This window comes from Eumetopias jubatus, unplaced genomic scaffold (assembly GCF_037043125.1).
Source record: "Eumetopias jubatus isolate StellerSeaLion01/CBP00866 unplaced genomic scaffold, mEumJub1_p1.0 scaffold_3, whole genome shotgun sequence".
Classification (NCBI taxonomy): domain Eukaryota; kingdom Metazoa; phylum Chordata; class Mammalia; order Carnivora; family Otariidae; genus Eumetopias; species Eumetopias jubatus.
In genome coordinates, this window is record NW_028274809.1 from 12,107,187 (window position 1) to 12,357,270 (window position 250,084).

General features: G+C 40.9%; 3 protein-coding genes and 1 pseudogene across 11 annotated transcripts; 2 read left to right on the plus strand and 2 right to left on the minus strand.

The window, feature by feature from the left end:
- The first annotated feature begins 51,455 nt into the window (after positions 1 to 51,455).
- Positions 51,456 to 57,204, plus strand: LOC114210911 (protein mago nashi homolog pseudogene; annotated as a pseudogene).
- A 634-nt stretch (positions 57,205 to 57,838) lies between these two features.
- On the plus strand, positions 57,839 to 69,880 carry TM4SF20 (transmembrane 4 L six family member 20). The gene is given in 5 exon segments (XM_028105155.2): positions 57,839 to 58,020; positions 63,764 to 63,830; positions 67,708 to 67,785; positions 67,787 to 67,866; positions 69,592 to 69,880. Coding segments are annotated over 5 exon segments (696 nt in total).
- On the minus strand, positions 63,513 to 107,595 carry MFF (mitochondrial fission factor). 9 transcript variants are annotated; one of them, XM_088021530.1, is made up of 11 exons: positions 103,971 to 104,069; positions 103,001 to 103,174; positions 101,874 to 102,094; positions 100,773 to 100,942; positions 95,325 to 95,413; positions 92,672 to 92,746; positions 91,607 to 91,684; positions 88,108 to 88,266; positions 83,136 to 83,195; positions 80,235 to 80,319; positions 76,587 to 77,434 (listed from the first exon to the last, which is right to left on the minus strand). In XM_088021530.1, the coding sequence occupies exons 2-11, from the start codon at positions 103,057 to 103,059 to the stop codon at positions 77,303 to 77,305; spliced, it is 1,128 nt and encodes a 375-aa protein (XP_087877656.1). In that variant the 5' UTR covers positions 103,060 to 103,174; positions 103,971 to 104,069; the 3' UTR covers positions 76,587 to 77,302. The 9 variants fall into 9 exon arrangements, with proteins under 9 accessions (XP_087877655.1, XP_087877654.1, XP_087877656.1 ...); XM_088021529.1 differs by lacking the exons at positions 91,607 to 91,684; positions 103,001 to 103,174; positions 103,971 to 104,069 and adding exons at positions 63,513 to 63,811; positions 107,409 to 107,595 and having other exon boundaries at positions 77,301 to 77,434; XM_088021528.1 differs by lacking the exons at positions 91,607 to 91,684; positions 103,001 to 103,174; positions 103,971 to 104,069 and adding exons at positions 67,291 to 69,725; positions 107,409 to 107,595 and having other exon boundaries at positions 77,301 to 77,434.
- Positions 107,596 to 115,073: 7,478 nt separating this feature from the next.
- COL4A3 (collagen type IV alpha 3 chain) lies at positions 115,074 to 239,114 on the minus strand. Its single transcript, XM_028105227.2, has 52 exons — positions 239,028 to 239,114; positions 182,814 to 182,870; positions 180,247 to 180,336; positions 176,989 to 177,033; positions 176,295 to 176,339; positions 175,578 to 175,640; positions 174,848 to 174,901; positions 173,608 to 173,634; positions 172,821 to 172,895; positions 170,624 to 170,686; positions 170,462 to 170,497; positions 168,540 to 168,581; positions 168,245 to 168,322; positions 165,981 to 166,043; positions 165,295 to 165,354; positions 164,024 to 164,068; positions 163,465 to 163,518; positions 162,479 to 162,520; positions 159,901 to 159,985; positions 158,638 to 158,673; positions 156,276 to 156,440; positions 153,119 to 153,211; positions 152,320 to 152,415; positions 150,093 to 150,163; positions 149,083 to 149,265; positions 146,580 to 146,748; positions 144,535 to 144,627; positions 143,780 to 143,884; positions 141,247 to 141,344; positions 140,570 to 140,720; positions 140,079 to 140,192; positions 138,963 to 139,130; positions 137,647 to 137,736; positions 137,213 to 137,347; positions 136,371 to 136,469; positions 135,531 to 135,620; positions 135,061 to 135,200; positions 134,514 to 134,640; positions 132,968 to 133,048; positions 132,539 to 132,637; positions 132,260 to 132,307; positions 129,467 to 129,652; positions 128,689 to 128,819; positions 125,803 to 125,875; positions 123,402 to 123,473; positions 123,189 to 123,314; positions 122,248 to 122,346; positions 118,977 to 119,189; positions 118,165 to 118,342; positions 117,322 to 117,436; positions 115,954 to 116,126; positions 115,074 to 115,158 (listed from the first exon to the last, which is right to left on the minus strand). The coding sequence occupies exons 1-52, from the start codon at positions 239,112 to 239,114 to the stop codon at positions 115,074 to 115,076; spliced, it is 5,013 nt and encodes a 1,670-aa protein (XP_027961028.1).
- Positions 239,115 to 250,084: the final 10,970 nt, after the last annotated feature.

Consider the following 250,084-nt stretch of genomic DNA (forward strand, 5'->3'; position numbering starts at 1 on the left):
TCTCCCTGAGGCTCCTTCTGTCTCTCAGTCTGAAGACCCCCGTTTGCCAGCAGAGGTGACAAAAATGGGGGAGAGGGTACCTAGGGAGGGGAAGCCCCAGACTGAAGGAGCCAATTGTCAGAGCAAGGAGAGAGTCCGAGGTCTACACCTTTGACACAGGTGGTGACCAGGACACCACAGTGGGTTCCCAGGACCTGGCTCTCTTCCACTCTCCACCGAGACCAAGAAAAAAGAGAAGAACTTTACATTAAAGCAACAAAACCTTGGATAATGCAAGGGGAATTTATTTTAAGCAACAATCTTTGCATTTCTGAAAGAAGTTTATATAATGTCCTCTGCAAACCTCTTAAAAATAGAATAGCACCTCATTTTTCTTAGATGATTTAAATGTAGATAAATATGAAGGCAAGAGGACAGGGTAGTCAGGAAAAATAAGTACGTGGTCTGCAAATAGCATTCCCACTCCCTTAGCCTGGAGCAGGCATTGCTTGTCCACATGGTACCATGTCTACACCAACACCAGGTGTGGTCTCAGAATCCTCCCCCTCAGCACTCCAGATGTTACTCCCGATAGGCAATGAGGTCTGCAATCTATTTGCCATCCTAGTGCTAAATGACCTTCCACACTGTTTCTAGTCTCTTGTGAGTAGATATTTCCCTGTAGTCCCATTTAAACTTTCTGATGGCTTTACTTGGTTCGGCAGAGGTCTAGAGACCTCCCTTTCTAGGGCAGTGATCTCTCCTGGGATTTCTTCTCATAGTTGGGCTCCTACATCCTCTGTCATGTGAAATAATGAAGAGGGCCCTAAAAATTCTCACGGACTTCCTGATGTTGACATGGGCTATGAAGACAGTTCTTTCCAAGTATCAGGTTCAACCTTACTATTGCCCATAGGTCTTTTGTCTTGGTTTTTGATGCTCTTTTCTAACAGTGATCTCTAGCCTCTCTCTCTCAACTACACCCCTAATGCCCTGATGTTAGATATTGAAAAAGAAAAAGATAGAAGACACAAGTCTAAGCTACCTCACGAAATTCAAAGACAATGACAGATAAAGAACGGTGTGGTATTTACCATCTTGTCACTCTAAATATCAAAGAAGAGCAGCTCTGGAGCACCTGGGCGGCTCAGGGAGTTAAGTGTCCAACTCTTGATTTTGGCTCAGGTCATGATCTCAGCATCATGAGACCCAGCCCCATGTTGGGCTCTGTGCTCCGTGTGCAACCTGCTTAAAATTTTCTCTTCCCCTCTACCCCTACCCCAACCCTCCTAACCTTGCACTCTCTCTCTCTCTCAACAAAAATAAAAACAAAACAAAATAAAAAAAGAACAAGAGCATCTGTATGTATCCACTATATAGTTTAGATACATTGACCCTAGAGCCCAGGGCTGGCCTCCTTTTGTGACTCCGTTCTTTCCTTGTGTCACCAAGCATTCCAGAACTACTCTGGAACCTCCAATCCTATGTTTGCCGCGGTGCCCCTTAATTTGATGATTTGTCTTCTGTGATATAACTGTACTGCCCCCCAAGGGAACTACCAAGTTAGCGCAAACGAAATGCTCCGCCTAAGTGGAGGAAGCCACGTGCTAGGAACCTTGCAGCCTGTGTGGGGGAGTGTGGCCGAGTTTTCTGCGCAAGAGGTGGAGCTCAAGAGAGGGGCCGAACCGGAGGTGGTATCGTGTCTTTGGTCTTCCAGTTCAAAGTCCGGTTTGAAACAGTGTAATCCAGAGGTGCCTGAGTGGGTAGGTGGGTCAAGCGTCTGCCTTTGGCTCAGGTCATGATCTCCAGGGGTCCTGGGATTGAGCCCCGCCCTGGGCTCCCTGCTCAGCAGGGAGTCTGCTTCTCCCTCTCCCTCCCTCTCTCTCTCTCTCTCTCTCTCTCTCTCTCTCTCTCTCTCTCTCCCTCTGCCCCTCCTCACTGCTCTTTCTCTCAAATAAATAAATAAGATCTTAATCAAATAAATAAAACAATGTAAACCAAAGAGGTTTTCATACTTTCTGATGTGATTTCTGTTCTAAGCGATCCTTTAGTCTTCCTGTTTCCATGCTCTCCTTCCTCCATTGTCCATTTTCCAACCCAGTGCTAGAGGGGTCTTTTTAAACTTTCAGCTCATGTCCCCATTGCCCCTCAAAATCCTGTAATGCCCACTCCCCGCCCCCACTTCCGTAGGCCTGTCTACAAGCCTCCTCTCCTTCCGGTCTCCTCTGCTCCAGCAACTCTGACCTTCTTGCCCACATCAGAAAGACACCAAGCTCCCCCCTGGGGCCCTATCTAACTATTGCTTCTGCCTTAAGCTGGATATTCCTTGGCCAACTGCCTCGCTTCTCTTCATCCTGGTTTCTCCACAGGGCCTATCCTGGTGGCCCCGTTTAACCTGTCTCCACATATGCACACTCTAGGCCACCATCCCCATTAGCCTACCCTCCTTTTTTGTCTTTATTTATGTATTTTTTTTAAAGATTTTATTTATTTATTTGACAGAGAGAGACATAGCAGGAGAGGGAACACAAACAGGGGGAGTGGCAGAGGGAGAAGCAGGCTTCCCGCTGAGCAGGGAGCCCGATGCGGGGCTCGATCCCAGGACCCTGGGATCATGACCTGAGCCGAAGGCAGACGCTTAATGACTGAGCCACCGAGGTATCCCTTTGTCTTTATTTTTATTTTCCCAAAGCACTTTTGAACTTCCTAGGTACTATATCATTCTTACTTATTATGATTACTGTTTATTATCGGACTCTCTCCCATGAGAATATAAGCTCCAAGAGGGCAGGAATCTTTTTCACTAATTTTCTTTATCACTAATGCATTCCAAGGGACTTGAATAGTGCTAGGTACTTAAGAGGTTCTCAGTTAATATTTGATGCATAAATGGTTCAATGAGGAAATAAACGAGAGAATAAAGCCTTTGTTCTGGGATGCATACTGATTAGTGGCAAAAAAATCCCCTTTAAAGGGTTTCTGAAGTAAGGAAATGGAGGGGAAAATCAACATTGTAGAAAGACCGAACACAAATAATAGCAGTTACCCTTCTCCTTGATATATTACTCACCGGTGGTATTTACCTATTTTTATAGGAACAAAACTGACAAAATTTCCAGCAGGTAGTTTTTACAGTAATTTTATTTTTAAACTGAAGAAGTTCCCAGCAGATCTTTGGGCCAAAAAACAAACTATTGCTTAGATTACTCTGACAGAACATTAGGTTTCCCTTCATTGGATAGGAAGCAGAAATGCACGTACAAGGAAGTGGCTTAAAAGTCATAAGTATTTTGCCCAAAGAAAGATGCTTTTGTGGTTGAATGATGGAATAATTTATGCTAACTACCTTTCAGTGACTCTAATTTTGCACGCAGAGGTGAGCTCATGTAATGAGGAGCCAAAAAGCCTTAGCGAGACAAGCTCTCTGGACTGTTAATGAAATTCCAGGCCCAAGGGTAACACTAAGGCAGTGTAATGTATTATCATAGAATAACCGTCATCCCATCCAATTAACTTCTGCAGAGGAAGCAACCTTGAATCTAAATGCCAACAACATTGGGCTATATAAAGACATCATGATTCTCTTTAAAAGAAAGTCCAACATCGGAGGCCCCATGAAATTGTGTCCGCAAAACTGAATCTGAGGGAGGAGAGGAAATCTCCTGCAAAACAATGATACAAACTAGATGTACTCAGAGGCTTTATGCTTCGTAAGGGAAACGTACATTTTTGTAGCAGTTTCTGTTTGAAAGACTGACAGGTGTGTCTTGTTTCCTTCACTGTACCTTGCCGAAGTACTTTTCACAGTCTAGATGCCAACATGACTGATTAAACGGGAGCACAACAACATTCTATTATGCAGGCATAAAAAAATTGCGACTCGGGGCGCCTGGGTGGCTCAGTTGGTTAAACGTCTGCCTTCGGCTCAGGTCATGATCCCAGGGTCCTGGGATCGAGCCCCGCATTGGGCTCCCTGCTCGGCGGAGAGCCTGCTTCTCCCTCTCCCTCTGTCTGCCGCTCTGCCTACTTACGCTCTCTCTCTATCTCTGTTAAATAAATAGATAAAATCTTAAAAAAAAAAAAAAATGCGACTCTAACCTTTTAAAAAAGCATACGTAATTGCTAAGACCTGATGAGAGGTGACACCAGAGGAAAGCTTTGCAGATGAATCCCTGGTGTAAGTCAAAGGTCAGCAGCATTTCATGGACAGAGAAGGAAGGGGTTAACCTTGGTTTCCTAGACAGGTAGCCTCCTAAGAAAACCCAGGCCCTGTGTTTAAATCTGGCCTGAATTTGCAAAAATCTGGAACCGTCCTTCTTGCTGCCTTCGAAGTCAACAGGTATTAGCGGGGCTCAAAGCCAGGCCATTCTCTGTGACCTCTCTGTGGCCACAGTGCCCAGCAGTGTCGTCTGGCCCTTGTATCCCGAAACTTCCTCATCACACACCCTTTCCTCCTGACCTTGCCTCTTTCTCCTCTTCACACGGCTGCTTCTCAGGAGAGGAAGACCCTGAGTTTTTCATTCACTCTCTCTGCTCCTATACATCTTCCCGTGCCCTGCCTTCCCCATCCCTCTGACCTCCCACCTGCCCCCTATCTTATTCCGTGCCAAGGTTATGAGCTCAAGCTCAGGAACCCGGCCACTTGGGTCTAGTTACCACTCTGCCCCCAACCATGCATGGGACTTTGGTTAGCCGCCTCCCCTGCCTGTGCCCCGATCTTCTCATTTGCAAAGTGGATGACAACACTAACCATGTTTTGGCCAGTATTCAATGAGGCAGCACATGTAAAGTGCTCTGAACAACGTGGGGCACATATTACCCCCTGTTGTCATGATCTTCAAATGCAGAAATGTATTTATCCTCCAGGCCTCTGGCCAGATGTCAATCTTATGTGAAGCCTGGCCAGATTTTTTCAGCCGGATGTAATGGTTCTTGGTTCTTGTTTACTAATTTGAAGCCTTGAATACTAGCTTGGCATTTTTCTTATCCCCTTGGAAAGGTAGCATTGACCGAGCAACTAGATGTGTCAGGCATGGGGGTTCAATACTTCATGTGTATCCTCTTACTTGTTTTTGAAAAGTAGGTATTATTACTTTCATTTTCAGTTGAGGAAACCAACCCTCACCAAAGTGAGATTCACAAAGCAAACATGGCCAAACTCACATGCCTCCTCCTCTTCATTTCTAGATTAAATGTCCTCCAAAGGCAAGGTCAGCAACTCTTACTCACTTTCTGTCTCCATCACATGGAGAAGGTGTTTGTAAACACCCAAGTGTTGATTTGACATGAACGTACGGTTCGGATACCAGAGAGCCTGGTGATATAGGAATTGGCGTTTGTAGAACATTGAACGACATTCCAATGCATATCCAATTCACCTGCATTATCTCATTAAAATCTTGCAACAATTCTAAAAGATATGTATTTTTATGGTCTTAACTTCTCAGATAGGGGACTGGGAGGAGGAGAAGTTAATTGGCTTTCCCCAAACCAAATCGCCAATGGTGACAAAGCCATATACTGCCCACTAGAACACCATTACCTTTTCCCCAATAGCATCTGAGATCCAACCAATGGCACCAACCAATGGTATCTTGGAGACAGAAGAAATTTTATATGAATCTCAAATACTGCAAAAGAGGCAATGGCCACAAATTGGCAGAAAACGTGAAACTGTTTTGCCAGAGTTCAGTTCTTCAAAGGGAGGAAGACAGACAAACCCTGAGCCAGGCCAAGTTAAAGAAATCTAATTCTCATTCTGGGGGAAGAAATATTCAGCTCAAATAGTTCCTTTAATCCAAACATCAATTTATATAAAGTAACAAGCCAATGGATTTAGGAACTCTTAAACGTCGTCCTTCCTTGTCCGAAGAATTCACTTCTAGAACATTCTTTCTTGTCTTTCCAAAGGGTCAGGCATGGTGTCATTTCAACGTCTCTCCTGCAGTGGGACCCCTGCAAAGGGGTTGGACTGGGTGACATAATTGTTTTTATATTTCTGGATATGAATGAGCAGGTTGGTGTGTTACACAACAGAGACAGAAAAAGAATGGCTGTGTCTTTAGTAAGCGGCCCCATTTCAGGATGCAGCCCCTGTTTACTAGGGAGTTTGTTCATCCCAGATCTGTAGAAAGAATGGTAGCAAAAATGCTGACACATGTTTGCAAAGGGAACTATTGCAACATTAGATCGGGGAGTTGAACTAAAACTCTTATTTGCCTTTCTTCACCTGATGGGGCTGGAGAGGAGCTTAACTCCATTCTCTTGACCTCAAGGCCTAATTACTTAGGGTAGAACAAATATCAGACATGGATGTGGTACCTACAGGGCCATATATTTAACGTGTTGTATACTGAAAGCCGTGCCCTCAGCCACATGGTAGGAGAAATAGAGCAAGGAACCAGAGATAGATCCTTCACTGGAAGGGTTTTCTGTATAATAGGAAAAGAAATGTAAATGATCTCAAAATGAGACAGAAAGTGAAGCATCACAGGCGTGGTGAGATAATGTGCTAAGGCAGCTCAAAGGAAGGCGTGATTTCCTTGGTCTCAAAGGATAAGGGACAAGAGCGTTCACGGAGGACGTAGGTGGCAGTTGAGATGGGCAGGCTTTGGAGGGCACTCAGCCCTGGGATGAAGGACCATCCCAGACAAGGGAAACAACCAGGACTAAGGCTAGAAGTGGGAAAATCCAGGAGGCGGACAGAGCATCGGGAATTTGGTCCGTTCATGGTGTAGGATGCCGGAAGGTCAGACTTTTAATGATAAATTCTACTGATGAGGTTTATGAAACATGAATAGGGGTGTCTTTCCATAAAGTGAAATTCCTATCAATGAGCCAGTCACTTGTCTGACCCCCTCATACCTCTCCTAGCAGAAGACATTTTCAGGAGCTTCAAGTTACCTGGGGCTGGTTGAGCCGGTTGTCCAGCCACCCACCAGAAAGCAGTTCATGGAATAATGTTTTGCTTTTACAACTAAAGACCTGTCTGGGGTTCATACAATAGGAAAAGTTCTGCAAGCTACGGAGAAGATAGCAAAATCCACGCTGCCTTCTTCCCGGGGCTGGCTAAGGCAGATGCTTGACTTTCAATGTTCAATTGCACATTAGTGGTACTCAGTGCTTGTACTAACACATCCATGCCCCGTGCTTGATTTTACAATCCAGATGTGGTGAGTCAACTTTTCTTCTATCTGTGAACACCATCATGGAAAAAAAAGAAGAAAAGAAGACAGGGAAGAACTGGTTTTTTGGTCCCCGCGTCTCAATTTCTGCATTTCATAATTCAGCAGAATCTAGGAGGCAGAGTGTGATATCTCTCCCAAAAAGGAAAGAAGGTGTCTTACTGCCAAACAGAATATCTAGATTTGGCTGTGATTTTTAAGCCACCTGGTTACATATTTCAAGATTTCTCCTTTTGCGACTACATCTTAGCTCCATCTGTATACAAATATATGCCGGACCTCACTACACTAAAAAGGCTGACTTTTTACTTTGCCTTGAGTCTCTAACGTTTTCTGCCTTATGAAAAATGTACACCGCAATGTTGTATTTGGCCCAGGCTACTAAAAAAAAAAAAAAAAAAATTTCTTCAGGAGAATTTGACCCTGTTCCCATTGTTTTCTCAGCATGTTTTCAGCATCAGCACATTGATTATGCTGTCATTAGCCAGAATCCTGAGACAGGAAAAGATCTGTTAGGTCATCAAAGCCCATTCCTGGAGCAGGCCAATGTCCCCTGGGAGAGGCAGTGACACACCATCTTAGGCAAATGACCAAGGAAAATGAAGAGGCGTGTACAATTTTACCCTGCTACAGTTTTTAATTTTTTCAAGTTTCTGAAATAACTCCCGGAGACTGTCCATAAAACAGTTACACTACTCTATTTAGGTTAGTGGTTCTCAATGGAGAGGGATTGTGTACCCGCCCCCCCCCACCACCGCCAGGCACCACCACCCAGGAGACATTGGGCAATATTTGGAGACATTTTTGGTTGTCATGGCTTGAGGGAGGAGAGGGCGCTACCAATATCTACTGGGTGGAGGCCAGCGATGCTGCTAAACATCCCATATTACATCCCCCTCCACCACCTCAAAAAATTCCCCGGCCCCAAATGTCATCACTGCCAAGGTTGAGAAACTGGTTTAGGTCTTTTCCTATGCTTTTTTTTTTTTTTTTCCCTGTTGTCTTTAACTGTTTACTCAGCCCCAAGCAAAACAGATTCCTTGGCTTCCCGGCTTCAAGGAGTACACATTATTCTGAAATAAACCATTTTAAACAGTTTCTTACTAATTCTGGCTCTTAGTCCCAGCTTAAGTATTAAAAATCATACAGAGAAACAAAACACCTTCTCTAGTTATTTCAAGAGTCACATTGTTGAATTTCATAAGACTCCAGATCAGGTAAATCACACTCAAGAGCCTTGAGGGAAAAGAAACCGTCATACTTCCTAAATTATTAGAGCCCTATTATTCATCAGAAGCTTATATATATATATATATATATTTTTTTTTTTTTTTTTACGTATTCTTTGAGCATACGCTTTTATAGGCAGGGTAGATCTTTAAAGTCAAAACCTTAAGTGAAAACCTGTTGGTAGCAAGCAAATATCTTGAGTATTCAATAGATACCCTATCCCCTGCCCTTACCCCAAATCATATCCAGCATTCATTCTCCCTTAGAAGGAAAGAAAGGAAAAGAGAATATAAGCTAGGATGGGGCAGTAGCATAAGGGCAAAGTAAGGAAAGGAAAGAAGAAACAGAAGGAAAGGAGAGACATAACAAAGTTTTGTGTGTGTAGGTTTGGAAGGACCTTGGTGGCCCAAAGGTTCCTGGTTAGCTCTTCAACCTCCAGTAATGCAGATTTGAAAACTACAGGTCAGGAGAGGTTATAAAGGGAAAAAAAATGGATAAAACAATTTACCTTAGGAACCGTTACCAAAACACTAGCATCAAAAAAGGAAGCAGCATTATAAATACATTGGCTTAAGGTTATCACTTGTCATAATATTTTTGCTTGCTTGGAGTTTCTGCTTTGGGGAATCTAAGTTGAGTTTATATTTTTGAAGACCAAAGAGTTGTTACAAATTCCAGGTTAGCTCTGATGTTTTGGAAGTGTGAGGAGCAAGCCAAATCCCCTGCAAATCCTTGTGAAATAACATGGGATTTTGTTTAACTCTTTGAGATGGGTAGCAGAATAATGCGTGCGCATGTGAAATATTAAAGACATTTACTTCAGGGGCGCCCCGGGTGGCTCAGCCAGTTAAGCGTCTGACTTCGGCTCAGGTCATGATCCTGGAGTCCCAGGATCGAGCCCCATCTCCGGCTCCCTGCTCAGCAGGGAGTCTGCCTCTACCTCTTCCCTCTGATCCTCCCCGCCCGCTTGTGCTCTCTCTCTCTTTCTCTCTCTCTCTCAAATAAATAAATAAAATCTTAAAAAAAAAAAGACATTTACTCTGTAACCCATTGAGTCATTTTTTCCTTGAAATTGTGCCTTGATTATGACATTCTTCCCCCTCCCCCACCCCAAACAGAATCAAGGGTGGACTTTTCTGCATTATTGGGCTAACTTGAATTAAAATCTGTCACTTGCATTCAGTTACAACTCTTGTTACATTTCCTAATGAACTGTGTCTGATCTTCAGGCATTTCCTGGGGTATTTATGACAATAGCACAGCTAAAGCTTAGCGGAGACTTCATGGTGATATTTATTAATTTAATTATTTTTAATTTTATTCTATTTAAATCCAATTAACATACAGTGTATTATTAGTTTCAGAGGTAGAGTTCAGGGATTCATCGGTTGCATGTAACAGTGCTCATTACATCATGGGCCCTCCTTAATGCCCATCCCCCAGTTACACCATCCCCCCCACCTACCTCCCCTCCAGCAACCCTCCGTTTGTTTCCTACAGTTAAGAGTCTCTTATGGTGGGGGTGCCTGGGTGGCTCAGTCAGTTGAGCATCTGCCTTGCGCTCCGGTCATGGGATCCTGGGGTCCTGGGACCTAACCCCTCATCAGGCTCCCTGCTCAGCAGGGAGTCTGCTTCTCCCTCTGCCCCTCCGCCTGCTTGTGCGCTCTCTCGCTCTCTCGCGCGCTCTCTCTCTCTCTCTAGCTTGCTCTTTCTCAAATAAATAAATAAAATCTTTAAAAAAAAAGTGTCTCTCGATGGACTCTGAAAGACAAACTGAGGGTTCTAGAGGTGAGGGGGTGGAGGGGTGGGTTAGCCTGGTGATGGGTATTAAAGAGGGCACATTCTGCGTGGAGCGCTGGGTGTTATGCACAAACAATGAATCATGGATCACTACATCAAGAACTAATGATGTGATGTATGGTGATTAACATAACAATAAAAAAATTTTTTTAAAAAGTGTCTCTTATGGTGATATTTAGTACATGAAGCATCTTTACACAGGGTACAGTCTAGAATCTTAGTTCTTTATTGTTATTTAAATCAGTTGCCTACAATCCTCCTCTCCTGAATGAGGCTGCGCAGGATAATTCAAACATGAATTCTTCACAGGGAAGACAATAACAGGATCATAACAGAACTGAGAATTGAAAATTCCAGTCCTAACTTTCTCCGTAAACTCAGAATACACTTAATAAACGCTTTTCCCTTCTTTCTATTTTACTCAATTTCTACAAATTGCAATAGTCATTTAAGCTCATAGTGAATGAAAAAATGCCTACCTCACAGAGTGGTAGTGAAAAAATTTCCTTTCCCTACCTGCCCAACCTCCAGCTCCATTCCTCAGAAACGGGCACTATTAATAGTTTCTCATGTGTTCTCCTAGAAATTTTTGGAGAGGAGAAGAGAGAAAAAAAAATGATTTTTTTCTATGCCCCAATTCCATTTCTCTCTCTTTTTTAAATTTCCAGAGCTCACAGTACTTTATATCACCACTAAATCTTTACCAGGCCAATCCCATAAATATCTCAAGCTATTCCAAATACATGAAAGAGATAATTAGAGAAAATAATCTCTTAATATTAGAGGCAGACTTTTAACAATATCGTCACTAGCCTTCACTGGGTTTTCTCTCTGTTTTCTGCTTTTAATCCGAGTTCCCAAGTTCATTTTGAATTATGTAGCTGTTTTTTCCTTAATTACAAAAAGGGCCTCATTTAGTGAAATGCAGTGGAGCTTTAAACTAACACTGATCCTGCAAATCCAAGGAGACCACGTGGAACTAAGATGTCCATTAGCGGACACACAGACCTTGAATATCTTGTTGCTTCAAGATGCAGGACCCTAACCAGTCTCTTTAAATCTTAAAACAGGAGCACATCATGCTCCCAGCTATCTTCCGGGCTGGTTTCCTGTTCTCCCTGGACGTACCTTTAACCTTTGTGCTTTTAAAAAACACACACCAGATATGCACTACTGTATCTGGGCTTGCCCCCGAGGATCTTGGTGGAGTCTTTCTGGCCTCTTAAGGAAAGTCTACTCTTAGGGAAACTCACCAACTTCACCCAAGCCACTAAGGGACTGCCACAGAGTGACAGGCCCCTGGCTTCTTGTCACCTGCCAGGCATTCTCTGGCTTTTTATCCACTTGGAAGCAGAACTCCACCTGTCCTCTCTCCCCAAGCTTAGGGATCCCTCCTTGTGATGTTTAGTGGGTAACATGCCCCATCTGGCCCTAGCCTTTTAGCCTATATCATCATGAGCAGAAAACATGTAGAAGAAAGTTCCTCTCTTCTCTTAAATTCAAATCAGTCCAGAATTTTAAACTCCTGGTACCACCCCATTAATAGAACTAAAACCGAATAAATTTGCAGAAAGAGAAAGGCATAAATAAATGGCAGCTGAGTGAGGGTTGATAGGGAGATAGCCTCCATCTTCAGAATCCCAGCCCTACTGTCAGCAGCTGGTTTGGCAACGCCCAGTGAGCAGCCCAGGTAAAAAGAGAGCTTTCCTGAAGTCTCCTCACTCTGAGGAGAAAACAAGGTCTTTCCCTTCTTTCTCCAGGCAGTCACCGAGGGTATGAGGCCCAGAACTTCTCAATGTTAACCCACAAGGGTGGCAGAGCCTGGGGAACTGAGACTACACCTATAGATTCAGCCGCCCTGACCACACCATACCCACTCTCCAGGCCTGCGAACCAAGACAGGGTCTCACTGTTTAAGCTGGTTAAGTTCAGCATCTGCTACTTGACGCCGAAGGCATTCAGAATGATACAAAGAGAGAGAAGCCAGCCTCAAAGGAACAAAAACAGAATTTCCACTCCACAAACCGTATTTTGTCCTCTTGGGTAAAGAAACTGCTTAAAAAAAAAAAAAAGCACACTGCGAGTCCTTTGGAATACCTATGATTTCCTTTAATTTCTATACTTCTATTGTGTTTATTTTGGCCTGTTTTGTTTTCTTTACGGAATGAAGACTCAAACTGTGTGGGTTTTTTTTTTTTTTCTTTCCTTTTAATAGAGAACCCTAGAACCCAGGTAAATGTATCATGTTAACAGTACCAATAAGAATAACAATTGTATTCAAGGCACTGGACTCAATGCAGCGGTATGAGAGGAGGTATATAGAAAGATGGATAGACTGTGCTAGACGTGAGATGCTCCCATTCTGATTCTATCCCCACAGAGTCAGGGAGAAAGAGCAATTCCTATAATTCTAACTGACAGCAGCCTTGAGTACGGGTGACCTGTGACTGAGTCTCAACGCACTTTTTTTTTTCAAATAAAGGAACTTCCAACATAAAAAAATACAGAAAATTATGTAATAAGCACTCATGTACTATTTTTATAAATACTAACGTTGCCATTTTTGCTTCAAATTCACTTTTCTAATTAAACATTTTATCTTGAGATATTGTAGATTCCCATGCAATTATAAGAAATAAGACAAGGCTCCCTTGTGAGCTTTACCCAGTTTCACCCCATAATATCTTGCAAAACTATCCTACAATATCGCAGCTAAGATACTGATATTGATACAGTCAAGATATGGAACATTTCCATCACTCCAAGGATCCCTGATGGTGTGCATTATAACCACACTAACCATCTTTCCCACTCTGACCTCTCCTTAACACCTGGAACCCATTCATCTGTTCTCCATCTCCATACTTTCATCATGTCACCAATGTCATAGAAATGGAAGCAGACAATATGTAACCTTTGGGGATTTGCTTTTTCAGTCAACTTAACTTCCTGGAGATTCATCCAAGCTGTTCCGTGTGCTAGTGGGTTCTTTTTCTGTTGTTGCTGAATAATCTTCCATGGTACACGGCTTATGTAGCCCTTCATCCGTTGAAGGACATCTGGACTGTTTCCAGTTTGGGGCTGTTATTAATAAACATTATTAGTGCTTCCATCTTTCACATACAGGATTTTGTGTGAACATAAGTCTTTATTTCTTTGGGATGAAGACCCAGGAGTATGATCACTGGCTTGTAGTCATTGCATGTTTAATTTTTTTTTAAGATCTTATTTATTTATTTGTTTAGAGAGAGCGAGAGAGCACAAGCAGGGGGAGGGGTAAGGGGCAGAGGGAGAGAGAGAGAGAGAATCTCAAGCAGATTCTGCACTGAGCGCGGAGCACGATGCAGGGATATATACCAGGACCCTGAGATCATGACCTGAACTGAAATCAAGAGTCAGATGCTTAACCAATTAAGCCACCCAGGCATTGCAGCATGTTTACTTTTTTAAGATACTGCCAAACTCTTTCCCAGAAAGACTGTCCCATATGAGATTTCAATCAGTAGTTTGATGAGCGATCAAGTTACTCTACCCCATCCTTTTTTTTTTAAGAATTTATTTATTCATTTGAGAGAGAGAGAAGGAGCAGAGGGAGAGGGAGAAGCAGACTCCCCGCTGAGCAGGGAGCCAGATGTGGAGCTCGATCCTGGGACTCCAGGATCATGACCTGAGCCGATGGCAGATGCTTAACCGACTGAGCCCCCCAAGCGCCCCATTACTCTGAATCCTTGCCAGCATCTTGTGTTCTCAGTAGTTTTTAGTTTAGCTCTTCTAGTAGGTATTTACTGGTATCTCCTTGTGGTTTTGATTTGCCTTGCACTAATGACTGATGATGTTGAGTATCTTTTTATATGCTTATTTGCCATCTGTATATCCTCTTCTGTGAAATGTCCTTTCCTGTCATTTGCACATTCTTTCATTGGATCATTGATTGTTCTACTGTTGAGTTTTGAGAGCTCTTTGTATATTCTACATACTAGTTCTTTGTCAGGTATGTGGTTTGCAAAGATTTTCTCCCACTCTGTGGCTTTTCTTTTTTCTCAACAGGGTCTTCAGTGGAGAAGGAATTTTTATTTTATGCAGTCCAGTTTATTAATTATTTTCTTTCCGGGGATTGTGCTTTTGTTTCAGGGATTGTGCTTTTGTTGTGCTTTGCCTAGCTGTAGATCCTGAAGTGTTTCTCCTCTGTTTTCTTCAAAATGTTTTATAGCTTTATATTTTACACTAGGTCCGTGATCCACCTTGGGTTAATTTTTTAGAAGGTTTGAGACTTAGGTTGGGGTTCAGAGTTTTGCCTGTGGATGTTCCAGTGCTCCAGCACCATTAAGCCTACATTTCCTCCTCCATTAAAGTGGTTTGCACTCTTGTCAAACCTTAATTGGGCATATTCGTGTGGGCCTACTTCTGGGTTCTTTATTCTGTTCCACTGATCTGTAAGTGTACTCTTCCACCCATACCAAACAATCATGATTCCTGGAGCTACATAATACATCTTAAAATTAGGTTGGCCACTTCCTCCCACTTTATTCTTCTTTTTCAAAATTGTTTTATCTATTCTGTTTCCTTCCCTTTCCATATACATCTTAGGATAACCGTGCCTATATCTACAAAAATTCTTGCTGGGATTTTGATAGGAATTATCTTAAAACTGTATATAAATTTGGGGATAATCGACATCAGCATGATGTTGAGTATTCAATCCATGCACACAGTGTGTCTCTCAAAGAAGTAGATCTCTGATTTCTTTCATCAGCATTGTGTATATTTTCTACATACAAGTCCTATACATGTTTCGTTAAATTTACACCTAAGTAATTCATTTTTTAAAGCAATTGTAAAACGGATTATATTTTTAATCAGTGTCCACATGTTCATTGTTAGTATATAGAAATACAATTAATTGTTGTAAGTTTATCTTGTATCCTATGTCCTTGCTAAACACACTTGCTAGTTCTGGGAGATTGATTAATTGATTGATTATCGATTTGTTTTTCCCTTGGGATTTTCTACATAGAAAATCATATAATCTTCATGGAGACAAATTTCCATATGTGGTATTATTTTTATTTTTATTAAGGCCAATGTAACTTTTTATTTCCTTTGAGACAGACTCTTTGGATCATTTTGTAGTGTTGTTTAGTTTTCAAGTGTTTAGAGATTTTCATGTTATCTTTCCATGTTTGATTTCTAGTTGGATTCCACTGTGGTTGGAAAACACACTGTATGATTTCAATTCTTAAAATGTTTTGAGCTCTCTTTTGTGGCCCAGGATATGATGTATTTTGGTATATGTTCCACTGGTACTTGGAAAGAATGTGTATTCTGATGTCATCACATGGAGGGTTCTATAAATATCAGTGAGGTCCTGTCAGTTATTTGTGTTGAATTCTATACCATTGCTGATTTTCTATTTAGTTCTTCTATCATTTGTTAAGCAGAGTGTTGAGGTCCCCAAATGTAATTGTGGATCTCTCTGGAATATATATGAAACAGAAAGAGACAGAAAGAAAGAAAACCCAGGGAACTTAGCACCATTTCATTCCTGGAGACCTGAGGTCCCTAGCCAGTCTGCCTTCCTCTCTTCACCTTTCAGAGTCTTACATTTGTTTTCTATGTAATGTCCAGCCTTTATAGTTGTACTCAGGCTAGGGAAATAGGGAAAATTACATATACCCATAACTCCAAGATTCATGATTTTTAAGGAAATAAAATGTTATGGTTCATGTTGAACACTTCTTCGCAAATCCTACCCAATTCCATGGTCTTCTCTCCTACCCTGTGTATCTGTCACATTTATTTTATGTTTATCTAGCGGTACTTTTGTGGTTTAAAAATTTACACGTCACATCTTAATACAAAAACAAATCCAAAATGGATCATAGCTAAATGTAACATATAATGCTATAAAACTTTTTGAGGACAACATAAGTTAGTCAAAATATTCTTAGGCGTGATGCAAATAGCAATGATCCATAGAAGAAAAAATGGTTAATTAGCCTTCGTCATCGTTAAAAGTTTTTGCTCTGCAGAAGGTATCTTTAAAAGAATGGAAAAAGAAAAGGAGAAAGTATTTGCAGATTGCATCTCTGACAAAGGATTTTTATATAGATTATATAAAGAACTCTCAAAATTCAACAATAAGAGAACAATCCAGTTTTTTTAATGGGCAAAAGATTTGAGCAAATGCTTCACCAGAGAAGATATCCTAATGGCAGATAATCACTTGAAAAGATGTTCAAATTATTAGTAGTTAGAAAAAATCTAATTAAGCCACAATGAAATATAACTATAGCTATTAAAATAACTAAAAAATGAAACACCTGACAATGCCATGTACTGGCAAGGATGTAGCACAACTGGAACTCTCCTACAGAAAAACTGCTTGACAGTTTCTCATAAAGTTAAATATGTACTTACTATATGGCCCAGTAGTCCTATTTCTGGGTTGTTGCCTAAATGAAATGAAAATCCATGTTCACACAAAAACTTGTGTGCAGTGTTTAACAGCAGCTTTACTTACAAGTGTCAAACACTGAAAATAAACCTAAATGGCTCTCAACTTGGAAATGGATAAACAAAACAAGGTCTGTCCACGCGGTGGAAGACTTACCTAAAAATGAAGAAATAACCGGGTATGAGCAACGACTTGGTTCATCTCAAGGGCATTATGTTGAGTGAAGAAAGCCAGTCTCAAAAGGTTGCATTCCCTGATTCCATTGATAGGACATTGTGGAGAAGGCTATAATGACAGCCTGTAGATCAGTGCTCGTCAGAGTGTGGACGGGCTTGGGGGAGTAAGAGTGATGGCTGAATACCGAGAGGTAGCAGAAGCAAATTTAGGGGTGTGTGTGATGAAACCGTGCTGTACCTTGATTGTGGTGGTAGTAACATAACTGTCTGAATTTGTCAAAACTCACAGTACTGTACACCAAAAAGAGTACATTTTATTGTATGTAACTAAAAGTAGAGAAAAAAGTTACATGAGTGTTGTTATATACTATGCTCATCCTTCTGCAACTTTCTTATTTACTCAACATTTAAAAATTTACAGATCACTCCATGCCTCAGAAAGTTTTCAATAGGTGGAATGCATTCCAAGTGGAGGGACTATTGAGAACAAAGATTCAGAAATAATATGACCAGAGTTTCATCTATGCACTTGATTCTAAAATGGAAAATGTCATTTAAATGGAGCAGGTTCCATTGGGGATGACCCTCTGAGGATCGCTGCTTGGACATGCAGGTTGACAGAGGTTTTCTGTCACAGTCATTCGTTCTGACCTTCAAGGCTGTTAGTCTCAAAAGGTGAATTTCCAGGGACCTCAGCTATATCAACATTAAGTAAAGAATATGGGGAGAGAAGTCTCTACATTCTCTCTAATTTGTTTTTGTCCAATCCTGTAAGAATCAAATTTATGTATGCATACTGCATTGGAAAAAGTATCAGATGAGTTCCAGTTCTATTTTATCTTCTAAATAGTTGGCAAGTCACTTAAATACAAGGAGTTGCTTTCGTCTTCCATAAAAAGTTGCACTGTGCTAAATTATTTTAAGTCTCTTTCTGCCTATAAAATGTTATGTGATATTAATCAAACCTCTGAAACATTCAGTTGTCCATTCAACTGCCTGACATGTCTCAGGAACTTACCTAGGTGTCCTAGATACAAATAAGAACTAGAGTCCTTGGTTTAGTGGGGCCTAAGCATACCACAGGACAATGGTGGGTTGGTCAAGGCCTGGGGAAGTGCCAATGAGAGAGCAATTCATAGGCAACGTGGGAGTCAAGGAAGGGCATGAAGGATGAGAATGCCAAATAAGTATCCAGACACACCCCAATTCACTGCTGCTTCTCTGTTCTCCACATCTGATTTTGTTTGAGGAAGAAAGTTTTGCTCTCCTTCTACTAATCTGTCAGTGGATGTCAATGAACAGGAAGCTACAGACTCTCAGTCAGACTTCATGCTCAGACGTATATCCTCTCAAGTATTCATTTCCTATTTAACAAAACATAAAATGAAGACTATCTGGAACTGGAGGGCCCAGCACTTCTGTAAATGTAAAGCTGTGAAAGCTTTCCCAGCGATGAGTAAGCACTTAGAATCCAGGCGTTTTGTGTTTTTTTAAAGTGGTAACAGCCTAGCTTTGAGAAATATGTGTAGCACATTTTCCCACACTTCTTCTAAAGAAACAATAAAATAAATAAATATTCTAGAAGATGATTTTAGAGACTGAACATAATTCCTGCCCATTAATTACCACATGATTTGATGCCAGGAATGTTCATTTAAAAACAGTTAACCCCAAAGGTTAAATGACAAGAGAAATTATTGTGGTAAAAATCAAAAGGTCCATTAATACAGTCTCACATATATGTGGAAAAGCATAAAAAATCAAATATGGAATAAGTACTATGTATTAGGAATGTATTTGTCAAAGATGGAACAGGACCTCCTTATACACTAGAGAATTTTGATTAATCTGAAAGTTTTTATTCAAGTTTAAATAGGAAATGGGACTTTTTTAACACTTTTTTTAACTCTCACTAAAATATATAAGCTTTCCTGATTTTCTAAGCACAAAAAATCATCATAGCCGAGTTAACCCTTGAAGACTGAAGTATCAAAACATCCATGCTAATGGCCAGCTACGGTAGATGCCAGCGTTCAAGACCAGCCCTCAGAACCTCAGGTAGACCCTAGAATATCCTTTTAGAGGGATAAATTCTGGATGCCAGCCTTAAAACGTTGTTTAAATCTTCTCTTTTCCCCAGGTTGTAGGGAGCAACCAACAGTCTAGCAAGCAACAACTTCCATTTTATCGACTCTGGTCAGTCGAGATTTTACAGTTTTTGGAGAAGAATATTCATGAGTATAGTTGCTGAGTCATATGGTAGACCTCAAGGAATATTCCCCCCAAACACTCTTTCATTGGGAAGGGCAAACCAGTTACTTTACAGTGGAAAACTGTGGTGGACACCAACTTAAGCAAATGACCAAAGATAAGCTTGCAGCAATGGGACTAATCAACAGCATGTGTCTCCTGCTAGGCTGCTCTGAGAACCCGGCATCACTCCTGTGGTATTCCCGCCCAGAGTGCATAATCTGAATCTAGTCGTGAGGAACACGAGTGGGGGAACAGTCTGCAGAATAACTGACCTGTACTCTTCAAAAATACCAATCTCATGAGAAAGAAAGTCTCGGGGAAATGTCCCAGATCCCATGAGATGGAAGAGACAAGATGTCTGAATTCAAATTTTGGACTGTTTTGCTATATAAAATAAGACATCGTGGGGACAACTGACAAAGTCTTAATAAGGTCTTATAGGTAAGATATTAATATCGTTTCAGTGTTAATTTCCTGATTTTGATCCTTGTCCCATGGTCAAGCAGGAGAATCCATGTTTTTAGGAAACATAAACAAATATTTAGGAAATAAAAGATCATTATGTCTGCAACTTATTCTAAGAGGAACATGAGAGGAACTATTGGCTGATGAAAATGTTTCATCTCTTGACTGTCATGGCGGGAACAATGGTTACACAAATGTATGTATTTGTCAAAGGTCATCAAACTTTATTAAATACATGAATTTTATTGTTTGTAACCATACCTCAGTGAATAAAGCTGATTTTAAAAAAATACCTTTCATTTTGATATTGTATGATACTGTTTTGTGACTTACTGTTACTCAGATAATAAGCCATATGAACTACCTTTCTGGTTTTTATGTGTGTAGTTTTATATTGATTGATCCATTTCCTAACCTGATACAAGAAATTCAAAAGTCCCTGATCTGTTACAAGCTCACTCTTTCCATTATGTCTTTTTAGCTCATCTATTTTAAGTAGTTTGCAAAGCGGCACAAGGCTCTCATTCAAATTTGCTTGCGTTTTAAACAGCTGCAAATATTTTCTATCTAAAAAAATCTTTTTTTTTTTTGCCTATAAAAGATCTCGGCCAACATAAAACAATCCCTATAGTTTGTATTATATAAAAATGAAGAAAGAGGAAAAGCATGTTGGCTCCTTCAAAGGAAATGAGAAACTAGGACTAGGGCCATTTCTGATCACTAAATAATAGGATTTCAGTTGTTCCATATCCCACAGGAGCTTAGCCATTAACTCAGCTTAGGAAAGGAATTGCAAACCGGACTGTCTCCTGTTGTGAAGCGATTCTGATGCCTTTACATTGTACCACCAAAGGCTTGAAGAAAGGTGAGCCGCCAGGGCCAGCAGGTACCATAGAAATTGGCTCTCAAAGCTCAGGAGTGAAAGGCTGTTAGTACAAGTAGAAGCATTTCTGACCAACACGTGGATTTGGACCTGACCCACATTAGCAAGGCAGGATGAGGCTGCAGGGTGCATCCAGTGGCCAGAGCTTAACAGAGAATGAGCTGGAAATGTGGCAGTTCTCCTTCCTTCTGGCTCTACCAAATCAACCGGGTATCCATGTACACGCTCCTTCTCTATGGCTCAGCTTCCTTATCTGCCAGACGAAAGGTGGCGCTGAGTAATCTTTACAACTGTCTAACATCCCATGATTCTGAATCTCGGCATATCTGGTATGAAGCACAGTGTCTCTTCTACTCCCCAATTTTTGTCATTTCTCTCCCTCTCGCTTCCCAAACTGACAATATTGTCCTACTTATTTTCTACAGTACTGCATGGGACATTCTTTGGATAAGAGGAAACATTTAAATTGTTTCTATTGTGGTTTTCGCTTACTGGGGGATAGAAGATGTTTCCTCCCCTCCACCCCCACTAATTCCTGGGAGTATCCATAAAACTCTCTGCAGCAGGTGCAGTAACAGGGTATAAATAGAGCTAATAGATACTTTATGTTTGCTTAAGTACCTAGGAATTCCTAAGTAATTGAGTAACTTTATCTTGTATGGAGTAATAACATCTGTGTGAGTGGGCCTGTAGGTTCTGTTATCATCATCTGCAAGTGAACAGATTCCAGATTCCAGATTTTACGTCCCTGACTATGGATGAGGCCAGTTTAAGCTTCAGCTTAGAACCTCATCCAGTTTTACTTCATGGTGAAAATGACTGGTTTAAAATTGACGTAGGTTTGGAAACTGGAAAGTACTGGAAGGCACCAGGATCTACCACCCCAAAACATTGCATCTTTGGCAGATGGATCATTTTGAGAACCAGCAGAAGAAGGAACATCTTTAAAAACAGGGCACCAGTTTCCTTTTGTAAAGGAAATTTGCATCAGTAGAGACGTCTTCCTCTCCTTTCCTGGGAAGAGAAGGTTTCTTAACAGCTCCTATCGGTGGAGAGGCACCATATAATAAATGTCGCTAAACTTTCGTCCTCGTTTAGCATACTTTTCCTCATTGCCTTACCATAACTTGTCTCCCCTCCCAGGAGCCAAGACCCCTTTTACCTTGTCTAGCCTACCACGGTATATAAGCCCAGGTTCCCACCCAGCTTTAGGTTCCTCGGGGCTGAGTGCTCCCATGTTTACACACGATGCACAAAATTCACTTCTGTTTGCTTTCTCTTGTTAATCTGTCTTCAGCCAGCCTAATTTACAGAACCCCACCTGGAGAACCTAAGATGGATAGAAGAGATTTTTTTCATTCCCTACAGTGCCGTACCTAGACTAAACTATTAGAATAAACACTTTTACCTTAAAGAAGAGAAATGTGCCCAGATTGATGAAAGAAGCTATTTTTCATCCCCTTTGGGGTCACCCTGGGGAACTGTTTGTCGTGCGTCTTCCTGAGAACAATAGACATGAGAGAGATGTGCATGGAAAAAGAGGTTCTGAGGTCACGTACATAGAGAAATACTACCTGTTCTACGTCCCCTGGAAGAGTCGCCGTCTCTTGGCCCATTTAAGGGTCTAAGATGTTCTGGATTCATTAAAATACATTTCGCTTTATGATTAACTTCACTTAACTTGTAGCGTTCCAAATTTAAGTGACTCAGAACCCTTTTTCCACATAAAGTCTCCTTGTTCTGCTGAACACACTTTGGGAAACCCGGCACCAGGGTTCATTTTCCTGGCAAAGTGTCCGGAATAATTTCTGGGCCAGTCGTTGCAACACCCCCAAGCTTCCTTGGCAGGACGGAGTCTACTTCAGGGTGCCGTACGCGGGGTAGCAGTCACCCTAGCAGCACCATGCAGGGGCGGCAGAGGGAAAGGTTTGAGCAGCCCGTTTGGGGCCCTGTAGTAGGAAGTGGTTGTGGGGCTGAGTGGGATAGTAATGAAGAAGAAGAAGAAGAAGAAGAAGAAGAAGAAGAAAAAGAAGAAGAAGAAGGGATCCCCATTCTTTCTTAGAACCAGCAATCTCCAGATTGCCAAACCTCAAGTTGAGAGTCAGAGCTGTGCCTCTACCTGGAAATCTGATCTGGGAGTACAGCAAAGACAGTCTGTACTTTCATGATGAAGAGCTCAGACTCCAGATTCCGTCCAAATTTGGCTCAGCCCTGTGCTGGTTATGTGACCCTTGGCAGGAAGCATTTTCTGCACCTTTATTTTCTTGTCATAAAGTAACAATTAAGATAGTACCTATTTCTTTAGCTTGTGAGGATTAAATGAAGTATTACAGTGAAGACTCTTAGCCCAGGGTCTGGCATTAATTAAGCACTTGAAATAAAGTTAGATACTGTCTTTGTCAAGGGGAAAAATACAGTTACAAAATAAGTCCATAAATACCAGCTACCAGTTCCATAAAAAGTCAGCCAACAGAGAGTTACAGACCCTGAGTAGCAAGAGGAACTTCTGTATTGGTGAGAATCTTTGACTAGAACCCAAGCTCTTCTGCCCTAAAAGTGAAGTTAGTTAGGAAAGAAAGTTACCACTTAAACAGTGCTTGAGCAAATAGATGTAGATGATTAAAAAAAAAAAAAACAGCAATATATACTTTGCTATTTGTATTCGTAAATCTCAGACCACACTTTATCTCTGAGTCTGTTTCTAGGAATTATAATAAATTTGAAATTTTATTTTTAAAAGTTCAGTCTGGAACCATGAGAGACTATGGACTCTGAGAAACAAACTGAGGGTTCTAGAGGGGAGGGGTTGGGGGGATGGGTTAGCCCGGTGATGGGTATTAAGGAGGGCACATACTGCATGGAGCACTGGGTGTTATACGAAAACAATGAATCATGGATCACTACATCAAAAACTAATGATGTAATGTATGGTGATTAACATAACATAATAAAATTAAATAAAAAAAGTTCAGTCTGTTGTTTAATGGGTACAGAGTTTCAGTCTTGCAAGAGGGAAAGTTCAGGAGGTAGGGCAATGTTAACATACCTAACGTTAATGAACTATGCGCTTAAAATGGTTAAAAAAGATAGGGGGCCTGAGTGGCTCAGTCGGTTAAGCAGCCGACTCTTTTGATTTCAGCTCAGGTCATGATCTCAGGGTCCTAGGATGGAGGCCTGTGTCAGGGTCTGTGCTCAGCAGGGAGTCGGCTTGAGGATTCTCTCTCTCCCTCTACCCCTCCCCCCCGCTCATTCTCTCTCTCTAAGATAAATAAATAAATCTTTTTAAAAAATGGTTAAGAAGGCAAATTTTTATGTTATGAATTTTTTTTAACCACCCATCAAAACAAAAAAAGATAAAGAGAGAGAGAGAAAAGAGTTTGATCTGTATCTTATCTTCACATGGTCTGTAGTACAGGGCCTGCCCTCAGGGTTGAAAGTAAACAGCACACTCAGTGGCCCCATTTCCATCAGTAGGAGCAGGGGATGTGAGCAGAAACCGAATGGCTTTAGAAAATCTCTTGACTCCACTCAAGATTTGGTGAGAAATTAGGGCGACTCATGGAACGTGGGATTGGGCCCTAAGTGGGCTCTGCTTTTACCCTTTTGAAAGTAGCCTATTACAATTGGGGAATAGGTCCAAAACTGAACTCCATTTTCTTTGCAAAACTGCTCCTTCTGTGTCCCAGCACCCCACCAACCTTCTCACCTACACCAGAAACCTGAGCCATGGTGTGCTGATAAATGCATCACAACAAGCTTTCCTGGGAACAAAACAGCATGCCTTCATGCACATATGTGTATGAAAACTATTACTAATATAGAGAACGTATGGCACAGAATTTACAAATAGAATAAAATATATAATAATCTTTACTGTAAATTCTTACTGAATGCTTCTGTTGATTTTTACTGACCTCGTAACCACAGCCATTGTATTGTGGAACAGACGGAAGAGTGTGGCTCCAACATGAATGTTGGCTAATATTTATATTTTTGTTTGCAATAGTGAATATGAGGCAAGGAAGATATATATTGGCTCTTCACTCATTCATCTATGATGTGGATGACTTCTTAGCTGAATCAGATAATAGATTTGAGTACCAGAAGTTTCAGGGTTTTATGCTACTCACAATGTAATGCCTTCAGACATGAAATCCTTTAATGTTTAACTTACATTATTAACAATTTCTCCATCACTTTTTTAAAAGATTTTATTTATTTATTAGAGAGAGAGAGAGAGCACGAGCAGGGGTGGGGCAGAGGGAGAAACAGACCCCCCTTAAGAAGGGAGCCTGACACGGAACTTGATCCCAGGACCCAGAGATCATGACCTGAGCGGAATTAAGAGTCGGACACTCACCGACTGAGCCACCCAGGCACCCCTCTCTGTCACTTTTTTTTTTTAAGATTTTATTTATTTATTTGACAGAGAGAGAGATAGCGAGAGCAGGAACACAAGCAGGGGGAGTGGGAGAGGGAGAAGCAGGCTTCCCGCAGAGCAAGGAGCCCGATGCAGGACTCGATCCCAGGACCCCGGGATCATGACCTGAGCCGAAGGCAGACGCCTAACAACTGAGCCACCCAGGTGCCCTTTGTCACTTTCTTAAATGGAGAGTGGGTGTTGGCAAACTATGGCTGGTGGGCAGAAAACAAAAGGAAAACCAAAATATCGGGCTGCTGCCTGCTTTTGTCAACAAAATTCTATTGGAAAACAAGTTCACTCGTTTATGGATTGTCCACGGCTGCTTTCACGCCTCAGTGGCAGAGTTGAATGTTTTGACGGGGACTGTTTGGCCCAGAAAGTCCTGTATGGCCCTTTGTAGTAAAAGTTTGCTGACCTCCTGATCTAAAAAATCAACAAAGCAACAAGGTAAGCCCCGATTTGTAGCTTTTTCCCATTTCCATAGTATAAATGTCGCCACCATGGCAGATTTCAAGCAACTAGTGTCAAGTTAGGAAGAGATGCTCAGGAGCACATCCTTATGTAGTATTTCCAGCAGACAGATACAGGAGATGCAAATAACCCCAAGAGCTTAGATAACAGTAAAAGTTAGTAATATAATTAGCGATGACTTTTGAGAATTTATTACCTTTGTATTTAATATAATTTATTTTATTGTCCATGTATATAATTTAAGTTTTAATAATAGCTATGTATACATACAATGGGATCGCCTCCTGGCTCTGGCATACCACACTTTAAAGGTCATGGGAGCTCCCCACTTCCCTCATGCCAGCTACACCAGTTTTCAAGTCCTATAGTTCCATCCCCTGAACCTCTGTAACGTCTGCTCTCCTTCCTTAGCATCAGTGCTTTTGCTCTGGACATCTTCATCTCGTGGCCAGACTATTATAATTTCTTAAATTGTCTCTTGACATCCGAACACATCCCTCCAATCTGTCCTCTGGACAAAGCTTCCTAAACTATAAGGTGCATCTGCATCATCTGGGATTCTTGTTAAAATGAAGATTTCCCTCTTCATGGGATGTCTTGGGATTCTGCATTTCTAAAAGGCTCTGGGGCGGTGGTGATGCTGCTGGTGCTCCGACACTTGAAGTAGCAGAGCTGGGCTGCTGCTAAGCACTCTTGCTAACACGTGACTCTGACCTTGTTACTCCCTTCTTCCCAAATCCCTCGGGCTGTTTCACACCTTTGCGCTTTATTAATATTGCCCGCTCTGCTTGAAATCTCTCTGCTCCCTTTTGCTCCCTCTTGCCTCTGGCTGGGAAATGCCTTCTCTTAAACACTGCTGTGTGGCAGTCCCCAGTTAAAGGAGCACCCTGCCATCGTTGGGTCCCTGCTGCTCCGGGCCAGCATATTCATCTAATGACACTGCTGCGTTTATTTGTGTTGCTTTCTCTGTCATTAAATTCTGACAACCAAATTCCCTAAGCTGTATTCTGACCTCAACTCAAATACCATTTCCTCAGAGAGTTCCTCTGATGCCGCTGAGAAGCCCTCCCCTCCTTGCCTGGTCACTCTCCATTCTACCAGGCCTGTTTTTTTGTTTGTTTTGTTTTGTTTTTGTTTTTGTTTTTTGAGAGCACTGTTCACACCCTATAATTACCTTGTTTTAATTTTTAGCAGAAGCAGTCTCATTTAATGTAATTGAGACCAATAGTTAGTAGGTTGCTTGCACATGAGGTACAAAAATTGGGGAATCATAAAAAAGTGATCTATGTCTATGTCAAATATTTTCGTGAAAATTTAAATAAATGCATGTTCATTTGCCTCAGTATTAACCTAGAGACAAGGTCACCATCCTGAATAAGAGTTCGTTGATTCAAGTTCAGCATCATATTTCTTGCATAAACTACGGCCTTAGAGCATCATCTTCTAATTTCTGGTTCCTGTTGCTTTAACATGGAGCATGAACATATAGAAACTTGGAAAGCAAGATTGAAAATTTTTTCCTTGTCTCTTACAATTAGGCCTTGCCCACATCTAATTTAAAGGCATTGTTTGAAAGCAACCCACAATTATCAAATCTTCCAAAGCATGTAATTTAGTTTTTGGGTTTTTTTTTTTTTTTTACAACAAACATTTTATTTTGGAGTAATTTCAGATTTACAGAGAACTTGCAAAGATTGTACAGGGGGTTCCTAAATACCCCTCACCCCACTTCTCCCAGTCATTAACATATCTGCATTTGTCAAAACTAAGAAACCGACAATGATATATTATTATTAACTACTAATAACTCCAGGCTTTCTTTGGATTTCCCCCCCTTGTCCATTGCCTCTTTCTGTTCAAGAGCGAGCCCCCAGTGCCACATGGCATTTGGTTGACCCATCTTCCCCTGATTTCTCTGGTCTTTGAGAGTTTCTCTGTCTTTTCTTGTTTTTCATAACCTTGACCACCTGGAGAAGTACTGGCCAGGTATATGCAGAATGTCTCCCAATACTGACATTCTTTTCATGAGACTGGAGTTGTGGATTTTTGGAAAGGACACACAGAGATGAGATGCCCTTCAGGCACATACTATCTATCTACTGGCACCACTGTTGATAATAACCTTTACATCATTTACTTTTTATAAAAAGAATGCTCATCCTTTGAGCACTTACATTTTGTTGAGTTATGTACTATTTCGTTGAATAAGGTAACCAGAAACATAAATATAAGAGGCACCCACAGGATCCGGAGCAAACACAATGGATCTGGATCAGTGTGGGTGTCGCCTGGTGGGAGCAGGGGGGGGTAGGAACACAACCATCAGCCTGAAAAGGTCTGTTTCCCTCCTCCCCCATGAGTACTGGGAGCTGGTCTGACTTACTCCTCACTGAATCCCCAGTACTTCGCGCAGTGCCTGGCCCACAGCGGGGACTCATTATGTGCTTGTTGAATGAATACAAGCACAGAGCAAACTTCAGGTGTCTGTCAGTCAGGGTCCAGTCAGGAGATAGTTGAACAGAGAGAACTTAATCGTCAACTGAGTGCCAAGTTGTTAACTAGATAACAGAAAGGGCAGAAAGATAGCAATAAATGATCATGGAAGCAGCAAGTGTAGGAAGCAGGCATCACCCCTAGGGCTTGGAAACAAAGAGAAGAGGCCGAAACTACTGTATTTTGGGTGCTCAGAGGAAAGGCCCCCCAGGGTTGAAAACCAGACCAGGCGCAAAGATGGCTCCCTGCCAGAGCGTGAGGAGAGCAGCTCCCTGAGCGCTGGGAATACCGCAGGCCGCAGACCGGCAGCGGAGGCTGCCCTGGGCCCTGCAGAGCGTTGCCAGGGTGCCGCTCACAGCAGTGGAGAGTGGTCGGGAAGGAGCCTACCCTTCTCCCTCCTCCAGCCTTGCAGTCCCCCTCCAGAATCTTATAGGCAGAGCCTTACAGGGAGCCGGCTTCCCAGCAAAAATGTGGTCAACAGAGCTTCAGCAGCAGAATCACAGAGCAGGGTGTAGAAGGTTGGGTTTGGAGCGGAGAGAAGACAGCTTCGTGCCTGCCCAGGTACAAATTAGGTCAAATTGGTAATGCAATTTCCCCTTCCCACCCACACCTCTGCAGGTGTTCAGCCACCCTTTCTTGGCTCCTTTCCCTTCTGGTATCTTGCCGGCGGCAGAGGGGGGGGGGTCCCTAGAAGTGTCTCCGCTACAGTAGGAATGCCTTTGGTGCACAGATTTCAAAGCTGTCCACGTCTGCAGGTCAGTGACCAGGGTTGTGTTGATCCAGGCTGGTGGTCTCATCTCGCCCTTTTCACTAAGGGGCAGTTCTTCCTCTTCTGGGTTCTGCTCTTAAATGGGCCCATACCCAGAGTTACTTGGACCCAAGGTGTAACACGGTTAAGTCAACAATTCTTTTAATTTTACATAAAATCCTTTTCTCCCCAGGTCATTGACACACCTCCATTTTCCTGGCTGGTTCAGGTGTGGGCTCAAGAGCAGGTGACTCCAGATTTAAGACCTGCTTGGTTTCTGAATAATAGTCACACACAGAGGAAGCTAAAGTCGAACCTTTACTATCTACCCCAATTCTAGAAGCCTATTCAAACCATGAGTCTATAGACATTTATTTTGATGACAAAATAAAAGCTGATGCAGTTATAAACAGTTAAGGATGTGAATCCAAACATTTAATATAAAAGCTGTTTTGCATGTTTCATGGAGGAGATTTTTTTCTTCACTGAGGTTTCCAAAAATATAAGTCCAGTAGAATTTGGACTGAAGATGCCTTCCTTTTCTGGTAAATCTGCTCAGCAAATATAGCCATTCCTCATTGCAATAAGGAATTTCAAATCAAATTAAAAGTTAGGATTATCTTTCTTAAACAAATAAGTGGTATTGTCGGTGTGTTAAGCACCGAGGCTTGCCGGTGCTTGGAGTGGTAAAGGGACAGGCTAGGGCTTTCACGATGCCTTCATGAATGGCCTTGCTGCTGTTTCCTCAGTTGCCTGCCTAATGCTAGTCAATCATTTTAACTAATTTGGGGGGAAATCTCCCATGTTCCTGTAGGACAACCCGCTGCTGCCCCCTGAACTCTGATATGCAACTGACTCATTACCTAAATTTGATCGAATCGTCCTCCTCTTGGGCTACAGACATTTTACTGAGCCTCTTCTTGAGCATTTCAAAATTTCAGAAATACTGTCAATAGGGAGAGAATTTTTTAGGGCAATGAAGCTCTTCCCTATGACACCATAAGGGTGGATCTGTGTCATCATATACTTATCAGATGCCGTAGAATGTACAACACCAAGAGCCAACCCTAAGGTAAACTATGGGCTCTGAGTGATAATGACATGTCCATGTAGATTCATCGACTGTGGCAAATGAACTACTCTGGTATGGGGGTGTTTTGGCAGCCGTGTGTATATAGGGCAGGAGTATATGGGAAATCTCTTTACCTTCTGCTCAATGTTCCTGTGAATATAGAACTGCTTTGAAAAATAAAGTCCATTAAGAAAAATTAAAAAATAAAGTATAATAATGCCTTTGCTGAAATCATTATTTGGCTTAAAGGCAAACCACCATGATGATGACTTTTTCTCCTAAGGAATCTTAGGTTTCCCTTTCAATTTGGTGTCTATTGTCCACTTCCACCTTCCCAAGCCAAATTCACCATACCTGGGAGGGGGTGGCCAGGAAGAAGGGTTGTGGTCACCAGACATACTCAAGCCTCGGTTTTGGATCATCCAAGAACCCATGTCACCCTAAACCTTTCTATCTCTCTCTCTTTTCAAAGATTTATTTATTTGAGAGAGAAAGAGTGCATGCACGAGCGGGGGAAGGGGGCAGAGGGAGAGGGAGACACAGACTCCCTGCTGAGCAGGGAGCCAGCCCACAACCCCAGGACCCCGAGATCATGACCTGAGAGCCAAAGGCAGATGCTTAACGGACTGAGCCACCCAATCGTGTCACCATAAGCCTTTCAATGGCAGGGACCGAGTCTGATTTATGTGGGCTTTCCCAGCACCTAACATAGTGCCTGGCACATACCATTTGCTTAATAAATGTTTACTGAATGAATGAATAAAGAACAAACGAGAAAAACAAATGGATATTCAGGATTTGGGTAGAGGCGTTTGGTGGAGAAAAAGATTTAAAAAAAAAGAGAACGATGACAAAGCTTGTATTTTTAGTATCCCTTCTTCTGTTCCTTGGCAACTCCCATGTGAAGAGCGGCAGAGACTGAGTCAGGAAGCCTCACTCCTGGTTTAGAAAACACTTGTCAGGGTGGCAGAAGAACCGAGTCCCATCCTTCCTACTGGCCACGCCCAGCCTGACTCTGTGCTTGGAAACACGCAGTTCGGAAGCTGACATTTCCAACAGCAGCGGCTTAGGGAGCCCCACGAATTTCGGTATCCCAAAATCTAGGACAGAGAGAAATTGGTCACGGGACTAGGTGGGTCAGATGCAGCCACAAAAATATGCGTGTGCAGACCCTCCTCGCGGTAAGGCATTCATAGACGTGAACACAAAGGAGTTTGGGCACATTTTGACCTTCAGTTTTGCCCTACAGGCTGCCCCGGGCAAGACTCATAAACCGGGGGCCCCTGTTGGATCCCGTCCACGGGGGGGAGGGGAAATGTCTGGCATAGGTGTTCTTTTGGGTTTTGTTGGTTTTTTTGTTTTTGTTTCTTTTTTTGGTTTTTTGTTTTTTAATTCTAATTTATTGCCAAGATTTAGAAATTGAGAAATTTCAGATCAAGTCTGGATTTCCGGCTTCTGGTGAAAAAGCAGATCTGGGAACAGCTGGCCTGTGTTTCCTCATGGTCACAATGTGGGGCGGGGGGAGGGGCAGCTTTCTTCACCTGACTGGCCTCTCTCTTTAACCCACCAGCCTGGCCCTGTGGGCGCCGGCAGGTACACCCCCTGCTTCTCCGGACACCACCCAGCAAGGGCCTTCATGGGACTGAAGCTGATGGTGAGGGCAGACTTGTGTGATAGAGTCCAGAAAGTTCCACCCAGCCATTCTGGATAGCAGGAATCGAAGCTTCCTGGAGCCTCTCCAGTACAAGCCCCAGTAAAGAATGTCATAATACTGTAATTGTATTGGGTGATTTAAAGATCCAAGGATTAGGTTTTATCAATAGGACTGATTGTTCCTCTCTTTGCTCTGGTCCATTTGGCCCATTTCAGATGGCAGCAGAATGCCTTCATTTTTATATCATGTGTCTATCTAGGCCAAATGTCCAAATGGAGGTACGTTTCTTCCACATTTAACATTTCACCATAACTCAAATTAAGGAAAGACTGCTGCGAGAAATAGTCTTAAAAAATTGGCTGAATGATGAAATTTGCACTTATTTGAAATACCATTTCCTACTGACATTTCCCTTCCAGCTGCCTTGGCATTAATGTAAGAATTATTTATGACTCAGCATTTCCCCACAACAGCTGCCCACAGGACAGAGCATGAACTAAGGAGAAGAAAAGAACCACACTGACTTCACCGGAGCAGCGTGGGCACTCCCAGCTGAGAAGAGGCAACCGCTCCAGGAGGCAGGGCACGGACGGGTTTCCCCGGGGCCGAGCTGAGTTCAAATCCCAGCTCTGGAATGTACCAGCTATGTGACCTTGAAACTACTGTCTGCAACAGAGGTCAGCAAATAATTTTATAAAGGGCCAGCTGGCAGACACCCTCCGCTTTGCTCTCCAGACAGTCCCCATCACAATTACCCAACTGTTAGCAACTGTTGCTGCCCAGACCCAGCGGAACACAGGGTATTAGTCTACCGGGGCTGCCATAATGAAGTACCACCGACCGGGTGACTTAAACACCACAAATTAATTTTCTCTGGGTTCTGGAGGCTAGGAGTCCAAGACTGAGGTGTGGGCAGGGTTGGTTTCTTCTGAGGCCGGTGATTCACCTCTGACAGTGTCGTCTGTGTCCTCATCTCTTTCTGTCGGGACTTTATTCCTATTGGATTAGGACCCATCCTAATCATTCTAACTTAATCACCTCTTTAAAGGCCCTAGCTCCAAATGCAGTCATATACTCAAGCACTGGGGGTTAGGACTTCAACATTCAGATTTTGGGGGCGACAGAATTCAGCCCGTAACAGCACGTAAATGAGAACTCTCGCTGTGTTCGAAATGAAACTTCGCAAAATGAGGCCTGTGGCCGCCTTTGGGCCTGTGGACCCAGGTTTGTAGACGGCTGGTGTCTACTCTCCCCCTTCCTGGAATCCCTCACTCCCCTTAGGCTCCCTCACACCCTTCCACCTAAAGGCTTCCCCTTAAGGTCACCAGTGGCCTTGTCTCTCTTGCCCCCAGCAGTGTCACCTCCACACAGTCTCTCTTCCCTGGACTCTAGTGAGGCCACACTCCTTGGATTTCCGACCCTTCTAGCCCGCCCCTTCCCTGATTCTTCGCTGGCACTTCCTCCTCTTCCCAACCACTAAGTGTTCTGCCGTCTTAAACCTCAGCGAGGGGCTCTCCTCCTTTCTGGCTGTATAATTTCCTCCAAGGTAATCTCATCAACACTTCTACTGTCAGTTACCCTCTAGAGCTGAGGACTTCCAAATATATAGCTCTAGCCCATACATCTGATTCCCTCCCCCAGATTTCCTCTCGTCAGTGTTCCTGTAATTTTGTGTGGTGCATCCTGGCTGTTTACTATTTGCTTTTCTTTCACTACTATAATCTCCAGGGTAAATTTAGTTCCATCCTAAAACCATTTCACAGCTCATCTTCCCTGACCTGCCTCCCTGCCCCACAGTGAATTTACCTCTTCCCCAGGCACGCCATATATTTCTTCTTTCTTCTTCACAGTTTATAATCACAAATGTGCATGATTGATTGATGTCTCTCTACTTTGGAGGACAGTAAACCCAAGAGAAGGGAGGATCTTGTCTTTTGTTCTCTCAGCATACAGCCTGGCACGTGCTGGGGTTCGGTCACTCTGCATGAGACGATTAAAGAACTTTAAGTAAAATAATGAAATTCTCTGAGATATTGAGAATTATTTGATTTCAGTTCAGAATATTTTGTGTTAGGCTCTGCTTGTTTAAGTTATGACCTTCAGGAAGGTGTTCCCTATATATTTCCATTCCTTCTATTTTTCTACCTGTGTGGAAAATGGAGGTCATTGGAAGAATGGACATGTTGGGTTCTCTGTATTTCTTTAGTTTTGTGCATAAAAGGAGGGTAGAACCCTGGAGGCAGACAATCTTGGTTCAAATTCCAAGTCCACTCCTTACTAACTGTGTGACCTTGAGTAACTTGCTTAACTTCATTATTCCTCAGTTTCTTCACCTGTAAAATGGTGATGCTGACACTTCTGTTAAATATACAGTGTATGCACAGGTGTATGGACAGGCCTGATGCGGTGCTGGCGTTAGTCAGGTTTCCTGATTTGTTTCACAAATATTTTTTATGTGCCCACAAATGGGAAGGGTACTATTTCAGGCACTGGGGTACAGCAGTAAGGGAGTCAGCCCAGTCCTATGCTTGGGGGCTCACATCCTGTTTGGGGAGACAGAAGTAAAGACAAAGCCAGGCGAGGGTATAGAGATTGATGGTGATCTACCCCCGTAGATGGGGGGCATTTTAGCTGTGGGGATCAGAGAAAGCCTTCCTGGTGAGCTGAATGGAAGTAGGTAAGAAGGAGACACCCGAGTGAAACAAGGATCCCCAGATGTTGGTTTTTTTTCCCCCCATTTTGCTCCCCTCCCCCAGAAGGGCGAATTCTCCCTCCACCTGGTCACTAGGGAGAATGCCTCACCCCTACTCATTTCTGTCTGGGCGGGGGCGGTGCCAACAGAAATAGGAGGTGGGAATCAGGGGGCCCTGGGCTTTTATAGGCACAGATTGTTCCAGTCAGCTGGGGATCAGATGTCAAGGTCTTGGGCGTGGTTTCCAAACTCCATAATAGTTGATATGCAAACTAGATAAGGCACAGAGCAACGCTGCCGCGTAATGGAACTTGTGCTCTGAAAACAATAGGTAAAAATAAAACTGCCAAGAAATCCCATGTCTCTTTCAGTTGGGTTTGAGGTAGAAGTTGGCAGGTTTGTTTTGCCTTTGCTTGCCTGTGAACAGAGAACCGAAATGAGTCAAAATGCAGCCAGAATGGAATAACTTGAACCTGAAGAACCTTAAGAGTGCCCGGGTAAACCTCAAGGCTTCCCAGGGCTCCAGGGATCTAAGGAGGCAATGTGGCTAGTTTGGCTATGCCCTGGTGTGGTTGCTGGGCTTCCCACACTGTACCTACTCCTAGAAGAGCAGGGGTGGCTTGGTTGAGTTACTACCTTGGCATGCTGGACCTGAATAAAATTTGAAAGACTTAAGATCTTCAGACTCAGTAATTTCTCCCCAGGAGGCTGCATACGCTTTCTCTTGTCTGGTCTAAGTGAGGGAATGAGGAGCAAAGAACCCTGTCTCTCACAAAGAACCCAGATATATTTTGTAGAACTAATAAACCCAAGTAAAAGGACTTACCCACCCCCCACCCCCCTTCATCTCCAGAATCCCTCTCCAGCCATATAGCTTGTAGCAGTGAGCAGGTGGGTCCTTATTATGTGAGAGGTAAATTTGGCTGCCTGGGCGTACCAAGAATTGTCAACCTGTAAATAAAACATTTCAGTCAGATAAACAGCTGAACCTCAGAAGCAGTTGAGAGATTAGAGAGGGTACTGATACATTAAGATTTAAGAAGCTGAGGATTTTCAGAAGCATTTGATTGGTCACCACATCTCAAGTTCTTAGAGTTTCCAAGCTCCAATGTAGCCACAGCTGGCGAGCATACCCCCAAGAACCACCCCTCTCAAAGTGCTGAGGAGGGGAATTTGAAAGTTGATATGCATCTAATTCCTGAGGCAAATTCCTCAGCAAGGAAGTCAGACTCTTATCTCAGACATCTAAAAGGATCGAACAAAAACAATTAAGTGTCCAGGTATCTTTGAGTCCAGATCAAAGTGAAGAACTTTAATTCAAAAACAGTACATCAATAAAATAAGCGTATAGACGACAGAAGAAATTTGGTCGTCCCCATTTCTTCCTTACAGCCAGCATGTATGGGGGTCTCCTTTGTACAGGACACTCTTCCAGATGCTATAGAAGAGGAAAAAGATGAATTCGACCGGGGCGCCTGGGTGGCTCAGTCGTTAAGCGTCTGCCTTCGGCTCGGGTCAGGGTCCCAGGGTCCTGGGGTCGAGCCCCTCATCAGGCTCCCTGCTCCGCAGGAAGCCTGCTTCTTCCTCTCCCACTCCCCCTGCTTGTGTTCCGTCTCTAGCTGTGTCTCTGTCTGTCAAATAAATAAATAAAATCTTAAAAAAAAAAAAAGATGAATTCGACCCACTCTTGGGCCTGGAGAGCTTTCCCTTGGGGGCTGTATGAGGTGGAGCAGAGCATAGAAAAAGACATAAGTAACTGATTTCTTGTGTCTGAGTGATGGCCCTTGGCTAAAAGCTGTGTTGGTCTGGCTGAGCCTCGCCTGTTAATGTTGGCTCATGCCACTTGACCAGCTGCTGTAGTTCCATTCAACTCCAAGCTTTGGGAACATCACAGGTGTGTCCTCCCAGACTCAGCCAATTCCCTAGACTGCCCGATATGCTCTCAGTGACCAAGCGTCCCCTCTTGGAGTGTGGCCATTTGGATCCCAACTAGCTTTTTCCTAGTTTTTAATAACATAAGACCTCATCTTAAGAACTCTATTCCTTCATTTTCAGTGTTTGAGGCTCTTCTCTTCATTTCAAGGGGAAATGACTAATAACCATAAATAACGAATGACGAATTGGATATTAAGGCACAAGAAACATGCTGTAGCCAACTTCAGAGTCCCCAAGATGTTTCCAGACTGATTTACGAGTTCAGTCACATCTCTGTTAGAGCAATGTAACAAAAACCAAACAAATTACATAGTCTATCATCAAAGCTTTAATTGGACGACCATTTTAGTGCATTTAGTGTACTTGAATATAGGGCTGTCAGAATTCATCTGAACTGAGAAATTAAAAAAAGATGCTCTCAAAACACAAATGACGAATATCTCTGCTAATTTATATAGAGACTCTGTTCAGGAAGATGTAAGACCCAGTACTCGTGGTTGCCTCTGTTGGGAGGAGCCAGGTGCCTGGGAAGTGGGGTGGACATCTGGAGGTTTCTCCCCTGTCCTCACCTTTGAACTTTCTGCATTTTGTACTCAACATTAAGTAATTTTTATTACATATTAAGTAATTTTTATTACATACAAAGAAAGAGCTGTAATGCTTATTTATTTTTGTCATGAAGTCCCTCCCTCTGACACTTTTCCTCTCAAGTCAGAAATTCTCTCAAGGCCTGAGGAAAGTGATGAATCGAACTTTTCCTGACAGGAAAGACAAGGTCTGAAAATTCTGCCTGACAGAGAGAAAGAAGAGTCCTGGCAAGAGCCGAGGCGCTGACAGACGAAGACATGTGCGTCTGACAGAATCTGGACTTTTCACCAAAACTGAGTTAGAACAAGACGTGAAATGTGTTTGGAATTATATCTGCCTTCTTATTGTCAATCTATTCAGCCAATCAATGTCCTTTTTAGTCGTGGCATCCACTTTCCAGCCTCATTCAGCTCACTGTGGAGCCTTTCTCATTTCTTCGGAACCGACATGAAAGTCAAGAGTCCCACGTGGGGGTCGGCACCTGTTGCTGACCGGGTGCAGTTTTCACTGCATGATGGTTCCCCACGCCCCGGCAATGACCTGTGAAGGCCTCTGTGCCAGGAAATTGCGAGATCCAGCTACGCAACTACAGTTATAGGAAGGGATTAGCAGCTGAACAGCCCGTTGGACACATGGGGGGGAGGGGCACTCCCATCAGGCTGTTTGATAGAAGGGTGCGAAGGTTTATGGATTAGGTCATAGCCAAGTAGCTCTTTCTGTGGTGCCCTTTGAGCTTTTTTGGAAGGTGAGCCACACGCGGCCAGTGATAGGCTCCAAATCTGAACATGCCGCCCTGACGCTAAAGGGATAACAAGGGGCTCGATCCAGAGTTTTTCATGACATCATTCACTGTAGGATTAAAAAAAAGAAAAAAAAAAGTCTTTTCTGGGGAGGGTTCATGAGTGTTGCCGCCTAACTGACGAGACGTGTGTTGTGCGGGGAGCCGGGCCGTAGTGTACATAACAGATACAGCCCTTCTGTTCCGTCTTTCCTCAAATCCCGATTTTTTAAAAATAGCTAATGGCACGGCAGCTTCTAGAAGACGGGAAAAGCTGGCAAGGAGCTAAAACGGGGTACTACGGGCAGGCATCTGAGGGAGCCATGGTCTCCCACAGAAGCGCCCTGTCGTGTGGGATTTAGAGGAGTCTGAGTTGGCTTCTGGCTAAAGAGACTAGGGAAGGTTCGGCGAAGAGGAGCATGCATTGTTCCCTTTGCGGAAGAAACCCCCAAATCCGTGAAGTGCAAGCAGGCCAAGCCAGAAATCATCTTCTAGGGCCAAGACCGCACGCGTTTCCCACATCCCCTTTCACTTGGTAAAAGGTTGTTGCAATCGCCACTTTCCACTAGGCAGTCAGAGCCACTGGGACCAGATGGTATCTCTAAAAATGTGGCCTGCAGCCATGATTGGAGAGTCAAATGTGTGACTTGCATTCTCTCTCAGAATAAGAATAGATAATGTACGATTGTGCTGGTGAGGCCCGGCCGGGATAGGAAAGAAGCTGATACATAGGTGGAAATGCGAGCCTGAACTTATTGACTGTTGCCCTCGTTTATTCATCCTGCCCTCCTGTGAGAAAATAAGCGTCAGGCGGGCAGGCGCTTGGTCTCTCTGACTCAGGGCCGCATCCAAGCCCCTAGACTCACGACCCGCACAGAGCAAACATACAGTGCACTTCCCTCGAATGAATGAGGGGCTTTCCCAGAATAAAGTGTTTGTGATCAGTGATCAACACAGCTGCTGATGCTCTGCAGTCTTCAAGTCTGCCTTTTCCGAATGTCCCAACAGAGGACAAGTCTTGATTACAGTCATCCTGAGCCTGGATTGCACTACAAACTGCCTACAGTTGGTCCTGAACTCAAGGGAAAGAATTCTTCCCAGCTCCTGATAGGCTGCCTGCACAGTCTGACTTTACATCCAGCCTCTTTGACCAGGCTTCGGAGCCAAGGTTGCCCATCCCAAACATATTTTATTATTAATCCCTTTTAGCTCAGGGAGTTAGCCAAAAATTCCAGGAGGAGGTTGAGTCCTTTTCCCCTGCCCAGGTTGACGTTTGAGCACACACCGCCCCCTAGTGTCCACCGCACACTCGACAACATTATTCTCAACATCTGCTAACGCCCGGCACAGTGAAGTCTTCTACAGCCCAGGCCCAAGGATCTCCGCATTCGTGCGGAGGGAGAACAAACATGCCAGTTTGCCCAGAATAATCCAGCATGTTGTGAAGATGGTACTAACTACCCAACCCAGAGCTTTGAAAATAAAATAAAATAAAATAAAATCAGCCCTATCGGAATCCAAAGTCAAGAGCCCATAAATAGAGGATTCTACTTTGTAATGGGGTTGGACATTTTCCGTAAACTGAAACTTGGACTATGAAGTAGAAGCATGAGGATGTACCACCAGCTTTTTCATGTTCAAAGCTTTGCCTTTTGAATCCCCTTTCATGTCCTTTTTTGTGTTGTTTGTACACAGACACACACACATAAGCAGAAATAAACCCATGGGCTGGGTTGCACTTTCAGTCTCGATGTAAGACTGCTTGTCTTGCTCACGTGCCTTCTCATGGAGGGAGAGAACCTTGGGTCTCTAACCCTGACACATCCCCTTCTCTCCATCCCGTTAAGCAGGTGCAAGGTGGGTTTCTGGCACAGCCTGACAAGCACCTGAATCTAAAATTCTCAATTTCACTGGCCCAAGCGTGGCCCTGGATGAGACCGGTGGACAGAAGCTTCTGTTCTATTGTTTTTTTTTTTTAAAAGAGACTAGAACAAAGACACTTTCACCATTGACATTATAAAAAACCATCTTCTGAACATTCAAGTATGTGTTGTCCTGGGTTACATACTACAAATAAAGAATAAAGCCACACTTTGCATTGAAGGAGCATGCTTTTTACGGATGCCCTTCATACAGGTGCAAAAACTGCAATTAGGACCTCTGCGGGAGGCCCCGGATGCTATATAAACAATGCCTCCGAAGGTGTGCAGTGCACAACCCGAACATCTTTGTGAAGCAGCCCCGATAAAATACCTGATTGACAAAAGAGCGTGAGTGCTCAGACGACGCCTTTCAAACCCCGCTTTGGTCACTACTCAGCAGATTCAAGAAGTCAGGCTTGGCTTTCCTCTGTCCCCTTCTGAATCCCCATTCCACCAGCACTCTGCCTCCTCCCTGCCCCCATTGGCGCCTCCCCGCCCTCTTTGTGCTTTGAGGTACACCCTGTTTTTAACGGGGCACAATCCCTTAGCTCGGAAGACGAAAGCTCATGGGCCATGTTACTGACCAGCAGTTGAGGGAGATGCAGGAGATGGCACTTCTCTGATATCCCTTTTAGCACACTTCCTATGTCTGTCTTTGTTATCTCTTTGACAAGAGGCCTCTCTCTCTTCTTATTTCTTATCCCAAACTCACTGACCAGAGGACACTGGCCGCTTAGTCCTGCGAGTCTGACCTTTGCCTCGAGAGCCTACAGGGGGCAGCACTGATCCCCTCTGTGTAACTGGCAGGGAAGGCCTGGGGCTTGCTTTGAGCTAAATTCTTCTGGTACATTTTTTTCTGACTTCTCTTTAAAGTGAATTGACGCTACAGGTAAAGGGCAGGGCCCCCGGGGTCACCGTTTTCTCCTGTAAAAGAGATGAGATTAGAAACATAACAACAACTCAGTCACCTCCAGGCCAGTCTCCTAAGGTGTCCGATGCCCATCTGGGTTGATTAGGTAAGTAGGTTGGTTAGCATGTCAAAATGATTCCTGGAGACATTTTCCTTTTCCTGAGGCTGGAGAGGGTTCTCTTCTGGGTGGAGAATCTAAGAGAAGTCTAAACGTAACTGCCACCGCTCGAGCCAGTCCTTCAGCCCGTTCTAATCGAGCCCATCACACCATCCAGAAGGTTCATGCGAGTCCTCATATTGCTAAATCCGGGGCACCGTGTCTGGCTCTCATCCTCGAGCTCTTTGTAGGATCTGCCTTCTCGGAAGTTGCTCATTCTCTCCAGAAACATTCTCTTTTCTTAGCGCCTTTCCTGGCTTTCCTACCACAGCTCTGCCTTTAGGGGCTCTCTTGACCTGGTCCTTTTCTGGGGCTCAGGCATGTTCATCCCACAGCCTACTTGGCATATCCATGACACTATCACAGGTATTTCCAGTCCTTCGTAAGTGACCCCCAATCGTGTGTTCGCCCCCAGCCACCCAACAGCAAAACTGCTCCTCCCACACCGGGTCACTCTGAACCTGGAACCATTCTTGATCATGCCCTTCCCTCATCAACCTTTAAGTCCCTTCTAAGGAAATGGCAACGCATTGACTTCTTCCCACAGCAGGCTGTCACGGTGGTCCTTCCAGCTCTCTGCCTGTCACAACAGCTCCCTCACTCTCTCCCCATCTCCATCTTCATCCCTTTTCACGCCATTCTCCACACTTCGGCCAGTGGACCCTCCCTGTCCAGCTTAGAGCATACCCCCTGCTCTCCGGAGAGAGTTTGGAATTCCACGGGTCCTGAAATGCTCTCCTCAATGCAAGCCATTCCCCCTTGCTTTGGCCACAACCCATGCACTCTAGCTTTCTTTCAGTTCCTCGAAGTCCAGGACCGTCCTACCTCAGACCCTACAAACCCGTTCCTGCCTTCCCCTGGCATGCTCTCATCCCCCCAGGTTTGTGGCCAGCTCCCGGTCAGACATCAGCCCTCAGCTATTTTCTCCAGGGACTCCTTCCCTGGCCCACAAGCTAGGATAAGAGCCCTCTGCTATATGTTTCTCCTTCATAGCACCCCTCACCACTGTAACCAAAATATATCTTTAGCTCTTCTAACTACCAGTGCCTTCCAAGGAAGGTGGCACCCAGGAAGTCAAAGGACCTCGGGGCTGTTGAATATCTTAAGGACTCTGCCTGTGAATGTTTATGGGAGAAATAAAACGCTCTACCAAACACAGGGGTAAGAAGTAAAACAACAACTGGATTTTTCTGAGCAAGCCCAGAAGCATGAGCAAAGGTGGGCAGTGAGTGGGGGCTGTGGGCCCAATGGAGTGACTGGAAAAGCCTTTGGGAAGAACAGAGTTAGCACTGACGATAAAACGTTGTGCTTACCCAGGACTCTACGAACGGCTGCCCCTGCCTATGTGAAACATTTGTCCTTGCAGAACTCAACTCCTACTGAACGTGAGTTCATGACGAATTTCTCTTTCAAGTAACCAGAGAACTGGAGCTGTAGGAGCAGTGGGCAGGGTCGAGATAGAACCGCGTGAGGGATCTCCACCCCACCCGAACTCCCACCTGCCAGTGTCTGCACTCAGATTCCAGGAGGGAGCTACGGGCAGGAAGAGAGGGAGAGGGCAGGCAGGGGGAGATGCAGAGGCAGTGCGGTGGGGAGGGCAAGTTCACAGGCAGGCGGCCTACGTCTGGTCCTCCTCTTTTCTCAGAATGAGTCGGCCTAAGGCTGGTAAGAAAAGCCAGAAGTATCACCTTGGAAATTCCCCAAGATCAATCGTTAGCTGGTAATCCATTCAATGTTTCCAAAGACATGCCATTAAAGCACATTTATAGCTAATCTGCCCATTCCTAGTCACACGTGGGTGGGAATAAAGCCTCGGCCAGGACAGAGACCGATACAGCCAACATCTCTGCAGTGAGGCCCAGCTACCCCACTGGCCCGTGCACCCTTGTTTTTATCAGTTTTTTGGAAAATTTCCCAGAATAGTAGTATTTTCTTAATTAAGAAAAAAATTTCATTCTAGTCAATTAAGTAAAGGAAGCCAAAAGGAAGTTATGCCTTTGAAAAGGGAGGGTCACCAACTTTTTCTGCAAAGGGTCAGGTGGTAGATCAGTCAGGCTTTGTGGCCACCTACCGTCTCTGCCCCATCTTATTTTTTCTTTCTTATTTTTACAACCCTTTCGCAATGTAAAAACCATTCTGAGCTTGGGCATGGTACAAAACCACGCCAACAACAGACTTGACCATGAACTGTCATTTGCTGACCCTTACTTTACATAAGGAGAAAGAGTAACAAGAGTACTAGATGAGGGCGCCTGGGTGGCTCAGTTGGTTGAGCGACTGCTTTCGGCTCAGGTCATGATCCTGGAGTCCCGGGATCGAGTCCCACATCGGGCTCTCTGCTCGGCAGAGAGTCTGCTTCTCCCTCTGACCCTCCCCCCTCTCATGTGCTCTCTCTCTCTCTCTCTCATTCTCTCTGTCTCAAATAAATAAAATCTTAAAAAAAAAAAATAAAATCTAGTTGCTTTAAAAAAAAAAAAGAGTACTAGATGACACTTTCTGAGCGCTCATTATGTGCCTTAGGAGGCGGCATCAGACGGAGGGGCTGAGGTCAGGTCAAGCTCCATAAACAAGAACATGCAGCGCCCAGCTTCCAACTCAGGCCACCTGACTCCAGAGCCAGGTTCTTCACCTCTGTGCCAGCCAGAACTCACAGGGCTCCTCTCTCTGCGGGACGCACGCCCACCGACCTGAAAGGTGGTCCTATGGGACGCTCACCACCACCAAAGCCCATGCAACAGTTTCACATGTGAGCAACCACCCAAAGAGGGAAGGACTCAAAATCCATGCTCCTCTCACAGTGGGTCCACGGTGCTTTCCCCATATTTGTAAAGTCACTCATAATTATTTTTATCGCCCATTTTATTTTTATTTTTATTTAATTATTCAGAGAAAACTCTCCTTCTAGATTTGGTTGGGAGTGAAGGAGGGGATGAGGAAAGACAATGTTTACTCTGTTTTTACTGTGTGCCATTCACTGTTGTGAGTGCAGGGTTTCTCCTGTGAGTTCAGGGTCTCCAGCTCTGAGTGTAGAGTCTACACTGAGTGTAGGATTTACACTGAGTGCAGAGTCTACATGTGAGTGCCGGGTCGACCCTGTTGTTGAGGGAGTAGAAGACCAGCTGAGGACAAAGCGCAAGCTGACACATTCCTCAGGCACTGCTGGCTGCTCTAAAATTAAGGGAAGGAAAAACAAATGGTTAACTAGTAGAGATCCCAGTCCTGCAGGCCAGGAGTCTCCATCAGTTCACAAATGTCTTAGTGATTAACAAGAAAAAAGCATTCTTTGGGTCTCTGGAAGTTAGGTTATTGATAGACCCATAGACTCCATTTCCTGGAGCCTGAACATCACGCATCCGTCCATAGTGATGTAGGAAACAAAGATAAAAGGAAATGCAGATAAAATTAAATGTCCTTGTAACCTGCAGCCCATTGACAAATACTCGAGGCAGGCAGAGTATAACATTCCTCCAGGAAGCTTCCAACTGTCTTAATGTTAATGCTTTGCTAGAAGGAAAAACCTTAGCTTGGCACAGCCAGGCCTCCAGGATCCTGGGAGTCCTCTTTAGCACATGAAAGCCCTTTTGGACACCTCCCTTTTTCCTTACCCCCCCCCAACTCCCAAGTATTTAATCAGTCACCCCTCACAGCCCCAGGGCAGCCTCTCTCTCTGCCCACAGGTCCTGGCCCCGTGCTTTCATGAAATCACTTTTTTGCCCCAGAGACGTCTCAAGAGTTCTTTCTTGGCTGTGGGCTCTGGACCTCGCCAACATTCCCAAAACGACATTACTGTGAGTGCAGGGTCTACAGCGGAGAGCTGTTTGCTCTCACCACAATGGTATTACAGTGAGGGAAGATAGAGACAAGTAAACCAATAACAGATCTCAGGTGCTAAGAAGTGCCAAGAGAAGGAAGGTCACATGAGCGAGAGGAACCCGTAGAGGAGTGGTTAGGATCCTTGGAAAGAGCAGATCTTGATGAGAACAGAGAGCCTCTGGAAGAAGAGGGGCTGGAGGGTTGACGCAGCAGGAGCAGCTCTGTCTGTTGGTCTTTCCACTCTCACTCCGCCGTGCACCACCACCGCCCCCCCCATACACACAGGGGTAGCCACTGGGACCTGTGTTCTGCAGGCAGATGAGGCCACTCTTCTCACACTGCAGTGGAATGTGCAGGCGTTGACAGATGGGAGCTTTGGCATTGCACGTGCCCTTGCACACCTGGCGGGTGTGCCCATCAGCAGTGGTTTCTGACACACACACACACACACACACACACACACACACACACACCATTCTCTGGTGCTCAGCTCCGGCTGCAAGGCTAAAAGCACCTGTCCGCTTCCAGTCCTTTCATTGTTATGCATCAGGGTCTCAATGAAATCTTTACCCTTTAAAACAATTGCTAGAGTGGCTTCTCTTTTCCTGATTCAGTTCCAACTGCTACACACCGTGAACACACAGTCCTGAGGTGGGAACAGGTTTATTGGAGTCTGGCAGCACTGGGGCAGGGCGAGTGTGGTGAGAGGGGGGAGGATGGGAGCCAGAGGTAATCCACAAACCAGGAAAGGCCTCATAAGGTACCCCAGCAAGTCCGGATTCTATTCTGGAAGCTCTAGGAAGGCACTGGGAGTTTAAGGAGGGGAAGGGAGGGCGCCTGTGTGGCTCAGATGGTTAAGCGTCTGCCTTCGGCTCAGGTCATGATCGAGGGTCCTGGGATCGAGTCCCGCATCAGGCTCCCTGCTCCTTGGGAGCCTGCTTCTCCCTCTGCCTCTCTCTCTCTCTCTGTCTCTCATGAATAAATAAATAAAATCTTTAAAAAAAAAAAGGAGGGGAAGGGAATCAAACAGGAAAGAGGAGAAATGGGCAGGACCAGACTGAAGAAACAGACAGAAAGAAGTAAGGAAGTATAAATAATCATCATCATCATCATCATCATAATAAAATTTAGAATAACATGTTCTGGTGAAGAATAAAATGGCTAAAAGGTAATTTGGTAACTATTACTTAACACGTATAGGGCTCTTTGATTTTTTATTTTTGCCGGATATTTTCCACCGGCTTTAAGCTACGGAAGAGTTCAGGTTAGTTACATGGGGGGAAAAAATCCTTGACTGCAGAGAGAGAGGTTAAATAACCTGTTTTCTTGAGAATCTATAAGGATAAGACAGACAACTAATGATTTCTGGATGGATGAAATCTGGTTTAAGACAGTGTTAGAGGGGCGCCAGGGTGGCTCAGTCAGTTAAGTGTCTGGCTCTTGATTTCGACTCAGGTCGGGACCTTAGGGTCCTGGGATGGAGCCCCCCGTCGGGCTCTGCGCTCAACGGGGAGTCTGCTTCTCTCCCTCTGCTCCTCCCCCTGCTCCTGCTCTCTCCCTAAAATAAATAAATAAATAAATCTTAAAAAAAAAAAAGACCATGTTTTGAGTGTCCCTAGCAATTGGATCCACATGGTTATTGGTTATTTGGCCTCATGTGTACACCTGGTCTGTGAAAATTGGGACTTGATCCTAATGCTGTGTGCTGCCTGGCCTCTGTGTGTTCAGAAAGTCTAGGCACCCGAAAGGGCAGAATACACAACTGGCACATTAAGGAAACAGATAATCTGGAAATCACATACCTTGTATAACATTGTCACGAGTATGTTATAAGCTATGTCAACAAGGATAAGAAGTCACCAGTCATTGTGTATTATAAATCACTTACTGAACATGTGATAGAGCCGTGGCAGGAGCCCGGGTGATGGCCCCATAGGCAGGGAATGATGAAGGGAACAGAGCTGCCACAGTAGGCATCCGTGACTCAGCCCTTCCACTGACACAGGCACCCAGCCAGCAGGGTCCACTTTCCAACCCCAAGCTAATCACGATGATATCTCAGGAACAGGGTAGGAGACATGACCTTCGACACCCCTCATCTGTCAGCTCTGGGCTCAGAAGGAGACTGGCTCCTGTGAATCCAGCCACCAGCCCACGGGTCTGTCACCTGGAGCTGTGATGGGTGGGGCCTATGAGAGAAATGGAGAGTTTCTGCCCTCAAGCTGGAAGCCAGGAGAGCAAACCTAAAATTGGATCCCCCTTTCCTGGGGCCAGACATTTCAGGAGACCCAGATAGGGGAGGGAGGACTGAGAAGCAAGCAGGGAGCAAGCCAACAGAGAGGTGGGCCAGAGCGAGACCTCGGGTGCAGGCCCCTCCCTCGCTGGCTGCCCCACAGAACGGCCAGAGCCTGCTCTACATCACTATTTGGGGGACCTTGGGCAAAGTACTTGATCTCTTTGAGTCTCAAGGTCACTCCTTTGAAACTGGGATACTGGAGTCTTCATTATCCAGGAGTAATTAGCACAGAGGGCAGATAACTTGAAGTGAATCTATTTAAATAGGAACTGAAGTGTTACAGCAAATAATTTAGTAACGAGTGTGATTCCAACCTCATCTTTAAAAAGGAAACTAAAAACAAAGAAGAAGAAGAAACAAAACAAGAAAGGAAAAGAGACACAAACCAAGAAACAGACTCTTAACTCTAAAGCACAAACTGGTGGTTACCAGAGGGGAGGCAGGTGGGGAGATGGGGGAAATATCTTGGTGACCACCGAGGACTGTATAGAATCCTCAAATCACTATATTGGACACCTCAAACTAAGGTAACACTGCATGTTAATTATACTGGAATTAACATAAAAATTTAAAAAATAAAGTAATTATTGATAGGTTGAAAAAAAGAAACTAAAAATCATGCGTATAAATTATTTTGTTTTAGAGTTAACGAAACATAGGTTATCATTACAACTATGCGCTAATTTCTAGAACAGCGAATGACTCAGATGTGATGGCAGGGTTTTGGGCGTGTTTTTCCCGACAACATCACCCATGCTGGAGGGCTCTGCCGGTTTCCCTGAGGGTTTCTCCTCACATTTTGCTAGGTGAAGAATTCTTTCCCCATGGTGTGGCATCCAATTGTCCATACATCCCTGTCAAGAACAGATACAGAATGAACAAATCCAATTGTTGTTTTTCACTTTAACGTTAGCTTTATATACCTTTCTAAAAAATTCTACAGATCACTTCCATTTCTGGCAGGATGGTAGATCAGACACCCCAAAAAGTCTTCCCTCTCTGCAAAATATTTAGAACATGGGAAGAAGAGGTAGAGGACTACAAACTCAGTGGTTGAAGGGGACAACTGAAGCAGGGGCCCCTGTAGAAAGTGTGGACCCTCACAGGGTCACTCTCAATGGGAGCAGGGCTTGGAAAAACCCACCGGGGGTGAAGTGACCTACCTAGTGTGTCTGCCACAGTTTGGGTGGTGGGGAGATGGGAGATGTGCAGAAGCATGTTTTAGAGTGTGTCTTTTCAGTTGTTTCCGGGCACATGTGGACACACACACACACACACACCAGTACTTTTTAAAAATGAGTTCATAGTGTTCTGTAACTTGCTTTTCCCCCCTCTTAACTTGTCTTAGAGATTTTTCAGCGTGTGCTCTATACACATATCTCATTTTTAAAAAGCTGCACGAGAGGCGCCTGGGTGGGTCAGTCAGTTAAGCATTTGATTCTTGGTTTCAGCTCAGATCATGATCTTAGGGTCGTGAGATCCAGCCCTGCATGGGGCCCTGCGTTGAGCGCTGAGTGTGGAGCTGGCTTCAGATTCTCTCTCTCCTTCTCCCTCCACCCCTCCCCGCCTGCTCGTGTGCACACTCTCTTAAAAAAAAAAAAAGATAAAAAGCTGCATGAAACACATGATATAGATATGATTTAATTTGAAAGTACAAAACCACTCCACACTTCTAATTTTTCTTATTTTGCTTTCCTTTTCTAAGGAATTTCTTTTTCTTTCTCTCTCTCTCTCTTTCTTTCTTTCTTTCTTTCTTTCTTTCTTTCTTTCTTTCTTTCTTTCTTCTCTCAAAGATTTTATTTATTTATTTGTCAGAGAGAGAGATGAACACAAGCAGGGGGAGCGGCAGGCAGAGGGAGAAGCAGGCTCCCTGCCGAGCAAGGAACCAGACGTGGGACTTGATTCCAGGACCCCAGGATCACGACTCAGCTGAAGGCAGATGCTCAACCAACTGAGCCACCCAGGTGCCCTGGAACTTACCACTTTCTAATGTACTCAGTATTTATCCATTATATTTATGTTTTGTTTCTACCCATGAGTGTGGAAGCTTTGTGGAGCAGGGATCTATGTTGCGTTTGTTCACTGATTCATCCCATTTGCTTAGAACAGAGCCTACACAGTAGATTCTCAGTAAGTATTTGCTGAAGGAATTAAATTAATCAGTGAGCTATCCTTCAACTAACACTCCAATGACTTATAAGTTTTCATGACTCTAAACAATTGTCATATGTGCTTCTATGTGCACAAAACTGCAAGGTCAAATACTCTATGTCTAAATGATGACGGTCACTGGATTAGAAACTGTATGGAAACTACCTCCACGGGCAAGACAACTCACTATCATTTCATTCATGGTCATTTGCTGCTGATACATGACAAATGACTCTATTAGAATTGCTACTCAGAATTTTTCCTGGAGGCTTTTATTACTGCTCTGGCATAGAGAAGATGTAAGATTCTAAAAGAATCACATGTGTGTTCCTACTTTCCCTTTCACCCTAATCCGTGTCCTTCCCTCAGATGAATATTCCTCTTTCTTCTGAGGCAGAAAAGTGGAGAGAGCAAGGTCTTGTCTACTTCCTATTTTATGGCTCCAAGTTGAGCCTTGGGCAGAGGTGAGCATTTTAGGAAGATGAATGCCAAGGTTCATGTTGATTGTGGACTAAAATCGGATCCCATTAAATTAATAATGTTTATTTTCAGTGACTAATGTTCTCAATGAAATGTGGAATGTGATATAAGATCAGGGGAGTGACCACATAATGGCAACATTAGACCGGAAGAAATTATCTGTGAGGAAGTCACATGAAGCTAGAGGGACCTGCACAAGCCAAACATCTGGAGGGGACTGACTCCTACGCCCCACCCCCCATGCATTTTCCTAATAAATCATGACCCCCTCCCAATTTCACATCCAACAACATTCCCTCCACAGGTACTCTCTCCTAAAGCATCCCATGAACAACAGAATGAGTGACCAGATATTCCATTTTAAAGAATGTGCTCTCTTTTCTCTTAGTATTTTTTTTTTTTTTACCTTGGGAAGAACAATAATAACCAGTGCTCACTTCTCTAAAAGAGGGTAACTCCCTGTGAAAGCAAGATTTGAAATGGACCTATTCAAGCCCTGCCTCCCATCCTTTGACGGTCGAGTAATAGCGTCTTGGGGCTTCCCTCCCAGAAGATATGGTTCCGAGCATCGTTACTGACTGCCCGGTGGGAAGAGCAATTCACCTGTTCCCTGGACTACTGGGGCTTCTTCCTCTTGTGCCTAACCTTTCAGGGCTCCCAGTCACCCACAGGATGAACGCAAAGGGCCGAGAGTGGTTTTCAAGCCTCTCTGGAGTGTGTCCCCTGCATTGCTAACTGATCTCCTCCATCCCAGCTTCTCCCTGCTCCCTAGGTTCCAATCACACTCCACCATCTCTCTGGGCTGGTGGATGCCGTCCACTTGTGTTTGCATGCAAGCCCCACCCTAACATTGGCAGGGCCAAGATGTGAATAAAAATTAAAGCCTGCAGACTGCATGTCTCAATATTAAAAAGTGATAAATTACACTAGCAGATAGTTGAAATATGCTCTATCCTTCTGCCTTATCAAATACACCTTTATAACAACCAAATGAAAAAAAATGTGTAAATCCGTGATTTTTGGCAAAATAGCAAAGTCAACTGAATTTAATCACTATTGCATTATGGTTCGTTATTCTGTTGATGGGTCAGGCTGTTTAGATGAGTAAAATAGAGATGCACATATATCATAAATTATTGTATCTTTATACTAGAATGTTTTCCCTTACCTTCATTCAATAAACTAAGTATTTATAATTGACCAAAGGATTAAAAATAAAATGTAATAGTATTTAAACTATACAAAATTTGAATATATTTCATCAAAAGAACAAAATATAGGAATTGTAAAAGTAAAAAATTTTTTGAAGTACTTTTCACATGTTTAAAAGTTAACTTTCTTGAAAAAAAAAAAACCCTGCAAAATTACCTACCAAATTAAAAGAAAAATCAAATATAATTAATGAACATCCACATTTTAAATAAATATTATTTAAATAAAGCTGAAAATGTTTTAATGTAATTAAATTTTGGCAAATATTTTAAGAAGGTAAAGGTATTCACTAGTCTAGTGTTTGATGTCCATTCATTGCCAAAGGAAAGAATCAACAGGCTATTTCAGGCCCATTATGTCTAGAAGGACATGCAAACAAATCTAAGAGGAATATGAATTGTGTAATCTGGTAAACATTGCTCAGCTACTTCCGGCAACGGTTGCGAACACCACAGTGACACGTGAGCCCCGCAGAACAACTAATTAGAACCCAAGGAGAAGCAAGACAATGGACGCTTGCCAGTCCTGACCGGAAGTTGAGACTTTATTATACAAGACTATTCTGTATTTGTGCTGAGAAAGATTTAACAAGTAAATCTGTCTTTTCTCTTGCCTAAGTGTTTCCGCCACACAGACCCTCCCGACACACGCTCTGAAGCAATCAGCCCACAAACCTCCGTGGCAGAGGCAGCAAGCTCCTGTGGCAGGGACACGGGGCAGGGCTGAGGACACACCACTTCCCTGGGGCCCTGAGCGGGTTCCTCAGCTCCTGCCGCAGATGCTTAGGCTCCCAGGCTCGGCTCTGGCTCCTCAGGGGCAGCGGGGCCCTTGTGTGCTTTAGTCGATTTATTTTTGTGTGTTTGTGGCATGTGGGACGCTAACGTGCAGGGCCGAGATCCTCCTGCCCGGACGGAGGGGTGCCCCTGGTCGGCGGGAGACTGGTGCTATGACTGAGGACTCACCGCCCCGCCCCAGACCTCCTCTGCGAAGGAGGGCCTATCGCCGGGACCTGCCTGTACAACGGGGCTCATCGCGTGGCCCCGAACTGCCTTGTTTGTACGTGCGCTCCCGCTCAGCGGCCGGAGGGGCTGTAGCTTACAAACAAGATTGACCTGTACTTCGCTCGGTTGTATTCTGAAGGTAGCACGTGATTGATTTGCCAAATCCAAACGTATACTGATTACGTTTTCCACCTATTCCTGCCATCCTGTTTCTGTGCCCTGGTGGAAAGCCGCCATGCTCTTGGGGACGCCACCATGCTCTCGGGGACCCCGTCATGCTCTCGCGGACACTGCCCTGCTCTCGGGGAAGCCGCCACGCTCTCGGGGACGCCGCCACGCTCTCCGGGACCCTGCCATGCTCTCGGGGAGGCGCCATGCTCTCGGGAACCCCGCCATGCTTGCGGTTCGCATTCCTGGGCTGGAGAGCCCGCATGATGGGCCTGTCTGCACCTGCTTGGTCACAATTAGGAGGCTGCACATAGCTCGAGGTGCACCAGCAGCTCCAAGACTTGATTCCAGGACCCAAAGTCTTACAATTTGGAGTCTTCTTGCTAACTTCTTTTTACTAATGTTTAAGTGACTCTCATCATATCTTTTAGTTTATTTGAAGGAGCTGAGCACTAACTCAGGACAGCAGGAAGCGTGAAAAAGGATGGAAAGGCTCCCCAGGCTTTTCTCCTTGAAGCCTGGACACAGGGGAGTTCAGAAGTGGCTAAGTTTTGATACCTCTGATGGCAGAGACATCAGCCTCAGAAGGTTTTTCTTTGTACCATCTCTTAAGGGATCAGTGAGGACGCTGAATACACGTGGAGAAGATCAGATGTCACAATTTGAATCAATGCTTAGGTCAAGACTTCGGAGTCAGAGTGGCTTTGGTTGGGCAGAAAATAAAGATGACAGTGAAATACTTCAGACCCTCATAGTCCTGTTGTAAATATGTCATTGGAACACAGAAATTCAGAGCTCAAGCTATTTTAAGAGGCCAAATTTTCTTAAGGAAGTAAACCAGAGGTACTGCAAAATGTGCCCAGAGAAATGGAAATAAACAACAACAGGGAACTAGTCATGTTCTTGGGTCAAGCCCAAAGCAAAGATGGTACATAAGGGGCTCCCCCAGCGGAAGGCGGCATCAGATCTCCCTTGTCCCCTGAGTCTCCCTCCTCGCCTCTCCCGAGTCCTCTCTCCTGACACCATGGAGTGCTGTGGCTGCGGAAGTTGTGGTGGCTGTGGCTCGTGTGGCTGAGGCGGTGGGAAGTGCTGTTGCCAGCAGAAGAGCTGCTGCAAGAAGTAATGCTGCTGCTAAGCAGGCAGACCATCCTCTGGGCAGATGCTGCAGGGAACAGGCTCACTCCTGCGCGTAGATCTTCAGACATTTTGAACTTTCATCTCTTCTGGTTCACCAAAATATCAAGCTTATAATTTAATAGAGAGACACCTGATTAGAAGTCAGAAGTTCCAAATTCAAGTTCATGGTCTGCCAGAGCAACCTGACCATGAACAAGTCACCTTAGCCTCCCTGAGTCTTACTGTCTCCCTTAGTCATCTGTAAAATAATAAGGTTGAACAAAGAGTTTCCGATGACCTTCACAGCTTTAGCAGCATATTAATCTATTAAGCTCTCAAAACTAAATTCCCATTTTCCCCACCTCACAGATTCCCTTATTTACTTGGGCTATGGTAGGCATTAACATTTGTTTATGTATATATGTGTGTGTATATATATGTATATATACATATATACGCACAACATACAAATACACAAATAATTCTCAGTCCAATATGATCTACCAACCAAAATCCACACTGCAAAAAAACTCACTTCTGAGGGTGCAAAAATTCATACTAATAAACTCAGTGGAGTGAAATAATGCTTTTTAATATATTTCATATTTATGAAATATTTACTTTAGTATTTGTGGAACTTCTGCACTTATATTCCTACTTATATTGATTATGTACTATGCATTTCTTATAATTTCTAGTGTCCTCAAATTTTCCTAAACCTATTTTTTTAATAAAACAGCAGAAGTCAAATTCGGTGATCCAAGGTCCAGTCACTGGCCTTGAGGTTGTGGAGGGTCAGTGGCAGCAACAGTGGCCGTGGCTTCCTAGGCTGCAGCTTTAGTGGTATATGCTTGAACTCAATTATTCCAGAGGGTGCTTCTTGGGTTCTCTCCCTTCTGACTACCGCAGGTGCAACAGCTCCTCACGGACCCATTCAGCGGTCATGTCCTAGGAGGCATTTCTGGAAGCTAGCCTAGAACCTGCCCCTCCAAACCTCCCAGTAATTTGTACACATAATTTCCCAGTTATATTTCTAAGACTTTTGGTTTTCTGCAACTAACACTAGTACAGGAAATGCCCCCTGAACATTGTTTTGTGTCAAATTCTAGCCACCCTCCAAAGTCAGGAGGAATTCTAGCTCCCTGCCCATCTTGATAGAATCCTTCCTTGTTCTGAACACTTTTGCTCCAGCAGGGCATGTGAGAAGTTATTTCGGTTCTTTTCTATGCTTGATTTTTGTAACTTTCGGTTTTAGCTTTTTTTGGGGGGGGTGTAAAAAAAATAGAAATCCATTTAAAATAGTGTAAAAGGGATAATTGATTGTAATATAGAGGCATCTGACAAAGGGCATCAAACAAAGACAGAACCTACAATCAGTCTTCATAAGGTGGGAATCAAGAAGAAAGCCTTCGAGAAGCCAGGCAGCTACTCTTTCTCTGTCTCCCTCTAAAACCCTGCGGCCTTTCACTTCTTTCTACACATCTGCATCTTCTCTTCCTCCTCTTCTTTCTTTTCTGCAGACTGGTTTCTCTTTTTCCCCAGGGATAGCTCATGGTGGCTCTATAACCTGGAAGGATCTCTGAGTAAGCGGAGCTATTATTCAGGCTCCTGAATACCTACCTTCAGACTTCTTGTGAAGAACTGTCTTACTTAAGCCATTGTTATCTTGAATTTCTTTTTACATGCAACTAAAGCCTAATCCGAACTGATAAGCATGTCTTCCCATTTCATGCATAGCAGAGAATAACTAGTATCTTTTTCAATTCTAAACTCCTGGGAGAGATCGGAAGAGCTAAGCTCCTCTCTCTACTGGTATTCTAATTAGCAATGACCAGGGGAGCAAAGTTCCATAATACAAATGAGATACAGAGGTTCTCCTCGTGTAAATTGTGGGGATTGTTTTTACAGAAGGAGGCGTATGGGTCAGAAAGGTACCTTAAAAGTTGTCTGCTCTGCTCCTTCTCTTCATTTGAAAGCAGATTCCCTTTTCTGCTTTATCCTGAAATATCTTTCCCTTAATAATACAGACTATATTACTGCATTTTTAAAAAAGATTTTATTTATTTATTTGACAGCAAGAGACATAGTGAGAGAGGGAACACAAGCAGAGGGAATGGGAGAGGGAGAAGCGGCTTCCCGCTGAGCAGGGAGCCCGATGAGGGGCTCGATCCCAGGACCCTGATACGGGGCTCGATCCCAGGACCCTGGGATCATGACCTGAGCCAAAGGCAGACGCTTAATGACTGAGCCACCCAGGTGCCCCTATATGTCTACATTTTTACACAGTTTTTCAAATACCTACTTTTAGCCACAAGTGTAAAGAGTACCAAACCCAAGTGGAAGTAAGTTTTGTTATGGCTGCTAGCAAAGCATGCTACTTAGTTTTGGTCTTAGAATCTCAAAGTCAGGTATAGTCTAACAAATTCAGGTCCCTATGAATAAACTAGTACCTAAACAGTTCTTTAATTCAGCTCCTATGAAGATGGGAAAGGATTTGAAATTGTGAAGTCTACATCTGAAAATAAGTGACTACCGCTTCCCATGTAGTCATCTCAGGAATAAATATATAATTCACTTATATATAATTATGATTCCATAATATTTCCATAGTCATATAATTTGTATAATTCAATGAGGTGGTAGTTTTGTTGTTTTGTTTTGTTTTTTTAAGAAGGCTCTATGCCTGGTGCAGAGCCCAATGTGGGGCTTGAACTTATGACCCTGAGATCAAGACCTGAGCTGATATCAAGAGTCAAACGTTAACCAACTGAGCCACCCAGGTGCCCCCAGGATGGCAGTTTTTAATTGTTAATTTTTATAAAATAAATATGAAATTATTCTAGATTCCTCAACCATGCAGAAGTATACAAATCATATAATGGATGTATCCCCTTTCTCTCTGTGCTGCTATAGCAGGGTCTTCTGTACTGGTGTTCCTTCCATCATTATCAGTGGCATGCTATGGTGATAGGTGGATGGTTTTTTTTATTTAACTTTATAATTTTTTATTTTTATTTTTGATGGATGGGGTATTCTTAATCTGTTTGGAACTGGAAACTGGAACTAATGTTTCAGGGTCGCCCCATGGAACACACACAGTGTGCCCTCCTGCTTTAATAGGTTGGTGTGCCCCTCTCCGAGACCATGACACCTGAGCTTATGGATTATACTGACCCCACTTCTGCATTCACTCATCCACCCATTCATCATTCCCCATAACATCTGCTGAGACCATGCTCGGGGCTGGAAAGGGGATTACAGAAGGCGGGCATGGAAGGTATTAGAGCGGCCTATGTTTGACTCTCTTCTGGACACACATCGGTTTGTATTTCATCACGCACTTGAACTCAAGCATAACTGAGTGACCATTTGGCCAAGAAAATGTGAAAAGACGTGATGTGGATCTCTTCTGGACAAAAAAACGTTCAGACCCAGTATGTGGCTCACCACATCTTTTTATTCTGCCTCCACAATTGTGAAAGCTGGGATAGAAATGGTTTGTGCCCCTGAATCTCTCAGTAACAACCATAAGCAGAGCCCTCTTGTTGATCTACAATGGCCAGTTCGCATGAGTGAGAACTTTGGTATTTAAAAGCCTATCCCAACTGATGGAAACTTTTCTTGAGGTGCTCACAAACTAGTAGGGAGACAACATGAAGCCACAGGCCAGAAATATACTGGGCATAACCAAGTAAGCGCTCAAGGTTCGAAGAAAGTAAGACATGATAATCTGCCCCCCCATCTTTCTCCTATTCCCGTTTCGTACTGGTGTCCATACTTGAACACTGTCAGTCTTCCAGTGTTAACGGAAGCTCCCACTAGCCTTGGACAGGCCACCTCTAAATGGATTCGTCTATAAGGACTGGAAAAATATGAAATCAAAAAAATTTCTTCATTTTGTGTATGTGAGCATACAGCCTGAAACCGAGCCCTAACATTTTGACTAATCAAGAACATTTGCAGCAGAGAAAATTATTTTCTGTTTCATATATGTTCATTTTTTAATTGAACATTTTCAAACTAAGGAACTTCCGTAGGTGGTAATAATATCGATACAACAGGAAAACATACTTTTTATAAAATGGATATTCTTGTTTTTACTTTTTATAAGGCCTACTAGTAAAATGTAAATTAAGGAAACATATCTTTTTCTTTTTTCCTTTTTTTTTTTTTTTTTAGTTTTCATCTCTTTATTTTCTTGCATAAATGTATCTAACAGAAATTACAGATTTTTTCCCCCACCTTCCTTCCCCTATGGAGCCAGGGAGAGTGACCTTTATCTGCATTATTACATGTGTCACAAGGGCAAGTTTGACCTCAGATTCCTGTAGTTTTAGTTCCCACCTGATGGGAAATCGAGATGTGCCACCAATAGCAATTACACAAATGATGTCATGATCAGGCTTATGTACATCAAAGTGCGATGGAGATACTGAGGAGAATAATTGTTGGCAGCGTGATAACCAGAAAGAATGATGCTCTGTGGCCTCCTTCTGATAGGGTGGGCTGGCAGGAGTTTGACATTGTCATTGGAGATGAACACGTTTCTTTAACAACATCAAAAATTGGCTAACAACATCAAAAATTGGACTCAATCCAAGGGTCCAGCAGGCTTACACGTATTTTATTATCTTGCCCAGAACCTGAAGTGTTTTGTCTTCAGTCTTACTGGATTACACTTCCAGATTAAGCCAGTGTAGATTGACTATTGGGGTGGACACAAGGGGAGCGGGTGGGAGTAGCTGTTTTTAATAACCATCATCAGGAAATTTTTGTGTATATCAGGGCAATTTTTTTATAAATGGTAAATGGTTGTCATTAATAAATATATAACGAACTGCAAAAAGAAAGAAAGAAAGAAAGGAAGAAAGGAAGAAAGAAAGGAAGAAAGAAAGGGAGAAAGAAAGGAAGAAAGAAAGAAAGAAAGAGAAAGAAAGAAAAAGAAAGAAAGAAAGAAAGAAAGAAAGAAAGAAAGAAAGAAAGGAGGGAGGGAGGGAGGGAGGGAGGGAGGGAGGGAGGGAGGGAGGGAGGGAGGGAGGAAGGAAGGAAGGAAGGAAGGAAGGAAGGAAGGAAGAAAGAAAGAAAGAAAGAAAGAAAGAAAGAAAGAAAGAAAGAAAGAAAGAAAGAAAGAAAGGAAGGAAGAAAATCCAACTTACTTCCTGCAACAGTTCTCATAATAATGCCCTGCCCTGCCCTCCTGGATGGACTCTGAACTTCCCACAGTTATTTTTCGTAAGTTCTAAACTTTAACTAGAAGGCTCAGAATAAAAGGCAAGACAGTGCCATGCCAGCAGCCACTTTGACAAGGGTTTCTCATTGAACCGGGGGGTGACCATGACCTGCTGTGAAGGGTGGACATCCTGCAATGGATTCAGCTTGCTGGTTCTACTTCTATTGGGAATAGTTCTCAGGGCAATCCCTCTCCTTGTCAACTTTGTGGATGAAGGCCAATTTTTTCACAACCCCATCTCTTGCTTTGAGTGGTGGCTCCCAGGGATTATAGGAGCAGGTCTAATGGTGAGTAACATTTATTTGGCTTGGTTTGGAGAAAGGACTGCCTATTTTACCAAACTCCTAAACACCATCAGCTTTACAGTGGACTATGTCTTGGCTCAGGATACTGTCAGGAGCAGTGGAATGGTATTAATTTATACTCTCATCAGTGAAGAATGACAATTTAAATGAACTGTGGTATGGACTAGGGAGTTTGGGGAAAAAAACTAATAATTTGATAAAAGTTGGTTGGATTGTTACCTATCCTGTTACCTCACATGTGTTATGCTGTTCTTCTAAGCTTTAAAGTTAGCGTTCAAGGTGTTTTGAATCCCTTCCCTCAGTTTTTCCTTTGCCAATACTAGTCTCTAAGTATTCACTCCAGGAATACAGGAGTGGTAAGTGGTAACTAAGGGAGTCTGTTTAACGTCCGAGAAATGAGCTTTTGTTTGAACGTGCGTGTGTTTAAGTGGTGATGAGTTCCCGCTGCTGGTCTTAGCCCAGACTTTCTGAAAACGCTCTTGGGTCATTACATGTTAAACTTTGGATAAAAATTTGTCCTTAAACAAAGTTATTCGTTTTTAAAATCAGTACTTTTTAATGGAAACAACTTGACCAAAAATCTGTCACAGAATTTTGAGACCCATTAAAACAAAAGTTTAATGAGAAAAAAAAAATTTGTCCTTTGGCTGGCACACTGGATTTGAGACCACATTGGCCCCAAAAAGCCATTTTAGGAAGCATGTCCCAAAAGTCAACAGTTTCTTTCCCTCTAACATCGTGAGCAATCTATTCACCTTGCTTTAGGCAGAGGGTCTATTTCTTCAAACAACCCTGAGAGTTCCCTTCCAGGCTGAGAGAAAGTGATCAACAGTGCCAATCCTTGTGTCTGCTTTCTGCCCTTCTAGAAGATTCTCTCTACTTAAATAGCATGAGCTTCCTTGCATCTTGCTTAGACCAAAAGACAGGAGCAGCTCGCCAAGTCTAACCAATGAGGGCAATTTCCACGAAGCCCCCAAAATTCCTCAGTTAAAACAATCCACTTAGAATAAGTCACGTCTTTTTAACTATAAACTGGCTCTACTACAAAACATGTCTCAGTTAAAAACAATTTCTTGCTCACATTAATGGAGCCTGAGGTGGTGATTGTACACACCTACATTCCATGTGTGTTTATGTTGGTGGGGGGAGGGGAGGAAGGTGAGGGGGTGAAGACACAGAGAAGGGCGCCCGGAGAGTACTCTCTGTGCCAGCTACTGGGTTTACACTATCTCATTTCATCTAATAATCTGGCTAAGCAGATATTACCATTTGTATTTTAACAGATCAGCAAACAGAAGGTGAGGAGTGTTAACAAGGCGCATAGTAGGTGTGGAACTCAATTCCAGATTTATCTGATTCCAAAGCTCTGTTTTCCACCAGTATTAGCACCATAATCCTCAACAGCTATCTCCAATTGACAAAGGGGAAAGATAAAATCCATAACCTAATCCGTGAATTTAAGTGACCAGGAAACTGAAGCATAGAAAGGTGAAATAAATCTGTGAAACAGTTCCAGAAAATCTGGACTTCCTGGTTCTTTGACTACTTTTACTTTATCATGCTCAGTAAGTATTAATGAAGATGCGGAATCACGTGAGGAATCTCTATTGCGCAGTACTGTAGAAGGTCATCAAGGCAGCAAACAACTTGAAAATTTCAATAGGCATTTTATAGACTAAGCCTCAAACTCTAGACTAGGCTCACGAGCAGACTGGTAGATGATAGAAGGGCTCAGATTACAGGTACATTTTCATGCTCCTTGGCTATAGATAGAATGTGAAAGAATATCTTTTTCAAAGGGAATCATTCAAAATATTGAACTCTTCATATACTTGTAAACACGCAGAAAAGTTAATAAGGAAGCATTCACTACCTGTGATAGTACTCTTGTCATAGCTCTTGAAATCTTTCTAAAATTGCTGTGGCATTTTAAATTTTCTTCAAAAACGGGATTTTGCAGGAAGTAGCTAATACTATGGAATTCATTATTGATTACTTCATAAAATATGCATTCATTTTATGGTTTTATGATTTAGTGAAAAGAGAGGTGAACATTTTCATCTTTTGAAACCATGACTAAGAGTAGATGTTACAAAATTATCTTCAGTCATTGTCTGCTAAGTGGAAAAATCAATACATGTTATTTTTTTTTTCAGGTACTAAAAAGAAAGACTTGAAATGTTTCCTCTAAAAAATATAAAGGCCACTTTATTTTTATGTGAGATCAGTTGGAAGTCTGATCTTAATCATGCTGATTCATTGAGTGCGCTTATTACATAATGATAATTTATCAGTTATTAAAGTCCTAACAAATTGTTGAACGTTAACCAAATTAGAAGATATTATGTACAGCAAGTATTCTCAAAATGTAGTTTTTATGTTTATGATGAACTATGGCTTTGTGTGTTACTCTCATGTTCAAGTACTTAGAAAAATCCCCAAAGTTGCATTCTATCTGAGTTTTAATGATCTAAAAGCTTTCTATTACTTCATTTGTAAAACTGTTTACTACCTTACTTCTAAAGCTGGATAAAAGTATGGGTTTCTATAAGAAAAAATGAACAATACTCTTTTTTTTTAAAGATTATTTATTTATTTATTTGAAAGAGAGAGAGAGATAGCGAGCAGGAACACAAGCAGGGGGAGTGGGAGAGGGAGAAGCAGGCTGCCGCCAAGCAGGAAATCCGATGCGGGACTCGATCCCAGGACCCCAGGATCATGACCTGAGCTGAAGGCAGACGCTTAATGACTGAGCCACCCAGGCACCCCACCAATACTACTTTTTTATAAAAACAAATGTCTATGAAGATTTTTAATTTCACAAAAACTCATGCATTCAAGCGTGCTTAAGAAGTGAAGAGAAAGAGTATTTTCCTAATTACTCATTTTCACAGGAGATTATCTGGAAGATTTATTATAATTCAGTTACATATGCACGCACATACTTTCATATTTTACTGTCCAGGGGTGCCTGTCTCAGTCGGTGGAGGGTGCAACTTGATCTCTAGGTTGTGGGTTCGAGCCCCATGTTGGGTATAGAGAGGACTTAAAAAAAATAAAATAAAATCACATTTTATTGTCCATCTTATAAAGAGCCCCTCCAACATCCAAAACTTTGAATGGACAAAATGATTGAAATACAGTGAATTATCAAGTTACCTATAATGATGGAACAAAGATGTGTTAAGATGTCATGAAGTCAACTGGGTGAGGATTCATATACCGCAAGCCATTATTACTTTATAAAACACCTTTGCAAGGGAGAACTATGAAAGTAAACGTTCAGCTTTTCTGAGATAAATTACTTTCTGGAGGCAGAAAATTAGATTTTAATTTACATCAATTAAATTGTTAATTACAATTACAATTGTTAATAACAATTGTAAATTAGAGTTTAATTTACATCAATAAGGAAAATGGAATGATTTATCCATTTAAGTTGTAACTTAATGTTGTTTTACCTTTAACAGTGAATTATCAAGTTACCTATAATGATGGAACAAAGATGTGTTAAGATGTCATGAAGTCAACTGGGTGAGGATTCATATACCGCAAGCCATTATTACTTTATAAAACACCTTTGCAAGGGAGAACTATGAAAGTAAACGTTCAGCTTTTCTGAGATAAATTACTTTCTGGAGGCAGAAAATTAGATTTTAATTTACATCAATTAAATTGTTAATTACAATTACAATTGTTAATAACAATTGTAAATTAGAGTTTAATTTACATCAATAAGGAAAATGGAATGATTTATCCATTTAAGTTGTAACTTAATGTTGTTTTACCTTTAACAGACTCATTACATTTCTAAATCAGGGGTTGGGAAATTTTTTCTATAGAGAGCCAGATAGTGAGTATTTGCAGCTTTGCAATCCAGTCTCTCTCACAACTATTCAACTGTACCATTGATGTGTGAAAGCAGCCATGCACAATATGTAAGTGAATGGGCATGGCTGTATTCTAATAAAACTTTATTTATAAAAAAAGAGATGGTGGGCCACAGTTTGCCAGTTTCTGTTCTAAATCATTTGTTCCTTAAATTCAGAAGACAATATAGCTTATGAGTACAACAAAGGAAGCTTAGTCCATGAATGCTAACACCTATTTGAGAGCTAAAATTTATTTTTCCTTTTCTTCTGGGCTCTCAAGCTACGCCCCAGAGTGGCTGGGCTGTCATACGTACCTGTGCCCCCTGAATTATAAGAGTGTTGGTGTTCAAGGCAATATATAAGCGAAGCTTGATAACAATACTCTGTTCTCCACAAGTGACATGGAGTCAGCACATGGTCAGAACGGGGTGAAGTTTGTCAGGAAAGCTGCCTTGTAAGGTGCAGATCTTAGACCCGTTCTAAAAGAACAAAGGTGGATGTGGGCTTGGAAAGAAGCATCAGGGAAAAAGCAGTAAGGAGGACGATGAGATGAGTCAGGTGGTGGTGTGGGGGCAGGGGAGTGGAGGATGAGAATGAATAGACTCTATGGAGGAAGAGAGAACTGTCAGAATTGGCCAGTGTAGAGTCGTGGTTGAGAGTCTGGGCTCTGGACCCCAAATGCCTAGCTTTGGATCCCCACTCATCCACTTTCTTAGGCCAGTCACTCAAACTTGCTGTGTCTCATTCTTTTCCTTGGTAAACTGGGAGTAATACTAGCGCCTACCTCATGGGATTTTTATGAGGCTGGAATGAACTGAACCATGTTCAACACCTACAACAGTACCTGGCCTGTTGTTAGAACTCAATAAAACATTAGAAAACAAGAATGGGAGGAAGAAGAGAGAATTGCTTTAGGGCAGTTGTGCTGAGAGAGCAGATAAAGTTCACGGCTAAAATTTCTACAGTGGAAGGAAATGATTTATATTTCACTCTTCAATGATACAAAACTTTTTCCCGTAAGAATTTCTACTCATGGCTGCTGACTAGATATTACTCAAAATTGAAACCTAATCCTGAGAATGCGGCATCATTTCTCACAGTTTTCCTCAGCAATGTTCATCTCCCCTGACATAGAAGGGACTATATGCAGGATTCCCAAAAAGTGAGCTCATGACCTGTCATGGATACATGAGCAGAAAGGAGAACGTGGAACCAAAAATAATGCTCCGGTCATAAGCTTGGTAACGGGCGAGATGGTGGTGACGCTCTCTAAATCAGGGGTTGGGAAATTTTTTCCCAAAACATTTTCCCAAAATCAGGGGGTGGGAGGGAAGTTAGGAAGTGGGAAAGGGTGGGGACAGAGTTCTTAGTTCCCAACTGCCAACCAAACAATTTTTTTTCTGGGTGCTTGCCAGATTAATTTGTACAATTTTTGGGAAATTGGGTAAGTGGTCATAGATTATAGTAACTTAAAAAAAAAAAAGAAGAGGAAGAAAGAAAAAAAAAAGAATTTTGGATGATGCAAACAATTCTTTCAGACACATTCCTTCCAAAACAATGAATAACTAACTCATTTTAATCCATTTAAAATCCAAGTCTCTCTAAAGATGAGAGTAAGAATGTAGATGGAGGAGTTTGAAGCTGTTATCCTGAGGTGTCCCAGCCCTCCCCCACTTTAATCTTCGTGGTTGAAATGGGGATCCCAAAGTGCATGAGATCAAGGGATATTGCCAAATTTCCCCTTTTGTTCTCTTGAGCCTTGATTTCCCACAACTGTGGGAGGTGGTGATGAGTGCTTTTTCCATCTGATGAGAAGTAATCATATTCATCGTTCCTGTTGATGTGATTTCCGGGCCATTCCAGCAACAACAATGTCCTTGGCAGCAAGAAGAAGAGCGTGCTGCAACAACAGAACTGGAGTGAGTATGGTGCCATCGGCCTGGAGCCAAAGCACAAGAACAGTCGGTGACCGATGAGTCATCAGTATCTGCCTAGTCAGTGGCAGGACCACAGCCATAGAAACGTGCAATTTACAACGATTACATGATATTATGGAAAGTGTGAAGTTTTTCTTTTTTCTTTTGGTTCCCCATAAGAATTTAGCTTTGGAGTCAGTCTTCAGACCTTTCCTCAATCTCCAGTTTCACTAACCTAAAGTTTTTCAAAGGAAGGAGATTTCGAAGGCACACCCAGAGCTGTAATCAATTTCATAATTCTTGAATACTTGTTATTTTCGTGGTGTGTCTAAAAGACTTCAGTAAAGTGTACCCTCAATTCTATGAAAGATGGGTTTGCTAGGATTAGAATAATTTGTCCTTATACAGTTAAAGGAGACAATGGTTTTTTTTTTCCCCAACATTTACTGTGCACCCATTATGTATAAAATTGTAACTAAGTTAAAAGTAAAGGAAGTGAATATTTGTTAACCTTCTGTTACTATGCTCAGAACACTTCCAACTCTTACAACCTTATTTAATTCTCTCAAAACCACTAAGTGGGAAATATTATGGTCTCTGTTTCATTGACTGAGAAATTGATCCTCAGAGAATAATTTGCCAGGGTAGTACAGCTGGTAAGTAGGTGAATTTTTATCCAAATCCATCAGACTCCAAAATTCACAATCTTTACACTATTTATGCCATGGCCATTGTTATTAAGTAACACTGAGGACTCTCATTATTCTCTAAGGGAGGGAGTAGATCAGTAAACAAGCAGTCATAGTAAGTATTCCTGGCTGAGCTTGAGGTTTGAAAACAATGGTGCTCAGCCTTATGAGAACATTAGAATCACCCAGAATGATCTTAAAAATATCAATGCCTGGTGGCCCCCAGAGATTCAGTATTTTTCAAAAGCACCTAGGTGATTCCAATGCAACCCCAGGGGTGAGACCCAGTGTTTAAAAGCGTGCATATTTATATCTGTATTACACATTTATATTTTTAAAAATTACCCTTTTCTGACATTTGATATTTATCTAGGATTATAATTACTTTGCTAATTGTTGATAGTCCATCTTTGTTACTGATACACCATAGATACTTGGAAGATACATGATATGACTTAAACACCAAAACTTTTACTGTGCACCCGTTATGTATAAAATTATAACTAAGTTAAAAGTAAAGGAAGTGAATATTTGTTAACCTTCTGTTACTATGCTCAGAACACTTCCAACTCTACAACCTTATTTGTCTCAAAACCACTAAGATAACTAATGATGACTATGATAACTAATATCAATAAACATTAGTTTTCAGTTTCTCCTCTCTGGCATTTTTCTTTTTAAATTATAATTTGAAGTTTGACTTTGTATTACCTCTATATTGTACTTACATTCTTGAGAAAGATCTTGAGATATTTCTAAATCCCTGAACTGTAAAATATCAGAACACTTCTCTAGATTTTTGTCTCAAATCATATTTCCATTAAGAATCTTTTCCCCCCACATGTCTTTAATGACAAGTCATCTTTTCAATGATCACTTAGGTTTTTTCTGTCCTTGGAGGGCCATACATTGAGAATAAGCAAGACACCTTTTCATGAAGGTGTGGGGCTTAACTCAGCAGGATTTTCTTCCCCATACCAACCTTGAAAATCATTGGAATTCATGCTTCAGCAACATTACAGATTATTATGTGCCAAGGAGCTACAGGAACTCTAGAGCGCCAAGGGGGGGTGCTATATAATACAGCTCATGCTCTATTAATAATAGTGGTGCTGGCTATTTATTTAAAATTTCCAGCTTATATTGATTATATGCAATAAAGTGTTTTAGGCACTTTTCTCACTTCGTGGCAGTCATGGGAAGACTGGTGTTTAAGTCATATCATGTATCTTCCAAGTCTAGAAAAGACCAAAACATCATAAAGCTGATAAAGGCTAGATCTTGAGGTGGAAGATGGGGTCACCAAGGCTTATCTCCTGTATTAATTGTTCCAACTATTTCCCATACTTTAACTATTCCTTGCTCCTTCCCTTTGTCCAATTCTTGGTTTTGTTTCCAAATGCTTTGGTTTTGTGGAGTCATTTACATGAACCCCCACAGGATCAGTTCTATAGCCAGGCCCCTTTGTAGTGATAAGAAGTTAGAAATAATAAATGACCAAAATATAAACAGTGCACTTCTTGATGAGCAAATTAACTGGCACAGGCCACGGTAGTGTGGAAGAATCTGGATTTGAATTAGACTCCAAGTCCATTGTTCTGTGCTTTCAGCTTGATGAATTCTGGTGTGGTGATTAAAATCTGAGCACTAGCATTTTCCCAGCTATGAGATTCTGACAAGTTTGCCAACCTCCCTGAATTATACTTTTCTCATCCATAAAGTGGGAATAATACTTGGGGTTATTGAAAGGGTTAAATGAGATAATATATGTAAAGCCCAATATCCCACAACATGCATAAGGTACATAAGGAAGCCACTTCTTCTGCCTACTCATTTAAGTCAGGTCTCCTAAACCCTCTGGAAGCAGTAGTATTATCGCATCCAAGGAATAGGACAAGTATTCCTTCATCTCTGCAGATTTTAAGTCATAATTATCATTGACTAACAACTTCACTGAAGCAACATAGAGCTTTTTTTTTGGAAAGCATACACATATACCAACATTCACTTGGGCCATAACATTTCCTATTGGCAAATTCCATGCTTTTTTTTCTGCTTTCTCTGACTCTCTTTTATGAAATGAAAGATGCTTAAAGGCTTACAATCTTTCTCCCTAACACAATATAGTTCTCCAACAGGGGCAGTTCTGCCCCCCAGAGGGACATTCAGCAGTGTCTGGGGCACATTTTGGTTGTCAACAATTTGGAAGGGTGGAGGGACTGCTACTGGTATGTAGTGGGTAGAGGCCAGGGATGCTTAAAGGCTTACAATCTTTCTCCCTAACACAATATAGTTCTCCAACAGGGGCAGTTCTGCCCCCCAGAGGGACATTCAGCAGTGTCTGGGGCACATTTTGGTTGTCAACAATTTGGAAGGGTGGAGGGACTGCTACTGGTATGTAGTGGGTAGAGGCCAGGGATGCTGCCAAACATCCCAGAACATACAGGAAAGGCCCCAAAACAAAATGCCCAATGTCAGCAGTGCTGAGGTTGAGAAACTCTGCTTAACACTACACTATTTTTGGTCCCTGCAGAATGGGGACCACTAGCCACTCACAGCATCAGGGCCAAATCTGGATGAAAGAGTTGGGAGTCCGAAGACCAGACACCAAAATGTGGGTGGTTAAGATCTAGTCCAGGTTCTGTGGAGTAGGAAGTACACAGAATGGGGAGGAAGTACCAGATGTCAGTGGTCTCTTGAAACAGACAAGACTCAGGTATATAAAAGTGCAGATTTTCTGGAGACAGTAGCAAGCCCAACAATCTTTTTTTTTTTAATTTTTTTTAAAGGCTTTATTTATTTATTTGACAGAGAGCGACACAGCAAGAGAGGGAACACAAGCAGGGGGAGTGGGAGAGGGAGAAGCAGGCTCCCCACTGAGCAGGAAGCCCGACATGGGGCTCGATCCCAGGACCCTAGGATCACAACCCAAGCCGAAGGCAGATGCTTAACGACTGAGCCCCCAGGCGCCCCCCCCAACAATCTTTTAGTAAGTCTAATCAAATGGCAGAGACTTTGCTGTCCTCGTTCTTGGATAATTCAGACCTAATCAAATGGAGATCCTAAGACCTAAGACCACAGGGGGCCTGGAGACCAGCAGCAGTTGATCAGAAGCCTGCACCTGCGGCTGAGTCTTGAAACAGACCAGAACACGTAAGAACGGGCGCCAATGCTCCTCCTTTATTTTCCAGATGCTTCTGTCATCACTTCTGAATGTAATCACGGTCATTGGTGCTGTGTATTGCATGTTGGTATCTATCCAGGCTCTCTCGGACCTATCAAGGTCCTCTCATTTGTAACTCTCAAGAGAACAGCACTTCCAGTTGTGAATTTTCATTCAATAACTTGAGGTGAGTATCCTGATTTTCACGGATTGTCTTACATGCTGCAGCTAGTTCCATGAGAATAGTGTGGTGCTGACACGGTGCCATGTTGTGCTTTGATGGAATGAGTGGAACACAGGTTCTTAGGGATTTAGCACCTTAATCCCACTTGGTACAATCTCACAGAAATGGAGGAAACACCCAGAATGGTTTTGGGGGGTGGCGGGAAGGGCAGGAATCTTGTCCAAAAGGAGTACTTGACTCAGATGGCTTATCCCGTGGCTGCATGTGTGTCTGTGTATAAAGAATTTCTAGAAATATACACCAGAAACTTAACTTTTATCCTTGAAGAATGGCCACGGGGGATGCTCTGGGGAAGTGAAGGGAGCACTGAGTTTCTACACTTCTGAACTAACTCAGGTTCTCAGTCCTAATCATGTGTTACCTTTATAATTTAAAAAATGGAATAAAAACGCAATACATAAAATCTAGAGCCTTACTTATAAGCTCTAAGAGAAACAAAAGCAGTTGATGGATTCATGCAGAAGTACTGCAAATATACTGTAGGCATGGGAATGGATCAAGGTTAACTCATATAGTGATAATATTGAGGAGTTACTTGTAAGTGGCTCATTTCAGACTTGTCACATGGTTCTGTGCCTGAATCTAGGCACAATCTGTAAAACTGGAAGAAAAGAACAATCTGACTCTTGGTTATCTGTATGTTGCTCAGTTTGGAAAAGAACCAGAATTCGCTTTTGTAATTACACGAAAAAAAAAAATCCCCCCTCCTTTTCTCTTGCTACCTTAAGAAAAATAATCTCTCAGAATTTGCATACTGCAGTTGTTGTGACTCAAAATTAAAAAAAAAAAAAATCCCTTTCCTAGTAGATCTATAGTTTAAAATAAGACCTTTCAAGCGCAGATGCTCTACACATTTGGCCCTTAGGAGAGAATAACTCACCAGTCACCAGGCTAAGCTCTGGAGATAAGAGCCACTGTAACTGGGGAGACATAGTAACAGAAAAAGTTACAAGACGGATCCCATGCTTGCAGCAAACTGCAAAAAGCATACTCCCATTCCATGTGCTGAAAATACTGTTGTCTTCCCAGGATAAATGTCAGTTGTTGGTATCCAGAAATGCAAACTCTCTAAGAATACTTAGCCTTACTCTGTAGAAAAACTGGGGGGAAAATCATCTTAGGGCAGATGGCGTTTGGGCTAGAAGTCTCTCATTTTCCATACCTTGTTATAATGGGTACAAATCCCTTTAATCAGACATTTTTTAACATGTCTTTTGTCAGTAAAAGTACAGCCAGTTTAAGAGCAGATGCAACACTGCAATTTTGTACTAAGAATTGAGCTCTGTAATTGAGCTCCGCAAGGGGGGGTGGGCTCCTTAATTTACCTGTCTTTAGCAAGTAGAGGACCGCCTGTATAATTAGGTTGAATCATGTGAGATTAAGAATATTCGACCATTTCTGACATAGAAAATTTCATATGGTTCAACCCAAGAGTAGGTACTATAGAAATGCTGGTTGAGGGATGGGACAGATACTCAAGAAAAGTTTTGTAGCTGTCAGAGTACATGGATATATGATCAGAAACCCAGATCTTAGCTACAGCTTCTGGGCACAGTATTCCAAAGGACTTGCTGTTTTAGTATACTTGCCGTTTTCTGGGCACGATGATGCATTCTTTTCATGGTAAGTGATATTCCTGAAAATCTTACATCGTTTCTTTCATTTCAGCGACATTCATCCAGAATCCTTCAATCTGCAGTGGTTCTTCAATGAGTCTTGCCTCGCTCCTACTGATTTCAGTAATCTCACCATCGATGGCTTCATGGCCAGGGACTGGAGAAAATATACCTTGCACTTCAATTCTAAAGAAAACAAACACAGGGTGATCCATTTCTCAGTGTTTTTCGGCCTACTGCTTGTGGGGATTCTGGAGCTCCTGTCTGGGCTCAGTCAGATGGTCATCAGTTTCCTTGGCTGTCTGTGTGGAGTCACTAAGCGGAGAAGTAGAATTGTATAGTTTCATGGTAATAAAATGGAAATATTAGCAGTTTTGAATCATTTGAGAATTGCATTTAAAAGACACTCTTTGGGGCACCTGGGTGGCTCAGGTCTTAATCCTGGAGGATGGGGGGGCGCTGCTCAGCGGGGAGCCTGCTCCTTCCTCCAGGTTGTGCTCTCTCAAATAGATAAATAGAATCTTAAAAAAAAATAAAAGACACTCTTTTAGAATTTCAAAAATGGAACACTGTCTAGAAAGCTGTATGAGTCCCCCTAGGCCAAAAGTCATCTTTGAGGTGATTAAAAAAAAATCAGCCTTTCATGTATAAAGCAAAAAAAATCATCAGTGGTTGACTTTGGGGAAAGGTGGAGAGAAGTTTTCAATTTGTTTTGTATCTTTTGGTACTTAATATTCGAATTTTGTAATTCTATATTCTTGTGTGTGGAGGGAGAAGGGAGAGAGGGAGAAAGGAGAAGGAAGATGGGGAGGAAGGGAGGACAGGAAGGAACAGAAGTTATCCTGGAAGTGAAAATATGGAACTTCTTTATGGTATTTCTTTATACTTGAATAAACAGATAACCTGAATGGTTTTAGACCTAATTTCCAGCTTATAGGCAATCTGGGGAAGAGGACACAGTCAGACAAATCCAAAAGGTGGGGCAGTAAGCAGACAATAGCCCCGTTTTCAACAGGAATATAGGAAAAATAAAACGTGGGGCGGGCTGAGGGAATTAATCCAGATTAAGAGAACAGAGACAGGATTCAATGAAAGGTGTTCTGTAGACTCATTTCATTGGGGGATAACTGGGGAGACTTGTACAAGGATTGGTTTAGGGGGGCGCCTGGCTGGCTCAGTCAGTGGAGTTTTCGACTCTTGATCTCCGGGTCCTGAGTTCAAGCCCCATGTTGGGTGTAGAGCCAACTTAGATAGACAGACAGACAGACAGAGATAGGAAAGAAGGAAGGAAGGGAGGGAGGGAGGGAGGGAAGGAGGGAGGGAGGGGATTGGTTTAAGTCATATCAAAGAATTACTGTTAATATTTTTAGTCCTGACAATGGTTTTATGGTTACACAGGAAAATGTTCTTATTTTTAAAGAAATGTATATTTCTGTGTTTGGGGGGAAGTATCATGTTTTTAAAATACTTCACCCAAAAAATGAAGCTATGGAAAAATGTTGTTATATTTAGGTGACAGGTATATGGCAATCCATTATACTCTTTTTTTTTTTTAAGATTTTATTTATTTATTTCAGAGAGAGAATGAGAGATAGAAAGCACGGGAGGGAAGAGGGTCAGAGGGAGAAGCAGACTCCCTGCTAAGCAGGAAGCCCGATGTGGGACTCGATCCCAGGACTCGTCGCTTAACCAACTGAGCCACCCAGGCGCCCCCATTATACTCTTCTATTTTCCTGTTTGCATTCTTCCACAATTAAAAAAAATAAATGCCTCAAAAAAAAAAAAAAAAGCCAGCCTTTCAAAAGCTTTCTATACGTGCAAATCTTTAAGACAGGATAACAAAACCATGCATTTACCATATTAAAATGTTATAAAACAGACAAAACTGAAAATCCAATTTTCTGAATGTGATCATTCCTGCATTTTATTTCAATTATTTATGTTTACTGGGCTTAAAGTTCTAGAAATAATTTTCAATACCTATATAGCTGCCCCCTCAAAATTAGTAACATCAAGGACACACGGGCATTTTTTTCTGAATCCATTTGCTGTATAAAGACCTCCCTATACTCCTTTATAGGCCTATTTATCCTTGAGGTCTAGCTTTAGTGTCTCTTGAGAAAGCTTTCCCAGGGTGCAGGATTCCAACAAACTAAGTTAGCACTTACCCAGACCACTGTTATCATACCTGTCACAATGTAACATAAATGTTTGTGTCTACTACTACCAGAAAATGTGAGAGAACAGGAACCATGTCCTTCTCATCCATTTATTCATCAGCTCTTTTAAAAAATTTTATTTAAATTCAAGTTAACGTATAGGTGTATTATTAGTTTCAGAGGTAGAATTTAGTGATTCATCAATTGCATATAACACCCACTGCTCATTACATCACGTGCCCTCCTTAATGTTCATCACCCAGTTACCCCATCTCCCCGCCCCCTCCCCTCCAGCAACCCTCAGTTTGTTCCCTATAGTTAAAAATCCCTTATGGTTTGCCTCCCACTCTATTTTTATTTTATTTTTCCTCCCTTCTTCTATGTTCATCTGTTTTGTTTCTTAAATTCCACATGAATGAAATCGTATGGTATTTGTCTTTCTCTGATTTAGCTTAGCATAATACCTTCTAGTTCCATCCATGTCGTTGCAAATGGCAAGATTTCATCCTTTTTGATGTCTGAGTAATGCTCCATTATATATATATATACCACATCTTCTTTATCCATTCATTTGTCGATGGACATTTGAGCTCTTTCCATATTTTGGCTATTATAGATAATACTGCTATAAACATTGGAGTGCATGTGCCCCTCTGAATTAGTATTTTTATATCCTTTGGGTGAATACCTAATAGTGCAATTGCTGGGTCATAGGGTAGTTCTATTTTTAACTTTTTGAGGAACCTCCAAACTGTTTTCCAGAGTGGCTGCACCAGCTTGCATTCCCACCAACAATGTAGGAGGGTTCCCCTTTCTCCATATCCCCGCCAACATCTGCTGCTTCCTAAGTTGCTAATTTTAGCCATTCTGACTGGTGTGAGGTGGTATCTCATTGAGGTTTTGATTTGTATTTCCCTGATGCTAAGTGATGTCAAGCATTCTTTCCTGTGTCTGTTAGCCATAGTTGTAGGTCTTCTTTGGAGAAATGTCTGTTCCTGTCTTCTAGTTTTTAACCGGATTTTTTATTTTTGGGGTGTTAGGTCTGGTAAGTTCTTTATAGATTCTAGATACTAGACCTTTATCCAACGTCATTTGCAAATACCTTCTCTCATTTTTGTTGGTTGCCATTTAGTTTTATTGATTGTTTCCTTTGCTGTGCAGAAGTTTTTTATCCTGATGACTTCCAATAGTTCATTTTTGCTTTTGTTTCCCTTGCCTCCGGAGATGCGTTGAGTAAGGAGTTGCCATGACCGAGGTCGAAGAGTTTGCTGCCTGTGTCATCCTCTAGGATTTTGATGGATTCCTGTCTCACATTTAGGTCTTTCATCCATTTTGAGTCTATTTTTGTGTGTGGCGTAAGGAAATAGTCCAGTTTCATTCTTTTGCATGTGGCTGTCCAATTATCCCAACACGATTTGTTGAAGAGACTTTTTTCCATTGGACATTCTTTCCTGCTTTGTCCAAGATTAGTTGACCATAGAGTTGTGGGTCTATTTCTGGTTTCTTTATTCTGTTGCATTGATTTATATGTCTGTTTTTGTGCCAGTGCCATACTGTCTTGATGATGACAGCTTTGTAATAGAGCTTAAAGTCTGGAATTGTGATGCCCCAGCTTTGGTTTTCTTTTTCAACATTACTTTGGCTATTCGAGGTCTTTTCTGGTTCCATACAAATTTTAGAATTGTTTGTTCTATCTCTGTGAAAAATGCCTGTGTTATTTTGACAGGGATTGCATTAAACGTGTAGATTGCTTTGGGTAGTATAGACATTTAAACAATATTTGTTCTTCCAATCCAAGAGCATGGAATGTTTTTCCATTTCTTTGTGTCGTCTTCAATTTCTTTCCTGAGTGTTCTAGAGTTGTCAGAGTACAGAGTACTATTCCATTGTATGTATCCATCCATCCACCCATCCCACATCTTCTTTATCCATTCATCAGTCAACAGACATATTGCACTCTTTCTATATTTTGGCTATTGTGGACATTACTGCTATAAACATTGGGGTGCAGCTACCCCTTCGAATCACTATTTTGTATCCTTTGGATAAATACCTAGGAGTGCAATTGCTGGGTTGTAGTGTCTATCTTTAACTTTTTGAGGAACCCCTTTGTTGCTTCTGGTCCTTAGCAAGGTCCCTCCTCTGCCCAGTCCCCAGCCCCCATTCATCTCATCTCTCTGGCTAAGTCCTCTTCATCCTTCAGACTTCAGCAAAACCATCATGTTTTTCTGAGGGGCCTTCCCTAACCACCTAATAAAGATTTCCCTTAATTTTCTCCTTTAGCATTCTGCCATTGATAGTACTCATCACAATGGCAACAGCACTTTTATTTGTGCTGGTTTCTTAAATTTTACTCTCCCCCCATAAGACCATAAGCTCCATGAGTCCAGAGATGTTTCTTTTATTTACTCCTGGTATACTCGGTGCCAAATATAGTGCCTGATACAGAGTAATTATATTTTGTTGAATTAATGAATCTTATCTTTTTTACTTAGCTTTTAGTGAGTCAATGCTTACTGAATCAATGCCAAACTGCTAATAGCCATAAAATTAAAACACAAGTGAAATGAACATGACTGCTCATGGACTTGACTGAACAATACAAGGGTCAGTGACGGTGCAACCAATCTTCTCATCACCTTGGAAATGGGTGAGATGATTCTACTTCTCCACAAGGTCATGAAGAGACAGGAACTTAAGCCTCTCGTGTCAGAGGGCACAAGAGAGGATGGTTGGCAGTAGCACAATCAGCTGAAATGGCTGGTAAGTTATTTCTTTGTTCTTTTAGTCTTGTGGATACCACCGCCATGGATTAAATGCTAAAGCCTACGGGCCACTGGTGGTTAAAGATCTTTTGGGGTGATGCCATCTCTGCTCTGGTGCCTAAACTTACAAATGCATGTACACACACACACACACACACACACACAGTCCACATCTAGTCATTTACAAAGCTCACTGATCTTTTTTTCACTTCTGCCCCCATGTTCAATCTCATTTTGGAATCTTTACACTTTCATTTTTTTTGCCGTGTCCACCATCCGAAACACTCCCCTCTCCCTAACCTTCAGCCTGTATCTCAAGTTCCTCATTTTTATAATCCTCTAATTCTTTAATAAGCCTCCCCCCGCCCTCCTCCATGAATCTGTCAGCTCCTTAGGGTCAGGGCTTGTGGCCTCCCTGCTGTGACGGCTCACTACAGAGGTGTGGTGCACACATGAATTTCTACTTAGTGACACAACAACACATTGTAAATAAACAGCAGTTATGGGAAATTAAACCTTTCTGAACTTGGGGCCCAGAAAAAGAGTTTGATTTCAATGTCAAACATAATTAAGAAGCTAGAAAACAGACACTCATACAAGAAAGGAAATTTCTCTTGCAAATATATTTTCCTAAAATTATCCCTCAAATTGTAAATAACCTGCTACTGTTTCAGTAAGTATTCCCAGAAGTAGGAAAAAAAGAAACTCCCTTAGGTAGAGTTCTGTGCTTAGTTGTATGACACTAGCCTGCTAGGTTGAGCACTGTATTACTGGCCCTCCCTGTAAACTCTTTTCCCACATTCCCCGTCCCAGAATCTTTTCTTCATTCTCTGCTTTTTGAAATCGTGTGTGTGTGTGTGTAAGTATGTATTTCAATGTTCAGCTCAAATATCTGCAAGTGTTTCTTGACCATCCTGACCAGGAATGAACTTGTTCCTCTGAACTCCAAAACCATTTTCTTACAATGATGAACAACTTCCAGGCGAGGGAGGCTGGTGGAACAGGGCTTGGCTTTGGAGTGAGAGATTCAAGCTCTTCTATTTTTTAGATCTGTGACAAGGCGAAGACACGTTTCTTTATTGTCCCCTTTTGGGTGGTAAGTTGATTTCCTATTTACCCTTTCACTGAGGGCACAGTCTTTTGGGGTCCAGCTTCATGCAGAAATCTCCTGTCACAGCTAGTGCCTTGCCTAAGACATGGGACTGTATTCTCCTGCCTTCTGTATAGCCACTAAGGGAGAAAGTTCTAGATCTCCAGGGTTTGGTAAAAATTAACAGGAGAAAACAGCTTTTGTATTGGCTTATCTCCTGGAATGCCTGCTTTTATTTCATTTTTGGCCCTAGCAGAATCCTTTTCATGCCTGCCCAGCAAAATAAGTGCTAATTTTACCTATCATTTTTATAATTTTTGTGGTTTCAATTGGGAGGATCACTCAGAAATTACCCTGTGAGCTAGAATTAATATAATCACATCATTAGGCTGTTATAAAAGGCAGAAGATTTTCATGGGTAAAAAAAAAAAAAAGTGATCAAACTCATGATAAACTCTAGGAAGCAAAGAGAAGAATCCTTCCTCCAAGTATTTTATTTTGGAAGGATAGGGGAGAAGCAAGAACAGAAACATTAAATCTACCTCTATCTAAGGAATGTGCCTCAACTGCCTTTCCTTAACACTGAGCGCCTGGGTAGAGAGATACTGAAGATGTGTGGTGAATACTACATTTAACTAAAATGCTATCTGTTTCTGAATACAAAATCGGGGGGCGGATAATTCTGAGAGCTAAAGGCTCCCAGGATTTGGTTTCACTGGTACACTTAAAGCTCACGAGATTTAGTATCTTAGCTAAATACTACAATGCAAAAAGCATACACCAATCAAGCTGTTTTCCTCTGAGGCACTTGACAGATACCACGACTTAGAAAACTACCTGTAATGCCACCAGTGCCTGATGCTGACAGGATGGAAATCAGAAAGGAAACACGGTAGGTTCTTGCTACCAGCCAAGTCATTAATTGCATTACCTCCTCCTGAGACAGGAAGACTTGGGTTCATTAATGGTAATATGATATGAAATACAGCTCATACCACAGTATGATGAAATAAAATTTTTCGACAAACATTGCTTTAGTTGACAGTTTATTAAATATACTACATTTGTACCTTATTCTGTAGTTTTTTAAATCATTCACACAGGGACTTAGTAAAAACATACTTTATAGAAAACCATCTGCAAAACTAAAATAAAAATAACACACATTTTACACACATATTAGATAAACTGCTGGAAATGTTAGGAATTACTGTAATGAAGGTGACTGGAAAACATGAAGTGCCTTGACTTTATCAAATCTGACACCAGACCATGACTTCAGAAGTGTTAATGTTGAGACGTCGATGCAAAAGTGTCTATTAACAAAACTGTTCAATCTAACGGTGTTTGAGAAACAGGACAAAATAAAGTACTATTTTTCTTCTACAGATACTTTTCTAAATCCATTTCCTATGCACTCTCTCTCCCATTCAGAAAATTAATTGTGTGAGCTGATGAGGCAAAAATTCCTTTCAAAAAACAAACTAGAGCCTATTTACAAAACATGCAAAGGGAGAATTTTAAGGTGTTTGTTACTGCAGATCTGCTTAAAAGTGACTACAGCTGAGTGAGAGAAATATACCTTGACTTCTGCAAATCTCAGTCCTTCCCCCCTCCTTTCTGGAAGAAATACATGTTCAGGGCATGGACTATAAAACGGCATACAATGCAAAGACAGAAACAAAGAAGTTTGCAAATTCTTTATATTTGCAGCTGTTGAGACAATATTTTTGAGAGCTGAGGTTACCTCTAGCGGCGAAACCAGAGCCAGCTATTAAGCAGCCAGAATGCTACAGTAATTGAATACATGACCATTTCTCTTTTAGCACGCTCTTTGTTCTCCTCTTCTAGAAGTTGTAGACGTCTATTTAGTTTGATTATCTAAGTGAAAAACAACAACAACAAACAAAAGAGAAACTTTAATGCACGGAGCAATTCGGTTCTTATAAAGCAGTATGATTTTTCAAAAGAATTCTTATAAACATGGAAAGTTTGACGGGGAGCAAAATAAACTCTATGTAGAAAAAATGATACCCATGACAGCTTAAATTCACTGAAATAATCTTCTCCTTTTCCCTTCTCCAAATTTCTGAGTCAGGAAAAGTATAGTTTCCTTCCTTCCTTGATTCAGTGTGGGGCAAGGAAACTGTTGCACAATGCGTGCTATTCTGATTGAAAAGACCAAGTACGCATTTAGGCAGGCCTAGCACAGCAGAAAGGATGAGGGGCTCTGGCTCCTTTCTAGAAACTTCTGTCACTCAGCTTCAGTTGTTCATCTTTAACCTGCTTTACGTGCCTTCTCCGTCCACTCTGAGTGACTGGGAGAATCTCCTAAAATAACCTATTACAGCGGGCCCTGTGCTCTGCCACCCAGGCCCTTCAGGACTGAAAGGCTCGTAATTCTCAGCTGCTAGGAGTGTCACTGGGTGACAGAGCTCTGCCCTCGGCTGTTGGTCCCTACTGTGCACAGCCCTGGGCTGAACGGCTGCCTTGGCTTATGCTCCTTTACTGGGGCAGCAGCATCAGTGACCAGTTAGTGACGGGGTGAAAGGCCCAGGCCCCTCACTCCAACTCTGAATGGTCACCCGGCTTCAGAGCTCCGCAGGAGACTGACTACACTGCAGCCCAACACTCCCCTCTTGCCCCATCCTGCTTCCTTCCCTTCCTTCCTTTCCTGAGGTGGTCACCTCAGGAGCACTCCCTGGGAAGCTCTCTACGTACAAACCGTCACCCCAGAATCTGCTTTCTGGGGGGTCTGACCTGCAACACCTATGTAAAAACACATTATAAAAGCAAAAGGTATTACTAATGTTATATCGGAGAGGTTGAAGGAGGAGAATTTTCATAATGCAGAACCCTTAGCATTTCAAGGACTGAAAGAACTCCAAATTGGGGGTGCGGGGTGGGTGGGGCCAGGATTGGGAGTCTATGGGCAGAACCAGACATAGAGGTGCAGAGATAACCATTTTAACAACCTGAAAAAGTACTTCAGTTTTGGTCAGTGCTGAGCAACCATTTTTCGCCTATGGCCAATTCAGTTATATATATATATGTGTGTGTATATATATATATATAAAGGAGCACATAAAGATTACCTTTTCCCAACCATTCACAACGAGAAGCGCTTATTTGGTCCCATGGGATATGAGGTTCCTACACTAACCAATCCATTTTATTGTCAATGAAAAAATCGGCATTGATCTTGAGTCATTAAAATATTTTTATCTGGGCTCCTCTGAGAAGTAGCAACACCAAGGCAGTTTTTGAATGTTCCACCCTGACCGTGGACTGCACTGTGTGTCTTGGGAGCTGGGTGGCCCACGAGTCCCTCAGCCCCAGACGGACCCGATGGCATGCCCCTTGCTGGGTGTTCACGTTGGCAGCAGGGCAATCCAGCCACAGAAGCACAACCCCCAAAGCCGCCAGGGTCACAAATGTGAATTCTGCAGACTCTTCTTGGGACTCTGTTTTGTTACTAATCTCAGAAACTCATAGTTTCCCAGATGGCTTCCTGCTCCTGTTAAATTCTCACAGAATGTGTGTGACTTGCTTATAATGACTGTATCTTTCTCCTCCCTCATTCACGCTCTAAGGTAAAGACCGAATGGATGTTGTTAAAACTCTGAGGCTCTTATTACACTTTCAGGAAGGCAAGGTTGTTGGTGTAATGGTGAATTCAAAGACAAATGCCAAAGAAACCCCCTTCTTTCGACAGGCAAGGTGTAAATAAGTATAAGAAAATATGTAAGGACTTATAATATAGCATCCACTTGTTTTAATAAGTGAGACTCAAAAAAGTAGTATTTGCTTCATATTATCTTTTTATTATATTAAACTTTTAAAATGATATTCTGATTTATTCTTAATGCTAAAATATTTAGTTTCTTCATCTTAGAAATACTTTATTTCACTCACCTCTCCTCTACATCTACTTGGCACAGACACAATTACAGCACCGACTATGCCTTCTCCACATGTATGTGTCTATGTGATTCTAGAGGCTGAGGGACTCATATTAAAAACGTGTGTATACAACTATAGTTCCAAGACAGGACTTTTCATAGAACACAAGAACCGTGTTTATAAAGACACTGTGTGAAGTGGAAGCAATGACTTCCAAAATGGAATTCTCAGAGTAACACAGGTCCCCAGAGTGACTGTTCCACACTTCAAAAAGTCAAACAAGCAATTTATGACTATACCAGTTTGCTAAAATGTCAAGATTCTTTGTTATTGGCGAGAATTATACCAATCCATCCTGGTAATACCGTTCTATGCTGATCAAAACATGTAAATGGTGGTTTAACATATCTTTAATCAAAATGGAAGTCAGGGCCCCTGGGTGGCCCAGTCAGTTAAGCATCTGCCCTGTGATTTCAGCTCAGGTCATGATCTCAGGGTCATGAGATTGAGCCCTGCGCTGAGCTCCGAGCTCAGCAAGGAGTCTGCTACAAAGTTTCTCTCTCCCGCTGCCCCCCACCCTGTGCTCACTCTCTCAAATAAATAAATAAATCCTTTTAAAAAAATGGAAAAAATCAATTATGGCTTATTAAACAGCATGACAAAATATTTCAATTCATGGGTTCCATTGGACAGAAAATGATAAAATGTTAAAAAAGTATCATTTAAGATATTGTATGACTATAATTTAGGATTACATCTTATCTGGTACGTTAAATACCTGCCGTCTTAACGAAGCTGCATCTACAGCAGTCATGTCGTCTGAAGTTCCTTCAATTGTTGTATCTATATGTGACATGCCATGCCTAGCAGATGAGAAATAAGAACACAATTCAGTATTAGAATAGAACTAAGAGTATCTGGCAAGTCATGTCATGTGCTGGGTTATGCTCAAAGAACTGTTCAAAAGACTGGTATTTCACAATATGAATTTCTAAAATATTTTACCATCTGAATTGGTACTAACAAAGGAAAGCAGAGGAAAAAGTAAAAGTATTTTGAGCACTGATTTAGGAGCTGCCACTCTAGGATATAACAGTGCAGAATTCTTCCACAAACTCATGTCCGTACTACTTCCACAAGAGTCCCTGCTGAGACTCACTGGCAGGGAACACAAAGTAGACTAACTCTAGTTAACAAGGTAAGACATATTTTTTATTTCTCCTCCTCTTCTTACTGCCTCTTCTCTTGCCATTTCTACTCTCCAACTTATTTCTAATGACCTATCTCGACTGTGTCTCCCACAGAAGCATTATAAAATCGCCTGAGTACGTCCTGTCACTACGTTCAGATCCAGAATTCGCTCAATGATAAGTCATTTAGAGGCTGTGTATAAAATAACATTGGAAAGCCACTAAGAACAACTCCAGGGAAAGCACATTAAGAAATCCTTCTTTTGCAAATAGAGTTACTTCTAAAAGAGCACTGATTTTTAAATGCATGACAATAAACCTCTGAGAAACAAATACATACAAATGCTATTCTTCCCCTTTGCCTGGATTTCCACTTCTTAAGCTTATTTTAATTAAAGGCTTAACTGACATATAATTTACATGCCATACAATTCACCTCACATGTCTATATCCTATTTTAATCCTGTATGGTTATTTCAGTAGAATGGCATAGTAACTTTCCTGAATGAGAATATAAATAAACTGAATTAAAAAGTAACTCTTTTGTAATCCACAGAGAGTTGGCACAGAGATCATATATTCTAATCTTTCAAGCAAGTCCCCATTACAGAAAGCACATTATCACACAAAGGGGTATGAAGAGAATTACAGTTTTCATCCAGACACGTTAAAAACACGTCTATTCAGAAAATCCTTGTTTCATACGCTGTTGAAAAATTAGTAAAGTATGTGGAACAGAATTTATTTTATAATTTTTCAGTGTGCTCCCAGCCAGTGTCATCATTCTGAACGCTGATGATAACTAAACGTGTTGCAGTTTCAAGGACGGATGGTGTGCACTGACTCTAGATAATCTAGAACAATCTCTAAATGTTCCTTTTATGGTGAAATGAACTTGCTTTCTCAATTAACCGCCCCTTCCTTCACTGTAAGACTAAATATCCTGGAAGACTGAGAGCAATGGCATCAGTAAGGTAAGCTAGGTGCACAGATGCTGGGACTATGGGTTTATAAGTATCGGAGTTAATTATTCTCTTAAACATTAAGACAGAACTATTAAAGGATTAGAGGAGAAAATAAGGGTTGAAGATTCTTTTTCTCTACACTTGATCTTCAAAATAAAACTTTTCTATTTCCCTGAGATTACCTATGAGATATAAACTGGGTGGGGGGGGAGGGAGGGAAGCAATGGCTTCAAAGGTAAAGGGATGTAGGCTAAACATGGAGAAGGAAGTGTAAGTGATAGGGGATTACTCAATTTAAATCTCGAATTAAGTAAGGTGTTAAACATCTGTGAAGGAAATCTTCATTTGCAAAGAAATCTAAGGATATGGCAAAAGGCTTTACCCATATAACTCAACGTACAACAGAAAAAAAAAATTACTTTAAGGTGTGTCTTAAACTAAAAGCTGTATTTATCAGAACTAAAAACTGTAAAAAATACTAAGTCAGATCACAGACTGAAAGTTCTTTCACAGAAAGAGAAAAGGATCACAAACTTAAGTTCTAACTTTGGGGAAATATGCAAGGGTAAATTTACGATGGACTGAATTAATACTGTGAAAGAAACCAGTCAGCAGAGTGGTAAGGGACCACCAAGGATACACGTTTCAATTCCTCTAACCTGAATTCAGTATTATTAAGAAACTGATGTTTCCCTCTTCTCTGGCCTAAAAATCAATGTGCCAGATTCCTTTCATCATAGAAATAATGCGGACAGTTTTAAATCTACTGCAACAGAGCATACATTTCTGCTTAAAGTAAAATTACCTCGGAAAAAACGACAGTAAACTGGTATCTGTGAATACCAACCAATTTTCTTTTCCCCAGAAGATGGGAAATGGGGATTTTGGCACCTTAGAACCCTAAGAATTCCTATGTGCCATTCTATCTGTCTTTGTGTACGACAGGAAGAAGTAATTACTCAGGCTAGGAATCATGTATGAAAGCACTAAAAGGGCAAAAATAAGAGGGAAAAGCTCAAATCAACAGATGATAAAAACTCTTCAAACTAAATTCCTTTTTTAAACGTTGAGCTTTCTAGACTGTGAATGCGGATATCCCCCCATTTAAGATGACGCCTTACGGAAAGGTTTCTCTACACACTGCAAGTGACACTACGAACAATTAACAACTAAAAAGGAAATGGTAGACAGAACCCCAGGCACCAATTATAATGATGCACATAAAACAAGATTTAAGACGACTTTTTCTGTGTTTCAGCATGATCGTCTATAAGCTCCTAAAACTGTATTTAAATAAAATACCTCAGATGTTCCTATGATACCATTTTTCTTCAACCTGTAGTAGAAAAATGTCATGAATGACTAGGCTCGCTGTTCTCAGAGAAAAACAGGATGTACTCAGAGAGGAAAACTGTAGAAGTTCGAGCTATAATATACAGGCATGGCTACTACATGCATTACGTCCTGCAAAATACAAACTCGGTCAACTATTTACCCTGATAATTACAAAGTCTCAAAATTTACCTGACGTTGTCATGATGAGGATTAGAAGTGGCGGCAGCAGACCCACCACGCAACACAGGTCTAAGGCAGGTTTTTGCGGGAGAAGGCACAAGACAGAATCAGGAAACAGAGAATAAAACAAAAGCAAAAACAAGACAAAAAAATGTCAAATAGGATTATATTGTATGTCGCAATACAATATAATATCTTTCAAATACTTTAAAAATTTTTGTATCACATGGCCTCCATTTTGATTTTCATAAATTTAATGTTTCACTGTGGGCTAAAAAACAAAAGGGATCTATCTCGTGTGACAAGATAGCACACACATCAAAAAATTTTCTTTGGTGCCTATTATTTTAATTTATGAAATTCAAGACAGAGGACAACCCTATTTAAGAAGTCTAATTTCTCTTTTCTAGTTGGAAAAAGAAAATCACCAGCCACCTTTGGAAGCATGTCAACAACCAACCGGTTAGTAGCACCTGCATGATCATGGTTGCTCGTCTGATAACAGCAGCCCTGTCTCGAAAACTAAACATGTCAAGTAACTCCCATTTCCCACAATTCCGCCCCTCCCACCTCATTTGATTCACGCCTGATATCTTAACGTAGCTGTGTCTCATTCAAACTTCGGCTCTGTACAGCAAAGCCGTAAGCCTTGGTTCTGGAGCTGAGGCGGTCTGAGCACAGGCTCTAAGGGCTACGCGATGGCACATTACAAAGTACAATCACATCTGTGAGTCTCATCCTGAGACAACCAGGAGTGACATACAGGGCTGCTGGGAATGAAGACTAAGGTGCACTGGAAAACTTTGTGGGGCTTTTCATCAGTTTCAGTACATACTTTGGTCCTAGAGGACAGTTAGTTCTCTACCGAGGTAAGCAGTAACCTTTTCAATGAATTTCATTTAAAAAAAAATCAGAAAACAAAAGCTCTCTGTGGTTGCTGGTCAATTCCTCCAAAAGTAACATTTACAAACCAGAGAAAGGAGGCTGAGCTATAGGGTCCATATAAGGATTTTAAGAATTATTACCTTCTGTTTTAAATGTCTCATTCTCTAAGTACTGATGAGGTTTTTGCCTGAATTGGAAGTATCAAGGCAACACTTAATTTTGGTAAACATTTAATACCAAACGAATTAGTTTTTTCTGTAAGTTGGTACAGCTGTAGAATTTTGGTTAAAATACAAATCACTACTTTCTGTCGAGTTAATTCATACAAGGAAGTTTTAATGTTTAGCTTGTACATTTCCTAAAGGCACTATTGGTGCTTAAAGAAATTTCTGGGGCCTAGAGGATAAGAGATTCAGAGACTTCTGGGGGAGACATGTTAGACTTCTATTGTGCTGGCTAAATAAAGAACAGTGAGAAATCACATATGCTTGAAACAGGTTTTTAAATCGTCCCATCCTACTCATATATTCACTCTGTGGCATGAGGAAAACTTACTTCACTACAGTCTTGTTACACTAATAGGAGAGAATGGTCAACTAAATGAAGCACCCGCTGTGTGCTAGCTAAAGCTCTTCTTAAAAAATTCATACTGGTATGTTCAAATGGATCTGCCATATTCGACATATTCCACCACAGAGATTTCCCTTTTATAATGCAGAGCCAGAAAATAACACAGTTACCTTTCACAACGTATTTCATTTTGTCTTCTCACATTGGCAATTGACACATATAATATAAAAGCAAATTAGACAGGTATTTGGCAAAGTTAGAAACTTCATTCAAGTACCACTTTCTACCATAAGTATGATTTAATACATTAAAAAAAAATCTTTTTAAGTTTGATCATATATTCGACAATAATGTTTTGTAATTAAAGCGGCAAAAGGGAAAGAGATCCAAGGTTCTCCAAGTTCTAGTATTAACTTGTATATTAACATTTTTGAGTAAATAAATGCTCTGACTTAATAAAATATGTGCTTCTTCACTAAAAAAATGGACACCGCTATGGTGAATAAACAGTAATATATTTATATGCATACTTGCAAAAATATCAATTACTTGTATTCTATTCACTCAAAGCCAATACAATCTGCTCAAGAAAAACTGTATAAAAATAATCAAGCTCCTTCTAAAGATAAAACTTAAGCATGCTAAGCATGACTAATCTGTTGATATTTAAATAATGTTCTTACATGAGAATTAAGTTTCTTTTTTTAAATGTTAATATTTTGCACTGGAGAATGAGATATGGAGTTCTAGCAGATGTCAGGAGACATGGGCATTTCCTGACCAGCCAAGGACTAAACATAACAGAATAGCATTGAAGTTTTTGATACATCAATTTTCCAAATGCACAGCACTGACCTGTGTAAATAAACTCTTCTAATGTGTACCAAGGATTTAGCTTTGTCTCCATGTGGAGCTTGGTTTTAGACCAAATAAGTTCTCATAATAGGAGAAAACAAAAATATAGTACATAAACCTTTCCACAGTGTTCCTTAAAATGTCAACTAAAATTTGTTCTTCCATCAAGCAACTGTGAATCTGCATTTTTTAATAATAAGGCAGGCAGGAAGTTTTTTTCTTTCTTTCTGCCAAATAGTTCCAGCTTAATTTAACTGTACCTAATGTGAGGGCAGAAGACCAAAGATAGGATATTGCATTAGCATAACCACCAAGAGTAATAAAATTGAAAAGAAAAAAATGATATACAGAGCAAGGAATATAAAAGCACTTAAAACTTTATAAGCAGTATTATTTTAATAATCATGCAAGGAGAACATTATCCAAATTTCACATTCCTACTTCTTATATCTGCAAAGTCATGCCAGACAGTTCTCTTGTAGAAATAAAAACTGATTTGGTACTTAAAATTCTGATTAAATCTTGTTCAACATTTAGATCATAAGAAATTTAAATACAATCATGGAGGGGGGAAAAAAAAAGGAACCTTTTCAATAATGAAAGCATCCGGTAAGACTAATAAGAATCTAACCCTCCAGGCTCCAAGGTAACAACTAATGGTGTATATCCAGGAGCAAAGAATTATTAATACAATTACTTCATGAATTTTAAAAATCTCATTTAAGAAAAGATCATTCCTTTTCAGAAAATGGATTTTAAAGCTATCAATTCATTACATTAAAAAATAAAGAAAATTTCATTTAGGGCTCAAAACAGTTTTTCATAATAAAAGAATACAAAGTAACTTCTAGATTAGTAAGATTTCTGATTTTGTATTTTTGAACTTGAAGCAAAATTCTTTTCCATTATGGAGAAGGACTGTTTTGTGAAGCCACAATTATTTAATTTATATCAAATTTATAAATATCTTTCTCATTCAGATATTTTCACTGTACTAGCATTTGATATGACAAAATTTGACCTAATAATCTGGTCTAAGAACCTGCCATAATTAAAAAGTGAAAGAGGGTACCTGGTGAAGAAAAAAACCTATTTTAAGGAGGGAGGAGAAAATAGGTCTTTGGGAAGATCAGTTCTTAAGTGCCAGGTACTTTATATTCAATATCGTTTGAAGCATCTGCCATGACCCTAAATAAGGAATTTGACTGAGGCCATTACTACCTATACCTTATATAAAGATGGTGGTGGGGGGCGGCAAGAGTCCTCACAAGAATCTAGAAAACTAGGTCATACTATTATTAGCCCTCTATTTATTTTTTGAATAGATGAAGAAAATGAGGACCAGAGAAGCTAAGCGATTTGTCCAAAGCCCTCATGCAGCTAGCTACTCAGTGGGGCGGATCATGACGAAACTGACTGGCCCCCTGAATCCATGCTTTCTCTTCTGAACCATGCTGCTTCTTACAGGATGCAAATACTCTTAAGATAGTCCTCTAAACCCTTGGGGAGGGGGATGCATATGTATACACACATGCATACATACACATACATGTACATATAATTTTTCCCTGCTACGAGCTTTCTGTTTTAAGCTCTTTTCTGGTGCAGCTTTAAGTTCTGGGGCCCAAATGGCTAACACTGCATTAACCCTGGGAAGGCTTAGAAACACCAGTCGACAGTACGGACAAGTGTTCATGAAGTATGGTAAAACCTCTGAGGCTTGTATGAGGATCAAAAGCACTCAACAAGAAAGTCTTTTCAGAGAGAGCCACAAGACATATCAATTCCTAAGGTAAGAAACAAGGTTTACTAGAAAGGCCAGCTTAATTTATTGGGAATTCTTCAAAAGTTAACAGTCTACTAAAATGACCATGAAAATTCAAACACCGACTCACAGAGTCACTAGATAAAATGCTTGGAGTTGAAATGAAACTGCCTATACCTTTCCCACACTATGCCAAAAAGCTCCCCAAACGTTATCTTCTAAAAATACTATGTAGTGAAGAAGCAGAGCAAAAAAAAATACCTGAAATAATGGCAAAAAAGAATTTGTATGTGCAAGTCTAAGTGTACTACTACTGATTTCACTTGGGGATGTTCAAGAGAGAGAGAAGTTATCAATACTGAAAAATATCAGTATTACCAAAAAGATAACAGAGCTTGGGGTTTTGAGTATAGGCCTAGAAATCTGTAGCTAAAAGGAAAGTAAAAAAATATCCTGGCAGCTCTACTGCTACTGTCCTCTCAGATTTGCTTCATTAATCCAACGATATTAGTATCGTAAATGATTCAATCAAAAGACTTACTAAAGAAAATCCGTATGCTTCAGTCCAACATCCTGCACTCAATCCAACAGTAGGCCTCCCCATATTCCAATGGAGTCAAGTACTTAGAACAGGTCAGCAAAGCCTTTGAAAAAAATCATTCTACTTCCTGTATATAGTTATTAACTGAACACTCTCCCTGACTGAGGAGAAGCTAACAGAATCTTGTGAAATGTGAATTTTGGACAATAATTTCAAATTAAAAGAAAGCAAAGCAAGTTGTTTAAAACCACTGCATCTTGGAAAGAGACGAAGGTGCAAACACAAAAGGAAGACACCACAGTCCACTGATAAGGAGCCAAAAAAATATGCATTACAGCCAGCAAGAGTCACTGATGGCCAATCACCTGCGATTTTCATCCAGCACATCCAAGATCTGCTGGTAAGCCCTACGGGTGGAAGACTGGATAAGCGACAAAATGCCTCGAGCAGAGGAAAGATTAGCTCCATCTTCAGGTAACATTTGGGGAGGACAGACCCGAACCTGTTGTGGCGATGGTGTCACACTGTTTACATAAGCACAGCAAATGAAGAGAAAAACACTCAAGTCAGATTTTTATAAAACTTCAGCTGAGCAGTTTCCCCAAACTCTTAATATTTTAAGAATTATCTTCGTTTTCTTGTCCCTTTTCCCACCCTTCACCTTCCCCTACGAGAACAGTCAAACCAAACAAGTTAATAAACGTATTCAATTGTTTTTGTTTTTTTTTAAAAGCAGCCACAGTGCAACATCTGTGACTGCGTACCCTTACGCGTCAAATTAAACCAACTGAATGTGAAAAAACAACTCTGGAGCAGGAAGACAACTACAGCAAGCTGTGGGGTCAGCCCCGAGCTGTGGAGAAACGGCGTTCTTGGTGTACGTATTCCAATCCAGTCAATCAAACCTCTCACAACCAACACCGCACTGTGACTCAGGGGTGGTGAGAAGATGAAGACAGAGAGTTCTAGTAGAACAGGTGTTAGAGTTCAAGCACACGAATCAAAGTGATTCCATGAAAACGCCATTTCAAATACTTCACAGAGACAATGAAGCAAGCTGAGTTTATGATGCGTAAATTAAAAATGAATTAAAGTTTCAGGAAGCTGTAACAAAAGCTTTTTGATAGCTTCATTATATTAAAGCATATGGCCTCTAGCTAAATGACTAAAACATAAAACTACTCCCAATTCTGTGCAGAGAGTGAACAGACGCAAGAGATTTCTTAAATTCTCCAGATGGATGTTAAACAACCATTTCTGGGCTTCTTGGTGACATAATCTTAATCTTTCTTCCCTGTGTAAGCCGAGAGTCACAATTTCCTTGGCTCCATTGCCAGTGCTTAAAAGAAGCTAAACATACTTGAATGAAGCGATTTTAGTTCTAACATAAACTCTTGAGCTTGGTGTATTTTCAGAGGGCAGCTTAATGGTAGGGCATGATCAGTGGTGTGTGAGGTATTTAAGTGATACCAGGACTTGGCCATCTGGTTTGTCAGGTTAAGAGGCTTTGTTGCAATAGAAGGACCATGACCCTGGATGTGGGGTCAACACTTTTTCTCAGGGTCAGGGCAAAAACCCTTAGGCTAAAACTCATCCTTGTGTATTTCATCCAAAAGAATGAAAGTGGAGCAGACAGTGAACAACTGAAAAGAGGAAAATCTTCTATTTTGACTTGTGTAATCTTTTCTAACTTAACATGCATTTTGTTTGGAAACCACAACATAAGTGGGATCATTTTTGAAAGGACAGCTGACATCCAATATTATTCCCAGAGTCCCCAGAACATTAAAAACATTAAAAACAAAATCCACAATTTGGTGAATAACTTTGAATGTCTTGATAATTCAAAGTGACAAGTATTATAAATAAGAAAGCCATGTTTTCCAAAGACTATTTAGGAGATCTAAGCCATATCTTGGCATATTGAGAAATTAATTTATCACAGCTGATTCTTCACAGGAATTTGGCCTATTGCTGTCAAGATAAATGCAAACTTCTAGTATAGACTCATGGATGATGACCCTAAATGTCTGTCCAGAGATTCTGGAATATATATAAGCCAACTTAACAACCGACCCATGCATGATACTTGGCCAAACCCATATTGAGCATCCAAGAAGAGTAAAAAGAAATCAGTATTATTTGGGATACGAAGTCTAGGTACAAACCTTGTACTCAGCCTTCACTTTAGGGAGTACAGGGAAAACCTGAAGTTCTTGCTCTTTGTGAGAGAGCAGACTGAATTCATATAAGAGAAGTGTCACCAGAAGCAGAAATAAGAAGGCCAGTTCTGCACTTCTATAAATAAACAATCCAACTTACACTCTCTTGATAGAGTTGCCAACAAACTTGGCTAAATTTACTTAAGTTGTAAAAGACTAACCAGTACAATATTCTGATTTAATAATGAAAGTTTTTGTCTTTGCATTTTAGGGCTTAAATCGAACACTCCACACCTCATTCTGCATCAGTAAATACATTAGCTACACACTAACATATTAAAGGCTATAATAATCAATATTTAGAATTTTAATCTTAGAGCAGCAATGTCAATAAACTAAATCCAAATTCACGACAAAAGTTTGATGGATTTTTGTCCACTAAAAATTACAGAAGGATTACTTCCTTTGAGAGAAATAATTTTGTCAGAAACAAGTAATAGGAACTATTTATTTAAAGTTCTAAAAGTACAAGTATTTCCTGTCCATACATGTGAAATCAGGTGGTCATTTATAAAGTAGTCAAGCATAAACTAATTTCAGAATAACTGCAAAGAATTCTTAGAGGGAATGCACAGAAGGCTGAGTATGAAAACAGTCAACAAGATCTCTGCTGATTCTAAGATCCTACGCATGATCATATGAAAATCGGAATATGGTAACAAATGAAAAAAACTTACATGATCCTCAATTGTAACTTAATGAGAAAAAATATTGTAGAAAAAGATGAAATTAAGTCTTTATCAATACTACTGAAGATATTTATTTCATCAAAAACCAACATCAAAAGCACACTTGGATTTCTGATTGTTTCTCAAAAGAAGTTAAAGTTCCAAAGAGTAGTAAGAAATTTAACTTACTTTTCTGTATTTATTTGGTAATCCTTCATAAACACCAAAAACAGAGCAGGAACTATTTTTAAAACTGTTGACCACTTTGGGCAGTGTATGTATAGATTAAATGCCCTTGATTAACATTTATTTCCATCTACAGTTGAACCAAATGATTAAATCACAACTGACCAAAATTACCCTAGTTAGAAGCAATAAATACTTTAGCAATTTTTTCTTTTTTAAAGCCTCAAGTGGTCTTGCAGGTGTTTTTTTTACGAATAAATTTAAGAACAAAAAAGAATAAGCCCATTTTAGCAATCAGCCTGATGCTAGCTGGAACGTCCACCCCTGACTGGTATCAGCTGTGGAAGGAAACAGTGCTTTTAGGATTTTCATCTCTGTCCACTCATCCACCCAACCAAGGTGTAGTGACTTTTTGTTTTGACAAGTGAACTACTGTGAAAGCAAAAAAGTAAACATATTGCTAAGGCACTGGGATTATTAAAGCAAATGTTATAATGTTAGTAATTTAATAGAAACGTACTTTGATAATAAATTGATCCAAGTAATGTTATAAAACAGCAAAATCTCAACTTTATCTTTTTCTTTTACAAAAGATTAGGAAATTTTGAAGAAAGCACTCATGTTTACCATATCATTTCATCAGTAATAGATCCACCTCATGCCTATATGAAATCTTACTACACGAATGTTAAGTAAACAACACTAGCCAATGTGAGAACTAATATTTAAATGAAAATTTATTTGGCATAACTATGTCATTATTAAAAGATCAGTCCAAAGTCAAGTACCTCTTTCCCCAAGGGTTTTCACAGGAACAATGTTTCTCAAACTGTGAGGGTATAACCTCTTTGGTGAGGCTCCAACCTCTTCCAAAAAAACAGTAAAAGTAAAATCATGAAAAGAGGGAGAAAAAATTTTCATGGAAACACAAATTTTGTACCATTTCTCTTGAAAACATTTTTTTTTTAAGATTTTAATTATTTGACAGAGACAGAGACTGAGAGAGAGTGAGAGAGAGCACAAGCAGGGAGAGTGGCAAGCAGCGGGAGAGGGAGAAGCAGGCTCTTTGTGGAGCAGGAAGCCTGATGTGGGGCTCGATCCCAGGACCCTGAGATCATGGCCTGAGCCGAAGGCAGACGCTTCACCAACTGAGCCACCCAGGTGCCCCAGTTCTCTTGAAATTTTAAATAGAAAACCTTAATTTTTTGTCATTGTCTAAGGCAATTTTCTGGTTCCTAGAAGCCTAATAAGAGAACTAGAATAAGACAAAAATCAGTTTCTGTGACAAACTGCATTGGCTGTTGAATTCCTATACAGCAGGCTGAAATATCCCCACAAGAGGTCAGTCACTCCCACACCTTGTTCTGTCACACTCACAGAAAGAATGAGTTTAAATGATCTCAAAACATTCTTCTAAGCATATTTTAATCTATGGAATTAAAAAAAAAAAACCTAGTGACAAAACACTCTTAAACCCCATTCTCCTTCTGGAAGGCAAGACACCAAACCTGGTTAAGTTGAATCTACAGAGAACTAATATGCCAACGAAAGCAAAATAAAGAAAATAAAAAAGGATGCTTGGTCCTTATGTGCAAATTATTCCATTTTACTTTACCATTATACTCCAAATCATACATTACTTCCTTAATTGGTCTAGTTGTCTTTTTTTTTTTTCTTAACAAAGTGTATGATGACAGTTTGAGAAATCCTAAAACCCAGGTACTGAAAAGCCAGACAGTAAGAGCATTAGGGTATTATATGATGATAATTACTTAGTGAAATATTAGTATAACACAAGCCTGCAAAATCAAAACAACTCCTAGTTGTGAAAAGCAGAGCAGATAAAATCTTACGTGTACTCCGGTGCAGAAATCGGTGCCTGGAACCTTGAAATTTTATTTCTTGGGGCAGAATCTGCTCTGTACCACCTTAAATAATAATTATGCTTCTTTTACATATTCAGCTTTTATAACAGAAAGAAAAAGCTAGATACAAGTTTACTGGTCAGAATTCATTTTTGTGTCAATAGCGGACAATAATCAATCCTACTAACTCTTGAAAGCAATTAAGAAAACAAAGGCCAGTGCTCCTGCTTTTATGTCTGTATGTACTTCTACTCTTAAAGCCAAGGAATAAAATAAAATGGAGGTAGGCAAAGGTTCATGCACAATGACACAATTAATTTTACATTACAAAGAAGAGACTAAAATAGGTAAAGACAGCAAAAGTTTAATAACTACATTAGTGGAAGTAAAACGTAGCTGTTTTACATCAACAATTTCTTCGTTACCACATTACCAACACTGAATATATAATAAAGCTCATTATAAAAAATTCCTAAGGTTAATTACATATAGAGGCTTACAAATGAATTCAATTATAAATTTTAAAATTAATAGTGGTAGGGGAAGAAAAAGCAAGGTTACATTATTAACAAAAAGATGGTCAAGCATCTTTCCATAACATGGTAACATACATAATAAAAAAGTATGGTTAATCTAAGTATGGTAATATAAGAATTTCACTGTGAAAATGTAGTTAAATTTGCATGTTATTTTTACCACCAAAAATTAAAACATGAGATTTTCAGTTTTATTAAACATCTAGAAAGTGCCATTAAGGCAACTGAAACACAAAAAGCAAACATTAGTTAACTCTGTTAATCTTCTCTGTTATAAGGAACTTAGGTTATTGGTAAACTACAAAAATACCTATGAACTAATCATCTACTCTAAATTATACTTCTCTAGGCTGGTTTTCAAACATAGTAAAGCTGTTTCCTTTCTCTTCAACTCAACTCAGCTATCGATAGTTACTTAAAAACCAAAAGTGATGCTATACTAAAATAGTCCTGTTTTTATCTCACTAGTGTGAAATATCAAGTTTATTAGAGACCTAAATAATAAACCACATCTTCATATAACAGAAAAGTTTATTAGAACACTTTGCTACCTTAAAAAATATTACAAATAGAAAATAACAAAAGCCCTTTGGTGTATGCTTAATCATTCTGATAGGTACACTAAATATCAAGAAGCTATCCTAGCCATCAACTATGCAGCCTTTTTACTATTTGTGTAATGTATCCGGAAATATTCTAGAAAAATGGATTTCATGGACCAGCTGACATCCCCGACAACCAGGTATCTTCAGAGAAACATAACTACCATAAAAAATTGTCATATTAATAGTTGAACTTTTCAGATATTTCCTGAAGGAGAGGTTTGTTCATTTTCACTTACTGTCTTCCTATATAACCCTTCAGAATAACTAGAACTACTTGGGAGACATTTCAAGATTTTCCAAGAAATCAGAGCACTTACAGCTCTCCTTTGCACCTACCACAAGAGAAGAGAGAGCCTAATCCCATCAAAGCCCCTTCTGCATCCGTATATCCTTCAGTTCCGAACTAGAACTTGATGTGTTTTAACACAAATGGTATATTGTACTGTGCTCTACTTTATCTGTATATACATTTAAGTATTTCGCTTTTATCTAGATTTGCAAACTCTGAGAGATGTACCATCTCCTGATTCTGCTGCAGTTCCCAGAGAAGCTAACAGGATGCCTGGCATCAAATATGGTTCACGATGAATGAGTTCATGAAAACTGACCAAAAATGTAATGAGGAAGATATATTAATTTACATAAACAATCTAAATCATCTATTTAAAAAAACTACAATCACCAATGGATCTGACACTCAAAATTCTGAGCAGATTAGATTTTAAAGGGATATTTTATCTGTAAAAATCTATTAATTTTAATGAAACAACAAAAAACATCTGCCTGATCTAAAACATCTTATAGTGGGGTAGCTTTAAGATCACAGTATGATAATATAACCAAATAAAAAAGAAAAGTTTAAACAAACAGCCCTTTAAACATACTTGTATTTTTGGAAGATGAAACGGATCTAACAATTCAATCACTCAGTAGGCAGAGAGCTAAACAGTAACCCAAGGAAAGTAAAACAATTCCACTTGCCTAAGCTACATTGTTTACCAGGGCTCTTTAGAAGCAGAGCTGGAAGGGCTGGTTCACAATCTGAGGACAAACTGAGTAACTTGAAAATAAAGACACTTGCTTAGAGTGTTTTCCTTTTGTTTTGTTTTTTTACATGCTAAACATTTTTGAAGGTTGCACAGAACTGAGCACTTACATTTATCAATCTCTCTTAAGTATACTTTATAAGCAATTCCCCAAATAAATCATACTTCTAGAATTCTGCCATACACATAGAAGAGGATATTGCTACTGGAAAGTTCTCACAGCATATTTTAAGGCTATAAAAGTAACTGCAAAAATGTAAAATTGATGTAAATATAAAATAGATTTTGAACACTTAAAAACAAATTATTTTTCTCAGGTTCTTAGGCAGGAAACACATACTTTCTCCTCTTTTTTTTCATATTTGGGAATAAAAAAAGAATTATTTAGAAAAAGATGGGAGAATACATGGAGAAAACTAACGAAGGAGATACCCTGCTCAGTGGTTCTACTCACATGGAGTCAGCTCTGACCAGCTGTCCGTTTTGGCGAACAGCATTTTCACTCATAGAGCGCTCTCTTTTTAGCCTGCCAACTGCACGGATCTGTGGCGCAAAAAAAGGGAGAGGAATAGAAAATAGTCTTAGTAGCCTAGTAGCTACTTAGCATCAAAAAAACCTTAATCCAAGTATTCACAAAATTTACAGAGAATATAACCAAGATTGCTGCCAAGTATTAGTACTAAAGACAGGTTAAAACAAAACAAAACAAAAACCACGTACTTATTATAATGCAGATAAACTTAGGAATGCTTCTTTACCTACTGGAAAAAACTACTTCTGGCTTCTATTTAAGTATCAGTCTTACTTGGTACAATTATATTTTTATTTATTGTAATTTATATAATACATTTATATTAAGAACAATTTACAACAGTTTTTAAAGGCATGTATATTATAGGAAATGGGATGTAGTTGTATTACAAATAAATGTTCCAGGCTTCTGGGTTAAAACAAATTCAGATTTGGTTGGATATTTGAAGACTAGACCAAAAAAAGCCTTGGTACTAGCTTAAAGGTTTTGGCATTCCAGAAATGGCCACAATCTCCCATCCCACATGCTCTTCTTACAGAATATATCACTGACCTTCTCCATTAAGGGATAGGATTTATGTTCCCTTCCTTTGAAATTGGATGGGCTGGTGACTGCTGCAGAGATGATGCAATGTGACTTCTGAGACTAGGTCATAAACAGCAATAAGGCTTCTGCCTTTCTTCCCTAAGCCATTCATGTTTGGAACAGGGGCACCATGATGTGAAGATGCCCATGAGTCACATGGAAAGGCCATGTGTAGGTGCACCCACCAGCAACTGAACCAGTATCAACAGACATAGGAGTAAACTGTCAGATGATTGTAGACTCAGGCTGTAGAGTCATCCAGAGTCATCCCTAGCTTTGAGACTTCCTAGCTTAGACCCAGATGTTGTAAAACAGAAACAAGCTTTCCCCATCATGCCAGCTGCAAATTCTTCACACACAGAATCTGGGTCCATGAGCAAAATGAAATTTTGGTTCTTCCTTTTTGTTTTAAGCCACTTAAGGTGGGTTATTACAGAGCAATAGAACAATGGTAATCACTAACTTTCCTGTTTAGGGTTTTTTTTTGTTTTTGTTTTAAACTAGAAACAGCCATGGCAACTTCATGGTTTTTTTTTTTTTAAGTAAACTTTACTGTAAAGGACAATTGGTATGTGAACCAAGGGACTTGAAAGTTAAGATTTTAAAAAACGCACATCAGTACCTAGTGATGATTTTTTAAAAACCTCAGAGATTACCAGGTTACAAGCACCTTCAATGAGAATAAATCCAGATTCCATGACAACAAAATTTAAAACCACACTATACAGTACATAATTTCAGAGCATGGTTTAGATTTGGTTATGGGTTATGAAACACTTAACCACTTGAGCAAAAGGAAAACAACACTTCTAGAAACAAAAAAGGAGTCAGTTTGGAGCCTATTGTAAGAGCTCTTTACAGTTAAACCAAAAATAAAAATTACTTTAAAGCAATATATATATGTGTGTAAGTTATATGCAACTTAAATATACATAACTGAACAATATATTGTTTTATATGCATATATATACACATATATATTGGTGTTTATATATATATATATAGCTTAGCACCTCCTCAATCAAGTACACTTGATTCAGAGAACAGTACTGGGGTGATTTGTGAACGATCCCTGTCTTCCTACCTACTGCACAGCTGTGCTTGCTTTCCCTAGGAACAGCTCTTCCATGTTGCAGGGATCAAGATGAATTCTCTACTATTCCTGCTGTTGTGTTTTGAGAACTAAGATTTAAGCAGGACAGGAAATGACAGGAGAAGACAAATTATGTGTATGACTTCAACACAGCCTGGAAACTAGAGGATCCTAAGCCTGTTATTTTCACCATCTGAAATCTGATTTAAAGATAACTTACCAGGAACACTAAGCTTGATACTACTGCCATACTGGAGGGAAAAAACACCTTCAGACAAAAGCATACATTTGTCATGCCTTCTAATAGGACCAACTTGTATTCTATAATACCAAAGTGCATGGACACAGCCTGAGGTGATAAGGAACACTATCTTTTAAAAACTTCCACCCTTTAGTTCAGTCATGGTTTTTTCAATCCAAGGTTTTTATTTATTTTTAAAAATTATTTTTTTTCCAGCTTTACTGAAATCTAGTTGACAATTCAATTCATTTAGACCCAACTGGCACTGATTACTCATTTAAAAACTTGTATTCAGTCTGGGAGCTGAGAAAGTTTCCCAGCTTCAGGTAACCTCCTGTAGGTCTCAGGGTCTTCTATTTCTCATAATAGGCTTAAAATTCCTCCCTCCTCATTTATACTGTCTAATTAATGCTAAGAACACTAAGAACTGTCATGATTTGGTTATTTTGCAGTTTCTTACCCAGATCAGTTTACTGCTCAGTTCCTTTATTAGTTTCCTACAGGTAGAATCATCAAGCAATGGTCATGTCCCAGAGTTGCCTTCCAAGTACAGATTACGTATACTGGAAGGGTTCATCAACTTCCTCTCTACCAGCCAAGCCTCCAGATTTTATAAACCCTGTCTATGCGAGGGGATTATCTGCATCATGCTTTAAGCCCTCTCCATGGGTTCCCTTGGGTTCTCCAAGCCAGTTTAGGAATCCAAGTGCAGTTACTTTCTGCAAACTTATTCCTCGTACCAGACAACATTTTAGACGACAATTTCTATAGCCTTCTTCATAAGCAACCTTCTTGTAGTCTCCTTTCTTGCCATAGACCAGTGGTTCTCAACCAGGGATGATTTTGCCCTCAGGGGGACATTTGGCAATGAATGGAGAGAATTTTTCCTTTATTTTTATTGTGATAAACCACACATAACATAAAATTCACCATTTTAAACTACTATAACAATACAGTGTATTTGACGCATTCAAATGTGTAACCGTCACCTCTATGTAGTTCCAGAACATTTTTATCACCCCAAAAGGAAATCCTATAATGATTAAACAGTCATTCCCAATTCCCCTTTTCCTCAGTCTGCTGGCAACCACTAATCTGCTTTCTGTTTCTATGGATTTGCCTATTCTGGATATTTCATGTAAGTGGAATCATAAAATACATGGCCTTTTCTGTCTGGCTTCTTCGATGTAGCATAATGTTTTCAAGGTTCATCCATGTTGTATAATGTATAAGTACTTCATTCCTTATTATGGCTGAGTAATATTCCACTATATGGATATACCACATTTCGTATACCTATTCTTCAGCTGATGGACACTGGGGTTATTTCCACCTTTTTTAGCTATTAGAGATATTTCTGATTTTCATGATTTGGAGGATTCCACTGGTATCTAGCACACAAAGATCAAGAATGCTGTTAAACATTCTATAATGCAAAAGGATAGCCTTCACCACAACAAAGAATTATCCAGTCTAAAATGTCAACAGTGCTGAGGTTGAGAAACCTTAGCATATGCTATAAAATGACTACTACAGAGTCAATGATTCAGGGGATCTCACTTGATAGGTTCTGACTAGCATCTGAACGAATCACCAATGCAGCACTCAGGGCCTTACTGCCCTCCTCTTTCAATCCATCTTCTAGAAGCTACTAGAACTCTGGTTCCTTTTCCTTTCTCCTCTAGTCAAGAGGTTGACTGTCTTGAAGGCTGCCGGACCCTTCCACGGACTTGAAATACAGATCGTCTTTGTTTTCCTTTCAATAGGCAGCTGGTGCTAATGTCTGAAACTCCTCTTTTGCATCTCAGGACTTGGCTCCTGCCACAGGATCTTAACTTTTATAACAATAATATTTAAACATACAAGCTTTTAACATAAATTAGAACATGTGCTAAACACACTACACACATTATTATAGTTAATTCTCACAATAATCTTAAGCACTTGGCATTATTCTTATCTTTTAGAGATGAGCCTTGGAATTGTTAAGTTACCCAAGGTTACGTCATTAGTAAGTAGCAAAGTAGGCCTTCAGAATTAGGTCTCATTCTCAGCCTAAGTTTTTCACTCCAGTGCTATATACTTTCGGCATTTATCACATTTGACTAAATGTACTCGTACTACCGCAGGAGTAAACCCCAGAGGTCTATTGAGGGCAACCCTGGGAAAGTAATCACTAAAGAAAGTGCCTGACTTGTTTTCAATCAGTTCTTCTCACCAAGTAGACAGTTAAGTATCTAAAATAGTGGGAGCAGAAAGATCAAAAGGAAAACAAAACTCGAAGAGTATTCTCCCCTGGTAGCATCCTCACTCCAAGACATTATTATCCACAGCAGTCATTTCCACTGGGAACTTTTGGGGGGCCAGGAAGCAGGGCCTCTAACTGAAAGCACACCGTGACTGATACCTTTCCTCTCGCATGACGATCCTCATACCTTTCATTATTCTCTGCTATGAAGCACTTCGTATCTTGGGTGTGTGTTGGTGTTTCTCCCTCACTCATGCCACCATGCGGGAACGCTATCTCACCACACAGGGTCTTACACAAAAGCTCAAATGTTGTTTGTCAAATAAATACAATTCTACAAGTATCTCAGTGCCTTTTCACCATGTAAACACTCAAATTTAGTGCTTTTCACCAAGCACATATCTAGGATGTCCAACTGGCACCTATATTATCTCAGTTACCTCAGCAGAAACTTTCAACCTAAGAACAGGCCATCCCCGGTACTAGGACACTGCACTCCCCTGGGTTATATGGATACTTTACCCTCGTTGGAAAGGACTAACATGAAAAACGATGCACAGGCAGTTCCACTACCAATAAAAACATGTTTGCACATTGTATTATACTAGCTTCATGACAACACAGTTCAGAAGCTACAGTGTAAAAGTTGCAACTCTAAGTATCATCACAGAAAAGAAATTTTACAAGATTGGCCCTGAATCAATGGGAGAGGCAAGATCTGAACTTTGCTACTAACACCTCATTTGTCCAAGCTGCCATATTAGGGTCAACAGGGCTATTAATGTTACAAGGTACATTAACTTAGGCTTTTTAGCAAGCAGGGAGACGAGGTAGTATCAAGGAAAAAAAGAGCTTTCTTTGCCCTGTTTGCCAGACTTCTTTTGTAACAAAGTGATGCATTAATTTTCTATGCTAAACTTCCCAACTCTTTCAGTATTGTTTCAGGTATAACCCCTGGCCATAACTCCTAGACCATGTGAACGTTAATGATTTCCACAAAACTTCCATTTCCCTAAAACATAACATTCAAATTTTAAAAAATTATTTGGGGTATCTATATATCAGAATTTATAGTAAGCAATGGTCCATGTGGAAGGCTTTCATTACATATTGCTAATGTAGGATTTATAGCTTTCAATTCTCTTTACCTTTTGTTTTTGTCTATATTATTTCAAATTCAGTTGATGTTAAAACTCTACTTACTTCTTCATTTTGAGGGGTTGGAGGAGGTCTTTCTAAATCCAGAAAATCTAGTGGTCTTTCACTTAATGTAAGTACACGAGGTGGTGTTTTTAGTGCCAGAGGTTTAAAGGGAGTTGACTGAATAAGGTCAAGATCTGCTGGTCTTGAAAATGGAATGTCTTCATTATTTCCTGGGAGTAAAAAAATAAAAAGGAAAGGAGGAGGTTTTAAGAGACAGTGGTTTTATTAAAGTGTATCTGCCACTACACATCCCCTACAAGGACTAAAATTAAAGCCTGACAGTACAAAGTGTTGGCAAGGACGTGGAGCGATGGAAACTCTCATACACCACTGATGGGAACATAACATGTACAATCAATTTCAAAAACAGCTTGACAGGTTTTCATAAAGTTAAACATAACTTATGGTATAATCTAGCAATTCCACTCCTAGAAATATGAAAACACACATCTCTACAAGAACTTGTACTTTAATGAAGCTTTATTCCCATCAGCCCCAAACAAGAAACAACCCAAATCTCCATCAATAGGTGAATTCACAAATTGTGGTATAGGCAAATAGTGTAATACAACTCAGCAATAAAATGGAATGAACTGATACAAGCAAGAACAGGAAAGAATTTCAAAAAACACTACACTAAGCAAAAACCAGACCCAAGAGTATAAACTGTATCATTCCATCTATATGAAACTCTAGAAGAGATGAATCTAGTCTCTGGTTATAGAAAGGAGATTATGGTTGCCTGGAATTGAGGGGGGGAGAACTAAAGGAGATGGGGCACAAGGAAGCCTTTCAGGGTAATGAAAATGTTCTATATCTAGACCGTGCTGGAAGGTCACAGGAGTATATGCACTTGTCAAAACTCATCAAGCTTCACACTTAAAAATTACATGTATTTTATGTATGTAAATTATGTCTCAGTTGAATTAGTAAAAAATAGTGTTTGAAATTTCAGGCGATTATAATAAAACTTTTGAAAATAATGTATAGTTGTATTTCCCAGCCCCTTTTCTAAACAGTATTTTGAAAAACCCAGAAGTTTTTAGAAAAATACATAAAACAAAGATTTATCAGACAACTTTAGAAAAAAATGTAAAATACCTGCTACAACAATCCTCTCTGGAACCTGCATAATGACACTAGCGTTCGGAACTCCTTCTTGGAATCCTTGTTCCAGGTCAGCATTTGGTGGTGCTACCTTTAATTTCTCCGGGACCCTCATCTGCTGACTAATACCTTCGGTGTATTCCATTTCATACTGAATTCGACTAATCTCCGCCATCTCAGCAGCAGTGGGAGAAGGAAATGCTGCCCCACTCACTCTGTGGGCAAAAATTTAAAGACAGGGGTGACTATTAATATGTCAGTCTTCTTTACGAAGTGAAGTTAGAAAACAATACCTTGTAGGAAGCGCAAAAGGAGACTTCTCAGTTGTGAGTACTGAATACGTACAAAGGAAAAGTAAAAGACTGAAGAAAATGTGTTCCTCAACATAATGCCTTCTCACTTATCAGCTGAAATGGCACCCTGAGGATACTGGCTAAGAGCAAATTTTAAAATTATTGTATAACCACAAAACAAATGTGCACACACATATATACTACCTTTCTCTCTGCATAGCTATGCATGCAGCTTATAAATAAAAAATGAATGAAATAAAACTTAAAATTTCTTAGTTAATTTGAGGGAAAGCTGCTAGGATTTTATAAAAATAAATTAGGAACTGCTGTCATGCATGAAAAAAATAAAACCTTTTAATGATGAAAATCAGATTCATAAAGTAAATAAGGCTAATTCTAAATTTATTTTAAAAATGTATTCCCCTGAAAAATCACAAGATACAAATTCAAACTTCTCTTACTGAATATATACCTGGTGACTGAGATGCAATGAACACCAAATATAGAATATGTAGCAATGAATCCTTCCTGTATGCATTCGTTTCGTGGGATTAAAAGCTTCACATTAATCTGTACTTAATTTCATATTACATGTATATTTGTAAAAAGCGTGACATGTCTTTATGGGAAAAGACAGTACAAATGCACTGAATAACTTTCTAAATTAGAGAAGGGTCCATGCTTCAGGAAAATGCAGAGGAAAGTTACCCCCAAATACAAAATGTTGAAAGAAGTGTAAAAGAGCATGGTTAGCCTATGGCAATCAGCTTTAAAGCCACGACCTCTCAAGCCTACAATACCAGCTCAACTGAATAAAATGTCACTGACCCTCCTAGTGGTGTGTCACTGCTTGCTCCTTTACTCATTTTAATAGAGTAAATACACATCTAGAATAGTTATTAAGATACTGCTACCCCGTAGTTCAGTTTACTTTATACAGCAACCCTACGGATCTGAACTTTTTTGGACGTGTACACAACAACACGGACACTGCTTTTCCAGCTGTAAAAAAGAAAGAATAAAAATCAGTATTTCAACAATTCATTCATTAAAAAAAAAACCCATGAATAAAAGTAAATATCTACTTAAAATTACCTTCTAAGACTTGATTTACAAAACCAATTTTCATATTTCTCCTAAACAGAGTTATTCTGTATCTCAAAAATCATAAAGATGATTTTACATGCAGTCACTATTTTATGATTTCCCAAACAGGATAATCAAATGTATATAAAAATATGAAGTCAGAGTAAAAAAAAAAAAATTTTTGCCATAAGACTCCTTTAATCATTATATTCTGAAAGGGGAAAAAGTCCTTTCTTAAGGCTTAAGTACAATACAAGGAAGAAATCATAAAGAGACTGTAAAAGGCAGAAGTAAATATATCTGAAGTAGCCTAAAAAATTGATGTAAGTTATTTAAAAAAAAAATTGATGTATAAGTAATGGTTTCCTTAAAAGGAAATGACTTCAAAAGCCAAATTACACTGAATTTTCAGCAAAAGATATTATATATAAATCAAGGGCAATAAAAAGACGGTATAAAGGTGAGTCATACCTGGGATATTTCCTAAACTCCACGTCAGACAGAGATGTGTTACAACCCTTGAACTATCTCAACGAGATGCTTAGGAGAGTTCTTGGAGGTTGCTCAGAGTGCTAAGCCCTGACAAGTGGTTAATTATGACTGCTAAATTGCTTCCTTTATTCTTTACCAAAATGTGTGAATTTTAAGGATCTGGCATGCAGATGGTTTAAAGACTAAGAAAATAGATTCAAAAGACAAAATTTTTACTCACAAATGTGTACCAACTACAGCTTGCTATTTGGCACTATCTGCTTCTGTGCTTCATATTAAATCCTTTAACTTGCTTCAATGTGCCTGTGCTGCATTTAGAGCCACTTTGTCCCTAGGGGAGAAAAATAGGAGCTAATTGAAAACCTACAGGATACCCACATTAGGGATTCATTGCTGGAAATCCTCTAAATGATAAGTCACCAAAGACACACAATCTTATATTAAGAAACCAATACAATACAGAAAGAAAAAATTAACAAGCTTACCACGAGTTTTAGTCCCACGGACAGAGCCCTACAACCATTCATTAGTTAATGCAAGATAAAATAAAGAACTGTCACCATTTCTGATTTGAATTTAGAAAGATGTGACCCATGAAAAATATTTAAGTTTGAAAGAATCTTAATACTTATGTGTATATAGATATATATTAAGGAGGAACAAATGCATTTTGGCTAAATTTTCATTCAGCTATTTTCATGCAATACTTAATTTAATTTCTATTTATTTCACTCACAACTTTCATTCAGTATTTGAATTTGAACCAGTATTATATGCACATGGTACAAAGCACACAAGAACATTCAGAGAAAACACAGTGTCCCACCAGACCCTATCCCTATAACCACCTAGGTCCCCACAGGCAATCTCTATTATAATTTTTGTGCATCTTTCTAGAGGAGAAACTCTTCCAATACTTGTGTGTAGATGAAGCACAATAAAAGCTTATATTCAGATATGATATTGAAAAGAGGTATTTCAAAATAATTATAGCCTTGGGGCATTATAAATTGAAGATTTATAATAAACAAGGGACACAACCAGAACATTATCTCACTGAAACGTGCTGTTCTCCCCACTCCATTCACTGCATTTCAGTCATATTGACTTTCCACCAATACATCCCATGAGTGTCAAAATTTCATTAATTTCATTCTATTGCAACATCTTATCTTATGAGAATCTCTCAGCCTGTAAAATATCACAGACTTAGATCATAAAGATAGATGCTGAAAAGACAACCTCTAGAAAAAGCTAAATTTTCCTGTAGCCTATTTAAGCTACTTAATTTTTTTTTTAAAGATTTTATTTATTAGAGAGCAAGCGAGAGAGAAACAGCATGAGAGGGGAGAGAGTCAGAGGGAGAAGCAGGCTCCCCACTGAGCTGGGAGCCTGATGTGGGACTCGATCCCAGGACTCTGGGATCATGACCTGAACCGAAGGTAGTCGCTTAACCAACTGAGCCACCCAGGTGCCCTGAGCTACTTAAATTTAAAAAGTAAATAGAACTTTTCTAAGATATAACACTGTACTGTCCTAATTAGATCAGAATCTATCTTTTTTCCTCCCTCATTAGACTGTAGCTTTTTTGGTATTATCTTTTGGCAATACATAAAATAAACTTCTCATTTGGAGTTAAGATATCAATTCCAGGGGTTCTGTCATTAGAATCTATTAGGCAGCCAGTACACGATTCTCCGTCATATAATTAAGGAGAGAAAATCTCTCAGAATCACAGATGATTTTAGACCTCTAATTTCTAAGCCTACAAGTTCCCAAATACCAGTAATTTACCAATTTTATAGTTTTTTCCACATTCCCACAGTGCATTTACTCTCAACCTAAAGTTTTTCTTTAACTTGTAAACATCTTAAATGTATTTTATTTTTTTACTGCCTTAAACCATACATATATAAATATATGTAATCAAAACATAACTAAAAGAAAAAACCCTCATCCATACACTATCTAGAATCAAGTCAAATTCCACTCCTGGAAAGTGTCCCAAATTTGGGACAAATGATTCAAGCTTGACTTTCTTATTTTCTATATTAGAACACTGGAACTCAGAGAATTCGTCCAGGAAGTTGCAGAAACAACTTGGGTCAAATTGATTGTGGTGGCAAAGATTTATATAATTCTCCAATTATTAAAAAAAAAAAAAGTCCGGTTCTTTAGCACTTATTGTGTGGACCTAGTTCAAGGTTTTTATATAGGTCACCCTGTATCCGTTCTCTTTTCAAGCAACCATACTTAAAAAATAGGTGCATTAGCAAATCAGGTTGTAGTAATGCAAGATTAATTGTAGTTTGGAAAGAAAAGTCACCAAAAACTTGAAAAAAAAAAAAAACCCCACATATCCACAAATTTTAAAATAAGCTTATGAATCCACAGAAAACAAGTTATATCTGGGCTATCACATCAGAAACATTGAAAACAAGTTTCAACAGCAGAAGGGAGGAAAGCAACTGCTAAACTTTGTAATCCTGAAACGAGGCAGCCCTATCAGACAGGAAGGGATAGAACACACAATTTCCTTTTGGATAGAATAGCTAAACCAATTCCCAAGTGTTTGAAACCAAAAAGATAGCAGGCCCTACACATAAGTTAATTACACGGGGAGAAGACTACTAAGTATAACTAAGTCGTTCTAATTCTTTCCAAATCCATTTTCCTGAGGGTTTTTCCTTTGAGATCTCATTAGCCGACGAAATTGACACAGAAACAAATGTTTTTAATCTAGGGAGAGAAAACATTTAAGGTCCTTCAGGTCAAGTTTCTCAGTGGTTGGGAGCCTTGCGTACAACTGGCTCCACACTTGGGAACAAGGGCTGTGGGGTTTTTCTTATCTGGCGCAATGAAAAGCTGCCACCACTTGGAAAGGGTACATCCCTACAGAGCGCCCCTTGCTCTAACGCTGTAGGACGCGGCCCGGGGTGTTCTTGCACCATCCAAGGGGCCTCGTCCTGCAGGTGAAGGTCAGAGGCTCGGCGGAACCGGCGCCCGAGCTCCCCGCCTCCGGCTTCCCAGCTCTTTTAGGGAAATCCGAGGAGCAACTAACTCCCAGCATCCACACCTGGGAGCAAGCGTGCTTACAGACCCACCCGACCCGGGGCCTCCCGCCGCCGATCGGCTTCCAGCACAGCCTTCCTTTCCGAACACACGTATTTCCCACAAAGTAAAAAAAAAAAAAAAAGAAAGAAAGAAAGAAAGAAAAAAGAACAAAACAAAACAAAAAAACTACTTGTCAAGCCGGCTGGCGTCTCGTCCAAGGTCATTCTGAAAGGGGCCAGAGCCTCGGCCGGGAAGGATGAGGGAGAACCCCCAGCAAAGCTCCGCGTTCAAGCTCTCAGGACGCCCCCAGTGTTTCCCCCTCCCCCTCCCCCAGATTGTCAAAATGAGACCCCGAACTAGAAAGGTGGGGGCAGGTTAGCCCCAAAACGTTCGCAGGAGCGTGTGCTGCTCTCCCCAGGGACCGAGGAGGCGGCAAGATCCTGAGGAGGAGCAAAGGCCAGAGCCCGGAGGTCGGGACTCGCGACGACACCATGGACCGGCCGGGGCCACCGCGGGTCCCTCCGTCGGCCGGAGGGTCACGGCCGCGGCGTTAGGCCCGAGGCCGGCTCCGGCTCGGGCCGCGGGTCCCGGCATCAGCACTCACCCCTGGGCCCGCTGGAGGGTCCCCGGCGAGGGCCGCCGCCCGCCGGCTCCCGGGGCGTTCGGCTGGGCGCTCCTAGAGGCGGTTGGCCGAGCGCACTGCGGCGCCGGGGCAAAGCACCGGCCGGAGCGGCCCAAAGCGGGCCGGGTGAGACGCGAGAACGGCCGGGGCTGGCCCTTGCCAGGAGCCGTAGCTGAGACAGGTTCGTGGTCATGTGACGCAGGGAAGGGCGGACGTGAGGCTCACGCACAGGAGCGGGGGCAGTGCGACGGCGATACGGGGACATGTTTGTTGAGGGCAAAGTGCGCCAGCGGCAGGCAACAATGTGTCTGTGGTGTGAGTCCGGTTCCTGGTTGAACTTGACTAGAGTTTGTGATCTGTAAGACCCACGTGTTTACAAGGTAAACCTTCGATAGCCAGTTAAAATGACTATTTTTCAGGACTGCATCAAAATCTCTGTGGCGTGAGACTTAATAACTGAATATTTCACCAACTCTGCAGGTGATACTCCAATTTTGATTACTGGTCGAGCCCTCTAATGTTTAGATGTCTTCCTTAACAGTGACCGCTGCCTTGACTGGCTCCACTAATCCCTCAGTATGAGAATGCTGGAAAAGGAGAAGTTAGGTTTAAAGTAGTTAGCAGCCTTGTTGAGCTTCGGGAGAGGCTCTGGATCTAACCACCTAATAACTTTCCGTGGGAAACTCGGCGCTATGCTCCCCAACATTGGGACGGACTGAAGCCAAATCGGGGGATATTTTGTATGCCTGAATTTTAACAGTCGAACAAGGACATACACATGAGTAGGTACTACTCTAGAATCTAAAGATATTCCAGAGACGTTACCATTCTTCAAAATAATTTGGGAAGCACTTTGAGAATTATGTTCTTGGGTCCCTTCTTAATAGTGGCAAACCACCTTCTGTGAGAATAGATAGATTTTAGGAATGATGTGTCATTCCAAACCAACCTTTTGCGGGAAGATAGAAAGACCAAGCTGGGTAAGCCATCCATAACCAAGACTTGTAGAAATGAGGGCCCTGTTGCTTCCAACACCCTTCCACTTCTTAATTACTTGCAGTTTGCGTTTTACTCCTGCCCCCTCCGCACAAGAAAAACGTTTTGAACAAATGAAGGCTGTGAACCAGTTGCCAGATCCAGTCTTCTCCCTTAATTCTGATCACCCTTAATCTTATTGAATCATTTGATTCTGTTAAAGGAGTCAGTGTGGTACATGAAAACACCAAACATTGGTAGTAGATTCTCAAAGGGAAAAAAGGGGGGGGGGGCTTTTTCTCTCCCTTACCTAGAAACTCTGCCCCCTTGTTTTTTGTGATACAGCTTCATGCTGGGTCTTCCATCATTAATGTGGACATTCCTGTTTAGGATTCAATCCATCATTGACTATCTTTGCACCCATAACTGCCTCAAATCTTTTGTGGGGAAAACATGGCATATAAATCTAAATAAATTAACACATACATTTAGTCTCATCCTGTTGCAATAGTTCTAGCCAATTCTTCGTAAGTGTCCCTTTAGAGTTTTAATCCTAACAGGGTTTCAAACTCCAATTTTCTCCTTCTTCCCAGTCCAGATACCTTCTCCTGATTTTTTCTTTCAGTTAATGGCAAGATTATTTTCCAATCATCAAGTTTCAAAATTCTGAAGTCATCATTCACTGTCTCCCAAGCCCCCATCCTCAATGCCAACTGTCCACTTTCTCTGTCTGTTCTGTTCCCACTGCTAAATCACTACCCATCATCTGGGCTGATAACCTTTTAATTGGCCTCCTGAGCTCCAATCATTTTTCTCCTCTAATTGTTACCAGAGGTTGAATCCACAAAGAACCCAGTTTTAAAAATTGTGAAATCCCAAATTTGAAGCCCCAGGTTTAAAAGAAATTGATGATTTATAGTTCTCTACAATTCAAAAGTCCATAACAGCAATCCAGTAATTTTTAAAAACACTTGAAATTATGAATAGCCTGGCAAGGGCAGTATATAAAATACTGGGTCTTCTAGGTTACCGTTTATGTGATCATTCTACTCTTGTCAGAATCTTCACTGCTTTTATACCGGCCAATGAAATACAAGTTCAACCTGGTATTTGAAACTCTAGCTAATATGGCCCTAACTCCTACAGTGCCACTTTATTTACCGCTGTGTTTGTGTGTGTATGCACATGTGATGTTTACATATACAGAGAATACATATATTCCATATATTCCTATCTATTCCATGTATGTTCTTGTACTCTATATATTCTTTTTTTAAAAATATTTATTTGAGAGAGAGAGAATGAGAGAGAGAGAGCAGGAGAGGGAAGAGGGTCAGTGGGAGAAGCAGACTCCCTGCCGAGCAGGGAGCCCGATGCGGGACTCGATCCGGGGACTCCAGGATCACGACCTGAGCCGAAGGCAGTCGCTTAACCAACTGAGCCACCCAGGCGCCCTACTCTATATATTCTTGACCATTAATTATTCTCTGAGATTGCTTCGTGCTTTCCTAACTACTTACCCTTATCCATGATATTTCTGCCACCTGGAATGCCATCCTGCTTCTGGCCTCCTTCTGCTTCTTGAAATCCTAACTGCCCTTAAAGGACCACCTAAAAATTCCTTCTTCCATCATTATTTCCTGAGGCCTCCAGCTTTTGAATCACTATTTGTCATCTCTTACAGCACTTATTCTGTCCAATATTATAATTAATCTATGTATTGACCTTCTTTTCTGCCACCAGATTAAGTTCTATGTTTGAGACCAAAGTCTATGTCTCACTCATCTGGATGTCTTCTGTGGAGCCAAATATCTTGAGCATGCTGTAGGTCTTGGGTATAAGTGATGAGACCTCTTTCCTGGTTTGGCTGATAAACCCAATTCCAAAGTAATAGTTTAAAAAGGTTTTGAGCACAGGTGCCTGGGTGGCTCAGTTGTTAAGCGTCTGCCTTCGGCTCAGGTCATGATCCCAGGGTCCTGGGATCGAGCCCCGCATCGGGCTCCCCGCTCTGCGGGAAGCCTGCTTCTCCCTCTCCCACTCCCTCTGCTTGTGTTTCCTCTCTCGCTTTGTCCCTGTCGAATAAATAAATAAAATCTTAAAAAAAATAAAAAAATAAAAAGGTTTTGAGCAATGTCAGCATTTTTAGAAAAACTATAGAGTCTACAAACACCTGGAGAGGGTCATATTTTATCTGGATGTTTAGATTTAGCCTGGTTATTCAAAATCAGTTACTTTTCCCTCTGTGTTTGGTTGTTTCTCAGTTTCCAGTAGGCAGAGCTGGAAATAGGGTGAGGTGAACTAGGCACTGTTAGGGCTCTGCAACTCCCCCATCAGTAGGTTGCTAAGAGTCCATCAGAGACTGATCACAATTTTTCCTTCCAAACAGACTTGAAAGGAAAGAGAGAGAGAGAGAACTATCACAAATACAATGTTCATTCCTCTACTTGCCAGCAGTAAAAATAAGTTCATTTAAAGGTATTAACACACTTTTTTGGCTCAAAATGTTTTCAGTGTAGATTTTTTGGCCCAATTATGAAAATATTTCTAAAATATTTGAGCAACAATCTTCTTTGTCTTCCTAGAACTATTACCCAAGATCACTGTTCAGTTTCTTCCTTTGATAATCTTGATTGCCATTTAACAAGCCTGAAAGTTCCTTACTTACAAAATTTCTTATTTTGTATATTAAAAGCATTCCTCTTTACCATTTTTCTACATTTAAAATTTTATGAATATTTTTCCTTGAATGAGGAATATTTATATTATAAATGGGAAACATTTATCAAAATGTATGACCCATAATTTCTGTAATCTATACATTTTCTTACAGATTTGTAAAAATTTCTTAAACACCCTAATAGAAGGTGAGCAAAGATGTGATTATGCCCTTCAAAGGAAAACAAAAACAGGCACTAATACAAAATAAGCAAATACAAATAAAAATAAAAAAGCAAATACTAATTAAAAGTGACAAATATGCAACATCACTGGTAGTGAGCAGAATGTAAATTAAAATGGGATAGGCAAAATTGTAAAAGAACAGCTGTATCAGGCGCCTGGGTGGCTCAGTTCGTTAAGTGACTGCCTTCAGCTCAGGTCATGATCCTGGAGTCCCAAGATCGAGTCCCGCATCAGGCTCCCTGCTCAGCAGAAAGTCTGCTTCTCCCTCTGACCCTCTTCCCTCTCGTGCTCTCTATCTCTCATTCTCTCCCTCTCAAATAACTAAATAAAATCTTTTTTAAAAAAAAAAAGAACAGCTGTATCCAGAATTGGTAAAAGCATAAGGAGATGGGTGTTCACATTGTTGATATAACTGGAAATGCTAACAACCTTCCTGGAGAACATTTTTGTATGTTAACCAAAGACCTAAGATCGTGTGAGTCCTTTGATTCTGTAATTTTCCTTCTAGAGATTGATCCTGAGGAAATAAATGGAAAATGTTAAATGAAATGTATACAGTATTTCCATAATAAAACTAAATTAAGTGTCCATCAATTGGGGGATTCATTGACTTATGTTGTAAATCCATGCAGTGGACTATGGTGTAAATAATGATTAGTTCTTGTCTATTGAATTGAAAAAATATCCATAGAGTATTAAGTTAAAAAAAATCTGGTTACAACCAGCATGTTTTTATTCTATTTTTGTTTAAAAACATATTTGCAGGGAAAAACTCTGGAAGGGCATATGCCTTAATTATTTTGGGTGAGGGAGACAGGTTAGATCATGGCAATTTTTATATTCTTCATAACTTTTGTATTGTCTCTTGTTTTTACAGTGAACATTTATTATTTTTACATTTCAAAAAAATTATTTCCACTTTGAAAAAAATAAGACCAGAAAGAATCTTTTCAATTTTATTTTTAGACAATACAATAAAATAATTTTAGCTATAATTACAGAAATATTAGTACATTACAATATTGTAATGTCAGGATATAATATAAAATATTCAATATATTTTAAATATATTTCATTTGGTTATAGAGTAAACATTAAATTAAGTTTAGTTGCAGTAAGTTACATTTGCTGCATAGAAAAATCTTTGTAAGTTAAATTAGCAATAAAATTCAAATTCAGCATTATTGTAATACTTTTATAAATAAGTTAATAATGTTTACCTTGCAAAAAGAGAGACTGCTGAGAAATCCATTATTTTAGTACACTGTGAAATTCAAAAGTTGAAGCCCCAATTTGAAAAGAAACAAGTTATTTACATTTTATCTACAAAGTTAAGTCTTCATAACATTATAAGCTACTCATAGGCATCTGGAAAGTAATGCATGAGAGCCGTGTTTTAAGGCTCAGTCTCAAAGGTATTACTGAGCAACTGTTAATATGGCTTCATTGGAATGTAAGGCTTTAGCATCACCTGGCTTCCTCAGAAGTTAAACACTGCTGAGAGGGCAAGAGAACACGGAGGCTTGGATAAGCAGAGGCCAGTAATTTGGCATTAGTACCAATCTAGGGCTTTTACATATTAGTAAAATTAGACAATCTTAGGGTCGTTTGTGATTTTGGACTTTAAAGGGAGGCACAAATGGAACAATTATGGCCAGCTGTACCTCGTAACTGCCTGTAGAGTCGTTTCTTGCCGGTTTACCTACAGCACTTTGTTCTTAATTTTGAGTGTGTCGGAAATCACCTGGAGGGCTTATGAAAATGCAGATTTCTGGGCTTTACCCCTTAGAGTTTCTGTATCGGTAGGTCTGAGGTCAACCCTAAAATTTGCATTTGTAGCAAGTTGCCAGAGGCTGCTAATGCAGCTGGTCCAGGGACCACACTTTGGGAACTTTTGTCCTATAGAGGGTTTGTGGCCATCAGCCCCTATATGCCATTATGGTACAACTGGGACAGGAGGATATTTTTAGAGCAAAAAAGCCTTAGTATTAGGTGAGTCTAAGTAAATAAGCTAAGTAAAATGCCCTTTATAATGTTTAAATGTAAAAATGGCTTGACAGCAGTCACCTGAACAGTGAAGGGTGGGAACTGAGGTCATAGTCTGTGCTGTCCACTGGGGTCCCACCTTCATCTTCATTTACAGAGCAACTGAGACTGAAGCAATAACCTGAATTTAAACAGCACCACCAGCACCACCTGGGTGGATTAGGAAGCATCTTCAGAGCTTTGCCTCAGGATACCTGGCCTCTGAGATCCATCAAATAGCGCTACCATCAAGTTCAAGTGGTTCTTAGTGTCTTGCAGATCTTTGTTTTCTTAACGTTGTTCCTAACTTGACTTCTGTGATGCCTAAGAGGAGCTAGATGTCCTGGGCTTTCCGTGGGCAGAGATCTTTTTGTAAACCTTTATTGAGGCCTACTGGATGATGATGATGGAATATAAAAACAGTGACAAAGGAAGAAAAGGGGGGAAAAAGCCAGCTCAGATATGTGGGAGTCTTAACAGCAACATAAGTTAGCTACCTTTTCTGGGATATCAGTCAGAAACATTAGTCTCTTTCCCCACCCCCCTTCCTATCTGTAATTTAGCACTGTGCCTGGGGCATGGCTTGGTGCTAAATGAAATGCTTGTTCAGTTGAACTAAGTAACCTTGGGAATGTATCAACACACTGAAAAGCAAGTCTTAAGACCCGTATCTGCAAAACTATACAATTTGTGCATTAAGATTTTTACAGGACTCTTTCAACATGGTTGGTGAGACTATGTAATATAAAACACATTTTTTTACAAAAGAAGAATTAGAGAAGTAGTCAGGGAATAAATATGGAAATACCCATGTTACACGGAATATGAATGGATCACAGCAAAGGAAAAATATTTTGAGCCTGATTAGCCAGCAAATGTCTTAGGTTTTCTCAACATTTATAGGGATGGGGATAAAGTACCTATCTAATAAGTAGTATCCTTGTTTTTTGGGTGGGTGAACTGGTAAAAAAAAAAAAAAAAGAAGAAGATACATTTCAGAGTATGTGTGTAACATCATCCCACTAAAATTAATTCATTAAGGGTAAAAATTTGAATGCAAGCAAGTTACATCGCTGCAGTGAAATGAATTCAATGGACAAGCAAAAAATCTTTTAAAAAATATGAACAAAACCATTCAGGGAAACCCTCTTTTGGCCTTAGTCTTGGGTACACTTGAAAGAGCCCTAGAATAACCATGAACCTTAGTTCAGTTCTGGTTTCCTCAGGCCTCAGGTTACTGAACAGCTCTGAAAGTCCAGTCCAGTGAACGAGGCACCATCACTCCACCTGACCCCATCTCCATCCAGTCTCAGGGGCTAAAGGGGGTGGTGGCACAGTCTAAAAGCAATTTAGCCTCCCCTAGTTTCAAAGACTGGAATAGAAGGGGCAAATCTTGGGAATCCAGTGGACCAAATAGCTCTTAACTTGTATCGTGAGACTTTATACAGTTGCCATTGAGATCATGCAATGGATACAAGTGGCATAGGATGTCAGTGGTATCTTTTTGAAAAGTCTGCTGCCTTGCCATAGGAAACTTTTCAAGAGCACAGATTTAGATACCAGAATGGCAGAACTGACTTAAAAGAAATGCTTTGTTGTGTGGAGAAACAAATAGAAACTTTGTACTAAGTCATCACAGAACCATATCGTTTGGTTAGAGAAAAATACCTAAATAAGTGTATATTCTGCATCATTACTTGGTTATTTAGGACGAAAAATAACAGTTCTGTTTTTCTTTTGATTTCTTCATTGTCTTCTCTTCATGCACACCCGACAGCGACTTATTATCTTTTCTAACTCCCCAGCTTTCACAGTTGATGGAATAGGTTTTCTGAAATAAAAGCAAAAAACGCAAACAAAAAAATCTCATCAGTGTATAGATAAAGAGGGAATACTTGCTGGGTTTGAGATTTATTAATAAATATTGTCGCTCATCTACGGGGCGCCTAGGTGGCTCAGTCGGTTAAGCGTCTGCCTTCGGCTCTGGTCATGATCACAGGGTCCTGGGATCGAGCCCCACCCACATCAGGCTCCCTGCTTAGTGGGGAGTCTGCTTCTCCCTCTGCCCCTCCCCCTGCTTGTGTTCTCTCTCTCTCTCTGAAATAAATTAATAGAATCTTAAAAAATACTGTAGCTCATCTAAACTTTATTATAGGAGGCATATTTCTGAAAGATATATATGTCAACATTTTATAATTTAGTTGTATTTCAGCAGCAGTGAGGAAAACATAGGCTGTGATGCAAACTTACAGATTCTCCATTTTGTAATAAAAACCATCCTTACCCTTTCAATAGTCTGTATTACTCACAAGTCTTGCAGTACAGTAAATTAAGAATAGCAGATCATTTTGTGGTTTTGTTCAGTAACTTGCTATAAGTTCATATACAAATGTTAAATATATTTGGTGGGTGACAAAAATCACATTTTTGGGTTTTTATTGGTGCAATAGTACAAACCCATGGCTACTTGTTGACTGTAGAACACTTGTAAACAGGATTTTGTTGGCACAGGGAACTCTTTTAAATGTGAGTTCATCAACACACAGGTAATGAAAATCTAACATGGCAACCTCTGAATAGTTCTGCAACTGAGTCATCAGATTAAAACTTGACTTTGAATAGTTACCTGAACATTCTTTGGGGGTTTAATGAAGCCAACCAGAAACTGTAGGAATTTGAATAGTAGTTGCACGCTCCTCTTCCATGACATTCTATAAATGGACTGGCTCGGAATTCTTCCAAGCAAGAGCCAGGGGAGGCCAGTGCTTGCCCAGCGCCCTCAGAACCCGCACTTGTGAACTATCAGGATAAAAATATCTGGATAAGAATTCTGTGCATGGTGTTCAAATTTTCAGTGCTCTACTTTTTTTTTTTTGGTAATAGTAAGAAAAAAAATAGTATGAAATAAACTTCTTATGCTTCTTTACCCAGATCTGCTAATACTCCAGGTATCTTCCAAGTTGAGGATTAGTCATCAAAAAGAGAGGAAAAGCTATTTCTTCTGCCTGAAATGCTCCTTTTCCTCAGTCAGCTAGCTCGTTCTCATAGTTCAGGGGTCTGCTTAAATATAACCTCCAGGAGGCTTTCCTTGACCTCGTCCCTTTCACAGTCTCCTATTTCCTTCAGAGTACCGATCATCATCTGAATTCATTACCATTACGGTTATTTTGTCTTCTTGCTTGTTGTCTACCTTCACCACTAAGATATAAGTTCCATGACCAGCAGGAACTTTGGTTTATTGTTGGTGTGCTTCTTAGTGCTTAGAACAGTCATGGCACATGGTAGGTGTTCAATAAATACTTGTTGAATTAATGGTTGAATGAATGGATGTCTGTGAGTAAAGAAGGGGGAATAATGTGTCATAAGTGATGCTATACAAAATATGAATAACCACCAACCACCTATGTGTGGCTATCAGAATCACTGATGGTCAGTCCATAGATTTCTTCATTTAGCACTTAACATCTGGGGCATCTTTCTTTAAAAGACTTTTTCTCTTAGCCCCCATCTTCATATGAATGTCAAAGGGGCATAGTGTAAGGCAAAAAGATTTTGGAGCAGACAGACTCAGGTTCAAACCCTAGCTTTCCCACTTCCTAGTTGTGAGACCCTGGGGTCTTCATTTTTATTTATGAAACTGTAGAAGACAGGAACTACCTCCAGGGCTTCCATAAGAGTTATGGAACATCTATATAAAGCAGCTGCCGCATTAAAAAAAAAAAAAGGCATTCTATTACTAGTATGGCATTACTTATCACCTAAATGTCTTATTTAGAATTTGTGGGTAGAGTCATTTTTTTTTAATGCTCCATTATTTACAAAAAACCAACTTACTTAAAAAAAGTATATTTCTAGATTTTAAAGCAAATGTTCATGGAATATTGTGCACATTAATGTCAGGCAGCATCATTCTTGGGGGCCACATTTCACCCAGTCCAATGTAAGGTTCTAAGGGTAATCTTTACTGTGAACTTGCTGTTCCTTTCCTCCTTACCATGATAAATGAAAATCCTTTCCAGAGAGAAATCCAGCCATTGGGACATGAGGGAATGTCAGTGGTTTGGCTGTGAATGGCTATGGCATTCGTAGGACCTTCACAGACAGTGCATCTGTAACGTGAAATACAGAATATGGCAGCTGGGGCACCTGGGTGGCTCAGTTGGTTAAGTGTCTGACTCTTGGTTTTGGCTCAGTTCATGATCTCAGGGTTGGGAGATCGAGCCTCGCATCAGGGTCCGAGCTCAGCATGGGGTCAGCTTGCAACTTTTCTCTCTCCCTCTGCCCCTCCCCGCACTCACACACACACTCTCTCTCTCTTTCTCTCTAAAATAAATAAAATCTTGAGCGCTGTGAATTGTGCAAGACTGTTGAATCACAGATCTGTACTTCTGAAACAAATAATGCAACATATGTTAAGAAAAAAGAAAAAGAACAAGATAGCAAGAGGGGAAGAATGAAGAGGAGTAAGTCAGAGGGGGAGACGAACCATGAGAGACAATGGACTCTGAAAAACAAACTGAGGGTTCTGGAGGGGAGGAGGGTGGGGGGATGGGTTAGCCTGGTGATGGGTATTAAAGAGGGCACGTTCTGCATGGAGCACTGGGTGTTATGCACAAACAATGAATCATGGAACACTACATCAAGAACTAATGATGTAATATATGGTGATTAACATAACAATAAAATTAAAAATAAATAAATAAATAAAATCTTAAAAAAAAAAAAAAGAATATGGCAGCATCACCACTTTCTGCACCGTGATGTGCCGTCTTACGTTCCATTACAAATGAAATGATTCACCTAGTCCCATCACAAAACTAAGGGATTAGATCTTTACCTGCTAATATAAGGCTCTAAGGCCCTGCCAGTAATTGGAGCCATGTCGGTCGGCATCAGAGCTGGAGTTGACAGCCAGTATGAATAATCATTTCGAGATGCAAAATTACATACATCATTGATGTTACAGAACAAGAATGGCATTGTGGTAAACCGCTGCAGACAGCTGCCAAGAGTTCCTAATGAAACATCAGGCTGCATATCACTTTCAGTAAGTTAAAATTATTTTGAGCATCATTACTAGGTAAGAGGCTAATTAAAACATCCTATGGCAAGAATAAGACAACCCAAAAGAGTTATTTGCAGACTGTGTTATTAGAAAGTTTTTATGATGATAGAAATCAAAGATCCAATAAAAGCAAACAAATTCTCCTTCCCCTCTCACCCGCTTAATACTCTGGGTGATCTTTTCTAATCAGTCTAGCACTTGAGGACTGGTCAAGGTCAGTTGGGAAAATGTCTTTGTTTCAAAGTATTCCCAGTTCTTCATATGTATATAATACCTAATAACTAAGCTTCAGAAAAGACGCTGCTTTTAAGATTAAAAAGCAAACAGGTGATTTAAGTGACTGAAAATTGTTTGCATTGAAGAGGGTGAGCTAGACTGACATTCATGAGCTAGGCTCCTTCCAGAGCTGTACGTTCCAGAATGAAAATTAGACATTAGGCCAATGTTGTTTGATTTACTCTCTTTAAAAAGTGCTGTAAGGTACTCAGGCTTGTTCACACTTCAGAGAGAAGTACCCCCATGCTATAAAAGTTGACAATCAGTATGTGGAACAAAATGACTGAAAAGCAGGACTGGGACATTACCCAGGTCTTGTCCATGGGCTTGTTCATTTCCTTGTACAAAGAGAAGAGAAAACCCACTATAGAGCGGCTCTGTCCCTTCTGGACAGGAGGGAATCGCTGTGGTCTGACTATGCCTGGTGAAGATAAAGCCTCTCATCATTGTCACAGTTGCAGGTGGTCCAATGTGTCCAGGTTTCCCCTTCAAGCCTGGCAGTCCATCTGATCCAGGTGGTCCTTTAAAAAACACATTATACATGTTGTGATACAAACAAAACCTCAAACGCATTTTCCCAAAGTACTAATTTCAATGTTTATGTATATCTGTTGAGCCCCACTTTTAAGGGGTCCTAAAGAAGAGTGGCTTACAAAATGGCCAAACGATATTAAATGTTGACTAGTTTATCGCACAATGCCTCTTCTTATAAATATCTGTGTATATTGTATAATGAATTTTTTGAGATCAGGTCTTCTTTCTCTTTTCATTCTGTGGTACCTAGCACAGTGGCCTGCATCTAGTAGGTCTTATGTACATTTTTTATGTACGAGTGAATGCATCCTACAACGTGGGTGAATAAGTCAAATACCTATTTGTCTATTCAAGTGGATAATAAAAAATTACATGTGCTTTTGATAAAGTCAGTAAACACTCGTGGAAAACACTGAAAGTTCTTTTTAAAGATGTAAACTTCGAGAAAGTTTTACTCAATTAGTAAGGCAAATAGGAACAGAAAATACTTTTTTTTTTACTGTTACAAGTTTGTTTCTTTTATCTATATGAGTCTAGGGCAAAGTAAGTGGTTTTTATACCTTTTTTTCCTCTGCACTAGAGTAGGCAAATACATGTTTGTCACTTTCTAAATAAGGACCAGAGAGCTCTCCTTTCTCTCCATCCTCCTGTTCTTTCCTCTCCTTTTTTTCATCAAAGAGCTATTATTTATGATACCGGCACTGGCTTCCATCCTCTTTTGGTCCCTAATCCATTTCCACTGACAGTACACCCCAAGCTCCACCCAACCCCCACCTTGGTTCCTAAAGAAATGCAGGAGGGTAAAGACTGTTGGATTTTGGGCCCACGAGTCAAGGGAGGTATTATTGTTTCCCACAAACAGCCAGGCCCTGGAGTCAGGCAGTGCCCCAGTGTAGTCTTGCCTCAGAAGTCAATGCCTTGCCCCAGGATTTGTTAAAGCCCCAAGATTCTATATTTTTCAGTCTACCCATCATTCCTATCTTTTCCAGCGGTCTTGGCTTATTCTTTGAAATTAAAAATTAGGTCATACCTAAATTCATCTAAGTCTCATGTCTTACTTGAGTCATCCAAAATTGTATGTTTTTAAGATCAGATACAGAAGATACACCTTCTTCACTCTTCCCCACATCTACCCTCATTCCCAGGGGGCTGTAACTGGCCACAAGCAAAAGATACCTCCAGATCTCTGCACAGGAATTGTGATTAGATGAGCAGGACAGGAACTGGAGGTGAGCTACCATGCAAATATGCATGATCAAGGATCTTCTGCATTTCTGAGAGAGAGGCCAGGACTCTGTTTATACCTGTGCCATTTAACTCTTAGATCCTTTAATCATTCTTGTGAGGCGTTTATGGCATCAGGACTAATTCTATCTACTTGCTAATGAGTCTCAACACAATTTGTATTGTAGGACCCTCACTCTTGCTATGGCCCCATTCTGAAACTTGGTCAATAAAGTTTTTAATTAATAGAATTAATTAGTAGAATTATTAATAAAAGTTTTACATTTTACCACTTTGGAAAACACATTTTAAGGAAAGTTGAATGATTAAGCGTGCTCTAAAGTGCACTCGTGACAATACTAAATCATGAGTGATTATGCAATTAAAATCATAATTATTTGAATTTTTACAGATTTAAGTCTCTAGTCTTTACAGTTTTATTATAGTGGATCCGGTCATATGTCAATAAATTGGAAAATTGCATTTAGAATTTTTTTTTATTTAACAAAATCAGCATTTCTAAAAAATAAGATTTGGATATGTGGGTATTTTCTAGACAGTGCTTTTGAAACTTTTGCAGAAGGTAGATTTTGATCCAGGTATATCAAATTGACATATAGCTTATGTTCAGACTAAATTTTTTTTTTTTTTACAGGAGAACAAATCTACGCATTTATTTATTTATTTATTTTTAAAGATTTTATTTATTTATTTGACAGAGAGAGACACCGCGAGAGAGGGAACACAAGCAGGGGGAGTGGGAGAGGGAGAAGCAGACTCCCCGCCGAGCAGGGAGCCCGATGCGGGGCTCGATCCCGGGACCCCGGGATCACGACCTGAGCCGAAGGCAGACGCTTAACGACTGAGACACCCAGGCGCCCCAACACCTTTATTTATTTACTTTTCAGTAAGTTAAATCCTTGGGGGGTACAGCATCACATGGATTCTGTGGCCAGTGGCTTTAGCAGGAAGGTTGCTTTAGAATTTGGCACAAGCAGGAGCATGAGTTACTTTTCCCCAGGTTACTCTGGCTTTGTTCAGTTTGCCACCAGGTCACTGTGTTGTTCTTTGCTTTGTACACGCAAGCAAGGGCATCTCTTGCATAAACAGAATTTAGTTTCATCTCCAGCATAGGCACCTTCAATTTTAAGAAGAGCTGTGTGCTTCCTCTGGTTCTGGAGACCCTGTGTCCAGCCAGCAAAAATGGCCTTCGACCATAGCCTTCTAGGCATATTTGTCATTTTAGGTGTCCTGTTCCCAGCAGGCCCTACATATCTGCCCCCGAAGTTCAGCACCCTTACCTCCACCCAGACTAAAATATTTAAGAGGGCCTTTTTCAGGGTAACACATGAGCTGTTCGGTCATTCAATATTCACAAATGGCATGGCATAGTTGAAAGATGGCTTTCCTAGATAAAGATACAAAGTTGCTCTTCTAGTCACATCAAGATAATATTTTTTCGAACTATGTACTTATGTGCCACTCCTATAAGTAGATATTATTAAGTAAGTACTCCTATAAATAATTAAAAACAGTACTGGCCTTTCCAGAAATAGAATTCATGCTTTATTAGGTCTACTTGTCCCCAGGCTAAAAATTTGGGGTACATGTGCCCAGATAAGAGATAGGAAGAATGGTGTACTCCAGTGACTCTTCGTTTTGCATCTTCTTCCAAATGAACATTTTGCTCCTGGCTTTCAATGTGAACAACACAAACTGAAAGACCTAGATGACTCTTAGAGTCATGTATTCAAACAAGACTTCTCTGTATGTTGAAACAGCATTCATTCAGTGAAGAGAATGGACCAGCTGTATATTTACCTTGCTCTCCTTTACAACCTTTGTTTCCTTTTTCTCCAATTGGCCCAGGAGTTCCTGGTCTTCCATCCTTGCCTGGTTTACCTCTTGGCCCACAGGGTCCTAGGCAAAAAACCAACACTGTGTTGAATACAGGATAAAACGTAGGGTTTTACGTTCATACAGGATAAAACATAGGGTAGCCAACCATCCCAGTTTCCCTGGGGCTTCCCCAGTTTCAGCAATGAAAGTCCTACAGACTGAGCTGTGGACAAACTGGGACAATTGGTCATCGAGCTAGTTATACCCTCAAAAACAAACTAGGAACATATGAAATAACAGCAGTTTAAAATTGTGCCACCATTTTGATTGATGCCGTTCCAGAATTTGCTATTTCCTTGTACTGATCAAAGTAATATCTCTTTTATATCCCAGGTAATTCAGGCAAACTTAAACATAACCATTCCGCTCAGAAGGCTATTACAGTGTGCTAACCCCAAATAGAGGGGTTCGTTCAGTTTCCATAAACCAATACTTGGAAAAGATTTCACAAGATTAAGCATACATTTACATTTACTGCTCTTCCAAGTACTGTACAAAGTGTGAGAAAAGTGTACGTACGCAGAACTCAGGTTTATCAGGCAATCATTTCGAAATAGAGCTCTAAGACTGGGCGTGTCAGAGAAGACAGACATAATACTTGAGCTTAATAAAAAACACCTGTAAGTGCCCTAAAGTATATTTGCTCAAGCTTATACTATACACAACAGTTTTCAGTAGATTCAAAAGATCTTTTATCTGCTGCTCAAGAGTACAATAAGTTCAATCCTAAAACTGATTGTAAAAAAAACACTGTAACGTGTAACATTTTCTGTGAAGTTGTATCGCTTGCTTCCAAAGCACTTTGCAGGTATTTTAGTTTGACCCCTTCCTAGTAATCCACATCAATGCTGCCAGTGCCACACCTAGGATTCCTGGTGGCCCCGGTGGCCCAGGTTCTCCTTGCATTCCTGGTCCTCCAGCACGACCAGGTGGCCCTGGGCTTCCTGGAAGGGAGATGATCTTAATGGTGCCAGGGTCTCCACGTACACCTATTGATATGAACATAAGAGAATGATGATTTCACTGATGAGTTACCTCTTCTTCATGAAGAGCAACACTAAGGAAATAATATTTACCAGGTGGTCCTTTTGGCCCAATTTGCCCTGGAGGTCCAGCTGGTCCTAGAAATCCCGGATTACCCTTCTCCCCTTAAAAAAAAAGAAAAAAAAAAGATAATTTGATTCCATTTAGAACGATGGGTTCCCTAGCTCTTCAGGTTTATGATCAGCCAGAAGGATAGACACTGGAAGTTAGGACTAGAGGTGCTGGGCACTGTGATAATGGCTACAACTTTTGGCATTTTATTTGGACTCAATCAGTCATGTTTAATATCTATTAAAAAATATATACTCTAGAAGTTGGCATTAAGATCTTGTAGTTTAGTAGAGAAGGAGAAGAATTCCCAAGAGTTCACTTTTTTAAGTCCAGAAACTAATTCAATTTAATATTTGACTTAGAGTATGAGGTGACATTAAAACCTCTTTTAGTGCTTATATTGATTGTTATAGTGATCTGTTTTCTTGGCTTATTACTCTAGATTTACTAAGAGCCTGTTATGTTAGGAACTCTCATGAGCACATGTAGAATATCTGCTTTCATGTAAACTTTCAAAATGGTATGATTTCTCTCCCAAACAGTCTTTGACATGAATAAAAGTTTACCAAGAATCACTGATTTGGAGAAATACTCTATTTTTAAAAATCTTGAGATATTGTAGCTATTACATCTGATCACTTAGAAAGACTTTAATACTAAATATGGTATTCACAGAAGAAATACAAGGGGTCCCTGGGTGACTCATTAGGTTAAGTGCCTGACTTTGGCTCAGGTCGTGATCCTGGGTCCTGGGTCCTGGGATCTAGCCCTGCATCATCAGGCTTCCCATTCAGTTGGGAGTCTGCTTCTCCCTCTCCCTCTCCCCTCTCCCCGCCCCCTGCTTGTGCTCTCTCTCTCTTTCAAATAAATAAAATATTTTTAAAAAAGAAGAAGAAATACAATAAAATAATTACAGTACCAAAAGTTAACTGGAAACTACACTCTATCCACTTGGTATCAGAACTTAAGGAAGATGTCCATATCTATATATATCAGAAGAAGCCTAACCATTTTTCCTTTTGGGGATTAAAAATTTACAAATAAAGTGCAAACTTGTCAGTAGTGCCAGGTGATAGATGGTGTTATTCTGAAATCTAAGAAAAACTGTATGTGTTTCATGGAACATATTTCAAAAGAACTGATTTTATGAATCTCCCATCTAAATACCTCTAAATATTTCACCAGAATGTTTTTCTCTAGTGGAGCCTTTATATGTTTTTTTAAAGATTTTCTTTATTTATTTGAGAGGAGAGGAGGACAGGGGGAGGGGGAGGGGGAGGGGCAGGGAGAAAGGGAGGGGCAGAGGGAGAGGGAGAAGCAGACTCCTGGCTGAGGGCAGAAATGTGAGGCACATCTGGATCCAGGGCCCTGAGATCATGACCTGAGCCAAAGTCAGACACTTAACCGACTGAGCCACCCAGGCACCCCAAGCCTTTATATAATTTTTTCCAATCTTAGATATTTCTGTTCTGAGAGGTAGGGAGTGACAGGTGGGACACGTTTCTCAGGCTGCCTGCCAGTGTTCACCCTTCCCCACAATGTCTAGTGGGACTTCTCAGAATCAATTGCTTTGATTTATTCTTAACTTGCTCCTTGAAGAGTCAGCAGTTGAAAGCATTGAGAAGGCTCTCTTTGAACTCTACCTTGTCCTCTCGGACCTGGAAAAGGTTTTCCTTTGTGAAAATGTGGCTTTGTTCCCTTTGGCTCCACATTCACTATTTAGCACCTGCATAGTCTATAGTAATAGATTCCCTGCTGACAAAAACAATGCCAGAGGATTTAATCAGCGAAGACAACAAATACAGTATTCAAAACCTTATTTAAGGTCATAGCATCCTTATGGAAGACTTGAGAAATATTTTCTGAAACCTGAAGTTTAAATTTATGTGCATGAAAATTTTAAACTTCCCCCCCAAATTATAGTTCTCTTCTGATTAAAACATTAATACATGTGCCTAAACAAATATTTAAATCTTCATATAAAAATTTACTTACCCTCCCCCATTCACAGTTGAGTAAATATTCATTTAGATTTTCAGCTTTTTAAAATTATAACACATACGCAAGTTAAAATAAGCAAATTCAAAGCAATACTATTGATATTAATGTAGTTCTCCATCCCCAATCCAACATACATCAGTATTCTCAAAGGTAACCACTTTAAACTGTTTATTTTTTTAATAGTTTCTAAAGGTATGGATTTAATTTTTAAGACCCCTGGGTTGGGGGCTGGTGGTCTTCTTTCTTCACTCATAACTGAGGTCCTATTTGCACCCCAGCTGTCTGTGGTGACTGGAGTTGTTCAGTAAACATTTCCATGCCCTAAAATATAAATCGAAATCATTGTCTTTGCATCCAAAGAGTAGTGCACAAAGACAGTACCTTTCACACCTGGAAATCCATGGAATCCAGGATCACCTCTGAGCCCTGGCAGACCTGGGCTTCCTGGTGCTCCCTGTATTTCAGATAAAAGGGAGCAGAACCAAAGACAAATTTTAAAAATCACAATAGTCACTGCAGTTCTTTTTTCTTTTTTTTTTTTTTTTAAAGCGAATAGTATATAATATTATGTTGGGTCAGAATGAGCTGAATTGACAGATACCATTTTTACCTTCCTATCCATCCAATCCCCCTATAGCTCCTCCACCACCTAGACCTCTCCTTAGCATTGTCAATAAAACAGAAGCAAAACCTGTCCTTACCCTCAAGAGGAAACACAACTTCTGGATATTAATGTCTGTTATATGAGTATTTGTTACAATTGAATATTCTATATCCTAAATGGAACTGCCCAATATTTGGATATCTTTCAGGAAGAGCAGGCACTGTACCGCCAGAATGAAAATTATAATTTTTCTTTGTAATTTTTGCAAAGACAGCAGGGCCAATATTGAATTGTGGCACCCACCATTGTTCTAATTCTAAGCTGGCAGAGTTACAAATTACTCCTGGTCAGAGTGGTAGAACCAATCAAGTGTCTAGGGATTGGGATGAAGGGATTGTCAGGGGAGCTCTGACATGTGCTTTTGGCAAGGATACAGTGATCTGACCAGGAGGAGATGCTCCCTCCTTATGAGGCCCACACTAAATGCCCTTGTAGCCATGGAATACTCAAGCAAGCCCACAGGAGAAGGGGGAAGGGAGCAGAGCTTCAGAAAGGAGCTACATGTCAGAATGTAAGTTAAATCTACTATTACACTGTCCATATGAATTGAGACAGGATACTGTTACTTGAAAATAATGAACTGAAGGTCATTCAAAATGCCAAGAATAGCAAAACTGGCCTCTGAGCCAACTGTCTTTGGAGCAAGAAGACAAAAGAAGGAATAGTCCTAATGCTTGAATAAGGTGTTGTGAGGTGAAAAAAGAAGAGAGAGAAAACAGAACCACCTGGTCAAGGACTCTCAGGCTCCCGAGGTCTGGCCTATTCTCCGGAGGCACATGTTACCAGGGAGGAGGGCCTGGTGCCAGCCCCAGCCCTTGGGTAAGGAGGGAGCAGCTCCACGTAAGGAGAGGGTTGTTCATGGCACAGAGCCAGTTTAGACATCCTTCAGGAAGAATTACCTTTCAAGTGCAAATGTCGAAGCCCAGTGGACTTAAGAGAGATCACATTTCCAAACAATCCTTTCACGGCCCAGTGTCCTTGGAAGGACTTTCCCTGTGTTTATAGGATCAGTGTTTGCCACTTTCAAAGAATCATGGAGAACATAAGAGATACCGAAGACTGGGCAAACATTTCACTTAAAAAAAGTCTTAAAAAGGTAGATTCTGGAAACCAAATACCAAGAGAACTCAAGAGAACATAACATGATTCCTGACACGCCACCATGTTAGAGTACCTCATTGTGCATCACTGATGAAAACACAGAGCATCTACGAGATAACTCTGACTTCCTCATCAGTCTCCCAGAATTTGATGTAAACAGGGGTGTCCAGTGAAAAATTCGGAGAATTTCATAGGCTGGGAGCATAAGCCTAACTGAACACAATGACAACTATAAAAAATAAATGTGAAATTTCTGCACCCCAGTCACAAATAAACAGACAAGAACTAAAAGTAATGGAGAAAACTTAGAAACCATTTATGAGGAAAAGGCAGACGGACAGACAGACAGACACGCGCACACACACACACACACACACACACACACACACACACACACACACGACAGGCTCTGGTTGACCAGAAGCTCACTGTGTAGCGACAATGTGGTGACATGGGAGCTGAACAGCCCAAGTGGAATTTTATTTATTTATTTATTTTTAAAGATTTATTTATTTATTTTGAGAGAGTGAGAGTGAGAGAGAGAGAGAGCACATGAGAGGGGAGAGGGTCAGAGGGAGAAGCAGACTCCCTGCTGAGCAGGGAGCCCGATGCGGGACTCGATCCCGGGACTCCAGGATCATGACCTGAGCCGAAGGCAGTCGCTTAACCAACTGAGCCACCCAGAGGCCCCCAAGTGGAATTTTAGGTTGGATTATAAAATGATGATGTTTAAGGTGGTGAGACTCTTCCCTCCTTTAACCACTCCATGGGGGAACTGAGTTCTTACTCCCCGTGGGTACTTGTTTCAGGGGCTGTGTTTTTAAGGGAGATATTGACCAACTAGGATATATTCAGAATAGAGGCAGGGTTGATGAAGGGTTAAACTGAATTTGAAAAACACAGGTATTTATTAGGGGAGAAAAATACTGGAAGGAAGTGGCAGCTATTTACAAACACTGGAAGGTACGTCAACAGGAAAAAGTATACAGACATTCAGGGGATAGTTCAGATAACTTTGAAAGCATTATTAATAGAGAAAAATTATGTTGTCCTCTAGAGTGATCCCAAACTCTTAGGTATTTTTTAAAGATTCCATTACTGGAATTGTTCAGTGTCTAAACAAGAAAAAGTCAGGAATGACATAGAAAAGGGTCCCCTGGGGCACCTGGGTGGCTCAGTTGTTTAGGCGTCTGCCCTCGGCTTGGGTTGTGATCCCAGGGTCCTGGGATCGAGCCCCGCATCAGGCTCCCTGCTCAGCGGGAAGCCTGCTTCTCCCTCTCCCACTCCCCCTGCTGTGTTCCCTTTCTCGCTGTGTCTCTCTCTGTCAAATAAATAAAATCTTAAAAAAAAAAAAAAAGATTCTTTGAACCTTCCAGACTCTTCCTTGGGTGCACAGAAGCAACACAAATGGTAATCTTTTTTTTTTTTTGCCTCTGGGTACATCTGCTCCTGGCAATTGATTTAGAAGAATATAAGAAGTCAAAATAATTTCCCACACTTACCGGCGGACCCGGTGGCCCCTCGGCTCCTACAGTTCCGGGCAGACCCCTGGGGCCAGGCTCGCCCATGAGTCCCTTGTCTCCTTTGATGCCTCTTACGTGGCTCCCTGGAGGTCCCGGAGGACCAGGCTCACCTGAATTTACAAAGGGCCTGTCAGTATTGCCAGTCCCGGAGCGTGGCCGGTTCTGTGGGTGATGTTTTTGGCTGACAGGCAAACTCTGCACCTCTTGTTACCCTGCACGTTCTTTGTGTTGAGGAGTGTGACGGACTTGTGGTCAAGACTGGATGAGATAATGGCAGGGAAGCACCTGGCTCATGGCAGGAACTGTTTCTCCCTCCCGAAGGTCTGTTAGAGCAGGATCTATGCCCAGCACAGTCCTCAACACATAGTAGCAACTCCACAAATCTTGGTGATGGGCTACATCTCTCTCTTTTAGGCTTGTTACTTTGGTATTTACTAATTTTCCCAAAGCCTCAACAACACCAACAGTTTTGATGAGCACCGGGTAGTGTATGAAAGTGTTAAATCAATGTTGTACACCTGAAACTAATATTACATTGTATGTAACTAACTGGAATTAAAATAAAAACTTAACAACAAGACCATCACCACCACCAGCAGTTTGCTGCTCTCTATGCGAGAACGAGAGTGAGTGGGTGGGAGAAGGTGAAGAGCAGAGGGAAAAGGAAGCAATGAGGTAGCACCAGTGGAAGGTTGAAAGCTTCTGTTGTCAATCGCTCATTTCATTCTTTTATCTTAGGTAAAAGTAGACGCTCTACCTGGGTTTCCTCTGAAGCCTGGTGGGCCTCGATTTCCTTTCTGGCCAGGGATGATTGCGCCAGGAAAACCTGGTGGCCCTGGGAGTCCTGTCACGCCAGGGGGTCCCTGTGGCCCCGCATCTCCCACTGCCCCTTTCCTGCCCGGGAGGCCAGGTAAGCCCGGGGCGCCCCTGTCTCCTTTGGCTCCTGCAAAGAAAATGGTTTGGTGAGTTTCCGTAATGCCCTTATACTTGGAGTTACAGTTTAGGGGTAACTCTGGTAATGCAGAGACACTGTGCTTAAAGATTCACAAAATATTTTTTAATAGAGGCTGGTAAAAGAACTATAGGTCTACCAGGAAGTGAGTCGAGGCTTATTTCTGCCTTAGTTCAGTTCTTTGATTTTGGCAAAGTCACCTCACTGTTGTGTCAGTTTTCTTATTTTAAAAAATGATGGTTAATACCTGATGTAGCTCAGTCTTTAAAGATCAAGTGAGATAATATACAGATGGAAAAGTGTAGTGTAAGCTCCAAAGTGTTCTGTAACTATATGCTGCAATTATTACCTGATGAATTTTAATTATAATGCCATTATTTAATCACCGACCCTTCAAGAGAGCATCAGAGCCAAACTTCCTGATACGGATGTGCGCATTTGAAGAATCACCCAGCTACACCCAAAGGAGCAACAAAGTTGGGATCCCTATTCTGTCCTCTGGTTGCTTCTCCCCCCAGAACACAAAACACTAGTCTGGAAGGGACAAATGTGGCTGGAGGTTTGGATTTACCAAAGAGGATACCCAAAAGGTCACCACTTAATTACTAATATTTTTCATCTTGGAGAACCTTCAAGGAAATTGTGCTTTGATGTTCATGAATGGGAAGTGTTGTATGAACTGAAAATAATCACTCCCTCCTCTTTCCTATCTCTGGGTTATTCTAGAAATAGTGGATGGCACACATGTAGGAGACAGACAGGAAGGAGTAGAAGGGAAAGTGACGGTGAGGCTGCTAGCACAGGGAGAGGCTTGGGAAGTTTTTGTGCAGGAAGACAGAGTGATCAGGGCGCCTGGGTGGCTCAGTCAGTTAAGCATCTGCCTTCGGCTCAGGTCATGATCCCAGGGTCCTGGGATCGAGCCCAGAGTCAGGCTCCCTGCTCAGCGGGAAGCCTGCTTCTTCCTCTCCTCCCTGCTTCTCCCTCAACTCCCTGCTCCTGCTCTCTCGCTCTCTCTGCTATCTCTGTCTCTCTCTCTCAAATAAATAAATAAAAATCTTAAAGACAGAGCAATGATGAAGTGAAATGGATGAATATTGAAATATTGAATATCTAGACTTTTTCTATCATGTTCTTTAACTTTTTTATGCCTGTAATTTATGCTTTTTGAAGACAGGGGGTAGATGATTTCAGCTCACTTCGAGCTCTGAAATGCTGTATTTGTTCGACAGGGTCTGGCAATGGTCGGAGGCACCAAGATGCAGTCTTGGGTTATATAGTCCATGCCTATGAAGATGCTTCCTTGTTTACAATATGGTTTCTTTTTAGCATTTGGGAGAATTAAAACTAATTAAAACGATTCATACTTTCCAAGTCTCAATGAACTTTTCTCCACATTTAGTTATCCTATGGGGATTGAGGTGCATAATCATTTACTTATATAATTAGGCTAGTTGTTATGTTTTTAAGGCCTTTTTACTTAAGGTATGATCATTTTACATCAAATTTTATTTCCAAATAGATGCCAAAGTGTTCTCATTCCAAACGGTTAAACTGTGAGCCTAGCCTAGGAAAATAGGCCAGAAACTCTCCTTTGACCATATTTCTAAAACTGATCTATGACCTGGGAGAAGCCTTTATGCTCTTAGGGGAAGGTGGAGCCTGGGAGGTGTGCGGACGTTGAGCTCAACCAAAGAGACTATGTCATTATCAAGAAACAAATGAAAAAGGACAGCTCTTGTAGACTTTGCGCAGTTGAGCTGGTAGGTCAAGAGGCAGTTCCTGCCCCTCTGAGCTTCTCTGTAGCACCTAGCTACTCCTTGCTAGTTCCTGTAAGCCTCAATACCCTGAGGTCTTCATTAAGTAGAGCCCTTTCTGCTAATAACATACTCCTCTCCCCAGGACCCACATCTGGGAAGGGTCAATAGAAGGTGCAAACAATCTAATATTTCTTATGGCAGGCTTCTCTACAACACAGAAAAAGTTTGAAGAAGCTGCTTATCTTGTCAAACACTGGCATGAGAAATCCAGACCCACAGTCTGGCAACCTAAAAACCCGTATATCCTTTGAATGACATGTTGGGTAAACTACCATGTTTGGTGTTGAGGGAGTTACTGGCAGCCCTTAATAAAAAGTAGCATGAACCACGAGCTGGCTCTGGGGGTGGGCATCACCCCCATTCCCACTAGGTGGGAAAGAAGTTGTGGTATGACTGCATGCTTTTACTGCCCTCCCTACTCAGAATAGCAGGGAGGGATGCTCCTGGAGAAGCCAGCTATGCCTCCTCTACCCTTTTAGGAGGTGGTATATTTAAACCATGTCAACAACCACAACAAAGGAACACATAGCAAGTCTTGATTTTTAAAGACTTTCAGTAGAAGGAAATTCCAAAACTGGATCCCCGTTTCTAATTCACTCACTTTGTTGTGATGGTAATAATTTTTAAGCATTTTTACTTGAACAACCAAGAATATAAATATCCTATATTCCCACTGGGACTTCTTTCATTCAGTATGTGAGGTTTATTTGATATATCAGGCATTTCGATTAGCTTCTGTCCTTGAAGCTATCGCCAGGGTCAGGGAGGAAGGACTTCTCACCTGGAGCACCAGGGCTCCCTCTCGGGCCTGGATGTGCCCCCAGCAAACCTGAAAGAGATAATTTTGGTGTGTTAATGTTTTATATGTGGGTAATTTCATTTATGCCGCTTGGTCAGTTTCACTTTGGCAATAGAAGGCAGTTTAATTACCATGCATCTGGACGTTAAAGATCATCAGTTCTCTGGGAGAAGAATCTCTAGAGCCGTGAAGAATTACACTGCCAGTAACCATTCAATGCAAAATAAAGCCAGGGGATCCGAGCTAATGAGCAAGTGGTACCTGTTTCTCCCTTTTCTCCCGCTGGACCAGGAATTCCATCATGTCCCTGGCTGCCTCTCATACCCATTGGTCCAGGAGATCCTAGAAATCCTGGAGGTCCTGAGAAAAGAAGCGTCATGTGTAGAATTCTGTTAAAGGTGCTTCTTTCCCAGAACTGTGGTTATGTGATGCTCAATTCACAGTGAAAACTATGAACAGAATAATACTATCATGAGGATTATCATGTGAGACTGTGTGGGTTGGCAGATCTTTGAGTTAGATAGGTATAAATACCTAAGCTCACAGTTTTTGCATTTTTGTCTGGGGACCGAGTAACCGGGAGCTACCTTCTCAGGGGCAGCAGATAGGTAGGTATACAGAGATTCCAACCTCAGGAGCAAATGTGCCTCCCTTGTGAAGGGAAAATAGACGAAAGTACAAAAATGGAACCTGGAGGGCCTTTGACTCCCGGAGAACCAAGGAAGCCTTTGATGCCTTTTAACCCCAAATCACCATCAGGGCCTGGCTTGCCTATAAATGAAGAAAGAAGAGAAGGAAGGAGAACAGCACAAGATTAATGGTTATGATGATGGCTGAAGTGGTCAGTTCTTACAACCCTGTGCTCACACTGGCCCTCAGGCTTTGTCCTGGCTCCGGTTTCTCCACAGAAGCACAGCAGAGATGTGTCAAATCCCTTTCAAAGGTGTGGTCCGTGTGCACCTCCCACACGGACCACTCAGTATCTGATTTATTACTTTAATTGGGAGTTAACAGCAAATCCACTGAACCTTTCAGTATTTGAAAAGATCGTTTAAATGGTATCTTCAAGGAAAGCTGTAACCCAGTAGCTTGGCAGTTGTTTTTAAGAAAACAAAACAAAAACTTAACCTCAAATGATAAGCAACTAAGAAAGCCAAGGCTCAACCTGGAAACAGGCCAGGAAAAAAATTGCAACAGTGTTATGGATTGAATTGTGTTGCCCCCCAATTCACACCTTGAATTCTAACCCCAGTACCTCAGAATATCACTGTATTTGGAGATAGGGTCTTTAAGAAAGCAATTAAGTTAAAAGGAGGTCATTTGGGTGGGCCCTGATCCCATATGCCTGGTGTCCTCATAAGAATTGATGAGGACAGGGAGCATGGGTGGCTCAGTCCTTAAGCGTCTGCCTTCGGCTCAGGTCATGATCCCGGGGTCCTGGGATCGAGCCCCGCATCAGGCCCCCTGCTCTGCGGGAAGCCTGCTTCTCCCTCTCCCACTCCCCCTGCTTCTGTTCCCTCTCTCGCTGTGTCTCTCCCTGTCAAATAAATAAAATCTTAAAAAAAAAAAAAAAAAGAATTGATGAGGACACAGAGACACCGAGAAGACCCTGTGAAAACACAGCAAGATGATACCCAATAAAAGCCGAGGAGAGAGGCCTCGGAAGAGATGACCCTACTGACACCTTGATCTCAGACTCCCAGCCTCCAGAGCTGTGAGAACATAAATTTCTCTTATTTTAGCCACCTAGTCTGTGTTGTTATGGAAGCCCTAGAAAACGAATACAAATATCATGAGATTGGACAATGGACTAACATTTTGTGTTTTTAGGCTGAATTCTTTGAGACAGCACTTAAGTTTTGTTTATAGGATCAGGTTTTGTTGTTGTTGTTGTTTGTTTTAAGTAGGCTCCACACCCAACATGGGGCTTGAACTCACCACCCTAGGATCAAGAGTTAGATGCTCTACTAACTGACCAGCCAGCCAGGCGCCCTGTACAGGATCAGCATTTTAGAGGTCAGCCCACCAAACTGGCTGATCAGTAAAATTTGCACCCCCCCGCCCCCGATTAATTTACTGTTCCTTAGTGTCTAAGAATTTGAAAATCAAAGTTGAATGAAAGCAACTGTAGTACAAAAACCTAAATAGCTTCCCGTTTACAGAGCTGATTCCAGGAGGTAAGGACTATGCTAAGTGTCATGCTTCTGGCTTTCAGAGTTATAAAGCCCTCGCTCACCTGGATGGCCAGGACTTCCGGGATGTCCAGGGGCTCCCTCAGTTCCAGTAGGGCCCGAATGTCCAGGGGTGCCAGGGAGCCCTCGCTCTCCTTTCCTTCCCGTGTCACCTGGCGATCCTGGATCTCCCTTAAAGTCAGTCAAAAACCTTTAAAATCCTCATATAAGCAGGATATGGGATCAGAATTGAGTATGAACTATGTTTGCTTGCATTTAGTTATTCGGTTAGTTAGCAATGTGTGTGACATGTCTGCTACGGAGCGGGACCATGATCGGTGCCAGGCACAGGATGGCAACGGTATTTGTGGGAACCAGTGCAAAATGCAAAGACAGCACACGTAAAGTGCAGGGACAGTGATGAGCCATTCCTAGGGGATCGAAACAGGAGGGATAAGCTCATAAGCTGAGAGCTGTATGGTAGGCGTTCCGAGTTGTGGAAAGAGGGTAAAAAACCCAACGTCCTTTGCCCACACTGAATCCAGACACTTGCTGATACTTGCTGAGACTGACTCCACCACCAAAACGTAACTACTTCAGTGGCCAGTGTACCTTTGGTCCTGGTGGTCCTGGCCTTGTACCTGCCGAATAACCTGGCTCTCCCTTATCTCCTTGGAGACCGTGAACACCTGGGAGACCCGTCCTTCCAGTTAAACCTGGTGGTCCCAAAGTTCCCCTTTGTCCTTTAGGACCTGAAATTAGGAAAGAAGTCAGGTAAGATTGGGCAACACAGGGATCTTGAAGCATTCTACTTCTAACTTTTGCACAAACCACCTTTCTCCTAGGAAGCTGGCTTTTCAGAATCACGAATGCATCGGGGAGTTATAATGGATGATTTTTACACAATATGACTATTTTGTTCTCACTTGTGTTCTAAGGGCACACAGTACATTGTCTAAAAGTAAACCTGGTTTTACACCAACTTTCTACCAAGTGGAAAACCAAAACAACAAGCAATACAGAAAATTTAGAATTGGGAGCCATCATGAGCTTTAAGCTCATAATAGGATCTCATACCTTACCTGGCACCCCCATGTTCCCCATGCTTCCTGGCCCGCCATGCAGTCCTGGTTCCCCAGGATTCCCAGTGCTGCCTGGATCTCCCCTGAGGCCTTGAGAACAAATAAATAGTCACATGCCCTGCACGGTTCTGGACAGTGTAGGTGCTCAATAAATATGTGGTGTTGCTTGCATGAATGAATGAATTCTGAGCAGCCAGACCAGCTAGTTTAAGTGCTTGTGTAGCTGCCTTGTTGCCTCCAGATGAGGAGGGGACTGAGGACCCAGACAAGGTAAAATTAGATAAAGTTAGATTCTTGGATTTCAAACATCACAGTCATCCTAGGACCAATGCCAGCAGACAAGAGGGGGCTCCTGCCACCATATAACAATAGATTTCCAAATGCAATACTGAAATGTGATTGCCCACGTAACATATTTTGTCACCAGTGTGGTCATAGAGAAGAGGGGGCTATGTTAATTCAGTTTGAAAATTTTCTTTGCAAAACCAGTAGCTTGCTTAAAAGAGAAAAAGGCAGATCTGAAAACCTCTAAATCGTTATCTGATTTTCTTCTCTGATATGTGGTATCGTGATAAACTATAGTATGTGTATTTCATAATATGTATCAGCAGTGTCAAAATAACATTCATAGTACAAAAATGGAACTTTGTGCAAGTTAATATTTTTTTAGTTAATATATGCTGACTATAAACAGCTTTATTTGGGTTTAATTTCGAAGCAAATGTCTGTTGGAACAAGCAAAATTCATATTCAACCCGGTAAGTCAAGAGACACATTTTGGCTACATTTAGATCTGGGAACACTTAGAGCCTGAGATTTCCATCAGAGAATCAGCTATACCTGGTGGACCTGGTGGTCCAGGTGGTCCTTCCAGTCCTTTTAAACCTGGTAACCCTGGAATGCCTCTGTTTCCTTTCTCACCAGGCTTTCCAGCAGATCCTAAAGTTAAAAACCATGTGGGAGGGAACACAGGTGAGAATTTTAGCGGACTTCTCTACATCCTGATTAAACTTGATGACATGTTAGTGTAATACCGCGTAACATATTTGTTAAGAGCACGGGCAGATGTGGGCTCTTTTCCAAAAGAGAATTAAATGAGATAATACGTATAAAGCATTAGCACAGTGCCTGGCACAAGTTGGTTCTTAAGTAACACTAGCGATGACAATATTTACACTTTAAACGAACATTTTAACAATTAGTGGCCTGGGGCGCCTGAGTGAGTGGCTCAGTCCTTAAGCGTCTGCCTTCAGCTCGGGTCATGATCCCAGGGTCCTGGGATCGAGCCCCACATGGGGCTCCCTGCTCGGCGGGAAGCCTGCTTCTCCCTCTACCACTCCCCCTGCTTGTGTTCCCTCTCTCTCGCTGTGTCTCTCTCTGTCAAATAAATAAACAAGATCTTTTAAAAAATAAAATAAAATAAAATGGACTAGTAGCCATTTAAATACAGTGGACCAAATGCAGAATTAACATAGAATTAACATAGAAATAAAAAGTCATGCATTGAGGAGGCAACAGATTATTGTGCAAGGCATAGAAGACCCAGTTTGCATCCAGGCTGGGGCCACCAGCTGGCTTTGTGACACGAAACACCAGCTCTCACTGTCCTCATTTGTCAACTACAGAGATTTTCTTGGATAACCAGCCCCGATGTTCTGATTCTAAACAGCAGAAGGCTGTACCTTTGAGGCCTGGTTCTCCTTTGTCCCCCAGTAAATTGGATATTTGAGAAGGCCCCCGAGGTCCTTTATCTCCTTCTTCCCCCTTGGCTCCTGGGGGCCCTTTCTCACCCTTTGCTCCTGGAATTCCAAAGCTACCTAGAAAACAGAAGGAGCAACATCAGTTCCTTATTTCTTGAAGTAGTTTGTAAGGATTCAAAAGTTGACAGTGCTTACCATAAAGCGAAACAAAAGAGGACAGATAAGCCAAAAATGGCAGGGAGAAAATTCAGCTCCATTCAAATGGAAAAAGGAATACAGAAAATAGCAAGATCAAAGACATGGTTCTCTTGGGGAAACTACTTTTCCCTCAAAGGATAAAACAGAATTTATTTTGCTGCTAATTAAGCGAACATTGCTCATGCCTCCTGATCCTGGGAAGATACTCCGTCACTTACCCCTCTGTCCTGGGGTGCCTGGGTTTCCGGGGGGCCCAGGAGGGCCAGTGTTTCCCGGATAGCCCATCATCCCCATCATTCCTTTTTCACCTGTAGAAACAAGTTCACACAAAGCAGGTCAGGTTGTACAGAATGAGAGAAGCGACATAGTCCATAAAATAAAATAACTTATACCTCTAAAGAGGGTTGAAGGAATGGTTTCTGTAAATAGAATAACAACCGTATTTGTCTGGGAGATAGGTTAGTACAAGGTCTTTATTACATTATGTATGTGGAGGTCATTGGTAGCAAATCACATTTGCAGATGAAAGCAGAACATGTTAAAGTTTTGGAGCACTCCCTCCTCCCAGTCCTTGACCAACGGCTTTCTGTTATAGTCCCTTATTTTATTTTCCTCAAAGCGGTTGAACTTAGTTTTTAAATGCATTTGTTATGGTCTCCCCCACTGTCAGAGGTGGAGTCTTGTCTGCTGATGTGTCTCTAGGACTTGGAACAGTGCTGACATGTGGTAGGAGCTTAATAATATAAACGAAAGAACAATTTGCAGATTAAGTTGTTCTTCTGGGTTCTTCTCTGGAGGAGAGAGATTGGTGAGGTCCTTATGCCATGAGGAGACTATTGGAATATTCTTCCCAAACATATAAACTATAAAAATAGTGATGAAATAAAAAGAATGGTAAGGGAATACTATGAACAACTCTATGCCCGCAAATCAGAGGACTTAGATAAAATGCATAGCTTCCTAGAGAGGCATAACTGACTGAAGAAGAAACAGAAAGTCTGAGTAGACCTATGACAAGAGATTGAATTGGTAATGTAAAGACTTCCCACAAAGAAAAGCCCAGACTCAGATGACTTCACTGATGAATTCAATCAAATGTTTAAGGAATATCAGTTCTTCACTAACTCTTCTAGAAAATACAAAAGAAGGAAATACTTCCCATCTTGTTCTATAAGGGCCAGCATTACCCTGATACCAAAACCAGGCAAAGATACCATGAGCAAAGTAAAGGACAGACTAGTATCCCTTACAAATATAGATGCAAAAATTCTGAAGAAAATACTAGCAAATGTTCTTTAGTAGTAACATATAAAAAAGGATTGCACAGCCCAAGTTGTCATACCCTGGGTAATTGTGAAATGTGATCGTCGCACCACCACCATTGCTCTGCTCTCTAACCCCTTGCAAGTAATTCAGTAAGAAACACTTAAATTAACTGAAAGAGGAGTGTAGAGTCGAAAGCCTAGGCCTATGTCCAATTTATACAGCCACCTTAAAAGAAAATGTGGAAGAAGATGGAAGAAGAAAAGAATACCTGGTAGTCCAAAAAATCCTGGATTTCCTGGATATCCTTTTTGACCAGGTGGCCCCATTTCACCTCGATGACCTGGCATCCCTGGTGGTCCAGGTTCTCCAGGAAAGCCTGACCTATCCAAGCCTGGAATACCTGGGTCTCCCTTTGGCCCTGTTTCACCTCTTCTGCCTATATATGAATAAATGAATGAACGAATGAATGAACGAACACACAACTGCCTCCCCACCAACTCCAGAAATATATTTTTTATGGCTATAAATATGTAGCTGTGTGATTATGGACAAACCACACATTTATCTGATTGATTGATTGACATCCCCTTCTGTACAATTTCTAAGATCCCTTCTAGCTTTAACATTCTGTTTCAGTGATTTATGCAGTAATAAAAGTGTAGAATTTAGATCTATTCTCTAGTCCTGCAGACACATCCTGGGACTGCGCTTTACGACTGTAGCTCAGTCTTTCACCTGCAGAATACATCACACAACCACAGGTGGAGGCGAGCCACCAGATACTTCTGGAAGTAATAATAGCACGACTACAACCATTAATGTCTTGGCCAGAAATTGGTTTGTGAACATAAAAGCAATGTGATAGCCCATAGGCATTAGCTGAGTTCTAAAGGATTTTTCTCCGTTCACAGATCTGAATGAGAAGAGCCAGCAAAATAGAGTAAGTTTCTCATAATCTGGGCCACCTAGCCTGCAGCATTTAGAGTTATTTCACACCCTTATTTTATGTTGCTTGGGAAGCAATTAAGTACATATCTATTTACCACTTGATATACTTATGGAGGTAAAGATAAAACTTTCTCTGAGTGTTTATATGTATATAAATATACGTGCAAATATAAGTTTATATGTATCTTCAGTGTTCACATTGTCTTGCATACGAGACAAACCAATTTTGCTGTGTTAATTTCAGGTCTCTCACTCTCTAGGTGCTACTCACTGCAACAAACCCATGACAAGGTTTAGACTGCTAAAATAACATTTGCCGTTGAACAGCGGTCAGGTCTTGTTGTTGGACGGTTCCCATGTTAAGCAGCAAGGCACAGAGCAGGAGTCTCACGTCACCTGTCCACGTAATGACTGGTTTTCAAGGTCTTCCTCTTACCTTGTTGTCCTTCCAACCCATTTAATCCTGGAAGTCCTTGGGCCCCCCTGGGACCCTCCGTGCACCTTCCTGGGGGTCCTTTTTCTCCAGGTGGTCCAGGCTTCCCTGGATCCCCTGCAAAATAGAGGCCAGCAATATATTCAGGTGCCAAAACCCAAGGTCCTAGTACTGCTATCACAATCCTTCTCCTGTAACTTTCCCCCCTAAATTGAACCTATATTTAATACCACTGGTATTAAATATATAGGGCACTTTTATAAGGACACTTTTATAAAGGACACTCATTATAAAGGACGGAAGGAAGGAAGGAGGAAGAGAAGAAAAAAACAAAGGGAGGGCAGCAATGTTGAATGGAAAAATAATTAGACCCCACAGATTGTTATTTGTCAAACTAGAAGTCTGAGAAGAATTCTTCGTCCCAGAGCGCCTTCAACTTGCTGCATTTTCGCAGAGTTCACTATGGAGAAAAGTAATCACACTTGCTATTATACCTTGGGGTCCATCAAGCCCTCCAGTTCCTGGAATCCCAGGGAGACCTGGAGGTCCAGGGAGTCCAATTTCTCCATTTTCCCCAGAAGCGCCTCTTTCTCCTGGAAAACCTGGTGTTCCTGGTTCTCCAGGCATGGCTACTCCTGGTTCTCCCTGTGGCACAGAAATTGTATTAGTTTCACTATGTAACACTTCCAACTCTTTCTTGGCTATTGACTGGTCTTTAGGGCTATTGACTTGAAAATAATCCTTCTTGCACAGTTACCACCATTCTTTCCTTTTCAACTCTAATTGCTGAGTTTCTATAAAATTATGCTTGACCATTCTTGAGGCTCTGTAACCGCCACTTTTGCAGAAGACTGAAATTGTAAACAGTCTAGATGTTTCTACTTGTGACAGCTTTTCTCATAGTGATCCACACTTTTTTAGAGCCCTTCCATTTTAAATACTCTGAATGTTCCTAAAGATTAGGGAGGAAATGGGGAGGCAAAACTGTCTCCTAACATCACTTTTCCTTTCTCAAAGGGAGGGATGGTTCAGAGAATCGTTAAAAAGTATTTAATATCTTCATCATCTACCAATATATAGATAAGTCCTATACCCAGAGGATCCTAACTGGATGATTGTGATTACCCCCCGTCGTCCCCACACATCCATCTGAGTTTTAATTCTTGAAGACCTTGGCTCCTGGGAGACCCGGTTCTCCAGGTGACCCGGGCTTCCCCATTTCTCCTGGACAACCCGGTGCTCCTTTTGCTCCTGGAAAACCTTGCTCTCCTACAGAGGAAACATAATACAAGTTGCAGGAGTATGCTTAGTAAAAGATTTAGAGCAGTATCTCTGTTATTTTGTCTATTTTTTTTAATTTTTTATTGTTATGTTAATCACCATACATTACATCATTAGTTCTTGATGTAGTGTTCCATGATTCATTGTTTGTGCATAACACCCAGTGCTCCACGCAGAACGTGCCCTCTTTAATACCCATCACCAGGCTCACCCATCCCCCCACCCCCCTCCCCTTTATCTATGTTTTTATGAGGCAAGTTGCTAGAGATGTTTTTATGAAAGTCTGAATGATGAAAAAGCCAACTGCTACATTAGCAAAAAAAAAAAAAAAAAATCCCATTCCAAATCAGAGCCTCAGTTGAAAAAATGACTTTGTCCTTTTTGTTGTTTAGCATGGCTACAATTTTGATGGAGCAATTCCACTGATCCCAGTTGACCATTTGGCCGACTTTTTCTTTTGGAGTGTATTTTACACAAAATATACAGCCAAATGAATATTTTCATGTCCAGAAACCTATCGAAGCATGACCCAGACGAAGATATAAAGCATATCCAGGGGCGCCTGTGTGGCTCAGTCGTTGAGCATCTGCCTTCGGCTCAGGTCATGATCCCAGGGTCCTGGGGTCAAGCCCCACATCGGGCTCCCTGCTCCTTGGGAAGCCTGTTTCTCCCTCTCCCGCTCCCCCTGCTTGGGTTCCCTCTCTTGCTGTGTCTCTTTCTGTCAAATAAATAAATAAAATCTTAAAAAAAAAAGATATAAAGCATATCTGGTGCCCTAGGTAACCTTTCTCAAGAGAATTACTTTCTAGTGCCATTGAACATAATGGATTACTTTCTTTCTCATATATTTATAATAGAATTGAGAAAGGAGTCACACATATCATTTGTTCTGTTCCGTGGTTTGCAAGAGGAAACCCTGGTGAAGCAGGGCTGCGTTCAGAGAGTTCTTTTGTGCCTCTAATTTGACCAGTTTTTAAAAGATTTTATTTATTTATTTGACAGAGAGAGACACAGTGAAAGAGGGAACACAAGCAGGGGGAGTGAGAGAGGGAGAAGCAGGCTTCCCACTGAGCAGGGAGCCTGATGCTGGTCTTGATCCCAGGACCCTGGGATCATGACCTGAGCTGAAGGCAGTCACCTAATGACTAAGCCACCCAGGCTCCCCAACCAGTTTTTAATTCATCATAGTTTATGGGATTATTATAGGTTCAACTGGGAAATTTTGAGTCTGAACTTTCAAGGATTTCTTAGGCTACTTCTGGTCCCCATAATTACAGTCTCCTTTCAGAGGGTGAATCCATAGGGTTACAAACAAGGATACAATTTCTTTTTTTTTTAAAGATTTTATTTATTTATTTGAGAGAGAGAGAGAATGAGAGATAGCACGAGAGGGAAGAGGGTCAGAGGGAGAAGCAAACTCCCCGCCGAGCAGGGAGCCCGATGTGGGGCTCGATCCCGGGACTCCAGGATCATGACCTGAGCCGAAGGCAGTCGCCCAACCAACCGAGCCACCCAGGCGCCCAGGATACAATTTCTTAATGCAGGGTCCAAGACGGAGTAGGCAAAAATATGGGCCAGGCTGCATGACTTCAGAGATCATTGGGAAGACATCCAAGAAATGGGAGTCAGAGACATTCTTGAAGCTATTACATTTTCCATTTCAAATATTCATAAACTGAGATCAATATTCCCATAATTGTGTAGGACTAATGCATGCTAAGCACTGATGACATATTAATCTAGGAGATCAAGTACCAAAAAGTGGATTATAGTTTGACAGGCACTTTAAATAATATTGAAACAAACATAAAAGGATTATAAAATCTGAAAATCTATGCAACAGCCCAGGGACCGAAATGACTAGTATGTCATCCTGGACAAGACTCTGATGTATTTGTTAGGTTATGGTTTGAGTTCTCAGCATCTCAGGATTTCTTTGGGGTGATTTCCCTTCAATGGGAAACAGCATTTGTTCCCAAAGGAAAGTAACTTCTGTAATTTACAGGGGGATGTATAGGAAAACCAATTATTGGTGATTTAGTAGTTCTTTTTTAATTATAAAAGAAATGTATAAAGTGAAAAAAACGCGTAAGTGTAAAAAGTGCAGACGTTTATTAAGAAGTAAAGAAAAAATTCCTCATAACTCCACACTCAAAAAGAATCACTACTACTATTTTGGTGAATTTTCTTTCAACTTTTTCTATGTATTTTAAAAAATGTAATTGAGATGACATGCATAAATATATGTGAATTCTGCCTTTTTGCCTAACATCATTGTAAGATTTTTTTTTTCCCATTTAAGATGGGTGGAAAACATTATTTTAAATATCACATTATGGATCTTTTCTATGTTATTCATGACATGTATTTATATTTTCTAAATATCCACAACAAAATTTATGTTTTAAAATTTGTACATTTACCCTTAGGTCCAGGGGGCCCAGGGAAGCCGATTCCTGGAATTCCTGGTTCGCCAGCAGGCCCAGGAAGACCTGGATCAACACATTTTCCTGTGGATCCAGGGACACCTGAAAACACACACACATCCACATAAGAAACTTCCCTTCATCTTGTCTTGAAACAAAAATCTAAGTTTCTGTATCATCCTAGGCCTTTTTGGAAATTAGGAGATAATTTTAACATAACCCCAACTGTATACTCTTCCTCCCTCTGCATTCTTATGCAATGGACTAATCCTTAGGAGCTACAGATAATGTTTAGTATAGAATTTAATTCCTACAAAAGAAATATTCTAGATATCTTGAGCTACATAAGTCTCCCATCATGCATGCAAAGTTAAGTTTTAGATCATATTGGCAAAGAAGTTACATTTTCAAATGAAGAAGCTGCAAGCACTGGCTTGATTAACTACTGGCAAACATCGCTTACTCCCCCACCAAAAATCCATGGAGATTGTTCTGCTCTTGAACTCCTTTTAAGCAATGATATTGATTCTTTTTTCTTTTTTGGAATCAGAGGCACCAATGGGAATAATTTGGATAATCCCAAAGAAAAATGACAAGTCCCCTGCGTGTGGCCTTGTTATCTAACAGAACTCTGGCCTCTGGCTTCTTTTGGTGCCAAATCTAGTTTTTCCTTACATAGGGACAATATTTTTTGAGGATAGTCAGGCTGCCATTTGATGCCATGCACCAGACTTGGCAGAGGGGATACTCACCAGGTGGACCTTGGGGGCCAGCACGGCCAGGGGGCCCTGGAGGTCCTGGGGGCCCTGGGACTGGTGTCGAAATAACGAATTCTCCCCTAGGACCTTAAGAAAGTTTGTGATCATAAGATTGGTGTGCATATTGAAGCTTTTTTTTGGTTCGGAGGGAACAAATGTGATATAAGGGGTTTATAAACATATCCCCAGAAATAGAAAAAAAATCGTCTCTGCTTCATAGGCTTCAAAACTGGTGTAAAGATGACTAACCCACTGAAACTTCCTTATTCAGTTGAATATTTATAAGCATTTACTATTGCCCCAGCTTTGTTTTAATTAATAGCCCACCTCAATCCTGGTCTATTGAAAAAGAGGCTGTTCTAAAAAAAATCGATAATATGGAATTCATCTTAAACATTGGCGAATATTTATTTAATAGGATATTTCTTTATTGGGCCACTAGTTTGCATGGGAAGGAAGTACAGTATGCTGAACAAAACATGAAGTGTGGCTTGGGCACATATCTTAACCTCTGATTAAGTTCTTCATGTATCATTGGGGAGATAAAGCCTACCCAGCCCATAATATTTGAGACAATGTGGCTATGGGGGCCAACATTAAAAACATGTTAGTGATTTGTATTATCCATATATTTATAGAAAAAAAATAAGTTTACAGTAGTGTGATGGGAAAAACTTGATAATATATTTTACGACAATGGAGTCCTTTGCCAGAAATTCGCACGTAGAAAGAACAGAAGAAGATTTGAAGATGGATTAGAAGGACTTCTTCTGTAAAGGGCCAGATAGTAAATAATCTGGGCTTTGTAGTCCAGATGGTTGTGCCACTACTCAATGCTGCTATTGTAGCATGGGAACCACTGGAAACAATATGTAAATGAATGAGTGTGACTGTGGGCCAGCAGAACGTATTTATGGACACTGAAACTTGAACTTCATGTCATTTTCATGTGCCATAAAGGATTATTCAAAAGGTCTTTCCCCCCAATCATTTAAAAATAGGAAAAACATTTTTAGCTTGTAGGTCATACATAAATATATGGTAGGCTGGATTTAGATGATGGGCTGCCATGGTTTGCCAATCCTTGGATTAGCACTGCAGCCTCAAAAGTAAGATGCAGTGTATATATATACATATATATATATATATGTGTGTATATATACACACACACACACACACATACATACATATATAATCATAAAAGAAGCCTTATGTACATGTGTGGATAGGAATGCATGTAAACAATTTAAAAATATATAAATACTTGGGGGGAGGAACTTACACATTTTTTACTAATGAAGGATACCATAAAAAGATTTAGAGGCCATTATTTTATTGGGTCTAACCCTTTAAAAAGTGATGTTAGAAGTAAAAAATGATAGGGTGGCATTATTTGTTAAAAACTGTCAGCAACATGGCAATTCTCATCTTCTGCCATGTTCTCTGCCACAGATAAACATTGAGGATCGGCTTCCTCCTGAATCCACCAACTATGTTCAGTACGTGTGGATCCCAAAAGTTACTGGGACTTTAGAGCTCTTATCAGAAAACCTTTCTTCATTTATCTTAGATATTTTGAAGTTTTATTTATAAACCATCCATTGGATTATGGGTCAACAAGAACAAATTTGTAGTAACATTAGTGGGCCCTTGAGACTTACAAGAGGCTTCTCAAGATCAATTTTATAGATTTCTGCTTCTCCTTTGTTTACCATAACAGACTTCCACTCCTTCCACATATTTTTTTAAGATTTTTTTTTAAGTAATCTCTACACCCAACAGGGGGCTCAAACTCATGACCCCAAGATCAAGAGTCTCAAACACCACATACTGAGCCAGCCAGGTGCTCCCCATCCCATATATATCAATTAATAAATGTAGATAGACTATCAGGAAATTTCAGCTGTCTGTGAGTTGACATATTCTACTTATTAGAAGCAAGTTTCTATGCCTTCATTAGTTTTGGGGGAGCTTCACTTGCTCTAGGAACCATGGACCCACTCCATAGGAAAACAGGACTGGAAAGAAAACTAACCAACCGGCTTCTCCAGGTGGTCCAGGGGCTCCAGGAACTCCTTGGGTGCCCTTTGGACCAGGCTCTCCCTGTGGTCCATAGTTTGATGGTCCAGGTGGTCCTGCAGGTCCTGGGGACCCAGGGTTGCCAGGATACCCTGGAGGACCCTGATCCCCCTTCTCACCACTCAGGGCCTGTGACAATAGGAATATGTTTGGATAGTGCTTCAGTCCAGGATCTCCTTACGTGGGTTAATCTTAACATGAAGAGGAGGACCAGATAAGCAGCCAATGAGAAAATCTTGAATTACAAAGCAGTTGGCATCTGAAGGGAATTATTACTAAAATCAGAGCACGGTCTGATTTCTGCTGTTTTGTGCCCTTTGGATTTCAGCAACATTTCAGGAACTTGCAGTCTCTTGAGCCCCACTGGAGGTGTCCTCCAGCAGGATGTTATACATATAATAGCCCCTAAAACTTTGTTCATATCAGCCAACAGTTCAAATAGCTTTAGAGTGGCATTCATGGGAATAGCGCATTTCTTTTTTTTTTTTTTTAAAGATTTTATTTATTTGAGAGGGAGAATGAGATAGAGAGAGAGCATGAGAGGGGAGAGGGTCAGAGGGAGAAGCAGACTCCCTGGTGAGCAGGGAGCCCGATGTGGGACTCGATCCCGGAACTCCAGGATCATGACCCAAGCCAAAGGCAGTCACTTAACCAACTGAGCCACCCAGGCGCCCGGGGAATAGCGCATTTCTAAAATAAAACCAGCACAGCAAACCTTTGGTCCTCACCGGCTATTTTCATCACAAAGGAGATACAGATACAGATAGACTGTATGCTTTTTTTTCTTATAAAATATCTTTTTGGCTTTTTAAAGATTTTATTTATTTGTCAGAGAGAGAGAGAGAGAGAGAGAGAGAGAGCAGAAGCTGGGGGAGCTGCAGGCAGAGGGAGAAGCAGACTTCCCGATGAGCAAGGAACCCGATGTGGGACTCGATCCCAGGACCCTGAGATCATGACCTGAGCCAAAGGCAGACGCTTTAACCGACTGAGCCACCCAGGTGTTCCATACATATTTTTTTGTAATTGCATAGGCTATAACTTTGGAAATGGCTTGTATATTTTAAACAAGTCAAATGTGACACAATAATCGAGTTCCTCTTCCTCCCCAATATGGCCCCAAATAATAAAATTGACTTGATTTTTCATTGTTCAGTATCATTGGGTGACTAAGCGTTGTTTTTTCCCCCTTCTTCTGTAATGACAGGGTATAAGACTCAACATATCACCGCCTTAATTTTTTTCTTTACTTTACTTTTACTGGAACTAATAAGGAAATTAGTGAGATGCAGAAGGAAGCATCATGTGAACTGTCTTAATACTAGACCAGAGAATTCTAGACTCTGTCCCTCTATAAAGTATAACTGCACCACCCCCCGTTCCGGGACAGCCAACCTTTTTGCCAGAGGAGAGTCTGAGAAACACTGAACCGGCTAGCTGGTCTCAGCCAGAAAGTATTTTGTCATCAAAAAGATGTTGGGAAGACTGTATACCACAGGGGCACCTGGGTGGCTCAGTTGGTTGAGTGACTGCCTTCGGCTCAGGTCATGATCCTGGAGTCCCGCATCTGGCTCCCTGCTCAGCAGGGAGTCTGCTTCTCCCTCTGACCCTCCCCCCTCTCATGTGCTCTCTCTCTCTCTCTCATTCTCTCTCTCTTTCAAATAAATAAATAAATCTTAAAAAAAAAGACTGTATACCACATCTGTATCTCGGTGAGCCACACTTTATATTCTGATACTAAAGGGTGTGTAAACGAATCTTCAAATTTATTTGCCAAGTTTTCCTGTTCAAGGCAGGACCCCCTTGACTGGATAACACTCAGAAATCTTGGAAGAACCTGGTATTTCCTGGAGCAGGCTGGGCAGCATGCCTGGCAAACTTCTCACAAATACACTGGGGGGAGGTGCTCAGCCTCTGACCCCACGACGATTTAAAATTGCTCCTGGTAGGAATCTCTCAAGTGAACGTGTGAGAGATTCTATCCCTATCTCATGAAAAGAGAATCTACAGAAGCTTAAATATTTTAGATGACAAAACATTTGATCTGTTTATTTGATGACGCTACTCCTAAATATTCTGGTCTTTAAGCATTTATTTTCACTTAAAAGAATGAACACTGCCCCCAAAATATTGACCAAAACTTTCCATTATTTGTCATTTTCTGAACTCGTGTATAAACTCACCGGATACAAATGAGGGGTTGTAACTTGTGTAGGAGACAAGGTCATTATCAACATAGAATTTCATTTGGGCTAAAAGCACCATCAAGTGCCACCTCTGTGTCAAAATACTATACATATTTGCTGGGGTCATTACTGCTCCTTCCAAGGCACCTCAGTGCGCAGTTGGAAGGACCCACTGTGCTGAGCGGCCAACCATTTTCTGAATGGAGATTGCCCAAGGTCACCACTTCAGAGCATTTCAATTGCAGGGAAGGTAATTTGAAGAAAGTTACTCGATACCAACCAGTTCACCTTTGGGCCCTGGCGACCCTTTGGCCCCGGGAGTTCCAGGAGTTCCATCCAGGCCCCTTCTTCCAGGATGCCCTCTGGGCCCGGGGTCCCCTGGGGCACCCGCTTCTCCCTCAGGCGGAGACGCTCCACCTTTTTCTCCGGTAAGTCCTGGATCCCCCGGAGCACCCGGGAATCCCTAGGGCGGTACAGAAACAAGGCTGCATTGCATTTGGGTACGGCGGTTCTTCTGCCAATCTTAAAAAGAAAATGTCAACCAGAATTTTTCAATTTTAATGAATGTGGGTTTTGTTTTTTTTTTTTAAAGACACTTTCTTTGGCCTACAAGTATAATGTCAAGCTTTTTGGTTTTCTTTTCTCTCTATTTGCTTCCAAAACTGGAAAAGAATACAGTTAGTGCAATTCAATGCAACACACCCAGTAATATTATTCAATACGATACAAACGTCACCATAATTTAGATTATGTTAGAATATTGGTAAATTTTAACATGCATCTATGGATAATTTGATTTAAATATATTTATCTTTATATAGCTTTCTGATTCACCGTGATAATAAAAATTTTAATTTCTAAAAGTTTATTGAGGTATAATTTACATATCATGAGATGTATCTATATACAAAAACAATTCAATGATTTTTAGTAAATTTGTAATTTATGGCACAATCACTGCAATCCAGTGTTAAAACTTTTCCATCACTGCCCCAAATTCCTTCAAATCCATCTGCAGTCAATCTCTGTTCCCAACCTCAGCCCCAGGCAGCAACAGATCCACCTACTATCTCTGATACCGTTTTAAATGATTATAAATTCATTATTTCATTCCCTTATTCCATTCACACATCATTCATTCATTCATTTAGTCAAGTATCGATCAAATGCTCTAATATTAAGCACTCTTTGCCAGGAACCAAACTGATAACCTTTGTGTGGCACAACTGTATTTCCAGAGTGTGCTGTTTCCCAAATTGACACTAAAGCTTCCAAAGCATGAAATCTTACTGGAAATCCTGGAAGACCCGTACTTCCTGGGGACCCGGGGCTTCCTTTAATGCCAGATGGCCCTTGTCCTCCTGTAAAGCAGTAAATTATTAAATATTCATTGAACGCCAACTCTGAGTAGCCAGGGTAATGCAGTATATGAAGAGAATAGGGTGTTTTCTTCTGAGGAAAGAAAGACAATTTTACCTTAAAACACCCAATGCAGGGAGTGAATGTGAGTGCAGAAGTGGAATAAGAGATGATGTAAAAAAAAAATAAAAGGCATTAAAAAAAAATCTTACCTTCCTAAAATTCTTGTCTTTATAATTTTAAGGAGAAACATTTATTTGTTTTGATCATAAAAGTACCATATGCTCATTGTAAAAAACAGATTCAGCAAGAAGAGAATAAAAAATCACCCATAAATCTACCACCAGAAGACAATATTTGCTAAAATTTTCATGTATGTTACTCATAAAATTTTATATCCATAACACACTGGACATATGCATGGTATTTTGGAATCATATGTCAATAAATACAGATTTATAGCTTCACTTCAATGGTTGCATAGTAGCCTATTGTGTGGGTCAACCAACATTTATTTAACTAACTGCTGGTTTTAGAACTTAGATCTTTCCCCAACTTTAGCTCTAGTCAACAATGCTGTGATAAGTATCCCTAGGTATTTAGTACTTCAAAGTTATCGAGTAATTTAAATAAATTCCTAAAAGTGTAAGTGCGAGACCAAATGGACACAAACTTTCCCGAGGCTTTGGGTATCTGTTGCCAAATTACATTTTACTGTACAATTTTATACTTCCTCTATGTATTTAAATATCTCTGTAAAGATGATCCCTTTAGAGGGTCTTTTGGCTGGATCTCAAGCCAATGTGTTAACAAATGTATATTCAGATTTTATTTTTTGCAAGATTTGAGTCAGGGTATATTTTTTGATATTCATCCAAGTGGTTTTCCTGTTTATATATCTTCTGTGAGCTATACCTGTAGTATGCCGAATGTAGAGAAACCAAGGAAAATTCAACACGGCTAGTTGGTCATCAGTGAGCTGCCCACTTGCATTCTACCCTTGGGCTAGAGGTCACTCAGAGGGAACTTAGGGAAATAATGATTGCTTTCCTTCTCTCTCTCTCCCCAGCTCCTTCCCTTCCTTCTTAGTTTATGTTTTAATAGGACATTCTACCCAGAGTCTTAGGCACTGAATAGGAGCTGCATGAGGAGTAGTCCGCCCCTCGCGGACTATTTCCGTCTCAGGCCCATCTCAGGGAGTCAGGCGGCAGAGACTACAGAGTAACTAAGGCATTTATGAAGGAGCAGGAGAGTGGCACGAAGGCACGAAGGGCAGAGGAACCCAACTAATGAGACTTTCTCTGCCTCAGGGTTTTGTCTACGGCCAGTTCTGTGCCCGAGGAAGGGGGAGGAGGTGGGGCAGCAGGGATGTGACGCCTGGAGCAACCAGGTGTGGGGGAGGGTCCTGGTTGGGCACAGAGGTCGGCAGGAGAAATGACAAGGGCTCTACTTAGCTCTCAGAATATTGGCCTTTAAGATGGTTTCTTCCCTCAAAAATGGAGTTAGTAGCTAATATTGAAAAAGGTAAGACTTCAGATAAAAACCCTCATTTCTTTCTTCTCAGGAAAAATTGGAAGATTTATCAACACAGGGCCGAAAATGTTGAAAAGTAACAATAGGCTGGAGCTGGTGCGGGATGGCCCCTCCAACGTGCCTTCCAGTTTACCAGAGTCCACACCACGCTGTCGCCCCCCATCCGTGTGCCGATTTATTGCACTTATATCCTTCTAAAGGATGAAACCATGCATCTGCCCTTGGCTCTACCAAAAAGTGGGGACCTTAAAAAAACAGACTGAGGAGAGTTGTGTCTTTTAAGAAGAAAAAATGAGAGAGAGCTTATTTCTTTATGGAAGAAAAAGGTGGTGTGTGTGTGGGGTAGCTGCCTCACCCCTCCTAATTCCTACCCCCGGAGGAACCCCAGTCTATAATTCATGGGGAACTCCATGGTTTGCTAGAATTCAGCAATTAAAATGGAACGGGGGAAATGCCAGTTTTTGTGTTATTTTAGCTTGCTTTATGTTAACAGAGTATGCTTTTGAAAATCTCTAAGTTCATGCAAACCACATCATGACCTCCAGATGTCTGATAGCTTTTTTCAACACCCAGTGAGCTGACCCTTTTGTACTTGCCAAAACCTTTGTGTGCAAAATATCTGTACCTGGGACTCCTTTTATGCCATCCAACCCTGGCAGTCCTGGGGGACCCACGGGCCCTGGGACACAAGGACATTGTATGCACAAAAGGCCAGGTTCCCCTGCAATGAGAGCATGCGCACATTACTCATAAACCCACACCAAATCTGCGGAAAGGACAGATGTTTCCCAACCACGCAGCCACTTATTACATTAAAAATGGGAGGGGGGTGTAGTGGAAATCATCAAGGACATTGTGCATGTTAATAAAAAAATCATTCATCTTGGGGCATCTGGGTGGCTCAGTCAGTTAAGGGTCTGCCCCCCCCCTTAGGTCCTGGTCCTGGAATCTTAGAATCAAGCCCCATATTGCACTGAGCTCCCTGCTCAGCAGGGCGGTTTGCGTTTCCCTCTCCTTCTGCTCCTCCCCCTGCTCATGCTCTTGCTCTCTCTCCCTCCCTCAAATAAATAAATAAAATCTTTAAAAAATTGTTCATGTATTATATTGGCTTACTTTATCTATCTGACCTTCTTAATATTCTTAAAGGAAATCCTGAATCAAGAATAAAATATCTACTCTCTCAGTATCTCTCTCCTTCAGTGCAGGATAAAACTCATATTCTAGGCATATCCCACAATTTATGGCATGGGTCAAATTCATGGTTGATTTGCAGATAAATGAATACTTTTAGGCAATTCTTTTGCAAAAGAAGCCATCCCTGACTGCAGTTTGGGATCATTGTTGTTTCGAGGGGTGCAATCAGTGATAGGAATGATGACGAGAATGGCTTGCTTTTATAGAACAACACCATTGATTGAACCAACCTTTGGGCCCATCGGCTCCTGGGATTCCTGGAAACCCTACAAGGCCTGGGAGTCCACCATCTCCAGGTGGACCTTTGCGAAAGACGATGTCACCTGCAAAAAGACAACACCAAAGCTAGTGTTTTGTTTCTTTATTCAATGAGCAAGTGTTTCAGTAAGATGTATTATTCTATGTGCATTTCCCCCATATTTGTTTTGGAGGCTGCATCTTTTGAAGATTATCTGCAATTGAAGACTGAAGTGTGTTCACCAGCTTTTCCTTTCTCACTACAGACATGTGATATTTTTTGATACTAGTGTGGTGATTCTTTGAAAGTTTGTTATCTGGTTAGTTCTCATCATAAAATTAATCCATGTTATTTTAGCCACTTATTTCCAATTATTCCAAGACTATCCTTTAGAATGTTTAGGCAAAGGGTCACATCGCATTCTATTATCTCAGGTACACTGAATCTTCCTGATATATTGTAGATGCTTAATACATATTGAGTGAAAAGGTTTTGACAGAGTATCATCTGTTTTCTCTGCATGGCTTGTTCACATCAATCGAGTTTGTCATTCTTCAAGAAAGCTCTTCCCAGTTTTCCACATGTATCCACTACTATAACGTTACAACGAACAGCTAGCGCTCTTAAACTCTTGTGTTCTATAACTGGATTTTTTGGTCTTGCCATTTCAAATCTAGGTTGAAGGCAATGCTGATGAAACTAAATATTTCAAAACAATGCCTATAGCTGCTCCAAATTTCAGAGCGACCAAGGTTATCAGTGGAGACATTTAATTGAGATGGAATGGGGTGTGGGTAATGTTTGCTTGACTCTGTCTGAAAGGAATGCTCATTTTGTGATCCAGTTTTCTGTGTCTTTAAGATGACTGGATAGTTATCTTTAATTTTTATTTGTTTGTTTATTTTTTAATTTTTTAAAATTTTATTATGTTATCTTAATCACCATACATTACATCATTAGTTTTTGATGTAGTGTCCCATGATTCATTGTTTGCATATAACACCCAGTGCTCCATTCAATAGGTGCCCTCTTTAATATCCATCACCAGGCTAACCCATCACCGACTCCCCCTCCCCTCGAGAACCCTCAGTTTGTTTCTCAGAGTCCATAGTCTCTCATGGTTCATCTCCCCCTCCGATTTCCCCCCCTTCATTCTTCCCTTCTTAACTTGGATAGTTATCTTTAAACAGTAAAATGTAATGGCAGTTTTATACTTAAGGTAGACATATATGTATACTTACACATTTATACATTTGTATTTACTTGCACATTTTCCTGGTCATTTCATACTTAATTCAACAAATATTTGAGTACCTACAATGTTCCAGCCCCTGTGCTACATGCTGAGTTTAAAACAGCAAACCAGACACAGTGTCTGACCTCAAAGAGCTTTGAGTCTCGTAGGGGAAACTGACAAAGACCGGCAATGAGAAAAACTATCGGGATAAGCTTGAGTGTTCCAGGATGTGGGCTCAGTGTAAGCATTCTGCAGGACTTGAAGTTGAAGCTGCACCTGGATGGACAGACAGGTGTTGCTTAGGTAAGAGAGGACAGGAAACCAGGGCCACCTCTAAGGGGAGAGGATGTACAGTGTCTTGCAGAAGGAGCTGTATTACCTCAGGCACCTGGGGTCCAGAGCCCGATTACGGCACTCATGAGCGCCAAGAGCTGTGCACCTCAGGCCCCTGGTCGATGAAATGAGCACATTAAACCTACGTCTTGAAAAAGACTTGGAGGACTAGAAATTGTTAAAATCTCCGACCCAGTGAAAGGTTTTAGTTAAGTTTCATTTTGCTTTGTTTTCCACATAGGTTCACACCAGAGCTTGACAGCTTTTGTTCTTGGATATTATATTGTTTTATTAATGGGATAATTTCTTAAACAGCCACTGGCCTAAAGGGAAGCTTTTATTTTTTTTTTCAAATATTGCTCGAATAGCCAGACCTAATTTAGCTGAATTATCTTATTAACAGTAAGAGTTTTCCAGATTATTCTTTTGGATCTTCCAGATTTATAATCACACTGTCTATAAATAATAAATCCTTTCTTAAAAACAAAATCCCTTCTTAAAAATAAAATCCCTGATGGACTCTGAAAAACAAATTGAGGGCTCTAGAGGGGAGGGGGGTGGGGGGATGGGTGAGCCTGGTGATGGGTATTAAAGAGGGCACGTTCTGCGTGGAGCACTGGGTGTTATGCACAAACAATGAATCATGGAACACTACATCAAGAACTAATGATGTAATGTATGGTGATTAACGTAACAATAACAAATAAAAAAAAAATCCCTGGCACAACAGAAGATTCTTAGGGCTATTAGGAAGGTTGAGTATAAAGCACAAGACCTCCCAGGCACCTTCCAGAGAGGTGTTTTAAGAGACAAAGAGTGACGCATATGTTCTGAGGTACTGTGTACCTGTCAGCCAGCAGAGAAGGCTAGGCGGCTATGGGGGGCTAGAGAGGGGAGGACAACTCCAGGCACTTCCCGTCCTCTAGGCTGCAGCTACGTGGTCTCTGACCCACTTTATCTGGCAGCATCTTGCCCCATGCCCCTGCTGCACCTCCAGCCCACACCGCCTTGCCCTGGGTCTTCCTGCTGATGCCAGTGCATGGGACGCCCTGGGAGCCATGCTAACACAGCCTGGAAGAGTGTGTGTGTGTGTGTGTGTGTGTGTGTGTGTGTGTGTGTGTGTGTGTGTGGTTAGTCTGGTCCTGTGGGATATATCTTCGACCCACGACTAATAGGAATGGGTAGATAAATTCTTGCCTCTTGTTCCCCTGTGACAGATTGTTCTGAACCAAAGTTGTAGCTTTTAGGAAGATATTCTCCAGGGACCAGACAAGCAGTTACAGACTCAGCCAAGGCCAACCTGATAACCGTCCCTCCTTCTCTGCTTCACTGTCCCTTGTCCCTGCCTCCCACTCTGCCCTCTGTGGGAGCTCAGGCTAAAGCCTTGCTGCACCTGCTATGTCCTCATTCTACCTGAGCTGTCTTCACAGATAGCTCATCAGATGAAACAGCAGCAGAAAGATCGCTCCTAAGATCGACACAGACTGACGGCCAAGCTGCAAGTAAGGTTCATTGCCATTGATTTGCACACATCTGTTATTGGGCAGTGTACACAATAGGGGCCCCGTTAGGTATCTACCTGGTGGTCCTGGATATCCTGGCAGCCCTATAGGGCCTGGTGAACCAGGACAACCTGGGGACCCAGGAGGCCCCACTGCATTCTTTCCTGGGGGCCCTCGTTCCCCTTTACTTCCTTTCACTCCTGGAGATCCAGGGGCTCCTCTGGGGCCAAGCCTCAATGACCCTTGGAGAAAAGAATCATGTTAGTGCAATTTCAATGTTTTCCTGATTCATATGTATTACTTTTTTTAATTGCAGAAAGTAACGTATCCTTATTAACAAAAGTTACACAATTGAGAGGCATAGAAAGCATATAAAACAAAAAGAGAATATCTTCCTTCCTTCATCTGTGGCCTTGTTAAACTTTCACAGCACAGCGAAGCCCAGAACATCCTAGTCCCATCAGTAAGATAGGGACTTCTTTATTACAAGGGACTGAAACAGAGTTAGAGACGCATTGTCATCTTTTTGTTTAAAAGGACCTCATGAGAAATTCTTCGATATGTGCTGCTTTGTGGATTTTTTTCATTAGCGACTAGAAGATACCTACCTACCTTTCAGTGTTTGAAATGAGAAAGAGAGACTGTCCTAATTGGACTTCATTCCTGCCAAACATCTTAGTTATAAAAGAGCGTGGTGGGGAGGTAGGCATCTCCTGGGAGAGAAGCCTTGCCAGGTGGTACAAAGCCATTTCATCTGTCCCTTTTAAGGTGACAAGGATGTGAGGAGAGGGCCTGTCTCAAATCCCTGCCTTGCAAACAGTTTAACAAAAAGAAGAAAGACCTCACCACCAAAGGGCTGAGAACCGGCAGGGGTAATATCTGATTATTTCTGATTATTGAGCATAAGGATTTTGCCATAAAAGCAAATCCCTGTGATTGGCATCTGTTTTAGAGATTTGTAATTTGTACTTCCTAAAGGAGCCTATTCATTACTTGGGGGAGAGAAAAAAACTCTCCCCTAATCTTTAGCCAGATCTCTAAAATATCCTTTTGTATTCCAACTTCAGGAGATACTCATTGTTGGGGCGCCTGAGTGGCTCAGTCGTTAAGGGTCTGCCTTCGGCTCAGGTCATAATCCCAGGGTCCTGGGATCGAGCCTCGCATCAGGCTCCCTGCTCGGTGGGAGGCCGGCTTCTCCCTCTCCCACTCCCCCTGCTTGTGTTCCCTCTCTCGCTCTGTTTCTCTCTGTCAAATAAATAAATAAAATCTTAAAAAAAAAGAGAGAGATACTCATTGTTAACAATTTGGCGTATATTTTTCCGTGCACATGCAGGTACCTATAATATTTATCCATTTATCTATTTTTTACAAGGGGTTTATAAGATACATATAGTTCGGCAATCACTTAATTTCAATTCATTTTCAAAATTATGAAATAGTTTAAATGTACAACAAGGCAGGGAGAAAAATGTAATCAATGGCAGGGCTTATCAAATCTTTGCTATTTTTTTCATGGTTTCGTTTCCTCTACAAAATGACACATGACAGCATTTTAGTTATAATTAAAGCCACTGAGGTTAATCCTTGATTAAATGTCCTTGATTCTAGTCTTCCTCTCTCAAGAGGCAACCACTCCAGTGACTCATGGGTGTTTTTATAAAACATAAACTCATGAAAGTTTAATCTATGGGGTGCCTGGGTGGCTCAGTTGGTTAAGCCACCTACTCTTAGTATCGGCTTAGGTCATGATATCACGGTGTGGGATTGAGCCCCGTGTAGGGCTCCACGCTCAGCAGGGAGTCTGTTTGATTCTTTCCCTCTGCCCCTCTCTGGGCTTGTTTGCGCTTTGTCTCTCAAATAAATAAATAAACCTAAAAAAAAAAGTGCAATCTATGTACTTACACAACATGTGATACACTATGAAAACTACCATTTTTAACCAACCTAATTACTATAAATTACTGTTTTCTACCTCCGTGCCTCCTCTGAGCTTCAAGGCTTCTGCTCCTACACCAGTTATTGCCTTACACTTTAGTTAAAACCACTAAGAAGTAAAAGAGCATTCCTAAGTCACTTTGTGTCAGCTTCTACTCCCTTTTCTGCTATGAGTCACAAAGTTAACAATGAAGAAGCTGGAAACATTTTTAGATCAATTAATGAAACATTTGTCTTATGTAAGCAACGCAAAAGTGATTTTCCTTTTTTTTTTTTTAAGATTTGTTATTTATTCATTGGAGAGAGAGAGAGCATGAGCAGGGGGGAGGAGCAGAGGGAGAGGGAGAAGCAGACGCCCCTGCTGAGCAGGGAGCCCGATGCGGGGCTTGATCCCAGGACCTCAAGATCACGACCTGAGCTGAAGGCAGATGCTTAACCGACTGAGCCACCCAGGCGCCCCCGTGATTTTCCATTCTATTGGTGCCCCAAGAAACATGTACATACCAGCACTTCCGGGAACCCCAGGGGAGCCGCTGGGACCTACAAATCCGTAACAGTAACTGATTACTCATAAAGACATAAATACTTCCCTCCCCCTATTTTTGAAATCTTGGGTGACCACATTATCGTAATTAATAATAAATATTTTCATACTTTTTCTTCCACTCTCACATAGATAAATATTAGAAAGTTTCACTTGTTTAGACAAACTACAGAGAAGAAACTAGTCTGAGATGCCTAACACTCAGAAGCGAATCATGCCACCTTACCGCCGTCAAACAATTCAGAGGACATTTACTAGGAGCCTGCTCTGCCTTTGACACTTGGCTGGAATGGTGCAGACGGACAAGAGCAAATAGCTGGAACTGTCAAGGTCCTGTGGTTTGGCCAGGTGTTACATCTCAGATCACTTCTAGCTGTGACAGTGCAACGGGGTTCTAATTCTTTGATACATATGAGTGATTTATAGTGGACATATCAGATTAAAAAAAAAATCTCTGTCCATGTCTGTACTTCTCTGTCCATTTATTTAAGAACACTGGGAATTTGTACTCTTGTAAGTGAAATTCTCTTTTGAAATCTTATTTGTATCAACAATTTGCCTTAGGTTGGTGGTTCTTGATCCTGCCCGCACACTAGAATAATCTGGGGAGCCTTTACAATCTACCGGTGCCCAGGGCCCTCCTCCAGACAGTTACATCAGAATGCCAGGGAAGGGACCTTGGCATGTCATTATTAAGAAGTTCCCAGGGATTCTGTGATGTGTGGCCACAGAGGAGAGCTCTTGGCCTACACCTTTCTAATCTATCCAAAGGGACAGCATCTGAGTAAATGTGACTCTACTTCACGGTGCCAGGAGTCAGGAAACCCAGGTTTCAGGCCCCTCTTGTCACTAGTGGGTGGATTGTCTCAGTTTACAGTTTTTCAGGGTCCCTGTTTTTTTCTTTCCTATCCCCCTGAGATTGCCGATTCTTCCCGTTCCCTCCTCCTGCCCTCTGGCCACATTTGTGTTTTTTTTGTCAGACTTGAACTTGATGCTTTCGCACACAAAGAGAATTTAATTACCTTCTATGGTATAGTACCTATGGAATTTTCATATAAAAGTATGAAAATTAGGACACACCAATACTACCATCCATGAAAACTGGGAAACCTCCCTTTTGCCCTCTGTAAATTCTAGGTCTATAAGCACATTTGTTATACATTGCCTGGAAATAAACACATGGACATGGTCAGCAAATGCTTTAGGAAGAAATTTATTCTCACCCTGTGGGCCACGAGCTCCTTTGGGCCCTGGTGGGCCTGGAAGTCCTTCATCTCCCTTTTCCTGGTATGAATCATAATATTCTGTCTTCAAGGAAAAATGAATAAAGAGAAAGGAGAGCTATTTACGGTGAGCTCACCAAATGCAATACTTCAATGTCCTTTCCCCCCACCCCCAAATGGTATTTTCCTGAATTCGTAAGTTTATGTGTTAGCAGGAATAAAGTCATGTATACATGATGGATAAATTTAAAGATCAAAGTTGATGTTTCTGGTATCACCATATCATATATTTCATGGGCTTTCAGTGAGAAATACATTTTATGATGTGAGCCAGCTCACAAACTCACAGTTCTATCCGTATCTAGATATGGGGGGATATGTATACTGAAATTAAAGTTTCACAAGTAGTGACTTACCCTTTTGACATATTATCAACTCTCATTTTTTTTTATTATATTCTATTACACTTTTTTTTAAAAAATGCTGGTCCTCATGGACTAACTTTATTTCAGAGTGTGTTGGGACCCACCCAGCAAAAAATACTCCATTGATTGTTTCTTTGAATTTCAGGATACCATTGGCTTGCAATAATATTGAGGGTTATTGTTTCTAACACACTTGGTGGACCTACTGCTGGTCTCCTTAACCGTCTGCTTCCTAAGTAGAACTTCCAAGGAAGTTACTAGAAGCTGCAGAATTATATAGAATTGAAACACACACAGCAAGTTAGGAATGCTAAGAATGTCTCTCAAGCGCAACTGACAAGTCGGTTTCACTTAGAATTCAGTACACTTATCTTCAAGGAAAAAAGATGGAAATATAAAAGTTTTGTTTTGTTTTCTCGTATGCTGCATGGGGCCAATTACTTTGTTGGCGTGTTTAAAAAAGAGATAACAAAAGTATTGTGGTTAATTATGTATAAAATCACAAAAATAATTCATAATAGTAACAGTAATGATAATGTAATAATCTCCATCACAAAATCCATAATGACATACATGCACCTGCCAAATGTTGGCTAAGTGCTTTCACAAAATGGCCCATTTCTTCTTCCCGGCAACTCCATAAAAGTATTTTGGGACTACTTGCATCTGGATCACTGGCTTGTTGTGTGAAGATGTGAATTTCCAGGATGCTCCTCCAGTTACTGAGTTAAATTGCTTAGCCTGAGGGGTCTGAGAACTGCAACGCATAACGGAACCCCCTCACCCCCACCCCACGACTCTTTTATCATCATGGACCTTTCTGTGCAACCAGCATAATCACAAATAGCAGCTCTGCTCAGCACACTGAATGTGAGAACTATTGTCTTTTTTTTTTAAGGTTTATTTATTTATTTTAGAGAGAGAGGGTGGGGGAGGGACTGAGAGAGAGGGAGACGGTGTCTTTTTTATTTTAAGATTTTATCTACTTATTTGAGAGAGAGAGAATGAGAGATAGAGAGCACGAGAGGGAAGAGGGTCAGAGGGAGAAGCACACTCCCCGCTGAGCAGGGAGCCCGATGTGGGGCTCGATCCCGGGACTCCAGGATCATGACCTGAGCCGAAGGCAGTCGCTTAACCAACTGAGCCACCCAGGCGCCCAGGGAGACGGTGTCTTAAGCAGACTCCGAGCTCAGTGCAGAGACTGACTGGGGCTCAATCTCACGACCCTGAGATCACTGCCTGAGCCGAAACCAAGAGTCTGACCCACTGCACCACTGAGGTGCGCTGAGAACTACTGTCTTTTAAAGGCAGGAGAGAAAGGGATACCAGAATTCGGAGCCTGGGTCCCTTTTACTCATCTCCTTAAGCTACAGGGTCCCAAAATAGAGAATATGGGCACTCTGAAGTCAGGAGCTGACAGACATCAAATCCATGTCCATGCTGGAGAGAGGAGACTGCCTGTTGAGATGGAATTTGGGCTGGCGGGGGGGGTCACTGGTTTTCGCTGGCCCTGGTTGAGCTTCTGGTGCGTGGAAATACAGGTTGTCATATGTGGGCCCCACTGGAGTGGGTGGAGCGGGCTCCCTCTCCCATGGGTGCCCCAGCTGACCTCCAGTGCATCCTTCCTACTCTGCTCAAGGGCACAGGGCACTTTGGGCCATGTCTGATTGGACAAAGGGTTTCTTCTTTCCCATTGCTCAGGGTGGGCATTTCTAGTGCCTTCCAGAGACCAAATAGGACCAAATAGAAATATTTATCCATTGTCCACTGGACAAATAATGACAACAGCTATTTTCTCCCCTGGTGTGATAAAAAAAGTAAATACCATAATCTCTATCTTAATAGTTAATGAGAGACACTGATTCAAAATTTCTTTGATACTTTGAAGGACTTGATCAAATATGACATGGATACTTGTCTTTTTTTTTTAAGATTTTTTTATTTTTATTTATTTGACAAAGAGAGAGACAGCGAGAGAGGGAACACAAGCAAGGCGAGTGGGAGACGGAGAAGCAGGCTTCCTGCTGAGCAGGGAGCCCAATGCGGGACTCAATCCCAGGACCCTGGGACCATGACCTGAGCCGAAGGCAGACACTTAACCGACTGAGCCACCCAGGCGCCCCAACATGGATATTGTCTTTAGTTACACTTACTGGACCACGAAATCCTGGAGGGCCAATGTCCCCTTTCCACCCCTGTATTGAAAGACCGTTATAAATTATGAGTACATTAACCCAAAGTATTTACATATTTAGTATGCTTAAAAAGCAAAACAAACAGTTAAACAATAAATTAATGCTAAAAGTCATGCTATTTCCATATAGTGTACAAACCGAGTTAAAATGAACGGGACATTGACTTTGGGTCATTTCCCTGGAGGGCCGTATCTGGGACAAGAATCCTGTCAACAAGGTCTTGGGAAGAGGTTGTTGCTCTAGTAGCTTACGTGTTTCTTCCATGTCAATACCTTCAGAGGGTGTTCCTATGCATTTCACATGCCCACGTTCTCCCCCAGATTACAGGCACAGCAAAACCAGGCTGTGGGTTGTGTGCAATTCCCAGGGTCCCAACTAACCTGTAACCAACCCCCTTCCTTACCAAATCAGGACAGCACTTTCAGAATTCTACCAGAAGTCATATTAGTATAGGATAAATCTTTACTCTGCCCATATCCCTACAATTACTTGAAACGACAATATTTGAAAACATCTGTAACATGTTGTCAGCAACAAATGAAATGGAATACAGTTCATAATTCACTGATCATGACCTTTGAGTGTGTCATGACCCAGAACGAGACTCATGGGGTTCAGCCTACACTTGACTTCCAGTGACCAGAAACCTTCACTTGCAGGACTTGTCCAACTCCTTCCTCATGAAGAAACTAAATCTCACTGGTCATGATGTCAGGCAGCTTCCACCACACAGACAAGTTTTAGATCTTTCCCACAAAATTGCCCTTTGGGTGTCTAAGTAAATTTGTCACATCTCTTATTTCCTCTTAACAAATAAAACTAGGCTACTTTAATGAGCTCTGATCGCAATCCCTTATACCTCTTTTCAGGGCATGGCCAAGAAAGGGTGGGCAAAACCCAACCAATTAAAAAGCCTGAAGACAGGATGTTAGAGAGGGGATCACCTTAATGCCGTCTTTACCCCGTAACCCAGGGAAGCCCCTGTTGCCTTTGGATCCCTGTGGAAAAAGAGAATGGGTCAGAAGACATACAGGTCAATTTCTTCTGTGGGAAGCAGGGACAGTTGGAACTCCCCCCCCCCTTTTCTTTTTTTAAGATTTATTTATTTATTTGAGAGAGAGAGCGAGCACGTGCACCCATGAGTGGGGGAGGGGCAGAGGGAGAGGGAGAGAGAATCTTCAAGCAGACTCCCGGCTGAGCACGGAGCCCAATTCGGGGCTCAATCCCATAATGCTGAGATCAGGACCTGAGCCAAAATCAACAGTCGGACACCTAACTGACTGAGCCGCCCAGGTGCCCTGGAACTCCTCTTTGAAAAGAAAAAATAAGACGTGCTCGGATGATCTCTCTTCACAGTGAGGGTGTAACACTATGATTCTCAAACACGGGTTTAAAAAGCTATATGCTTTTGCTAGCTTCATAACTAACAGTGATTCCCCAAATCCTTCTTCGTCTAATGGGACTGACATTTCAACAACATCAATGGGCCAAACATGTCTTTACCTCAGTGCCAGGGAAACCAGGGGCACCATCTTCGCCAGGTTTTCCCTAAAACAAAAACAAAGCAAAAACACATAATTTAATAAATATGGATAATTTTAATAAATATGGAAAACGTAAATGATATGATCATTTCCTCTTGACCTTGGGCAAGAGAGCCTGACTGAAACTTTCCACCCATTTGTTAGAAGAAAAAACTATTAATCACAGACCTTCTCTTGCCGGGGAAGGCAGAAGCCAGTCAGAATGGGAAATTAGGGAGGGAAATGGGAGAAAGATTGGAAAGTAAGATTAGCTAATTAAACAAGATTTGATACTGCCCATCCCAGCTTGGAAGAAAAACTGAAAAAGCAGAGAAATGGACCAAAAGACCTAGAAAGAGGGAGGACTTCACACTCAAATTATTTATTTGAAAGGTTGGCAATTCCCCGACCCGCACACGTGCCAATATTTGAATATATTTATAAAGGCATATTGCAGTGTCCCAAACAGACAAGGTTTTTAGATGAACTGTTACAATGTTTACCCTCTGTGATAGAATTAAACATCATATTGACCGAACACTTTTTCTTAGAAAAAAATACTTTTCTTGATGTATAATCTTTAGAGTCTTTAAACAATATATGTGTTTAAATCTTTCCAAAATAGAGCTGGGTGGGTGAGTGGACCCCGGTTGCTTCTGTCTTCCCAGCACCCATGTCACAGTGTGCCCCATCTTCTTTGGAGAGCTGCCCTTTCCTCACTCTGTGTGGGTCGGACGGGACTGTCGGCCACAGTGGCCCCCACCCTACTGGCCTGGCCCATCCTGGGAACTTTCCCTCCTGGCCACAGTCATCTCTCCAGGGCGAGACACAGGACCAAGCTAGGCCAATTAGAGCGATTCTTGGGGGTGTTATTAGTGGACACAGGGAGACACACTATCTTCTTGGATGCCATTAACCCGAAGCTGTCCTCTGCTACTTCCTGCTCTTCCTCCCCATTGACGCCTACGTGCAAGATCAGTGTCAAAGGAGACCACGAAGCCAATACACACAGAGGAGGAGAAATGATAGGTGGACTCCTGCCCATCTTGTTTCAGGCTCTGAAGTCCTTGGAGGCTGTTTTAGCCATGAAATCCTCAGATACTTGAACAAATAAGTTTCATTTCCTAAATCTTTTAAAAAAGCTTACAAAAATCTCAGTTAGTTTGAACTGGGTATCTTACATTTGCCTCCTAAAGAGACCTAAGCATTGACTGATACAGGCTGTACACAATACTGAGTTTCCAAATTTACCTGCGGGCCAGGTTCTCCAGGAGCACCTTTTTGAGATCCATAAGATTCTCCAGGTGGTCCCTGTAATTAATGAGAGTTATGTCAAATTTTATGAATCGATTTTTTGACTCACCTCGATTGTCATTAAGTTTTTCCTTCTGATTATTCTGTTATATTTTAAAATGTCCAAATGGGGGGTCATCTCATGTATAAGTGTTCATTTAAAGACAGATGCTAAAATACCAGATGCTGGGGGCGCCTGGGTGGCTCAGTTGGTTAAGCAACTGCCTTCGGCTCAGGCCATGATCCCAGGGTCCTGGGATCGAGCCCCGCATCGGGCTCCCTGCTCCGCGGGAAGCCTGCTTCTCCCTCTCCCACTCCCCCTGCTTGTGTTCCCTCTCTCACTGTCTCTTTCTCTGTCAAATAAATAAACAAAATCTTTAAAAAAAAATAAAAAAATAAAATAAAATACCAGATGCTGAAGATAAATCATAAGATGGGAGAGAGGCCATGGGTGGGTGTACAACCTCGCAGGGATTTCAGCTAGAAGAGGGTGTGAAATAATTCTAGTATATTCCATGACGTCTGTGGTGAAATATTATCATGCTTTAGCTAATATTAAGATTTAAAAGTAGATCATACATCCAAATACACACTAAGGCTCTACTTCATGTTTCCAGGGAACAACATGACTCTAAAGAACCTACTGAGGGTCCAGGAGGTCCGGATTTCCCCAGGGCTCCCTTGTCTCCCTTCTCCCCCTTGAGGTCCTGCGACAAAAACAATTTTTAAAGTCATTACACACAGATCAAACAAGATTATACTGCTTTTACTTGAAAATTTTCTCCATCTGTTCAACGAACTGGATCTACAAACTACTTATGTATACATGACAGGTTATCATTTTTTGTATTTCAGATTTTATACTTGTGAACCCATTGAAGCCATACATGAACTTTTGTTGTATTAAAGAAAGTATCTTTTGAATCCAACTATGTTAAATCAATTTAATTCCTGAATCAGTTTTCAATAAGCACATTTAAATCATTCCCAATGTATCTTATTTTCATTTTTAATATACAGAATTATTTTCATTGGGATCAATTAATTTCTGATCATATGTTGTAAGGAGGATTTGATTGTGTTAATCAGGTTTGTTTGTGTTCTTTGTGTGTGTGTGTGTGTGTGTGTGTGTGTGTGTGTGTGTGTGTTCTTATCACATTTATTGACTATTTTCTCCAGTGTGAGTCTCCTCTTGGGACATTTTTTTCAAACTCAAAAATTTTCACCTGGGTCAAATCTTCCAGATCTAGTTTTTGTCAAGATAAGATTTTTTTTCTGTCCAGTTCTGGCCAATAAAATTTTATACTTCATTAATTTTATTTTTGTTGATTACCTCTGAGAAGTTTAGTTATTTTCCTTAGGTCAATTTTTTTCCAATCTTCAGTGATATTATTTTGGTCATATCAAATTTCACCATGTTTTGTTTTAACTCTTCTCAATTTTGTTTTGATAAACAAAACTTCTATCATTAAGAATTAATTATATTAGAGAAGCTAAGGGGTTTATTTTTTAGGTGATAAAAATGTTCTAAAATTGCATGTGGTAATAGTTGTCCAACCCCACAAATACACTAAAAGCCACTGAATTGTGCACTAAATAAGTGAGTTTCATGGTATATAAATTATATCTGAATAACGTTAAAATTAGTTATAACTAAAACCCATGAATTTTATTCTTTATTTTTTTTAAATTTTATTTATTTATTTGAGAGAGAGAGAATGAGAGATAGAGAGCACGAGAGGGAAGAGGGTCAGAGGGAGAAGCAGACTCCCTGCTGAGCAGGGAGCCCGATGTGGGACTCGATCCCAGGACTCCAGGATCATGACCTGCGTCGAAGGCAGTCGCTTAACCAACTGAGCCACCCAGGCGCCCATGAATTTTATTCTTTAAAACAGTGGATTATATGGTATGTGAATTATATTTCGATCAAGCTATTATTAAAAACAATCAGAAGTTTAAAAGAGAAGGAGGATTTATATTTATTTCTTAGTTAATCCACAAAAAAATTGTTAATTAACCCCTCACTTCCCCACCCCCCCAGACATTCTGGCATCAGCCTTGTGTCTAGGTTTGGGGTATTATATTATGATTCACTTTTTCTGAGCATTCAGTTCAGTTCTATATCCTGGTCTAGCTACCTCATGGTGGAAGCAAAAAGCAAATGTTCATTTTGAAAAACGGGGCCACAGTGTCCTTGGAGAAGAATGCACGCCACATTGCCCTTGGGGATATAATGGCAGGTAAAAATGCCCCGTTTGATTATAATACCATTCCACTGATATCTTTAGGTCATTACTATTCAGTTGGATCATAGCCATACACCTATTTTGTTATCATTTATCAAAAAATACTCACTGAATCCCCATCTGAGTTAGGAACAATGAAAGGGGTGAGGATAAAAGGTGAGCAAAATTAGATTCAGGCTCTACCTTCTAGAATCATGGAAGCCGCCAGCCTCTGATCTTGCCTCAGATCTCTGTCTCATGTTTTCTGGTTCACGAGTAAAAGATGGGGAACAATAAACTCCAGAGGCTCAGGCTGGCTGAGAGGGCTCAGAGGGCAAAGCTTATAAAAGAGGTAAGGGGGGGCGCCTGGGTGGCTCAGTTGGTTAAGCGACTGCCTTCGGCTCAGGTCATGATCCTGGAGTCCCGGGATCGAGTCCCACATTGGGCTCCCTGCTCAGCGGGGAGTCTGCTTCTCCCTCTGACCCTCTTCCCTCTCGGGCTTTCTATCCCTCATTCTCTCTCTCTCTCTCAAATAAATAAATGAAATCTTTAAAAAAAAAATCTTTAAAAAAATTTAAAAAAATTTAAAAAAATAAAAAAAAAATAAAAGAGGTAAGGGATCATGAGGACCTCACCCCGGAAAGTGAGAACGTCCAACCCGAGTAATAAAATGGAAGAGTTACCGTTCTGTTATCTGGGCCTGTTAGCGTCACAATAACCGTTCCTGGTGGTCCGGGGGGTCCTGTTAATCCTTTCACACCCTAAAGACAAACACATTCAGGAATGCCAAACCAAACAACATCACCTTTGCTTTTTGGAGAGAAAGACTCTCCCCTTTGGCTCTTAGGTTAAGAAGATAGCACAAACGACAGAGCAAACATGTTTGCTCCAGGGTCACCTAGTGACTAAGATGTACAGGATGATTGCTATGAAACGTAAAACGTCTTGCCCACAAACAAACCACAATATTTGAATTACCCGCTCTCCTTTTTGTCCTATCACTTTATCGCCCATGTGACCCTGTAAGAAAGACAACACTAAATTATTTTTCAAAAACGGAGATGAGGAGTCTAAATCCACTGACGTTCCAATGTTTGTAACTGAATGTTTAAATTTTAATGGTATGTTAGTGTTATGAAAATTACTTTAGCTATTTCTTGGAGGAGAGGGGCAATATGTTTCTTTCAAGAGTGGAGATCATGAAGTGCAGAAAACTTAAGGGATGGACTTTCTATGGCAAATGATGACATGCCGTGTGGCGGGATGGGAAAGGGAAACCAGCTCAGAGGACATTTTTCTGGCTCAGCCACTGGCTGGTTGTCTAATTTTCTGATGCCCTAGTTTTCTCGTCTTAAGGATACGAAGGAAGGGTGGCTGAACTTCTGGATTCTGAAATTCAAAAGTTGATAGGGAGGCTAAGAAAACATTTCAGGCTATCTGACTTCACTAGTGATTTAGTGAAATGAGCTATGTCTAATGTGAACAGTGTGTCTCACTCACAATGGCCGATCTATCATTTCAACCAATGCCTCCTTGCCTTCTTTTTATTATTTATTTAAATTTTGTTAGTTACCATACAGGGTAATACTGATTTCTGGAGTAGTGGTCAGTGATTCATCACTTCCATACTATACCCAGTGTGCATCACAAGTGCCTCCTTGCTGTTTTACTCTTGAGTATACAGATCTTCCACCCATTAGCCCACAAGCTACAGGACAAGAGCTCAAGATGAGGAATCGAAATGCTTTAAATCTCAGCTCTGTCATTTACCGTCTCTTTGACAACTCACGTAAATAATGAGATAATAATTGTGAAAGCACCTTGGCAAGTTCCCTACACACAAAATCTAGCTGGTAGTAGCAAGAGATACGGCGTTAGGACTAATTTCCTAGGGGGCTCAGCCTCACTCACCATTTTCCTACTTAGTTAAATGAGGGGCTCAGACTAAGCCACCCCAAAATATCACTTTGGCGTAAGAATTATTTTGAGCTCCAGACAACTGAGTAACAGCAAATGCAGAAAAAGTTCTCTACCCTCCTCCATCTACCTAAGGGCAGGGCATGGAGGCATCTTCCCTTGGCGAAGATGTCACCCGACTCTTCTCCTGTACCAGGAAGAGGAGACAACTCTTATCTCTGGAGCCAGCAGTGACTGAAATTTGCATCAACAAACCTTACTGAAATAACCCTCATCTTCCATTAGTTTCCCCCTTGTATGTACTTTCCCACAATTTACTACCCTTACCAGCTCAAAACCCCTTTCCTTTGTCTTGTCACTCCTCCACAAATGTATCACCCTTTGTTAAAATGTTACACAAGCCTCTGGGCCTGACAGCCTCTTTGGGGTTTTCATTTCATTTCTGTGAGGCCCCCACATGCATATGAAATGAACCTTCTTCTCCTGATAATAGGTCTTTTTTCAGTTCCATATGCATGTCCCCACTCAGGAACCTAAGAGGATAGAGAAAAGTTTCTCCTCCCCAACACTAGCAATGGGTCTTTTTATGAGAAAGACATGCAGGACGCTGTTTAATGAGCACATGAATATTCACCCTTCATTTCCTAGCATTAAGATCAGGTTGGTGTTGAGAAGCGGCCCACTACAAATTTTATAGGATAAAGTGTTGGGTGATCAGTAGGATTATTGGAAATGGGAAATCTATGGACTTGCCCTTTCCTAATAGGAAGCTCCTTATAACTGAATTATCAGGGATCAAGTTACTAAGTGCAGGGAGAAGACAGTGAGGGGTACAGAGCGGCTTGTCCTGTTCTCTTCCCTGCTGGGAATCCCGCGGCTTCTAGAGAGGGGCCAGGCAGTGACCACATGTCCAATCAGACCAGGTCTGGCTTTTAACTTGTTCTCAGTGTTCTGGTTGTTGTGATATATGAACCGTAATCTACCTTAGGTCCTGGAGGTCCCATGGTTCCTGGAAAGCCCTAGAAAAAGCCACAAGTTAAAATTACAGCAGAAAATGTGCCAAGCCGAAAACTCTGTGTGAAGTTTTTCGCTCTAATGAATTTACTAGGTTACAGGGTCTATAGCAGTGATGACTTCATACTCACAGAGAATCCTGGAGGGCCAGGTGGACCAACAGGTCCTGGAAAGCCTGGAAGGCCTGGCAAACCCTATAAATTAAGAGAAGAATAGAGTAAGTTTGAATTTACTTCTCACCTAAGAATGAGGTCCACTAATTAAATCCATTACAATATTTTAATGAAACCTGAGGAACATGACGCCCGTCATTTATGGCTGCAGTTAATTACAAAAAAAGGAAAAAAACAAGATGCCTGAAAGTGTGTTGCCATGTATAACAGGCTGCCAGGAATATCCTGATGGCAACGTTTCCAGAAGAATGACCAGAGCAGTAGCTTTAATTTAGAGGAGGTTTTTAAATCTTTAAAATTTTGCTTTTCTGTCTATCTCTCTGTCTGCCTATTTGTCTCTCTCAGCCAAGCATGCTTCTTTGGTAGGGCCTTCCACCTGCTCTCCTTATGCCTAGAACCTCTTTCCCCAGGCATATTTATGACTCACTTCTTCTCCCTTTTCTTATTTTCACTCAAATGTCATCCTTTCCCTGTCCACCCAATCTAAAGCCACAACCCTCTTTCCAACCTGGACACTTCCTCTCCCCTGACCCTGCATTGTTTTCCTCCTTAAAATTTACTATTTAACATGCCTGCACTTACTAATTTATATCTTTTTTGTTTTCCCCTACTAGAATGTCAGATCCATGAGGGCAAGAATTTTTTTTAATCTTTTTTTGGCTAATTTATGCACCATGGTATCTCTAGAGCCTAGAACAGCTGCTGACACATAATTGGGATGTAATAAATATTTCTTGTATAGATGAGTGTCCTACTGCTATATCTTAATCAGCAGCACTTGGTAGTACCTAGCCAACACTCAATGCACATTTAAGGGACACATTAATGTCCCAGATCGCTGCTAATCTCTTCTTACTGGATCTCTTTCCTCCAGCATCAGGCCCCGTAAATGTTCCCTAAGCAAGAAAAATGAAGAGCCATCATGTTCTGCATCTTTCCTCAAAGGTCAGTAAAGGCTCCTAACTGCATCGTTGTGTCATTTTGCGGCTCACCATCAGTTGGCATGGCTCACCATCAGGGAACTCCCTGACAGCCTACACTCAAACTCTTTGGCTCACTTAGACAAATTTCCAGAAATTTCCATATACACTTCTGAACTAAGTTAAGATATTTCTGGTTAATTAAACTGGAAGTTAGTACCTGTGCCTTAGGCTTATCAAAAGACCCTTTAGAATCCCAAAGTAAAGCATACACAGTCCCCCAAATAGCTGTGTCTCTTCGTACCCATGAGGGATCACACTCAGATCTACATACATATAGATCAGAAGGTAAACCACTCAACAGGAGAAAGATGCATTTAAATAAAACCCAGTTACTTACTGTCATGCAAAATTTGAAACAGGGCTGTTATTTAACATTGTAGTTTTAAATGATACTCAATGTATGATACAAACCTATCCTTGATTTCAACAAATACAGAATAAGTGGAGCATAACTATTCCTTGAAGATTCCTCCTTAGGTTTAGGAAAGCCTGGGTAATTGAGATTTAAGAAGAGATTAAAAGACTTAGGCACAAAATCATCCTTTTATATTAGTTTCATGGAGTTTCTTATGAGATGAATGTTTTAGAATGAAATGAAGTCAATGCCAACAGAAGAAATATGAATATCTGCTTCAAATGTTCTTGTGGTTGTCAGAGGCGGGGGTGAAGGGAGGGCAAAATGGGTAAAGGGGGTCAAAAGGTAGAAACCTCCAGTTATAAATAAATAAGTCTTGGGGATGTAAGGGACAGCAGAGCGACTACAGCTAACAATACCATACTCCAGATTTGAAAGGTTGCTAAGAAAGTAAAGTTCTCATCACAAGAAAAAAAGAGTATTTGTCACTGTGGTTACGGAGGTTAACTAGACTTATTGTGGGGATCATTCCACAATATGTACAAATATCTCACCATTACCTTGCACATATGAAATGAATATAATGTCATATGTCAAATAATACCTCAATAAAAAAAGAAAACAGAAAACAAACCATAAAAATGTTCCTAAGAGAGTGAGGAAGAGATTTGGGGGAAAAAAGAAAGAGGAGAGACAGACGAAGACAGAGTCACAGAGACAAAGAGAGAGGAGAAACAAGGAGAGGGTCAGATAGACAGAAAGCCCGAGTCGGAGCCAGAGGACTGAGAATAATGGGGCCTCCTCTGACATGCAGTACCTGGGATCCCGGAGCTCCTGGCAACCCGGGGTCACCTCTTCCATCAAGGTCTATAGCTTCTGCAGCAGGAGCACCCTTGAAAATGAAGAACTTCATTAAACATAGTCAATGTTGTATTTTCAAAACTCCTTTAAATGCTTCTTCAAGGTCCTACTGCTTCAAGGGTAAAAGTGCTTTTCAGGATATATACTTGGGGAAATGATTTAGGATTATGTAGTTACTCCATTTTGAAGAAATAAAAGATTTTCCTATCTCCTAAAATTGACAGGTTACTATGGAAGGAAGAAAGACACAAGAATGAGAAACCATTTCTCAAGATACCAAAATTAGTGGCAACTCTTGATCTAGAAGGTGGGGCCCCCAGCCTGAGGTTAGTTCTCTTCCCCTAGACTCTATTCCCTAAAAGGATTTTACAAACGTATTCTTTAAGAGATATGTATGACAAGAGCTAAAAGAAGTTGTTGAATAGGAATAAATATCATGTCCCAATTATTAACTGGTTTCTGAATTAATTGCGAAGCCTAATTTATAATTACTTATACCTCATTATTTTTTTAAATTTTTTATTGTTATGTTAGTCACCATACGTTACATCATTAGTTCTTGATGTAGTGTTCCATGATTCATTGTTTGCGCATAACACCCAGGGCTCCACGCAGAACGTGCCCTCTTTAATACCCATCACCAGGCTAACCCATCCCCCCACCCCCTACCTCATTATTTAAGAGAAATCTTTTCATATGTCCACTTAGAGATTTTCAATAATAATATGCCACACATGACTTACCTTTTCTCCTTTCAAACCAACAGCACCCTAAAAACAGGAAACCAAATACTTAACATCACTGCTTTGTTCTTGCTGCTATTCTGCCCGCTCTCCCACTGTCTACTTCCCACCGTTCTTAAAAATTTTTTATTGAAATTCAATTAATCAACATATAATGTATTATTAGTTTCAGAGGCAGAGTTCAGTGATTCATCAGTCTTATATAACACCCAGTGCTCATTAGATCACGTGCCCTTCTTAATGTCCATCACCCAGTGACCCCCATCCCTCCACCACCTCCCCTCCAGCAACCCTCAGTTTGTTTTCTATGATTAGGAATCTCTTATGGTTTGTCTCCCTCTCTGATTTGATCTTGTTTTCTTTTTCCCTCCCTTCCCCTATGCTCCTCTGTTTTGTTTCTTAAATTCCACATATCAGTGAAATCATACGATCATTGTCTTTCTCTGATTGACTTATTTCGCTTAGCATAATGCCCTCTAGTTCCATCCATGTCGTTGCAAATGGCAAGATTTCATTTTTTTTGATGGTTGAGTAGTATTCCATTGCACATATATTCCCACTGGTTTTTAAACATGCTCGAGTTTCTTTCATTTAAACAAACAAAATCTCCCCCCACCAGTCTCTCCTTCATGTCATCTGCAATCTTCCCATTCTGTTCCTTCCTCAGTGCCCCACCTGCCTCCTGCCTCCATCCATGCTGGAAATATCCCTCCCTATGGCTTGCAATGACAGTGACGTCGCTAGAATCAATGACAAGACTTCAGATCTTACTGGACGTCTCAGCAGCATTAGTCAGCTGTCAGCCACTCCCTCTACTGAAATACATCTTTCCCGGGCTTCCATAATATACTCCTCTTGGTCTTCTTTCTACCACGAGGCCCCTCTCTTTATAGGTGTATTCTCCTTGACCCAGACATCCTGTGCTGGGGCTTGTCTGTTCTGAGGTTCTTTTCCCCTCCTTCTCACTCCTTGTGTCACCACCATCCGGGGCCTCTCCTCTAACCAAATCCAGCTGCCTATCACTCATCTCTGCTTGGATGTCTCAAAAGCAAAATAAAACCCCAAAGCACAAACCTGAACTCAAAATGCATTTATTCATTCACCTCCCCCCCACCCATGCTCTGAATGTCTACTACCGGCGGCCCCTGACTTCCGCAAAGTCATGATGGATTTCAGCACGCGGCCATTCTGTAAATGACTCGTGTTTGTACTTTATACAGAGTTAGAAATGGTTACCTACTGGGATCCCCGGGTAGCCTGGTGTCCCCGGAAGGCCTGGAAACCCTTGCTCACCCTGGAAGGCATACAAAACTTGTTATTCTTTTTAGTCGTTCTAGAACAGCCTATTGAGATAATTTCCCTGTTTCTCTCTTCCAGCCCTGCAGTGGTAAATCTAGACTGAGTAACCTAAATTCCTTATGGCTACTGGGTCATGAGGCTGAAGGCCAGAAAACCATTATATTAATTGAAAACAGGATTAGAATCTACTGTTTCTCAAATTGTGCATAAACGGCAAAAGTGTAATTGTGCCAAGAACTTTTTTAATTGCTCTTTCCTTGAAACTTGAGTAATTAGGTCTTTCATGGCCACCATTCTGGGGGAAAGGAGGGTGCTATCACCAAACAGAGGGCATGAGTGAACACTGGAAAGCTCAGTCCCTTTTCTCAAAAGACCAATGTTGCATTCCAAGCGTTCGTTTCTGATTTACATACACTCACAACCTTAGGTGAAGGGTGAGCCCCCAGCTGTCCTTCTGTGGAAGAACCTGAGAGAACGTCCTCAAAAGACAATCAGAAACCAAGCCGTAAGAAGAAAGAAAATCATTATGTTTCTGTCCTGAAGACACATACCAAGGGTTCTGGCTAAAAGAGTCTCTCAAGGAAAGTCTGTGCCTTCTCTTTCCTCCTTCCCCTTGATTGATTCATTCTGCAAAACGTTTCCTAACCATCTCCTGTGTGAGGAGTACATACCTTAGACCCATTGCATCCTGGGACACCAGCAGGTCCATAAGGCCCAGGATGGCCAGGGGTGCCCTGAAAACAGAGCAAGTCTCAGAGAGGTGACATCACCCCCCGGGCCCCGGGAACAAGGAGCCATCATGAAGGACCCAAGGCGAGGGAAGAGACGGCCTAATTTAGATACTTATTTAAATACAAATGGCTATTACATAGTTAAACAGTGTATTTAGTTATTTTAGATAATTTAAATAAAAATCATGGCAACTAAAATGGGCTAATCAAAACCCAAAATTATCAAGTGAGATACAGATATTTTAGATAGAACAGAAGACCCTTCTATATAAAGTGAAGTCCCTTAACATGCTGTTTTAAACTGGAAGCCAGGAAAGGAAAAAGAAGAGGGATGTATACACGGGATAAACATTATTTTAGTATTCTACACCATTAAATGGAGCTAATCTGTTCTAGTCCATCCCATCCCTTCCCATTCTATCTCATCTCATACTGTCAAGTCCCATTCCATTCTGTTCTGCTTGGATTTTAGGAAATCCAACCGGACTTGTGCGTCCTACAAATCTGCACTCTAATATATCATGTGATTCTACTGTAACATTCTCATCATGTAGCACATGTCTCAGTACCTATTCCTTTGTGCTACTGCTTTGACGTCTTATTAAAATGAGCTTTCTTTTTATTTTTTAAAATTTACACATTTTCCCCATTACTTACTGGAAGTCCAGGAGGCCCTGAAAATCCCGGCAATCCAGTTATTCCCTACAGACGTAGAAAAGGGGAAGGTGACAAGAAAACCACTTAAAAGTGTTTCAACCTATAAACATAAAAGTATTTACCATTCTGATAACCCCATGTTGCAACTCTGACTAGGAATGGCTGAACACTCTTTGAAAAACTAAACCAAACCAAAAAAAAGGTCTGACAAACTTTTCAAAATCTTACATTTATCAAACTTTTTTGAAATTTTTATTTACATTTTAGTTAACATATAGTGCAATATTTAAAAAGAGATGATTAAGATTGTTTTTGCCTCTTGTGGGTGGACGTTTAAGGTAAAATTTGCATACAGTAGAGTGCCCCAAGCTTCTGCAGTTTAAGGAACCTTTGCATATGTGTGCATGTACATATTGGTACCACCACCATCCCATCCACACAGGGAACATCTCCACCCCGCTATGGTTCTCTCACACCCTTTCTCAGTCCATTAATACCCACCCCCAACAGAATAACCACTGTTTTCTGCCATGACAGATTACTTTTACCTGTTCTTGAACTTCATCTATTGAGTGTATCATATAGAATGTACTCCTTTGTGACATTTGTATAACTTTTACAGTGCAGAGTTCTTATTTTTTAAAGAAGAAGAATTTTCATCAAACAATCAGGATGGACCAGTTGGACTACTAACCCTCACACCTTTGGGACCCGTGAGTCCTGGGAGTCCTGGTGAGCCCTAGATCCAAGAAAAAAAAAAAAAAGGCACTGGAAATTATTTGGCACTAAGAAACCATAAATTAAAACTCCCCATTCTCTTCACATGCCAAACTGTTTTGTTCTTGTGATTATTTCAGTGTTAACACAGTGAAATTGCCTGTTTGCTTAATTGAAGCGAAAACATTTATCAGAAAGGACCAACAGGAGTTCGTTCAAAGCCCCGCTACTCAATGTGGGGTCCAGGGGCCTGCAGGATTATCATCACCTGGGAGCTTGTGAGCAACGCAGGCTCTCATGCCTCCCCCACCTCTCAGACAGATTGATTCCAAATCTACATTTTCACCAGATCAGAAGATAACTCTTGTTCACATTAATGTCTGAGAAGAGCTGCTGTAAAACCCCACATTAGCCAGACAGAGGCTGAGGTCTGATGAGGATGATGATACAGTTACAATGGGGATGAGAATGGCAGCCAATATTTCTGTGCATGAGAAAGACTTTATTAACAAAATGGGCCTGGCATGCACAAATAAATAAATAGCCAAGTAAGAACTGCCTGAACCAGAGATAAACTTGCTTCGGGCATATGATGAATACAGTTGAGAGGCCCTGTTTCTTAGAGAATAACCTTAAATGGAGACTTTTCGAACCAGGCCACTTGGTGTGAAAGTTCCATTGTCCAAAAACCCTTTTTATCATTCCTGGGAGTTTCAGTATGTTTTGGTATTTTTGATTTTTTTTTTTTTTTTTTTTTGAGGAAAGGGTTGTTACAGAGTCTTCTGAGATTGGGATGGTCAAGGCCACAGTCGGCCTTCGCTGACTGAGGTGGAATGCCTGGGCGCATGCCCATGTTCTCCTGCTCTGCAGGATGCTATTTGTGTTATGCACAAGACCCCCAAATTGTAATTCTTTTCATGCATACGATATTTAAAATTAAGAGAAGAAATTTTTAAACCTGAAAAATCTTTTTGGTCAGGTTTTTTTTTTTTTTTAAAAGATTTTATTTATTTATGTGACAGAGAGAGACACAGCGAGAGAGGGAACACAAGCAGAGGGAGTGGGAGAGGGAGAAGCAGGCTCCCCACGGAGCAGGGAGCCCGATGCGGGGCTCGATCCCACTTAAAAATCTTTTTGGTCAGGTTTTAATATGCAATAATTGTCTGCCTTTGATCAAATTATCTTTTGCAGCTACATCTATAAAGTACATAGTTTGTCATATACAAGTTTGTCATATACAAACTCCATGACAACATGGCCCCCGAATTTTCTGGATTAACTTTATGGAATACCTCCACATCACATAACCCATCGTAAGCACCCTATGTTTGCAATGATTATTTAAATTGATTGTTGGCTTCTCTAAAGACGTGCCAGCATAACGACAGGAATGGGGGTAGAGAACAAAACAAAAAGGAAAGAGTTGATACGAGTTGATCCAAGTCCAGAGTTGAAGTGGCAAATTCATTTTATTAGTGAAAAGGGGGACTATCCTAGGCCATGCCCTGGAGGAAGGCGGTGGGATGGTCAGACACTGAATGGGGCCGAATTCAGGCACTAAATGTCCAAAATCTGAATGATTTTTTTTTTTTTCAAAATTAGGGTCAGAAGAAAGAGAAATGGAGAAACACCACATACATGAATCAGACAGACACATAATGGTAGAATTCCTGGAAAAGCACAACATTTTGCTTGTTTACTTAGAAACTGTAGGTGTGGGTTTAGTTTCTTCGGTTATGGGAATTTGATTCTGGCATCATATAAAACCAGATTTGAACTCTGATTTTGTCACCTTTAACCATGGAGCACAGGATAAGTTACTTAAGTGCTCTGAGCGTCGGTTTCCTCATCCCTAAAACGGAGAGACTGAGTCACCATAGTCATGATTTCTGGGGTTCAACGTGAAGAGTAGCTGAGAGACAGTCAAGAGTAAACGTCCCAATGCCTGACACAGAAGAAATTCGCAGTAACTGTTGCCTTTGATGACCAAGTAAGTAGTCCACACATTTATGAAATTTAAAAAGACTCTGTGGGGATCAATTATGATGATCTTTCATAGCTTATTCGTTAGTTCATAGCTTGCTGGAGGCCTGCAGTCGGGGGAACAACCATGTGAGTGCGTGAGAGCCCAGGCTTAAGTCTAGCTAATGTCCGCAGCAGGAAAGAGCCATCAGCACATCTAGTGGTTATGTAGTTCTTTAGCAAATCCTCTAGGGTATTTATTTGAACAAAGCCCTTTGTTGTATCACAGACTTTAGGATAAAAATGTGTGATGAGTTGAGAAAGAGGAACCCATGAAAGAAGAGAATCGGAGGAGGGCTGATTCCAGAAACAAAGAGCGACAAGTGTTTCAAGGAGAGAGATCCACATGGTGAAACAAAGCAGAAGGACACAAAAGTCATGGGTGACCTCTGCAGGAGCATTTTCAGGGCAGGGGGATCAAAGGAAAATTATGGCGGCTGAGGAGCGAATAGGAGATGAATTACAGTTAGCCTGGTTAGTTACTTGGTGTTTAAAATCTTGACAGAGAAAAGAAAGACAGGGAAAGGATGGCAATCTTTGCTTACAGGACCTGAATGATCCAGAGGAAATTTTATATAAGCATGCTTGAGGACTGAAAGAGAAAAGCTAACAACAAAAAGAAAGGAATGGCCAAGAGGCTTGGTTCTGGTGGGAATCCCAGGATCCAGACACAGGGGTAAGAACAGGTCCTGAATGAAAGGCCAAAAGAACTCACCCTTTCATGCAAGACGAAAGAAAATAGGCAGGGATAGAAGCTGTGTGGGTCAGGGAGGAGGAGGAAGTTGAGTACGGAACTTCAAGGTGATGAGCATTTGAATCTCTCTCTTTTTTTAGAAGATTTATTTTATTTACTTATTTGAAAGAGAGAGAATGAGAGAGAGAGAGAGAGAGAGCACACGAGAGGGGGGAGGGTCAGAGGGAGAAGCAGACTCCCCGCCGAGCAGGGAGCCCGATGCGGGACTCGATCTCTGGACTCCAGGATCATGACCTGAGCCGAAGGCGGTCGCTTAACCAACTGAGCCACCCAGGCGCCCCAACATTTGAATCTCTTGAGATAAGAGAGGACCTGGCTAAGCCTGGAGAGCAGGAATTCGCCATGGCATCCACCAATTGGCTGAGATGCTGAATTCTCTCCAGGTTCCCAGCAACCCAGGGGTAGGCATAAAGAAGGTTAGGTGAATTGGGGATGTTCCAAGCTTATAAACTGACATACCTTGGGTCCCTGTGGTCCAGGCAAGCCTTCGGGACCTGGGAATCCCTTCTGGCCAGGAGAACCAGCAGGTCCGGGAAGGCCTTTCTCCCCCTGTTAAAAACCAGCATAGGATAAGAAACACACAGAATAGCACTGTCCAGCAATAAACATACCCACAACCATTGCTTTCTTTTCTTTACAACTTAATGAGGACATTTGACATATTTTTTTTCCCCTTGGAACAACAAAATTGACACTCAGCAGTAAGTATAACAGTAAATGGAAAGCTACCTGCTTTTAGTATTTGTCTATAGGTTTGAAAGTGTTTGCCTTTGGTCTTGTAGGAACTACTTTTCCCCAAATGGTGGCGCTACACAGAGCAGAGATCAAGAGAGAGGGCATCAAGAACTGGAGCAGGGGCAGGCCAGTGAGAAAGTTGAGATTGGTGCAGTGTGTTTGCTTGGGGTTGGAGAGAGAGTGAGGCTAAGGCACAAGAATGTGTTTGGGGAGTGCGCGTAATTGCTTTGTAGCTTGAAAAGAACAACATGCAGGCTATCAGTTTTAGCCCTTTCTTGATTACACAGGAATTAGTAATTCAATCTGCTCTTTGTGTAGGAGATGCAGGAGATATCAAGAATGGCATAACCAAAAGGGTGAGCTAAATTGTTTTTTAGAAAGAGATGATATTATGAGAATGCCTCTAGTAACGAGTGAGTGAAAATAATTTAGGCCCCATGAGTGACATGGTTCTGCCAACAAATAATTTTCTGGTGAACCTGGGTCCTGGGATTGCTCTTTAATAATAAAGGTCGCTGGTTGATTCAGTCAATTTAATTACACAATTGGTAAATTAAATTTTAAAAAAGTTTAGAAAGAGATAAAGACAGCAATTTCACATGGTTACGTGCACACACATTCCATAAAAAGAGAAACAAAAAAATTGGCTAGTCCTCTCTCAATACTGTTACTCTCACACATCCTAGAATAGCATCTTGCACATAGTAGGGACTCGATAAATTCTTCTTCTTCTTTTTTAAAGATTTATTTATTTATATTGAGAGAGTGAGAATGAGAGAGAGAGAGAGAGCACATGAGAGGGGGGAGGGTTAGAGGGAGAAGCAGGCCCCTCGCTGAGCAGGGAGCCTGATGCTGGACTCGATCCCTACACTCCAGGATCATGACCTGAGCCAAAGGCAGTCGCTTAACCGACTGAGCCACCCAGGCGCCCGGGACTCAATCTTGAGAGCAAAAATGAATCCCGGCTTTCCAACCCGCATCTGAATATACTACATTCATAGCTTTAGGGAAAAACCTAAATCAAAGTTCGTGTTAATTATAGAATAATTGAAAATAAACGGAATAATTATTATATAGTTAGTATATAAATTATATGCAAATTATTTTATCTAAAGAGCTAAAAATACATTCTAAAAATATTTTTAGTCACCCCTCAATATTGTTAAGCAATTCATTAATGTCCCTGAGGAAAGGGCCTGATAAACAAAGAAAAAACTTTAGTTCGGCCTCTCTCTTAATTATCACAAATTGCAAGTTAATGGAGCGAATTAATGAGATTTCACGGCATTCTTTATTTTCTTGAATTCTGCAATGGAGCTACAGGTTTGCCCCGCTATCTGAAGGCACAGAGTTCCTACGAAACTCTTCCTAAATTGAAATGGTGTAAAATGGTGTAAAATCCCCGCTTTCTGAAAGTTCGAATTACACCATTTTGCTTTTATGAAAAACCTACGTTGATATGGTAATGTTTGTTTGTTGCTGTTGTTGTTGTTTTCACAGAAGCAAAATCCTCTTTGGATTTCTTCTGGTTAGCAAAACGAATGGCAATGTGGGTCTTTCCTAAAAGCGGAGTGGCGCAAGGCGAGCTTTCAGAAAGCGGGGGACACCGGTAGTACTTCCGGGTGCTGCATTTTGGCCTCAACCAGAGGGCTGTTGCAGGATTCTTTCGCCAGGGGGCGCGCCTGCACCAGTGCTGCAGGCCTTGAAGTCTTGGGATTTCAATGCCTGTGTCAAAGTGAGTGAATCGAGTTGTTTTCAGTTCTTTCGTGTTTATCAACATTTCTACATAGAGAGGCATTCTGATAAGCTTTTTTTAATTTTTTGCTAACTTGTTCCTTTTTCTTTACAGACCAAAAGAGTTACATTTTATTTTTTTATTTTTTTAAAGATTTTATTTATTTATTTGAGAGAGAGAGAATGAGAGATAGAGAGCACGAGAGGGAAGAGGGTCAGAGGGAGAAGCAGACTCCCCGCTGAGCAGGGAGCCCGACGTGGGACCCGATCCCGGGACTCCAGGATCATGACCTGAGCCGAAGGCAGTCGCTCAACCAACTGAGCCACCCAGGCGCCCAAAAGAGTTACATTTTAACTGACGGTATTTACACAAGTCGTCTGAAACTTACCAGAAGGTTTTTATTTTTTTCCTTTTCTTTGGTTAATGTTTATATACAATTTCTTTAAAATTGGATTGGGGAATGGAATAACACACTGCGGGTCTTTCTGATAAATAAGAGCAAATTCCTGGATGAGCTCTACAGAGGAAAGAAGCAATATTAAGATTTTGCTTTTACCTTCTCCCCTTTGATCCCATCACAGAAGCACGGGCCTTTGTCCTTACAGACACAACCCTAGGAAAAGGGAAAAAGAAAGAGTTTTGTTTAAAAACAGCTTAATAAATCCTGGCTGGCAGGGCAAGAGCAAACATTTTTTTCTGTTCTTTGAGCATTAAACACCAATGATTAGGAGCCATGCTATACTGGGGCAATAATGTATCAAGAGAAACAGAGCCGAGAAGTGAGATGTTTTGCACATAGGAGAACTGTCCGGTGAGTGTGCATCATTTTTACTGTTTGGGAATTCTAAGTTATTTATGGAAAAGGCGAAGTCATCTTTCCTTTTTTCAGGATAATGTGTAGTTGTACCATATGAAATTGCCATAACCGTAAGCAGAAAGTGGTCTAATGTTGGCAAGTTTCTTAGATTTAACATAATATATATAATATGTATATTATATATATGAATATGTATATTTATATATGATATATGCGTATGTGTATATTAACTGGTCATATCTTCAGTAAGTGATTCGAAGGTTTTCTTTTCCTGAAATGATGTTCAAGACTGAGAAAAGATGATCAATACCCACTATGTGTCTTTAAGGAGAACAAACTAATTCACTAATGTAGTGACATATTCTTGGTGTAAAGCAAAAACAAAAATTTAGCTGTGAGCTTGAGAACTCTTATCCTATCTCAGTTACTTTGACACATTTTAGAACCTATGCACAGGCCAACTCTAGTGAAGGTTGATTTTTAAAGATTTCTCTGCCAGCAGAGGACCAAAGAGGTAGTTGAAAATACTGAATTTAAAATGTGTTTTGACACATGTTCTATGTTTATGTATTTACCTTTTTTAAATTTTTTTCTTCAGGTTAATATTAACTGAGAATGAGTTTGCTTTCCACCGGAAAAGAATATTAATTGACAGCAAAGGCAGGGCAAGTCTAGGACCTGTGCTGGCTGGTTGGTAGAAAACATAAAAAAGAGAAATTGCTTCAGACATTTCCAAAGTGGAGGACCCTATTTGTTCAATTAAAATAAAATGCTTAGGCAAAAACATCTTTAATTAAATATATTTCCTGAGCCTAGAGCAGTAGGCTATGCCACCTTTCAAGGAAGGGAAGTGTAGAGTAATTTGCAGACACCACGTTTATACATACCTCACAATTTATATGAATGGAAAGTGATTGACTGAAAAGGAAAATCTATATTCTCTCCAAGTGTTGGATATTTGGTACTTTTTAGAAGACTAGATTTTTCTGATTTTCCTCCTAGATGTTTGGGGTCATTAAGTCATACCTTGACATCATATATTTAATCTTGTCTTTCTAGATTTTTCAACTTTTATGTTCATTTCAATCACATATTCAAGCATACTCTACTAAAGCAATAGTTCTCAAAGTGGGGATCCCCTGATCAGCAGCATCCACATCACCTGTAAACTTGTCAGAAATGCAAACTATCGGCCCCACCACAGACACACTGAATCAGAAACCCTGGGGGTGGGTCTCAGTATTCTGTTTTGTGTGTGTGTGTGTGTGTGTGTGTGTGTGCGTGTGTGTGCTTTGTGTTTTTTATTTTTTATTTTATTTTTTTTGCAGGATTTAGTTTGTTTTTCTTTATTTTTTATTGTTATGTTAATCACCATACATTACATCATTAGTTCTTGATGCAGTGTTCCATGATTCATTGTTTGTGCATAACACCCAGTGCTCCACGCAGAATGTGCCCTCTTTAATATCAGTATTCTGTTTTAACCGGCCCTCTGGGTGATTCTGATTCCACTAGTCTAAGCTATCACCTAAAATCTGAGTCTGCAAGCTAGAGCTAATCCTCTAAATGTTTCTAAACACTAGATCATTTGACACACTAATTTGCACATCTGTTTTTTGTTTGCGATGTCTTTTTTCCTGTCATCCCGAGCAAGTAGCCAGGCTTTTCTGTCCCTCACTTTTGGGAAAGCAAAAGCTGCCTGAAGACAAGAGCCTTAGTTTTTGTTTCTGGTTTAAGTACCTGCTGACAGTTGGCCCCAAGGGTTGGAGGGACAAGCACCCTGCTCCCACACAGCATTTGGAGGGGGCAGCGGGGCTTCAGAAAGGAGTCTGAGTCCTACACCCAAGAGCACTAGATATTGGGCAAGGAAGAGCCACCCGTGCGAGGACCCAATGCTCGAGTTCACGGTACGGTTTCCAGTGGACAGTGAGCATCTCTGACCCTTCTGCCTCCCAGACACAACACAGCACTCTCTGAGACTCTGGACCTCTCTGTAAGAGGAGGCAAATTACCAGTCCTCTAACCTCTGAGAAGGTACACGGAGGTCATGAGACAGGCCTTATTTTATTTCTTGGAGTAAAAGCCACGTTTGCCGTACGTTACTGGAAATCTTTCAATGTTAGCTTGAACAAGTGTTTGCCCCCAAATGAGATCAGGTCTTCCTTCTTATTTGCTCCTATGTTTAATGTATATATTCCCTGGTGCCTGTAAGCCCTAGGAGGGAAGGAATTCTAGTCTAATTCACATCAGTAACCCTGATGTATAATATATCCTCGGCCAAGGCTTGTGGATTGATTAAATGGATCAATGGGTAGATGGAAAGGTGGAAATTTTTTTACAGCCAATTTGGACCTGGAATTTCAAGACATATGAATCATATTGCTGTTGTTTTGCTCTACTGTGACTGAGATATTTTCTTTACGCATGAATTATGCGCAACTATTGATGAAGTGGCAAAAAATGAAACTAAAAGCCTTGGTTATTTTAATACAAGTTAAAATTAACACCAGGTTGGACTGAAAAGGTTTTTTTTGGAAAATTTTAAACCCTCCGCGAAGTTGAAAAATATGCCCTTTTATAAATATGCAACAAAATAAAAAGCCTTCTCTGCATTTATTGCTTCATCGTTGCTTTCAGTTCAAAATAATTTTTATGTCGAAGAGACATATTTGGGGTGACATATTCTGGTTTCCTGCCTGTCCCCTAGCCTCTCCTCCCCCACGCCCAGCCTGGCCTGGTTTGGGGTAAGGGGAAGTTGGCAGCGTTCAAAGCTGGTTAACACTCTACTGAGCAGGTCTGTTGATTCTGCATTATGATTATTGATCCTTTGCCCAGCCAATAGCCTGAGGCGAACGTTTTTCTGTGTGAAAAGAGCTGACCAAGTGTGGCTGACTGAGCCAGACAGACTCCATGAACTGCTCTTCGCAGGGCCCCTCCATCCCGCGTCTGCCTTAAGCAACTGACCGTGAGCCTTGGCAGCATGCCCTCCACTAAAGGGGAATGACACCCGTGCGCCGCTCTCGCGGTGGCCCCTTCTTCCCCACCCAGAAGCCGCTGTCGCCCCACTTGGGTATCGCAGAAATCTCACTGGAGATGCCACTTCCTATCTTTCAAGCCCTGTCCAGGGAGACACCACTAGTCTAGACATCTAAATCAGCCACCCGTTTTTTGTTTTTCTGGACGACAGCAAGCGTGCACATTACTGGCTCTGACAAAGAAGGGGGCAATCAGAGGTCTCTGGTACATTTGGGAATAAATCAGTAAGAAAGTTCCATCCATCTCGTGTAAGGCAGTGAGTGGGATTTATAATCGTTAACTCCAGGTTTTTTTTTTTTCTTGCCCTAAAATGTTTTGAGTCTAGCAGTACTAAGAGGCCTTCACCATTCATTTAAGATTAATAGACTCTGAAGGATCCCATGATAAGGATGCTGTAGAGGAAATGAACTTGGATCTGTCCTATGATGATTTCAGTAGTTAACATTATTTTTTAAGATTTTATTTATTGGTTTGATAGAGACAGCGTGCGCGCGCGCAGGCAGAGGGGGAGGGAGAGGGAGAAGCAGACTCCCTGCTGAGCAGGGAGCCTGACATGGGGGCTTGATCCCGGGACCCGGAGATCATGACCTGAACTGAAGGCAGACGCTTAACTGACTGAGCCACCCAGGCGCCCCCGGTAGTTAACATTTTTTGAGCAGTGACTGCATAGGGCACTGATCAGGCTCCCTGCCTCATGCACGACCTCATTTACACCCAATAACAATTCTGTAAGGTAGGTACTAGAATTAGCTCCACCTTAGAGCTAAGAAAACTGGATGTCGGAGGCTGGAGGTCATTCATTATGAATGGAGCTGGGGGATATTAATCCAGGTGGTTTGACCCAGGGCCATATTCTCAACCACTCTGCTATATTTAATTATCGGCTGGCTTTGTAGGCTACTGAGGCATTGCGGGAGGGACTCAGATATATCTCTTCCCCTCACACTGTCGCTGTGCCCCCAGCAATGGGATGTAAAATCCCAGTGATGAACATAACATGGTAGTTCATGGACTTTGCAGTATAAATCAGTAATGGGCATACTGCAACCCACAGGCCAAATCCAGTCTGCTGTCTGTTTTTACACTACTTTTGAGCTAAGAATGATTTTTGTATTTTCAAATAGTTGGAAAAAAAATAAAAAGAAAAATAATATTTTGTGACGTGCGAAAATTATCAAAATGGCACACAGGAATCTCTCTCTTCCCCCCTTTCCCTTCCTTATGTTCCTCCCCTTCTTCCTACCACACTTCAGTCTAAGGGTTGTTGGCAGGGAGGGCCCAGGTGATGCAAATTTTGGGTGGGAAGAATCCAGAAGATCATCTAATCTAAAAGTTCCTTGTATTTTGAACTTCACAGGGCAACAAAATAAAAAAAATTTAATGGAGACCAACAGTGGATTGTCTTATTTATATTTTGATATGTAAGAGCGATGGTTATCTTCAAACACAAACAAGCAAATCTACCCTCCCACACATGAGCCAACTGCAAATCTATCATCTACTATCATCATTCCATAAGAAAAAAACAAGATTTTTTTTTTAAGATTCCCCAATTCATTTGAGAGAGAGGGAGAGTGAGCATGCAAGGGTTCTTGCCCAAAAGGGGGAGGGACAGAGAGAGTCTTAAGCCCACTCAGCACTGAGACTGCAGTGCAACCTGACTCAGGGCTCCATCTCACAACCCCAGTCACAACCCCAGTCATGACCCGGATCATGACCCCAGCCAAAAACAAGGGTCGGGCACTTAACCAACTACGCCACCCAGGTGCCCCAAGAAAATGCAAATTAAAACACTGTAAAGGAAGCAAGAAAATAAATGCTCACAGACTGCAAGGTGCTCTTTTATATAAAGTGAAAATAAATAACTTTTATTCCATAAGCAATATCTACACTGTTCTTACTTTCCTCATTTCCCTTGGTCTGGTGAAAGTCTACACTGTCCAACACAGGCATGACTTTGGGAAGCATTAAACTAGTCACAACTGTCTCCTCTCTTCCATCCACAATCCTCCTGATCAGCCCTATCTGCTTCGTTTACTACTGTGGTTTTCTCTCTGAGAGGTGTCAGCAAGCTAATCTCATACAGTGTAATGCACGCTAGTGAATTAATTTTTAAAAGTATGCCCTGTAACTGACACATTTTTTACTGATAAATGCCTACACACACACACACACACACACACACACACACACACACACACACAATGTGCATAAATGCCCCAAGTGGTAGAAAATTCGAACAACTCCAGACTGACAGGTGAGACACGCGTTGGGGCAGACGGGACCCCTTAGCTTGCCTGCTCGGTTTGCCCATATGTAGGACCAGGTCTTTCAGAAAATATCTTTGATACTATTACTTGTTTAAAAAACTAGCTTGTATATAAAACTCATCTATTCCTTTTGCATGTGACAACCAGTGAAGAAGCACATTTGAACCAGGCATGTCAGAGTTCTTGTTGATCTCTCCAGAGATGCTACTTCCGATGGGAGAAATCTGGAGGAGCAGCCCTGAGCTCTTGTCCATGTGGAGGATGATCACGTGCCTTTCACCACTTCCGGGAGCTGTTGCGTGCCTAATTATACCAGTTGTCAATAGCAAATCTAAAGTGATTTTCAAAGTTTTACATTTTTCAGCTTTGGGTTCTGGGAGAGTTGCTAGAAGTGTTTAGAAACCTTGCACTTCATCACATAAATATAAGACATTTCAAGGGAAAATCCATTTTCTATCTGTAAACCTAAAGGTAACATAAAAGGAGCATAAGAAGCTGAAGGTCACCCTTACGACTAGGCCAGTTTTCCAAATGGAAGCCTTCTTCGGATTTTTGGGAAGACTCTGGTGTGATACTATCTGAAAATATGGACACTACTTGGGTAGTAATATTATTTTGAATAACAAGGAGAAAAAAAAAACAGTCTCACTTATGTATGTAAAAGTTAATCCAGGGGCGCCTGGGTGGCTCAGTCGTTAAGCTGCCTTCGGCTCAGGTCATGATCCCGGGGTCCTGGGATCGAGCCCTGCATCAGGCTCCCTGCTCCGTGGGAAGCCTGCTTCTCCCTCTCCCACTCCCCCTGCTTGTGTTCCCTCTCTCGCTGTGTCTCTCTGTCAAATAAATAAATAAAATCTTTAAAAGAAAAATGTTAATCCAGAAAGATAGTTTTTTAAATACTTTTGCATTTGTCCTCTTGTGTGTGCGTGTGTGTGTGTGTGTGTGTGTGTGTGTGAAAACCAGAATAAGATGATGGATAAAGAATAAAAAAGAGTACCAACTCACAAGCTGAGAAAAACAGGTGAGCAGATAAAAACAGATGAAAAGTGTCAACTGTTGGAAGCTGGGTGGCCAGTGAAAGCGTCACGTCAACTGGACCATTACATTTGTAAATACTTTGACACATATGCTCTGTTCCAATAAAAGATAAGACACAAAACCAGAAAATAAAAAAGACAAACTCAAACACAAGATAAATATTTCTGGTGAGCAACATGCAATGACAGCACAAAGCAGTGGTGGGACTGGATCATCACATGGTTGGACTGAGTCTAGAAGCCAACTGTGGTGGTTTCGAATTTGGTTCCTGTGCATAATAGGGAACATGAGCCAAGAAACACCATTTTAAAATTATTTGGATTGGGGTCATGAAGTATTCCCAACAGGGGCCATTCCAAAAGGGTGGGTACACACAGAGGAGAAAGAAAAAAGAAACAACAAAAATTGGAATACAGAGCTGTGGAGCTAGTCTCCAAGATGGCCCCCAGTGATCCCTCCTCCTGGCATGCATGTAGTTTTGTAGTCCCATCCAGTATTGAACCAGGGTCAGTCTGTAGGACCAATGGAATAGGACAAGTGTGATGCTACGTCACTCTGAGACTAAGTCATAAAAATAACATTGTGATATCTGCTCTGTCTTGGGTTACTTGCTTTGAGGAAGCCAGCTGCCATGTCAAGTCAAGGAGCATTATGAAGAGGCCCATGTATTGAGGAACTGAGGCCCCTGGCAACAATCTTGTGAATGAGCTATCTTGCAAGCTAGTCTTCAACTTTGTCAAGACTTAGACGACTATTGCCCCAGCCTACAGCTTCTGAACCCCATGAGGGACCTGGAGACAGCATCACCCAGGCTCCTACTCAGGATTCCTGACCCTCAAAGAATGTCTGAGATGATAAAAGTTTGCTGTTTCAAACTGAAAAATTGGGGGATAATCAATTAGGTAGTAGTAAATAATACAGGGGTTCAACTAAAATTAAAAGTTTGATGGAAATGATAAAAGAGAAATTCAAAAATCTACCCAGAAAATAGGGCAAAAGAAAAAGAGGTGAACAATAAGGAAAAAAGTGCAGAAGTCTTGAGGACGTCCAGTATCTGACCAAATGGAGTTTCAAAAAGGCCAAGGAGAGAAAATGGGAGGAAATTATCGAAGAAATAATACAATAAATGATTTTCTCAGGGAAGAAAATAAATGTTTTGATTGATAGGGCCGGCTGAATGTCCCCCTCTTACAAATACACACATCTGAGGCACCCTATCAAAGCATTCCAGAACACTGGGGACAACGAGAAGATTCTAGGAGGAAACAACAAGAAGAAACAGTCATATACAAAGATCCTGGAGTCAAAATGGCATTGGATGTGTCAACCGTAATACTATGAAGGAGATATGGCATGAGGCTTTCAGAATTCTGGGGTGAAATTGATTTTCAATGTAGACTTTTATACTCACCAAACGGTACATTAAGTTTGAGGAGACACAGATTATTTTCAGGTCCATAATGAAGCAAAAATGTTACCATCCAGGCATACTTCCACGGTTAACTACCAGAGGATGTGCACCACCAAAAAAACAAATTAGGTCAAGAAAGGGGAAGACCCGGGATCTAGGAGAGAGGAGCTAACAGAATGAGTGTCTCAGGACGACCGTGGTATAAATAACTTACACTGGAGCCGGAGGCTGGCAGCCCCTGGGGGACACCAAGAAAACTGTCTGACAAGTGTGACTAGAAAATTTAAAAAGCTTCAGGAAAAACAAAAGTTTGTCCAAGAAAGGTCACAGACATGAAAAGCAGTGGCTTAGCAATGAACATACTTCCCAAAACCATATACTACTGATTTAGCCAAAAGTTTTGATCTAAGCATGTTGGGAACATTTGAGGAAAAGGAGGGTTGTAGGTCACAGAAGTGTCCTCACCTACTGAGCTGCAAGTCAGTAGTGTTAAAATAACTCTTATGAGCCTGTTTTTCAGAAATATGGAAGTAAATAAGTGGAAGAAATAGCTGGAAGATTTAAAAGCCGTTGCCTCTTTGGAGGGGGATGTGGGGGAGGGTAGGCTGGAGGGGGACTTTGCTTTTGTTCCAAGTCTTTTAATACTATGAGTATTTTATTATTATTATTTACTATCTGTATTTTTTTACTCTGCTCAAAATTCACAATAAAGAAGAGAGTTCATCTCAAAACCAGAAAATTTCCTGTTAATTTCACATTTGAAGTCTAACAACGTATTGTTTTCTCAACCTAAGAAGCATGGTAAGTTCATCTTCAGTGATGTTTTTCTCCAATTTGGAAAATCACCAATCTAGCTTTGACTTCCTGGTAGAAAAAAAACACAGGAAGAATAAACATAGGAAAATTTTAAAGAAAAATGATTCAATCACTTGATGAAGACACCCTCAGTTGATTCTCTGCCGATGAAAGTCAGTCCTGGAGGTTGCCTGACCTACCACTTGCTAGTGGTGGGGTGGGGGACTTACACTCTCTGTTGTTCCAAGTCATATGCTGTTAAGACTGCAAGAGGCCTTAGGGTTTATCTGTCTCATACTGAGTCCAAGGTTGGTCCAGATTTTATGTGGAGCCCCGAACGTCTCCTTTTCTCTTGGGCGGAGGAGCTGACTACATTTTAGGGAGACTGGCAAACTTCCAAGCAGAGAGGCCATTATACATGCTAGTTCTCCTGCCCACTGCCCAGGCTAGATTGGGGAGGTAGGGCCCACAAACCTGTGGGCTCTGTCTCAGCTGTGGCCACATTAGAGAAGAATAATTCCTTACGGCTGAATTGGGCTGGGGCTCCATTCCTGGCTCGCGCTGGCCACTATCGTGAAACTCTCTTCTCTCTAAGCCTGGAGGACAGTAAATGCTGTCTACCTAACACTTTGATTGGGGCAGGACATAAGCCAACAAATCACGAACATGAAATCTCTATAAAGGATAAGGAGAGAATCTGATATCCTGAATTTGCTTTTTAAAACAAACTATAGAAATGTTTGGGGTGTTTTTGTTGCATTTGTTATGATTAACATGCTTTTTTGATGGCAGTAGTTCAAATCAAATTGTGATCAAGAAAAATCTCTCTGTTTAGTTTCATGGTATTCCAACTGAAAGTTAGGATAGTGGTTCTCATCCACTAGTATACAAAAATTATCTGGAGCCCTCAGTGGTCTTAATTTTTCCAGGATCCCAAGTCTAGAGAATAGCCCAGGAGACTGGGTTGCAGGGATTCCCCAGACCACACTTTGAGAATCAACTTTACCCCTTGAGCATTAAACAGAAATGGAGACTCATTTGGAAAACTATTACACTTACATCTGTGGTATTTATGAAATAAGGAAACAGTATTTCTTTTTAAAAATAGAAGTTAGGATTAATTATCAACCATAAATAAATTTCCCAAATGGTAATATGTCACTCCCCTGATAAAAATTGTTTGCTCATTTCTTACGGCTGGCCTTGCCAAGTCTAAACTCATCAGCGTGACGTACGAGGCTCTTTGTATTCTGGTCCCCCCTATTTCCCCAGGCTCAGAGGCCACTGGTCACCCCGAGCTCTCTTTTGCATTCCTGGGATTTTCCACATGGTCCTTTGGCCTGAATGCCCACCTCTCAATACCCCTTACTTTGCTTGGCTAAGTTGTGCTCATTCTGGAGAAGCTCAAAGGTTACCTCTTTCCAGAAGACTACCTCCCTAAATCCTCTAGGTAGTTACTTGTTCTTTCCTCTGTTTTGGGCATAACTGCTCTTATAACACGTATCTAATTGCATTGTAATTATTTGTTTCTTCATCATCTAACAAAGCTTCTCATAAGAACTAGTCATAGTTCATATGACTATGAACATAGTCATCTCTATGTTCCTAGGACTCTTCTCCCAGGGGGAAATTCGGCTTAGCTGTGTCACGTGACATCCGGGCTTGTTTGATTAAAAAAGGAGGCCCTCAAGACGAACCTGAGTGGTGGGGGTCGGGGGGGCCCATATATATGGGATATATATGGAAAGGTATAAAGAGAAATGTAACAAATACCCTTTCACCTACCCCCCAGTGTAAGAAATAGCACATTACAAATATGGTTGAAGTCCCCTGTCTTGTCTCTGAATCTTCAATAAAGTTTGTTCTGTAAAAAACTGCCTTATCCTGGGAAAACTGGACAAGCAGCACACTGTCCTGCTCTGGTCTACAAGTGAAAGAATAATTGTGGAAATTGAGATGTTGGTGCGATTCTGTTTTCAGCAAGTACAGGAAATCAGGAGAAGCTACCAAGAGAATGCAGGCCCCGGGGAATTTGCAGAAATCTTGGGCAGAATTTGGCTTTCCCATGGATTTGAGATGGTATTCAAAGAATTTCGAGTAGTTTTAAATCTCACAGGACAGAATACTCCTGTATAGAACTGGAGTGATCGTCGCTAATAGTAGGTGTTCAATAAATATTGACCCTATGAATAAATAGCTTACCGGGTACTAAATAGATCAAGTTGGTAGGCATAATTTATACAACTATATAAGATAGATTACCATTATTAAAGCAACAAAACGAAGTTAAAAGTGAAACTGGGCACATGTCAAGAATAATACAATGCTCCATGGGACTGAACAGACTACGGAGAGAGAAGCATATAAATATGATGATGACAGGGCGCCTGGGTGGCTCAGATGGTTAAGCGTCTGCCTTCGGCTCAGGTCATGATCCCAGGGTCCTGGGATCGAGTCCCGCATCGGGCTCCCTGCTCCTTGGGAGCCTGCTTCTCCCTCTGCTTCTCTCTCTCTCTCTCCTCCTCTGTCTCTCATGAATAAATAACTAAAATCTTAAAAAAAAAATAAATAAATATGATGATGACAGCTGGAGTGAGACATCATACAAAAATAAATAAGAAAGTGTAAGCTATGTCTCCAGAAAAACAAACATTTGGATATTTTAGACATTTTAATGATTGACCGAATTTTTTCTTCTCATCCAGATGACTAATGCCACGGAAATAAAAACCATAGGAGCAGGTAGACGAGAAAGCCAGGGGAGAATTATCCAGAGTCCTTAGGATCTGCACTGGGAGAAAAGAAATGCTCTAGCTGGAATAGTGTAGTATTACAAGTAGGAAGGATTAAGAGAAGGTAAAGGGCATGAGCCTCAAAGCACAGGGAGTGGAAAAGGCAAAGATAAGGTAGAAATAATGGGTCAGGGGACAGAAACTTCATTCCATGCTTTTATTTTAGATCAATAGAAGGGAAATTCTGCACGATGGTGACATCTGTTTTGGAAGGATACAAAAGAATATGAAAAACGGAGTTTTTATTCATTCCCTATTTTAGAATAAAAAGGAAAAGTAGGCGAAAATAAAAATTTAGAATTCAAAGCAATTGAGATCCCGGTCACTAAATTTCTAAACGTTAAGCATTGACTATCTTTTGGCGCTCTATGAAGATGATTGTATTTTCACACTTCCCTGGTATCTGCTTTGCTCTTCATATTAAAAATAGTGTTTGTTGTTGCTAAAATAAAGTTTGATTGTTGGACTTGGATCAACAGAGCAGCATCTAGATAGCTTGCTTCACTGTTAGTTTTGGAAAGAAGACTACAGAAAGAACAACAAAAGCATATTTAAATTAGTTTTCTTAAGACAGAGATGTAATCAGTATCATATCCCAATAAAAAAATGCAGAGCTTTGACTTTTACATGACATCTTTTCAAATGTGCAACTGTATTTAGAAAACCCTAAGGAAAGGGTTAGCCATTCTGGCAAATTCAAAAGATTTATACACACACACACAGACACACAGACACACAGACACACACACACACACGCATGTGCATACACACACCTAGACAACGGTGCAGCTATCCTTTGATAAGACTTTGGTAGCTAAGGGCTCACGGCAGCAGCAGGGGCAGGTGCCGTGCATAGTCTTTATACAATGTTGGTATTCAGTCACATTCAGGTATTTCAAAAGTCATTAATTCTGGAAGTTTGAATATGAATATCACAGCAGTGTTGAGAGTATTTTCAGCCCTCTTCTTGTTTGCAGGAACATTCTGCACCGCGGAACGAGCAAAGCCAGTAATGTCCCAAATAATGTTTAACTTTCAGGCCTCTAAATTTTTTTTAGGGATTTTTATTTATTTATTTGGGTGAGAGCGAGAGAGAGGGTGCACAAGCAGGGCAAGGGGCAGAGGAAGAGGGAGGAGCAGACTCCCCGCTGAGCAGGGAACCCGATGTGCGGCACTCGATCCCAGGACCTTGGGGTCATGACCTGAGCAGAAGGCAGATGCTTAACCGACTGAGCCACCCAGGTACCCACAGGCCTCTAAATTTTAATACTTTATCTCCAAAGAAAAATACTGAGGTCCCAGCAGAGACTATGGCAACCAAGGATTCTGTATGAGCACATTTCTTCTGAGTCATTATCTCTACTACCGAATTCACTTGCTAAAACCACACATTTTATTTCTGAATCTTCATGCGGTAAATAAACTCCTAGATAACATACAGATGATTCTCACAATTTGCAATGTTCCTAGAAAAAGAGAGGAAGACCCCTAAATTAACCATTATGTATTGATGGTATACCCAGCATTATTTTTTTCTGTCCTGTGTCAGGTTTTCTATAACCCAAACCTATGAACTGTGGTTATTGGCACAAATACCCAAATAAAACAGAGCCAAGAAAATAGGGTGATTGAAATGAAGTTATTGCAAATGTTTAAAACCAGCAAATATGACTTCATAATGTGCACACTTGTTGCTTGGTGAATAACATGCTTACAAATGGCTTGTTTACAAAAGTTGATTGAAATCAGCGTCAATAGATAAAGTCACTAATCCATATACGATTGTTGAACAAGAGTCTCATTTGGGCCCAAGGCTGTTGAGAAACATGAAACATTCTAAGAAATACAATTTCTAGATAACTGAAGTTTACCCCTAACGTACCCAATCTTTGATCAACTGTCATTGTAGTTCATGGTCTTTTGCCTTTGTAAATAGACTGTAAGTGACATAATCCTCCCTTTCTAAACATTATTGCTGTCACTGTCAACACTTTTGTGCCCCAGTGGATTCTTGGCACCCAACTGATGATGAAGAAATATTTGCTGAGTGATGCTATTGCATGTATTGAGATATTTGCATCTATATCATTTGATTGCAGGATGGTATATGGTTTCAGTTGTTAAATATGCTTTTCTTTTTCTTTTGAGGGAGGCTCTTTTCATTAGGCATTCTGCTTTTCCTTCTTTCTATTCTTGAATTCCTGCCTGTAACTGTCTGTACCTCTCCCCACATTCTGTTTCATACATGCTATTAATTAAGAAATCAGGTAACTAAAGTTTGGTAGAATTGCTTGTAAATTCAGAATAAAAAGACTCTGGCTAAGGTTTGAGGGCCTCAATGATAAAAGTTCAGGAGATTTGTAGCATTGTTCTGGTTTTTGTTTATCTTCTAGATAATTGAAATCGTTAGGTAATGATGTGTTTATATAATGAATAAGTAAATAGTTACAATACAATATATACAGTCATATTTAAACATCCTCATTTAAAAAACTTTTTGTGGTACATATTCATAACATAAAATTAATCATAACCATTTTTATGTGTGCGGTTCAATAGTGTTAAGTACATTTGCATTGTTGTGTGACCCATCTCCAGAATTCTTTTCATTTTGCAAAATTGAAATTCTGTTCCCATTAAACAACTCCCCATTTCCCCTCCCCGCAGCGTGTGACAACCACCATTCCTTCTTTCTCAATGAATTTGACTACTCTAGGTACTCCATATCAGTGCAACCATGCATTATTTGTCTTTTGGCATATGTAATGAGCATAATGCCCTCACGGTTCATCCATGCTGCAACACGTAAACACCCTCTTACTTGTTTTGACATCATTCAATTTTTTTAAAGATCTTATTTATTTATTTATTTATTTATTTATTTATTTATTTGAGAGAGAGAGCGTGAGCACTAGCGGGAGAAGGGGCAGAGAGAGAAGGGGAGGGAGAAGCAGACTCTCCGCTGAGTGTGGAGCCCAATCTGGGACTCAATCCCAGGACCCTGAGATCATGACCTGAGCTGAAGTCAGACGCTTAACCGACTGAACCACCCATGCACCCCATAATTAAATGTTTAATATCAAAACATCTGTCATTGAAAGCCAAGGTCATGAGATGCATACCCACACATATGATGCTAGGAAAAGCTGAGGGAATATAAATGTGCCCATAAGACAGACAAGATTTCTTAAGGACTCAGTTGCGTACATTATGGCATATCAATACAGTGGAATATTATGGAGCTGTCTAGAAAGATGAGGCAGATCCAGGTGTTTTACCTTGGAGAGAAGATATGACACTAAGTGAAGAAAATATACTGCTAAACAGTATGATCATAGTTTTGTATGAAACACATATGTGGGGGCGCCTGGCTGGCTCAGTCGTTAAGCGTCTGTGTTCGGCTCAGGTCGTGGTCCCAGGGTCCTGGGATCGAGCCCCGCATCGGGCTCTCTGCTGGGCGGGAAGCCTGCTTCTCCCTCTCCCACTCCCCCTGCTTGTGTTCCCTCTCTCGCTGTGTCTCTCTCTGTCAAATAAATAAATAAAATCTTTAAAAAAAAAGAAACACATATGTGTATGCACAGTAGTATGTCTGGAAGTATATACATAGAATAGTTAAAAATGGTTATCTCTGGGGCACCTGGGTGGCTCAGTCTGTTAAGCATCTCACTTTGGCTCAGGTTGTGATCTCAGGGTCCTGGGATCGAGGCCTGCATTGGGCTCTGTGCTGAATAGGGAGTCTGCTTGAGGATTCTCTCCCGATGCCCCTCTCCTCTCTCTCTCTCTCTCTCTCTCAAATAAATAAAATCTTTTTAAAAAATGGTTCTTTCTAGGGCGCCTGGGTGGCTCAGATGGTTAAGCGTCTGCCTTTGGCTCAGGTCATGATCCCAAGGTCCTGGGATCGAGTCCCGTATCGGGCTCCCTGCTCCTTGGGAGCCTGCTTCTCCCTCTGCTTCTCTCTCTCTCTCTCTCTCCCCACCTCTGTCGCTCATGAATAAATAAATAAAATCATTAAAAAAAAAAAGAAAAAAAATGGTTCTTTCTAGTGGTGGAATTAAGGTGTCTTTCAAATTTGACTTTTTACTTCCTTGAATTATCTTATAACTTTGGCATCTACATTATTTCACAATCAGGAAGAAAAAACAATCATAACATTTTCATTTTTTTTAAAAAGGAAATCATAATAATGATAAGGGAATGGTAGATTGGTGACCCATCCACAAAAATGAAAAACAAAAATGCTTTGCTGAGAAAAGTCTATTTTAGGTTTAGTTTATGTTACTTTCTCATTTCAGTCCTACATTCTAAGCCAATTAAACAAACAAACAAAAAAAAACCCAATAAAAGTTTCAGACATTCAAGAATGAGTCAGTCTGAAAAATATTTTCAGGTACACTTTTCATTTTTGTGGAGTTGATAAATAGCGTCCTTTGTAGGTAATGATGTGATAAGAAAGTTCTTAAAGCAGGCACCCAGACTATAGAGCCCTATGAGTTTACAAAAAGCCTCTTCAGAATACGAATAAATGGGAAGGAAGTGAACATACCTAGCAACCATATTTCAAAGGACTCAGCAGTGAGTCTCAAGTTCTCCACACACAAATCTTTGAAATGTTTTTCACCTTACACAGCCAGTGCCTATAATAAGGAACAGGTATTTGAAGAATGGAAAGCTAGTTGTATGCCTAGAGATATGATTGTCAAGTGTTTTTATAGACTCCGGCTTAAGGAATAAAAAATGAAAAAAGACACAACCCTGGACACACTCTATAGGGATCTGGATTTACAGCAAGAAACAGAGAAAAGTTTCTGATATTAAGCTGTCATGAAAACACATCTTCCTTTAAAATGTGTGAGAGACAAACAACTTTTGTCTAAGCCACAGAAAATACAAACGAAATAATCCCCATCAAAGGAGACATCTCTAGTAGAACAGTAGAAATACTATTGGCATGTCTATATGCTCGTAGTTATAATATACTAGGGTTTGAAGAAACTCTAAGAATTACTCAATACAACCTTTTAATCTTTAAATGAAGGAAAAGTATGATATATATTAATAACCCTGTTGTCCCTTTGTGCATATTTAAGGGATTGTAATACACATACATGCATGATATTTTACCAGATGATCAAGAAATCTCACATCAATTTCTATTCCTAATTTTGTGGTTTGGTACCAATGAGTCCCTGAGGCATACAGACTTCTCAATGTGTGGAAGCTAAAATGAAGCAGATTTCAAATGACTTAAACCATCTTCAGAATGGATGCTCACATATATACAGTACAGAACTAAGTTTCTGTCTGGGAACAGTGTTTCACCTGTGCTTGCTTCGAACACACAACCAGAATCTTTGTTACTTTGGGGCTTTGACTTTGTTTTCATGTGCTCCTTATCACCAAAAGGGCAGAAACAAGAGTTTTCATCTCTTAGGTGTGGATTAGGGTGGGGGTGGGGCGGGGGGAATACAGCCTGTGGGGCACATCTTGTCCACTAACTTTTGTCTGGACCTCAAGCTAAGAATGGTTTTACATCTTCAGTTGTAAAAAGACTGTTAGCCTTTCCAGGAGAGCAGTTGCCAGAATGTTGAGGACATTGCCTCTTGCCTCACAAGCCTAAATATTTACTATTTGACTCTCCAGAAAACGTTTGCTGACCCCCAATGTAGAGGAGAAAGATTTGGAACTGGACAGAAGGCAAAAGTACTTGAGTAGCTTTTCAGACTATTTGACTTTGGGCTGGTTGAAGACCCTCTCTGGGTCTCCATCCTCTTACACATATGGTCTCTTTGTCATCTAATTCAAGTTTGTGTTTTGTGCTACACTGTAGCTATTTAAGGAATCCTAACAAACCCAATTTAATTTGCACAACATGCAGAGAATAGCACTGTGACCTTGATTTGCTTTGGAAGAAGCCAATCTGGGTCAGGATGAAGGGAAGACATGATGATGTTTATAACTTTTTAAATATGAAACCCAAAAGTTTAACCAAAACAGGTTTGTTTATGAATGGCTGTGGCCCTTCTGATGGAGTCAAGAACCATCTCTAGGGCAAGGGTCTTGGGTTTTACTTTAAACAGGTTTATAGTATATAAGGGCTATGTTGGCCTTGACTCTGAAACCTCTCAACTACCTTCCCCAGGACCTTATGAGTCATGGATGTTCAGCCAGGCTGTTGCCTGACATCGGAAGCCCCACAGTAAGAACTGAGAATGTTCCTTTAACATAAAGACAGTAGCAATATGCACTGGAGATGACTGAGAGCCACAAAAAATTGGAAACACCATTCTAAAACATATATGGAAGGGAAATGGGCCCATCATAGGCAAAATATATCTGAATAAAAGAACCAGGGAGGGAGGATGCTTTTTGAGATTTCAAGACTTATTATCCAAAGCTTGAGGAATGAATACACTGTGGTGTTGGTGTAGAGATGGAACAACATAAAGGACCAAGAAATAGACCTGCCATATATATGTTATATATATGCCATATATATATGTTATATATTATATATATATGTTATATATTATATATATATTTTAAATTTATTGATTTATTTTAGAGAGAGAGAGATAGAGAGCGTGCATAAGAGGAGGGAGACAGAGGGCAAGGGAGAAACAGAAGCTCAAGCAGACTCCGCACTGAGCTCGATCCCATGACCCTGAGATCATGACCTAAACTAAAACCAAGAGTCAGATGCTCAACCAGCTGAGCCACCCAGGTGCCCTTGGATCTGCCATATATCAAAACCTTACATATGACTGAGCCAGAAAAGCAGATCTCTGGGGAAAAGATAGACATGCAATTAATGGTGCTGAGTCAAATTGGTCATCCATCTAGAAAACAATGCAAAGTTTCTCCAACTCGTACTTTTCAAATGGCCAATGCCAAACGGACTAAGGACTGAAATGAAAAAGACAAAACGTTTAAACTTTTTTTTTTTTTTAAGATTTTATTTATTTGACAGAGAGAGACACAGCGAGAGAGGGAACACAAGCAGGGGGAGTGGGAGAGGGAGAAGCAGGCTTCCCGTTGAGCAGGGAGCCCTATGCGGGGCTCGATCCCAGGACCCTGGGATCATGACCTGAGCTGAAGGCAGATGCTTAACAACTGAGCCACCCAGGCGCCCCATGTTTAAACTTTTTGAAGAACATTTAAGAGTATTTCTTTATGACTTCAGGGTAGGGAAATGTATCTTAAACATGATGCAAAAGCACACTGTCAATGAAAAGACTGATACATTCTACCATATTAAAGCGAAAAAACTTTTGTTTTTCAAAAGATCACATAAAGACAATGAAAAGGTAAGTCATAAACTGTGATAGGGTATGTGCAGCATATATCACCAACAAAGAATTAGTATCTTAGGGATCAATACGAAAAAGACAAAACAATGGATAACAGATATGACCAGTTATTTCACAGACGGGGGAACACAAACAGACCATAAACATATACAAACGTGCTCAACACCTTCAGTGATCAGAAAAACTGCAAGTTTAATCCAAACTCAGGTATGGCTTCATGCACACCATTTTCGCGAAAATTAAAAGTGGGCTGCAGAATGGCAAAAATTAAGTCCTACAGTACCAACTGTTGGTGAAGATCAAGAGAAACCGAAACTCATATCCTGCAGGAGACACTATAAGCCGTTTTCCAACATGAACATAGCATTTCCTAATCAAGATAAACATGTGCATACTGTATCCCACAGCCTTCTAGAATATTCTCTAGACAAAACCTGACACAAGTGAACCAGGACAGATGTACAAACGTGTTCAGCACACTATTGTTTGTAATAGTGAAAATAGAAAATCTCCACATATGCTTCCAGGTAGAATGGAAAAATATATACGCATATTTATGTATTTATTTAGAAATATATACATATATGTGTGTGTATATCTTTCTCTATATACTATCTATATATCTATCTATATAAATCAATCAATCTATCTATCTATCTATATACACACACACACACACACACACACACACACACACATATATAGTGAAACTGTAAAGAAAAAAAAAATAACATGAAATTCCAGATCGCATTTGGTGGCCAGGAGATTGTGGGAAGGGAACACAGTTGTGATAGATCAATAATATCCTGATAATATCCTATATATTAAAGCATGCACACACCAGGGAGTTTATTTTGTATTCTTTATACTGAAATAGGAGTCTAGTGTTTGAATCCCTGTTCCACTACCTTCTAGGTGAACAAGGTACCAAAACTTCCTGAGCTTTCAGTTTCTTCATTTGGAAAATGGGGCAATGATAAAGAACCCTTCCTTCTGGGTTTATAGGAAGCTTAGCAGAGATGATAACCCATACCATCAACCACCATAGTGTCAGTGGTTGTCATCAGTATTGTTACCCTGTGATCTAGCTTGACCTCAGTGTGCATACAAATCACCCGGGGGCTTGTTGAAATGCAGATTCTGATTCAGTGAAGGCTGGAGTGGGGCCTGAGAGTCTGCATTTCTGGCAATTCTCAGGTGAAACTCATGGTGTGAATAGAAGGATCCAGACAATTCCTTTACTCCTATTGTTCCCACATTGACTCTCTTTTGCTACCTCCCTGGCCCTCTTTCTTCTGCTCTCTCATCTTCTCTTATTATTCCTGTCCTCTGCTTGGTCCCCTTCCCAATCTATCAAAATCCTACTCATTCTTTAGACCCCCAAACCGAATTGATTGCACATTAGAATTGCCCAGGGATCTCTGAAAAACCTGTGAAATCCCAGAATACACTCCAGACCAACTGAATCGGGATTTCTGGAGGCTGAACTCAGTTGTCATAGTTTTTAAAGCTGCCCAGATGATTTCCATTGGAAGGCCAGGGGGAGAACATCTGCCCTAGAGCCTCGACTGAGTAGCTCCTGATCTCCCCAGATATGGTAGGGTAACTTACCAAGACAGTTCTCTTATGACATTTGGCATCTTGCTGTTTTATTTAGTTCCCTAGGTCCTTGTCCTATTCTACTTCATCAAATGAAAGTTCCTCCAAAGTGGAGACCTGTCTTGGTAATATTTAAAGCTCATGTAACTCACAAGAGAGCATTTTGAATGAGATTTCAAAAAATATTTCTTGTACTGAGTTGTGTACTAGTATGAGTTTTAATTATGAGATGGAACATAGTAACATCATTGATAAATATTTAAAAAATAATTTACTTGCGGGGCGCCTGGGTGGCTCAGATGGTTAAGCATCTGCCTTCGGCTCAGGTCATGATCCCGGGGTCATGGGGTCGAGCCCCGCATCGGGCTCCTGGCTCAGCGAGGAGCCTGCTTCTCCCTCTGCCTCTCTCCCTGCTCATGCTTTCTCTCTCTGTATCTCTGTGTCTCAAATGAATAAATAAAATCTTTAAAAAAAAATTTACTTGCTTCCATGTTATTTTAATTTCAGTTGATAATAATCTCAGATATAAATTAATATTTTCAAAAAATGTACACACCTCTGGGATTATTTACAACGGTAAAAGTAATTTCCAACATAAAACATCAGTTCTGAGGCTTCTGGGTGGCTCAGTCGGTTAAGCATCTGCCTTCTGCTCAGGTCACCATCCCAGGGTCCTGGGATCAAGCCCTGCATTGGCGGTCGGGGGGGTGGTGCGGCTCAGAGAGAAACCTGCTTCTCCCTCTGCCCCTCCCCCCACTCATACTTGCACTCTCTCTCTCTCTCTCTCTCTCTCTCTGAAATAAATAAAATCTTAAAAAAAAATCAGTTCTGTAATTATGGAGTATAATGAAAACACTATAGGTCCTAAGGCTTTGAAAATAAATTCTTTGTTATAAGGAATATCATAATGTTTGTGCTACTGCAGATATTGCCAATCTAGAACAACAGAATTTTATTGTTGTGTGTTCACTTCAATATATGGATTCAATTGGTTAAAATTGTGAAATAAAAGAAAATACATCAGACCTTTACATTTCAAGATAACATATGAAATTATATACAATTTTCGTTAAGTAACCAAATCTACGTTTCTGCCTAAAGAAACTTCTGTTTCTTATGTGGAATATAATTGAATCTTTCCATCATTTTCATTTACACATTTTAAAGGTGGACCAAAAGGACATACGAATCCTGTTTTTCATCACTGCCGTTGCACGTATACACACTCTTAGCACCGTGTGCCTGCCCCTGCATACAACCGGTCATTAGTCAAGCATACTGGAAATATTAAAAACGATTTTGATTTTTAAGATTTGTGTTCATGTGTGCACACACATTCACAAACACACTTGACACCACACATTTTTGTTCTGAGGATCCAGACATAGTGAGGGAATGTCATAGGTTCCTTCATTAGACATTTCCCTGATTAAACAGGGAAGCTACATAAACAACTTAAGAGACAAAGGGTGGTTGAGGCAAGTCTGGGGATAAAATTGGAAAATCCCTGGATTCTTGGTCCTGTGTCCAGCTGGGCAATTGTTGGGTAACAGGATTAAGCTAAGAAAGAGGCATTCATAAGGAAAGCACAAACGAGGAATTCTGTGAGCCTGTCTCCAGAAGCTACAAAATTCTGTATTTTTGAGCCATCGTTTGCATGGGTCCCTTCATGTATAGTGGATTAAGTAATGTCTGTGAGAGTCTCTAGCAGGATTGTAGTGAAGGAGAGAGGGAGGAGAAGGGGAGAAGGGAAAAAAAAATGGAGGTACGAGGAAAGATGGAGAGAAATAGAAGCAAGAGAAGAAAAGAGACCAATAAGCATAGCACCAGGGCATCTAAAAATAATACCTTAGATTTATTGAATACTCACGTGCCCAGACATTGCTCTAAGTGTGCTATTTTTTAAAATTCATTTAATCCTCACCGTATATTACAGATAAAAGAAAATCAAGGCACCGAGAGACTAAGTGATTTTCCCAGGGTCACCCAGCTGGTAAATGATGGAAACTGGATTTGAATCCAGGTAGTCCAGATCTACTACGTGCTATCAAGATGACACCCAATGATATGCATGCTGTAAATTGCTGCTCTCATGAAGAAGGCAAGCTCCACACTGCCAAAGATCTTATCATTTTTTCAGTACTGCATCCCTAGCTTCCACTTAAAAGTGAATATAAGTCAGTGAATATTTATTAAGTCCTTACTATGTGCCTGGCACTGGTCTAAGTGCTGGAGATCCAGCTGCAAACATTCCACACCCACTCAAGCTTATGTTCTGGGGGAATGTGCTTGATATGTAGAAAATATGTGTGGAGAATGATTGCTGAAAATAAAATAAACTAGGAGATAAAAATGGACTGTCATATAGGGCTCTTTTTTTTCTTTTAATACTAGTAAACCGATATCCTCGGTCTAATACAGACAGCAAACTTCAGGTGCTAAAGAAAGGCAGCAATCGTTAAAGAAGTTAGGGCTTCAAGAAATACATATAGCAAAAATTGTAACATTTGACGGAAAGGACAATGAAACATGAAAAAACATGGGAATAACCACAAAGAAAATACAGACAGGTATAAATTACACAGTTGTCTGAACACAGGTGAACTACAAAGCTCAGGCAAGCTAGAACTTTGAATGCCTTGCTATTGAAACACTAAAATGTTACCCTGCATTCAAAACATCGAGGTCCAGTGAACCTTTATTTAATAGTACACGGTACTACAATAATTCTGGAAAAGAACTCTGCACCTGGATTTTTATGCTGTTAACCAACCTTGAAATCAAACTGCTAAATAGGGCTTAGTGCACTGGCAAATCTTGAAGTCCTTTTTCATCAGCCCTCAGGTTAATGGTTAAGGGTTGGTATTTAGAGTATACCACAGTTTCTTTTAGTTAATAATACATCATCCCGTGGGGTCTGAAGGATCTGTCAAAACAAGTAATGGCAAACTAGACCAATGCCTCACTTGGAATTAGAGGGTGCTTTGGACAAAATGAGCCTGGTTATCTGATTCCAATAGACAGGAGTCATTCATTTCAACTGGAGAAATATATGCAACTGGAATGCTTGAGTCTCATCGATGGTTTTAAAGCCTGTGTTCCATTTAGAATCCTTTCTATTTTACAGTTGTTTCTCTCTGGTGCCTGTAGTAACATCAAGTATTTCTCAGTTTTGAGAATGAACTATTTGTTTCTTTAAACACAGGACCCCACACCTTGGATTTCACGTCGATTGAAATCAAGGTCAACTGGAAACTAATACTCTGCTTCCATTCTTCTTTTTGTGCCTTTAGACTTCAGCTGAAACCACTGAGTGAGAGGATATCCCAAATACAGTGTGAATCTGGGATGTGACAATTTACTTTCTAAACCCCAAATATGTTGGGTTTTCTTCCTTCCTTTCTCTCTTTCTTCTCCTTCCTTCCTTCCTTTCTTTTCTCTTATTTTTGATTTTGCTTTTTGATCCTACTCAGCTACATTGCTCCTATTATATTACTGTTAACATTTTACCAACAAGGACATTTTTTTATTCCTTCTCAGTGGAAATATTTCATGTCTTAAAACTATTTATGAGCTTGTAAATAGGAAGATTTTTTTTTTCACAGAAATTATTCCCTTGGTCTTTACACAGATGCTAAGTCAAATTTGTTCAACTTTTATTCTCTTGGTTCTTTCTTTTTTTTTTACGATTTATTTATTCATTTTAGAAAGGGAGAGAGTGCATGAGTAGGGGGAGGGGCAGAAGGAGAGGGAGAGAGAGAATCTCAAGCAGAATCCCTGGTGACCGTGGAGCCTGATGCAGGGCTCAATCCCAGGACCCCAAGATCATGACCTGAACCAAAATTAAGAGTTGGCTGCCCAATCAACTGAGCCACCCAGGCACCCTTCTCTTGTTTCTTTCTTTTGGGGGATGTTTGGTTCTAGAATACAGATTCATCAAGGTAACATCTCAATCCAACTTTATAAAATGCATTTGTTCAAGCAAAACTATTCTAAAAAACAAGCAAGACTCTTGTGATTTTTCACATTAAAATTAAATGTGAAAAATACAGTTTCTAACCTAAGTTTAAGTAAATGTAAGGGAAAAATTCTTTCAAATTTCCTGCCAGGTTGAAAATCCCTATAATAGAACTTTAGAAAAAAATGCAAAACAAAACCAAGTAAAAAATAAGCAGAGATGTTACCTTTGCAGTTGAAAACGGAAGTTGTAATCATTATTGTGAATTAACGTCATGTACCTGATTATAGAGACAAATTTACAAGTGCAAAGCACAGAGAACTAAGATGTTCTTTTAGTTCTCTTAGAGAACCCCACTTTTGGGTGTGCATAGGTTTCTAAAATTAACAATCTAGACTATAAACATTTTAGCTCTATGTGTGTTGTTGAGGGGGATCAGAATATGCCACCTCAAAATATGCCACTTTGGTGTAAGGATTATTTTGAGGTGAAGGCAACTGAGAACAAAAGAGGTAGAGGGTACGTGATACACTGCTCTCTGCCCTCCCTTGATCTGCCTCAAAGCAACGCATGCATTCCCCTTGAGAAGGTGTTCTCCACTCCCCCATTCCAGGAAGAGGAGAACAACACTGACCACCAGAGACAGAGACAGTACTGAGAGGAGTCTGCATAAATAAATTTTAATAAATAACTCTTATCTACCATTAGGTTCCCTCACATATTTACCACTCACAAACCCCAACCCCCTTTTCTCTGTCAGTTACTTCTCCATAATTTATTGCCCTTTGTTAAAATAGTATTTAAGCCCCAAGTCTAACCACTTCCTTGGGTTTTTTGCTTCTTTTCTGTGAGGTCCCTGTGCAGGTAAAAATATTACCATCACATAAAAGTTGTATGCTATTCTTCTGTTAATCTATCTTTTGTCAGTTTAATTCACAAGCCTCTGGCGTACAACCTAAGAGGGTGGAGGAAAAGATTTTCCTCCCCTACCCAGCCAGAGGGCCTGCTGTCAATGATTTTCCAAATCTGAGCAGTTTTTTAAGTCCTAGGACCTGTGTATACTAGAAACATCCACCATCTTCCTTCTTATTTTCTAAAAATGGGCAACTGTTAAATTCACATGCATTCTTTAAGCACCTATGGTGTGCCATAGCTATGTTTGGAACCATGAAAAAATCCCATGGTGGGCCAGCCTCCAAGGAGCCAAAGACGTGGAACAGAAGAGAGAGGAGAATCCACGAGAGAACAGGCAATGGGTGAAACGCTGTGCGGAACGCGTGCTACCTGAGGCCTTGGAGGGAAGAGGGGGCCTGGGAGGGCTGGAGCCTGGGAAAGACTCTGCGAACGCCTGAATCCAGTATTCTAATGGAAAGTAGCTTTACATTAAAGACAAGGAAAAAGAACCAGCCCCTGCCTAGAGCTATATATACATATATACACTACGTAAAGATACAAAACTGTTTCTGCTTTCTCTTCCCATGAATATTCAGATCACAAAAAGAAATGTCTTTTTTTTTTTTAAGATTTTATTCATTTATTTGACAGAGAGAGACACAGGGAGAGAGGGAACACAAGCGGGGGGAGCGAGAGAGGGAGACGCAGTCTTCCCGCGGAGCAGGGAGCCCCGATGCGGGGCTCGATCCCAGGACCCTGGGCTCATGACCTGGGCCGAAGGCAGACGCTTAACGACTGAGCCACCCAGGCGCCCCAAAAAGAAATGTCTTTAGATGGTAGGGTGAGAGGACTCATCCCACAGTCGGCTCTGACAGTATTTAGCCTTGCGCACCTGGAAAAGGCTTTACTCCTGATCCTCAGCTTCCTTAGACTGGTCAAAGCCACCTCTAACAGCACCTTCTACTTCCAGCATTCTACGCCAAGGTCAAACTGCTCCACCTACACAATGGGTTATCTTGAAGGCTGTGCGTAAACATGCAATATAATTTACTAATTAACATATACTATGTAAAGATAAGCACTTACCTTACCTAGCCTAAAAATCATTGAAGGCATGACCCATCTTTCTAGTTTTTTGTTTGTTTGTTTGTTTGTTTTTAACATTTTTCTGTGCACAAGAATTACCCAGGAAACAGGGCAAAAGTACAAGTCCTTCTGAACTTCTGCTTCCTACAACCAGTCCTCATTCTGATTCAGTGAACCTGGGCTGGGCCCAGGAATTTGCATATTTACTTTCCCCCAGGTGATTCTGATGCCAAGGATTGTTGTCCTGTCTTGTGGGCAACAAACAATTCAGGAACACTGAAGCAGGGGATCAAGCCCTACCCTGAGCCATTTCTCCAGCTGAGTACTTTCAGAGACTTTAGGGAAGTTTCAAATCAATCTCTTTGGAATGCTTCAGATTAGAGATAAACCCCTTAGATCTGTTTTGATCCAGTCATAGTTGTAGACGGAACCAAAAAGAACTACAACAGGGCATTGATTATCTGGTTATATTTAAATCTCTAAAATACTCTTTTTTTTCTTTTTAGAATGATGGTGTGCCAGGGGTAGGAATTTCCACAGGCAAAAATTTCCAAGTTGTATCAGTGATAGAAACAACACAAAGGAGGGGGAGCGGTGAGGATAGACAAGGAAATTAGTAACTAATTTTGCTATAAAACTACTGAGTTTGCAATTACCAAGTAAATCCTCCAGAGGAACACAGAATCTTTCTTGTAATAAACATCTCAAGATGTTTATTTTGAAATGCCCCCTTGCCATGCTGACTGGTCTTCACTTACGGGTAATGCGCTTCTCTGAGTTGAGCCTCAATTTTTATTCCTGAACTCATTTTTCTCTATTCTGTTTTTAGCTAAGAGTAAAAACAAATGGTACTCTCCACTGTAAACCAAACCAACAAACAGAGAAAACAGTTTACATACAAGGAAAATATTAAAATAGCCCCTCAGTTTAGTCATCTTATTTTCAAGTGTGCTGAGTGCTATTTTGGATCTTCTGTGAACATGCCTAAATTTTCAGAGACGGAAGTCATTTGTCCAAAGCCATAGCCCCACTGGTGGGCCAGCCTGTGTGCAGCAATGGGATGTTAGGGTAGGGTGGGCTCTAACGTCCCAGGCCCTTCGCGTTGATTCCTTGGATTCAGTAGGACCACTCCAGTTCCTAGGATTTGCAGTCAATTTTCTTTCCAGCCACCCTTTATACCCTCTTTGGAATGTAAGTCTATGTCCATTCCCTGCTAAAAATTGTAATTTTTGCCTTCAATATAAAATTGTAATTACTCTAAAATGGAAAAAAAAAGAGGAGGGGCTTTCATAAATATGGAATATTTTTTCCCCACCTTCTTTCTCCTTCTCCTACTTCCCAAGAACCTTCAACTGGGCCCCTAAAGCTCTTCTCTCTTTGAATGCTTACCTCACTATAGCAGTTCTTTTTTTTCTAAAGATTTTATTTATTTATTTGAGAGAGAGAGAGAGAGAAACAGTATGAGGGGGGAGAAGGTCAGAGGGAGAAGCCGACTCCCCGCTGAGCCAGGAGCCCGATGTGGGACTCGATCCCAGGACTCCGGGATCATGACCTGAGCCGAAGGCAGTCGCTTAACCAACTGAGCCACCCAGGCGCCCTCTATAGCAGTTCTATAAGTAGTTTGGAAACTTTTCTAATCTACCACTCTGATAGGAATTTCTTAGGCTCAGTCTTCTTCAAATCCCCAGCACTAGCACAGGGCCTGGAGTTTTTGTTAAATGCATATATTTTTAGAAAGAAAGTAAGAAAGAAAAAATTATTTGTCTCAAAAATTAATGTATATATTTCACACGCTTCTTTTAAAGTAATAAGAAATAACACGTTTGTAACCATATTCAGTTCTCCTTAGCTCATTTGAAACAGTTTAGTACTTAACTGATGTAACAGTTCATGTTCTTCATAAACGATATATTTTATATATTTTTTCTGTTTTTATGGACGTTTCGTTTCTTTAAAAAAATTTCAGTTGAAGTATAGTTGACCTAAAATATTATATTCATTTCCAGTGTACAGCATAGTGATTCGACATTTATATACATTATGAAGTGCTCACTAGGGTAGACCTACCATCTTCACCCTACAAAGTTATTACGATGTTATTGACTCTATTCCTGATGCTGTACTTTTCATTCCCATGAGTTACTTATTTTATTAACTGGAAATTGTTACCTCTTAATTCCTTTCATCTGTTTTAACGCATCTTGCAATCGCCCCTCCTCACTGGCAGTCATCAGTTTTCTGTATTTATGTCTGTTTCTGTTTGTCTTGTTTTGAGATTCCCCATGTAAGTGAAATCATATGGTATACTTGTCTTTCTCTGTTTGACTTACTTTACTTAGCATAATACGTTCTAGGTCCAGTGATATGTTATAGTTGAATTTTTAAACAAGTATTGTGATAATTAAAAAAAAATCAACATTTGAGGTTAAGTACCTACTTCTAATCAAAATCTGATGGCCATTCACCAATCCAAGTTTGCTTGATTAAACCTTGATTCAGGAAACAAACAGCTCAGTTCCAGACTTTGGTTTCAATGCCATGAGGGGTTACAAAATGAAGATATCTGCCCCCACTATCACTTACAGAAGATGACCCACATAGATAGCTAAGAACTGAATCAAACCTATTCTAACCAAGAGAAAAATGCAACAATCCAACAAGCGGACCTCACTAATACACAGGTAAGAGGAAAAACAGGGGCTATTTCCTTCCTTCCTTCCTTCCTTCCTTCCTTCCTTCCTTCCTTCCTTCCTTCCTAACTTTCTTTCTTTCTTTCTTTCTTTCTTTCCTTCTTTCCTTCTTTCCTTCTTTCCTTCTTTCTTCTTTTCTTTTTGAAACAGGGGCTATTTCCAAGACATTTAGCATTCTGACTGTTGTTCACTTGGGCATAAAAATGATTTCCATATTTACAGAGGACATGGAGAAGGCAGAATATCGGAGTGCTCACACCCAGGGTTCTGGAGCCAGAATGCCAGGCCACTTTACCATTCACCACTCTCAACACTTCACCTGTCTCTGCTCTTTCCCCATTAGTAAAATACAATAATTGTAACCTCCCTCAGGGGAGTATAGGGGCATTCTAATTAACAGAGTGGAATGCTTACCACCATGCCTGGCACACAGTAGGTAGGCTCTGTAAGTGTTAGCTATTATAATTATCCACTTACATCTACTCTTCCAAGTTTTGTGTGTGTGTGTGTTGTGAGAAATGGAGAAATGACTGGAAGTTTTTCAAATGCTTTCTAGTATCTATAGGGAAAAGGTTATGTTTTTCTTTTTTGACCTATAAACGTGGCCAATTTATTCATTGATTTTTAAAGATTTTATTTATTTATTTAAGAGAGGGAGAGAGAGCATGAGTGGGGGAGGAGGCAGAGGGAGAGGGAGAAGCAGACTCCCCCACTGAGCAGGGAGCCCGATGTGGGACTCGATCCCAGGACCCTGGGATCATGACCTGAGCCAAAAGCAGACGCTTAACTCACTAAGCCACCCAGGCACCCCTAAAAATGGTCAGTTTATAAAGAAAAGTAGTAAATAGTTTTTCATTTCTGTAATGATATGACTTGTTCTTGGTGTTTTTTTATATTTTTAAAATACGGTACTGTTTTTAATTTTCTTACTTTATTTTATTTTGCCAGTGTTTTATTCAGGACTTTTTCATCGGGACACTTACAGGATTAACACTCCTGTTATTTTTTCTGCAATATCTCGCTCAAGTTTGGAATTGATTTATGGTGGTTTGTAAAGTAACAAAAATGGAAACAAAAAATTAGGACACCTGTTGTTTTGCTTTATGTACTGGGACCATTTAATAGCCTGAAGCTTAACTACTTCCTGAAATGGAGAAACATTCACTTGTGACAACTTTGGGGTAAGAGTTTCCTTAGAGGGTAATTATTAGAGAACTTTATTATTTCTTTCAATATTATTGGCTAATTCTATTAATTCTCTTAATTATTCTCTTAATAATTTTAATAATTCTCTTATAAAATTCTCAATTTTGATAATATATATTCTAATTGAAAATCACTCCAATTCATCTACATTTCAAATTTATTAGCATAGAACAAACTATTTTTACTTTCACTTGTATGTGTCATTATTTCCACATTCTTGTTTTGTATATCAATGATTTTTCTATTTTTTAAAAATTAGATGAGCTTGTATTTTTCTACTTCCAACTATTTGCCAATGACCTAGCTATCGTATTTATGAATTTACAGTTTTTCTATTTTCACTGAGGCTCACTTTTATGTTTTTCGTTGATTTTCCCCCTCTGATTTAGTTTTGTATATTTGAATTTTTAAAGAAGCCTTTTCAGTTGATGGCTTACTACATGTGTCTTCTTTATTTTGTGAAGATTGTGATTTTACAGCACTGGCAGGTAACTCTGGACTTCCTTCCAGGCCTACTCCTTGTCCTGGGAGGCTGAGTGTGAGGTCCACAGCCGGGCTCCACCACAAGGGGTTCCTGAGATGTCAAGTATTTGGACAGAGATGGAGGGAGGGAAGGATCAGATGAGGTTAGGGTCTTCATTGTCCTGGCTCCCTCCCTGCCTGGTTGCCTTAAACTCCTGGGTCCCTCTATCTGTGTTCCCTGCGCCCCTCCATTTAATGACCAGCTCAGTACCACTGTATTCCTGGGTCCCAGGAAAGGAAGCAGAGGTGGGAACACTTTGGCTGCTATAGTATCTCTGATGGTTTCCCCGGACCTCAATTTGTAAACAGGGCATCCATAAATAAACTCTGCTCAAATTATCTGATTTTGAATGTGCCACATGTGTCTTGTTGGGACACTGACTGACGCAATAGCTATGCATTTTCCTCAGAGGACATTTGAATACATCCCATAGGATTTTATTCCTCATCTTCTCATTATTGATAGTTATTTAAATATCATGCAATTGTGATCTTGACTTCTTCCTTAAGCTAAGAGTTTTTGTTGATGTTTGTTTCTAATCTTATTTGTTTATAATTTTATTGCATGGTGAGCATTTTGATTCTTACTCTATTTGTGGAATTTGTGGGATTCCATCAGGTTTTCTTTGTGGTAAATTATGGTCAATTTTTTATAAACATTTTATGAGCACTGGAAAAGATGTATTTTTGTATTCAGGAAATAGTTTGCATATCAGATTAATTATTAATTGCATTACTCAGTCCCTCTAAACCAGTGCAATTCAAAGCATGGGTCTTAGTTTCTTAACCTGCTCATAATTAAATAAATACAGAACTGGGCAGTAAGGATTTAGAAAGTTTAGAGCAATTTGACAGAGCTAACAATGCCAGTTGAATCTAAAACAAAATGTTTGGGCTTATATTTTATATATTTCCTATTCCACTTTTTTATAATTCGTCATATTTTATAATAGTAATGTTCCAAGATAAAATGGAAAGTAAACCACAAAACAAAACTGTTCCTTCACTATAGAAAGTTTAAGAAACATCGCTCTAAACTCTTCCTTATTTTGGTCAACTTGATTTATCAAAGATCTTTTATTCACTCTTCACTTTCACCCACACAGAGGACACATCTGTATCCTCTACTTCCAGGCGGCTTCTCCCCAACCTCCCACCCCCAACTCCACACACACACACACACACACACACACACACACACACACACACAGCAAAGTCCCAGGAAAAGAGACACTTTCAGAGATTGAGGATTTTTGTCACAGAAGAGGACTATCATGTTGTCTCTTTCCAGTGACAGGTACTACTACTTTCAAAGAGTTTTTACAGTTCCATCATCAACCCCAAGACAAGAGGGACATATTCATATCTGCTACATCATTTCATCCCCACAATAAGCTGAGATGTACGTAGCAAGAGGAAATTGAGACATAGATGACGTAAGTTGCCAGCACCTGGAATAAGGGGATTGATTAACCATTTGTCTTTCAAATACATTTTGCCTCCAAATGGTATAATGTAACTTAGTATTTATACTCTGTGTCTTACTTTTCATCCTATAAGCAGAGAAATTAAAATGAGTACTTGAATTTAAAGCAAACTAATTCTTTCTTCTAAATGGTGTGCTTCAGTGAATGGAGAAATGACACACTCACAGAGAAACTTAAACAAATAAAAATTTCCTTCTTTCAATGATTTTTTTTTTTTTAAACTCTCCATGACTCTTATTGCCCTGTTTTTTGATAAGGGCACTGCCCTTGAAGAAATGATCAAACTTATTCCAATGTCTTTGTGCTTTTGTAAGAAAAAAACAAAAAAGAATTAGCATCATTCTAGATTCTTACTATTCTTAGTGTTTCAGAAATGGGTTATGAAAAAAACTTTATTTTTAAGCTTTGCAATTACCAAAATAAGAAAGTGGTTTCCATTAAAAGTTATGTGAGATTTCACAGTCGATTTCTATTAGAATTACACGGAAATTTCTTGGAGTTGAAGCCAAGGGTGTAAAATTTTAGCCACATCTGTCTCCAAGATGAGTTATTAGGCTGACTTTGAAATCTGATAACTCTGTTTTGCTGAGTCACTGTAATCTACTGTGGCCATTTGGCACATTTTGCTTTGAATCCTTGATATGGGCCTGGCCACCAGGGGTGCTTCATAAATGCTTCTTGGATGGAGCTGTTCGACATTTTCTATATTACTGATGCAGAGTGATTTTGTGGACTGTTTTTTAAAAACACTTACATTGTTTTAAAAAGCTTGTTGTACAAGCTGATTGTATTTCCTGCCTTCTCACTTTTTTTTCATAATATTTGAATTCAGTAAATGGGTCTTTTGTATGTATTGAGAATCTTAAACATTCACATCTTCTGACGTAACAATTCCATTTCTGGGAATTCATACAGAGAACAGAATCCTAAATCGGAAACAGAGTGCCATATGTAAATATGATTATAGCAGCATTATTTACAGTAATAAAAAACTTGGAATGTCCTGAGTGTTCACTGAGAAGCAGCCAAGAAAGATGGAATCTTAAAAAATGTTTATAAGACCACATAAATATTATTTAGAGTCTATTTTTGTAAGAAGAAAAAGACCATAGAATTGTATACACAATATCTTTACATCTATATTTGTAAATATCCTACACATAATAAAAATGCTAATGGAAAATACTAAAAACATTAATGATATTGTCTTTAAGTAGTGAAACTACGACTGCCTTTTTCCTTTCAAATTTTCAGAATTTTGCACCTTTTCTTTCAAGCACACATTACTTTTATCATTGAAAATCACACATTTTCTTATTAATTAATCATTATAAACCTTAGCCTTATTACAGAGAATACAGAAAGTCCCTCATCTGTTACATATTTAGTTCTGAAATGATAAAATTATGTAGGTTCTTAAATAACACATAAAATACATGCATCGATTTGTGTGTTTGCTTTAGACTGCAATAGTATTTCAATTTTAGTTATTCAGGAATGGGTATAGACTGCTAGGAGAGCATCATTTTATGTCCAAGTTTTAAAAGAGTATCAGGATCTGCAAAAGATGAGATTTAAGGTGTGTCTGCAGAACCAGCCGAGAAAGTAAGTGGGTCACAGTGCAGATGGCCCAGGGCACCAGTGAGGGAGAAGCACCTCTCTCTTGAGCATGCTCCTAGCTTTACGGGGACCTGCATGCCCCTGGCATTAAAAGATGAAAACTTATTTCAAAATGTCCTTGTTTGGTGAATATTTCAACTCATTTACAACAGCAAACTTCAGTTAAGATGCAAAGAGAAATTTACTGAATGGATACTTGGTTTCTTTCCCTATTCTTGACATTCTTCTCCTTCCTCTTAGTTGGAGTACCTCTTTCTCTCTGGCCACTGTGATGGCTCCAGAGCATGGGACTCCAAAAAAGTTCCCTGAGTGTTTCTGGGCAATGAAACTTGCGGTTTGGGGAGGGAATAACTTGTGGAGATGGTTTCTCTTCATGGTAGTCATGACACAAACATGGAAGTATACTGTGGAGGCCATGATGGAAGGCAACCTTAGGATGAACCAGACATCATATAAAGAACAGGGGCAAAAGAAACCAGGTCTTTGATGATATCATTGAACCCGTGGGTCCAGCCTCACCTGAAACCCTCCTGGCCACTGGATTTTAAGTTATGGGAACAAAAAATATTATTTTTATTGTTTACGCCATTAAAAAAACAACAACAACAGACTGTCCTTCTTTGTGTGTGCTGTTTGTATTTTCATAATCTCTAGACCCAATGTGGGGCTCAAACTCATGACCCTGAGATCAAGAGTCACATGCTCCACGGACTGAGCCAGGTAGGTGCCCCTGTTTGTGCCATTTTGTATAGGGTTTTAGGTTGCTTACAATTACAGGGCTGCTAATTGAAACTCTGGGTTATTTCATTCTTACTTGGTAAAAGGAATGCATACTAATATGGTAAAACAGATAAGCTCCTTACACTAATTTATAGTATGAATGTAGCACAAGTCCTTAGTTGAGGCCAGGGCTTTGATGCTGACTTTGGGTAGAGGGAGAGCCATCCATCTACCACCATATGGATTAGACCTAAACAACCTCACACATCTGCTTGACTCTTACCCTCTTTCAGACCACCTCCGTCTTGTACCTGGGTCACTACCATGCCTCAGGTTCTCCCTGCCTCCAGTCCATTCCCCACACCACAGCCAACGTGCTGTTTCCAAAGCATAAACCTGATCATATCTCTGTCCTGTTCAAGACCTTCCTGTGCTTCCCATTACTCCCAGGATCAAGTTCAAACTCCTTAACCATGATCTGGTGCGGCTGAGTCCTACCCACCTCTCCAGCCTCTTTTCTCCTTCCTCCCCCATCACTCCGTATCCAGGCATGTTAGCCCTTTCTCCGGACCTCAGATAGGAAGCCCTAGTCCAGTATGGATTGTTCTCTCTACTGGAAGATTCTTCTCTCCCATCCTTCCTGGCTGGCTTTCCCTCATCTTTCAGGGCTCAGCATGGATATCACTTTCTTGGGGAAGCCTTCTCTACCACCACCCTGCGGGCCTATTGCCTAGCTCTTACTAGCCTGGAAGCTCTGTGAGGTCAGGCCCACCTTCCTCACTCTCCGGCCCCAAGCTGTAACACAGCACACAATAAGAGCTCTATAAATACTTGTTGAATGAATTAATTAGAAGATTATTCATATGGTAAACCAAACACATAATACTATATATATATATATATATATGGTATATTGTACATACATATATGTGTGTCTAATCCTGAAAGTTATTTTTTTGGCATTGTAGCACACTAAGTAAAAGTGGTTCCAGTTTTAAAGAAGTTAAAAACATTTCATTTGGGTTTTCATTTCATGAATTGCAGAACCTGTGCCAATTTTCTAAACAAACTGCTGTAACTCTGTTACGTGAGATGGTGTGGGGGAGAGGGCTTTAAAAATAGCCGACCGGATATCCCTCTTGGTGGCTTGGGTTATGTAAAAGTATTTTGTGTTAAGCCAATGTCTCACAATGGATCACTGAGCTTTGAAAAGGCTATTTGGGAATCCCTTTTTCAGTGTTAAATATCTGCTTATGAACAGAATCGGACTGAAAATCTCCTAGAGAAAGGGTACAATGTCCAAAGAGTTATCACTTTTTAACTCCAGGTACTAAAAAAATTCCCATGTTAATTCTGAAAGTGATTTAAGAGAAATAAATAAAGTCCCTTAACAACTCAGTGAGAAAGAAGCCAGGATTCCTATAAAGAAAAGTTGTTAGATTTGGGCTTAAAATACTTTTCTAATAGAACAGAACAATCAGATAATACCTGGCTTTATTAAATATTTACTTTAGTTTTTAAAAAGAAGTAATCTGGGGACACTGTTCTCATGAAGACCCCATAAAAGCAAAATGATAGGGATTGTTGTTTGAGAGTTTATTATGCACTGAGTCCTTGGACACAGCCAAGCGGACTGAAGTAGATGAGTCCGTTGTCCTGTGCTATGCCCTGAACCAAAAGCTATATCCAGGCAAAGATGGTATGATTAGCTGGATCAACAAGATTCTCTCTGAAGTGGGGAATTAGGTGTTTGGTAGTGGGAGTGGATACTCAGACCAACAGAGAGAAGGGGAAAGGGAGCCACTCTGGCAGAAGATGTGAATGAACAGAAACCATGAGTTAGGACACACACAAGGTAGGGGAGGAGCTGGTTGGTTAGCTGGATCAGGAAGGACAGGAACAGAAACTTCTACTGAGTTGCTGCTGAGATAACTTGGTCACTAAACCTGCATCTTTCTACAGTAACTTCCATTATCCATGAGACCTGCCTCCAGACTTAGATGCCTATTTCTCTTATTGGTAGGTGTGTATACCTACAAAAAACTTCTTTCTTGAGATATCAGGAGAATCTCTGTTCCCCATCAAAAAAGCCTCCTCCAGACAGAGGTATTCAAAACAGCACGCAGACTCATGTGGGTTCTACACAACAGTTCCCTGCTGCCATACTTTCTCCTGGGCGTGGCCACACCATTCAAAGCCCATTTGTGCAAAAGCCCTGCCAGATTCGCCAATCTCATCCCAGTTAGAGTGGTGTGATGGCCATCATTCCCCTATCCTCACTCCCATCCTTCCTCCAATTTTCTCAGTTTGCAGAAGAACCCATTTGACATCTCGGTAACTCAGTATCTGAATGGTTTCTGTGATCCCTGATTCATGAAGAAGATGGGGAATTACTCTGTTATCCTGAGTAAGGTGTTCTGAACTTTTTAAAAACATTATGGCATCTGGATTACAGGATAGAAGAAATGCATTGCCAGACACCTGCAGTTTGGCCATGTGTACTGAAAATACCTGGGAAACGTCTAATAAATGAGAAAACCTTCAATGAGATGCGTTCCAAGTAGTTTCTAACTAGTTGTTCCAGGTGGGATTTTCTGTCCTATTAACAAGCACCTAGATGTATGACATTGTCAAGAACTAAATTTTCTTCATTTTCTCTACATTTTGGCTCTGCATTGCTAGTATCGATGTATTTTTTAATTTTCCTGCCAAGTGTGTTAAAGATACAGTAAATACTAAATAGGAAGCTGATTCTTAAATGCTTATTTCTTGATGTGTTCAAAACCCCTTTGAAGATATAGGTTAACTTAACAATACAGTTGGATTTTTGAATATATATTTGCCTAGAGCCTTTTCTAAAATGCATCTGTTTTATACAGTAAATTACACTGATGACCAAACACTAGTTTTTTTTTCCAACTAAATTAATTGTATTTTTTTTCAACCTTCACATGATAAAGTCTAATTGCTACACAATGTGTTACATAGATGCATATATATTTCACATTGTCCAATACACAACCAAATAATTAACATAAATCTGTGGCAAAGTGAATCTATAAGATAATTATTAATATGATTCTGAAAGCTGACTTATGAAAAAGAATCAGGAAGAGAACCTCTCCTATTCTTCTCCCGTGTCCTGAAACAAGGACACTTCATCTTATAGAATACCTCTCAAAAATGCATGGTCTATACTCCTCCTATGACATACCAATCATATTAAAATCTACAAATAGGGGAGCCTGCTTGCTCCCTTAGTAAAACCCAACTCAGGATCATCCTATGTTGGTAGAGAGGAAGAATCTCCTTGCAGAAAAAGTGGCTTGACTTTGTAGCTTCGTTTTGGGGTCGAAGTCAAATTCACCTTGGAAGGTCTCTCACTGTGAGCTGCCACCTGTCTAGCAAGGAAACTAGAAGCATTGATACCAACATAAATAACTAGCTTGGGGGAGAGGGGTTGATACCACATTCTGCCCTTAATTCTTAGTAGGACAGCAGAGACCACGGTGTCATAGTTATACCACCGGACAGTCATCATCAACCAACCTCACTATCAAAAGAGCCAACATCGTTTGACTTATTACTATGTAATATCCCTGATCTTGGTCAATTCTAACAACAGCAGTACGATGGAGATACAGTAGAGCCCTGAACATATAGCAAAAATCATATCCAATATTCCCTTCTCCCTCCCCCAAAAATCTTCACCAAAGGAGTAAGTAACACACAACCAGCCACAGTGATTTGCAATGTACGGTCCACTCGCCTATTTTCCTAGAGTCCTCCCTGCCCAATGTAGAGCAGACCCTCCATAGGAGAGGCTGACTGGTTCGACTTTGTTTAACTGTGGGAACTTTTTCAGTAGCCGGAGGATGAGGTCTAGAGAGAGGCAGGCATTCCCTCTCTCCCATCAGTGTGAGGCAGTGTTTCTACAAGAGAGCTTGAAGGACTGCTTGTACCAGAATCATCTGAGATATGACAAGTGAAGATTCCCAGGCCACACCATGAGGATTTTGTCAGGAAATCTGCATTCCCCAGAATAAGTTCCACAAAGGACTAATACACAGACTGAAGTTTGAGAACTGGTCTAAGGCTTTCCTTCTGAATTTCACTTCTCCTTTTACTTCTTTCCTGTCAACTGACAGATTATTCACCCTTTTCTGTGGGGATCATAATTATCCATGCACTAGGGCCTCACCCCTCTGGTCTCAACAGGGCAAAATATGTATAAAAGAGGGAAACCGGTGCACCATATGACACATGAAATGAAATCTATTCCTTTTATATTTGAAGATGAACACAGTATCTTAAACGTACATTTATATCGCTCCTCCAGTAGGAACTCCTGATTTGCCATATATACAAGAGCAAAGACAACTTGTAGGGCTGGTCTTTCCCTCAGACAGCTAGAAGTCAACCAGTCCATCTGGAGATTTTATGTGATCTTTGTATACTGACTAACAGCACCATGTACTACCTACCTGGGGTGATTACTGAGAGCCCTGTGGCAAATCACCTCAAGCTACCCATTCTTCATTTAATCAGTAATCAACTGAGCCTTGCACTTGGCCAGAAGCTCTTGATTTTTTACAATTTGGTTGACCAAATCCACTTCTAAAAAACAAATTCAACCTGCTGTCAAAAGTTCAGTGACGCAGCTATGCAGAGTAAGGGTCAAGAATGCATACACCAGTTTACAGAGAATTTTTCCAAAATGTGCGTAATGAAGAAAACAAGATTAGATTTTTGTACGTACTTAAAATGCTTTAGTTGGTTTGTATGGTTCTGTCTATGAACTTGAAACGTGTTCAAGTTGAATTATTGAAAACAGCTAAAAAACCCACAAATGTTGCTGGTGAAGAAAACGCACAAAGTGAAAAGACATATTTCATGAGAGTAGACTTAGAAATGAATACCAAAAGATAGAGTGCAGTAAAAATTTTGACAAGACCTTTCTTGGTACAAAAGGTGAGGACCATAACTTCTCGAGGGGCCTGGATGAACAAGGCAGAGGGCTGCAACTAAGCTGGCGAGCAAGCTTGCCTCAGCAAAGGTCTAAGTCAAGTAGCTAGTCCAAGTTACATCTTCTGGGAAGAGATAATAGTTCAATAGTTATCATTTCTTCTATACATTGATTGAGTCAATCTTGATTTTTACCTGGCCTGGCGCTCTTACTAGAGGCATTCAAAATGGAAAGTGCCTCATAATTTGGTGATAAGCAGTGATTAACCATTAACTCAGTTCTCACATTCCCCTAGTCCATCTTGGGTAACTGCCAGACCAGTTTTCTAGCAAGAGTTCACCCATGTGCACTAGCTGGCCTGAATTTGTTGCTACTGAGGGGAACTCTCTCCTCACATGTTAATATAAGAGGCTTCTTGGCTAGGGGAGAAGGTTGCTGACCCACCAGTTCTGCTGGCCAGACTGATGTCTGGATTCCTGGATCCTTGCCAGGGTTCTTTGGTGGCAAGCAACAGAAATTATTTAGGCTAATTCAATGATAAAAGAGGAATTTGTTGGAATGACATGGGGCAGCACACAGAAGTTGAAGAAAAGTTAAATAAACAGGCCTCAGAAAAGAGCAGCCTCAGGGCTGTTGTGAGGATCAAGGTACAAAAACTAACAGAAAGTTTTTCAGGGCACGGCTGTCAGGATAAATAAGCTCCTTGCATTTTCGGTTGAAGATCCAAATTCCTGGGGGAGGGCACTTACTGGCTCAGCTTAGGTCATGTGCCCGCGCCCTTGGCAATGAAGGGATGATAGTTCCCTAAAGCAAAATCAACATGCTACCACCAGAGAGGGACAGGGGAGAGGTCAGGAAAAAAGAGCAGATGTCCACTGCACTCCATTTTCTGGGGTCACCCGGTTTCTATCTGCCTGCCTATTGACCTTGGACACACTGTCTCCTCTCTGTTTAGGTCCTTCTGGCCAAGTCTGATAACCACTAAGTTTGAATCAATCTTCTACCTGGCCTGACCTAAAGTCTGAAGTCAAAATTCCAACGAGCCTTCTGATTTGTGTTGCCCTTATTCCCACACACTTCTTTGCTCTGGTCTCTGCTTGGAATATTCAGATGTTCCTGGATCATCAGTTTCTCCAGAAATCCCTCAGATTCACCCTGTTTTTATGCTGGTCACTATTACCCTGGGGTCTCTGGCCCCAAATGCTTATTTTAAGCAGAACAATCTGTTTATATATGTACTTCCAAATCTTTTAAAAAATGGCAAAGCAAGCAAGCAAGCAAACAGAACCACTCTACTTCCTTTGGAAATGCAGAACCCTTGAGAATTTATTTACATAGAAATGATTTCACGTATGTTCAAAAGTCAGATCTTTCAAAAATCCAGTGTCAGTGAGTACAATGCCATGAGGAACAATTCTAATTTAATTTATGTTTATTCCTGTTGGTAAATTGAAATAATAAATTAAATACTTTGTGATACCATCAGAATCCCATTTTCAAAAATGAATAGCCCAACTGATCTCCCAGGTGTGTCACAAGAGACTGGAAAGTAAACTGAAAGACTTTTGACTGCTGGGTTCTAGTAGGTAAAAACCCCAGATGATGGTTTGGTCGAATACTGTCAAATATCACCACTCACTACCAGCAATAGTTCCTAACATGCCAGGCACGGCGCTAAGCTTTTATAGACATTATCGTATTTAATCATTATCATATATATGAACCTATACACTCATATTTTTATCCCCTTTTTACAAATAAGGAAAACAAAGCTCAACAAAGTTAGCCAGGGACATGCAGCTAATTCTTGGTGGAGTGAGTTATATAAGGACTGACTTTCTATCTTCTCAAATAAGTTTGTGAAAATGTTTTGCCCAGGGAAAAGGTTCTCCTAGTAAAAATGGTGAGAAATGATAGATTTAAGAATTCAGGGAGAAAATACGATTGGAATTAAGAATCCCTTGATTTTATTCTAATGTGTAACTCTGTTCTGTTGGACTTCTCCAGAAGGCCCCAGATACAGACCACTGGAGATCACCTCTTGGTCGTGGCTCATTGTAGTGGTTCTGATGAACACCATCACCTTCAACGTGCCTGTAGAATTAGGAACTACCACTCCAATGTTAGAAACACAAAGCACTGCTCTTCTTCATAGTGAATAAACAGGAAAATTCTAGGCCAAGAAAAGCTTATAATAACAACAACAAAGAGCCCACTCTATTTAGCCCAAGTCAGTGATTTATCCAAATGAAAAAGCACAGCAGTTTCACATGTGAAAACAAGTCTGGCTTTTGTGAAACTTTTCTGTCTGCTACTTTCTGAAGGTGAACTGTATGGAAATAGATTCCCAAGTAAATCATTTACAGTATGTTAGTGGGTGGATGTTAAGAGTAATTGGTATTAGTCTTCTGTTTTTACATCAGAAAATGTTAAACGTGTTGCATTCATGCTAACCTGATTAAATAAAAGGTTCCTGAGTAGTATGTGTGATGAGGTTCAAGAGGGGTCTGGGTGGTATTTTGTTGCAATAGGTCAAAATTCCCAACATTTTTCCTTTACCCCCTTTATGGGTCTTAAGGTTTTTCTTTATTTCAATTTTTTTCTGCAACCATATTTGCTTCTGAGGCTATAATGCAGCCATTATACAATCTCCTGAGATTGTATGATAAGTTACTTCTCAACTTGTCATAAGGAAATCAATTGGATTTCGATGCATGGTTTAAGCCAGATGGGCCTTCAAAAACCTAGAAAAAAGTCTAAGAGATTCTAGGTCCAAACGTCACCGGCTGGGAAGTCATAAAAATGGGTGAGAGAAGCAAGAGGAGATGGGGTAGATGGAATGGTGTTGGGAGAGAAAAAAATATTGCTCTTAGGCATATTGATTGGAAATGGTCCATTTTCTCCAAATGACTGGAATGATCTAAAACCAATGGGGTGTCCTATAGTGATGACTAGTGGGGGTCTTTGAGCCTGATAAAGAAAATCTGTGTCCTAAGATGGCCAACGGAGCCAGTGAGAGAGTCCCAGTCCTTGCCCCAGGGCTCTTCCGGGTTCTTTTCCCTGATCTGCTTCCCACGTGTACCAATCCGGGTTCTTCTCCCTGCCCCGCTTCACACACGCGCCAAAAGTGCCCAGTATGCGGAAGTAGAAGTGTATAAATTGCCCCCTTTGTTTGTGCTCAGGGCTCAGACCTTTGGAGGCCACTCTCCTCTGAGCCCGCCGGCCTTAAATAAACCTCCTATCCTCCAAGATCTCCGAGTGCCGCTTGGTTCTTCCGTTGGGCAATCCAGTCCAGGTTCCGTAACAAGCCTACCCCCTTCCAGATGCAGAGCTAAGAGTGAGGGATGAAGGGGCACTGAGAAATGGTAAACTGATTGAGGCAAGAGTCTTTAAATCTATCTAATGCTACACTGACTCTAGGTCTATAACAAAGAAAATAACTGGTAAACCCCATATTTTATTTGTGGCCATTAGCCATGCATCTCATCATCAGCAGTGCGTTCTAAGAAAATCCTGGCTCTATTCAAGATATTCTTTTGGTTCATTTTTGAGCAGAGCTGAGATCACAAGAAGTCAATGGGGGAACAGGTAAATTATTATAAAACTAATGTTGGGAATATTGACTAGTTTGGGAAATTTTAAAAATTTAGATCCTTGGCTCAGGTCATACACCAAATCATATTTTGGATTAAGTAAAAAAAGACAATAGAGTATATATCAAAATATTATCTCTAGTTATATTTTACATGATAGGATTTGGACTGATTTTGTTTTCTTTCTACTTACCAGTATTTATGTCTATCATTTGACAAGTAGAATTTGTGGTATAAAAAAAGAAAAAAATTATACCAGTTGATCTAAATAATAATTTTACTATAAAAGGCTATTACAAAAAGGTACATGGGCAAGAATTCATCACAGCTTTGTTTATAATATCAAAAATTTAGGTTACATAAACCTAATCATGGTATATAAACATGATGGAATAGTATGGAATCATTTTTAGAAGATGTTTAATGATGTGAAAAAATAATAATATCATGTCAAAAAAGCAGGATACAAAATACCTTATTCTATATGATCTCATTTTTATACAAATATAACAAAAGATTAACACTGGCTACTTCTGGGTTCTTTGACTAGGAGAGCTTTTTAAAAATATACTTATCTATATATTTTGAATGTTCACAAATGGGCATAGATTACTTTTATTGTTAGGAAAAAAAGATCAACATAGAAAAAATATTTTCACTTAGTCTGATAATTAGTTCCAGCAGCCTCATTAGCAACTTTCCCAAGGAGCCATCCTGTTTAGAGGATATTTCAAGAGTTTCCTTACCATAGTGCACTGTACTTAAGGTGTTCAGTGAATGTGCATCAAGTGAATTTACACTGTTGCTGCCCATTACACATTAATGGGATCTGAAGGAGGCTGTGTGCCAAAGCTGGTTGCATCTCTTCTAAATTCATGCCAAAAAACCTATATTTGAAAGATAAGAAAGGACCAAATTATGACTATCAAATGTTCCCCAGCATTATCTCTGTAATTAACAGGTATTTTAGGTGAGGTGTTTGGAAAGTGACCATGAAAGTGATGAAATCACCAGATGAGTTTTAGCATTAGTATTTACATGGGGTGGTGTAAGGTAAACACACTGTTCATTTTTTAATGGGAACAGTGCTCAGGGAGGATGCCATTTCTGCTGATGTTTCCAAATAACGTTATTAGAAAATACCAGCAGCAAAGAATGCACTGAATAATATTTTCGAAAATAAGCAACTCCTTAATACATTCCAGGAAGTTGATACTGAGTCACAAAGTAATAGGAGAATTAAATGAGTATAAGAAACTTTGGACTATTGCTTTTCTGATATTGCAATTCATTCCTGGTCTCAATACTACTTGGCGTTTGTAGAATGCAAAATGTGTTTAGTTAAATGATTTCTGGAGATAGAAGGGATGGGTTTCATGATTGAGGCAATGGAGAGCCTTGGAATTCAAGGGACTTGCCCCAACTGTCCCAACAGTGACTCTCGGATGGTGGGGTGTCTCAGATATCCTTGTCTCCATGACTGGTCTCCTGGGGTCTGGGGTTGCTGCTCCTTCGAGTCACGTGTGCTCTGAATGCTTTATCTCTGAAAGGCCTGAGCAGGTCACAGTGAGTAGAAGCTCTGAAGGTTCCATGGGCACAGCCGCGGGCACCTGCAGTGCTAGATTAATCTACCTCTTGGTGGTCCTCTCCAGAGGATGTGGGCATTAGAGAGTGTTGGCGCTTGCATGGGCACGTCGTGTGGCTTCCAACCCGTAGGATCCTTATCTCATGAGATAGTTATTTAAGTAATGAATAAAGTGATATCTGATGCTCCTTTTCAATCATCTGGGAAGTTTTGGCAAGACAGAGTCCTACTAAAAAACCCAAATAACAAGAACTCCCAATTCTAAACCTACTTCCTCCATGAATTTGATGAGTTCTCTTGTTTCAGACTCTTAACTGTTAATCAGGAATGATACTACCTTGCCATCTTATTCAGAAATGCACAAAACCAGACATCTGATAAGAAAGCATCTACATACACAATTATTTAAAATATGAGTTTAGTAAGTGTTAGTCTTCAAGGAGTTCCATTGTAGCTTTATTTCTAAACAATTGGAAATACCCCAAAAATTCAACAGAAGGGTATTACCTAAATAAGTTATGGTACCAACCTACAATGAAGTGCTCTGTAGACATTTAGAGATGATATCTGTAATAATAACTCAGAAAATTTTCACCAGTCCACTGTTACGTGAAAAGAGTAGAATAAAAAAAATAATAATCTGGTAGGGAATAGAGGACAGTAATCTTCTATGGGTAATATGATTATGGATCATTTCTATTTTTAAATTTCTTTTGGTACTTTTAAATGTTTTCCAGATTTTGTACAACACAGGAAACCTTTTTTTAAAGCCAGCGTGTGAATGCTTCAGCTTTGCCGATATCATACACAAATAAACAGAATAAAATCATCCTATCATCTAGTTAAACAACCTTGTTGTTTTGGGTCTCTCCAGACATACTTTGACATTTGATTCAAGGGAAAATATTGCAGATTTCTCAACTTTCCACTTGTAGAACTTTTTCCTTGAGAAATTCATGTAACAACAAAATATCCTGGTGGGAAAAAAATCCAGTGACCTGTTTTGTCTACCTAATGACAAATCTCTCAAGGTTTCTAAATACACTTGAACTCCTTTTTAAACACTGGGATCACTTCTCAAAGAAATGAAGTTGGAGATATGATCTAATTAACAAACATCAATCTTAAAGATTAAAAATGGAAAATTCCTAAGTTACCCCAAAACCACTGTCAGAAAAATAAAAGATCTTTATACAGTTACATTTTAAATAGCTCCGAGGATTACACTTAAAAAAAAAAAACAGTTATCTCATTGCAATAATACCAAAATATGAGATTATCAAATACTCCTTAAATGTGTATTTATATGTGCATACACACATACACATATATATTACCTACAGTGATGTGTGGAAATATTTGTCTGATAGCCTGACATTGTATGTACAGGGCACCCGACTGGATTTTTAACCCTCTCTCATTGCATGATTCATTATCAAGTTAATTGCACTGAATCAATTAACAGGGACACATTGAGCAACTGCTATGTTGATCTAGACTTTTCTCCTGCATTCCTCTCTTACTGCTAAGCCAACAGAATCCAAAAAAACAAACAAACAAAAAAACACCACCAAGATTTGCTTCCTGCTCTGTCACCTCTCCTTTACCTAGGCTGGGTTCCCAAGGAGAACAACCTTCTCTGTGTGTCAGGCATACAAGTCTTTAAAATAGAGATCATGTGACAGTTCTTTTGAAATGCTCCAGTGCCATCCCCCTGCACCTCGAGGGACCCTTTAGAGTCCTTACCAAGGCTGGCACAGTTCTCAGACGATAATGTACCCAGGAATGGAATCTCCTGGGGAGCTGATCAGTATGCAGATTTTAGTTGGGTTGGGTTTGGGGAAGGGCTCAACATGACATTCTGCCTTCCTAACTAGCACCCACCAGGAGGGGAAGCTGGTGCTGTGGGTCCTATGAGTGAGGAACTCTTCACCTCCTTCTGGGAGAGCCTTCGCTGGGTTTCATTCTTCCCTGGCTTGGAGCCCTCTCTGGCCCGGGACCTATGTCAGCTAGGACAAGGGCTCTTTGGCCCAGCTTTAGCTTCTGGCCCTGGCCCTCACAGCCACATTTGGCAAATTCAAACCCGTCCCAGTGAGGTTGAGGCGAGGACGACAGAGACACATCAACAAGAAGGAAAGAACATTTTCATTGCATCTCTTTACATGTGGGCCCATTACCAAGTTACAGTGTGAATTCATTACTCATCCATTATTAATGCAACAACTGTCTTGTGAATAGCATAAATATACTATATTGTTTCTTTTTTGTTAAAATATTAATTTGTTAAGTGCAAACATTAAAATTATAGGATGATCACCTACATGTTATCCTGTGGATTTATTTCAGCTTACCCAGGGAGCAATTCCCCTGCTTAATTAGCACAACCACCATGAGCCTGCCCCCCTCTGGAGCACCCTGCCTCCCTGCTTCCCATCCCCTGCCCCACCTTTGGTAAAATACCCAGTATATGTATTCCCTCATGGTGAGTAAATAAACTCAGCATTTTCTTTTTCTTTTTCTAAAACTTCTGTTGGTCTTGGTTTTATTCTTTGACAACCCAGGAGCCATAACATCAGAAGCATCTTCACTCTTGAGAGGCCTTGGCCTGAATCACATTCCTCAGTGCATCCTACATTCCTCGGTCTCCATGTAAGGCTGTGAGTCAGTTCGTCAGAAAGGTTTTCCCCAACGAGCTCTAGCTAAGGTAAATGCTCTCCTTCTCCATCACCACATTATTCTCCCCTAGCAGGTACCCCAATCTACAGTTATATGTTTGTTTACTGAGCTGCTGTCTCTCTCCCCTATTCCCCTGGACACCCAACTCCACCATGGCCAGGGATGCAGACTGTTCATCAGTGAATCTCTAGTACCTAGCCCACATGCCTATGTCTCTGTTCTATTATCTCCTTCCTGCTTTTAATAATAATAATAAAATAATTGTAGCTAGATGATAAGAGCTGTGGGTCCTGGTGAGTAGTTTATCTGCAATAAATATGGTACCATCACTTACAGTTAAAAGCAGAAGTAACTTGTTTAAAGGAACATTAAACCTCTTGCCTGGCTAAGTTGTAGTGATAACTTAGTTTATAGTTTAAGATGAAAGGCAAGTTGGTTTCCAATATATTTCTCCTTTCCCCCTTTCCTTTTGCCAAATGTTCACTGTTTTGTGATGTTCTTTCAACTCCTCAGGTACACAACTTACTCATATTTTGATACTGGAGCAATATAACTAAAAGTGTACAAAGTAATTTGTGCAACTTTAAGCATTGTAGCCAAGGTCAACCATCTTAACTTTCTGGAGAAAAAGTTGCACAGATACTTAGGCACAATCCATGCTGACTTATTGTCTTTAATTGAAGTTTGTCATCTTGACAACGTGCTTATTTCCTACGGCAAATCAGCAAGCAAAATGTGTTCCATTCAGAGATATAACCTTATGGACTACATCTCCCTCTCATATCTGGACACCACATATATGGGTCTGAGCTATTGAAGATGGTAGCCACACACGGCTATAGACACTTGAAGTGTAGATACTCTTAAGTAAGATGTTTTAGAAAGGCAAAATAGATACCAGATTTTGAAAACTTAACATGAAAAAAAGATTGTAAAATATCTACTAGTGTTTTTACTAGTGATTACATGTTGAAATGATAAAGTTATGGATGCGTTGGCGTAAGTGAAATATATTCAAGTTAATTTTACTTGTTTCTTTTTATTTTTTAATGTGGCTACTGAGAAACTTAAAATTACGTATGTGGCTCATTGGTATGGCTCACATTTTTCTATTGCATAATGTGGACACCGATGTTCATTATCTGAACTTATGAAACCATGTAAGGTGGAAAAATGATAGAACCAATATACTTTCCTTCAGTCTTGGCTAGAAAATGTATCTGAAGCCAGAGGTCTTAGCTGGCAGTTGCACAAGGAAGCCCAGGAAGGCTGAAAAGACTGAAATGGGTGCTTTCAGAAGACAAGAGCCAGCGACGATACCTTGGGAGATAAACATAGAACTCAGAGTGAGAGGCTTTCTTATCTGATTTTTAGAGATGAAGACATCTCAGAGGGATTATGTAACTGGTCAAGGCCACGGTGGGAGGCCTGAGAGGGAAAATGTCTATTCTGTTAAGAAGTTGATATGATCTCAGTTTCCTTATTTTCTGAAACTGAAAACAGAGGTGAAATAAATAACTTACAGTGAAAGTCTATTATGATTAAAAGGCTAGGCGGGGGCCAGATATATACTTTGTAGAACAAAAACGCTTTGGGCACCATGTGCTTTCACTGATCTTGGAAAATCTTTTACTCCATGGTGGAGGGATGGTTTTTGGCTGAAGGCCACAGCGTGAGTATGGTCAGATGCACACGGATGAAGGACCACAGGGCATTTGCAAGCCAGACAGCTCTGTTGTTGGAATCGGACACTGATAGGTTTGAGGGTTTTCATCAACTGCAATATGTAACAAAGTTATCCTTACTCATAGTCAACACTAGACAGGTACGGCCGTGCTCTCCATAACAGGGAAATTTTATAAGGGCAACGCAAAGACAGATTTCATTTAATTCAGTTTTTCCAAGGATCATGTCTGAAAGCAAACTAGTTACTATAAGCCCAGAGAAGTGCTCAAGGAGGAAGGCCCGCCTCAGAGAGTTTGAGGAGGCTGAGAGAGAAAGCTGGTGGCTTTGCTGTTGTTGGCCTTGACCCCCACCTCATCTAATGGAGGTCGGAATGTTTGGAGGAAATGGGCAGTGGGAGGGTCTGGAGGAGGGTGGCCCTGAGAAGACAAAAGGAAACATGTTTGGTGCTCCCCGTCCTCCCAAACCATTATGACGTAAGTCTATTCTAATGGGAAAAAATTCTCCTGGGAGCCACAGAACTACTTTGTCCTTTTTTTTTCCTCCCAGGGCAGAACAGCTCCAATCTGTGAGCAATGAGGTGAAATGGAGGGGGTGGGGCAGGCTGAGTGATGACAGGAGGCTTTTATTTTCCCTAAACTTCTCATACACATGGTCTCCCCATGGGTGATAATAGAAGACACATAGAAATCATAGAAAAACAATGAGAAGGGGATTGGGTATAAAATGAGTATGTGTAAAATGATTAAAAGCACAAGGTGGAGGGGAAATCTACAAAAAAAGGCAAACAAAACAAAACAAAACAAAACAAAAAACCCAACCCCAGACAGACTCCAAAAAGGACTCCTAGAGTAGCCACTGAAATTAAAATTTAATGAATAAAAATAATTATAGTTAACATTTGTTGAATGATTACTCTGTGACAAGCATGGTAAAGTATGTGTTATGTGTATCAAATCACTGAATCCTCATAAAATCCTGAAGTCCGTCTCTTACTTCCATTTTAATATAAAAAAAAATTGAGACAAAAAATGTAGAAGCTGGTAATGAATAGATCTGGGGTTATAAACCCAGTTGAACGGTTCCATCCAGAGTTCTTTTTCATTACTGGAAATTACAATAGATTGAATAATCTACAGAAACTTACAAACAGCAGAAGAGAGAATTAGAAATTGAAAGAAAGATGTGAGGCAGCTTCAGAGACATGGGAGAAGCAGCACCTGGGACAGAAGCTGGATATGCTACCCCTTGGTCTCAAGTCCATCTGATGATTGGTCTCATGGAGAGGCTGGGTGAACCTCTGCACTTCTAACCAAGTTCTTCTGTGAGAAGAAGGGAAGTTATGCAATGGCTCCCATCGCCCACGGGTTAAAGATATGCCCCACAGGGGTTAATACCCTCCATCTAAAGGACAACAGGGAGCCATGAGTGGAGTCTAGAGAAACCATAGACTGTTTCATGTGCAAAGTCTGTGGTCAAGCTGGCAGCTGGGGTAAGTCAGTGACCATAGCCCAGGAGCAAGGTGGGGCCCAGAGGATCCGAGTGGCATATGAAAGGTCTCCGTTATAAGAAGTTAGGAGAATTGGAGGAGAAGATGAGAAAGTCCACGATGCATCCTAAGAATGCCAGGAGTAGAGACAGCGGGGAAGGAGAAGTATAAAAAGGGGATGTCTGAGAATTTTGAAGATTTGATGAAAAATATAGACTCTCAGATTAAATATCCACTGAGTAGGATAAATAAGAAATACATGGGCACAGGTGATTTTAATAACATGATTAAAAAATCTTGACCTAATTGAGATATATATATCTATCTTTGAAGCCAGAATATCATCTCTATCATAATTTCATAAAAAAAAGATTAACTAGAAAAATCTCCCTATGTTTGGAAATTAAGAAATAAGTATCTAAATAACCCATAGGGTGAAGAAATCAATTAGAAAGGATTCTGAATGTAATTATGCTAAAATAGTGCTTGTTAAAATGTGTGTGTGTGTAGTTAAAGCAGTATTTGGGGGAAGGTTTTTAGCCTCAAATGCATTTGAAAAATTCAGAGTTGCTTATGTAAAGTCAAAATACAAAATTCAACCAGTTTGCAGTATCTTTGATAGTTAGGCTATTAAATTTTGAAAAAAAAACATTTACAATTGTATTGAAAATATCTGAAAAATTAAAGAAACAGAAAACTCTAAAACATAGTGAGAAGTGAAAGCCCTAAATAAACGGACCCATAAATGAATACAAACAGACCTACATATGAATGAGTGATTGGTACACATGTTTGCAGATATAACACTGCAAAACACTAAGGGAAAGAATGCATTATTCAATAAATAATGTTGAAACAATTTGTCATCTACATGGAAAAAGATAAAATCATATCCCTTAAGTAGAAAAACAATTCCAGGATTAAGAGTCCCAAGTGTAAAAGAGTTAAATTGTAAAACTTTCTTTTCTTTTTCTTTTTTTTAAGGTAAGAAAACATTTTTATAATCTCAGGGAAGAAAAGGATTGCTTCAACAAGACACAAAACAAAATATCAAGAAAAAATTGATAGTTTCGAGAGTCTAGTGAAAAAAAATGTTGGGGCGCCTGGGTGGCTCAGTCGTTAAGCGTCTGCCTTCAGTTCAGGTCATGATCCCGGGGTCCTGGGATCTAGCCCCACATTGGGCTTCTTGCTCCACGGGAAGTCTGCTTCTCCCTCTCCCACTCCCCCTGCTCGTGTTCCCTCTCTCACTGTGTCTCTCTCTGTCAAATAAATAAATAAAATTAAAAAAAATAAAAAATAAAGAAAAAAAGAAAAAAGTTATATGTTAAGGCACCAGTAACTAAATGAGAAGATAAACCAGAGAATGGAATGAAATCTTTGCTGCACACTTAAATGGCAAAAGTTTGGCATCCAAATACATAAATAACTCCTAATTATTAGCAACAAAAAAGGCAAGGCCACAAGAGATCGATAGGCAAAGTGTTGTCCATGCAATTCACCCGGAGGTAAATCTAAATTGCCAATTAAAACATGAAAAGATCCACAAACTCACTAGTCAACACGGGATCCTATTTTGTACTCATGAACATCTAAACACACCAAATTTTGCTGAGGATGTAGGGAAACAGGTGCAACTCTTTTGGAGTCCATTTCACAATTCCTAATACAATTTAAAATACGCTTTCTCTCATAGCCTTCTTTGAATCCTGTGTAGGAATTCACAATCTAGTTGTCACAATGGTACCTATACAAAGATGTTACATTCCAACTTCCCGAAACAAGACCATGGAAACCAACTTCCTGTGTTTAGGGGGATGGAAAAATAAACTGTGCTTTATTTACATCCATATGTATATGCATGAATCAGATCTATATGTATCAACATGGATGAAATCCAAAACCATTATATTGATTGATGTAAGCAAGCTCCAAAAGGTACCTATTAATGTGAAACCATTCATTGCATTTGAAGGACCACAAAACAATAGTATTTATTTTTCACAGTGACTAACACACACACACACACACACACACACACACACACAGTGTGTAAATACAAAACATGCACAGAAGAGGGGGCAAAGAATGTGTGTATGACTTTTTGTATAACTTTTTTTTTAAGATTTTATTTATTTATTCATGAGAGACAGAGAGAGAGAGGGAGAGAAGCAGGCTCCCTACTGAGCAGGGAGCCCAATGCAGGACTTGATCCCAGGACCCTGGGATCATGACCTGAGCAGAAGGCAGACGCTTAACCATCTGAGCCACCCAGGACTTTTTGTATTCATATACTGTTTCCCCTAAAGGGAGAGATGTTACTTTTATATAACTTAATGTTGCTGTTACGTTACTTTTTGTTTGTTTGGAATGTTTCCCAGTTCAACTTACTTTCTTAAACTTTAAAATGAAATCAGTCGACTGGGTGGCTCAGTTGGTTAAGCGACTGCCTTCGGCTCAGGTCATGATCCTGGAGTCCCGGGATCGAGTCCCACATCGGGCTCCCTGCTCAGCAGGGAGTCTGCTTCTCCCTCTGACCCTCTTCCCTCTCGTGCTCTCTATCTCTCATTCTCTCTCTCAAATAAATAAATAAAATCTTAAAAAAAAAATGAAATCAGTCGAGAAAGCATTCTCCCTAAAATGTAGCTGTTACTCAGCTTCTGATAGTTGCTTGCTGCATTTCTGCTCTGTTTGGAATTTTAAGGCAAAAAGAGGAAGTAGAAGCCGTGTCTCAGACCATGAACTTCACCTTCTGCAGCTTAGAGAAGGAGCTCCCTCTAGCCCATCTCCCTGATCTATGGCCTGAGACAACAAGCAATGCGCTTCCCAGTTTCAGGTTGACCAGCTGGGCCTGGGAACTGTGATAAACCTGAGGATGCACTGAGCAGACAGGCCTGGAACCCACAGAGGGATTTCACTGACGGGACTTCAGAACAAATTGTGTGGGTGGACAGTTCCACCCTGTCTGAACTCAGAATGTGGGGTCAACGCCACTACTACCTCCCTGGTTTGAGAAATTGCTAAAGTACAATTGCAGAAATTGAAAGCAAAATACGTTTTTAAGGAGCGCAGCCCCAAGATGATAGATACCATGGCCCAAAGGCTAAATTTAGCCTACACGTGTACATTATTTGGCCCTGTGTTTGTTCAGCACTTTACAAAAAAACAAAAAACCAAAAAAACCAAAAAACTACTATGTGTTTTGCAAAGTTTTGACTTATTTGCTAACATCTAGAGTTTGAGAGATTTCTGATAGAAATTGGATCCATCCACTCCCCACCCCACCCCCCTTCTCTCCTGAAGAAAGCAAGGATTCTGGCTTTGCTGAGCCTGAATTCTAGAATGCCAACAAACAGTTGGCCCTGAAGACAGGCCCCCACCCCACAGCTTGACTCATTCATTATCTCACCTGCTGGCCCCTCCAGGGCTTTCAACTCCCTCATTTTACAGAGCAGAAACCTGAGGCTCAGAGAGGTCAAGTGCCCTGTCCAGCACCAGAGTTACCTTGTGGAGGGAGGCATGCTGGCATCCTCTCGACCAGTGACCGGTTAACTTATGATTCCTTTTCTCTACACACATTTCATGGTTTCTAATGACACTTTTTATATAATTCAGCCAGTGCAATAGAAATGATCATTCTCATCAATTTTAACAAGAACTTGCTTCAAGCAATGATAAAAATAATACAATGGGTTAATTGTATTATCAGCAAGAAGGCATCAAGATTTGGCCAAACTCAAGACACACACACAAAAAATGTTACATGTAAAAAGTAATAAGGGAATATGACAATATAATTAAAAATTGGCATAATTAGAGGTTGTACGATCACAGAGCATCACTTTTCCAGGCTGATCTTTATGTACCCCCCATTTCCCAACCTTCCCCTACCTCTCCTCTTTGGAGTCTAGAAGGATGTGCAAACCCTGCTCGGAAACTCTGCCCTGGCCTTCCCACAACATATACTTTCTTTAGTTCTTTTGCTTGTTGTATTTACTTGCTCTTGGATTAAAGATGGTAGATAATCTACACTGACTTGGATGAGTTTAATATACCATGCCCAGAAGTATTGAGTTGGGCATTCCTAGTCTATGCAAAGGGCATTTTTGTTGGAACCAGCTACATGAAAAGATTACATGGATTACAAAAGCCCTTAGAATGTAAAACACTCAATAACCTAAATGTAAATTGACAGGGGAATGGTTCAATTGACTTTGGCATATTCATATACTGTGGAAAATCATGCAACAAGGCAAAAAGAAAGGTGAATGTATCTCACATACTAACATGGACAGATCCATAGGTTGCAAAAGGATGCATATAGCATGGTATCGATTATGTTAAAAAAACACCAACACAACCATATGTTGTTTGTGGGTCTATTTGTGTGTACCTAAATGCACAGAAAATGTCCAGAAAGAAACATGAAGTGGTGAGTGGATGACCTTTGTTTAGATGGGAAGGGGGAGAAGAATAAGAATAAAGAGGGTTTTAGCTTAATCTTTCATGTCTTAATTTAAAAGAAAAGTACTTAGATTACATATGGTCATAAGACACATTTGTGTGACTGTTGACTTCCAATTATAGTCTCAATCATGAAGTTGTAAAACTGCTCATCTTTGGAAATGAAAGTTATGCTACACTATCGCCCACATTAACTTTTTAAGTGTATAAATCACAGACTCATCTGACAAGTTAAATTTTACTCTCAGAAGTTCAAATCAAGTGAGTCAACGAGGAGTTATAATAGTTTGGGGGACACCCAATTTATCTTTGCAAAGAATAAGAAATATGGAGTGCATTTAAATGAATCTGGGATCTCTCAAATTATGAATCAAAATCAAAGTGACAGATTGCTTAATTCATCCTGAGTTTTATTTCTAAGGTGCTAATAAGTTTTCAGTGATGGCATTAGCTTTTCCCAACAATAGTGACCAGAACACTGGAGTGTGAGTTTTGACAAGGGGGAAACCGAGCCCCAGAGAGGTCAGAGTTCAGTGTGAGGTGACATCTAGGAAATGTCAGGGCTGGGACTTCCCCAGCCCTCTATGCTTTCTGCCAGGCCACGCTGCCTGCTCTGATTCACCAGTATGACATAGCGCGTCTCTGTAGCCGGTGTTCTCATCCCTAGCCATTATCTCAGACCTACGTCTGTATCTATCTATCTATCTATCTATCTATCTATCTATCTATCTATCTATCATCTATCTATCCATCCATCCATCCATCCATCTATCCATCCATCTATCCATCTGTCCATCTATCATCTACCTCTGGAGGCCTTTCCCCAGGGTCCCTGACTCAGAGCGAACCAGACAAGCTTGCTCCTCTCCTCTTCCACCGGCCTTCCTCCAGCGCATTCCACCTGTTCCCCGGGCATGCCCGCCTGCTCGCAACCCCACGCCGCCCGCCCAGGCACCGGCGTGGAGCCCAAAGTCACGCACGCACCGGGCAGGGGCTCAAGGCCTGCGCCCCGCGGGTGGGGCCCGCGCGTTCCCGGGACGAGGGGCTGGGTGTCGCGCCGCCCGTCGCTCACCTTGCCTGTCGTGGGCGCCGCCGCCAGGAGCACCAGCAGGAGCGGCAGTAGCAGCGCGGGCGACCTGGGCGCCGTGCCGGGGCGCATGGTGGGCGCCCGCTCAGAGCCCCGGCGTGTCCAGTGACCCGCAGGCTCTGCGGACACCGCGTCCCTTGCGCGACGCGGGTTGGGGAGCCTGGCTGTGAAGCTCGCCTCGCCAGCCCGCCCAGGGCGGGTTTTGTAGGGCTCAGCCACGCCGTCCGTCCCTCCCCACTGAGGTTTTTGACTGCGGCTCCAAGGGAGGGAAGAAGTGGCTTAGGTCCCGCCCTCGTCCCCCCTCCTCTTCAACTCACCAGGCAATGTCCCTCCGACCTGGGCATCGTGCCCAGCAGGCGAGAAAAAAAAAAAACTGTGCGCTGCGGGGCAGGTGGGCGCGGATCCAGGGTAAGGGGTTAGGAGAGGATGCTCCCAAGGTTCTGGGGCCGAGGCGGGGCCGGGGGGCGCGGGTCGGAGGTGGGGAATTTGGGGGTGTGCGCTGGGGAGGCGGCTGAGCGGGGCGGGGGGGAGTGGCCAGCGGCAGCGCCCAGATTAAGCGGGAGGCGCGCCGGGCGTCTGCACTCCAGCGGCCCAGCCTGCTGCCGGCTCCCGCGGCGGTGCCATCGCGCCGCTCTCCGCTTCTCAACCCGCCGCGGACTCGCAGCCGCCGCCCTGGGCGGTGAGAGCGCCGAGACCCGGCCGCCTAGGCGCGCGTGGATTTGGACGCGGCGGAGCCGGGAGGTGCGGCGCCGCGCGCGCTGCGACCAGGCGGCTTCCGGCGCGGCGGGTGTCTCCGGAGGTAAGGCGCCCACCGCCCAGTCTGGGCAATCGCTGTCCCTGGGCACCTGTCTGGGGTGGGGGTGGGGGGTGTGGGCAGTGGAGGAAGCGTGGCAACTGAGGGTGGGGCGCGCGGGATGGCGGGCGGGGCTGGGGAGCTGGGGTCCCGGGGTCACCAGAGGAGAGCTTGTCTGGCTCCTGGGCTTGTGTGCCCGGGCTTGAACTGGGCGCTGTGTTTTGATGAATTTGGAGGCTCGAGTTATCAGCCTGGCAGCCTGGGCACTCCAGAATGCCAAGAGCAAGAGGCAGCGGAGGGGAAAGAGAAAGCCCATCCTATTCTCTGCTGCGTTGAACTGGCTTTTCAGGGTAAATCCTATCTGCGGAAACGCAGAGGAAACCAAAAGCCAATTCTGTCCAGGGTGTCTCCCTCCTGAGAGCGCTCTTCTTGCCGGTGCGGGACCTGGCTTGTTAGGGCGCTATCTTCAGAATGGCGGGTCCTGCCCTTTCTTGTGCCACTGACCACGTTGGCCCTGGGGAAACATTAGACCCCTTTTCGGAATCATGTCATTAAATACACAAAATCACAAAATTAAATCAGAATCAGTTTTACTGGATTACAGGTATCAGTGTATTAAAGTCATGATATCGTGACAGACGCGCGACGTTATTACTGCACTAAATACCTGCAGCGAACAACAGATCTGTCAAACACCTGTAATCCCAAACTAGTGGGGACAGCAAAACTAAAATGTGACATGGAATCACCAACAGGTGCCCTCTCAAGAGCTGCCAAAACGATTGTAATTTGTTGCCTATATTCATAACTGCTTGAAATGCTGAACTTCCAGGAAAGGTTAGTGAAAAGAGACTGTACTTTTTGTTGCCATACAAGTTCACAGACCACCTGAATTCCATCTCCACGTTAAGGACCCCTGCTTTGAAGCAGTGTTTGCTGTCTGCAGTAGTTGGTCATCAAGTACCATGTGTGAAATATGTGCTTTGGTCACTGATTGTGGAGAACCACTTGCTCGCAATTAGAATAGGGTCTATTACTATATTAGACCTATGTAGCAATGTAGGTAGGCAAAACCCTGACAGTGAATGAAGACATCTCCCCCCCTTTTTTGTGGGGGGCTGGTGAGTGAATTTAATGTCTTCCCTCTATTTTTCATGCCAGTGATCGTTGACTGTGGCTATGCATTATAATCTCCTAAGGAACCTCTAAAAACCCTGATACCCAATTCATCCCAAACCAATCACACCAGACCTTCCAATGGTAGGACTCAGATGTGTTTAGAAGCTCCCTGGAGATTCCCATTTGCAGCCAAGTTTGAGAACTACTGTCTTACATGCATATTTCAGTTGGCTGAGTTGAATTAGGGCCTCTCTTTTGTGGAAAAATCAAAAGGACATATATTAAACTCTCTATTAAGACTTATGTGTGTTCAGGCCACAGATATTGCAGTGTGGGACATAGTAGCTTCTCCCTATTGACAGGGAAGCCTCTTATGGAACCTTGTCTTGTCACTCTTGTTAGATAGGACATCAGGTGCTTGGTTGATGAAATAAAAGAGTCCAAGAAATTTTTTTTTTTTTTAATAGAGAGGTTTACTTTTTTTTTTTTTTAAGACTTGTATTTATTTCTTTGACAGAGAGAGACACAGCGAGAGAGGGAACACAAGCAGGGGGAGTGGGAGAGGGAGAAGCAGGCTTCCTGCGGAGCAGGGAGCCCGATGCGGGGCTCGATCCCAGGACCCTGGGATCATGACCTGAGCCGAAGGCAGCTGCTTAACGACTGAGCCACCCAGGCACCCCAAAGAGTCCAAGAATTCCAAGTGTGATAATATTGCATGAACTGACATTACTTCCTAGAGGGGGAAAAAAAAAAACCCTCAATGCTAGTGCTAAATATTCTTTATTTTTGCTGAATTCCAGAAGATCTCTCAAGTTTGGTTTTTAATTGCTTTTTCCTGAAACCAAGTCATTTTGACAGAAGATCAGACTTGGCTTTATTAACTTTGAACTGGGAGGCAGCAGTCAACGGCAAGTCACCTCTGATGCTGTAACAGAGCAGGAAAGAACCCTGTGATGTAAATACGGTAAGGAGGAAGCAGTGGTGAAGAGCTTGGTCTCTGGGGTAGCCAATGGATTTTGAATCCTTTGCACACTTACTAGTATGAGCTAACCTCTCGGGTCTGGGGTCTTCTCTTCTGTAAAATGGGCCATAATCATCGCACCCACTGCCAAGAGTTGCAGGAATCCAGTGCAGTAATGCATTAGAAGCCCTCTGTCCAGGGTCTTCATGAAATAATCTTATCTTGGGATCTGATTCTCCAGTTGCATAAAGGAAAAGTGGGTGAACCTGATGAGAAATGGTGGCTCATGATGGAGATGCTCTTCTCAGCTCAGTAGGAAAGGGGTGATAGCCAAGCACACCCCACCTGCTCCTTTGAGGTCAACCAACTACTAAGGCATCTAGAACCTTGTTACTTGGCATCCCTGGGAGCAGTAGCTTTGGCATCCTGGAGAGCTGGTTAGAAATGCGGAGTCTCAGGTACCACCCCAGACCCATTGATTCAGAGCCTGCATTCACCAAGGTCTCCAGCTGATCCTCCTCACATTAAACTTTGAGAAGTGGCTTGTCTAAAGGCCAGATTTCACCTCCCATTCCTCACCCCCCCGCCACATACATACATTCCCTTTGGTACAGTGATGTATACTTGAAACTAATAAAACATTCTAGGTCAACTATACGTAAATTTAAATAAAAAAGAATAGTCACACACACAAAATGTTTGGTATATTCACTAGTTGGTATTAGTAAACCAGAATTCTTGATTTAAAAAAAAAAATAGGCTTGGGGTCAAGAGAGTTGATTTTTCCACCATTGTTTCTTTATTTTTCTATTTTTATTTTGTTTTTGTTTTTTTTTTCAATTTGTCTTTATTTTTTTTAGTACATCACTAGTTTTTGATATAATGTTCAATGATTCATTAGTTGTGTATAACACCCAGTGCTCATCACATCACCTGCCCTCCTTAATACCCATCACCCAGTTACCCCATCCAATGTAATAAAGCAAAAGTAAAGTGGGGATGGTTCTTTTTGTCTGTACAAAGGACGCAGAGAGCTCTACTTTTTACACTGATGGCAGATGAGGGTTTTTGAACAAAGTGAAGTGGCCATTGCCTCTGACAAGCTTGATATTATTATTTTGCTCCTTTTTCAAAATCACAGTATCATGTCTGTCTTCTACGCAGTGCTTAAATGCATAGCATTTGCTTCCCTACATGGGAGTGGAAGCTCCATGAGGGCAGGGGTCTTTTTGGAGTTCTTTCCTGTTGTTGAATGAATGAAGTTGAATGATGTAACCAATTCCCTCAGGATTCGCATGGCCTCATGCTGCGCTCATCATCTGTGGATGATGGTAGCTTTCTAGTTTGTCCCCTGCAAGTTTTCTCTGCAACTCATCTCCTAAAACATTGTCAGAGCTCCACCTAAAGTTGCACGTTGTGTGGAAAAGGGCAGCTTACTCTTGGGGCACTTAAAAGCAGTCTCCAAATTTCGGAGGCTTACGGTAACAAGATTTTTTTCTCCCCATTTTCCTTACATATTCATCACAGAGTGTGGGGAGGTAAGGAAGGGGAAGATGCTCTGCTTATCATAGTCACTCAGGAACCTCCTCGAAATTCCCATGCAACACATTCTCTGATCTCAGAAGGGAGAGAGAATGTGCCAAATCAGAAGCTACTCTAGCACATACTACTTATACACTCACATTTCATTGGCCACCCTTCATTTTGTGAGTGATGGGGAAATGAAGTCTACCACGTGCCTGGAAAGAGAGCCGGAAATATTTGGTGAATGTTAGTAATGCCTATCACTTACATCACCCTGCTTGCTTATTTTAAAACATCCAGAAACCCTTCTTTGTCTACTTTACAGCTAATTTCACACTACTTAGAATAGAATAGGGTGGTCCCAAATCAACTTTTTGTACTGTATGTTACTTTTCTGGATTACAAGGCCTTGAAGGGCAGGGACAGAGGGTGATTTTTTTTTAACATAATAAATGCAGCACAAAAATTAATTTACTGCACTGTAATTTTTGTACCAAGAACAGTACCTATTTAAAGTACACAATCCAAGTTGCATTCATCCTGTGAAACCATGATACAGATCATGATACAGAGCTTTTCTCTCATTTCTTGCCCCTTGGTAGTCCATCTCTCTTTAATCCTGTTCCCAGGCAAACATGGATCTGCTTTCTGTCACTGTAGATTGCTTGGCGTTTTCTAGAATTTTATATACATGGAATCAAACAGTATGTGCCCTTCTGTGTCTGGCTTCTTTGACTCCGTGGAATGATGCTGAAACCCATCCATGTTGTGTGTAACAGCGGTTTTTTTCTACTGCTGAGTCAGGTTCCATTGTATGGATAGCGGCTTTTTAAATGCCATTTACCAGTGGTTGGACATATGATTTGTTTCCAGTTTGGGGACTATTATTAATAAAGCTGCTCTGAATATTTTTGTATAAGGCTTTGTGTGGACACGTTTCCATTCTCTTGAATATATACCTAGAAGTGAAATGGCTAGATGTATGTTTAATTATAAAAGAAACCGTTTTCCAAAGGAGTTATATCGTTCTACATTCTCACGGGCAGTGTGTGGGAGTTCCAGTTCCTCCATATATTTGTGGCTCATTCTTTTGGTATTCTCAATGTTTTAAATTTTATTGTAATAGTTACACAGTGGTATGTTGGTGTGCTTTTCATTTGCCTGGTAACTAATGAGGTTGAATATCTTTTCATGTACTTACTAACCATTCATAGAACTTCTTTTGTGAGGTGTCTGTTCAAATGTATTCCCCATTTAAAAAAACATTGATTGTTTCTCTTCTTACTGTTGAGTTATAATAGTTATTTATATATTCTGGATACAATATCCTTGCCAGATATATTTACTATGAATATTTTCTCCCATTCTCTGGCTCATCTTTTCATTTCCTTTTTGGTGTCTTTTTAAAGCAGATATTTTTCTTTTAATGAAGCCTAATTTATCAATGTTTTCTTATTTGGTTTGTGCTTTTCTTGTTATCTGAGTGACCTTCACTTATGCTAAGGTTACAAAGATTTCACCTAAGTTTTCTTCTTTGGTAGTATTTTTACGGTTTAAGTCAATGATCCATTTTGTTAATTTAGGAGTATGGTGTGAAGCAAGGATCTATTTTAAATTTTCCTTTCTGTATGGTTATCCAGGTGTTCCAGCACCATTCATTGAAAAGACTTCTCTTTCTCCACTAAATTGTCTTAGCACCTTCATAGAAAACCAATTAATCATCTATATTTGGGTCTTTTTTAAAAAGATTTTATTTATTTATTTGAGAGAGGTGAGCAAGAGAAAGCATGAGTGGGGGCAAAGGGAGAGGGAGAAGCAGGCTCCCTGCTGAGCTGGGAGCCCCATGCGGGACTCAATCCCAGGACCCTGAGATCATGACCTGAGCCGAAGGCAGACGCTTAACCAACTGAGCCACCCAGGCGCCCCTGGGTCTTTTGTTTGTCTATTCCCCTGATGGACATGTCTCTTCTTTCACCAATACCACATTTCTTTATTACTATAGCTTTAGAGCAAGTCTTGAAATCATGGTATGTAAGTTTTCCAATTTTGTTGTTGTTATTTTTAAAAATAGCTTATACTATCCTAGATAATATGAACTACATATATGTGGATTTGATTAGCTAATGTTGTGCTAAGGAGAGTTGTGTCTATGTTCATGAGGGACATCGATCTGTAGTTTTCTTGTAATAACCTTGCCTGTTTGGTATCTGAGTAATACTAGCCTCATAAAATCAGTTGTCCAGCTGTCTCTCTTCTGTCTTCTATAAGATTATGTGAAGAATTGGTATCATTTCTTCCTTAAATATTTGATAGAATTCACTAGTGAAGCCAGCTGACCCTGGAGCTTTCCTTGTGGAAGGTTTTGAATCACTCAATTAATTAATCATGAATTTTGGGGCGCCTGGGTGGCTCAGTTGCTAAGCGTCTGCCTTAGGCTCAGGTCATGATCCCAGGGTCCTGGGATGGAGCCCCGCATCAGGCTCCCTGCTCCGTGGGAAGCCTGCTTCTCTGTCCCCACTTCCCTGCTTGTGTTCCCTCTCTCGCGTGTCTCTCTCTGTCAAATAAATAAATAAAATCTTTAAAAAATTAATCATGAATTTAATTAATATAGGCTATTCAGATTTTCTATTGCTTCCTGTGTCAGTTTTGATAATATTCATCTTATATGAAATATGTTCATTTTTTTATACATTGTCAAATTTATTGGTATATAATTGTTCAGAAGATTCTGTAGTTATCATTTCAATACCTGTAGATCTGTAATGTTTTCCCCTTTGTCATTTCTGACATGGGTAATTTCTCAAGTAGATCCATTTTATTTACCGTTTCAAAAAACACTGAAGAACCAACTTAGAATTTCTTTCATTTTTCTCTATTGCTTGAGTGCTTTCTCTTTTATTGAGTTCCTTTTCTACCTTCATGATTCCTTAGCCTTTAATTCAGGATTAATTTATTCTTCTTTTCCTAGTTTTCTAAATATGGGCTTAGATCACTGATTTTAGACTTTTCTTCTTTCCTACTATGAACACTTATAGATATATTTTCTTTCTCTGGTCTGGGTAAGTTGTATCCCATACATTTTGGTATGTTGTTTATCATTTGGTTCAAAATATTGTCTTTGACCCATGGGTTATTTGGAGTGTGTTGATTTCCAAATATTTGAGAATTTCCTAGATGGTTTATGGTTGAGTTCTAATTCAATGCTCTGCAAGATTTCAGTCTTTTGAAATCTACCGAGACTTGTTTTATAGTCCAGTATATGGTCTGTTTTGGTGAACACACAACATCCATTTAGAAAGAATATATATTTTGCAGTTGTTGTGTATAGCGTTTATATATATGTATATAAATTAGGGCAAGGTGGTTGATGGTGTTGTTCAGATCTTCTGTGTCTTGACTAATATTTTCTACCTTGTTCTATCAGTTACCAAGAGAAGCATTAGTCTCCAACTATGTTTTTTTTTTTAAGATTTTATTTATTTATTTGACAGAGAGAGAGACAGCGAGACAGGGAACACAAGCAGGGGGAGTGGGAGAGGGAGAAGCAGGCTTCCCACTGAGCAGGGAGCCTGATGTGGGGCTCGATCCCAGGACCCTGGGACCATGACCTGAGCTGAAGGCAGATGCTTATCGGCTGAGCCACCCAGGCGCCCCAGTCTCCAACTATGTTTGAGAATTTATTTATTTCTTCTTTTAGTTTTTCAGCTTTTGCTTCAGGTATTTTGGTGTTCTGCTATGAAGACCATATATTTATAATATTTATAGCTTTCTGGTATATTAACTTTTTAATCATAATTGTGTATTCAAGTCTATTTTATGTGCTGTTGGCAAAGCCAGTCTGTCTTTCTTATGTGTACTGTTTGTATGGATATCTTTTCCTAGCCTTTGCTTGCAGTCTATTTGTGTCTTTTTATTTAAAGTGTATATCTTACAGCACATAGTTGGCTTTTTTTTTTTTAAATCCAGTATGACAATCTTTGCCTTTTAATAGGAATTTCTAGTCTGTTTTCATATAAAGCAGTTGATATGGCCATATTTTTTTTTAAGATTTTATTTATTTATTTGACCGAGAGAGACACAGCAAGAGAGGGAACACAAGCAGGGGCAGAGGGAGAGGGAGAAGCAGGCTTCCCACCGAGCAGGGAGCCCGATGCGGGGCTCTATCCCAGGACCCTGGGATCATGACCTGAGCCGAAGTCAGATGCTTAATGACTGAGCCCCTCCGGTGCCCTGATATGGCCATAATTAGGTCTGCCATTTCTCCATTTCTTTTCTATTCGTCTCATCTATTTTTTGTCCCTTTCCTTCTTTTTGGCATTCTTTTGTGTTATTCATTTTTAGTATTCCATTTTAATTTTTCTTTGGCTTCTAGTTACATCTTTTTGCATTGTTTTTAGTGGTTACTTTAGTGATTACAATATATGCCTTTAACTTTTCCCAGTCCCCTTAAAAGTAATATTTTATTACTTCAGGTAAATCAAATTCATTTTTGTATTTACAGTGCCTTGCATGGTATTTGATACCAAATGGGAGATTGATAGATATTTCTTGGATGAACAAAACCATAGGTATTTATTTATGTTGTACCAAAAATATATGGAATTGACTCCAGAAAAAATTTTTTGGTTAATGCTGGGCAAGTTAAGTGAAAAATCACTTCAAATTTTAAACATCATTACATTTTTAGTGGATTTGAATTTACAAATCTTGTTATTTTCATATACAATCAAGATTCTATGTATTATTTTATTTTCTATATGCTTGATATTTTTGTTCTAAAAATTATAGACCTCTTCCTATCTTTAATTTCTGAAGTTTCAAAAAATCTCACTTTCAAATTTTAGAACAGGGAGATAGTTTTACTTTAACAGTGGAATTCTGTATGATTTTGTGAAACTTCTGGCTGTTAATTGTCTTGGCCACTCTGCCCGCATGACAACCTCATCCAATACCCAGCATATTGCCTTGGTTTTGTGCTGTTATTTACTGATGTGTAATGTCCACAGTGAAACACTGAATGTGTTCTCATGGTCTGTAGCAGATTATAGGATGGCCTAGCTCTGAAGCCCAGGTTTGAGGGATGCCCTTAAGATGTTTATTAGGTTCTAGAGTGGCAGAAGCATTCCTAGAGGAGTCTAGCTCCAGGACTTGCCCAAAGGGGAGACCCAGTAGGAGATCCTGAGTTTCTAGGAGCCAGCTCCTGGCAGAAGCAAGACAGATGGACACTCAGCAGAAGACGCGAACGCAGCCAGAGGAAAAGGAGGTAGTTAAGCTTTCCTCAGAAAAGGCCCAAGAGTTTCATGAATACTGTGCTCCTTCTCACCAAGACAAAGCTATCCTCCTATTTTGGAACCAATTGCATGCTCACCCCAGTATTTTTGTTTAACTTTCAAGTTCGTTTGGACACTTCTGTGAACTCTCCTTTTTTGGCCTACACAGCTGCCGTAGATGCTTGGATATTTGACTTCTCTACATTCTAGTTAGAAATGGTGCCTTTTAAGATCTCCAACTATCCTATAGCAGTTTCCAGACATCAGGACCTTCCCACAAGAATTCAAGTTTCCTGGGATTCACAGGAAACGAATGTCTTTGTGTCATAGCGCACCACTGCATTCAGAATTGAGTGTCCTTGTTGCTGCTATATTGGAAGCTAGAGTCATGCTTCCTATACACGCATCCCTGAAGCTCACCCAGGAATTTTCATGAACTTTGGAGCTGTGTAGTGTAATGGTCAATAGGGAAGGCTTTGGCGTTTGAATCCTGGGTGTGCCACTTACTGCCCGTGTGACTTACTTGTAATCATATTACTCACCTCATAGGGTGACTGTGGAGGCTGTGGAGCTGAGTTAAGCCCTTAGCTGTGCTTAGCACCTAGGTGGCCCTCTGGAGATGCCGCTCATTATACTATTTTTGTGGTGGGGATGGTGGTGACGATGGTGATGATGAGGAGGAGGAAGGAAAGGAAGGCAGAAGAAGAGAAGGAGGTCTAAGAAGAGTGTGTGTAATGGTGTGGGGGTGGGGAGAGCTGCAGCAGTGACCGCAGAAGGAGCTGGTTTTCTGGTTGGTGACACCAAATGCCAGTCTTTTCCTGGTGTCCTCTAAGAGTCAACTTATGTTGACTCGGTGACTGTCCGCTAACCAGAGATTCATCCCCCTCCATAATTTCTCTCTCCTCATGTTTAAAAGGTACTTTAGGAGGGACTCTCATAGCTTATTCCTCTTTTCATTTCCCCAGATCTTCCTGCCTCCTCAGATCAATCTTGCCCTCTCTCTTGAGTTCTTTCCAGCTTGCTCTAGTTCCCAATTTTCTAACCTTTTTCTAATATAATATATACGGGAGCTCTTTTGATCCTAGAAGGAATTAGGAAGGAAGGCAACAAACATTTCTTGAGCCACTGTGCCAGGCACTGTGCTGGGTGCTAATTTAGACTCCTGTAATTTCACATGCTGAGAAGTCAGGGATTCAGAGGAGTTACATAATTGCTCAGGGTTCTGCTGCTAAGTGATCAAGATCTGAGCACAAGTCTTTTTAACTCCAGAGCCTGTTTTTATCCCTAACATGAGAGCACGTGGTACCAGGAGTAGAAGGCAGACTGTATCTGTGGAGGAGGGGAGGAGTCACTGAAGGTAGAGGTCAGCCTCACA

Bases quoted from the DNA above. Each gene is read 5' to 3' on its own strand.
- MFF (XM_088021530.1), bottom strand. From the start codon at position 103,059: ATGTGTATTTACTCTATTAAAATGAGTAAAGGAGCAAGCAGTGACACA. The intron at 100,943-101,873 runs GTATTTTACATT...TTTTACTCCCAG, and splicing joins AGAGAGGATTGTTGTAGCAG to GAAATAATGAAGACATTCCA. The intron at 95,414-100,772 runs GTAAGTAGAGTT...TTTGCGCCACAG, and splicing joins CAACCCCTCAAAATGAAGAA to ATCCGTGCAGTTGGCAGGCT.
- COL4A3 (XM_028105227.2), bottom strand. From the start codon at position 239,114: ATGCGCCCCGGCACGGCGCCCAGGTCGCCCGCGCTGCTACTGCCGCTC. The intron at 146,749-149,082 runs GTTGGTATCGAG...CTATTGTCACAG, and splicing joins CAGGGCCCAAAGGTGAACTG to GCCCTGAGTGGTGAGAAGGG. The intron at 128,820-129,466 runs GTAGAGCGTCTA...TTGTAAATTCAG, and splicing joins AGGCTTCAGAGGAAACCCAG to GTGAGCCTGGTCCTCCGGGA.